Here is a 224374-nt window from a genome sequence, read left to right as displayed (position 1 = left end):
AGTCTCTGACCCAGCAAGCTAGGTTTTATGACCCCTGCAGGTCTCCTTGTTTTTAAGTTGGGGTTTTATTTGTTCTGTAACACTAAATTGGAATTCTTTCTTTAATTTATTTTCTTCAGTCATTTTTCAGCCATGACTTGGGTACACATTTTCTTTTTCAATTAACTCATCAGCACTACCCAGTTGGTTTAAAATATTTTGTGTCCATCCAACCATTTACGTTCAGCATAACATAGCCTAAAAAGAATTATGCATACACATTACATCTTTAAATCACAGTGAAGATTCATTTTAGCTGACTTGTACTTATAAGATTGCCAAGCTGTGACTGTCTCAAATACTTTTCTTTGTAATCCAGAGAAAGAGCGACTCCATCAAGGAGAAAATGAAAGACAAATATGAGTCATAAGCGGTGAACCTGAGGAAAGGTTTTGACAAATATAAAGCCTGACACAGGAGGAAACTTTTTCCAAAAAGCTCATGTTACTTTCATTTATTTCTTCAGTGGACAGAGGGGCTTATTTAGATCAGGGAAGGCAAAGGGAATGTTTCACTCCGTTTCCTATTTCTGTCATTGTGCCATGCTTGTGTCTTGTTACACAGAATATCAAACCAATCAGTGCACTATGACTCAGGTCTAGATGCTGTCTGAGTCAAGGGCACGGGCATTATCATGAGAATGAATATCTGAATTATGAATGGGATCTTTTACCACTTTTGTCTAATTAATTCATAGGGTTCCACGTTAAGTCGGTGGTTCCAGTACTGAATTACATGCACTTAAAAGTCACCTATTCTATCTAACATGTTATACTTCATGGGGGATTCAAATGAGTAATGGTAAAACCTCCTAATATTTCCTTGTGTTGTTAAATATATTTTGTTTAATATGAAATTCATATTGGGTGCATTGGTGTTCCAGCTATGTGGGTGGAAAATGCTCCTCTTCTGCTTACTGCAGAGTGGAAGAAGACCTTCCTATGATATTAGACATGTACATGTAAATTGCAGGGAGGTGGTTATGCTTTCTGCCTCTTAAAGCAGTACAGGTTCTTGATTGGAAGACCAGTGCCACCCAGTGGTTTCATTTATAGCCAAATTTAATTTATCAAACATGGTTTAGTTTATGAAAAGAGGGTCACAGATTTATTTTATATCTGTGTGAGTTCAGAAGTCATGTTTTGGGCCACTACTTGTGCCTTGTTTTGTTTTAATATAAGTGCCTTGATGCAGCTATGTTTCCTTTTTGCAGTCTTAGGGAGCCTATTCCTTAAGTTATTTTCAACAGAATATTTTTATTGTTCCCTGAGAAGAGGCTTTACAACACACTGTGGCATACATTGTTTATGCACACACACACACAAAAAAAAAACAAATACAGTATGTTTTTATAGCTGCAAAATATGTAAATTCATTAACCATGTACAAATCTTTACATACTGTTGACAAATGTTTTAATCTAAGTAAAGTATTTCCTAGTCAAATTATGTCTTGGCCTAGAAAATATCAATTATTCTCTTTGTGAGGTGGAAAACTAACAGCAAATCACATCTACACAGTGAAACATGGTGGTGGTAGCATCATGATGTTGATATTGTTGTTTTGCGGGGGGAAGGAAGCTTGTCGGAAAGATGGATTGAGCAATAATCCTAAACATACAATCATAGTTAATATCCAATCATATCCATGTGCTAGAATGGCCCCGTCAGTTAAAGTCCAATTGAGAGAATGTGCCAAGATTCACTAATCACTGTTCACAGAAGCTATTGATCCAATTTAATTTGACAAACTTTTAAGATTTGTTTAAATGAAAACATTGAGAAAACTATGTTATGTTCCTTTAACTTCACTTGCTTTGGTCTATTACATAAAATCCTTAAAATACACAATGAATATTGCCAACAGGATTGATTCATCTGCCTTTCTAAAATATAGTATGAACTTGAGTTGCATCTTATTAGGAAATTAATTGTATTCTCACCCACCATTTATTAATTGGATTCTCACCCACCATTTGCACCAATAACAGCTTTAATTCTTCTGTTAAAGTGTTTAACAATGTTTTTGGAGTGTGTTTATAGGCAATTTTGGCCAATTCATGAGAAGACCATTTCATTTCATTCAACCTCAAGCCAGCTAAAGTTTTTGACGCCAGACTTTCTATGGCATTTACTTTGTTTATTGACACATTGTCATGATGGAACAAGAAGGGGCCAAACCGTTCAAAGTTGGGAGCACAAAGTTGTCCAAAATGTCTGTCACACCCCACAATCCACTTTGAGATGAGGCCAGTACCATTCGCCTGTCAACCAGATTTGCTAATTGTATTGCTGAACAAATAAACATGACTCTTCACAATAAAGAATAAGTCTGACACCTTGTATTTCACTCGGTGACATATGGTTCAGACGCAGCTGCTTAGCCATGGCAACCCATATATTGAAGCTCTACATCAGGGGGGCTCAATACGTCGTCGATCGCGGGAAGGTTTGGAGTCGACCTCGGCAGTAGGTGGCAAACTGAACGTCTCCAGGACGCTGAGACCAGCACTTCCTCTTCTGACAGCCAGGCTTATCAAAATATTCACTAAGGTCCTAAACGTTTGTAGCTTCATTAAATAATAATAATTTTTTTAAAAAAATCAACAAAACGTGTTAAAATTAATATTCTCAGTAATTATTGTTTCAACAAGGTGTTGCGCAATTCAGTGCCTTTCAGTTCCATTAACAAAAAGAAAAAAAAAAAGGCGACTCAAAGACCGACTGACTAAAAGAGCAGGAGTTTAAATTAGCTAATCAACCACCGCCGTGTTCAGGGGAGCGCTTATTAATAATCGAGAAATAAATATCAAGCCTGGAAACCTGATATCGTAACGGACTGAATGTTATGTTTTTAACGTAATCTTTGCTCGGGTTGCGGGGCGCAGGCGGTTGCCACGGCAACGGATGTGCTTAACGACAACGAGAGAGAGAGAGTAAAAAGGTAGGAGTGATTATTTTACCTTTGTTTACCTTTTACAACCGCTGTAGTTTCTAAACGTTCAATAAACGACAAACTTAGACTAATTACCTCGTTCGTTTGTGAGTATGTCATTCACAACAAACATCAAATAGGACAAATATATTTCATTAAATTTTAACAAACAAATGGCTTCTACCGCGATAATTATGTGAAATTAAATTAATTATATCCCAACTTTAGAAGATTTGCCTTTACCTTAACAGTGCTTTTTGGTTCCTCCTATCAGTCTGTAGCTTCTCATATTGAGGTCATCAAACCAAATTTCAGATCTACCATAACTGACTGACACCTGCTGGCCTCAGGTTTGCAACCAGCTTCTGACTGAGAAACGAGTAACTTCCTCCCAGTGTCAGAATCTCACTGAGGTAGAAATTGCATTAGGGTTTCTATCAATTTAATATTTCTGCTATAACGGATGTATATTCGCATATAAAATAAGTCAATGGAGTTTAATTGACAATTTAAAGATATTTAAATTGACAAATAAATGTTAAATGAAAATATCAAGACATTTTGATATCTTCGTGTCATGAGGTAGATCTCAGCTGGCTGGTGAGAGAAAAAATAGATCTTGGTCTCAAAAAGTTTGGGCACCCCTGCTCTACATGAACTGTTCTTGAGCTGATTTGAAAGTCATATGAAGTTTGAAGGTCTTTAACTGCTTACGTTCTTAAAAAAAAGTGGGTGACCTCTGCACACTTTAGGCCTCACCATCCTCTTACCCCTGTCCTTAATTTTATGTGGCTTCCTACTTTGTGGCCAAGTTGCAGTCATTCCTAGTCATTTTCACTGTTTGATAATACTAAAGACGGTTAAATGTGGAATATTTATTTCTGGGAAAATTTTTTGAAAGAGCTTTTTGTACACGTTGCATCCCATCATTGTATACCATACTTGAATGCACTGAGCTCCCGAGAGTTACTCATTCTTTCACAAATGTTTGTATCAACAGTCTGCGTGCCTTGGATCTGGAATTTGTATCTGTGGCCATGGAAGTGATGGGAACACCTGAATTCAGTGATCTAGATAGGACAGTGGACACTTTTGGTTGTGTATGTCAAAGTTTGTGGTTGTAATATGATAAAATGCTAAAACATTTGAGAAGTATTATTACTTTTATAAGGTACTTGATCTGGAGTACATTGTATCACTTATAGGAGATTGAATTTGCAAATAAAATCACTTAGAGGAAATGCTTTTTTGATGAGCAGGGTTCAGGAGATTTGTTGTCATGTTTTTGAAATGAGTAATCAACATGAAGAACTGATTGTTCATTATAAGAAGCTGGAAACCCCAATTTACTTTGAAAAAGTGCTAGAATATAGATTTGCATTTATATTGCAAGAGCTTCAAGATATAAGTAGTTTGGGCAGAATTCAAAATTGCTTAGATGCCATATTAAATTATATGCTAAGTGAATCAGACACTATTGAAGACATAAGATTGAATTTTGCTTCTTAGTGGTCAAATTTGATCAGAAAACAATTTATTTATTTTCATTTGTTTGCAGTTCTTTTCAGAAATATCTTTAAGTAATGCAACTGTTAAGTGAAGTTGTTTTAGGCATTTCTTAATGAATATGTTGTTGCTAGAAAACTATGGATTCTGTGGTTTTGAGTAAATCCTTTTTTTTTTTTTTTTGCATGATTCCTCTCATTATCTTCACCTCAGGCTGTATTGTTCAACTAATGATGAATGGCAACGTTGGTGGAAGCCAAGATGGGTTTTCACTTTGACCACACAAATGCTGCATATTCAATACCTCTCCAGAAAGATTCATTACTGTAATTAGAGTTTTGTTTTCTCACATTCTTCCATACAAGTCACACATTGCAATCATTCCCCACTTGCGGCAGAAGCTCGGCACGTTGTGGTTCTGCTGGCATCGGGAGTGGGTGGCTAGACGGGATTTCTATTTTTATCGAGGTGGACATCACCAGCTTGGATAATCAACTCCAACAGATTGCTCTCTGAAAAACAAATTGCTTCATTTAAGCATGAAAATGATTGAGCAAAAGGCTGACAAACACAGCAGAGTGCATTTATCAAAGCTGTTTACATAAGACACAAATCACGGCTGCTGGATCCACTTGAAAAATTGCTTTGTTATAGTTACAATTTATCATTGACATATTGTATTTACCAAAAAACAAATCTGTCTGATATTAGTAAAGATGAATCCAACAAGTCAATTAATACACCTGACTGGATTTACAGAGAAATCTGCCGTCTTTGCCACACATGCTGAAGCATTGGAGGTCAAACTTAATAAGCTTTTATAAATCAAATCATTTTAAAGTTCCTGATGTACAACTTGAATTTACTTGTACCTTCAGTTTTGAATTAGTTTATCTTTTGGAATTTACTGTGAATTTTCTGTAAATTGCACACACTCAAAACTATAAATACAGATTCAAATGCACAGTCTCATTAAAATATGGATTCATGTCAGTAGGAAGTTGCATCTCAATCTCACACTTTCTGTAGTCTAGGTATCTTGGCATAACTCTGGGCTGACATTAAACCACTATTCTTGACTATTAAAAGCTATTATAATTACCAAAACATTCTTCTTTATGGTACTTTCAATTCACCAAGTTTCCCTTGCTCTGTCAATTTAGACTGCTGCTGAAAGTCATTCCAAGCAATGGGGGCAGTTTTCCTCTTACAGATATTTGTTCTAACTCTGACAAAACACGGAGAAAGGCCTGGGAACTAGTCCATGGCAGGTGTGGGACTCAATCATAGAAGCAATAGGGATAAGGTAATAGGGAAGAAGTCCCAGTACACATTCATAAACAAAAAGGAACATATGTAACTGTCTACGAACAGAATGATAGTCAGCTCCATGCAAATGGCAATGCTGAACGTAATATCCATAACCAGTAATAAAATGAAGAGTGCAATGATACACTGTCAAAGTAGTTGTCAGTTTTCTGAGGAGTGTCTGTTTTAGTTATTTCGCATCATAGTCAAGCTGTGCAGTGCTTGAAGAACCAGCCCTTCACTTCAATCTTTACAGGGTTTGATTACCATATTAAAAGGCACCTTGTTAAAATTTGCAAAATAAACCAAACTTTGGAATGGGTTTCTTTCACGTCCCACCTTTAAGGAGAACATAGGTTAGACACACACTTTATTTCAGTTGTTAAACATGTTGTCTTTAAACAAGCTTGCATTTGAAGTAAATGTAATGTCATTATATAGCTGATACCAAAATGGAATCAAACAATGTGGACTATCACAATTCTTCTGTGTCCCAGGCAAGAGTCATCCCACACCTGTCATGCTTGGACCTTAAGAGAGCTAAATAAATATCTTAAATTTTAAAGAACCAAATAATGGTGTAAAGAATGTCTTTCACAAATATGAGTAGGCTGTTATTGCCTAATGAGTTACTAATCTGAGGTGGGCCTACATCCAGTTAGGTTAGTTAATGGCAAATAGACAGTTTTCCCGTAATGGTAAGTTGTTTCTCCGCAATTAGCACACTGAGCAGTGCATACATGAGCCTGATTGACAATGTTGTTCCTCCTGGGTCTAATCGGTTGTTTCTGACCAGGAGTGGTGCATTTCTGCAGATGATAATATGAGCACTGGGAGGAGGCAGAGGAGTTAAATGTGTTCACAGATATTTGTGTTGTGTAGTTCCATCAAAGGCAGGTCCTCAAAGGAACAAGCTTCTTTCACTGACGACTATATTGCAGATGAAATCTTGTACATTTAAGAGTGATGCTGTGGGGACACCCAGTGCAATTAGAGCCAATGCAGCAAGCCCAATGTAAGCCTGTGTGAAACCTAAACATTTCAGACTACATATTTAGCAGTGCATGTACAGTGTTGGTAAAATTAACAAAAGACTCATTCTGGGATATTGTACTATACTTCAGAATGTAACATTTAATTGATCTGGTCATATATATATATATATATATATATATTTTTTTTTTTTACATAAAACAAACCATGAGACATATCATGTTAGCATTATTTAAAAAATAATACTTGATGATAACTAATCTGAGCATTCATGACAGGCCCTGCTGTTGGGAAGAAGCTGTAGCATAGCAGAGAGTAAAGGGAAGAGTGTGAGCACTGCGTAGGCCATGCAAGCATGATTTGCAGCGCTAAAACTCTCCTCTGGGCTCTGATTGGATGTTTGTGACCAAGTTTTTCTTTCAATTTTTATTTCCTTTATATGGATTGTGTTTTATTTTTGTTTTTTTACCAACATGTGATGTAAATTTCTGTTAAAATCTTAGAAATTGATACAATATGTTTCTTACATATCTTACACATTGCACATCTTTGCAGTCTGAGTTCTTGACTCTGGATAGACCACAATTATCTGATAATGACTGAGTTTTTATTTACACTGGGCAAATGGTTATTTTTCTCTGGACGTTTTTGTGCATTTTGCATATTTTGAGTAAGTCAGCAATTATGTGGTGCCTGAATGTACACACATTTCAAAACAAAACTAAAAGAGACATGACGATGGTCTGCCTCAAATGTCAAGGGATTAAATTCATGGTTTGCCATTTGGTAAGAAACACATGTGCTTCTGATTAGTTTCTTCTTTCCATTTCCTTTTTTTTTTTTCAAAAGTCAACAACTGGCATCTCAAGCCATGTGAATATTCCTCTAACCCTAGCCACAATTCCTGGTGTGAATCACAATCATTTTCTAAAAATGAGTTTAAAGTAAAGAAATTAGGTAACATACTTTTTGGTGAGCAGCTTTGGAATGCTTATGCACACAAGATTCATCTTAATTTACCCTGAAATTACTTAAAAATAATAAATTAACATGTTGAGATATATTTGGAGAAAAGTTTCACATTCTTACAAATGACCTTTTTGCAATCAATATTTGATGCGCTTAGGAGATGATTGTAAAGCAAGTGAGAAATCTTTGGTTACTTCTGCCCACTGTCCCTTTGCTTTCTTCATCATTTACACCATCCCACAGAGATTCACGTCCCAGATCTGGAATCTATAAAAATTTGCCCGGGAGCCTTAGGCAACAATAAAGACCCTGGTGAAGAGAGACAGACTGAAAGAAAACTGTGACACAGAAAAGCTGATTTGGAAGGCAAGGTTCCAGATAGCTCACAACAGCTTGACGAGAGGAGAGAATTCCACTTTGAAACAGAACTTGTATATAAATGAGTTTACATGATAGTAGTTCAAGGTATCAACTAAATCTATACATTTTGTTTCAGTTTTCTTTCTGTTTTCTCTTCTCAACATTAATAATATGGCTGTACTATTAGGTCACTACCATGAACATGATGCAACTAAAGCTTGTATTTATCAAAGCTTTAAGTAGAGTAATTCCTATCTGCTTAAGTGAGATTTCTTGCTACAATGTTCATTTTCAAAACAAAAGCTTAGAAAATTGGCAAGGACATCAAAGTATGAAGTCTGTGATTCGGAGAGTGGTGTGTACGCTTCACAGATTTCTGCAGAAGTCTCTTGATTTCCCTGGAAGCAACATTAAATCCTATTCAGCCAGGCCGGCCATATTTTTTGGATTTGTGTCCAAAGAAAGAGCTTGGAAAGAGCCCAGTTGTTTTCCTCATCAGGATTTAATGGCTCTACACCCGACAGTTTTAAGGTGCGAGATGACAGTTTTTTCATTGAAATCAGATTCATTGTTCTAGCTACCACAGATGGCACTTAATACACGCAGCCTTAGTTTCTCACATTATGAACATTCAGTGTTTTCTTTTTGGATTGCTTTTCTTCCTGGATTCAAAGTTATTTGTGTTCATTTTTTGTTAGAGAGCCACATGCAACAACATTTTTTACAAACTTATTGATCGTTGTGATACTTTGAACTGAGGAGAGCAGTAATGTTAAATGAGAGCGCTCACTAGAATTGCTGCCATTAAAAATTATGTCGAATTACAGAGTCAGATATATCAGATGGGATGTTGTTAGTTGTTAATGTTAGTCTAATGGATGGGAGGTTTTGCAAAAATGAAAGATGTGCGATTTGCTTTCCTTCAGATAATGACATTTTTACGGTAAGTGGCAGGCTGCTGGGATTGCACTCCTATCTATGATGGGTGAAGGATATAGGCAATTAGTTTTTGCAGTTTTTGTTGTACATGTAGACACAAACAAGCAAACAGTTTGCTTTATAGAGATTAGAATAGAAATAAAGAACTGCTGGAATTAAGCCACAAACTTCTGTTTATGTGCACGCTAATGTTAGTACTACAACAAAGAAAGGAGGCTAGAAAGTTGTAGGACTGTCTATAAATTTGATTTGATTTGATGTAACCATTTAGGCATACCTCTTACTGCCTGAATTTATATTCAATTATGTAAAAATATGTGATTTTGCTAGATGTCACAATGATGCACTGCCTTGTGTTGGTCTAATCCGTAAAAAGAAAACCTGAAATCTGTGGTTTTATGTGAAAATATAAAATAATTTGTGTTTAGGAATACTGTTGATAAGACACTGTAGACAAACTCCCCGATAAACATCATTCATTCCTATAGGGAGGAATGATGATCCTATTTGATCCTATTTTAACACACAGAATGCATTGTTGATGGCGATTTGATGGAGTTGAGTAAAGTTGTTGTAGTTTGGAAATGATTTAGTGTCTCGCAAAGCTTACAGGGGACAATGCTGTAAATGTCTTCAACCATCTCAACACAATAATCCAAACAGCTGCAGCCAAGCAGATGCCAATAAAGTTGAAGATTTGACAACTAAGAGCAGTACAGTAAACGCTTCCAGGAAGCAACATTATATTTTAGTCTCAGGTTGGCATAAGAGAATTGAAGATTTTGAAAGTACTGTAGTCTCGGTATTAATATTGAAGAAGAAAGCGTATATATTAGGAATGAAAGGCATTCAAAGTTCTGATTTAAATAGCACAACATCATTCTATAACAACTTTATTTGTTCCCCACCGTGTGTCAGGGTCTGAGCTTTTAGAAACTCCTCATGACAGCGACGTGTTTTCATCACAGCGTTATAGGCCTCGGGATAGAAATCTGCCAGTCTGACACGGCACAATTTTGTTTCAGAAAATATTTGACACTTGGCGAGACTCTGTATCTCTCAGACCTCCGTTGGCTTTGCTATAAATTGCTTTTGTGAGACAGGCCCCAAGCTCCATTACCCTCGGTGGAAAACCATCTAATGCAAGGAGTTGTCAGCTTGAGGCTGATGTGTTCTCACAACTGACTGACAGAATTCCCTCTCTCTGTCTCGCTGCCTTTCTTTGTCTCTGTTCCGCTATCTCCGTCTTCCATCTGTACACACCCTCACTGTGCACTGTTAGGATCATACTGCTTCTGCAAGCATTTCTGATTTTTAATCGATTGCAAGAGCAGCTTCTTTTCGGCGCTCAGAACACCCGCTACTGGAGGGAAAGGAAGCTAAATCCATTAAGGACACAAACTGATAGAATTTACTATATGCATACGAGTCTGAGAAACATTCCATGAGCACAACAATATTTTCTCTCATTTAGCTCTGTTCATATCCCCCGATGTGACTGTAAGCTTGAAAGCCAACAAGAATGTTGAGGGTGAAAGAACTAAATGTATTAGAGATGGAAACTGACAACTGTTACATGCCAGTTTAAAATGTAAAGAAAAGAGTGGAAAAAATAGTTTTATGAAAGCAATCTTTTTGTGTCAATAGTATCCTTTATTACAGTGGTTCTCAAACTTTTTTCAGTGATGTACCCCCTTAAGAATATATTTTTAGTCAAGTACCCCCTGACACGGGCAAAACATTTTTGGAATTAAAAAGAGGTACAGTGCTGTAAAATCACTGTCTGATTTATTAAAGCCAAACAACTTATATCAGTGAACCTAACAAATACATCCATATTACAAACATTGCATGGTTAAACAAAACAGAAGACGGTGACCACGAGGAAGGTATAAAACCAGTCAAACCGTTTTATTTTAAAGGATATTGAAACTAAGTACTGAATATAAATTTCAGTGCATGAACACACATTTATATTTTATCGAACGTTTTACAAAATAATTTTTCCCAAGACTTATTATGAGGAGCCTACTGATTTTTTAAAGATATTTTTGAAAAGCTTCACGTACCCCCTGCAGTACCTCCACGTACCCCCAGGGGTACGCGTACCCCCATTTGAGAACCACTGCTTTATTATATGTAAAAAGATGATCTAGGACCAAAATTACATACTATGTAAATAACTGTATCAACTAATGCATCTACCAGGCCTATTAGGCTTTCAGTTCAGAACTGTTTCTTGAAGCGAGTAAACACTGATGGGAGTATTAATCACTCAAAATTATAATACAAAATATTTTGTTAAAAATATCTTACGTTTTGCAGTCATTTATTAAACGATTGTTTTACCAAGTAAATCATTCGTATTTTTACCTACATTAAAACCAAAAAGGCGAATGGTTAGCATTTTAGCATGCTGTCAGTCAGTAAACTTTAAGATAGAACACAGCAATGCAAGTTACTGCTACTATGAAAGCTCAGGAGGCAAAGATCAATTCTTAACTTTCAAAAAAAAGTAAGACAGATATTTGTCTAGACACCTTTCAAAAACACTAGAACTGTCAGCGTTGCTCCACTCTTTCTTTAGCAACGCATGCAAAATTTTAAGGGCATGGGAAAACCATTTCTGAATCTCTTAGTTAAATTTGTATTGAATATAGACTGTATAAATTAATACATAAAGATGCTGAAGAATGTAGTGAGTTTGTAGAAAAGATTTCCTTGTAAAACTCAGCATGTTCCTCTTAACTTAGAAGAGCAAATTTCAATGTACTCCTTACCCCTTAAACTGATTGGACAAATTGGCCAGTCACAAGAGAGATTGCCTTTTTTGTTGTTGTTGTTTTCAGTTCCTAGGAAACAAGACTTATGCAATAGAGTAAAACTGCTTATCTTATTTTTATGCCCTATAACCTTATTTCTAGTCTTATATAAAGATTAATTTCAAAATAGACATTAAATAGGATTTGTTTTTCTAAAAACACCCATTAGCCAGAATGTTGCACTGCAGGTAGTAATCTGTAGCAAATGGATTCTCTCATTTCTAAAGCTAAAATGCGTTTCTAAACATCCTGTGGTATTACACCGCAAAGCCTCCCCAAAATGCCACAGCATACAATCAACAGTGCACACCCTCCTTTAACAGGTCAGGTGTATATGAATAAACAAATAAACAAAACATGAAAGAAAGATTTCAAACTAATCCTTTTCCCCAGATTTATGCGTGGCATTACAGAGTTAACAACAAACCTTGATATTGTCACTATTAGCTTACACAAACTTAAAATAGTCGCTGTATTAGGAAACGTGCATCTCTCTCCTTCCTCTACTGTTTGGTGTCACTGCCTGATGATGAGGCGTTACTCTCTGAGAGCCAAAAAGGAAAGCACAATGCAACAATGCATCTTTTCACCAAGTAAAATGACAGACATAGTAGTGCACAGTGTCTTGAATAAGTAACTATAATCTAAATCCTGGATTTGAAATAGTAACGCATTAGATTATTTGTTACCAAGAAAGGGGTTGGATTGGATGCAAGGTGTTACTGACATCACTGTAGCTACATAACACAGATTTTCAGGGCTCTCGGTCTCACACATGGTGTTGCTGTAATGCTCTCATTGTGGTATAAATGAGCTGATCTGCTGGTGTAGCAATGATAAATAAGCAGCATGGCTCCAGGTTAGTCTCTGGAAAAGCCATCTGCAGTATGTAAACTTGGTTTTGTGATCGGTGATCATTAACAGTACTGCCTTCAAATTCCTTTTTTTTTGCATTTGTAGAGACAGCACCCTGTCATGTTCTGCTTCATTCCACCTTACATCGTTCATTAACTTTTCTGTTTACCTGACAGTGCCCGGTGGGAAGCAGGGGTTTCTTCTCCTTGCAATTTTTTCTTTCCTTTACATCCCCTGAGACTAACAGAGCTCACTCTCTAATTCTTGGAGAGCCAATCTGGATCATCTTGATCCTTGTTTGCTTCTCCTCATTAATGAGGAAGTTATGAAGGTTCTTTTGCTGGTGAAGACCTCGCTTTCCCCCCTTAATGCCTATGCTCATGCTCCATGCATTATTGCCAGGAGTGTTGATGAGGAGAGATTAAGCAAGTGCAAAAGTCCAACCTCAAATCTTTAATTACCCCGGAGGAACATAAATTTGTGGCAGAGTGTTATTTTCAAGATTTTGAACTTTGCTTGACTTGCACAATTACCTTGTAGGAGGATACATTTTTCAGAGATTCTTCACTCTGAACTCTTTCGTGCACATATTAAGTCATATTTCAATTGCTCCTCATATTTAGGCTTATGATTATTGACAACAAGTAGGTCTAAATAAATGTCAAAGGAGTCTAAATAACATCAAGTTATGACATTTTTTTATGGCATCTCACTTTTGTGAGAAAGCAGGAAAAGAAGTACTTCTACTGATCCAATTTAGATTTGGCACACACATTTTAGCATCAACAAACTATAATCACCAGTAAATTTGTAGATGTTTTTTTTTTGTACTCATATGTGGAATAAAAATAGGTTGCCCTCAAATAACTCATAAAAACATTTTTTTTTAACAAATAAAGCTATTTCTTTACCAGCATTTTAGAAAGGCCATTCTGAATATGTCGTAGTTATGGAGTAAAAACAAATGTGTGTTGTCTTGACATTATTTTATCTTTTCACTCTGGGGCAGACAGTCTTTGAGAACAGATAAAGATGGAGGTTTCAGCAGATGAAGTGATTATAAGATTTCATAACTAACAATCACAGAAAATCTAGACATCTACATCTTCAAGACAAGATGCTTAGACATTCATTTGAAATTGTGAAATGTGCCAGAGGACTTAAATGAAATGAACTGAACTGTGGACATTGTGGTAAACGGTAAACTGACTTTTGTAACTCTTTTCTCCTCACACAAAACTCTGAAGTCAGTTTTACATTTCAGGTTATATTCACCTTTCCACACACACTGTGTTCATACACTCTTACCAGTAGATAATTTGAGGTTTAGTGTCTTGCCCAAGGACACTTCAACATAAGGGTGAAAATACAGAGTGGAGGGTTGGAGCTGTAACCACTACTTTTTTTTATGTATTATTGGGTTTTCATCTCAGGATTGGGGTTAATCATCAACCCATCCCTGTCAAGATATTCAGCCAAGATATTACTTAGAATATGCAATCCAGTTGGTTGCTGAGTCTTAATATCCTAAAACCAGATTCAAATTGACGTTTAGTGTTCAGTTCTCTTATTTCAGGCATTATTAACCTCTTGACTGCATTGAGCCTCACCCTCAAGACAGTTCACAACAGGGACATGTATCCCACAGTTCCCATATCTATGCCTTTTGGCCAGCTGTTACAGCTGCTTAATCCGTTGTTAATATCCTTCAGAGTGTTTTTCTGAGCTATCTTAAACATACCTCGAGCTTTTACCAGCTAACATCGGTTTTACACCTGTGGGTGAGCAAGTGGAAATGTTGCTGAGCAGTAGTGCTGCTTGCCCATATTTGTTAGAATCGTGGCAGCAAAAGCCCTGTACCAGCAAAGGACAGGGAAACTTTGCACAGATTTCTCCAAACAAACCGAGTTTGTTAGATTATGTTAGCCAAAGGAGGACTAGTCAGTCCATGCCAATATGTCACGCTAAGCTTGTTAACAACTTAATGTGTTGTTTCTTAAGTTCAGAGAGGAGGTAGTAACTAGCTACATTTACTCCATTACATTTATCAAAATAAACTTGTTGAAAAACATAATTTTTTATGAGTACTTGTACTGTATTTTATTTTTACCTGAGTAATATTATTATGAACTATTGCACAACTGTTTAGAATTTTTTTTTTAAATGGCATAATAATAAATCAGATTTTGTGACAGGTACTCGTTTACTGTGGTTTCACCCTCAACTGCACACCGCTCCAGTGAAAGCTGGAGATCATCTGATGTGGCCGTTAGAACCACATCTTCTGCTAAAAGCCGAGACAGGCTCCGAAGGCCTTGAAAATGGATTCCCTCCCCCCTTTTTAATATCTGTAAAACTATTACATGAGCATTTATATGGCTTGAATATTGAAAAAAAGTAGCAGTTGGTTAAATTACATTAAGCACTGAAATATAGCATTGCGATTCTTTAAGAAAGAGTTTCTTTCACATGATTTATTCATGGATCTTATTCCCAACATTAATAAATCTCTGTTAAATGAAAGTAATTGATGAATTTTCTTACTCTATTCCTTTAAAACTGTTAGCCTAGATTTATGGAGCCTCCATCTGTTTCCCAGGAAAGGGTTTGAGATTCGCCATTGCATCTGAATGAATAAGAACTCAAGAAATTGTCCCTGACAGCCATGTTATAGGAAAATAAAAATTTCTAAGACAGTCAAATCAGTAGGAAATAAGCAAATGCAGCACATCTTGAATGTATAAGATGCATGCATTTAGAAAGGCAAACATTTCTTCATATGTTTGGAGTCTCTGTTTATGTCTGCAACCTTAGAATGCAACATGTGTGAGTGTAGAACAGAAAAAACTGGTGCTGATTAGAAAACATTTGATGATTCTTTTTCTTTCTTTAATTGTCTCAACTCTTAGTATGTCAGTGTTGTGCGAAAAAAGAGAAACAACAAATAAGTATGTCAAAGAACAGATAGAGTTTGCACAAGGTTTTGTTTAGCTGTGGTGTTGTTTAATGTCTGCGCACGCGTATATGTGTGGTTTGTGTGGGGCGAATGTTGGTCAGACTGAGAATTCCCTCACATCAAAGTCTCTCTGAGAATAACATTACTTCCCACATGTCTGGAATCAATAGGTCTGTGTCACACAGTATCATATGCAGCAGTGTCTTATTTCAATGCTCATGATTTACAGTCGCTGATTCTGCTTGAAAAGATGGTTGTACAGTGACCCCTGGTGGTCATCCACTCACTCAAGGACTGAACATTTTATTTTGATTATATACGCTGAGATTTACACATCTCATGATGTGCATGAATTTCAAATATTTTGGCATCTTAGTGATTGATTTGAACTGTTCTGTTGAAGAAGATAACCAGTGTAATGTTTTTTAAAGAAGATATGGACTCAATCTTTTTAGTTTATTATGGATTTTCTCTTATATTTGAGTTTGCAGACTCAAATATATTGATACAAATCCAGGAATATTTGTTTTCCTTAACAGTAGGCCCTCGGATGAAATTTTAGTATCAAAAAGCTTCCTGCAAGGATTTAGAGTTCATTTGCATTTGGGATCATTGTCTCTGTTGTAAAACTTAACCGTGTACATGTTTTAACCATCCAGTTTTTGATTTTTAGATGAATTTGAAGACATTAACTGTAGTCCTGAATTTTTATTTGATCAATTTGTGTAATACAACAGTCCCTCTGGGAACAGAACAGACTCTCAGGAGAATTTTACCACCACTCTGCTTGACAGGTGGAACGTTGTTATTTGGCTTAAAGATTCATTAAAACAAGCTTCTGTTTTGTCTGACCATGAACCTTTATATCAGAGGCCATTTGCTTATTAATCTGGACACCTGTGTGTTTCAGTATAGCTTTGCAGCTGACAATTTTTTGACAGATGCTTAGTTTTTTTTTTGTTTGTTTTTTTTTGTTGGCGGCCACAGTGAAATGTGGTACATAACTCACTTTTCTCTTTACAGTGCAGCTGGTGTTTCTGCACTTCACATGTAAAATCTGCAGCTGATATCATCCTAATCCATTTTCCTTCATCTTAGAGTAACACAGTGTCCACAGATCGAAACTTATGCACAATCAGTTTTTCAAAGTTATGCCTGATTGGAATATCCAGCTACCATTAGACTTTTGAAATAGAACCAACCTAAACCCTATGTATTAAAATTTGTAATGTTTGTTTAAACGGAGTCAATGTCAGCAGACTAAACAGTTTAGCTGAATTTTAGCAGTTCTGCCACGAAGAGTTTTCAGATAGCTGGCTAGGATTATACTAAAAGCTTGCAGATGGATACAAAAATCATATGGTCTTGGTTAAACTTGTTAGGGGACATTTCCAGAATGATAGAGTGGTTATTGAAAGAAGAGTTTTCAAATAGCTTGCTAGAATCATACCAAAAGCTTGCAGATGGATCCAAAAATCACATGGTCTTGTTTGAACTTGTTAAGGGACATTAAAATAATTTTGGTGGGAGTATATTCCAGTTTTAAATTTGATTTGGATGGATTAAAGAAAATCTAGAAATTTAAGTTTGTTTTTTGTTTAAATGCTGCTTATTATTTCAAATGCGTCACTAAAAAATATTATTTGGAAACTCATGCTTATAAAGGAAAACATCCAGTACAGCTTTTATCATTGTTGTCGGCAGGAAGGACATTTTGTGTGGAGTTTTTATGTCCTCCCTTTCAATTTATGAGTTTTCTCCGTGTACTCAGATTCCACTTCTGCTTTCTCAGTTGACCTGAAGTAGAACTGTGTGTGTGCTTGGGTGGCCTTGTTTTTTATACAAGGCCGTTTTCTTAATATATGCTACATTGTGGGGACCAACTGCTCCTTATGAGGCTCAAGACCAGGTCCCATAAGAAGAAAAGTGCTATTTTGGGGCTATGGGTGATGTTTAGGACTAAGGTGTAAAATGAGTTTTGGTTAGGGTTAGGCATGTACTGGTAATCGTTTGGTTTACGGGAAGGGTCAGACTAGAAAAATTAACAAAAAATGAACAGAAGTCAATGAAAAGTCCTTATGAACATAGAAGGTCATACTGTGGTTGTGTGCCTCCTCCTGCATGTGTTTGCATGGTTATTTTTCTTTTGTGATGGACTAGAAACTTGTCCAGGGGTCTAACCTGCCTCTTGACCACCTGAGATGTGGACTGGATAAAATGTATTAACTCAAATTTTGCATTAATTTCTGAGTGGCAATAAAGCTGTTGCAAGTTCTTCATCAATGTGGCATTTTTTCAGGTTGTACACTTAACATGGACACTGCCAGCGAAATTATACAAATTTTGCAAAGTGGATTGAATGCAATTATCTTAACAATGTGCTGCTTACAAGGCCATTTAGACCAAATTTATGGGAGCCCTACATTAAATTGTTGCTTGTACCTTTTTGTGTCAGTTGGTGGTGCTGTCTGCCTATGCATGGATGAAAACCTCACTTACTGTAAACCGTGAATGAGTGAATAGACTGAATAATATCCATTAATCTCCATGATAGATTCGGTGCGAGGGATACAGCACTGGATAATGAATATGCATATTTATGAGTTTTTTCAGTCATGACCAAGATAATCCTGGCATGCATAAGTTACATATTTCTCCGCAGCCATTTTACTCCCATTTCCTGGAAGCTTCAGTGGGTCACCCACAGCATGAAGCTCCCACTGCTGGACCTTTGAACCTGCTAATTTCCCTCTAGTCCCCACAGCACAGAGAAGCATATAGAAAATGGTTATTACTGGTGTCTCTGACTACCCACATATTATAACTGGATGGAATACAATTAACATATTACTGGAATAGTCAAGTGCTTTTGCACAGAGTAATACTTATGCAGAACAACGCTGTAGCGTTTAAGAACATGGGGGAACAAAAATGAAAAGAAGTGAAACAAAGAAGGCGACTGATGCTTAAAAATGTCTACAAGATAGTATCTTGTTGTTAGCAGCACAATGAAGCGTTGCAGTTATTATTTATAGAAACGTCATTGTCATATTGGGTTATGCTTAAGTCCCAGATGAAAATGTGTACAATGCAAAGAACAGTTATGTCCATAGATGTTCATGGTGCACTTGGTTTGTCTAAAATGCAACAAGACATAAAAGAGATAACCAAGCAAAAAATAAAGGTTGGCAAAGGGTGTCATCCACCTAACAGCAATAATGGAGGCCCATAGGCAAACCCAACTGCTCTATATTTTTGAGATTTGCAAATCTCAAAAATATAGCAGTTTCTGCAAATATTATTTTATTCAAAGAAGCCATCACTTTCACATAAAGCTATTAACACAGGTGGCATTTGTTGTCTCTAATTGTTATTGTTCTTCAAAAAGCACGAATACATTAATCTAAGATAAACCTGCCATTTATTCAACCCAGGTTTAACAGTTTGTTTTTGGGACAGAAGTTGTATAATTGTAATCAAATATTGGATCAAATATTGGAATCTGGTTTGTTGGGTTTGATAAAAAAAAAACTACAGAAGGTGCCTCATTTTTGTTTCCTCAAATGCCAATTTTTGACTTATTTTAATCTTTTCAATAGTAATAATTATAATAATTTGATCTGATCACACTTCACTGAACCTTTTCCACAGGATGAAATTAGAAAATGGTCAGATGGGGGAAATGATGCTGTGTAATAAAGCAAATGTCAACAGGTTGTGTTGATGACTTTAGTTCACACTGGATAGTTGACTGAAGAAAACAACTACTTTCACCTGCTAAGTAGTTAGAACAGGTCGGTTCATACTATGGTTGACATTTACAGACTGACCAAAGAATTAGTCATAAAGTCAACATAGACAGGCAATATTTTACACAGTCATTTATTAGGCATGAGTTTTAAATCAGCATGTAGTTGTTAAGTGATAAAGATTATTCACAAATTTGAAGTTGTGGATTTTATTCTTGGTGACGCAGTTGTTAGTATTGTTCTCTTGCAACAAGAATGTCCATATTTTAGATCGGAATTAGTTCCTAGTAACAAAGGAACTAGTTGGCTGGAAAATTTTTCATTCAGTCAACACAGATTTTATATTTTACACAGAGTAACCATTCTAAGCAAAAGTAATAATGTTTGAGTAGTTCAAGTGAGCAATCGCAATTATTTTTGCATCTATGTATTTGTTTTATTTAGAATAAACTTTGGATAATCTTTCTCCATTAGATTCAGAAGGTGTCTTTACAAAATGTGGCAGGTCTCTGAATAAAAGAAAGTCTTCTGAGGAGAAAATAAATGGGACTACAAACCTAACTTCTCTCTCTTTTTTTTTTTTTTTTTTGCTTGGTAAAAACTTCCAAGCCATTGGGGCCAGAAACATACACCACTGACAAAACACTGTCAGCTCACAGTTCATAAATATATAACAAGCTTGAATGCGTGGACATATTTCTACAAAGAATATTTCATATCTTGACATGCTGTTACATGTAAGCTAGTGTTTTGTATGTTTATCATTGTTACATGTAAGCTAGTGTTTTATGTGTTTATCAAAGTTTAAAAGGATAGAGAAAGAACATTAGCACATTTTCATGCATTAATACACTGAATTATTTTGCCCTACTGTTATCACGTATTATCATTGGCGTTTTCAGCAAGTCCTGTGTTAATTGCTCCTTTAGTTCACTGAAACGTATTTGTTTTGCTCATTCACACCAAAGCCAGTCTGTGTAAACTAACTAAATATATCTGTTTTAGTCATTTTCATGTGGATTAAGCTTCTGCTGTTATTCAGTGTGTTGTGCCAGCTAACATTCATTTTAATTACAAAGATGTTTTCTTGTGAAGATGCACAACATTTCTCTCATTTAAGGCATTATATAAGATCTTTCCTTGAATCAAAGAATCATTTCAGTCTGCAGCAAGTGTCTTCAGTTGCCTAGCAACTCCAGCCCTGGTGCGGACTAACTGTCTGGTGTGTGGAGGTAAATCGGGGGGCAATCTGATTTCAAAATAGGTTGCATGTAGGCGCTGGTCAAACTTTGTTGTTGGTTTAGTATGGATACTTTTTCAAACATGCCTGGATTCCTATTGTCCTGATTATCTTTCAGAATAGAATATATAGTCTATAGCTCAGAGGGGGGAGCTTTGTGTCAATTAAAACAAGCTTAAGAGACTAAGATCCAAGGTCAAAGTATGAATCGGACAGAATCTAGTCATGGGAAAGTAATGTTTAGCTGTTGACCACGTAGATTAAAGCCTACAAGTTCTCCCAAACAGTGAAATTAACCATGCTTGCCACCTGAGCTGCCAAGTCCGCAGGCAAGCTGGGGCTCTGTTCAAAGCATGGAAATTCACTCTGTGGACAACAGCCATGTCCGTACTCGTTGGTATGTATAATTGCAGGATGGGCTCCTTTGTGCACATGTGAAATAGAAGAGCCTACAGCAATTGCTCTTCTTGTCCCAGGTTTCCTGCTCCATGTTCGTTATGCTTCACTAAAGAACTTCCACACTGCCTTTGGCAAGTCTGTTTTGTCTCTGTTCTTTCTAATATATTTTATTTTTTGGTCATTAATGTTACATGGCAGATTGCGGCTTTGATAGCAGATGCATATTGTGTGTCTTTGCTCCTAGTTGCCTTTGCAGCATCAAAAAGGTGAGATGAGACTTTTGCAACTGTGTGTGCTACTTATGAAGTTGTGTTAGAGTGACAAAAAACTAAAAAAAAAACAAACTGTAAAAATAACTCATGTTTTATTACATCATCATGTTAAATAAAAATAGTGCCGTATTATTTACATGTGCTTTATATTCTGTCTCTTTGTGAGATTTTCTTTTATAGTTATTTATTTACAAACCTGAAATCTTTGATTGTTGCTTTCATCTCAAATTTATTTTAAGCATTCTTTGATTTCAAGTATGTACATCATCTTACAGTGATTAACTTTAATTCAACTTTATTTGAAATAAAGTTCAAATGCATTTTAAAAGGACCAAATCCCCCGAACTCACATCTCTGTATCAGTTTCAAGCAGTTTGTCCAGGAGTTGGCTCCATCGATCTCCCCATTATGTTGGGCCTCCTTCCCCAAAGCATTATGCTGCCACCACCGTGTGCTAAATGAGAAACAGTATGCTGAGAGTAATGAGAAGTCTTTTCATTCCTTCACTGCATTTTGCATGTGCAGTATGCTTTGGAAGACGCTAAAGATTCTTGCATCTTTAGCCACTAACTTTAATGTAACTTATTGGCCTTTTATGTGATAGATCCACACCAAGCAGACTGGAACAGCGAAGCTTTTTATTTTTTCACAAAAACAAAATCTAAACGATGGCAGTGTTGAATTTCTCACATCAACATTTGATCTAGATAATGCTGACATAGATTTTTGAAAGAGACCTAAGTTCAGAGTTTTATTTGTTTATTTTTTTGTAAGGTTGCTTTGCAATGTTCTATATAGACTTTATACTAACAATACTATTATTTTGACCTTCATAGAAAAAAGTATAATGTTTGAACTTTATCTGGATTGCATAAACAAAACAAAAAAAAGAATTTATAATAAACAAGTTAATTCTTATTGGAAAATATTTTATCCGTAAATGTAGATCCTTTAAAGCAAACTCCCAGCTAAACCACTGGAACAATGATCTTTTCTTAATTTGAAATTTAATGAAACTTTTAAGTCTAATACATTTCCATGTAAAATTTAAAATGACTAAAGCCCTTGTTGTTGTTTAGTTGCTTTTCTTTCGATGTGTGCTGCTTAAATAGTATAATCACTTAGTCAATTGCTAAAACTTAAAAATGGGCTTGGAGCTAATGCCGTGTCCCGCACTGTATATTACTCATATGTTGTCAACATGGATTTGTAATCAATTTACAATACACAACTGAATTTAGATTTGCTCAAAAAACTTTTATTTAAAATTTTTCTTTTTACAGGATCAGGTTTGTTTGACTCACACACTCGCAGACTATAGTTTACCCCTTCTTGCAGAGATTTTTGAGCCAGTTAGCCCCTCTAATTTTCTTCAAGTACTGCGACCTTAAGCAGACTCCTTGAGTGAAAATCTTGGGTAAAATTGTGCAAATATTATGCAGAGTGGTGTCCCCAGCTTTGGGGCTCATAACTGCTATTAGTTAAACAGTATATTACAGATCAAGAAGCACACTAGACAGGTCTGAAATAAAGTTTAGGAGAGGTTTAAACTTTGATTTGACTGGAAAACAATTCCCACCTTTCAACATCTTGCAGAGTATAATTCTATCCATCATCTGAAAATGGAGATTGTACAACGACAAAGCTACATTGGCATGGCAAAAAGAGCTTTAAATATTAGCGAATGAGCAGCAAGCGCCCATGGTAACTCTGGAAGTAACTGCAGTGATCCACAGCTCAGTTGTGATCTCTTTTGAAAGGAGAACTAGCACTCCACAAATCTAGCCTCTGTAAGAGTAACAACATTTTGGAACTGTCGGGGGGGAACAAAAGCCAGGAATAATTTTCTCAGCGGTTTGCAATGAGCTATGTGGGAGACACAGAAACCACGTGAACGAAAATGATCTGATCAGAAGAGTTTAACATTGGATATTTTGGCCCTTATGCAAAACACAGTGGCTGGAGACAGTTACTGCCCCTAATGTGGAAAAATGTACTGGTCAGAGTTGATGGAGAGGTCGATGGAATTAAGTACAGAAGAATCCCGGTACAAAACTTGTCTACTGCTGCACAATACTTGAAACTGAGGAGGAGGTTCACATTCCAGCAGGACAATTTAAAACTACAGGCAGAGCTACAATGAAATTGTTCAGTTTTAGTCATATTATGGAGTTGGAATCGGTTCCAAAATAAATCTAATCATTTATTTTGGAACTTTGTTGTTCACACATTCTGCCCATCCGGTCTCATGTATTTTGTAATAAAAAAAAAAACTTATGAAAAAAAATTATCTCAGGAGATGACTTGCAGATGTAACTGCAGGAAAAGCTTCAAGGAGCATCCATATTTTTTATAAGACATGGTGACATGTGTATAGTACAATGAAAAACACAAGAATGAAATGCAAGCAATAAATCTTCATTTTTGCATTATTGGCAGTCTGCTCTCTGTGTGTGTGAAGAACTGGAAAAGCAGTGCAAATATACACTCATAACTTCTTAAATATTTACCAAATAGGTAGAATATTTGGTATTTATTTTTGTATTTATTCTCTTCTTCTATTCATATTTATGCCTTTTTTTATTTGTGGGTGGTGTTTGTAGTAAGACTACCGCTCCTTTTCTGATATCCCCCTTTTTCCAAAAAGCTTTCTGATGCATTTGGTTAACTTGCTTCCTGCCCCAAAAACTCACTTTGTCACATAGTGACGCATCATTTCACATGCTGAATTTTTAAAAACTGGAACTGGAAATCCTTTCTCAGCATGCAATATCCATTAGGGAGAAAATTATTCATATGATTCCTCTGCATTATTTATTGCTTAATGAAGAAAAATATGTGCCACTCATGCTCTCACCATTGTACTTTTTTTTTTGATAAAAGTTCTAGTTCTTTTTAGTGCCCTAATTTAAAGACCTATTGAGATCAACGGTGTTTGTTGTTATACTGCAGACAATGGGTGTCAGGAGTTTACAGTACAGAACAGGGATCAGGCTGTGACTTTGAAAAATAGAAAATAAAAAAAATACATCACATATAACACAGTAAGTACATTCAGGAGACATTTTTTTGCGATTGGAGAAGCATCAAGCAGAAATTCCTGTCACATGGTGTTACAGTCAAGGTTGGCTTGCCTCTGCGTTGGGTTTTGGAGGTTTTCTTGTTGTTGTGCAGCGCAGAGGGAGCAGATGGAGACGTTGCAGGTGGGAGAATCAAGCTTCTGTTCTGGGTTGGAAGCTGGGAGAGGCGGAGCTGTGTGTGTGCTGCTTATGTATCCCGTCCTCTTCAGGGTTCCTAATATCACAGTACCGAGGGTGATAAATGGACCTGCAAAGGCGACACTAACCATGTTCACGGTTCAGTGATTTGGTCACTTATTATTTTTTTTCTTCGTTCTTCTCTTGTTAAACAGAATTGATTGTAATTCTTGCACAGACGCATGCGAGAAGTGTTTCTGTTTAGAATGCATATGTTTTTACAACGCAATTCCCTAAAAGGATTTAATAAAGTTTGACTGCTTGAGCTTACATGTTTGCAAATCGAGGTAAATATCACAGTCATTGTAAATGGGCCATCGCTGACCTTTTACTGCAAATAAACAGCGGCTGCTTATGCTGCTGGTTCTGTGTAACCTGCAGCTTTTATGGGTCACAAAAAACACTTGGATGTGTGCACAGGTGGAAACATTAATGCTTTTGGCTGCAGTGTGTGGTTCAACGAACAAAAGAAATCTCATTGAAAGTTTTTATGCTTTCAGATTGCAACATTTCATCGATTTTTCTCTTCCTAGCACCATCCTGCAGCACCTTACCTTTGTTTACTTACTCGCCCTTTCATTTTTATTTCATTTTTTTTGCTCACTTTGATAAATATTTGACACGTTCTTCTGATATGCACTTTTAATGCATTTTTCACAAACGTGAACATCACCTCATACAGCGCTGCTGTCCTGCTGAGTTCAGAGTGCGCTGGGCAAACTAGCATTGTTCATTTGTTGAATAAATGTGTTTATTTTTTACTTCCCAAAAAAACTGAAAACAAACATAACAAAACCTTATTCTTCCCATGTGACACAGTAATCCTTCTGTGGATTGGTATCTGTTTTTCAGCTTTTCTTTGTTCAAGTCATGTGCCAGTGTTTTCAGTTCAAAAGCTTTTTAATGTGTTTGGCTTGTGGATTCTTGCTAAACAACACAGTGCACATACAGCTCATAATATTTAGTGTATTGTTGACAAAAGTTGCAGCCTGCTCGCCGGAGCCTCATTTATTTGAATGCTCCAGGCAAAAGGTATTTCAAAGTGAAAACCGCTTTTGAGAGACACTTTATTTTGTTGTTGTGCTTTTGTTGCTGCTGTTGTTGTTGTTGTTTTTCTATGGCAAGTTTTGAATTTTTAATGGAATTGTTCAGCAGACACAATGCAAACGTTAAAAAAAATGCTTTGAACAGGTACAAGAACAACCTCTGATATGATCAAACCCCCCACGTTACAAAAGCACATCATTGTGTTTGACTGAAAAGCAATCAGTTTTTATTATTCTTTCTTATCACAATGCGTGCAGGGCCTTCAGCGTTTGTCTTGATTTATTTTTGACAGGCCAACACAAAGTAGTGGTTAACTGTAGCGGAAGGGATCTAGTGAGATATCTGAATTATTTTTATTTTTTTTCACAAATAAAAAATTTAAAAGTTAGTCTTGCAGTGAATAACCAGCACCATAAAGATCAAGGAACAACTCACACAAGTCCAAAAAATATGCTGAGAAGAAGTTTGATTGAATACAAACGCAGACTGTGCTGTTTTGGTTAGTATTTTTAGAAACCCTAAAAACTTGGATCTTACCCTTAAACTTCGCAACTTATTGCTGTTTTCTACATTATAAAATTCCCCCAAAATAAAATGAGGCCTGATAAAGTGTGAAAAATCAGGTGTATGGATACTTTTACGAGGCACTGTATTGTTGTATACACTGTATTCAGCATGACTATATGTGCAGGTCTATTGTGCTGATCATTAATTAATAGTTTCTATGGAGCGTGGATGATTTGAATTAATGAAATCCCAAAATGAACTTTTGCAGACAAAGAAAAGAGGCAGTAAAAAGTGAATTTTAACTCTGTCTTCTTAACCTTGCCCGGGCTCATCTGGCTGCAGCCCTGACATCAGCCAACCCGCTAATTAGTTCCCACCGTGATGAAGCAGGGCGCCAAGCGTCCCCAGCTGTCATTACTAACAATAATAAATGAAAACATTGTGGTCTGCTCTGGGTATATGACTGAGCTTTATAGTAATTTCCACTAACAAGTCAGTGACAACTGCTAAACACGCGTCTGAACAGCGGAGACTGCTACGTTTCGATCCTGTTGTTTTCTGTTCAATCGGGATTGTATTAATACAATGAAACAATGCACCACTTAAAACCCTCTGAAATAACAAGTATGCAAACTCTCAAAAAAAGTTCCTCAAAGGAATAATACAAAAAAAGGTATAAAAAGAATAAAAGTTTTCAGGTTTTTTTTTGTCTCATTACAGTTGATTGGAGACAATTTGACACTAAAGTGATTACGAATCCAGGCTGGGAAATAGAAAGTGTGAGCATCAGTGGCATGCAGATTCAAGAAGGCAGAGAAAAGTGATATTCTGTAGAAATGCAAATTCTCTGAGGAGTTTGTTCCAGAGGCATGCACAATGAAATTGGCCTTTAAATGCATTGGCATACTAATATCTTAAGATGCCACGACCCTTAGCCCATTCAGAATAACTGTGGCATTATAATTGACTTGCAGTTCACACCACAGTTTATAACACTGCATCCGAAAGACTTCGCTCAACAGCGTATGTGGGACAGTGGATACAACATATGGACATAGCACATACTGTATCTGCAGCTTCAAAGGCAATACATTATGCTGTGTATTCTTTTTTTTTATTTTTTATTTTTCATCCCTATTAATTTCATTCCCTTTTTTTAATATTCCATAAACTAAACCTGTGAATAAAATTTTAAAAAAGGTCTGACTTTATAGAGGAAAGTGACCCATATAATTATGACAGATTTTGTTTTCCTGAGGAAAATTCACAATGAAGAACTTATTAAACCAGGAAAATCTCATCTGCATCATGGAGGAGGCTGGAGAAAATATATGTTTTGTAGTTTTTTTGGGGTGGGGTGTTACGATTATTAGATTTTTCAGAAGCTTGATTTTGTTTTGGTGCAACCCTGGTCACTTGGTTCTCTACGCCTGTGTGTGATGCATGTGGGCAGAGCAACAGGACTGTCTTTAACTGCCTTCATCTTCTTCATCCCTGTTTGCTGCTCTTATGGAGATAAATCATGAGTCCAAAACAAACTGAGGTAAATCATGCAGTGAAACGTATAACTTGCAAGCTGAAAAAAAGTTTGCGAAGCTCTGGGTAGAAACCAACCTATATGCACTAAGATTATATTGATCCCCTTATTAAAGCCCTTAAAGCCAATGCAGGTGGGGTTATTCATTGAAGCAAAAAACTGAAACTTTGCTCACATTGACAGAGTACTGCCTGTATGTTTGGCCAGGGTAGGTCTCAAGCAGTTTATGACCAGCAAATTAAAGGCCAGCAGAGGAAGAGAAGCTTTAAACTTTACTATTAAAATAAATATACAGTACTAAAGATTTAAAACGTCTTTTAAAGTTTGAAGAAGCTAAGAGATGCTATGGTGGTCATATCAGTTATAAACTTGCTGTGTTATTACCCACCACAAAGTGAGTTCTGCTCTGTCACAGACTGAAAAGATCACTCAGAAAGGAAGAAACGTCTATAACTTAAATTTCATCCTTTCATCTTACCAACTGAAACTTGAACTAAAAATGTTACTTTTTTACATTTTTCATATACTATGTCATAAAAAACAAGTTCTACATTTTGAAATGGTTCAGTCTAGTTTCTAATTGCTGTGTGGGCCTTATGACATACAAAAAAATGGAAGACGGTGAACTCTTTCGTAGTTTAAGTGAACTACTTACTGTATACTATAATGCTGAGCTTTAAATGTAGGTTTGAATCAATCAAGTACTCTACAGTACGGGATCTGTAGCAGGGCTCAGTCTGCAGATACATACTTGCATTAGTGAGTCAGCTCTACGATTGGCATTCAGTTGAACTCCCTGCAGGATTTCGAGCAATAAATATGGAAATCTGAGCATAAGAGCCAAGCTCTTGTCTAGCTGCTTTTTGCCTATTGCACAGTTTAGTCAAGTATCACTTTAGGATAAACAGACTAATAGCAAACAGGGAAATTGGGGGAGTTTCACAACCGGCATCCATTGATGATGACTTGAAAAACATGTTGGTTGCAACATCCAAACATTACCAATTTTCACAACCTTTTGTTCCCTGAACTACTTTGTTTTCCAGAAACCACACATGAGAAGTATGATGATTGGAACAGTACAATCATTTGTGTACAATAGATTTTCCGTGTCAGATTTAGCTTTCTGTTGGACTTGCGCGAGGAAAAGATCAGCCTAGCCTCAGGCACTTGGCAAGAAAATATCCGTAAATCCTTCTCCCATCCTGGGCAGTGACGCATGCTGTGACTAACCCTTTTGCTTGTTAATGCCTTTAAGAATATCATACAGAAAAGTGCACGAGCTAATAAATACCGTGTGGCGGTAAACATTAAAACCAGCAAAAACTGTGCCTGATGTAAACATTGGTATTAGGAGCATGCTTCAGCAGCTTGATTAAAACTCTTTATTTGCTCGACTATTGGCATCCCGGTGAGATCTGCTGATTTTTGAGACTACTTTGTAATCAGCCTCTACCTGAGATCCAATCACGACAAGTGGAGAAGGTCTCAAAATACCATAAATGTGTTCGGAGACTAAAAAAAAGCAGTCAGGCTCTCGCTGGAAATGGATGTTTATGTTGAGAAATGATGAAACTGAATGGATTGTATACAGAGGGATGAAGATGAGATCTGTACATAAACTTTGAGACCAGTTATGATGTAGTGTAGCGCTACTGTAAAAGTCTGCAAAATTAGTATTATCATTAACTTTGCATATATAAACTCCCCCTGTAGCTTCTAATGAGGAAATCACAATTTTTCATTACTTCCACTAATATTTAATCCTTGCTTGAACGATGCAGGATATTCAACATCTGAATATCCTGGGGTATTCAGATGTTGAGAAAAAAAATGAGATTCTGTCTGTCTGCGTGTTCTGGCTGTCTGATGTCCCCTGGAGTTAAAATACAAAGACAATAAACTAAAAGCCCTATTGGTGAAATACAAGGTTATCATACCCTCAGTATTGGATGTAATATTGCATTAATTTATGTCATGCAACATCTGCCCTGCTCACTCAAAATTTTTAATCTTCAAACCAGAGGGTGAATAACACAAAAGGTGCTTTGAAAGTTAATCAAGCGATGACAGACATACAAGTCTTTGGAATAATCCTGCAATTACAAGAGAAGAGGGGAGGGAAAAAAAACTGCTAATCACTCAAAATGAAGCAGGAATTATTTCGTGGCACCCATATGAGGACAGTGTAATTCTTTGCACTGGACATCTGTTGCCGACAGAACTGACAGAAGCACTCAGCTCATCTGAGCGTAAACAAATGAGGGAAAACAGAGGATCTTAATTAATCTGTAGAAGGTTGAAGTAAAATAAATGATGTCAGCTTGAAAAAAAGCATGAGTCACATTTGTGTTAATATGACAGATTTTTTTTCAATTTTTTCCTGTTTATTTGTATCTGTGTTTATACCTGTATTTTATTAATAATATAGGAAATGGTCAAATAAAATTCTGCATATTTCTATATGTACTAACTGCATTGAGCATGCTATTGAATATTTATTTATTGTTAATTTGTGATGTTGTCTGCAAAATTGGTGTGCATGGGAAGTAATTTGCCAACATAAAAACGGCCATTTTCAGCAAGATATTTGGCATTACAGTAGTAGGGATGATCAGAAATACTTAAGATTAATGATCAAAAACACTGGCCAAGAGACACGAAAAACTTGCTAGATATGAAGGTATTTCTTTTACTGTGATTAGCTGATTATTTATTTATCTACATATCAATATTCCTTTCTGAGTATAGAGTCTGAGTAGCTGACATAAGAATTCGTGTTTACTTGGACAAATTAAGAGGGCCAGGGACTCTTTGCTATTTGTTTATTGTGTAATTTAACTTATAAGCAAGACATTTTTCAGCTTAAATGTTCAATACAGTTGTGACATGTTCTGCATTTCATTGGAAAACTGCAATCAAATCAAACCCAATTTTTCACCATTTCCTGAGCAATGGCGTACAGCAGCGTTTTTCAAAGTGGAGGCTGCGACCTCCTAGTGCAGCACTAGGGGGCGCTGAGGGGTCCTCAAAGTTGAAGGGAAGAAGAACTCAGGACTTCTGTATGTTTAAAAAAATATAAATTGCATTACAAATCTTAATGCATTTGAATCTTAATAATTAATTAATTGAGTTAATATGTTAAAATCCCTGCCATAATATACGTACATACACATGTTTACACAAGGATTCTTAAGTCCTGAATTTTTCTTTACTCGACTCTATCAAATAACATTGCACGTGAACAACAAGTACCAAGATAAATTTTCCCCCAAGTTTAGTACAGGACTCAAAATATTCCTCCATGTTCTTGAACAAAACATTGGGGTAAGAATTCTTGTTTCCAGTAATATGTCCCACAGTGGGGTTATTTGCGCTGTGCATGGCTTATTTTGGTGCATGAGTCCAATCAGATAATTTTAGCCTCATCTTTGATCAAAGCACTGATATTTTCCTATGGACTGTGGCCAGCTAAAAAAGCACTGCACTCTGCATCCATTTTGCATGCAGACTTTAGGCTAAACAATAGACAGTATCTCAGTAGAAGTCTCAAAGATTTATGACTGGGTCATGATCACTTGTTTCACCATTAGGAGTGTATATAATAGTGCAAATGCATCTCCTTTTAGTACTTCCATCTACACTCTATCCTCTCTACATCTCACAACTACCAAATTCAATATTGTGCCATATTTACAAAGAAAAATCAACATTTAAATGCACCTGACTGCACTGAAACATAATCCTTTTACCCAATCCATTAACTTCTTGAAGCAAGGATTTTCACCTTACTCAGTTTTGGCCACTTGTGACAATTATTTTATAATGGACATTGATTGTAATAGCTTTATTAGATTTCTTAAATTGGAGCTTCCAGGGGAGAAGTGAAATTCATCAGATGTGCAAATCCACTTTAAAAACAAAGAATTGTTTCACAATATCCCTATGTGTGAAAACTGAGTCATTTACCACTCAGGCCAATGTGTCATTATTAACAGTTCATATAAATGTCAGGAAGGTAGAGAGAAGGCCTTTCCGTGGACACGCACAAAAAAGCAACGATGAAGATAAATGGTTTAAAATATTTTTTTTCATTAAAGCCACAGGCATAACAAGATCCAGGCACAGGCAGTGTGTACAATGATAACCTTTATTGCTAGGTTTGCATATAGTGCCTACAGGCCTACAAATAATAATAATAATAATAATAATAATGAATAAATAACACAAGTGTGACCTCAAATCATCAGATGTGTAGAACTTTGTATTGAAAGATGTAAACAGAAATATAAATCAACACAATACGTAATTTGTCATCAATCTAAATATTTATTTTAATATTGCAAAATTAACCTAACAAGATTCTTAACCTGGGGTTTGAATAAGCGAATGCCTGCTGGCTACAATTATGCCAATCAACCAAGATTCTCAGATGGGGCAAAGAATCTGTTCACATATTAAAGTGAAACAAAGAGTTCTGGGTGTTGTCAATCGAAACCTTAGAATCCCTTTGCTTTCTGTGATAATTCATCAACAACAATGTAATAAACATCAGATGAACAGACCCATTCCTACAATAAAACACGCTTCTGGCAAACGACAGAGTGCTGACCACAGACCGCTACTTTACTTTTTCACTGTTTCCTTGTTAGAGATTGATTCATTGCTGACAATGATCTCATGCACAGTCACAGCAGAGCACAGTGCAAGTTTATCATGACAAAACGAGTTTAATAAGCCAACAGATTTGTTATGCCCTCATCATTTAATGAGATACATAGAAACACAAGAATTAGGAAGCAAAACTGTGCAGACTGAAAACCAGCAAGAATGTTTTAGCCACATAAGAAGATACTCAAGTTGGTTAAAAGTGTGGCAATTAGACTAATCATGTTTTTATGTAGGGTGGCGCAATTAGGCTGTGGGCGAGCTTCAATCTGCCTACCAAATTAGTGTTCTTCTTTGCTTTGCTGCTCAAATTATCCACATTATTGTTAAGATATCGGGCTATTTTAAGACCAGAGCTACATTTTAAACGCTAGCCACAATCTCTCTCTCACACTGGTCAGGAAAGAAACAAAATGGATACAGTATTAATTGTTTTTCAGGAATTTATGTTCACAGCTTTGTCATCTTAAAAAATGTAAGCTGTTAGATTGTGGTTAATATCTTTCTCTTGGTGAATATGTTTTTATGGAAAAATATGACTAAATGGACAACAACTCCGCATGAGAATAGTTATTTTCTTTAACTCTGTGTCAAGTTTTAGACACTTGAACATTTCACAATTGTCTATGAAATGTAGCCCAAGAAATTCAGCTCTATAACTGTATTGAAAATAACAAGTAAAATAAATCATATCAAAGAGCAACTGTGAGCCAGCTCTTTTTATTTCCCCACATCCCTGTCTGGTCAAGGCAATAAAGCAATTCGTACATTGAGTCTTAGCACAACAATACAATTTTCATCAAAGAACTGTATCACAGTTAAGTTAAACTTTCTAAATATCACAAATGTTCATTACAGTGATCTCTGCTGAGATGAAATCAAACTGTTAATCTGCATTAACAATATCAAAAGAAGGGAATATCTACTTATATAAATTTCTATTTATATATGGTGTCACTGAAATACTAATTCGACTAGATTTAAGATTCCAACTTTGATAATGTTTGTCTTTTCTTTCCGGTGTCAGTGGTGCGGTCACTTTCAGAAGACTCAATCATAGCTGCACAAGCAAGAAAACTCCACTGTTAAAACTGAGGACTTCTTTCTTCCAGTTTAAATCACTCTTTATTGATATACAGCACTGCTCATCAGGATGGCACAAGTCCTTTTCACTATTCTGCTGACTCTTCCATCCTGCTGACCTGTCGTATTTATTTGTCTCTTCCTTTTTGTATCCCTGTCTTGACTGTACCATTCTTGACAGGTTTGAGCTTTGCTGTCCAATATTTTGTTCTTTCATAGCCATCTGCCTTTTCCCTCCTTTATTCTTTCCAGTCTGTTGCCTTTGGTTACCTTCCCAGTCTAGAGCCAATTCTAATAACTTTCAAATTGATATTAACACTGCTGAGATGACATACACAGAAGCCTTTAAGAGGCCATTTGTGACATTTTTTGTGATTGTGATCCTCTTACTGACTCCTTCTACATAAGACTACTCCCAGTTTTGAAGTACCTCCTCCAGTTGCCTCTGGGTAAGCATTCTTCTGTTTGTCACTGGGTTGATATCCCTTAAGAGAGTGGAAAAAAAAATCCTTGCCCTTGTGATGACTGGACTTGTAAAGCTTAGTACGCACTTCATGTCGCAGTGGTGCAGCTCTCTAAGAGTAAGACCACCACAGATACCCCTTTCACTGCTACCATTTTCTGCTATTCATGTGTGTGTGTGTGTTTTCTTTTCCCCCAGCGTCTTGTCTAACAACAGCATGGCATAGCACCACGGCTGACATCAGTTTTTCTGCCTCTTTTATATGTATGATTGCTGTTTGATTTGAATGTCAAAAGCAAAACAGCCACTGTGGCGTCCACCGTTTGCTGTTCTATAATTACAGGATCTCTCCACACAGGCATGGCATAACCTGTTGTATGTGTGGGGTTTTTTTGTTCCAGAACACTAAATTGGCTTTATGTGAGTGGAAATAAGAATAAAAATATTTGAAAAAGCTGCTGTAAAATACTGAACCTTTCTCTGTTTGAATCCATTTACAACAGGCCTGGTGATATCTATATTTTAATGGTTTTATTAGCTTAAAAGGTGCTCTGTTTGCATTCAAGCTGTTCAAAACTGCAATTAAGGATCAGCATTTTGTGTAAAATAGCATCCTGATAAATAGACTGAAGCTTAATAGACTAAGTACATGAAAAAAATGCTGTTTGTGTTATTTCAGCATTTTAATAAGACAGTCTAAAACACATGCCTGAGCTAATTTTTGTGCATCAGATAGATTAAAGCACATAAATAATTACAATAAATTAACGAGGCAGTATTTTCCAGGTACATTGTGCCATTTTATAGCACAATCAAGTAACTCTGTTGCCTTCAGATGTTATAAAAATGCAGTAAATATCAAACATTACATTAAAGACATTTGACTTCAATTGGCCTCTGTCTTTTAAAAAAAAAAAACTCCTGCGCTTTTCTGTCTCTGCCTTCAGCATCACAATAATGTTTGTCCATTATGCTGTTTACAACTGTTCTCATGGCTTTGGACTGAGAAGTAGTTTGTATAAGCTCAACAGATGTGCAGTTCCACCAGGTGTTTGCTAATTGCTGCTGCTGCTAGTCTGGAAGAGCTGAGTGGGGAAGACCCGGTCAATGTGTGCTCTGTGAGGTGAAAAGTCAGCTGGACACTGCAGCTCCAAGGAGGAATAGGAGGCGCCTTGAAGAAGTGATCACCCCCAAATACCTGCCACAGGAATTTCAAGGATTTCTTAAACATAGGTTAAAGAATCAAAGCAGAAGTCTGTATACGTTTCTGATGAGGGAATAACATTATTTGGTTATCTAAATGCCAAAGGAATCAATTTTACATAATAAATTAGAAAATTTTATCAAAACAAACTAAGGAATAAACAAGCAATGCCATGATGATATATGACATACAGGACATATTTCGGTTTGAATAAAAACCAAAACACTTACTAGACCAGGATATAAAAATACAAACACAGCAAACTTGTAGCACAATCAGTGGTGTTTTTGAATTTAGCTAAATGGCTCACTGCTCAGGATGGCATTTTCACTTAATGAACTGAACAGCGCTGTTGTCCCGAGGCTGCATGGTTGTTTTATGGTCAAACTCTAGATACAGTTCCACCACAACTTTATTCCTGCACTGTCCAGTGTGTTCCTTACTTTTCATGATGGTGTCTGTTTTCTTACAAACCTCTGAAGCCTCGAGAGAAAAGCTGAATTTAAACTGAAATAGAAGTAAACACAGGAAACTCTATCTACTAATTAGGTGACTTCTGAAGACAGCTGGTTTACTGGGATGTTTTTAGGGGTAACAGTGTAAACCGGGCTGAAAAAAAGTGTGACGTGAATACACACGTCACACTTTTGACGGTCATATAATCAAAATAAAGCGCTAAGGTTTGTGGCTCTGAGGTGATAAAATGTGAGAAAGCTCTAAGGTTATTAATACCTTTGAAAGCCACTGTATTTTGGTTTGGAAACGTTGTCGCTATCTCTTAAACGTTATTTATTATAGGGAGGTAAGATGAGGCACAAAATTTATCGTTACACTTATTAGGATTCTGAGTCGCCCGCTCAGCAAGTAGGACTCTCTCCCTGTTCATTCATTAATTTTCTGTAGCCCAATAAAAACAAGCCTCCTTCCCGACCATAACTGTCATCTTTGTAAATACCCCATCAGAATTTAATCTTCATTTTAAACTTTGCTTCCGCTGAGGATTGGGTCATTCGCGGGAGACACTAAAGAGTGACCCTTTGGCGTAATAAAACAAGGTTGTATTTGACGAGTCGTCAAAGGAGACGGAGCAGATGGGTAGAGGATAGCTGGGTGGCATAAATCGTCCGCTCCTCTTCATGTATGATGCGAGTGCCCTTGGTTACCTAGTAACTCTCTTTCTCCGTCTCCAGTTGGCGCTCCCGCACACGTCCGCTCGGGAATGCGCGGCGCGATCCCGCGGTGCTCGCGTTGAGCCCGAGAAGAGTCAAGGCGAAAGCGTCAAAACGCACCAGGACTTGAAGGGGAGCTTCCCGCTGGAGTAAAACAACAACAGCAACAAAAATTAAAATAAAATAAAATAAGAACATTGCCTTAATGGCGTGGGAATCCATTAGCGTGAGAGCAGAGAGAGGACAATGATCGCTTCGCAGGAAGGTTATTCCCTAAAAACATAAGCTTTGTGCAGAATACAAGGATATTTGGAGTACACTGACGACAACTGCAAGTGAAGATCCCGAGACGGTCAAACATAGTCCCGGCTTTTATTTTTATTGTAAGAAAGACATGGGGAGATTTTCACCTCGGCATAGCAGGTGAGTCATTTTAAAGATACTTGGGGTTGTCTGTGTGCTGAGCTGAGCGATTCAGGAGGATGCAGGGAAACTGGCACTCGCATTTAGATATATGACTTTCTATTTTTTCCCTCTATGAAACAGAAGAGTTGTATATCGTAACGCTACGTAGAACCTGCCCTGCAGCCAGAGCATACACACCGTCTATACGCTTGGATTTTTTTTTTATTTTTCATTTTTTAGACTTTTTTTTTATGTTCGAAACAAGAATTAGGATGCTGATGCATATTTTTGCCCAGATGTGCGTTTGTTGCTTCCGACGATTCACAGCGCGCTGTCAGCGTCGATGCGGTAAATTTAACGTTCTGTAGTATAAATGTGCAGGGCACTTGTTACTTAGGCATAAAGACATCTTGTGCGTGTGATGGAGCGATGACGCGCGGGCTTTCTGACACTGCTCTGGCTGGAAGAAATAAAATAAAATAAACTAGAATAAACTTGAGGAATTTCAAACAAATGGATGAAATTATGACTTAGATTTCTGGGATTCAGTTTGGGTTCCTTGGATTCGCTTTCGACAACACTAGTAAGAAGTCTGGCACAATTTTAATTTTACGCATGGAAGTCCCGATTTTATATATATATATATATATATATATATATATATATATATATATATATATATATATATATATATATATATATATATATATATATATATATATATATATATATATATATATAGGGCTGCACAGTGGCGCAGTTGGTAGCACTGTTGCCTTGCAGCAAGAAGGTCCTGGGTTCGATTCCCGGCCGGGGTCTTTCTGCATGGAGTTTGCATGTTCTCCCTGTGCATGCGTGGGTTCTCTCCGGGTTCTCCGGCTTCCTCCCACAGTCCAAAAACATGACTGTCAGGTCAATTGGTTTCTCTAAATTCTCCCTAGGTGTGAGTGTGTGTGTGCATGGTTGTTTGTCCTGTATGTCTCTGTGTTGCCCTGCGACAGACTGGCGACCTGTCCGGGGTGTACCCCGCCTCTCGCCCGGAACGTAGCTGGAGATGGGCACCAGCAACCCTCCCGACCCCATTAGGGACAAGGGTGAACAGAAAATGGATGGATGGATGGATATATATATATATATATATATATATATATATATATATAATGAAGTTATGAAGTTTTCACATCTAATTGATTTGGGGGATGCTAAATATCCATCCCAAGTGGTCTAACTTGGAGTCACTTAGAGCTTTATAATGGATACATGTGATATTTGACCTGAAATCCAGTAATATTTCAGAACTTATCTCGTCTGTTTGGCCAACTAAACTGGTCATTTAACTTATTCTGTTCTTATCTTTTTAGATTCTTCAAAATGCTTCACAAATTGCTCTGAAGAAGAGTCTATTAATCAATGCAGGCCTCATATGTGGGTAGGGGTGTGCGTAGGCGTGTGTGTGTGTGTGTGTGCCTGAAAGTGTGATATTCCTGGAGACATGATACACGCTCAGAAATAAGTGGTCCGATTGTACTTGGTGGCAAAAAAGGAATAATTAACTGTCTGAGAGTTGAATTCCGAAGAGGGAAGAAGAGGAAGTGAAAAATGTCATACAAGAGTTGTCATGGTGATAAGTTGAATAAGCAAAGTGTCCCTGAAGCCTGAGCATTTAGGAAATAATCCAGCCTTTTATTCGCCTTGCACGAGGCTCTCTTGATGAAAGAAGCTCTTAATTGGGGATGATAACACACACACACATATGGAATTCCTGGATCCTCTTGCATATATTTAGAAGCCAGTTCTGGATTTTGCATGAGGACTCTTTTTTGTTGTTGTTGTTTGCAAGCAAAATGTGTTCATTTATATTGTATGCTTCTCCACCATATCATGTGAGGGATTATGTATGCTGCTGCTGTAGCTGCTTGTTAATTCTCTCTCTCTCTTTTTTTTTGCCCCTCTGTATTTGTATTCCATCCCTGCTGTTTCAAGTTCCCCTGCTGTTTTAATATCCACTTTTCACTCTTTTTGTGATTTTTATTTATTTATCTTTTGCTCTTGGATGTACTTGAGCTGTGGAACAATCACGGGCCGCTTAATTTACAACGAAAAACTGAGCTTTCAGTCCGAGCTGTGGGAGAGTAATTACAGGGAGCGCAGCTTACCGAACGTGTTCATTTGCTGTAGCCAGATTACACCGGGGCCATCGTGATGTGGTCAGTGCGTGATCACAGGCAGGCGTTAACACAGTCCTCCTGGAGACACAGACATTCATGTCAAAGTGAGGCATAGAGTCTGCTGTTTACCTATGTGAGTCTCTCGGCTGCTCAAGAAAAGCTCCTTGAGACTCTTTGTCTGCTGCAAAGGTCAGCAAGGCTTCTTCCTGACCTCAAGGGAATACACCTGGGCACGCCTTGGCTCGACTTAACATGGATGAGCGCCACTCACTGGTTTTTGGCCAGAGAGGCCCCTTGTTCTCTGCCTTTACTCTCTCTTTCAGCATGCACACGTTATTGCGCTCAAATCCAGAAACGGGCTGAGGTGCGCAAGCTTGTGTCATCCTGCGTACATGCAGAGGACCACCGGTGCACATATGAGAGCAACTGCACAGATTATTTGTGTTTTCTAATATTCTTTATTGTGCTAGATGCGTTGCCTTGAAGGAGCAGGAGTATGAGATGAATAATTTCCCAAACGGTTTTCTCTGACCTTCTGAAAGTATGTCTAATCACAACCTATTCCTGTAGCTGCAGAGGTTGTCATAGCACTGTTTTCATGATTAACTTTAAAAAAGTAAAGGAGCAGTGAGTGAGCGTTGGCCAGGTACAAGGATCAAGGTAAACTGAAGGTTTGAAAAGTTCCTCAGTCCTTCATATAATTTCTGTGGTTTACAGTGCATTCCAGATTAAGTTTTTTTCTGTGCATCACCAAAGGGTCCACCAGGACTCCCGATGAGATTTGATACAGACCAAATTATTGCGTCTATACAGACAGACACAACACTTCTCCCATTCAAAGGAGTTTGGAAAAATGATCTGTTTTCCCCATTTGTAAAATGTGTGTCTCAGGGGACATGACACATGCATTGCATTGACATCCTTGACAGAAATGAGCTCATTCTTTTCCATTAGTTTTTTTTTTTTTCTCTTCCCTTTTGATGTACAACTCAACATATAATCGCCCCATGTGAGGCTGGAGAGGAATTAATCTCGGTATCTGAGTTGACATAGGGCACATGCTTGTCGTTAAGGTCTAAGCCAAGGCATGTTAAGATCTTAATACAGTGTTGCCCCATCCCAACATATTGCTGCACACTCCTGGTCAGCTAGATGAATGAGAGCAAGTGTTTTTCTCATGCTTACAGAAAATAACAATACGACTGCAGAAATATTTCCGTTTATGAACAAAATGGATATTCATTTTGTAGACCAAAGGAGCCCCGCCCATCAGCCTTATGAAAGGAAAGATTGGGGGCTTCTTAAAAATTCTAATTCTCTCTGTAACACTTAATTTGTTATGTATATTTTTGTATCATATATCATATCAAACTGCACAATGACCCACATATCACTGTAAAAAATAGTATATTTTAATTTTGCTTATACAGTTTTTAAACATCAAATTGGGTTCTTTTAAATGGTTGCGAAACCAGAGATTTATTAAGAAGAGAAAATCTGCCTTTCACATTAGCAATTAAAATTGAGGTGACTCAGAGCTCTCTTGGATATCTATTAATATCGCTACACCATAACTGTAGAAGAGGGACCTCTGACAACAGAAAACACAAGCAGCAAAATCTTGATTCCCATTATTGCTGCAGAGATATTGAGTTACCTCACCCATATCTAAGGTGAGTCATGATGACATAGTTACTGGGATTTCTGGTAATAGTGAAAATCAGAATTGTTTGGTTCAATACGGGGATTTCAAGCATTTCACCAGATTACTCCCCTGGAAACAGCACTATTTTTCCCCAAGCCTTCCTCTTTGCCATCCTCTTTTCAGCTTTAACTGGTTTTATCTCTATTTGCCATCGTTGAACTCTCACAACCTGGCAGTAAATGCATTGGGCTTTCGGAGAGGGACACATTTGTAGGCACCACTGGTAAAAATCCTGACAATATATTATTCTTTTATTGAAGAAGCACAGTCCTGTACAGATCTAGTGAAGAAAAATTCCATCTTAATAAATGTCAAGAGAAAAAGTTTTTTAAAAATTAAATCATGAGTGTCAATTAACACTTCTGGGAATATTTTGTACAACTCCTTTTTGCACCGAGGGCCTAGTCCTCTATGAAATTTCTAAAGGTTGAAGCATGCAAAGAGAATGATCTCAGTTTTTGCACAATCTGTTTTGATCATTCAGAATAATCTTGTTCTCTTTTGTCTTCAGCTTATTTCGCAGTTTTTCTATATGACTGAGGTCTGGGAACTGAGAGGGTCGGGAATAATGATTGATTTTGTGTCTGGTGAACCGTTTGTATGTTGATTAGCCCAAATGTTTTGGAGTATTATAGTTTTCTGACAGAAGGCAGTGGATTTCCATTTAAAATATTTTGTTTATTGTGTTTTTTGAAAGAGCTTGCAATAACCTTTTCTTTTAGCTTTATATGGTTTTAGGAAGCAAAACAGACCCGCAGCGTCACCGATTCTCTTCAAATCTTTACCAGTGGGTGTGAACTGCTTTTCTTGATGTTTCTCATTTGTTTTATACTACCTGGAGTGTTTGTTGTCAAAAAGCTGAATAGAAATTTATTTCCACAGTTCCAGTTAAAGCTGTAGTAGAGTTTAGCAAATTCAACACATTTAGATTTTGCTATAGACGAAGAGCGAATGATTTTTCTTGGCGTCACTAAAAAACATTTCATAGGCATGCAGATAGTTTTTGTTGGTCTTCTTGGAGATTTGGTGACCCCCCCTCATCTGGCTCAATGTGTGTGGTGGGAAAATAAATTTGGATCATTGTACACCCCAGTGGCCTTTGACTAGAAATCTAAGCTTTGGTGTAATCTCAAGGAAACAAAAGATTCATAGTTGGACATCTCTCCACCCTCTGATCAGCTTTAAAAAAAACATTAAAAAAAAAAAAGTATTTTACATAAAAAAAAGAAAAGTAAAATAATACATTTAAAATGCTTCAAGTTAATTTATCTTCAGTAGATTCTTTGAGCAACCAATATTTGTGCCACTGACCTTATTTCTTAACGTCTGATTTTTACCCTCTCAATAAATTTACTCAAGTATGCACTTTCTACATTTTTCAGTCTGAGATTAAGCCTCTGACAATAAATGTGTGTGCATCTGTACCACGCATTTTTCAATACTTTGGTCATGCAGATTCATAATGATTAAAAGGCAAAGTTGCAAGTGAAAATTTAATTAAACTTAATGCACACTCAAGCTGAGCACCTCACTTGTCCTTCACAAGACGTGGCTGTGCCATGACTAATGCGGGAGGATCAACTTGTCTCTTCATATTTGCTCGTGAAGATGCGCCTCTGTCATCATCGAATCACACCTATTGTGACAAAATTTCTTGAAAAACACTGAGGAACTCCTCTCTGGTGCCATTATTAATAATGTATCAGACATAATTGTTTAAACTGTTGAAAAGATGGAGGGATCTTTGTGTGACTAACAAAGTGATTTTGGCCTCAGGCACAAAGAAATGCCTCAAGCCCGCTGCACATAACATATTTAACAGCGATATTACATTGTTCATGGCCCAAAAACATCTCCCCTGACTAACAGGTTTGTCTGCCAAAGACCAATGTCTGCTTAGTAAACAAGATTCTTTTGGACATCGCCTTTCTAACTACAAAGCAGATGTCACACAGTATGTCTCCGCTCAGTGTCTGCCAGAAGTTATCCACTTATTAATTATTTATTAATTAGGCTATTTACACTCAATAACACACAGCCGGAGCACGCTGGGTTCAAATCAGAGATTTAGCCAGACACGCAGCCGCAGTGAGGGGCTACTTTTGATAGCACTACTTTAGAGAAAAAAAATGACTTGAAAATAAATCACACAGAGAAAAACATCAACAGCATTGGGAGGAAGGCGGTTCACGAAACCACAGACTCTCTGAGGCAAAGCTGTACTTTAGGCTTACATATGCTTAGTTTGTGATAAAGCCGAGCTCATTCATTCATGTCATCCTCAGAACAAAGAAAATACCATTTCCTCTGGTTCAAGAATCAATTCACTGAGGCAATGTGTGCATGTTTGTTTATGTTTGCCCTGCTTTACTTAAAGAAATGGTTGCACTTTGGTGTTGCTGTGACTGTGTGCTTATGAGAGACTTAAGGCTACCAGGACCTGGGCATTAAACGCTGCTGGTTTGTTTTGGATTTATTCAAAGTGCCTTAAAGCATCAGTGATGCAATTGTGAGGGGCTGAATTATGTACAGACAACAAAGTCCTCATGGGTTGGTAGGTTGCCTTCATTCACCTTTTTGTTTCACCGGTGCTTAAGGTTTAGTTTGGTTTAAACATATTTAGGGGCGATGGACGTAGTATTTTATCCTGTAACCAGTGGGTTGCCAGTTGGAACACCCACTCTGTGCATCTCAGTCATTGTGTACTTAGGGCGAGACACTTCACCCACTTGCTTGCTTTTGGTGGTCAGAGAGCCTGGTGGCACTGATGGCATGGCAGCGTCGCCTTCTGCCAGTCTGCCCCAGGGCAGCTGTAGCTACAATGTAGCTAATCACATTAGGGTGTGTGTGTTAATGGGTGAATTACTGAATATAGTCTACAATGCTCTGGATTCCTCTGGATTTGGTAAAGTACTCTACAAGTAGAGGTCATTTAGCATACTTAATCACTGTGATTAGGTTGAAAATACATGAATTTACCACAATACTCTGCGTCATTTAAAAGGTAATATTCTGTTTATCTTTGTTTTGATTTAAGGACAAAGGTTCCTGACAAAATGCAATATGACGTAGGAGGAATGAGATAGAGCTTAAAAAAAATAGCTTTACAAAACAAACAACAATCTAAAACAATAATTTATAGTTCACCCAGAAATTCCAGCCAGAAATGTGTGGTTAACAACAAAGCATCAAAGAGACAGTAGGCGAAAAAAACCCCCAACAAAAAACAACTTGTTCAGTGTTAAAATCTTAATTATTTTTCACGTTTACTCAACAACAAAACTATATTACCTTCAGTTAGAGTATATGTTTACTCTATAATGATATAGAGTAAACATATGAGTAAACAACTCATATTTGTTCCATTTAAATATTATCTAATCATATTGTTCATTTATAAAAAATTCAACAGTTCAGTGGCAAAATACCCTGTTCTTAATATAACCAACAATAAATAGTGATAACAACACAGCAAACCGCATTGCAGTTTGTTTAATTCTTTTTTAGAAAGTTGGACTTTCTCTCAGTCATTTAGAAATAAAATTTTGAACAGAAAGTTGGTCAGATTGTGGAGAAAAATTCTATCTTAATAAGTGGATTTGTGTTTCTCATAAGTGTGATTTTATCCCACACTGCTTTTTAGATGTCGCTCTGACATTCACAGCTGTCTATTGCTTTACTCAGCGACTGGTGTTTTTTGTCCACGCAGTAGTTTCTGAAGGACACCCTCTTCTCCAATATAGAGCAAACAAGGTTTCAGAAAGCTACATTTAACGTTCTAATTAAATCAGTTCATTTCTCTAATATCTGACTCAGCTTATTCATCAACAAACCTTCCATAAATTCATCCTCCATCTGCTGAAGTTCTTCTCGGTGAGGGTGTATAAATTTCTCCTTCCTTCTTAAATTTTATCACTTTGCTTTAATCACCGTTTTAAAGGACCAACATTTCCTTCAGACTGCTGTGAGTGTGGCTGTGTGAGGGAGATCCAAGTCTTGGCTCAGTGGGTCATTCCACACATGCAGACTGCAAGCTGCAGCGATCAATACAGTCTCTTTCTGTCACTGTACTTTTATAGTAAATGTCCCTGTAAGGGTTGGGAAACTCTTAGCTTGTCAGGGAATAGGCACACAGTCTAACCAAATTCTGTTTCACTTGTGTTTCATTCCAAACCCTATACCTACGTTTCACAAGACTGGTGAAATCTTTTTTTGTGTTCGGATGCTTTCTGTAATAAGCATTTTTAACAACTTTAAAAATAAGGAAAACTGTTTCCTTTATAGATTTTTTTACTTTGGTGCTCTGGAGTGCTTAGTTTAATGTATTGCAATTTGTTAGATATTGATTTATAATTTCCCTCAAGGGAGGGGGAGGTGTAAGTGTATGAGTAACAATTTTATATTTGGCATTCGTTAAACAAGGAGCAGAGAAAGAAATACAAAAATTGCCTTATTTAGAGAAAATTGTGGTTATTTCACCAGGAGTTATTATTCTGAGGCCACAAGAAAGGGGAAAATTGTCAAAATTTTTATCCTCCTTTTTTTTTTTCTTTTGAAAGGACAGTTGACAGTGGGCCCATTATTATCAGCTATTATGCCAGAGAGTAAACTGTTGATCCTTAAAAGGAATGCTGTGGTGCAGCTGACCTAAAAACCTAAAAATTTAACACAAGGTTACAAACACAAACAAGATCTGACAGATTTCACTTAACTGAATGAGCCTTAAAAACATCCACATGAGACTTGCCTGCTTATTTAACCCTTACATTTTTTGTCGACTAATATTAGAGTCAAATCTGTTATTGAACAACTTTAGCAGTTCACCCTTTCTAAAGAAACAGAGCTAGGTGAAGCTCTGCATGTTTGTTTTCAAAAATTACTTGTTAATCCGGATGATTCAAATTGCTTTTTTTTTTTTGTTTTACTTAATCCACTCTGAAAGGTGACAGGGAGTTAACAGTTTTTAATTCCAGGCAAGAGCGTTAGTAGCCAGGTGAGGCTAATGTGGCACAGTTTGCCTTCCTCTTGTCATATTCCCTCCGGCTTCTTATAACTCTAAGCGATCGCAAAGACTCTCTCTCTGCTCATTTTCTTAACATGGAGTGATTATTGTGTGGGTCTGGCAGGACACGGAGACAAGGGGCCGTCTAATTCATGGGGTAAATTAGTGCAGATAAGGCCTGAGTCAGTACCTTCAGCCTACCATAGATCCCCTGGGGCAGACTCTTAAGAAGCTTAGTAAAAGCCTGTCGTATGAAGACATGACATGGAGCTGGCTAAATGGGCTACGTTGGAGTGTTTTCCATCAGCCTAATATTTATATATGGGTCACTGTCGTTCAGGCTTTAATCCCATTTCATTTATTCAGTCTTGATTTTTAAGTCAGAGTTTTGGGAAAATACAACAGTGTGAGTAATAAAGGTGGAAGAGGGTCTGTTTGTAAGACGCTAATGTAGCCATGCATTAACTGACACAACACTGAGGGCCCACTTATAAGGCTACATTCTGCAAAAATATGAATCTGTGCCATCTGGTCAATACTGAGTTCTGGTTTATCCCATAACAGAAGAACAAGGAAGCACTCCTCTAGTCACTGGGTCACATTCACTGGGGAAACAATTAAAAGCTTCTCCACACTGCTGCAGCTTTCTTCCTTTTCTCTTTTCTCCTTTTTTTTCAATTTCACCCATTTGACTTAATTTTTCTCTTGGGTCCGGCTTGCATGTCTGTTCTGGTGTTGAGAAATCACAGACACTGGCCTCTAAGTCTCTCCCAGCCGGAACGACAAAAGGCCATGTCAGGTCCTCGTGATGGATGTGGGGCCATGCAAAGTGGAAGGCAAAATGACGGATAGGACACCAGACTTGCAGGCGTGTGTTCGTCGCATAATGCTGACAGATTACAGATTTAAATATTTTAGATCTCACAGAGCACATGCTGCTGGATGGAGAGAGTGGAATGACGGTGGTAATGCCACAGATTAATAGAGATCCTTCCTTTTTCTCCCATGCGTACATTTATTACCGTATACAGAAACTTTTTTCTGATGCAGCTAGTTGGCCAGCAGATAACCCTTCTGTCTTTCTTCTTTCTTCTTCGGCTTTTACTTATTTAGATAACAAAAATCAGTTATTTTAGGGAATTCTTTTACTTTGTAAACTAAATCTGTGTTAAATTTATTCTCAAGGTAACTTGTAAATAATGCAAAGAAACTTTTACTTTAAGCTAACTGGCTGGATGTTAAATAAACAAAACTATTTTTGGCATTAAGGTATTATGAAGCCTAACTACAACACTGAAGCACTGCAAACATTGCCTTTGTGACATATTAGTGAAACCTAAATAATATAAACAAAGGGCATGTTTTCTGTAGGCTACCCAACTCCTTGACATGAAGGGAAGAAGTTCATATTAAAACACATTTGTTTTTATTTTGGTTTTTTGAGGAAAACAGTTCTAATGCAACTTGAATGAAGAGATCACAATTGCTCTCTGTCTTAAAATGCTTTGCACTGAGTCTATCACCCAACACAATGGCCACTCATTTACTGCATCTCTCCCATACTAAATACCAGCACAGCTCCTGGCAGCACTGTCTCCTGACTTGCAATTAAGAAATTGCAACTGAGAAACTGAGACTTTCTTCTGTCTGGATTTAAAATCTTGCTGAAAGAGCCTCAGCTTTATAGCGGCCACCTTCACCTTGCACAGTTTATTTATTTATTTTCTATTTCCAACTATGCGCAAACCTTCCTGTTACAGCTGAAAGACAGAATCTTCCTGAACTTGAAAATTGGACATGTTATGCTAGCATTTAGCATTCGTCAACAACTCATAGGCAGAAGTAAGAGCTTTGCACAACACAAATAATCACCGAGCATGAACACAGTGCTCTTAATTGCTCGTAATTTAACAAAGCTTTGAGGCAAATAATTTACCTCAAGAAATTTTAGTAATCATTCGAAGAATCATTACAGCCGTAGAGTCTGCTATGCAATTTTATAATATGCAGTTTATGTCTCAGGTAAATTTTGTAGAGTAGAAATAATAAAAAACCTAACTTAGGGTTTAATATTATTAATTTTGTTTTTAAAATTAACACATTTTAATTTATTAAAATTTAATTTATTTATTAAAATCTAATGACAGTAACATTAGATTACTGTCACAATCTAATGTTTGTGACAGTAAAACAAAATCCCATCTCAGGTCATTATGTTCCCTAAATTTCTGACTAAATCTGGAGGAATGTCCTTAATATCTGAACATGAACTTGTGACTGTCTTTCCACCCACTTACAGGAGACTCTGAGTTGCCTCTAAGTTCAATATGAATGCGATTAAATGTCTCAGCAGCCTTTGTGTCTTCTTCTTTTTATAAGGTCACTGTTGTGGCTTCAGCTCAGAGACTGGAACTGTGTCTTGTGACCAGAGGTGGTTGGTTTCCCTGCCCGGCAGGAAAAAATGTGAGTGTCTGAGAAATGGCGGGGCATGATGAACACTGAACAGCTGAAGTGCTCCAGAGCAAGGCACCCTTTTCTTACTCACCCCACAGCTATAGTTACAACACCCTGGAGAGCATCAGATAAGGCTTTTTATTCTCTGTCTGCATGCTCTCTTTGTCTTGTTCTCTGTGTGTTCACAGCTTGTAGAGGGAGTAGATGAGGTTCCCGCTTGTGTTAAAGAATGCTTGTAAAACGTTATTCTTTTTTAAACCAAAAGCTGTGTGCAGTTAATGAGTAACATATAAATCAAAACCTACTCAGAGGAACACAATTTTGAAATTTTTCAAAGTCGAAGACTTTCCTTTACAACAGTGTAAACCCTCTCTTCCTAATAGGGCTATCTTCGATTTATTTTGGAGCTTAAACGTAGACCTGCTCCTGACTGTTAGTTATTTATATCTCTTGCCATCTTGGCAAAGCCTCCTGATAGACTTGGAGAAGAGAGAAATTACTTTATCAAGCTCAGGGCCCATCTGTGCCCATATTCTTACCAAAAGGAGCCATTTCAAACCATTATAGCTTTCTTCCAGTGATACCATCATCATCCTACATCTTTTTCTGAGAACAGGCTCTAGGAAATTGATTTGATATTTATCTGACAACAACACCAAGGGAGAAAATTTGTTTTTTTTCTTAGGTGTAGCAATTCAGTTTAAATGACAGGACACATCCTTTTTGCATGAACCCTGATTGATTATTCAAATCTGATTGAAGTCTGATGAGAAAATAAGATGTGAAATTGGGAAAGAAGAGATGGGACATTTGACTTAATGTGTTCTCTTTGATTTGCTGCTGCTCATTACAATGACACAGATCAAGACTCACCTGAAAATCTGGGTCATTACAGAAATAGCCTTTTGACTTACTCTCCGAAGATGGCAGCACTTGATGAAGTGGTCGCTCTAGGTCATTATGACAGCGGTTTTGAGTTGAAAAGTAAGGTTGAAGGGAGGAGCTCTGGGTTAGGCTTTCATTTTTTAAAATCATTATTTAATCGAACTATCGATGCGGGGGAACATAGAGGCCTAAAGAAGTCCTTTAGGCGCTTTTCTGATCCTTTAAGCAGATGAGATTTGTCTGGTTTTGCTAAAATGACACAAATTATATGTCCCAAAAGCTTTTAATCACATATTATCTGCATAAAGCTGTGACTGTTTAGGGCGCTTTTCAAACCCACTAAGTTTTTGTGGGCTAAAAGATATTAGTTGGAAACTTAAACATAGGTTTATAAGAACATTTTAGTGTGTCAAACTTTGAGTGCCTCACAAGCATGTTTATAATCTTTCTACATTTCACACTTTGTCATATTATAATCACAGGCCAACACTGCACATCAGACTGAACACCTCGTCACCACAGTGAAGCTGTAATTTGGTAGCATCATGCTGCTCACAACAATGGATCGAACTGATAAAAGGCAATGCTGGAAGAATATCTGCTAATGCAGAAGATTTGACTGGGACAGAGATCCAACTTTAACCCTCTGATGCGTAACTGGGTTCTTTTTGACCCGGTGAGGTGATCTTTTGCAATATCTTTGTAATGAAAAGTTTTCATCACTTCATATTCCAGGTATTCCTCAAAAAATATGTTATTGATATCATGCTATTCAAATTTTTAATTTACCTTTTATACATTTTAAGAAATATCATGTTTTATGTTACTACCCCATTCTTCCGTGAATGGGTCCAAAATGACCCGCATTCATTTCCTATGGAATTTAGTGGGAATCTTTGTTTCTTACCAACTGTGTCTGTCAGGAACAAATTTTTTTGCGAACCATATCCATTGAGTTCTAAGTGTTACCCCTGAATAATAATATTTTACAAAGCAAGGACTCTTACATATAAGTGTTATCTTTATTTTTTACCTCACAAATGTGTGTGTGTGTGTGTGTGTAGGGGTGTGTGTGGGGGTGTGTGTGTGTGTGTGTGTCAATCATGAATAATGTGACAGGGCTATTGTCACAAATCAACATATTATCCTTCTTTGAAGTTAGCTAACACTGGTTATCTAACCAACTAGCTAACATTACCGCCTATACTTTATTGTGCATGTGTATTATTTGTGTGTGTGTGTCTCTGTCTGACAGCTGGATGGGAAAACCAAAAAAGAAAACGTGTTGAATGTCATGCAGAACCTGTTGATCAATGTGTTCAAGGTTCTTTCTTTTATCATTTCAATAAATAAAATAAAAATTCATAGCTATATAAATAAATGAATAAATGTAAATGAGCCGGAAAAGAATAGAGTTCCTTCTCCGGGTATGAGCGGATATCCTGCCCCAAGTGGAGGATTTAAGAATCTCGGGATCTTGTTCATGAATGAGGGATAAATGGAGCGGGAGAGCGACAGGCGGATTGACACACCATCTGCAATGAAGCGAGCGCTGTATCAGTCTGTCGTGGTGAAGAGAGAGCTGAGCCAAAAGGTGAAGCTCTTGATTTACCGGTCGATGTACGTTCCTACCCTCATCTATGATCATGAGCTTTGGATCATGTCCGAAGGAACGAGGTGACGGATACAAGTGGCCAAAATTAGTTTTCCTCGTAGGGTGTCTGGGCTCTCCCTTAGAGATAGGATATCTGAGAAGCTCAGATATCCAGGAGGGACTCAGAGTAGAGCCGCTGCCCCTTCATGTCGAGAGCATGAAGGACGCCTCCCCGGTTGAGATGTTCCGTGCACGTCCCACCGGGAGGAAGACCCAGGACACCCAGGAGGCACTATGTTTCTCGGCTGGCCTGGGAATGCCTTGGGGTTCCCCCGGAGGAGCTGGAACAAGTGGCTGGGGAGAGAAAAGTCTCCCTACTTAGGCTGTTACCCATGCGACCTGACCTCGGATGGATGGATGGATGAATGGATGGATGCACACACATACATACACTCACATGCGTGATACACATAGCATAACAGAATACAGACAGTAACGTAAACTAGCTTAGTTAGCTAACTAGTTTCAAGAAACGTGCTCTTTCATGCCCCATGCCCACACAGACACACACACACCCACACATAATGGATGTTGACATTGTCCATTATTGACATTTCATCATTGCTGTTGTAAAATTGCTGTTGTCATTTTGTTTTAAAAATGTTTTACAAATTGTCACAAATGTTCTACAAATTGTTCTAAAAATGTTTAAAAAAGTTAAAAATTTAAATATTTCAAACAAAATCAAAAGGTTGCCGACTCCGGGTTTAGACAATAACATCTTTTGTTGGTGTTAGATGACAAATTGTAGAATTACTTAGGTGGTATGAGTACTTGTTCAAGGCACTGTGTGTCGACAGTGTTAACAGAAAACTAGATTTAAAAGAGTAGACTCCAGAGTTGTAGGTTTTGTTGTGGTCCCGTCTCCCCAGGCCTCTTCTGTGAATCTCAACACTATTTAAGTACAGGTGTTGAATGACATAATAGTGGTGGGCAGTTCCGTTCCTGGAGCGAGGGAGCGAATTGATACTGTTGGATAGAAATGGTTCACTGAGAGCAGCCGAAGTGAAGAGGGGATCATCAAAGATAAGAGGAAAGACAGAAGGAAGAGATGAGATTGAAAAGATACAAGAGGAAAATGGACGGGGTGGAGAATGGTAAGCACGGTTAAGTCCTTTGACAAGTGAGCTCTGAGCTACAGAAAGCCATTCAGACCAAAATAAATCTGCCAAGTTTGTTTTATTCATGGTATGGACAGCCACAGCTTTACTATATAGTTTTAAAGCCAACACACAAAATGTAAGTAGAATACAAAAGCTTCCGATCTTTGCCTTCACCCCCGCTCCCCTGTTATGTGATGTTTCATTGAGGCAGAGCTCCGTGTCATGTTGAAGATTATTAAATGATTCAACATTTTCTGACAGCCCAGAATTTGCTGGCATTCTCATCTCTTATTCTCTTTAATCACGTCCTCTTTGAATCCAAACCTGTTTCACTCAATTTTGCCGTGAACCTAAAAAATCCCAGACAAACCCTCGACTCCAAAGGAAACAGTGACAATCAGCATTTATTGTCGAAGCTTTTTGGTTTCCTGGCACCTAATAATATGTTCAGTAATGGGATGTTGAATGGAGTTATTTGCTGCTGTTGTTCAAGAATAACAATCCACCGGGATATTGAATTTATCTCTTTGAGCCTCCTCTCAAAGACGAGCTATCTCCTAAGTCTGGAATGAATTATTTAAATGAAGTTGAAGTTTTTGTGTGTTTTACGGGCCACAAGGCATCAGGGCATAATATATTTCAGGGGCTGCTTCATTTGATTGGATGTTGAAGGAAAAAAAACAACATCTGCTTGAAAGTCACAAGCCAGCTTATCCACAGGCACACACTCACTTAACACAGAAAACTCCTCAGGGTTGATTCTAATGATATCCGTGTGATTTATACAGCAGATGAGTTTGTAAAAAAGAGCCATAGAAGTGACCTACTAATCCAAATCTTTTCCTTTGTTTCCCACCATGTTTTCTTTCTTTTTTTTTTGAGAGAAACACAAATGAGGGAACCTTATCAGAAAAGACACTGGAAATACAACATATTTCCTTGGGCATAGTTACGGTGTTTGCGTCTCAGTGGCCTATATTTCCTGCATTTGGATGCTTTTAGACACACAAATGACAAACAGTTGCATCACGGAAAGGTCTTTTTACTCAATTCATTGACAAAACAAAAAATCAGTTCAGAATAAGCTTTTGGTTTTTGCTCAACTTAAATGAATTTACGTTTTCCATTTTCATCTGGAACTCAAAAAAACAAAATTCTGTCAAAGATAAAAAATTGTCCTAAACACTGGAGCGTGGATATAGTGGTGAAAGGCTCACGGAGGATGCTCTATGTAATCTCAGGGCACCAGGATTGGCTCAGACCAGACTCAAAGCTGCTGTTGCAAAGAGAGACCCAAAGACAGTAGCAAATTTTCTAAATCCCTTGTAGACACAGGAAGTTAAGACAAGCAGGGTGCCACAAAACAAAGCCCTAACCCATATATCTACACATCCCACACAACCCCTGGCACAGACATACAGCCCTTGGCATTCCTGGTTCCTCAAATCTTCTCGCAGCCAGATATTGATAAAAAAAAAAAAAGAAAAAGAGTAAAAATCCCACCTTGGAATTCTTTGCTTTCTAAATCATGAGCTGTCTCAGCAAAAGAAGCAATATAAACCTTATGTGCTACAATCACATTGTAAATTAGATTTAGATTATTTTTTTTTTTTTTTGCTGTTGCTCTCATTGATATTTTGCTCTTTACCACAACTTGTCCGGCAAGTACCTTGTTATATGTGGCAACAGGAGTTTATAAGGATTTCTTGACAAAGCCGTGTCTTTTGATGAGCATTTGTAGCCTCCGGAGACAGAGCGGAGTCGCTATTCCATTAAGAGCGAAATGCCTGCTTGAAAACAAATAAAAACAGGGCCTCTCTCATCATTAGATCTTAAGCGCTTAATCCCACACGGAGGCGGGTCCACTCTTCCATGGTAAATCTTCTCATTGTATCTAGTATATATGGATTTTCCTCCCAGAGTGTTGCTGCATGCCAAGTTGTGGATGCTGACCCCTCGAGGCAGAGGACAATCTTCGCCATCAGGAAGCTCTTTTGGGTCAATCCGAGGGGAGCAGAAAAAAGAGTGACTTATGGACTTACGGATTAAGTGGTGAAAGAGGTCTAGAATTGAGATGGAAAAGAGCATTAGTTGTGAAAACAAATGCTTTTGTTCCTAAAAACCTTGCAGAAATGCGGGTTTTTGTGATGTCATGCATATGAGCTTTGAATCAAAGCTGGATTTCATTCCCGCTGAGTGAAAATTCAGTCTTGATTTATATCTCCTTTTTCTTCGCCTACTCATAAAAGACGCCCACATGCATACGCACAAAGAAATCCTTACCTACATGCAATATTTATTCAAGTCAGAGTTGCTGCTCACCATAGGGGTAAATATTGATAATAGCTGACGAACTTGGCATAAAGAGTTTTGCTTTTAGCATTTATGAAAATGGCAGGAAGGTTTTGTAATCACATGGCATTTTATACCAGGCATGCAGGCAATTTCACTGTTGTCTTTGCTCCTTGTGGAAGCTTCAAGGCTCCTCAGCGAGAAGACAACAATAGCCTCGTTGTTCTGTCTCTTCTACATCCCTCCCCTAGCAGAACGAACATAAAACTCTTCCTACTGTGCGCCCCAGCTAGTCTCACTTGTATCTGTGCTTCTCTGGCGCAGAAGGAATATTTTCTAAAGTGTTACAGTTTAGGGCATGGCATGGATGTCAGCAGTGAAATGAATAAATAATATGCCCTCAGGTCTCATTTGAAGAAGTAGAATCTTATCTGAAATGACTTTTCAGTCTGGGCAAACGTATAGCATCCAGATGGAAGAGAGGGACTCTTTTCTCCCTTCAGTCTGCTTAAAAGAGATGGTTCAGATCAGAACGATAATGGCTGGTTCCTGATCTGCTTCTTATTTATTTATTTTTATGTTGTTGTAAAGCTTTGACTCGACTTGGACTGTCTTCAGAGGTTTCGGAAACTTATGGTCCCTCATGCCCCTCCTGTGGTACAAAGTTCTTTCAGTGGGAGAATGGCTTCACCTTTCAGAGAAGTCGGTGGAGTGACAGGAGTGTCGGTGTAAGAATCACTAAATAGTGGCGATCATACTCATCTCTCCAATTTCTTGCTGCATGTTGCTAATCAATTGGCCTAAAGATACCTACTGCATATTTTTTTACCTCAAGAAAGATACATTTGTGTTTTTGAGCACAATTCTGGTCGCATTAAAGTGGTCATGACTTGGAAACGAAAGAAGCGTTGTTGTTTTTTAAGTCTGCACTTGGCAATAAATGAAAAGCATGTCTCTTAAGGCAGAACCAGCTACTTTCAGCTGGTTATGCTCCCAGTGTTATTTAAAGAACACTATGGTAAATGCATAACATTTTGTGTAAGAAGTAACCTTCTCTTCTAAATTTACTATATTCAGTATTTGTACTTAAGTTTATGTATAAAATCTAAATAACCAAAAATAAATGTTAAAAGATAACAAATGTAGATCTAACAATCTTCCTGATAGATTTGAAAAAAAAAAAAAGTTATATTTATATCCATACTGGTAGCAAAGGTAACCTTGGGCAATGTATGTGAGAGAGCTGTCACTGCAAAGCTGCAATGCATTTTAACAACAATACCAATATTAGCATTGGCATTATTAGCACTGCACTTAAACTACAGTCACTTTCACAAAGAAGGTGGAGATTTTCCTTAAAGGTTGAGAGCTCCAAAGAACAGAACAGAGCAACTTAATTATATGTCATCTGTCCTTCCTGTTCTCTGCTTTGAGTCTTGAGCTCTTTCAATCTGTTGCACCCAGAGTGAATCAGACATGTCAAAAATAAATATTTCCCTTTAAAATGACTTCTCACAATCACCGTAATTTCCGGACCATAAATCGCGACTTTTGTCTCACACTGTCAACCCTGCGGCTTATACAATGATGCGGCTAATTTATGCATTTTTTCTAACGGCCGCCAAGGGCGCTCGAGCAGAAAAGGTAAGAGTGAGACAGGCGGAATATATGTGCCAAGGAAGACGCAAGTTTAATGTAACAAAAGAGAGACTTACAGAGTGTGTGGCGAAGAATATCTGACGCTATTTCAATCTGACACCGAGGAGGAAGACTTCCATGGTTTCAGTGCACAGGAGGAAGATGAAGACGGCTCTCAGTGACTTTTAGCGGTATGTTTTTTTTAACCAGCACTGTTAGTGCTGTTCTACTGTGTTGCTGCTGTGTTACTGCTGCGTCACAGGCACTGTTTGGAAAGAAAAGCTAAGGTATATTATTCAAACTTTGAAAACTCTTTCTGTGTACCGTCTTTCTTTGTAAATGTTCAATGTAGGCACATGCGGCTTATAGACATTTGCGGCTTATAGACAGGTGCGGCTTATGCATGTACAAAATGGTTCTTCCTTTAAAAATGTGCTGGGTGCGGCTTATAATCAGGTGCGCTCTATAGTCTGGAAATTACGGTATGTGTGTTTTTGTATTTATGAAACACCTTGCTGGTACTGAAAGTAGGTAATTTCTTCACTAACACAGATGTTGGTACTGTTAAAAAGGCTACATTCAGTACATTGGTCTAAGTGAACAGTCACAGATCATGGCCAAATAAAGCTAAAGCTTGTCCGGTTTGATTTCTTGGTGAATCTCTGAGGAGTTATTGTTTGTCTGGCAATAATATTGGGAGGGAAAGTTGGAAAGAAGGAAATGGGAAATAATTGGGAAATGCTGCAAATGTTTGGAAGTGCAGATGTGCAGTCTAAACTATGAGAGCCTATCTTCAGTGTTTGCTCTAGGCTTCTTTGATGCAAAGCAGCCACAGAATAGGAGAAGAGATTTGATGGTGCTGTGCAGTGTGTGTGTGCGGGCGTGACTGTGTGTGTGTGTGTGTGTGTTGTGTGCAGCTTTCGCATAAGCACAGACAACTTGAGGCCACATTTGCCCACAGCACTTGGACGTGGCCTACTTCTAAGTGTGCAGTCATTAATGTGCTCCGCTTTAAGTACACAAATGGGATTTTAATTCACACCCAGAATTTTGTATGCAGACCATCTGTTTGGTGTGTTTTCGTTCATTAAATGCAGAGCTGTGTTGAATATACAAATATGATGTGTATAAAAAATGTTCTGATTTCAGGAAGTGCCACCTTGCTTTATTGTCCCAAAAGAGAGGTAATGTTAAAAAATGTTTGGTTCCATTTGTGTCTTGTGGATATTGTGCTTGAATGATGTCTTGTAGGAGACACTCTAAGTGCAATGTCTAGGGCTCAGGCGTCAGAAGTAATATCAGGTCAACCTCTTCTCTCCTCTGTGTGCAATGGCATGGCAAAGGGGTATTAAAGCATTAGAACGCATAAATTACAGCCATATTGGTTAGGTCATTGTTAGGGAACTTAGATCGGTTTCTGTTATCTCTGTGGTATCAGTGAAAAGATTAGAAAGAAAAAAATTAAAGGTTATAAAAATTTAAATTGATGCTAAATTTAGGCCAATTTCAAAGAATAAATCTAGTGTATTTGGAGACAACATTTAACAGTTTTCAGCTGCCCTCCTTTTTGATCTGAAGACTGCCATGCTATCACAGATCAAGGTACGGCTCAGTATTCTGTATCACAGTAAATGGATAAGTGCACTTTTCAAAGACGGGTGTGGAGGTGGGTGATGGGAGCAACCAGCACAATAAGAAAGGATGCATTACCTAATAGGTCTGGCAGAAATACAGAGCTCAGGGTGGTCTGATAAAGCTGGGTTACAGTACTTTAATCAATCACGAAGAACACAAGCCAATTTAGGAGGAAGGCTGACATTCAGGATAGGCTTTCAGACAGGATTAGAAATAGTGAATGGAAAGTAAACATCTGCTGGGCCGAGCTGAAAGGACTTTTGTCAGCGGATGGTGTTTCCTCCTCTGTGTGTGATACTGATGCATGTCTCTGGCTCACACCTTAGCCAATCCTGCCCACCTTTCTGTGTTTGAAAGGTAACATTATGTCTTACCAGCTTATCTCCTTGGATTTTTTTTTTCACTAAATGCAAATGTGTGCTTGTACAAAAAGACAGCAGTGCCTGCCTTGGTTGTTTACTCTCCCTTCAGGAAAGGGCACTGTCATTTAAAATTTTTCTCTGGACCTCTTCCTCATCTGGATTCTCAAGAGTAACTAATGTTATCCAGAATGTCAACGTGAACAGGCAAGTGAAAAAACAAGATGCAGGTAGAAAGAAAGTGGTGTTTCTGAACCCAAAACGTTTCTTATACTCATCTAAAACTATACCAGTCTTTGATTAAACATTTAGATAAAACAATGATGTTTGACTTGGATAAAAATTTATAAAACCTTTGAAACCATCAATTTTGGTGTTTTTCCAAACTGAGTTTGAAAGACTCTCTGTTCAGCATTGAATTAACCAGGTCTGCTTAGACTTTAAATTGTTTCAATGTCTTTTACTTGAAATAATCACCTTCAATAAAAACAATATTAGTTGTTAGCACCACTGTTTCTTGTTTCTACATCTCTACAGTATTAAACATATCCATATGTTGATAGCTGACTGTCAAGCTTAAAGCAATAACCCCGAAAACAACAGTTTACAATAGTGACTAAGACACAACTAGTGTTTTGGTATACAAACCTTTGCATGATGCAGTAATTTATAATTTCACCTCTAATGTAACAAAAGCCAATTTCTTACACTTAATATAGAATAGCAACAATTATTACAGCAACTGTAAAAATAATATCTGTATTTTATGACTATATATAGTTTTTTTTAGAAGTAATTAATATTGCATTTTATGTGGTACACACTTTCACAGTTGTAATTTTGCCAATAATATTGTTTTTCTCATGTCTTTTATAAAAATATAAAGCCGTAAAACACCACCTTTTAAGATTATTGGACAGGACGTTCACTCTTTATAGAGTTTGAAAATAAGCTAATTTTAGCTTGATCTGCTGTCGACTGCATGACAAACTCTCCGCTTGCCAACTTTAATTTTGGATCTGTTTAGGACTGAGGGCAGGCGCTGCTTTCAATTTCTTTTTAAGAAAGTGACTTGAAAGCTTTTTTTAGGGGACGTGTAATTTGTAATTGCCTTCTCTCAGCAAGCTGACCAACAGTGAGCTCGCTGAGAGAGATAGTCATTATTCTTTCCTAACAAATATTTTAGTAACCTTTAGTCATAAATTTGCGACACCCTGAAATCAAAAACCCTAGTGCCTATAGTTTCCCTCTTGGAAAGTTTAAGACTTTATTCTTCAAAGCTCATTTGTTTGCTCACAACATTCAAACTTTGTCCTTACTTATAACTCCAAGGACATAACCTTTTAATGATCAGTAGACAAAGCAGTCATTATTGTGATAAGGCCATTGTTGAACAATGGTTATTGCTATCACTCGGTAATTCTCCTATCTCCTGTAAATCCACCTACCTCTGAAGGAATCTAACATGGGATGAATTGTGATCAAAACACCCGAATTGTTTTTGCATGTCCAAACAGAGATATGTAATTGGTCTAAGGTGAAGGCTTTCTATCAACAGTTTTCTGAATTTAATTTAAAGTCCTTGGGATTCATGTTCTAAGTATCAAACATCTTTATTTGACCTTTGTTAGATCAGAAATCTACCCTCAGAAAACTAGCATCTTCTGAAATGTCAAAGGCTATATTTTAAATAGTCCTTCTGCATAATAAAGTGTGATTCAATCCTTACACACCCCATATTATTGGCTGATGGAGGCCGTGCAGCTCAGTGTGCATGCATTTGGTCTTTGTTTACGCTGGAGATGAAGGTCAGCCCCTCATTAGTGCTGCAGCATCTTTTTTGATGTTGTGATATACATAGTAATCAAGTGCGGCTCACATTGGTAGTTACTGTTGACCTTTAGTTAAAAGCACATCAAAGTCTGGTTCTTTCAAAACTTAATTATCCAATAAAACTACTGGCTTCATGTACAGTGGACAGACCTCATTTAATCTTCTTTCATTAGGCTACAGTAACCCTCTATGTATCCCATGTGTGCAGCAGAGCACATGTCGTCATGTTCATGAGTCCATTATGCCTTTTATGAACACTGCTCAAACATGCACATTTTTACGTTGGCAAAGTAGATTCCCTGGATTTTGCTGTTTGACGTGCACTGGCTTCTAGTTTAGTATTTAGAAATTCTGTTTGTTACACAGTGGTGCACATTGGCACCTCTAACTTTCTGCAACTACCAGGGATTTGCATGTCAATAACATCATTTTACTACTTTGCTCCTGGCATTTGTGAAAGCTGTGCAAGAAAGCCAAGTAATCAAGATCTGTGAACGGAAACCTTAGATGGATTTACTGTACATTGCTGCATTTATAAATATCCAATTTTCCTCAAACATCATCCAAGCTCAACTGATCATAAATCACAATTAAGGACTCTCAGACGTATGATTTAGCACTGTTTAAAAAGTACAATTAAAAATTTAGTGGCTCTCTCAAGGGAGAAGTTGATGGTATTGCCAAAAGTCCTGCATGTTACATAGTTGCAACCATCCTATATAATGACTTGCTGCAATACATTCAGATCTGAGCCATTTATTTAATTTATGTTCCTTCAGCAAGTCCAGATCTAAAACCATATTTTACCTGAATGAGGAATATCTCACAGCTTGCACATTACTGCTGCAAACGTTGAGGCACATAACGCGTTATTAGCTCATTAAATCCACAGGCAGCATCTGGGTCACATCTCTGCTTTGTGTGAGTAAGATTAGGAGAGGCTTTTCATATTGAACGATGAAGCTGAAGTTTCAAATTTAACAAAAAGCAGCATCCTCCTTGCTTTAAATTAGTACCTTATTTACTTTATTAGGCCACTGACAGACTCATCCCATCTGGCTTGAAGCTAAGGTGTATGTGTGCACTTTTGAGCACATGCACAAATCTTTTATCACATAACTAGCTTTTACAGACCTTTTAAAGGTCTATAATGGAGTAGCATTTATTATGACTCATTTAAGTCTGACCAATTGATTTTTTACATCTGTTCCTGGCCAATGCTTGCTTTTTGATGGCTTTGGCTATTTCTGATTTCTTAATACATGTTATTTACGGTAATCAGCAACAACCTGTATTGCAACCCTACACGTTTTTGTTAATATAAACCTAAACCTAATATAAACCTGTTTCACATATTTTGAAACATAATAAAAAAGAAAAAAAAAAGCCATTTCATCACTTGACTTACAAATTACTAACCAGAGGCAATAAAGGGATTGATGGTCCATTTTGATACCTGGCAGATTATTTGGCACAAAATATGCATTTATTTATTTTCTATTTGGTGGTAAATTTTGTTTTTAAATTGTAGGTTTTGTTTTATAAAGTTAATTAAAATGCAGCTAAATGAAAGTGTTGATTATTTATGAATGCATGGCTTTGCTGTTTTTTGAACTGGTGCACAGCTAAATGGCGATGAGCTTTTCAAAGGGCTGGCACAGAAAGAGGACCTCATTTCCGATTTAGCTTCTTCAATGGAGAATCGTGTCTAGTTGGGGCAGGAGTTTGTTTTCTGCATCTCTGCCAGGAAACGTCAGCCAGGCTATAGTTTCACTTCTTCACGACACTGTAAATTATGCATATTATTCCAATATTACATCCGAACGCTACAATCTTTTTCAAGTCGCCTTAACATTAGAACCAATAGGACAACAATGTCAATATTGGATGTATAAGGGTGGCTTATAATGTAATACCAGTGATCTTGGAACCATGGTTGTAAGATCAACTCCCTGTTGTAATTACCAGCCGGATTTCAATTATATCACAGAAAATCCTCAGTTCAACATGTTCTTTAGGTGTAAATACTTGCTTTAGGGAAAAAAAAGATTTTCTACACTCCTTTTTGTTAATACACCACACTGATTCACTCTGATCAATGTTCAATGCACTGCATATGAGTGATACATTAGTTAAAGTCTGGTAGCTTAGTTGTTCAGTATAGGATTAAATCTGAAAATAACCCAAGTGATTCTCTCAAAATGTAGATGGGTTCACCAACTTGTATTTATGGCGTCATTTAGACAAGATGGGAGGGGGAACAGTTGTTGTTTTACGTTTTCAAATGGCGGTTCTCAAGTATGATTCACTTTATACAAGCAATGTCATGCCACTGCTGTTCGGATTCCTCGCACTTGCCTGAATTTTATTAGAGAAAGATCCCAGAAGACTGAAAAAGATCCATCCTCCTTTCCACTGTAAGCCAGAAATTGATGTTTGTGCTGCGATGTTATACGTGCTGTCCTCATTGCTGAGCACATGAGAAGAGCAGCTTGAAATATCACCTGAATTTTCTTTGGTATGCTTGCGTGGATCCTACTCACTAAATCTAATAAAAAATTACCTCACTACAGATGTAGAAACATTATACAAACAATCAGAAGACATAACATTTGGATGAATCATAGCATACATAAAATATGCATGCTGCAGGTTGTATATAATGATGTAATTACCTGGATTCACTCAATCTTAGGAGTGTTGTTGATCTATGATAAATCAGACTACATGCTCCGTTAAATAAAAAAAAAACACACATTTTAGCTCCAGAAGTCACATCTACTACATCCATTTTTTTGTTTGCATTTTTTTGTAAATCCAGTGGTACCTCTAAATTCAAATGTAATTTATTTGAACAAACAGTTTGGATGTTGTAATAGTTTGATTTTAAACACATTTCCCCCATAAAAATGAATGAATAGTAAAAATAAACATCAACCAAATTGATTTAAAAAATGGAATTGAATTGAAAACCTTTCAAACCACCAGTCAAAACATGCTCAATACTCAAGTCATTTTATTGCACGGTAGAATCAATAACACTACATGGTGAAGTTGCTAAAATAATTTTACGGTGAAATGGTGATTAAAAAAATAAAGGGACTTCTTCAGGGACACCCATCTGTTTGGAAAGACAACAACTTTCATTATGGTTTTAACTGGGCCCATCACCAGCACGACAACCATTAATTTCAGAATTACAGGCATACCATCCCAAACGACTTGGAAACAAAGAAATCACATCACTGTCTTTCTGGATTTGCAGTTATGAAGTTAGTTTATTGAAATCGTAACGTTAGAAAATGTCCCCTAAGATTGGAATTGTGAAGAGATATGCTGATTGAGACAGCTTTGTTTGAATAAGGTTGTGCACAGATGCATTTGACTTTTTTACAGCAAATTCAAATTCAAAAATATTTTATTAACCCCAAAGGGAAAATGAAATAAAATTGTAGCTGATTTGTGTACCAGGCACAGGACAAAGAGGGGAAACAATCCAGGGTCAAGATTGCAGAAACAGAAGGAGGTTCTGGAACAGATAGCTATTGGAACCAAAACGTTTGTAATCGTAAATCTAGATTTAAATGGAATATATGATGGAAAATCCACTTTTTAAAATTTAAATAAATTTTTTGTACTTTGAGTGTCTAGGAGTGCAAAAATTATTTTATTTATTCTCTGAACACGTACAGTAGATATCTTTATATTCTTTTTGGGCTATATTTTTCAATCTGTTAATTTTTGTTCTATTGCCTTTAAAATTTTTTGTTTATTACGTTACTGCATTATGTGGAACTGGTAAGCAAGGTCATGACTGATCAGTTTTGACTAACCATTTGTTTTCCTTGCAGTGATTTCTTTGTCCAAGTTCAGTTATGTCGAATTTGCAAGCAGACAAGTCAAAATGTTCGGTTCTAGCTTGTATTAATGCACACGATTCTTTACATGATCCCCCGGCATCAGAGCCTCTCTGAGGTGTCTGGTTAAATTTTATTTTTCTCAGTAATGTACTCACAACAGTGGAGAAAGTCTGTTCACGCGGAGCTTCAGCAACCTCCACATGAAGTCTTCCGAAAGACTTCATGTGATTGAGGGTCAGTTCCTTCTCTCTATGGAAACAAGGAACTCAGCAAAGTGGAAAGTTGCTATTAATGCTAAAATGACAATAAGTGTTATTTTAGACATGTCTGTTGATAATGAAGTCCTGGCTATTGGTTTGATAGCACTGTGCCATGTGGTTCTGTTAGCACTGTGTGCTAACTTTTAGCTGCCTCCTTCACGATAAAGCTGTACTGCATGTTTTGAATATAATTACTTTTGTTTTTTGCGTTTTTGTCTTGGAGAACAGATACAGACATTCAGTGACGTTCTTGATGCTCCCATTAGTTAACTCCTTGTTTATATTCAGGATATGTGTACTTTATTTAAGTTGTGGTAGCATTAATATTTTAATAGGTATCCAACATGCATGAATACCGTAGTAAAGCTACACTGAATATTGTAGGTAGTATGGATGGTATGAATGGAACTGCTTGTTATGTGCATACTCAATATTTCTTGAGAATTTTGATGTATCAATAAAAGCCAGGATGATAAACTAATTAGAAATATTTTTAAAATCAGTTTTTAACTGTAAGCTCAGCACTCATTTTCAGTTTAATTAAGTTGATTAACATCATATATTGTTTTCCATGTTATATTGCTATTTACAGTTGGTTTCATACTCAGTATGTGCATACATTTAATAAAAAGAGAAGTGACATAGATGCGAGAATGGGTCACTGGCTCTATATGCAGCTTTAAGGCTTCTGGATGAAATCTGTCTTTATCATTTCAGCCACCAAGAGAAAACAGCTGGTTTAAACATTGTCAGCAGTTAAGGGAGGGACCATTATGTATTGGCTTTGTGACCAGATAATTCATCTCAACATGTGCTCACCTGCAAATCTGTCTTTATTTGGGCTGCCCATCTTCCACCTGTGAGTTTTCTTGTCCATTTGGTCAGGCGTCATATTCATGGCATCCTTCATCCAGTGGTCAAGGACTGAGATGGAGATGACTTATCAGTATGCAAAGCAGCAACACAGTCAATGCGCACCAAATCCTATATGCTTGTACAAAAAATATATCAGAAACGTTCCAGCGATTCGCCGTCGGAAGCTGCTACTTCTTTGTCCTTGAATTTTATGCCAAATCTCTTAAGTAATAATGACTGCACAGTCCCTGTGTCTGATGAAAAAAGCAAATGAAAGGACAAGGAGGCCCTCATTTTTCACTGTTGTAGTGGCACTCATTCCCAGCAGGAGCTTTTATGAGGCTGCAGTTTGGTTTGACATTTTTGTGAATGTTGGTTCTGAAACATGCCAATCACCTTGATTTAATGTGGCACGCTGTTGTTCATCAAGCTCAGGAGCTTATAGAAAAGAGAGTGTCTTCAAGTGCAGTATGTGTGTGCATTTATCACCGATGTCGCTGTATTCAAGCATATGTTTAAAGTATGCTTTTTTGAGCAATCAGTTTAGGAAAATGCTTACCACATTTCTGAGTCACATGCAGATTGCAAGCTACACTTCTTTCAAAATGGAGGCTGTGCCCCGATGTGGATTGGTGTCTTTGAAGAGCAGAACCGAGCATGATGACATCAGATTGGACTATATTGACTTTTCTTTTTGACATTTTAGTTATTTTGCCTCCAGATTTGCTTCACAAAAATGGGAAAATATTTTAGCAATATTTTTGAAAAAGCTAAAAAAAAAAGTTTTTCTTTTTTTTTAGCCGGACTAAAGGTTTGACAAATTACAAGCCATCTTCTGTAATATGTATTGAGTATAGAAAATGTCACTCCTTTTACTGACATTATTACTAATAGACATAAGGATGCATGGGTTCACTGTAATGTTTCCTATAAAATGTAATAATAGCATGTGTGTCTTTATTAAGCAAGAATTTAAACTTACCACAGGATAGAGGAATGCTAACAAATAATCGATTTACAATTAACTGTCTATTAATGGTTAGTTAGATAAAAAATTATTTCACCTAATCAGGCCTTCCCTCAGTGTTATGGTGAGGCTGCCATCCATTAGAGGGCACTGCTGGTCTTGCTTAAGCAAAGCTAGTTGTAATAGAAATAATCATGACGAGGTAACCCAGAACAGGAAAATGATATGGTCCAGTGTGGGAAGCAAAATGTATTTTATGCTTTATATTGAAATATAAAGCACCTAAAGTTTCACCTTAATGTCGTTCATGCAGCTGTGCTGTATGGCGAAGCAGAATCAACTTCTCAAACAAAAATTATTGATGTGCTACAAAGGCAAAGATGTGATAACAGGAGAGCTGAAAAATTGTAATGTAATTGAAAAAGATATAAGGCAAAAAAGCAATGGTGAATGCTTTTGTGAGTTAATACATCTCATAGAGCCAAGGTTTGACATGAGCAACCATAACCATTTGCGTAGAGGGATGGCAACAAGCAAGGTAGCTGAATCAAGTGTTGTAATAGAAGTTGTAACCTAAATGTTACCTAAAGGATTAAAGATAGTTTTATCGTTTAAAACTATCTTAAAATGATAGTTTTACATCTCTGTTCATGGGGAATTAAGTACTTCACATGTCTTATTCATTTTTTTTCTATTCATCAAGTTAATAGGTTTCTGTTTTGTTATATTTTATAAATATATGTAAGTTTAATGCGTGAGAAAACTATGTTGAAAAAATAAAGAAAATGGCCACTCATCAGTTAATTTAAAGATCATTCAACTTTAAATCAATTCATTAATCAATAACTTGTATCCCTAATAGACAAAGATTTTTCTGTTTTAATTTGTGAATGTGGAACACTTGCATCTCGTGGACAACCACTGTGTTTAACACTGTCCTGCCTTAGCATTCCAGGCATAACGAATGAAGAAACTGGATAACTACATGTACCAGGGCATTTTTGCTTCACACAACGGATCTCTGGGGATGGTACCCTAATTGCATGACTGACTTTATTAAATCAGGGTTACCCCGGCATCAAAGTAGACAGGTTGCATATTGAAATATCATCCTTTGTTTATATGACCTTCAGCCTTCTGGATAATGTATTTTAATGTGTGCATGAGCTGAGAATGAGCAACCAATTTCTTTTAAAACATCCTCTTTATATTTTCTCCCTCATAATCCTGGTCAGTATTAAATGACTTTGGGTTGTCAAACTTGACTTACCTCCAACATCTTATTCTCTCATGTTAAGCTAATGTCATTAAGTACACACTTCCAGTTCTTCAAAAATAAAAGCACTTCCTGTTTGATTGATTTAGAAATTTGACATTATCAGGTCAAGTGTATTTGTGCAGCACATTTCTGCAACAGGGCAGTTTAAAGTGCTTTACATAATAAAAACATAGTACAATAATCAATTATGAAACAATCAATAAGTATTACATTTTGTCAAATGCCATTGTTAAATTTGTCAAAGATAATCATCATCAAATTTTCATCAAATATATTGATCAATGTTCCAGTTATTAGTAGTCAAAGGCCAATTATGTGGTGTTAAATCTTTTCAACTGTTTTGTTTTACAGAAATACAAAATTAGATTTCTAGTGATGGCGTTGTTTGATCTGCACCAAAGTTTGCTTGAGTGCATTCACACCGTCACAAAGGATCTAGACCAGCAAGAGAACCAAACTCTGGTGCGCTTAAAATGGACCATATGTGTTGGGGGTGAATACGCCCATAAAGAATCTCTGTTCAGCATTGGTGTACCCAGTTTAAGTAGCAACAACCTGCATATTAGATTTTAAACTAGAGTTGAAGTAAATACATTAGTAGTATAATGTGTTGGCTGCCCTTTTTGCTTTTTACTAAATACCTAAAATGCCACACAAATAACATAAAGTGGTTTAAGTGAAGTGTTGTCAGATAGGGAAACCAGTCTTTATTAGTAATTTCTCACAACACAACGTGGCATCAACTAAAGAGGTATTTCCTTTCTTACTTCAAAATAAGAGTCTTAAGCAAAGACATAATAGGGGTTATTTCAAGGCATAAAGATTGTACTTTTGTTGCCATTGCATGCTGATGGCAACTAGATAGAAAGTCGCAAAACAGACAAAAATAAACATTGTGGCACGTTAAAATCACAAAATTTCTGCACCCCTAGTGACAAGCTAATGTAAAGATTTTCTTTTTCATGGTTTCCGTCATTCTGTCTGTAATTGCATATTCTGCCTGGCTAACAACGAAACAGCAACTGATTCTGTTGTAATCAGTGATTACACCTTTTCAGGTCAGGATAGCTTGCTTCGTTTGAAGTTTGATGTTGCGGAGCACTAATGCGGCTTTGCGAATGTCTTTGTTCCAGAGTAGTTACTATAATAACAGTGTGGAGAGTCAGATGCTCCATCTACTCAGAAACCCTTATTTGTTCCTTTTTTTTTTTTATCAGAGTCCATTCAGCCTCTCTCTAAGGGATGTCGAGGCGTAGGAGTACATTTGGCAGTGTGCTCAGACTTTTTATTGCAATGCACAGTTCTCTCTGTTGTAGGAGAATAAAGACTCCGCAACAGTATGTGTGCAAAGAAGAATGAACTCTGTGCATTTTCCTCTGCATATGGGATCAGTTAGGGGACATTCTAAAGTGTTGTGCCAGTGGGGCCATTTTGAATAATGATGAATAGGAATTGGACTAGCAGAATTCAACATGTCCCATTAATCAGGTACTGAAGAATTGGGGAGGAGGGTCTTTAATGGCATGTACTTGTTGGAGTGCCATCTTGCATTAAGGGCTAATAACCTGATTTAGAGTCAGCACAGCGCCCGCCTCTGCTACCCTCTCCCAGCCAGCCCCCCCCATCCTCCACCCTCCTACTTCCATCACCCCAGTTGTATTTATTACGGGCTGCAAGGCCACGGTGATGAGACGATCAATACATCTGGGATGATGAGGGAGAGCTCATGCAGTCTCTCCCTTTCACTGTTTCGTCCCTTGGCAGTGCTTCAGCAGGTAGGGAGATCAAAGCGGAGAGGACCTCTGAGATGCTGTTCGTGAAGAGACTGATGAAGTCCTCTGTGCCGCACGTCCTCCAAGCACACACCCACAGACCCCAGCACACACTTCATCACAATGTCCTGCGTCCTTGCTCTGTCCTGATTAGAAAGTTTGACCCGATGTGGTTTATGTGAGTGAAATTAGTGTTATCACGCATACGCTGCTGATGTGTGGAAAACAAAACATAAAAAATGCCTCATGTGAAATTGGAACGAACCATGAAATGCATGTGTATATGTATGCTTATGGATTTTTAGTAGTACGCTTTTGAAGGCCTTGGGTTGATATGCAGTATTCGGTGGCTAGGGGATCAATATAGGGTGCTTTTACCAGCTGAACCCATAACAGATAACGTGTGACTGATCCTAATTCAAATTGAAGCAGAGCAAATGTCTCTATAAAGTGTTTACTCTTTCTTACTGGGTTCCTTGCAAACTAGGAAAGGAGAGTCACAGACTAAGGCTGGATTGTATTCAACCCCTTGATATCAGGATGTTGTTTCTAAGTTATAAAGGCTCTTTAGGATGCTGGACGCTTAACGGTAGAAGAATAAGGATTGTGCCTGCTAACAGAACAAAACAAAATTCTGGGATAATAATTGTAAGGCCACCAAACATGAAAATTGCAAAAGATAACATTCTCAAATTTAATACATATTTTATCATCACAAATTTGAACACATTTTTCACTTATAATTTGGCACATATTCTGCACAATTAAAACACAAACACGTCTTTTAAAAGGAGATAAACAATAAAATAATTGTGCACAGCCTTACGATAATACTTAGTTGAAGTAACTTGAAGTAACAGCACTTAATTTTCTTTGGTAGAAGTCTCATTAGCATCCCACATCTGGGCTTGATATATTTCCCAACTAAGCTTTGCAAAAAATTCCCCATATCAGATTTCCTGTCGGATATAATTCCAACCATTCCAAAGAAAATGTCTTTTTATAAAGTCTTTCTTATGTGGAGTTTGATGTATGCATATATCATGAGGGATGCTTCAAAATACTGTCATGTTTGTAGCAGATACTTGTTTTGAGTCAAAGCCGGCGGGTATTTGGAATTGTTAATAGTTTTATCCATTTTGATATTAATCTTAGATGCAGAAAAGTAACCACGGTGCATGGTGATATCGCCAGGTTTCACAGCATGTATCTTCCGGCAATGCTCAGTTCAAAACATACATATTGAGCCTACCTTTTAGTCTAGATATATATAGTGCACAGCATTGATGCTATTAGCTTTTTGATAGCTCACTTAACTTCTTTCCACCTTATATATTTTATAAACTATAACAAGTGGAGCATCATAATGAAAGCCCTAACGCTCCTCTTATAAACATATATCTGTTGGGCCTCACTTTGGCATTCATACAACAATTCTGAGTACCACAATGCCAGACAAGACATGAAAGAAAGAGCAACAAAAAGATATACAAAGTGATATGAACTGAAAGTTGAAGTTGAATCGAAAGCTGCTTTAGTGTTGATTAAGCGTTAGCACACTTGACCAAAAGACCATAAACTCAACAACCACTTCTGTGTGTAGTTGATGTATTTAGATGAAATAGATTTGGCATTTTGTTTTGTTCTTCCAAGCATATATATATACAGTACAGACCAAAAGTTTGGACACACCTTCTAATTCAATGGGTTTTCTTTATTTTTATGACTATTTATAAGGCAAGAAATCCCACTTATTAACCTGACAGGGCAGGTTGACCTATGGAGTGAAAACCATTTCAGGTGACGACCTCTTGAAGCTCATCAAGAAAATGCAGAGTGTGTGCAAAGCAGTAATCACAGCAAAAGGTTGCTACTTTGAAGAAACTAGAATATAAGGGGTATTTTCAGTTGTTTTACACTTTTTTGTTTAGTGCATATTTCCACATGTGTTATTCATAGTTTTGATGCCTTGTGTTAATCTACAATGTCAATAGTCATGAAAATAAAGGAAACTCATTGAATTAAAAGGTGTGTCCAAACGTTTGGTCTGTACTATATATACTATATATATATATATATATATATAACTCTCTACTGGTGTCTGCTCCCCAATTGATGACCGTTTACCTTCAAAATGAAGTCATATAATGTCACATACTGTGTGTTTATGAGATAACTAGTAATATATCAGCTCTTTAAAGGAGCTCACTGTTTTTCAGTTGAATGTATAAGCCATTTTTAAGAGGAATTGGGTGAGGTTTGGGGGTACAGAAGACCTTCTGCCAACAAGATACACTCTTATGTTATCTCTTTCTAGTTTACTGCATTTAGGCGAGAAATATGAATTAAAACAGCTTTATTAGGTTTAGAGAATTGTTTCCTCAGGCAATCACATTTGGTATGTTCAAGATTTATAGAAGCTGCCTAGCTGGGAAAATATCATCACTATGATTGAAATACAATGTTAATATTTCTTACTTTAAATACATAAAACAGACAGATGGACGGATATTCAGAAGACATTGATAAATTAAAAAAATACCACCCCGATATTAGATCAAGAACAGAAAAAAATAAAAGTTCTATAAGTTTGAAGTTTATTCTGCATTACTAATATTTTTTTAAAACGTAACTTATATGTTTAATTATTTTAGCTGCGTTTCTAAAAGCTTGGAGAGCAGTGTGTTTACCACTGAGTTGCATCACCTCTTCTTTATGACAAATATGAAATGGAGACAACCTCCTATAGATTTATAACAAAAATATTTTTGTAGTCTCCATGCATACAGAAATGTTTACGCTTCACATGCTTCAGAGTCTTTTTATCTAAATTTTCCTTTCATATAGAGTCTTAACACTTTCCGTTGATAAAACGTCGCAGCTGTTGGCTGATATTCACACTGTTTTGATCATACTTTTTGAATTGTTGCATGATCTGCTTTGATGGTGTATTTTTAAAATAAGCAATGGACTTTTGTGACAGAGAATCTAATCTAGATGACGGGGATCAAACCAGCTTAACAGAAAAGGTTCAGGAAAATTGGTAAAAACCATAGAAGGTAGACCACAGAAATCTGTTCTGGATGCCCAAAACAATGTTTATTTTTTTTCATGCTTTTCAATGTTTTCACATATGACGGTTTAAGAATTAGGTCTACTTGTATTCTAAGAAAAGCATCTTTCTCAGTATTACAGTCTTTAGCAAATAGAGAATGATTTGCTAATCCAAACTGTCTGCAGGAATGGTTCAGTTTTCAATCTGTCAGCCATTGAGAAGGTTACATGTGTTTTCACACAGTGTAAATATCTGGTTTTAACAGCATAAATACAAATATGCTGTAAGATTGTTTTTTTTCTAAACATTTCTATTTCTATATAGACAGTTTTTTTTTTCAATAACACTCTTAACACCAGAGGGACAAAATGGCCACACGTGGTGGATAATGATTCACTAAGGAGCAATTTAAATTTCACTTGGAGTTCTTTGAAAGTCTTATTTTCTTTTTACCTAAATGCATTGTTTTGATTTAAATTGTTAGGTATGAGCAATTTAGTTGCAAAATACATTGAATCACAGTTACTATCCCAGTAGCAGTGTGTGTCAAATTGCAATCGCAAAGGAATGGATTTAAATAATATATGTGGCAAGTTAGATGCACTCAACCTGCCCTTCATTACAGAGGATCTAAAGCTCATGGGAAGTGGTGTGTACACTGTGTAACTGAGAAGAAAGAAAAGAAATAGGAAAATGGGTTAATCATATTCAATTTTGCTACTTTAGCCATACTATCACAGTTAAATATTTAACAGATATTGTGCAACCCTTGTAAAAAATTATTTTGGAAATATGATACTTTACTGTTTATGATGGTAATATTTAGTGACTGTGGTAGAAGTTTGTTAGGTATTATTTTGCTTCTTTTTTTCAAAGATCTTTTTATATTGAACGGTGTTCCCTAAAAGTGCTGGGATTCTACGTTATTTCATATTCAAGTATTGTACAAGCATAAGCAGGAATTAAATGTTTCCGTTGCTTTAGTGCATAATCTTTTGAACACAAGGATACGACAGTAAAGTCTACAAGTCTTTTTTTGGCTCTGCGACAGGAATCCCACTGAGCCGGGGAGGCACTTTGTCAGTAAGACTTCTCTAGCATTTTGAAGGCTTTGTCAGCCCTTTGCCCTCAGCAATTCATGCCTTGTAGTCCCCAGATTGGATATGGATGGCTTTTCATGTATTATAACATAGCAGGTGCTGGTTTTGTCGGCTTCTCTAAGCCGTATTGTCCACAACAAATATTCCATTTGCAGAGGTATCGGAACAGGTGGAACCATCTACAAAATATATGTATGTATTGTAAATAAAATGAGGGCTTTTTATCTAAAGCTGAGAGAGTATATGCCACCAGTAGGTAATCTGGCAATGCGCGGCTGCAGCGATAACAGCACCTTCAGGGACGTCAGGATTGCTTTCTCTCACTGGTTGCGTGCCCTGCAACGGCTGTTGATACATTATAAATCATTTACGCAGTCATTTTGGAATGCAATATCCCCTTCTAAATGCTGGCTTTTCTTCTCTGTGGTTATTAGAGTGAACTCAGCAGTAGGCACGCAAGTCTGAGGGGGACCCTAAGCCATAGAAATTGAAAATTGATCAGCAAGTGTGGGAATCTGTTAGTCCTGGCACCACAGCTTGCACCATGGGACTGTTGATTAGCATTTACAGTACAACACGCTCACCAAAGGTAGTCTTGCTGCCTGCAGCTAGATGCCCCATCCCGCTACCCCATCCTGTGTTCTTCCCATAGCGTGATCACCTGTAAGAGCAAACCAGAGGGATAAAATGTCATTTCCATTATGCTCTTTTGTGCAAAAAAAAAGGAAAATGAAGAAATTATATTCTCTGTGTCATTAAACAGGACATTAAACTTTTACTACGTTATTAGTCTTCAGTGATTGGTTCACACTTCAGAGTTTAAGCACATACTGTTAAAGGGGCAGTATTATATAAAATCAACTCTTTTGAGCTTTACAACATGTTATAATGTTATTCCCTCAACAAAAACATGCAATGTTTCCTTGATTCTTGTGTGTGTGTTTGAGAAATCCTTTTATCTCCAACTTTTTAGCTGGTAATCGAATACGGCCTTAAGGACTAAGCTCCTCCTTAGACCTGCAACTGCCAAGCTTCTGTATCACAGAGCAGCCCTTTGCGCTACTCTCCCGGTCAGGTCCTACAGACTAGGCAGCAGCAATTAGCAAACACCTGATGAAACTGTGGAACTGCTGAGCTCATTATAGGAGCTTCTTTTCAGTGAAACGCTGGTAAAAATGTTTTTGAAGGGTCAATAGAAGAGTGCTGTTGTGATGACTTCCTGAAGGCAGAGTTTCAGACACAGCAGGAGTTTTTAAAGGCCCAATTTCAAGGTGTTAATATATGACTCAAATTTCTTTTGACCCCTATTGAGTAGTTCCACAGTAAAAGGTACTACTAATGCATGCTAAAAATGTTCAGATTTGTATTTTTTTTTTTGTTTAATTAAAAACCATGCATAATTGTCTTTCCATTACAGTCATATGTTCTTTGTTTTGTGAATGTATCACTTAAAACTCTAATGAAATGCATTGAAGTTTGTCTTGGTGAGGTGACAGATGACGTAAAAGTTCAAAGGGTATAAATATGCACAGCAATATAATTGGCTTTGTTTAAAGTGAAGAATAATTACCTGCCGACAGTTAATGCCTTTCTCCATACCAGTTGTCTTATTAGCATCTTCAGGCACAACCTGGCAGCTTGCACCACACTTAATTATATTATGGATTGATGATAGCACTAAGAGCAATGTCATGTTTGTGTGAACTGTTTAATGTCATGACAGAAAAGGACTCCCAGAGTCAATAATAATGACTGGCTAAAAATGGTAGGCTGTCAGGGAACTTGCACTAATTTTCCTGTCCTCTTACTCTTGCAGCACTGGCTGGAAGATCTGACGAGCGCACTGGGAGGAGAGTGAGTGAGGTCCTGCATATCTGTGGCTGTTTCTCATCATTTCTAAGCTGGTGGGCTTCTATATCACAGCTGATGACTGTCCCTCCGGAGGCTGGATTACAGGGGTTAGCGGCAAGCCTGAGTGTTTGCTGAAGGGCGTGCCCCAGCTTGTATGTTGGTCACCTACGCTCGCTCTTGCTCACAGGGATCATGTGGCTTTGTCCAAGGAGAAATCGTTTTCCCTTGCAGAACTGGCATGGTGTCCACAGTTGCACCAATTTCAGTGTGTCCTTGTGGGTTTTAACCTTCTGCTGGTGCTTTACGGCCCTGAGAGGTCAGAACTACCACCCCACTGTGAACACGCAGTATGGGAAGCTCCGTGGGGTGAGGGTGCCCCTGCCGAGTGAGATCCTTGGACCCGTTGATCAGTATCTGGGGGTCCCTTACGCGGCTCCACCTGTGGGAGAGAAGCGCTTCATGCCCCCAGAGCCGCCTTCTTCCTGGTCGGGGATCAAAAACGCCACCCACTTTGCCCCTGTCTGTCCCCAAAATATTCACAATGCAGTGCCAGAGATCATGATGCCAATATGGTTCACCTTTAACCTGGATATAGTTACCACATACATACAGGATCAGCACGAAGACTGTCTTTACCTAAACATCTATGTTCCAACGGAGGATGGTGAGTGTGTCGAGTATGAAATCCAAACTGTCCTCCTTTTTCTCCTGTCTCTGCTTCCCACTCCTGTTCTATCTCAGAAACTCTGTGTCACCTTTTTGTTTTTTTCGAGCAGAGCATGACCTGTTGTCTGGCGCATGCTGTGTACGTGTTCATTAGCTCAGCCTTCCATCTTGATTAGATCTTCCACTTAGTCTTTTCATCAACTCTCCCCTTCCATGCCAATGTTAGAAGTTCCTCTTTTGACAACTAAATGACTCCTCAATATGACTAAATATGAAAGAAAAGCAAATTTAATCCAAGAGACAGATTGGAAATACTTGATGCACCTTTTTTGCCCTCACTGTCTTGACTTGTTCTGGGGATATGACCTATAGTAGCCTGCCTCATAAGTGAATGATCTTCTGTAGGGTTGGTGAAATATTCTGTCTGGTACATGAGAAGCCTGTGGCATCAGCCTGATCTATGTAAGACCCTTTACTCTCCTTCCATTGTCCAGTTTGCTTCCTATTAAGCAGAAAAAGTAGAACATTAGGATGCACAAAAAACAAAATCTAAAAAGTTTTATTATTAGTATTATTATTATTTGTGGATATTGACTCCTTAAACTGTATCCATTACTGACCACTTAAAGGAGAGCCATACAGAAAAATTCACGTAAATCTAATGGGCAATGCCAAAAAAGGCAGAAAAGTTTTGGAAAGTTTAAAACCTCTGTCCTCTGTGTGGCTGTAATGGGTCTTAAATAGAAGTGCATGTGAATATGGGCTTCTTTTGTCCCAAGGTGCAGCAAATTCATTCCACCATTTCAGAATATTTCTGCAGCAACACCCCAGTTACTTTTTTTCAACAGGTCCTCTGTTGTTCTTGTCGTTGATAAAAGTCTAGTGAGGGTGGGAGGAGGGGGATAAAAAAGGGAGAATACGAGTCTCAGCTGTTGCATGTCACCTGGGTTCTGTTCCAGAGCGCTCTGTTATTTTGTAGTTTTTCCATTCATTTTACAGTCAAAAGAATATCCAAGGAATGTGCGAGGAAACCCAACAAGAAAATATGTAGAAAAGGAGGTATGTAAAAAAAAAAGCAACATGGAACGAAAGGGAAGGAAATGAAAGAGTGAAGAGAGTGATTCATGCTTCCTATCACCATCTACCAACTCAAAGTGCTAATTGGGAAAAATGCGGGCCTTGTGACTCAAATCAACCTTTGATTTAAGTGTGAGGGTTGAGTAAGTGATTGATTCCAATTTGTGTATGTCAGTGTGTGTAAGTTGTGTTGTCTTTTGTCTCAATGTATGAATATGAGCCAAGAGTTGAGAAATATGGTCCCTAAATAAATACTGGGTTGAGAATATCTATATTTTAATTTATGACTTTTTGGGGAGTTTAGTTTGAAAACGTAACTTTTATGAAGTGGGGTTCTGTGAAGTAGTTACCAGCAATTATAACTTTACCTGGAGCGGAAGTTCAATAGAGGGGAGTTGTACAAAGTCGGAAAGATTGTACAAAAATCCACAAAGGTTTTTACTCTGTACAAAATTTAAAATCACATCAACTATTTTAAGATCAGTTTACATAGGTTGAAGCATAATTAATTCATGTCTTAGTAATCGTATTCTGTTAGCTACCAAACTAAACAAATGAAAAGCTGCAATTTATTCTTCCACTCTCATCGTGAGTAGCTGTGTCAAAAAATGACTTGATAGCAAACCTCCTGATTATCACATCAGCTGACAATCAAATTTCTCCCAAATTTAAGTCCAGTGAAGCTGTGAAACTAACTTTTGGATCATCCCCGCTGGTGTTGGATGTTTCTTTCAATTAATCCTTGTAAAAATCCAAGAAGCTTATTAAAACACCAGAAACTAGGAACGCAAGGAAGTCTGGATGTTGTGATACAAACTGGCTTTGTAAAACTGGCATCCTTGCTGGATAGACTGTGAAGTTATGTCCTTGCCAAATTCCTTTCATGGCAGAAACAGCAGTCGGGATGTGATGGCAGCAGAATACAGTCATTTCATCTGCACCAGCAGGGAGATTGTGTTCTCTTTGGAGTTATCGTTCTCTCTTTGCTCTGCTCCTGTGTTGTGCCTCCTAAGCCAACAGTTCTTCCTCGATCTGCTCTGGCTAAAACAGATATTATCACGCCAGAAAAACGTCGTAGTCCCTCAATTTTACTGGCTTGCAGTTGTCTCGGTTGAACAAGCAGACTGAAACAACCAGAGGCCTCACAACACAATTTTTAGGTAACATTAATGCTGTTCTGGCTGAGAAAGAACTCTACAAACTAAGTTACGATTGGATGAAAGAAGTGTAGAAGTTTATAGCACACTATCATAGCACTGGTTTGGGATTTTTGGGTTTAGGGTTTTTACTTTTATAAATTGGATATCTGTTACTGGAGCTGACTGATGCTACTACTACAAAAGTTGTTTGTTCTTTATCATTTTTGGTAGCTCTTGCACAGAACCCCTCTTCAAAACATTCAGATTTCCCCTTTAGGTGAAATGCAGCTGTTAATTCAGAAGCACAAGTGCTGGGTTTGAGTCATGAGTATTTGTCAAATATTTCAACTGGAAGAATCGGAGCCTTAAACATTGAGCTAATATGAACTAACATTCAAAATTCTTTCTTGGTGCAATCAGAACATTAATCTATGCATAAGGCAGTTTCTTACACACAGCCACAGAGAAACGGCCCTTTTTTCATTAGTAATAGCTAAGTTATCACTGCTAGTAACCGCAGAGGGATAATTTTCTGTCAGTGCCTGAAGGCAACATGTATGCTTTACATTAAAATCCTGAGCATATTTTGTGCCACTGCAAAGATTCACTTTCAACTGGGAGACCTTTGCCACTGATTTCCACAGAGGCAGAAGGCAGCTACTGCCCTCACGGTGCCCACTTCATTCCTTCATTCTGCTTTGGTAAACCAATTTTGTCAGAGACAGACTGGCCCTTCAGGCGCTCCTGCTTCTGAATTAGTCCCAGATGTGGAATATACGCAGAAATATCTATTTAATATTTCCCTTCCAGTTAGAAATTTTCAATTATCTTTCATGTGTATGGTAATGAGAAAGTGGTTTATCAAAGGTTTTCTATGTCACTATTTTGGTATGTTATTAACTCCATAGATTTTTTTTTCTATTTTTTTTGCTGATGACAATCTAAGTTTGTAATATTATTGTATTTTTCCTAAGAAAAGCAAATTTTTTTGGCCTGTGGCAAATTTGTTGTAATTCGATTTAATGTAGAAATACATAAATGTATCTGTGTTTGCATGTGAGAGTGTGTTTGCAAATACATAGAGGTGACAAATTAAGATAAATAATAACATACCGTTTAACAGGTGCTTAACCCTTATATATATCAAAATGCAAGCTTTAATCTTTGTGAAAATTAAAAGATCTATTGGACTTTATAGAAAAAGTGAAACTAGAGTTTTTCCAAGATGTTCCTTCATCCTGTGTTTTATTAGAGGAGAGACTGGGAAACTTACTGATTCCAAAAGATGCTCAATGTGATCAATGTGATAAAATTTCAGTCTCTGCCAAGAAAAAAAGAAGTAAACACTACTCTTGCAGGACTTTCATAGATGTGTGAAATCAGTTGTTTTAATTTCACACATCTAAGATAAATCAATTTCATTTACATTTGAACATTTCGGTTTTGTGAAAAAAATGGCAAATATAAATGTGTCTTCTTTCAGTACAAGAAGAGGACAAATTGTGGAAAACGCAAGTTGATGATAATCTAGAACCGACATCTAATTTGAATTTCTAAAACAAATACAAGCAATGGTCTAATCATGCGAAGGAAAGTAGAGTCCCTGAATAATATGAAGTGTAGTTTGAAATGCACAAAAGTATTTTAAAACACCTCTAAGAAGGTAAATGAAAAGGAAGATTCGTCATAAATATTGGCTGTTCATGTGAAGCTGCAAGTAAATTTATAAGAAAACATAATAGTGTAAAGAAACAATATGATTGCATTAGCCAAGGTTATAATGCAGTCAAGGTTATGAAGGGCTCAGTGTTGTGATATTACAATATCTCTATATAATCTTAATACTGACTTTTCTGCTGTCTTTTTTGCACTCAGCCTGGGAGACTGAACTATATTGTCCAAGCTTGGGATGCAATTGGATTGGACATTTGCTGTGATTTTCCCCCACAGGGTCAGAAACTATCACAACTGGCAAAACCTTGGCTTAGCATGAGCTATGTCCTGGTCTTCTTGCATAAAGTAAACAAGCAAGTCTCAACAATCAGTAATAGTTTAGAGTTTTATATCAGGCAAAGGAGTAGAGCTTCCACAGAAAATGTATGCAAAGGACGGCATTTTAAATACTTAATAAGTCATTTTGCCACCGAAGAAATATATTTAAATTTTTTCTTCAAGGCAGGCAGAAAGAAAGCGACAAATGTTTGTCATGAAGAAGTTTAGATCTCAATTCAAGTTGTCATAACAGCCACAAGTCTGTGCAGCAAAGTATTAATTGTGATGTTTTTTGGTTAATGATTCTATCACTTCTTATATGTAAAAATCATGTGCCCTTAATTACAGTAATACCATTTTGAGGTATGTTTTACAAAGCCACAATGTTCAAGAGTCTAAGAGTAGTGATTTCGTTTTTACTGGTGTTTATAAAACCTTTAGTGGAACCTTATTCCCTGTGGGTGGAGGCTCTGTTTCACTGAGTGAGGCGTTAGCATAGAAATCCTCAATAAAAGGGTACAAGGTGATCGCTCTACGACATTACCTTGGAAAAGTGTTCATAACCCTTGAATGTTTTTACAATGTTACAACAATTAGCATCTAATTGTGAAGTAAAAAAACAAACACAATTTCAATATTTTGATTATTAATACGTTTCAAAAGCCTTATTGGAATATGACCAAGAATATAAGCCACAACTGGTCTAGTCAGGTGAGACCAAAATCCAACCGTTTAGACTATATGTGTTTGGAGAAAAGCATATTTGTATGCTAGAGTGGCCCATTCAAAGTCCAAACTTGAATTTAATTGATAATTTATGTTCATGTGAGAAAATGTGAAAACATTCAAGAGACTTGAATACTATTGCAAGGCACTGCAAGCTCTAACAGAGCCAGCAGTATGTTGTTATCAAAGACTTAGACTTTCCATTAATTTGCCACCGATCTGAAGGCGGGTTTTATTTGCTAAGCATTCAGTGTTAACCTGCTTAATGAATCAGAGTCATACACGCTGTGCATGTTCAGTAGTAATATACATATTTTAAATGATTATTCTTATGATCAAACCCAAAATCCCTGCTGAGCTTTTTTTTTTTTTATTTCCTCTTACAAAGCCCTTGGATTCTTAGATATTAAAGATTAGGCTTACTGTCACCCATTACCCCGAAGGAAACCCTGAAAAAAGATCAAAGATGGGCTCAGTAACAAAAATATAAAAAAGGATGTATATTTATAATACAATACTTAAAGCAAAAAAAAAAAATAGTTTCATACCACTGGAGCTGACTGTTACTCAAAACTTTTTGTAACTAATTTTCAAATAATTGATGCAAAGAGAGCATTTTCCTTCACTCCAAAATAATTTTGATGATCACACTGCCAAAAATGTTACTCACACAGTTACTATTTTCTGTCTAGTACCACATCACCTAAACAGATGTCCTGAGAAACAACGCCTGAGGTCAGGTGATCTAATGTGCAGCATCAGCACCACTGCCCCCTCCCACTCTGTCCCTTTGAAGGGGCCTTACACTAAGTGCTCCGAGCAAAGAGCAGTGACAGAGCTGTGGGACACTGGAGCCTCAGTCACATCACTCAGTCATTTTTCCTACCTTGAGTTTAGAGTGAATGGAGTGAGGAGGGGGGTAATGATGTGCAGGGACACAGCTAAGCACTATTCGGCCTGAGAGTGCCAGATATGTTTGAGATGGGCCGATATTTTGTCTCAGGAAGAAAAACCCAGAGTTGCACAGTAGTTTTCTTTGAGAGATTTACAGTTGTTTGTTAAATTGTTTGTCAAACTTTCAAGATGATTACCACAAACACATCCTTTTGATGAGACCTTCACTTAGAGTTAATTTTGAAAATCACATACAATCAGTGCATTGTGTTCTGGGTGCATGTAATGTATAAACAGTGCATCATTTTTAAACTCAAACTCATCTTATTTTTTGTCGTTAGCTTGGAAAATCTTCTTTATAGTCACTATTCTTTGAGCTGCACTATATTTTGGATGATACTCTAAGATCAACCTTCCTCATTTCTAAATTTATCTCGTATCATGGGTCTATTTTGAAACATAAAATCTGTTTTAGGTTTTGGCTTGACTTGGAACGTCCAGCTATCATTCCCATGCAGCTTTCTCGTACGCTGCAAGCTGCCATGTTTTTATGCAGCTCCATGCCAGTGCTGAATGCTCCAGTCAGCTGCCAAACCTGTAGATTAACTACCCCAGCAGAAACACTGGACATTCTTTCCACTTTCCCCGTGACCTCCAGTTGTTAGAGAGCTGGGAGATCTACAGAAGAGCCCCAGTCCCAGTTAGGCTGCACGGGGGCCATGGCAAACAGTAACACACCATGCTAATCCCATTGGTTGGACGACTCAGACTCGCCTCAGGGAAGGATGGGCCACTCCCTGAGTCCTGCCGAGGAAATCTGTACGGTAAGCAGACAGGGGCTAAAAACTTTCCAAGAAAGCAGGAACAAAAAACAGCTTCTCTGACTAGACAGCAAAGCAGATTCACCATAAAATCAACACAAACAACATTATCTTCATAGACCTTTCTTCCTATGAGTATATAAAATTTTTATTTTTGACCATTTAGCACCACAGAAGGAAAACTGATTTCTAAAATAGCAAATCCAATAATATTCGCTTAAGATGCAAGATGTGACCACAGCAGGAAGTTACTGTGCAGCCTTTTTGAGCCCTCCTGCTGCTGCGCTGTCCAGCTTCCAGTCAGCCCTGTCAGTCTGCTTTTGTTTTTCCCAAGTGTTAAAGGGACAGCAGAAACAGCCCAAGAAGTTCTGGAGCTCATTCAGAGAGGAAAACATATCACTTAGAGAAAATTCTTAATAATCATGTGTTGGTAAGAGATGGTCATAATATGAGATGATTATATGTAAAAATACAGCAGCTTAATGGCGTTTAGATAACCTTTGCAACCAAAATATGTAACATGATCTTATTGCTTTTATTTAAAACCGATAAACAGTTACTTGTTATTGCAGTTAAAAAAGATATTGATTTTTTAAGTTTTGATATCATAATCTATTATTACATTTATTCAGTGTTATTTTGACTTTGTAATACAGACTTAAGCAAAAATATAGAAAAACTGTAAACATTTAGGATAACACATGTATAAACAGCTGATAAAAATTGGTTAGTTTTCTGGTCAACCTGAAATTTGCTGCTCAGTAGATATTCAAATCATAGAATTGCCATGTACTGTAAGTTTCTACACCATGACTGTGTTTTGTGACCAAAACTTTTTCTAAAGACACAATTTTAGATTGTGTCTGTCTTGTGAGACAGGGAAAATCATGTAATAGACTTTCTTTTAGCCAGCTGATTGTCAGAGCGTGGCAACATGCATAATGCATAATGTATAAAACATACTGTCAGAGAAACTCCAGTCATTCCAAAACATCCTCTGGATAATCATTTGAAGAACTCAAAAGTTGCAGGAATTATGGCAGAAACGTTTTTGCTCATAGCTTGACGACTGAGGCTAGCAAGTGCAGTTAGCAGCGTTTTATTCAAAAGTGACAGGTGGCGCTCCTATACTTTCATGAGCATAATTAGATTTTTTTCTTCAGGAAGTACATTGTTTTTGAAAAGTTGAATTTCTCTTATTCCATGTAAACAATATGAAAGTACTTTCAATGAATCTTATTTCAGTTAGCTACTGGCATTGGGAAGCAAAAAATGAGAGGAAAATATGGTCCTTATGGCACATTCTCTTGCTTCTTGTTAAAAGACGCTAAAACCATTTCCTCTGTTTGATGGAAAATTTGTAGATTTCAGCACTAAATTACTTGGGGTTATGGTGACTTTAATTTCCTCACCATGACTGCCCAGGCTTTCCACCATCAGAAATTTTTCTTTTTAAAAAAAATATGTAAAAGTACATAAGCCCTATTTATAAAGTCTGTGGTGTAATGCCCCTCAGAAAACTGTAGTCGACCCAGTTCTTTTTCTGGCATCCCATTATGTATGTAGAAGCAGATATATGACACACATGTAGCAGTATAGCTTGATAGTAAACCAGCATTTTATTATACCTTCATACCAGTGACAGGCACCAGTTGCAGTATTCTGTTATGTACTATTTTCTATAGATTCTGTCATTAATTAGGTCTGCCATGTCCTTTGGCACATGTCATATAATTTTATCAATTCTCCTGTCAGAACATTTGCAAAGATAAAGAAGTTGAACCGTGCATGTTCCTTTGTCAGAAAGTATTTCTGAAAGAATGCTTTGCATATATCCTTAAGATCTCATCAGAACTATTTTTCCACATTAAACATTTTCAAAGCAAGACTCTTACATATTTTCAAATCACGCCTTACTAAAAATTCAACCTTGTATGTGTGCAACCTTTTGACAATTATTTGGCTCGTTTCCTGTTGCATTCTTACACATATTAGGACTTTTCTTTTCTTTTCTGTTGGGATCAACTGTGGCGCAGTGTGAGTTTTGGCTGTCCTTTATTGCAGGATTATAGCATCCTTAACCTTTTAGCTGCATTCTCCATCATTCTCTCTCATGTGTCCTTCCCAAGCTGTTCCTTAACCTCTGCACCGGCAGACAGATTGCGAGAGATGGAGAAGGACAGACAGACTGGAAGGCAGGCGCACAGAGAGAGAAAGAGAAGAGCGAGACACTAAATGCAAGAAACAAATCTAGGCGGAGAGAGAAGTGGCCACCTGAGGATTAGAGACTGAATATAACTGCTCTGAATTGTCAAGGCCGCAACATTTCACAAAGTCTCTTTCCACATCCTGACCTTTCTGATATTTAACTCCAAGGCTCATCTATTGTCAGTGAACCTTTTTGCAGTAAAAGGAGAGGCAGTTAACATTCAGCCCTTCCACGACGTATTGAGTGAATTGTGGAATCAGTCCAGAAGTCTCTGGAGTCTGAGGGCACTCTCTATGTATTGGTGTGTTTGAGTGTGCCAGTTCGTGTGTGCGCATGCTTTGGTCCATTCGTGTAAACCTCTTTAGCCAATTACTACAATGCTTTCTGTGTGAGATTTCATCCTGCTGAAATGTTGCATTTCAATACCTTTTATGCAGCAAGCAGGCCCGTCTAATGTGATGTCTTTGCTCCTGATCAGATAAATGTGGCAGCTTTCTATTAATCCTGCCAAAGGAACACAAACAATTGATGTTATTCAAGATGCTACCTACTTTTTATACAATGCAAATTTGGACTCCCTAAGGCTGACTCCTCTCCTCTCCTCGTTATCTTTTAAAAGTGTTACACTTTTCCACTGTTGCATCGTTTTTAAAGCTTCAAGGTCAAATATTGGCTCGCCCGCTTTGCTTGCAGAAATCACATATTTTCATTTTCAGTCCAGGATGCTCTCTGATTGGCACATACACACTCAGGCTCAAAGCCTGTGAAATTCAAAGTGACAGAGCTTCCCTGTCAACACCTGCCATCTAATCTATGCTCGTCTGAAACTCTATTGCTCAATAAACCCATTGTTTAGCCATGTCAGTAGCACAAGACTCGCAGCAATAATTGAATCTATTTGCATGATTACGCTTCTTTTAATGAGTTCCTGTGAAAATGACATAATATTAGAGATAAAATGCTGTTGATGGAACATTGTTTCACAAAAGGAAATAAAAGTACAATTTGTTATGCCAAGCAGTAAGGTGAAAAAACTGGTAAAAAAAGAAAAGAAAAGAAAAACTATTATACAGAAAAATTAATAACTGAAGCACAAAACAGAAAGGCCTTCAAATGTTATTTAATCCTCTTGTTCTCAGTCTTCTGTAAAATAAAACTAATAGTTTTTTTAAAGAGGAAATCTAACAGGGAATGAAACACTGAGTGAGAGGCATGATATCTAAGAGCTCTGAGGGATTTAATTCATACACAACAAAGTTGTTGCTGATTGATTTACCACCTCCATGCAATTTAGTCAGGCAAAATTTAGAACAGCCACTTTAACATATTAGCACCAATTTGAAGCCTTTTCGTTCACTGTGGCCTTCCAGAAATATATCTTGTTTTGACTTGTGCAAGAGATATAATGTTAACATCATCAAAACACTGCACTGTCACACCAAATATTTAATGTAAACTTCTAAAGATGTTTTTTTTTTTTTTCAGAGAAATCTACCACTTTTTATTCTGACATTTAGCAAGTAGAAATACATTTTTAGAAATCCAACTGGCTTGAAGTAGAAACAATTTATTTAATGTCAGACATTAAAACAAGCTTTATGCAAAATTTCTGATTTCTACCTTTGGTGCCATGCATAAAATGCTAACATCTTTTACACAAATTATTGGTCAACACTTGTGAAATAATGTTAAGTTTGGTCTTAAAGACAACATGTGTTTCAGCAACGCTACATTGGAAAATAATACAGAAAACAGATATTTTAGGAGATCCAGTATGTCGAAAGTCAATTTAGGAACATATTTCCTTCAACAAATAAATGAGAAACTTTCATCCAGAATTACAGGATGACGCTATTGAAATTCAAGCACATGAAAACTTAAAAATAGTTCTCTTGTAAAATGTTATTGAATATTTACTGATGTTTGCATTTATTTGCATTTTTGAAATATTTCTTTAAAATAAAGTTTTAAATGTGTTATCTGGTGGGTGACCCTTCCACCCACACACATAAAACATATTGATTGTTTCTCTACCTGTTTTGATTTACATAATAAGGCTGTAACTGGAATGAGTTAATCATATATTTTAATATAAGCACAAAAATAGGTTGGCTATTATTTTTGAAAGAAACATCTATTGATTACCAAAAAGTAAAAAAAAATATTTTGTTACTTCCGTGTTAATGAATCCTATAACTATGATGTTTGATGCCGCTGTTTCAGTTTGACAAACAAGATTGTATCCTTTGCCTAAACCCTCTGCCTCACAGTGACATAACTCCTTTGCAGTCATTTTAACTCTTATCACTAACAAAGTGATGCATTTAAACCTCAGTGTCATGATCAAACACTGGGTATTTCAGCTGTAGCTCATGTCACATCTGATATTCTTTAAATTGCATTATTTATGGTAATGCAAAACTGATGAACACACTTAACAAGGTCACTGCAGTTGCCATGGAATCAAAGAAAAAATGTTCCTTTACTTGAGAGAATAAATGTAGGTGAGAAAATGTCATGACACCCAGCCTTTTACATTATGCATCATGGCATATTTTACCCACAGTGTCATTTCAGAAAGTAGAAGACAAGTGAGGATATCAGAAGACAGTCAGGAGTGAAAACACGGATTCCAATACTCGTAAAGATAAAGCTTTAACAAACATGCAGCACATAAGGTACATAAAACACACATATGGTGTGTGATATTTGCAAGATTTACAGTGGATAAAATAAAATGAGGCAGATTTACAGAACAAGTCTGTGAATGTAGAGCATGCATACAAAGTAATATGTAAAAGAAAACACCATAGTCACTGAAATTATACCACTGAACAGCCTTTTTGTAGTTAATGGTATATCATCCCTGATGATTATGAAACCTCAAGCTGTTAAATTAATAAATTCAATGGTAGCAGAGGAAATATTTTCAGACACAGAGCAACTAGAGTTTCCAAGAGAAAACTATTTTCAATTATCTTTTAATTGATATTAGCAGCAGTGACTTAAGCTGCAGCAAAGGGTCAAAACCAACGCTGTTATTAAAATATTATTCCATGTAGGCATCTTTTAATAATGAGAGGATTAGCTCATTCTTTTTTGTCAATAGGCCTGCTAGATTTGATGTTGATTCATGCTTTTTGCTGTTGTCGAGAATGCATTGGAGAACAAGTTCAAAGTCACCGACAGCATTATGATCTACTGTATTAAGCGCTGTTCAAGTGGAAAATATAAACTGACAGGGTGTTGGACAAAAGGTCATCTCCAAATCTAACATTTCTTTATAGTCCTGTCAAAAGATGATAGACTGTTGCATAGATGGATTGATAGTCAGTCAGTCAACTTACTAACTGGTATTGATATTCTAAAGCCTTTTGGCTGCTTGTGATGGGCAACAAAGAATCATTACCAGCTGTAAATGATGAGTGAAGAAAAGACTCAAAGGGTATATTTTTCATCTTTGCAGCCCACAACACAAGGGCAAAATTCATAACATCACTCCATGATGGCTGGTGACATGTTAAATCAATGTTGCTCATCTTTAAACTTACCCCATCACAGTGATTAAATGAATGTACCTTTGACATTGCATCCAAGACAAAGAGATCAGTCACATCCTTAGACGGTGACAGCACTACTGTTGTATTCTTAACACCAACCAGGAGAACAACTTAGAAAATGACTGAAAAAATTACTCTGCCTGAAGGGTTTATCTTTCCTTCCTAGACACCAATCTGATGGCATCTGATTGCATTTCTGAGGAGTTTACCTCTCCCTGCAATCCAAATGGTCTAAAAGAAATGTTCCTGATGGGCTGTTGGCTGACAGCACAGGACGCCTTCGAAGGTTATTTGTAAATCCTGTGAATAGTCAAAGGTTTTTCAAAGGAAAGAGAGAAAAAAAAGTTCATCATTTTTTGACCAGGGTAACAAAATAAAAGGAAACATTGTAGCACTATACCACCAATATTCACATCAATGAGTAGGGAACAGATCATGCCTTTTCATTTATTCAGGTCTACAACTAGGCTACCAAATTCTTCAAACCCCTGCAAATTGTTTTCATTCAACCGAGTTTGTTTCTAAACAAAACTGAAGAGAGCGACATCTCTTAAAATCCAATAAGACGACATAAAAGGAGTATAATTTTTCAGATGCATAAAAGTATACAGTATACTATATATATAAGAAATGAAATGTAAAATATATTTTTTTTAAAATGGAGAAGTATGTATTGGCATTATGGTATTTAAGTCATTGTAATTGTTGATCACCTTTTTTATGTTTCCATTGGTGTTTTGATGATTAAACGTTGATAATGAGCCCCAAGACTTTGAGGTCAGAAGATCTTCTTGCCATCACCCTAAAACTGACCTTTAGCTTTCTTAACAGATTCTCTGCCAGATTCAGGTCGGGATTCTGGCCAGTCCATTCCAAAATATTGTCAGAAGAAACATGTTGGTCCAATTAAATATTAAAGAAAGCTTAACAAATACCCCCCAAAATCTAGAAAACATTTGCACACTTAGATGTTTGCTTGTGTTTTAAACCACCATCACACCTTATCCTACATAAATAGGATAAGGTATATAAATATGCCAACCTCTAACACACCTCTTGATGATCAAAAAATAAATAAAAAATCAGACTCCTTATCAGCAGTGCTTTTCAACCAGTCAGCATCCAATCTCCATAAAATCTAAACTCATATAAAATCCTCAAAAGACCAACTAAAATGTCAGAATGAACGTTTAGCTGCTCTTTTTTTCCAAACAGTGATTTCCCTCCAACCCCCTGATCATTTTGAAACCTTATTTTCTGAAAATATCAGTGTTGTGTGACTCTGAGTTGTATATTCTGCATTAACAGGTTAGTTTTGTATAAATAAAATTTTAAAAGCTGTGTTCTTATATGACTCACTGTAAGCCCGTTAAATTTGTATCCAAAACGAATGATTTATGTTTCTGTCATAGTTATGTGCCTCATGTAGAAAACTGGACTTGTGCTTTTGGATTGTATTTAAATGAACGTTGTTCTCTTCCTATGCATTTTTAAATGGCGCTATCAATGAAATGCCTCTTTCTTCCCCCCCTATTTGTCTTTTTTTGCCAAACATGCTATTTTGAATTTCTTTGTACGTCTCTATGTTTCTCTGCCTGCTTCAACAACAGGGGCCCATGCAAAAAAACAGGGTGAAGATTTGTCGGAAAACGACGGTGACGAAGACGAAGGTATTTTCCACGGTGAACAAAGACGGTGCATGATTTCTTTTGAAAACAAAATCTCACTGTTTTATAATCCTCTGTGGATTCCTTGTATTGCAAATGCACTCATCAAGCACCCGTGTCTCATCATCATCTGTCGAGCAACATTTTCACAAAGATTGCATGTGAGTGAATGTGATGGCTCTTGTTCCCAAGGATCTATATTCAGATCAGGAGAGTTTTTGACTTTAGAGATTGATAACATCCAGTATCTGTCAAAATAACTAAACCCTAGGTTGACTCATGCTAATATCTTATGCAGCGAGTGAAGCAGCTGATATTAAAGGGGCAGGGTTGGGTTAAACCCCTTTGTTAAGGTGTGGGCAGAAACTCTGTTGATGGTGATAATAGCAAAAGAAGAGACACAGCAGTGTAATATCAGACTGTTCCTCAGGTCTGCTTGCTCATTCAGATGAGGAGCAGCAGTTCAGGAGCGATGCTGAAGAGGATTAGAGATGAGAGGTGTAGAAAATGGGAAGTTGCTGCTCAGCAATCGCATTGTTCTCTTTCCATATTTATCTTGGGATATTCCTGGCTCAGGATGGATCGCTGCTGAGATTAGAATGAGAGACAGCTCTTGTGCTGCAACAGAAACAGCTTAAGTCTCTGAATCTAAATCAAAACCCTTGATGTAGCCCGGCCCTTCTCTTATGTTGCCACTGTAGGGCAGGTGATGAAAGCCTGATGTTTTGTATCATCACAAAGCCTTTGATTTACGCTCAGTTTCAATAATAATGACACTCTGGATTTTCACTTCACTTAACGCCTGCATCTCTGTAAATTGGAATATCAAAAAGTTGACTTGGAAGTTAATTAAAAACAATTAACTCATATTGATTGATGACACACATAGTAAAGTAGATCAAGCAATATTTATTATTATTATTATTTCAATGAGTATGGGTTACTCAGAAAAATTACTTTCAGAAAATTTGATCGAAGTGTAATCTGTGAAGAAATGCTATGACCATGTTGTGGCTTCCACAGTGATAGAATGGCTGTTAAGCAGATAATCACTGACATGAAGATAAAACACAAAATGCAGTTGCTAAAGAAGCTGACTGTTAACAAACAGGGCTGCAGTCAGGCATATTATTGGAAAGTTTAGTGTAAGGAAAAAGTGTGGGAAATGATGCTCAAGCAAGTAAGATAACCACAGCCTTAGGAAGATTGTGAAGCAAAGCCTATTCAACAAAATGAAGGAGAATACATATTGTTTTATTAAATATTCATGCTTTGGGGGTTTAAATTGGCTGTAAAAATAAAATGTTTGTGTAGCTAATAGATACAGTTTATTTTTTTATGTAATTCTATTTTATTAAGATTAAAGCATTTAATGGAGTTAATTGTATTGTTGTTGCATTTTAAATGAAACCTATGTATTAATAAAACAACCACCATTTTCAATTCAAAAACCCTTCAGTTGCTAAATCCTTTCAGAGACATAGAAGCTCAACAACAAAAATATTTCTTGTTCTTATAAAATGGTTAACACATTAAAATCTATGTAATTAATTCATCAAAATTAACACGTTGCTCCTGTTCAATATTTGTTTGTGTTTCTCAGTTATTGCAAAGGTAATTTGAAAGTTTTATTTTCTACACAAACTGAAGCAGAAAACTAACTATTATTATACATATGTTTTTACAGAGTTTTTTATATAAATATTTTCAACTGAACATGGGACAGAGAGAGATCAGATTCTGTAAGTAAATGCTTTTCTCTAGATGTTCAAATGTTTGTAGAAAAGGTCCTCCCTCCTTGCCAACAGGCTCCTCTCTCAAAAAAACCCTCCTCATGCTGGCCTGGATCTCATATCAGGAAGTGTTGCCATGGCACCACTTTGACACACACAGGTGTTTCTTTATTCATGCCCAGGGCACGCTGTTGCAACTGCAGCCAAACTGTCTTGATTTTCAACCCGACTCTGTGTATATACACAGCTCATGCATGTGCAACTCTGTCCTCCTTCAAGTAGGCTCACGTGTGTCTGTATGTAACCCCCTTTGTATGTATAAAATTGCTGACAAGTGCCAATCCCTTTGTCTGGCAAGTCTGTGCATGCATACACAGTGGCTTGGTCTCCAATCTGTTGTGCTAGACTAGCTTCACTGAAAATGTGACAAGTCTATTCTTTACTGAGCGCATCTAATGCTGTTTGCAGAGCATCGCTGAAGACACACAATATAGTCCCAGTAGCATTTTTGCTACAGAACTGCAACTAATGCATGCGTGACAGAGTTGGCCATGACTTCCTAAAATTATCCATACGATTTGTATTTTTCTGGTGATTGTGTATAACCTGTATTGTATTAGATATGATACCCCGCTATTTCTACTTAATTTTACTGTGGTAAAAAAAAAAAAGTCTCTCTGTACAAACCAATCACTGATTCTGCCACTTGGTACTTTTGAGAAAAACCTAAGTAGTTCACACATACAAAGATGTTAAAACAAATTAGCCTATAAATTAAGCTACACTTACAGCTCAAACGTTTTGAGTATTAGTCCTTTCTCATTTATTCCAGAAAATGAATGACATTTATTGGTTCATTACACACAGTGACTTATTCTAAGTTTTTATTTCTTCTAAATTTGAGACCTTGATATGAGCTGCAAATGTTAAGTCAGTCATGAACCAGAGACTATGTCAGAAGGATCTTATTGGGGCAAAGCAGAAAAAGAAGTGAACTGTTAGCCAAAGTCCTGTTTTCAAATGAAAGTGAAGTTTAAATTTCATGACAAGAGGCTATATGAAATGTGGTCACAGAAGAAAGTAGTTGACTCTTGTAGCTTTGCAAATGACAAGGCAACTGAAGCATCACATAGCTACAGCAGGTAAAATCCACAACGTCAGTTAAACATATGCAACAACAAGCATTGTGACAGAATAAAGTTTACAGAAATAGTAGCTGTAATGTAGTTAGTGTGGAGTGGAGGGCGTCTAGTTGCTCTCTGAGAGTGGGGTATATTTCCCCACACGTTGTAAAAACCCCAGCTATAGAAAATCTATGGGGTACCGTCAAGGAGAAGATAAGAGACACCCGATCCAGCAATGCAGATGACCTGAAGGCCACTAATAAAGCAACCTGGGTTTCCATTACACCTCAACAGAACCACAGGCTGATTACCTCTGTGCCCGCCATACTGATGCAGTAATTCATCAGGCCCAAACAGCTATTGAATAGATGGATATAAACATATATTTTGAAATTGATGTTTATTGCGATGCACTCACACAGGTTTTTTAGAAACTTGACATTGCTGTTTAAAAACATAAATCGATCTTATGTAACTTCAATGGACCTAAGATAAATCGTGGGGTTTTGTCATCTGCAAACCATACCCATTAAATCTACTAGAAATAGATTGTCTTGAAATATTTCAATCTGTGTGTAATGAATTCATATAATAGTTTCATTTTCTGAAGTGAGTGACAGTAAACTTTTAACTTGTTTTACAATAGTCAACTTTTATATGCCTGAAAAGGTACGACAGGACATACCGTTTTATGAAACACTTGGGCAATTGCATTAAAATCCCAAAAATAACTGAAATCTGATAGTAATTCCCTCTGTGGGGATTAATAAAGTATGTTCATTAATTCATTCATTCATCCTGAACACACAGCCAAGATAATTCATGTTAAGAAAGAAAGACAGATAAGAAAACAAAGCTGCTGGCATGCTCAGGCCATCAGTATATTAGAAAATTTGTGTCATTCAATGAAGATTTGAGAAAAACCTTCAAGATTTGAAGATAATCAACTGGTTGAAAATCTCACCTAAACAATTAAAGTAGCTACTTTCTCAATAATGGAGAAGTCTTGAAATTGTCATAACCAAATATTGCTTTACTTCTAACTTAAGTAAGGCTGGTTGACATTTTGCCTTTCCAGTTTGTTATATATAATTCATAAACTCATGTGTTTTGATTTCGTTGGGTTACTACCAATATCTGCTGTGCTTTGTTTGTCAAAAGCCAATTACAAATATACTTGTAGAGAAAAAATATGTCTTCTATACTTATTTCTTTCTCGCTGCATGTACTCTCACCGATTTCTGCTCTCACGAGTAGCCGTTCTTTTAATAGCACCATCGCAGTTCCTAATAATTTTACTTCATGCATTACTGATGAAAAATTAGACCATTTGTATTCATGCTGAAGAACAAGAATAATCATAACACAAGCCAAGCTCCCCCTTTCAGTCTCTGGCTGACGTACCTCTTATCCATGAATTCTCATTCAGCTGAGGGAGTTGCTGCCTCGTCTGGTTTCTCTGTGTAACCCTTTCTATCTCTCGCTCTGTTCATCCCAGCATTACCATCCTGCCTCACTTGGCCATCCGTCTATCCTGGGCTAATTTTCTCCCTTCATCCAACATATTGGAACGGTCCTCCTCCTTGTTAAAAACCCCTCTGGGAACGTTCTCCAATTTTAATCCTGATAAATAGAAGAACAATAAAGGTTTTTTGTCCATTGCCAAATAAATAAAGCGTATGTAATAAAAGGGTAATATATAAATGAACAATAAAAAAGGCTGCAGAGCAGCCAATAAAACACTTCACTCAGACAAACTTACAGGCATAATGAAATGCATACAATATAATTTTACTTTTTATGTGTTTAAATGTTTCCTTGCTTTTTCTGTCTGTAACTGGATATCTGCCCTTTATGTGTCCGCCTGTCTGTTTGAGCACAAGTCAAGTCTTTGGCACCCCTAAGAGCATTCAAATTCTGCACTACGCTTCCTCCAGCAGCACAAGCATGTGGGCCAAACTGCAGTGATTTACAACAGCTCACAATCAAGACTCAATTTTACAGAGGCTGTTATTGCACTGTAAAATGGAGTGCAAGCTTTCAATCACTTACCTGGTGTTGTAAGATAAAGCTGGGTATGTAAATAAAGGACTGGAGTCAGTGCAGGAGGTAAATCTCCCAAGTGAAAGTGGCAGGGGTGTTGAGGGGCTGGACCTTCTGACAGGCACCGAGAGGCAACCACACACCCTCCACCTCTGCCCAAGGGATGAGAAATAGATCCGTATTCATGTCTGCCATTCAACGCGTCAAGATTCAAGCACTGTTTCCACCGACACTGACTGCAGATTTGCACAAACATGCTCATGCACACACATTGCCTTCTTCCGAGCTCTAGAAGCAAGCCCTGAGGAAGACACACACATAAATAGAGGTGCCCTGCCACTACCCTCAGAGACACTCCATCGCTGCTGTGCCAGAGAGCAGAACTGAGCTCCACCTGCCTGGGTATTACCATTAATTCCATTGCACAGTTCTGGCTAGATCCCCATCCAGCAAAGCCCTTAACTAAGGCAGGCTGGAGAGTGGTAAATCGGCAGTAGGGGGAATTCATGCACCGCTCTCTTCTGTCTGCCACTACCCTATTCTCTCTGATGTAGCACGGACAAGAGAATTCATAGCCCTTAAAGTCCATTTATTCAGAAATCCTTGGAATGCTGGGGCTCTGCTTCTTTCCAGGACAGTCATTTCTGCTAATAGCTGATCCACAAGACATCATTTCAGCCATTGCAAAGGAAGACACTTACTGTGACATGGTTTATTTTTATTTTTTTTTCTCTACCACCTTTTCCCTTTACCTTTGACTGGGACACAATAATAAAGATACAAACCTGCTTAGAATGGGGGGGGAAGCATTGTAGAATTTATTTGCACAATAACACGAAGTTTACAATATTATATTAAAAAATTAAAATTTCTAGTTTATGTTGCAGACGTGGTGTGAAAATACAATTCTATGCAAATTCTGAAACTGTAGAAATCATTTAAAGTGTTCAAATCTCCAAAGAGGTCTGGAGCATCATCTCTTGACCTAATCAAAGGTTCTGCGTAATAACTTTAAAATGCTGCGCCAAAGCAAGTAAAAAAGCCACTGTCATGTCCTGGCAACATGACTCATGAAATGCACTTTATTTATGATTTGCTTTTCTGTTTCAGTAGATATACTCCATCTTTTGGCATTCATTGGACATTCTCTGTAAGCCTTGTCTCATAATATAAACCTGAATTCTGATTCTGTCTGTCCACATCTTTCTATTCCCTCTTTTCTCCTTCTCCTCCTTCTCTGCTGCCAACCTCAACAGCCAGGGAGCAAAGGTGCACACACTAACAGTCACCTTCCTCTTCAAAAATATCTCAATCCTGTGATTAGGATTTCTTTATATGAAGTCACATGTGACACTCTGTTATTCAGAAATGTCAGAATTTTTGGAGAAAACTGTTCAGTGCAATATTATCTGGCTGTAGAGTGCTTTCCTTCTGCCAAACCCATCACTTCTGATAATGTGCTGGCTTTTAAACTTGTCTGGCTTAAAGGTTCTATGTGCTGACTTTTCAAAATTACAGCAGGGAATTGTTATTTGCTATTATTGAAGATACCCTATGAAATAATTGTGAAATAGTGTCACTTTTTATCTAAAGGATAAAAAAAGATATAACTTCACAGAGCCTGCCACTCAGTGTTTTTTCGAAGCCAGTCCTTTCCTTTGAATTCTTTAGCTCTAAAACATGAAACGACAGACCTTCTCTACAAAAGTGTTAGAGAGTGACAGAGTGTAATGTGGATCAGCAGGAGTCTGGCTTTTAGATTTCTCTTCAATGGAAACATCACCTTCTTCGTCTTAAAAGGCCGGAGATGTAGGAAGGGACAAGACCAGTGTTAACATTGCTTGGCTTGAGATAAAACAGGGCTTCAGATTGGTTGTGTTCTCTTGATTTTAGTTAAAGATGCCAGTGCCCTTGTTGTTTGGCAGCTAAAATCATTGTTAAATGCAATATATTTCATCTTTTAAAGCCTGTTAGGAAAATATCTTATGGTTTCTAAAAATAATTGCGTATTGGATGAATACTTCCACATTCAGGCAGAATCAACTGAATCAGAAAACACCAAATCTCGATATAACCACTAAAGAGAAGAGAGAAAACATTGCTCTTGCAAAAAGCCTTCAGTGCTTGATAAATACTTTACAGTTCACTTTACCAATCGCTTAGCGAGCTACTAAATCTTCTTACCTAAAATGTGTCACTTCAGTTCAGCAGCCTAACAAGGCAAATGTTCAGTAGTACCAGGAGGCTTTACACTGTATTGTTAAAGGCAATCAAATTAGAAATGAGACATGAAAAAAGGGTCTTAAAAGCAGGAAGCAGCTAGCTTCCAAGTGGAGAAATTATTGAACTTTATTTTACTTGTGTGTTAGAACTTTATTTCTAGTTCTAACACACTGTACTAGATCTAGAATCCAATAAAAAAGCTAAAAAATAAAGACAGGCAAGTTGAAAATAAAGATCAAACAAAGGTGTCATTAAAACACAGTCTACACACACATACACTGAGCACGTAAATCAAATTCAGTTTAGATCTTGACAGAAGAATGTTACGCTCATGTTACGTTTGTTAAAGTTGGAATCATCATACATCTTTATTTCATTGTGAATGTTTCTAGTTGAATAAGAGTCACTATTCTATATTAAGGTTCAAACAAAAGCCTACTGCCATTCCACAGCTTAATTAATTTGGTTTAAAGTAACTGTGTGAACTACAAGTCAACCACAGTTTTGGTAGCCACCAAAAGGCTTCTGCCAAAATGTCTGAGTGGAAAGCTGACCAGTTTTGGTTCTTTTTAGTCAGAAATGGACGAGTTCGTTTAAATTGGTTGAGATTAGTTTTTAAGGTTAGTACCCGTACTTGAATGTTCAACAAGTGTTTTAGGAACATGATTCCAGAAGCTTTATTAACCAGGTTTATCCATTCCAGAAGGTGTTTTTCTGTATGTTTGACTCACTGTCATTTTGGCATCCCCAAAATCAAGGTAAAGCTGAATTTGAAAATACTGTCAGGCACGGTGGTGGCAGCATCATGCCAGAGGTTCTGGTGCATTGCACAAAGTGGGGGACTGATGCAGGAGGAGGACTTTCTCCAAATATGTTCATGTCATGTTGAACACTGCCAACTCTGTTTGAATAGATAAAGGAAGCAAACATAAAGACCCTGGAATGGTTCTACCAAACTTTGTTGTCAACAGCCATGACAGGAAAAATGAAAAAGTTATCAGAAATTAGCCTCTGCATGATTAGATGTGATTTTGCCAACTGCTGTGGGACGGCCTTCCGAGGGTTTTCTTTACTAGGAATATTGCTTGTAATGGACTTGTCAAAAATGTACCATGAAGCCTGGCCTGACAAGAGCACTACAGTAGCATACATGTCATGTCTTACCACATCAGGACATTGTCACCCTTTCCCTCCCACCTCAGACCTCATTGATAGCCGCTGACAGCCACCATGTTTCCCCAAGCGTTGACACAGTGCATGCCGCGACACTTATCTCCACTCAGCTTTGTCCTGTCCCACTCCGTAGTGTCAAGACCGGGTTCTGGGGCTTTCAGCGTCAGATATATATGACTGACTGCTTTCAACGCAGGGGAAAGGCTAAGGGCAAAAAGGTGGGGATACAGGTGGAGAGAGAAAATAAGATAGCAGAGGAAGGAAGGAGTGCTCAGAGCCCTCCTGGCTGGTTTCACTTGCAGCAGCAACACTAAGAGGCTTGGCGTCGGCTTGAGTTATGCCTCCCACTGACACTTCAATCAGTCCACAGGCACCTTTGAAAGGTTGTGCCCCTTAGTCCTTTTCTAAAATTCATGCCCTGTGATGTATTTGTAGGTCTAACTGTCGCTGCTGTCCAAGCAGAGAACCTTTGATTTATTTATGCACTGGGCAATAGTAAGTAAATCTGTTCTTCTGTGGTGCAATAATGTGCTGCTTATAAAATAAGTGCTGGGAGTGTATGGATGTATGTCTCAGTGTAATAGGTGCTGCATGATCACATTCATCTGTTGGGGAAATAAATAGGAGAAAACTGATTTGTGTAAGTATTACTTTTTGCACATCAGGTTTCTACATTTCCATCATTCAGATTTTTTAAAATTATTTTTTTAGTTTCCTTAAAACATGAATGTATTTGCTTTGTTTCACATTTTGAGTTAATCTTGCATGGACTTTCAATAGAGCAATAGGCATGTGCCAAGATTACTCAAGGTATGATAACTCTTAGCAAAAATGTTATGGTTTAACGGTATCATGGTACTGTACAACACAATGTATATGCTGTAATTTAAACAGAAAAGTAATTATTCCTACTGCTGCTAAAGTAATACAATGCATTAATTATCAGTTATGATAATGTCATCTCCATTGTATCTGTGTCTTGGGCTTTTTGTTGATACAGAGAATTTAGCAAAATGTGGAATAAACAACTGCAAGAACTAGGTTTTCAAACATTTGTTGCTAATTATATTTTTGTCCATTGTGCTCTATTTCAGGCAAAAGCAAACTAAGAAGCTTATTACCTCATTAAGTCCTGACTGTAGTTCTAACTTGATAGGTGATGTTTTCACTAACCTAATTATTTTTGCAAAGCTGTATTTTTTTAATATACATTTGTACCTCTCATCCATACAAAAACATTTTATATGATTTTGTAGGGGGCTGCAAAGTGGTAGCACTGTTGCCTTGAAGCAAGAAGGTCCTGGGTTCGATTCCCGGCCCGGGGTCTTTCTGCTCGGAGTTTGCATGTTCTCCCTGGGCAGGCGTGGGTTCTCTCTAGGTTCTCCAGCTTCCTCCTACAGTCCAAAAATATGACTGTCAGGTTAATTGGTCTCTCTAAATTCTCCCTAGGTGTGAGTGTGTGTGTGCATGGTTGTGTGTCCTATCTGTTTCTGTGTTGGCGACCTGTCCAGGGTGTACCCCGCCTCTCACCCGGAACATTAGCTGGAGATAGACAACAGGACCCCTCCCAACACCACCAGGGACAAGGGTGTAAGACAATGGATGGATGGATGTTTTTGTAGTATGTATGTACAGTAGTAGATATCCAGAGAGGTAACACTTTATTTGACGGGTTGTGAATAAGACTGTCATGACACCGTCATAAAGATGACATAACACATGTGATAAACATGAGTAAGTCTTTATGAATATTTATGACTGTCGTCATAAAGTGTCATTCGGTAAATTATGACACTTTTAATAGAAAGTTGACATTATTCAAAATGTCTTATGTTATGACAACTTGACATTAACCAAGAAATCATAATCTGACATAAATTTGTTATTACTGATTAAACCTTAGCTTTAATAACATAAAGCTACATATTTTTTTAAAGTTTAATCATTAATATTTTTATAACAAAGTTATGTCAGATCTTGATTCTTTGGTTAATGTCAAGTTGTCATAACAAAGACATTTTGAATAATGTCAACTTTGTATTAAAAATGTCATTATTTACCAAATGACACTTTATGACAACAGTCATAAAAATTCATGAAGACTAACTCATGTTTATGACATGTGTTATGTCATGTTTATGACGGTGTCATGACAGTCTTATTCACACCCCATCAAATAAAGTGTTACCTCCAGAGATTTTTTTTTTTACCTCCAGAGATTATTAGTTTTTAACAATGATATATAGGCCTTTGCCCATTCTGACAAATGTAGTCTTGAAATATCCTCATGAAATTAATGACTGAAAGTTAACAGAGTAAACTGAAACTGCTACGCATATTTTACGAGAAGCCTAGCTGTATCTTTAGCCAGGCTTACAATTATTTTCTGTCAGTTTTTTTTTTTTATTGGAAACACTCCTACAATGTAGATTCAGTTCTTTTTGAAAGATCTATAGTAGTCTTCCTGGAGCCTAGGATTTTTTCCTTTTTTTTTTTTTGCTGACTTGTATTTGTGGGTTAATTAGTCAGACTACCTGCAGAGCTAGCAACCATGTCTATAGAAGTGTCATGGCATTTAAATTTTGCCAACTGTAGCTTAAAATGCATTGCTTTAGCAATCTTTACAGTAAGCAAGGGAAAACTGCAGTAGATGTCTTTGAGCCAGCTGCTCAGCAGTGCACATCAGGTAAGAGTTGGGGAGAGCTGTGCTCTTCTGTGCTCCAAATATTAAAAAAAAACAACTAAAAGCTATGGTAAGTCTGGAAGTTTTTTTGTAATCTCATAAAAACATTCTTAAATAACTGGAAAAGGACATAAAATGTTTGTAGTTTTAGAACCACAACTTTTTTAAAACCCAGTCGTACCATGATACCGCTAACCAGCCAATGTATATGTGCATCACTCTGCATTAATTAATTTATCTCTCCTTTTTTTCAGCCAAAGCTTGGTGCTGAATCTTGATGCTAATAATAATATGCGTTAATGTAATGATGTGCTTACCTTGAGTCAGGATGCTTTCTGCAGCTAAGTCACCTTGTTCAGCAGATTGGGCCATCCACAAAAACACCTCTATAATTGATCAAAATGAAATAATACTTTTTTTATGCACAGCAGAAATAACTGGAAACCTCCCCCTCCCCAAAAAACAACAACAAAAAAAACTTGTTATCTTATTTTCTCTGCAAAGCAACAACTTTGGTGAGATCCTGTATACGCTTATACATTCCTCTGACAGCAAAATCAAATATTTGGATCATACCTGTGACACTTCCCATGTCAGATCGACTTAGTAAATAGATTAGAATAAGTGGAAACGTCTCCAAATGGAGACCCAATGTGAATCAACAAAAGAGGTGACTGATAACATTGACATGACTAATCTCTTTTTTATTCTTATTTCTGCTCCCTGTTCCTTCTACCTCTCTGCCATTCTCTTTGTATCTGTGGGCCTTTTGTTTGATTAGCTTGTGGAGAATATCGTCCTGCTGCTCCCTCGTTCCTCCTCACCTCATCTCTCGGTTCTTTCTCCCCTCTCTGACTGTGGTTTTAATGCTTTTTCTCACCTCATGGATCCCCTACTCCCACTCTTCTTCTCTCTCCTCCTCCTCCACTTGTCTCAGATAAGTGTGTCCAGAGAAGTGTCAGCTATAAATCACATTTCACCGTGTAGCCTTCTCAGATACCAGCAAGATAAAGGTAGCCATAAATAAGTCCATATCATATACAAGTTACTGCTTTGCTTTTAAACCTAACAGAACCACAAATAACCCAGGGGATAATAAAATAAGGAAGGGAGAAAACAAGATTTAGCCCTGCAATGGGGGCTAAAGGAAAACATGCGTCCCTCCATAAAGCATTTCTGCAGTTGTCTGAAATTAGCAGAGAAGACGGGGGGTTGTATAATCATCAGGAGTGCTTGAAGATTGATTCAGGCTATTCTGAACAAGATAGCTGAGGATTTTGGTTCTCTGTAACCAGAGCAACCAGAATACAATGCCATCCGTTTTAAATCTGAGTCATTCCTTCTATCCTTTTATGCTTTTCTTTTTTTACTGTTCTCCTTTTTTCAATTTCCTTCTTTTTTGGTTGTCTTTTTTATTCTGCTCTCCTTCTGTCTTCATCGCTCTGCCCTCCTACCCCTTCTCATTCTCACCACTACAAAAAAGGAGAGGGTGTTGGACAGAGATGGAGGGAAGGCAGGAGAGAAACACGGGGAGAGACTGTGAGTGAAAGTGATACAAAGTGGGAGGGGAAGATGGGTGGAGGCAAGAAGCTACACAGAAACGTTGGGGGTAGAAAGAGTGAAAATGAGAGTTTCTTGTCTTGTCTCCCAGCTCCAGTCAGCCGGTCAGTAATTCAAGTCTATTCCTTAGACAGAGGCTTTTTTTCTCCTGCTCCTCCCCTACCCCTGGTTGTGCTGTTTCTTTCTGGCTTGACTGTCACCTCAGTTGGGTATCAAAACCTCCGCTTTGGAAGCAAAACAAACAACTGTTACCAAAAAATGAAGCAGAAAATGTAGCTTGCCGTCATGTCCAGACAGGAACTATGCAAACAATTTGCCGTTACGTCTTGGGACTGTGTAAAAAAAAAAATTTAAAAAAAATGGAGGTGCAAGATAGCTGTGTGTAATTAGCTTGTGTGTTTTCCCCCTATCACTGTCAGGCCAGATTAGCCTTCTCCATGCTTAGGAGATTTGTCAGAGTACCTATCTCTTTATTCCCCCAATGGTTTTCTGCTTATTTATATAAAGTAGTGGCTCTGCTCCTGCAAGGTAGCCGAATACAAACTAATAGTTTTGCATATGTATAGTGCTTTGCAAAAGTATTAATATAACTTAAACTTTTTCTCATTTTTTAATTTTATGACCACAAACATTCAGAGGAGTGTGACCTGCATTTGTATTCAGACTTTGGAGCAAAACAATCAACTGCAATAAGATCTTTAAGTCTATTTGGGCATGTTTCAACTATTTTTGCACATTGAGAGATACATTTTGTCAATTTTATTTGCAAAATACCCTGAGTTCAGTCAGATTGAATGGACATTGTTTATAACAATATATTTTCTGGTCTTGCTATTTGATTTAGGTCTGGTCTTTGAGCAAGCCTTTCTTAAACATGAATGTACTTAGATCTAATGTACTCCATTGTAACTGCGGTACTATGTTCTGGGTCCTTGTGCTGCTTGAAGATTAATCTCTACCACTGTCTCAAATCTTCTCCAGCTTTTGAAAGGGTTTCTTCGTGGAACATTCTGCGTCTGACTCAATTGATCTTCAACTCTATTCAGAATCCCTGCACACGCTTGTGGCACCCGAGTGGAGTACCCAATATGAACTAGCAGGGATTGTGAACAGAGTTCCAACAACCAATAAAAGTTCCAATAATTTATTTTAAAAACAGGAAATCAAAAGAAAGAGGAGGCGCAGGCAGTCCTTGTCAAACAAGTCAAAACGAGTCTATAAAATAGATGCTTAGCTCCAGCCTCTGATGAACCTCAGCCGCACCCTGGTCCCGACGGCTCCTCCAGCCGGCCACACGCTTCTTAACGGCGACCAGTCGAGTAACCCGCGGCCTCCAACAGCAACCCGACGGATGGCGCTTCCTGGCAACCCGTCCTCTCGTCGCTAGTTCCTGAGCCTGCTCGTGCCGTCCTCCACAAAAAACAGCCCAAGTCCGTCTGCCTCTTCCCTGTAGATGTCTCACCATCGATGATTTTATCCCAGTCCCAGTCTGCACGCTGCTTAATCAGAATGCGGAACACCTGTGCTGATGCAGTGGGCGTCTCCGGGTGCGCGTGGCACGTGACCTCAAAAACATGCAACACAACAATAAACACTTCAAAACATAACAACAATCCTAAGCAACAAATATAGAAAACATAACTTGAACTCAAAAGGAAAAACGAGGCCACATTACCACACGCTAAGCAAAGACGTTCCCACAGTATGATGCTAAGTCCACCATGTTTTATCATCTTTTCAGGGTAGTCTGGCATCATCTGCTCCAGAAATAGCATTTTCAACACGTTTGCAAAGCACTATATATGCATGTGTATGGATGTATTGCGACAGAGTTCAACTTAAATGAGCTTAATTTGTTTTTCTTAGAGCAGAAACAGTAGAGAAATATTGCACCAATTCCCATTAGCAGGCCAGCAGGCTGCACTGTTTGATTCCAGCTGGTATCTGGGAGGGGGTTGTCAGTTTGTTTGTTTGTGCCCACCATGTGCTGTATCTGAATCTGAGCTGACCCTTTGACCGCGGCGGGTGGATGACTATGTGAATATGTTAATGATGGCCGCTCTTGCAGACATACGAGATACCGGGGCCAAGCCTGTGATGGTCTACATCCACGGAGGGTCCTACATGGAGGGAACTGGCAACATGATTGATGGGAGCGTCCTGGCCAGCTATGGAAACGTCATCGTTATCACTCTCAACTATCGGGTCGGCGTCCTCGGTAAGCATACTTTCTTCTGTTTTTCTCTGTCTTACCTTGTCCTTCAAGGGCATTTTTCTGGGGCATCTTTATAGGGCATCTGGGTGTAATGAGCGCTGCTGATTGCCTCACACACTCTAAATGAGGCCTAATGAAAAACACAAGCGCAACTGTAAAATATGGACTGTCCTTTATGCTCCGTGTTGATGTGTATGCAGTCTGGTTGTGGATCAAATTGCTGTAATTGAGTCGGCTGAGTGTGGGCTTGTTGTTGTGGCTGGGATTTGGGATAAATTAGGAAATTATTGTAATGAGACTGAGAAATGATGAGATGGGTGTGATGCAGGGGAGACAGAAGAGAGGAAAAGGGTTTGTTAGCGGTAAAAGGGGATCTTCCTGAGTTGCAGTTGGTTGCAGACAAACTCACACCAATGAATCCCCTTTCAGACACTTGTGTGTGCGCCCCTGCGTGTGTGTAGGGGTGTGTGTGTCTGTGTGGTCTGAGGAGGGCAGAGAGAAAAAAAGAGAGAGAGAGACAGTGAAAGAGTGACTGAGAGCTCCATGGAAACAGCTAAAGCAGCACAAAATGGAGTTTGTTAGTGCACAACCCAAGCTTTGTACCTTTTCCATCCATCTCTGGGACAGAATTGATCTCCATCCACATATATTTTTCACATTTAAAGTGGTTATAGACAAACCGTTTGAATGGAAAATCAAATCTCCCTGCTGTTTGCTTGTTGAAATATTGCCTCAGATTTTACCTAATTTGTTGCTGGCTGTAAATATAAAGTGTGTCGGTTGTCACCACGTTCTCTTTAAATAGATGGGAAGTCTTGTAAGAACACCAAAGCGCCTATTTGTTTGTCTATTTTTCAGTACTGTCACATTTTCTGGGGGTTTCCCAGTTACTCAGACTTTACAGCAAATAAATGATGTACCTCATCATCATGCTAAAAGGAATAGTGTGAAATTATTGAAGCAATGTTTTTATGAAACATTATAATCAGATATTATTTACTTCAAACAGATAACTCTCATAGCATCTTCACTGATTATAAATTATTTGGGAAACTTTTACAGTCAAAAGAAATTCAGTCTCAATTTGTGTTTTGTGAATTATGCAAAAACCGTTATGTAAACATCATCACAGTTGCATTCACCCCTAAGCTGTAATGATGTAGATAAGTTGGTAAATGATTTTCAGTCTAAAGTTACAGATATTATTGATTCCATTGCCCCAATTAAAATGAAGGTTGTGTCTGATAAAAAGAAATCTCCATGGAGATATACACAAACAGTTAGATCTGCAAGACAACTCTGCCGTAGGGCAGAACGAAAATGGCGTAAAACTCAACTCCACGTTCATTGTGACATATATAAGGAAAGACTACGTAACTATCATTTAACACTAAAACATGCAAGAGAGGCTTTCTTTGCAGATGTCATAAACAAAAACATTAATAATGTTCGAGCTTTATTTGCAACAGTTGACAGAATCACAAACCCTCCTGTGACGTTACCGCCTGAATTCCAATGTATTGCCGCCTGCAACCAGTTTTCCAGCTTCTTTTCAGAGAAAATTAAAAAAATCAGAGGATTAATCTGTACATCCACTATAAAGTCAGTACCAATGCTGTGCCCAAACAAAACAAATACAGGAAAAATGACCCAATTTCAACTACTTAATTATAAAACCTTAGAGGAAATTATAAGTCAACTAAGCTCCAGTTCCTGCTGTCTGGATGTTTTACCCACACATTTCTTTAAGAAAGTCCTGCCTGTTATTGCTGCTGATCTGATCCAAATAGTAAACTCATCGCTCTCATCGGGCGTTTTCCCCCAGGCTCTGAAAACAGCAGTAATCAAACCACTTATAAAAAAGAACAATCTGGACAAATCACTAATGCAGAATTACAGGCCGATCTCCAACCTCCCATTCATCAGCAAAGTTATTGAAAAAGCTGTGTGTAAACAATTAACTAGCTTCCTAACGATAACCAACCTCTTTGACTCCTTCCAGTCTGGTTTTCGTGCTCACCACAGCACAGAGACCGCCCTTGTGAAAGTGTTCAATGACATCCATATAAATACGGACTGTGGCAGAACCACAGTGCTGGTTCTGTTGGACCTCAGTGCAGCTTTTGACACTGTTGACCATGACATATTACTGAATCGACTGGAGAGTTGGGTCGGACTCTCCGGTCCAGTGCTAAACTGGTTTAAATCCTACATAAAGAACAGGGATTTCTTTGTTTCAATTGAAAACTTTTCATCAAAGAGGTCAAAGGTCACATGTGGGGTACCCCAAGGTTCAATCCTAGGACCCCTTTTATTCAATATTTATATGCTTCCACTAGCTCAGGTTATAACAGGAAATAATATTAGCTACCATAACTATGCAGATGACACACAGCTCTACATTACGATGTCGCCAGGTGACTCAGAGCCCATCCAATCACTGAACAGATGCTTAGAACAGATAAATGTGTGGATGTGCCAAAACTTTCTCCAGTTGAACAGAAACAAAACTGAAGTTATTATTTTTGGACCTAAAGAGGAACGATCTAGAGTCAATGCACAGCTTCAGTTATTACAACTGAAAACCAGCGATCAGCCCGAAACCTGGGAGTAGTGATGGACTCTGACCTGAACCTCCAGAGCCACATAAAGACAGTTACAAAGTCGGCCTTCTATCACCTGACGAACATTTCCAGGATTAAAGGACTAATGTCTCAGCCAGATCTAGAGAAACTCATCCATGCGTTCATCTTCAGTCGTATTGATTATTGCAACAGCGTCTTCACAGGTCTGTCCAACAAATCAATCAAACAGCTGCAGCTGATCCAGAATGCTGCTGCTCGCGTTCTCACTAAAACCAGGAAGATAGAGCACATAACACCAGTTTTAAAGTCCCTACACTGGCTCCCTGTAGCTCAAAGAATAGACTTTAAAATACTGTTGTTAGTTTATAAATCACTGAACGGCTCAGCACCACAATACATTAAAGATCTGCTTTTATTGTATCAACCTTCCAGACCTCTCAGGTCTTCCGGTTCTGGTCTGCTCTGCATCCCCAGAACCAGAACCAAACGAGGAGAAGCAGCTTTCAGCATCTATGCACCACAAATTTGGAACAACCTTCCAGAAAACTGTAAAACAGCTGAAACACTGACTTCTTTTAAATCTCAACTAAAAACCCACCTGTTTAGAATTGTATTTGAAATGTAATCAATTACAAATTTATTGATGGAACTTGACTTAATGCTTTGTTTTGATTATTGATTCTATATTGCATTGTGTTTCTGTGTTTGTAATGATGTAAAGCACTTTGAAATGCCTTGCTGCTGAAATGTGCTATACAAATAAAATTTGATTGATTGATTGATTGATTGATTGATTGATTGATTGATTGATTGATTGATTGATTGATTGATTGATTGATTGATTGATTGATTGATTGATTGGGCGATTATGCACAGAGAAGCAATGACTTTGAACAGGTGATGGAGATAAGAGGTGGTCCACCCTCAAGAATATTCCTGTGAAATAACTACTTTGAAAAGAAGAAGTCCCTGATTAAAAAAAAAAAAAGTGACCTCCATGAAAGTATAAATGTCATTAGTGGCCTTGGAAAGCTACACAGGCTTTACCTGTTTGATTATGTAAATTGTACTAAAAAGCATAAACTACACCTAACCAAGAATCTGTATAATGTTTGCTATGGTGGTAAAAGAAACCATAATGTGAAATTTAATAGAGTGCATAACATAAGCAGATTTAACACGATCAGTGACATTAAAAGTTGCAATATGAAGACTCACTTTTTACTGTTGGGCTTATGAATTAAGGTCATGGGTAAGGAGCAGCACTATAACAAATGCATCACAGAATTTAATGTTGCTCTGTTCATTTTTCTATAGAAACCCCACAAACTAAACCAGCTGTCATCCTATGTGCTTATTGCTTCGCCTCATTACACTTTGCAAAGCAACAAAATATACTGCATACCCTACAAATCTGCAAATCACAGGATATCAGCTGAACCACTGTGAATTAATTATTAATTACGAACTATATACAATCTTAAATAACTTTGCGATCCCTAACTAAGACACTCTGAACTCAGCAACCTGGATGGTAGCCAAGCTCTTGATCTAAGCGTTCCTACACAATCTTGAAGAATCTGGAATATTCTGGATTTCTTTTTCTTTCAGTTTGAGTCTGTTACAAGATGGAAGAGTGATACGTAATCTGGTGTATTGCTTATTATATTGTATAAAAGACAAATATGAATTTCAAAATTAGATTTTTATACATGTAGTATTTCTATATTATTATCTACAGTTGTATGTCACACATTTTATAGTTTATATTCTTTTTAAAAGCATTGTAAAAAAAATCACAACTCCTTCAACCTTTTTTGTATTATAAGCTTGTCTGATTTAACAAGTAATCACTTCATTTATAGTTTGATTTGGTACAAGTATACTGCTCAAAAAAATAAAGGGAACACTTTAAGTGTTAAACACCTGTTTAAGTGTTCCCTTTATTTTTTTGAGCAGTGTATAATTCTGTAAAAAAAAAAAAGGAAAAAACTGGAATCATTATCATTTTAAATATTTGCAATCAAAATCATAGTTGCTGACTTCTGTAAGAGAAAACAGACAATGTTAATGTATACCTTTTGTCTTAGGGTCTTACACTATTGTTCAAAATACTCATGCTTTATTTTTTAGTCATAATATACACAGAAATAAGGAATAGGCTCGTCTGTTTTTGACAAAAGATAATTACAATTGTAACAATCATTTCTTTAAAGGGTCAGCAGTCTCTGAACCAACACATAAACCTTTCATCTGTAACAATTTATTTTCTGAAAACAAGCTGAGATATGAGATACCTCTACTTTTTCTGTTCAAAGAGCAGACTCCCTCAGCCTTCAGCACAGAGGGCTGTACATGTGAGTAGCAGGAGGGTGACGGAGGAGTGCTGCTTTATCCTTCAGGACATTGAGATGATTGCTGTGGGTGAATTACAGAAGCACAGCTACATTCATCCTGAGACTCTCTTTTTGATGGAGATGAGAGCGCTACGGCCTATCGATTTTGTCATCAGGACTCCTCGCCTTGAATACGCTGTGTTTTCCTCTGTCATTTTTGTGGAATATCCTTTTGAGCGTTGTAATCAGCCTTCAGGGTGGGAAGGTAGTCAGGCTGAGCATGCTGCCTCCTGCTCCTGCCACTGCTTTAAAGCTGAGCACATAAGCCTAATACAGATTCATGACCATATTTCTTTCATGGCACTTCAATTATGAGTCAGATGTTTCCTCTCCCGCCGCCACGTTTCACCAAATGTCATTCTACAAGCCTGCGCACCCTGCCGACAAACACCACATACAAATTCTAGCAGCACGCCCGCACAGGCACACACGCTACGTCTCACATCATCTAACACACTACAGACACAGTCAGTGAGACGAAACAAGAACAAGCCATGCACAGACACACACAAACGCACACTGTTTGCACGCACAAAAACAGACGCGTTCGCAGGCACAAATACAGTTTACAAAGCAGCTCTTGTGGCAAGCTCCCCAACCGCTATTCTGACCAATGAGTGAAGGCGAAGTGATGCATGTAGTTGAGTGATAATGTCCACTGCTGTAGCATGGTCAGATAATCTCCCCACGGTAAAGCATTAAAGCTTTATTACAGGCACGCTCATATAAACCAAATAAAACCGAGGCCAGAGAGAAATAAGACCATGATGGGCCAATTAACACTAAGCTGTGTGAAGATATTTAGTCATGAAAACTGCAACAGCATGAGAAACAGGGATTTCATCTTTTTGGCTTTGTATGTATAAGGTGCGCCTGCACTTTTAGAGATAATCTACATCAAACAGAATTAGGTAAGCTTGATGAAGTGTTTGTTTTGAACGCAAGCGTAATATCAGGTCATCTGAAATCTAGATTAATGTAATTCCTTAAGCTTTACTTCATTTTATTACATGTCAGTGGATTCTGCACAGAGGACGTGATTTAACCAAGAAAACGGACTAAATCCGTGAATAGATAAATATCACAGTATGACAGTGTATTTAATTAGGCGTCTTCAAGGAAAAAGGAAACAGCAGAGCAGAGAAGATGATGGGTTTTAGTCAAAGCATCTCAAACCAGACATTCTGACATTATTATAGCTCTCACACCATCGCCTTGCAATCTGGTTGTCTTATTAATAATGCAGCAAACACCTTTGAAATCCACATAACATACTGAATATTTAACACAACTCACAGAAACAATAGATCTAAAGCCATCCGATCGACCCTCCCTTACAAGCTTGTTAAAGAGTTATAAGGTGGAGACTAAAAAATTGACTTTTTATCAGCAAAAGCAAACACTGGTAAACATAATTATTGCATGTATTTCGGTGTCTTGCAGCTGTTTCAGATTACTTTCACTATTTTTTTTGGTAACATTTAGCCAATATATTTGGGGAGCCTCTTGCTCACATGGAGCAAAATTATAGATATTTTTTTTCTCTGTTATAAATATAGATTAAAGCTTTGTTGGGTGCTTTGCTATGGATTCAACTGCAGACTTATCACACATGCACAGAGTTCTGTTTTTTCTTTTTTTTTTCCCAGGCACAAGGAAGGTGGTCACGTTTGTTAGGAAGTTAGGTGGTGCTAAACACAATGCCATCTATTTGAGGCATTCAAAGACTTGATACAAGAGAACAGGGAACAACAACCCTGAACACATATTCTCATTGTACAATGACCCAATCAAAATTCAGATGTAATTAAAAATATTGATCTTCATACAGTCTGACTGATCTCTTGCTCGTTTGTGCAAAATGATTTTAAAAATGGTCTCAAGATATACAAATCTGAGTCAGGTGTTATCTCAAAGACTTGAGCAGGAAAGATGGTTGTACAAACCATCTTTCCAAACCAAATGTAGCAACCCCTTTGTTGCTGCCATTCAATTTTTGTATTTGGAGGACTTTTTAGCTCAGGTGCTGCAAGTTTAAATAACTATTGCTCAGCGTGTTGCGCAGCATTGCTTTAGATTAAGATATACTGTAAATCCAATTTTGGAGGAGATTTAAAATGAGCCGTAAGGCATCAGCAGCGGGAAAACAAACATATTTGGAAAGAAAGTTAATTTTAAGTAAAATCCTTAGAAAAGCTGAATATTATGGTAAGACATGCAGACACTTTTCAAGGAATCTGATCTGTTGAATCTTCATGTTCCAATTAAACAGGAGACTTGGAAGTTTCTATGGGAGCTCCATCAGCCCCTCCTTCCTGCAGCTCTTCGCCCCTGTGCTGCTGTAATGGTAATTATTGCTTCAAAGGATGGACTGGAATTTTCTCGTAGCCCCGTTTGCAAACTTTCATATTTCAACCTGTTAAGATGAATGAGAATTCATTTCAGATCTTATCTTTAATTAGTTATTGACCTATCGCAGAATGATTATCACCGGATGAATTATCGAGTGTAGAGTTTTACACCATTCAGAGTGTCCTCTTACTACTTGTCGAACTGCGCTTGGGTCAGGGCCCCGAGGTGGAGGGTTTGTTTACCAAAGACAAACAGTGTTTGGATTTCTGCTCATTGATCTGTGTGTGTATATATATGTGTGGATATGAGATTGTGTTTCTGTGTGTGCGTATGAGAGAAAAAGAGGGAAAGGAAAAAAAAGAGAAGACATTGCGAGTATGCGTGTGTTTGGTCACATGCACTGGATGCACGTGTGCACGAGCCTCATTGCAGCTCTCTTCTAATGATGTGTAATGAGTCCCAGTCAGGGGGGAGTATCTTGTATCACTGCTCTTTACAAATATAATTACTCACTGGCTCTCCAGAGCATGTCAATTTTTCAGTCCATTGGGGGGAAGGGGTAAAAACTTGGAGGTGGTGTGTGTGTGGGAGTATGTGGGAGGTTGGAGGTGTTGGCGCTTAATTACTAGATTCCAAATGCATTAGAAATTAACAAAAGCTGTCTGACTTGCCAAAAGCCAAGGTGAGACTCTTCAATGCAGCCAAGTGCTGTAAATAGGAGAATGGTCAAGTACAGGGCATACTTGTAGAGTACATCCACCTCTAACGGGGATTATTTTATGACCTTTGATGTTTATCTGTCATGTCTCGCTGATCGCAGCCTTTTTATGGACAAGCCATCCACAGTGTGGACTGTCACCTCAGTCCACTCAAAGTTATTCAACCCCTCCAAAGAAGTACTTTCCAGAACAAATGTAAATAACCTGCTGTATGGATGAAACCGTGAAAGCAGCTGTGCAGGTGGCTACATTTCCTGTTGTTTAGTATGATTCCAGCTTCTCCCTTTGTTACGTTCCGCTCTTTGCAATTGTGACTGTCAGTAATTCAGGCAGGGATTTGGGGAGCAGAGGATATTTGCTATGTGTGAACAATAATGTGGAGCAAAATGTAGTCTACCACCCAAGTTGGTGGAGTTGTTTTCACTAGCGAATGACAGCGCAGCTCCTCTGAGAGTTGAGCAGCGAGCAGTGTGCTTCTGGCCTCCTGACCCCAGCACTGTAGTCTGCTGTAAAATCTTCCAGGCTGAGCTATGAAAGCATTTGCTCCCATTTTTGCTGCCTCATTGGCGTTTTTAAATGATAGATTTTATTCTCACTGCAGTGGAATTTAAGGATACCATCTAGTACAGTCATTTTTTTCCTTGCCAATAGAAGTCCATGTATATTTAGAGCACAGCTGGGCAATGAAGTATGGATTTCCTCAGTAGGACTTAACACAAATTGTTTGAAAAGCTCACCAAAGAAATATAGCAAATTCTGCTTTGCATCACAGGGGGAACAAGAATCTATCTGATGAGCAGACATCAGTAAATGCTATGGCAGACTTGCAGCATTGCAGCAGAGATTTTAAAGCATCTGAGTTGCGATGGGCTCTATGATGTACTGTGAATACATCTTAATCGCAATGACAATCAGTTATCATCACAGTATCCAGATTTGTGACCAAGATTGTAAAGATGTGGAAGTGTGGAGACATTGTGATTATAAAAATGAAGTAGTGTATTAATGTGTGTTGTTCACCACCACCGCATTATCCGACAATGATGCTGCTGTTTATTTTTTAGTAATGCTGTTTAGGCCAAAATGAGCTACATCCATATCACAAAGGGTTGTTTCAAATGTAATAATTGTTTTTTCGTTTATTTTATATGCAAAAAGAGTCCACACCAGTAGATTGCCAGCCTTTACGTGGGTTATAGTGGCCACAATGCTAAAATGCCCACAGGATATTAGAAATTCACATGAGACAAAAGGTTGAATTAAGTGTTTTCTTGCTTCTGCTATTGTTGTTTCTATATTTACCAATCAGATTGTAAGCTTACATTATAATATCACAACCCTGGGTTCAACCTTATTTATGTGACTCTGATAAACTCCAAGTCATGACCCAAGCTTCTTTAAATGGCAAACTGTGATCTTCTTCAGAAATGTAGCTCCGTTTCAAATCTGTTTACATTTTTCTTGGAAGTATTTACCATATTTTTGCTTTCTTTCAAAATTTGCCAGTCATATAGTGACTAAATGCCATATTCTGCTGCATGCAGTTTGATTTCAAGTTTTCAATTTCACTATTGCTGAGTGAAAATATTAACTTTCCTCCTCTGGTTTTCACTGGAATGATGGCGATGCTATGGGCAAAACTGCAAGTGTCTGACTCTGTGGTTGACTGGCAGGATGGGGCTCATCAGATATCTCTATATGTCTGCTTGGCGACCATTTTTGGCAGAAGGAGCAGATGATGCAGCAGGAAACATGGGTGGAACTTGAAAATCATCTTAATGGAATTCATCGACTGGATCTTTGATATTGAAACCCAGCCATTCCAGCCCGCCCTGATCCTCTTCTAAAACCACTTCTGTGTTTCACTGTTGCCAATTTTTTGTCCCCTGAAATTCCGCCCGAATTCTCACGTAGAGATAAAATGTTTTCCTGACGCTATCGAGAATAAGAACTTACCTCCGAAGGAACAATTACACCAAATAATGTAAACGAAAGAGAGAAATGAACAGAAAAAACACAAATGTTTGTACCAAAAAGAACATCGATGAGTTCCTTTATGCCTCGTGTGATCTCACCAGTCTCGTGCTCAGAGAGTTTTGTTTTTTTGGGAGATTAAATTTTGCTGCAAGTAGTTAACCACTTATAAAAACGCAGCAAGACTAATAGAACAACAAGTGACAAACTACATATGACATGAGTTTGACTGATTTTGCAGAAACATCTGGCTACGGCCTTGTAGATTTCTACAACCTTGGATTTTGTGTACTATTGTGTAAACAAGCAACTATTAAAATCAGTCTTTACTGTATTGTTCTCCTTCAAATTGTATTGCAATCCCTTCCTGCTTTTCTAGGGTTGCTATGTCAGTGATATTAATAAGAAAAACCAATCACACTAAATACACAATGTATTTTACTAAGTAAATCAAATATTTGAAATGACAATCTGACTTACTGCAAAGGAACAGTCCATCTGACCACACCATTCCAGTCAAGGCTTAACCAACTTAAAACAAACTCTTTCCATAAATTATGTATCCTTCTGTGCATGTTCCAGGTTTAGGTCATTTTGTTTATTGACTGATATATGAGTGCAGCGCAATACAAATTCTTAAAAGTAGGCAAAAAGGGAGGGGAAAGCAAAAGTTGAGTGAGTTTTCTTGGTCTTTTTTTCATCAGTAGCAAAGCTGGAATGGATATTTACTTGTTTCCATTGCCATTTGGATAAATTCATCCAAATTAAGAAGAGAACAAAACATTTATTCATCCTATTAATGTCAGGGAGTGAGGGATTGAAGTAATGGTTTTTCATGCTCCAGTCTGCGGCAGCTCCTTGATGTCTCTCTCTCACAAATCACAGCCAGGAAATTAACTCTTAGGCTGTTCTTGCAAGACACACTGTTACAAACGTCTGGCTCTTCAAGACTGGGCCAAGAAGGGGCCAATTGTTTCTCACTGCTCGGCTTTTTACTGTCCCCAAGAAGATGTTTCTTGTCTGTAGCATAAAACCCAAGCACGGTATTGATTATGCATGAAGGAGAAAGGTGCTAAGTGGCACAGGAAAATGAGGGAACATCTGCAACCAGACAGGTTTTTCACAGCAGGATGCACAGTTTTCTTTTTGTCTCACAGTTTTATGAGAAAGTCCCACTAAACATTGACAGTTATAATATTATGGGCTTTAGATGAATTGTGTATCATTTGTGCTTTGTTGAAATCTAAGTTTAAGCACAGCAGGTGGTGACTGGCAAAACCTTGGTGATATTTTAGATGTTTCAGTTTGGTGAGTCACTTAAGCTGCTTCTCTGTGTGAAAATCTGTCTGTATTGTGGCACTTTATGTTTTTAATGTGCAACCTTTTAGTCTTAGGTAATGCAGTGAAAAATGTACACCAATATCCACTCAAATGGGCTTTATTTAGGAGGAGAAAAAAATGAAACAAGGAATAAAATACACGTCATCCTAAACTAAAATTATGTAATTCAGGTGTTTCACACTGGCTGGCACAAAACGGTAACTCCAACAAAACTTCAGAAAGACGTGCTGCGAAATCACGCTCATTCTGCACCAAATGTGCTCCTGCTGCTGCTGACAATTACACCCCCACCCCCCACTGAACAGCTCTGTGATTGTAGACGGCATGTTCACCGGTCCATTGTTGAAAAGTTGTTCCTTGGAGTTCACAGTAATGTACATCACAGGCCAATCAAGGAATGCATTCTGCTGCCAGTCAAATTGCTAGCATACAATACACAGTTTACTACATCTTGTACAACCCCATAAGTGTTTGTGAAAAACAGGCAAGAGCCGCGCAGGATCTGCTAATGGAGATGAATGTGGCTGGGGCGAACTGGGGCAGAACCGTCTAAAGCTGCACCCATGGAGGAGTGAACTTATACTGTAGCTTTCTTGCAATAATTAGACCCTAAAATCAGACAGAGGAATATAAAATGGAGCTTTATACCTGTTGTAGGTGTGCAGTGTATGTCGTCTAAAATTGATCCATTAGATTATAACAATTTTTTTGCATTAAATTAGTCAACAGTTACCGTTATGTCCTTTGTTTTATAGGAAGTAATCAAAGTATAGTAGGCTATATCGCCGTTTAATACAAGCAGCTTTTAATTAGTGTGTAGTGTAGTAATTGTCTTGTAAGAAAAATCCAAGCAAATATTCAAATGGAAAATTGATTTTTTTAAAAGTGCTTTTGTTTCAGAATAATGCTGAAAGGATTTGTTTTTTCATGGGGAAATTTTTTTTTTAATAAAATAAATTTACAATAATTTTATTATAAAAACTAATAGACTGGAGCACTTGTCTCCAGTCGCATGGGTTGTTCACGTTCAGCTGAATTGTCATTTAAATCTTGGCTGGAGGCTTTCTTTGCACAACAGGAGGCAACTCACAATATGAGACCGCTTCACAGGCAGGAGGTGAGATCTTAACATTTTTGGTTTACATAAAAAATCCCTTCTTTTCCACACATAGATTAATGGCTTTATAAATCGCAAACTCTGTTATAAGGACTCTAATCAGTGTAAAACATTGCAGCCAATATTTGCTCATTGTGGTATGTAATTTGACCATTTAAAATGGTCATAATGCCCAGAAAGCATCAAACTTTTCACAAATAGAACAAAGATTTGAGAAAATGTAATAGAAAAAAAAAAAAAACATTCTGCCAGCAAGTCATTTGTACCTTGTCTGTCATTGGGTGTTTTTTTCAACAGAGTTGCATTTCCTCACAAATGGCAGGGCAACAACACAAACATTTCCTCTTCGACTTCAAAATCAGAGTCTCAAACATATATAAATGCGTCAAGCTTAAAGAACTGAAATTCAGGGCTCCTTTTAATAGCTTACACTTATTTCACCAATCAAAGTTTCGTGTTGACAGCCACTGAATGGAGCTTTCCAAGGCAGATTTTCCTTGAATGAAAAGCACTGTGGCATTGTTATATCATGATATCTAATGACACCCCTAGTTCCTTTACTGAATTTTAAATGATTTTCACTCACAGTATGACATTTCACAGGTCCTAAGAATGTTCTTCAATTCGACTGTTCAAGATTACATTTCTTTGTTTCTTCTTATCCCTGCATAGTTAAAAAAAACAACAAACAAACAAGGAACCTGCAGCAACTTCGGACCTGCTTCCATAAAACTGACCCCATCATTCACAGTTCGCCACTTCAGCCTCTCACCCCCTTGTATACGGATTCCCATGTGTGCCTCACTTAAGACACATGAAAAAGACATACAGTATCTTCTCTATATAGTTAATTTATTTGTAAATGTTTTTCAATTAAACCAAATATTAGGCACCTATTAGAAAGTCACATAATCGTAGGTTTTGTATCTGACAATGATTAGATGATTATACAATTTATATTAAGTCCTGAAGACCGAGTCAATTACCTGCACTGCTTTTTTGTCTTTAACACATTTTTCACTTTTCCAGCTAAATCTGTATTACCCTAATTATTTTGGTGATGGAGAATTAAGAGTTATTTGGTCTAGCTATTATCTAAATGAATAAGGTTTGGAGGAAAATGAATGCATAATGAACCATTTAAATATGGGTAAACTGTTTCAGCACAGAGATTTTGTTTGCTATATAAGCCACTTTATAAATACAAATCTACCCTTGTGCCTGTTTTCTGAATTGGGAGCATGTGCAAACTCAGGTTTGCAACATGCTATCATGGGTCTACTGTTTTCATATTCTTATTATAATGAAATATTCCTTGAGCCCTGGAGACAGAAGCCATTAATATGAAAACATTAGTTTTCATAGCAAGTTAATGCTTCAGCTATTTCGGGGGATGTAGACACTTGTGGTTGCACATTCACTAAAAATCATTGATGTCTCAAACTATACATTTATATATATATATATATATATATATATTTTTTTTTTACAATTTTAAAATTAGATTGCATTCCAGCTGTTTCATTGCATAAACTTCAATAACCTTTGGTGCTACAAATTCAAATCCAATCATTCTGCTGCTTCTATTCCACTAAAAGACGACACCGTGGCATAAAACAGAGGATGGCTTTTATGTAAACCTGTCACTGGTGATACAGTATATTTGTCAGAGAGTTTAAAACTGACAGGGGTCGTTTATCACGCCTGCTCCTGCAAAACAAGACGAGGCGATCGATTTAAAATATGGCCAGGTAACAGTAGTTTACATATTGGATGTCATAGGTTCATTTTTTCAAATGACAATCACCATACGACTATTTGTTGGCTTTCAGCTTGTTTTCTGTTTGTCTCATTGGGTACCTCTACAGTAGCGATCTTATTAAACTTCATTTATTTGAAAAATTATCTAAAACATGTCACTAATACAGTGGTGTGTGCTATACCTGCAGTATTTAAAATGATCTCTCCTTTTTTAACTGCCAGCTGAGTGTCAGCATTACACAATTGTATAACTTGTGCGTACCAAATTAATACGCTTCATCTTACTTGAATTAAAACATTAGCTTTATTTGAATTGAAATTGGTGGTGCATTGTTAATAAGAGTCTGTCCTTCCCCTTCATCCTGGAACAAATGGAAACAAGAACAGAGCTCATTATATTTCATAAGCATGACATTTTTGGAAAACTGTGACATTAAGAAATTAATGTCTATGGTACAGAAGGGCTTTTCACTATGCAAAGCAAGCTCCGCTGTAGCACTGTCCAGAGATGAAAACACGTTTAGATGATTGTAGTACTTTCACCAAAGCCGCAAATATGCATTACAAAGACATCAGAGAGCCAACCGACAATTGCTTTCATCTGGTCAAGGGGTCCTTCAGAGCATCTCCTGTAAAAATGGAGCACTTCAGTCAAAGATGGCAATATGCAATGCAAAGATGGAGCGGCAGTTCACTGAGGGAAAATGTCAGGCTTGTGTCAGTGTTAGTGAATGAGAAGGTTTATTGCTGGAAGTTTGACCTTTACTGTTTAGTGATTGAGGATGTGCTTTGTGGAGACCGTTTGCGGTCGAAATAAAACCTTATTTGTTACAGTGCAAAAACGCACCACAATCTGGGTTAGATGTCTTAATAATTTTGCATGGCCTTGCAAATGCATTCACATCAACTAAGCTATGATTGTAAAAAGAAAAATTTTGCATGCATTTATATTCTGCCCTCTGACACCTTCGAGCAGAAAGAGGCTAATATTTTTCACCATTCCTTTTTGCAAAGCAGATCAAGTTTTGTTAGACTGGAAGCATCTGAACATCCAGCAAATTCCCAACTAGATTCAACTGTGGACTTTGACACACTTACTATGTTTTATTTAAATACTTCCATTGTGCTATAGCAGTTCATGTAAGGTTGCGTTCCATTGGCAGGGAACCGTTGCCACAATCGCAAGATTCAGTCTCTGTTTGTTATAGTTGTAGGATTGCTTGTATAAAGCTCCATCCTTCTTTTTATTAATGTCTAGGGAGACAGCTTCTAGCAGCTTCTCTTACTCTGCTGAAGAAAAGCATGACCAAATCATGCCACCACCGTGTTTCACTGTAGGGATGGTGTTTTTCAGGGTAGCACAGTGTTCACACATATTTTGCATGTTGGCCAGAAAAATTACATTTACGCCTCCGTAGGCCTGACCACTGTCGTTTTTCACATGTTTCCGCCTGATGGTTTGTTACCAAGCACTATATGAAGGTTTTGGTTATTGGGGATTAATACTTATGCAATACATCATAAATGGTACCTCAGCTTTCTTGGTCACACATACAATATGATTTTGCTGCAAGAGAAATTTGGTATATTTCTTACTGGCCAAAAAAATAAATAAATCATGTTACTGATGTATTGTCTTGTTAGCTAAAAATGCCAAATTAACAATAGGTGTATAGGTGTGTAGTTGTGGTGTTGCCTACAGCAATTGCAATATTCTTCCAGCTTTGACTTTTTTAGGTCAAAGCTATAAAGCCTTCACAAATAGAGTTTTTGTGTGAATACTTGGCCTTTCTTATTGCTTTCAGAGCCAGATGCCCTTTTAAGAGTTGTATTAATACATCGGAGGATTTATTCACACCAACTGCTCCTTTTGTGTGATATATATTTCCAATATTTCGGATTGTTTGGGTTGGTTTTATAGTCTAGCTCATAAAAAATAACCTTAGTTACCTGTGGATGTGAATTGAAGGTCCCTACATCTTTAAACGTACAGCAGCAAAATATGTGAAATACATTAACTGCTTTGGAATATGTTGCTATACAGTCAAGCACAGAATTAGTTTTCAAAGATACAGGGCAATCCATTAAGACAATCATATGAAAGTTGCAATAGACTTGGGGTTGGAGGAGAGGGTCACTAGCTAGCACAGCAGCAACTCTAGATGTACAGTCAGAGAAACACTTAGATCGTTTTAATCAAAACACATTCAAATTACAATCAAAGTCCAGATCCAAGTTAATATTTTCTGTATGATTACATATTTCTTTTATAAATTAAACCAAATATTATGATTTAATATCAACAGTTGCTAAGTACTTGAGTTTTTTTTTTTTTTTTTTTACCAAATACTTTTTGTACGTACTAAAATGAAAGCAAACAACGTTGTTTGATTAAAAGATTATTTCATCTATTCAACTATGTGTTTGGAAAATATTTTATTTTTCTTAATGTCTTTGAAAAGCCTTTTATCAATAAAATGTTGACATTTTCTTAATGTGCATCAACAGCCTGTGCTGGGTACATGTTTTTTTTAATTGATTTTGTTTTATTCATGAATTGTGGTCTGCACCGAATATTTATGAGGACTGCATATGGCTGGTCCATGCCATGAACATGCTTGGTCTACCATATCAAAATCCAATAAGTTGAAGTTGACTTTTATGTGACACAATGGGGGAAATATTCTTGGGGTATGAATACTTTTTTTGAATCTAAATGAAAACTTCTGAGCGTTTATGCAATAAAACCATGAATGAACTAAATATTGGGAAGGTATTTACATTAGCAAACTCAAGTGAATTTAAGGACAGGAACAACTACAGAAAGGAAAAAGAAAACAATGCATTGTGGGTAATGGGCACAGCAAATTACTGTTCTGTTTCTCCGCTAGAGATATTGACACAGGGACAAAAAAATCAATTAAATGAAAACAGTACATATCGCTGTATGAAGTCTTTGAACAAATATAATTCTGTCAGGAGATGACACCGGCAAGATATATTGTACACCCGAAGGTGAATATTTGTATTTCTGAGACTATTATAACTTTAGTCTATTCCCAGCTTGTATTAGGAATCTTGTTTATGGTGCCTGAAAGATCTATCTGAGGTGATTCATTGCTTGAATGCTTTGTTTTGCTTTATGCTCCGCGCCAGGAGGGAGCATGGGACTCCTAATGGCAGCACAGCTTTTCTTCTTAGCGCATTTGTCCTTGAGGGATTTTTAACTTCACAACCACAAAACACACAGGCGCTTCTTCTTCCTGAGGGTAAAACGCAAACAGGTAAACTGCCTTATCGAGCAACAGCCAGCATGTACCCCTTCCAGATGAGCTCAGTACAACGTGTTTCATCATTCTGGAAAGGGGAGAGATCCAAAAAGAAAAAAAAAAGCGTTTGTGAAGCTAAAACTCCCCTGTTTGCAGTTGTTTACTCCCTCTTCAGCAGCGGTTTTGAAGAGAAGATTGGTGTATCATGAGGACAAATCTGTTACACGCATCATCCCTGGGATAGGGATGATTAGTGTTAAAAGATCTAGACTGGTCGAGGCAGGTGGAGGTAGTGGCTTCTTGTCTTGTAGAGGCATTAATCAAAGCAGTGACCAAGCCGTAGCACCAAGGTCAACAATTCTTGCTTGTGTGGGGAAAGCTCTCCACAGCTGCTGCCACACAAGCGCCTCTGCTGAGGTGCTAACAGAGGGAGGCGTCTGGAGACAGCGAGGACAAAAATGACAAACTGACAAGGTGAAAAAGTAGGTGGACGAGAGCAGGGAGAGGAATGTGGTTCAATTAGGGACATTCTGAAGAGAAGTGTAGGTGAAAGTGCCAACATTTTAGGTGGTGGCGAACGCAACTACTAAGCAACGATAGGTGACGATTTTAGAATGACGGATTAAAGTGGGAAGCGAAGTTGTTTGCGAAAGAGTGGAAAATTAACAGCTTGTGTTGCACTGTCACAGTGGATGCAACCAACAATCAGGGGGGAGGAAGGATGGGAGACAGTGTACGAACAAGGTCTGGTCACAGTTCTCTTAATTGCACCCATTGGATGGGAGTTTTCTATTATTAAAATAGGACAGACGTGAGAATTGTTTCTGTTCAGAGACGTGACTGAGTAGAGTTTAGGGGAAGATTTGACATTGGGTGGTGTAATCTTGACTAGCACAAGATTGACTAGCACTGCATCGCAACTGTTTGTAAGTACAAACTTAGATTAGACCTATCCAAACACTTTGTTTTGTTTTTTTTATTTTGGGTCATTCAGGAGTGGACTTTCTGGGGTTTTGGGGATCTTTATCCTGTTGCATAACTCAAGAACACTTGAGCTTCTTGAGTTATCAAGCTGAATAACTCAAGAAGCTCAAGTGTTCTTCTGTGGACTGGTGTTTGGCCACATTAGTCCTTACTAATGGCCAAACACTCCCCTTCAGGATTTCCTTGTGAGAGCAGAATTCATGATTCCCTCAATTAAAACAAGCAGTTCAGCTCCTGAAGCAGCAAAGCATCCCTGACCATCACACTGACCCCATAATGTATATCAGATATGTGTTTTGCTAAAGCGCTGTTAGTTTTGACCATATGAAATGAGCCTTCCAAATAACACCTTCCAAAACATTCCACCTTTGTCTCTTCAGTCCACAGAATATTTTCCCAAAATGTCTCGGTGAACATCAAGATGTTTTTTTGTTTTTGGCAAATTTAAAATGAGTCATTTTGGGGCTCTTTCGATCAGCAGTTGTTTTCACCTAGGAATTCTGCCACTGTTGCCACTATGTTTGTTATTGTGATATCCTAAAATTGTCTTTCAATGCCACACTGTCCTGTAATCATCATTTCAAAACTGTGTTTTGTTTCTAAATTACTCAGGTTATCTTTGATATAAAAATTTGATTGATGATATGAGACAACTAAGGAAATGACAAAAAAGCTAATGTGACCAGTGGACTTCTGAGTTATATGTGATTTTGTGATCAGACAAACCACAAGACACCATGTCCCAGTTACACATAGTTAGAAGAAACCTGTTGGGGATAGATACCTTTGCAGAACTTTGGATAGGAAAGAGATGCTTTTAACATAAAGTATTCCCACATCTATCATAGGCAGTGTTTATTTGCAGATTATGTAAAATCTCTTTTGTACTATGTTTCTCCACTGAGAATTGATTTAAAGAGGATCATTTGTGGATTTGTATAACCTTAAGGAAGCTTACCAATGTGTGGGAGGGCACTATCGCTCAAGCAGCGAAAAGAAAACACTATTGTTTTTTCAGCTGCAGTGTGAGATTCAATGCAGCCTCTTTTTCTCTAGTCAAAGACGCCATGACCACAGTCCAACTCGGTCTAACTTTATTTTCCTCACTGGAAAGTTCTGATTGGTATAAAATAGATCTATGTTGGATTTTTCACTGCATTTTTTTGCCCACTCTTTCTTTTCAAGTCAGTAAAGAAGTAGATTTTTGGTGGGAAATGTGGAGAATTAGAGGATACTGGGATGGCTTTAATATTGTAAGCCAGAAACACGGTGATGGCTTTGGGCTGGTAGGTGAAGAATGTGTTTTAGGGATTACAAAATTACTGAAAACAAACAAGCCTTCATCATTTATCATCTTAAAATCATATATTTTGAGGCAAAAATCTTGCTTGTAACTAAAATCTGATATTTGCCTGGAACCTATGTAGTTTTCCTTGTGCCATGTTTTTATGACTTTTATTTTTGTGTTTTTATGATGTGAAGCACTTTGAACTGCCTTGTTGCTGAAATGTGCTACACAAATAAACTTCATTGATTGATACATAATATTGCCAATTCCTCTTCCCTTTCTTTAGCAAGGTGCTTTATCAGTTCACAAAAAATATATCTATTTCTATTTGCAAATGCCTGTTAAAGATCCATTTTGTTGAAATTGATCTGTTTTTATCTAAGATTAATAAAAATGTCATGTTACAAATTAAACTATTGGAAAACATATGGGGGAAAATGCTTATTTTGTTGCTTGTATGTTTGTCACGCTTGGCTAAGTTATCTCTAGTGCTATTCTACAACAATCTAAACTGAGAATAATTTATAGCAAGTTTGATATATCTCTGTGGTAATAAAGTCAGCAACTGCAACAAAAGAATATTTTTGTACCAACAGAGTTTAAAAGATTCATACATTACATCACAGCATGACCGAGCTGCTTACTAAGAAGAGGAAGCAGCACAGATGTTCATAAATTTATTTCACTATCAGTCATTAACTGAGCTATGCAGACATGATTTCCTTAAAAATAACAAGGAAAAAAAATGCAATAAATTAAGGAAACTTTTTATCCTGCAGCATTTGTGTGTGTGCTTCTGGGGAGGGAGAAATGAATCTTAACACAGGCTGCACAGTTCTACTTTTGCAGTTTTTATCATTTAATTCGATTTGTTATGTTCATCAGAGGATTAAATATGTTTTTCAAGGGTTGAGGTTTTTAGCAAAAGGGCTTCATGGGTAATGATTCAGCAAATACAAATGAATGATGTAATGATAAATCCTGAACCAATAAAGTTATTGAAATTAGTAAGTCCCAGAAGTTTTATTTTATTTAATCAGATTTTGTCGGTTTATGTTCTAAGAGTTCAATTAATTTACATTACACATCAGAGCACACTTTTGTGCAAAGTTTTCAATTTATGGCTACAAACAGAGAGAGGGACAGTAAAAATAATAAAAAAAATTATGTGATTTCAGCCAACTACGACAATTTTTTTATAAAATGGAGTCTGCGTTGCTATTAGAAATGCTGAATCAGTGGCTGGTATTGAATGAAAATTTAAAGGTACTTATGAAGAATAAACAAGGCTTGATGTGAAGTTCAACTCTGACCCACACTGTTCACACTGTTTTTTGTATAGGGGTTAGGAAAAAATTAAGGTAAATACAAATATAGAGCAAACATTTTTAATCTTTAATTTTGGGGGAAAAAATATTTTTCATTAAATTGTGTATGACTTTGTGTTAGTCTATCACATAAAATTCTCCCAAAGTGCAAAATAGCTTGTGGTGGTAGCCTGACAAAATAGAAAAAAAAACCTCAAAAGGAATGAATAGTCTTTCAAGCGACTGTAAATACTGAGTGCCTTAATGTGTTTGATGCCAGTCAAGTCTTTATTTGTCTATTGAAACAGCATTTCTGATCCCCGGCATCATATATTTCAATAGCACCGTTTCTGCACCTGAATATCCTGCTTCTCCTCTGCTGTGCTTTGAGTTTTATTGAAAATCTGTAACCTCAATAGCTTTCTCTGTCCTAAGATTTCTCCCTCAAAATCCAGGGTTTCATTCTTTCCTGTTTTGTTTACATACTTACGAGCCTCGCTGCTTCCCCCTTACCCCATATCAAACTCTATTAGTTTCTGTCATCACACAACCTGACGTAGCAGGCTAATAAAAGCATCAGTGAGGAGTGCAGCACCTGGCAGCTGCCCTGGAAATGGGTTTGCTGCATAGAAACAGCTCTCATCTGGTTTGGAAAACCCTGGGTCCTGCTGCCACATATTGGCCAGGAGCCCGTGTGAATTGTGAACCCTGCACCACTTGGCCTTTACACTAGCAGGCTACATACTGGCAAGTTGACCTTTATCATTAACCCCGCTGCGTGCTTGTCATTTGAAGTCTTTATTATTCACGATTCCCTTTGGGTGTATTGTATACCGGGGAGCATTGAGCAGGGATGCTGGGCTACTTAGTAGATTCCCACTCAGCATTCATCGCATTTAGTTTCTGCTGAGAGAGGCAAATACTTATTTTTAAAAAAGGATAAAAAGCATGAATGTGTTCACACAGGGCCGTGTCATATTTTTGATCATAGCCACGGAACAGTGTAATAGATCTTTACCCCCACAGAGTTACTGAAGGGATCATGGGAGTTTGGATGTCCAATCCCCGTGTTTTTGTGGAAAAAGCTGACAGCTATGTATCAGTACTTCCACTTTTCATCAAAGTGGTTTGTGATGTGTGGTTGTAAAAATTGAAGGAGAAGTCATGAGAGTGTCTGGTTCAGGAGTCTCAGGGTCTCATCTTTGCCTTATTACAGATGATTTGGTTGTGTTGGCATCTTTGAGCCATGACCTTTCGGGAACAGTGCTGAGGCAAGTTTGAAGCGCCTGAGATCAGGGTTGACTCCTCTTGGCCAGGTCCCTTCAGGACCCGTTACCTCCACGACCCAATCAGGAAAAGGCAGAGGATCACACATCCATCCATGGAGGCAACAAAAAATCAAGCAAGAGTGAAATGCTACTTTATCCTTTTGGTAAAATAGACTGTGCTCTTTCAAACACATTCATAGAACTACACCATTTATGCAAATGTCCAAACAAACTTCCACCATTTTTTCCTGGTTTCTCTTTTTTTGAATACTCCCTCTTTTTATAAAAGATTCAGACTCTGAACTTTGGACACCCAGCCAGACCAGAGCCGCACAGCAAGGGCTGAGGCACCGTTGATATCTTCTCTGTAGTCGTCTTTGGCCGCAGTTAGTGCTAACCAGCAGCCATTCTAATTAAACTCAGTTTGCTCTTGAAATGCTTTAAAACATGTTCAAACACTTCTGAACGACAACTGTTTGATTGGACACATTGCCGCCTCCATCCTGTTCGCAGGTGATAAGAGCGTCGTCTGCAAAAGGAGTCAGCAGGGATGTTTTTTTTTTTTAAGTGTAGTTCCAGTGTGTGCAATCCATGTCGTGCACACTCTCTATGATAATATTCATGACTGTTTCCTTTTTTTTTTTTTTGCCCAGATTCCACATCCATTACATCTTTATCACAACTATGGTTTATTATCATCCAGCTCTGTGACTTGCCTTCACTCAACCTCATTCTGCTGTGTGCAGAAGTCAGCAGTCTGCACAAAAAAAGTAATCCACTGCCTCTACTGATGGGATGCGATATAGCTCTCATCACTTTCAGTGCTGCTGCAGCAGCTGCAGAATGTGGCAAACAGGCTGTTGACACCCCACTTCTGCTCTGTCAAACACTCCATTTGAACAGTGTGCTGTCAAAATAAAACCTATCAAATTACTGGATTACATTAATCAATCGCGGTGTTTTGCTGCATCCGCCTTCATGGTAGCCATCTTATTTGGAAAAGAGCTCTGTGTTCACTTGTCTGAGTTTAATGATACCGCTGAGCTCGGCATCATATTTGCATGTACACTTGCTTGTACGCCACTAGCCAGAGGACAGATTACAAAAACACTGTTTTAGCCTTGCACAGTTCCCCATTATTAAAAACAGAGTCTAAGAATGCCATCCAGATTACAAATGCGTAAATTGGAAATGCATGTTCATCCTCCTCTCCTATATGCTGTCTGAATCAATTGAACAAACCGCCATGATATTTGATGACTTGTGAGCTCCAATTATTAGAGCAATATTATGGCCGGGGTAAGTCCGGGATACTCCGGTGGAATTCCAATAGTGTTCGGCTGCTGTTTGTGTTGGTGCTAGTCCTTCAGGGGCTGCAGAAGGGCATACAGCTCAATAACTCAATTCTTAACAATTAGCCCCTGACATGTCCCACGGAAATCAGATAGAGAGAGCCCCAGTGAATTATATTTTGGAAAGTACAGACATCAGTGTTTCAGAGGCCTAAACTGCTATCCTAAAAGATTTGTGACTTTCTTTTCTAAACATGTTGCTGATGAAATCAAAAAGTTGATAAGAATTGAAGTCTTAAGCTCTAAACTGTTTAGAGTGGCTTTATTTTGTCTGCATCAGCATGGAGCTCATCACCACCAATACTGTTTTCTCTCTCTCTCTTTTTTTTTCACTGTACCGAGGGAAAAAAAGGTCACTTATTATCAACAGCACAGTTGCAACACTTTCGGTGGCACAGTCCTTATCGCTCACAATTTCAACTGTATTATAGTGAAATCAAAGGCGCTTCAGGATATGTGAGCAGATCTCATCTAACTGGCCACGAGACACGGCCCCGCCCCCCTTCCTTCCCGCCAGAGTCACCTTGGGCTGAGGCCGACTTTGCTGCATCGCCGCAGCCTGATGTTATTAGATTGTCCAGGAAGGAGAAAGGTTAAAATAGCATATGCAGTCCATCTTGCCGCGGCTTGGTCCCCACTGTACTTCCAAGGGAATATAGAGAACAAATAGAGCTGTTGGTGGACGTTTGACTTTTGTGTCCCACACGCGTCCAGGCTCACATGTCCGATCAGCACCAAGCCTGGATGCCATCAAGAGGGTGAGGTGGTATTTGAAGCAGCCTGTTCAGGGAGGAATGCTTGAGGGGATCAGGCAGGCTCTCCTTTGGGTTCTGATGAGCTCTGTGCTGTGGCCTGATTGCAAAGAGGTGAAAGCTCTGTAAAGGAAGCCCAAGAGGCCTGATAGAGCAATTAGAAATATGTGTTTCTGGGTCACTGGAACAAAGTTACAAGTCTGCTAATATTTTTTCAATTTCCTGACAACTTAGCAAGTGGACGTATCTATTTTTGGCTTTTGTCTGGTTTGTTGTATGAGCATTTACAGCATGTGTCTTGAAGTTTTCCGGTTCCAGTTCGCTATTAATGCTCTTACAACAAGTATTAAGTAAATTTTGTTTCCAGGTATTCCTACCGTTATATGACTTTGTAAAATAATGGTACAACATGGTACCATTAATGGTACAACCATGGCTCTTTTGTGTTTAGACAAAATTTTGCAAAAAAGAAAAGACAAAACATGTATCTACTAGATCCACATGATTGATTGATTGTAGTGATTTTTTAAACCTAATAATAATTTCCAGTTTTAAAGTTGACAAAAAAAGGGTATCTTGTGTTCTGACAATAGAATTCAGGGAACAAAGTCATACGAGGAATTCTTGAAAACACAATAAAAACAGGAACATCACAGGAATACGGAGCATAACATGAATGACAAAATGGTTGACCATGTCCAAGGAGAAGCAAGAAGTAAATAAAATGCAATGCTCAAGAAACAGCACATTATGTCTCTATAAATTAAAATAGAATTAAACTCATGACAAAACATTAAAAACCTAGTGGAAAGAAAAAGACATACAAAAATAAAATACAGCAGAGTCTGACAATAGCTCACAAAAGTCTAAATTGGATGTGAACCTCAAAATCAAAAATGGACACCTTGCATAAAAACTTAGTAATAGCAAAAAGCAAAACTAAATAAATAAAAAGAATAACAAACAAATTATTTGCACTTTTGTACAGACGCACATAGACACAACTGTGTGCATTGTGCTGTTTGCATAGGGTTGAAGACTAACATAAATATTAAATACTCTCAAATACAATTGCTCTAAATTGTCAATATTATCATTAAATCTATTTTCACCAGCAATTTTTAAATGTCCCTGGTATTGGCTAATCATCAATATTTTGAATTCCAGAACCATTCCAATAAATGCCTTTTTCCCCCATCGGTACTTGTTTATTACTGCGGTATGTTCTGACAACAATCCAGAATTTTGCTACCCTAGACAGACCACAGTAGCGACCAATACCACTTGATACTGGTGCACAGTTTTTGTTTATCTTGTCAATAGTTAATACCAAGTTTTATCCATAGTACATCATAGTGGGCCTCTCAAGTGTCACCAGTGGTGTTCACACCACAGTTTGAGAACCATGGTCTTTGATTTCTGTCTACCTTGTGCTGCATATCAAATCTTTCTTCTCCAAATGTGCTAGTTGTTACGTCAACAGCAAGCTGTGCTGCAAACACTGTAGTGGCAATATAAATGATTGAGCTGTGGGCTTGCTACCTGTAAGCTTACCCAAAAATAAACAAAGCCGTAATTTCACATATGCTTAGAGCAGCATGTACCAAGAAAATGTGAGTAATAAATCCTGGAAAATTGGTCTCCGTCATAAATATTTGATGAAATCAAAAAACACAGAGTATACACACCACACAACACAAGCTTACAAATTTAATTCACTTCTCATGAAACACTGTTGGCCCCCGTGCTTCCAATGTCAGGAGCTGTATACAGCTCCATTCAGGCAGCATATCTCCTGCTTAATTTAGCAGTAAAGAAGTTAACAATGCTTGACAGGGACTGAAATGGATATGGATTCTTGAGTGTCAGAAATTTAATGATACAGATCACATTAGTTGCACCGTTAAAGTGCCAGACCATGAAGCTAAAGTTTGAGGATGTGTATGTGTTGTTTTTGACTCAATCACAAAAAAAATATTACTGAAGTGGAAACATCAAAATCACTCATACCTGAATTTTCAATGTTTGGTTTCATAACTCACAAAAAAACTATTTTACTCTGCATTGTATTCATAGTTTTTCAAACTTTTACAACCACTTTGGTAGTAAAAACCAAAGTGTTTTGGTTTGTACTACAACCACAAACTTGAATGTATTGAGATTTATTTGATAGACCAACAAAAAGATGTAAAAATTTTACCAAAGGAAAAATGAGGCAGAAAGCTAACAGTGCATACACACTGATAGGATAGTACAAAATCGAGGTGGCAGCATCGAGCTGATTTCTTCAGCATCAATAGTAACTTGTCACTTAGTAACAGCAGACAAGGTCAAAATATGGAGCTAAATCATGTTAGTGTTCCACTACTGTCTGATAAAAACCAGCCCTTTGTCCTACACTATTTGCTTCATACAGAGGCTTTGGGTTCTCACCTGTTGAAAAATGATTGCTAAATTTCACCAAGTCGCTAACGTTCATCCATGACGTATCTTATGTGCCACTTTGATCCTAAGAAGCTTACTGGAAATTGTAAACAACTGTCCTCCACTGCGAAGAGAGAAGTAATTTTTCACAACTTCTCCTTCTGTTCGCTGATTGACCGGGTTGAAAATCGACTGGAGATAATCTGAGTCAAGGGGAAAAAGCAAAGACTGTGCCGGAATCGAGATTTTTTTCAAGCAGAGTTGCACTGGAAAGCAATGGCCAGGCTAGTTCCACTATTGAAAATGTGACAATTGAAGCAGGCAAGTTCATAAGATCTTAGAAAGCAGAAGCACATGACTATAGCAAAGCACATTCTTAATAATATTTTGAAATAATGTGTTGAATTGAGCAACTTTGTGGGACCCACATTATGTACAAAGAATACAACTATACAATAGAATGTGTGCCATTTGATTAAAAAAATATGAAGTTAGAATCAAGTATTTAATAGTTCTTGACTTCTCTAGTTTTATGTCAGTGTGTGAATGGCAGGTATGTGAAAACCTTTTCAGTGATCTAGAAATGCAGTGCAGCTTGTCCTACTGCACTATGGGCAGCCAGAATAGGTCATTTTTGAATGGACAGTGTCCTGCCATCCATTAATGGAAAATCTTCTAAGGTCTGAGGAGGGCCACCCTGACTAAAACCAAAGGTCTGTTCTTGGCAACTGAATATAAAGACACACCTCACCTGTCAGATTTTTATTTATAAATGATTCTGGAAACCGTGTGTCATTTACCTTCTATCAACGTTTTCCATCAATAATTTTTGTTTCACTATGAATTAAGATAAAACATATAATCTCCAACATATAATCCTATAGTTTTGCCAGATTGAAACTAAAGTTTATTTATTAGGTTATTTTCAGACACAAAACAGTCAAAAAAATGCTGTGCACTGAACACATGAAATGTTTATTAAAATTAAATGCTGTAAAAGCCAATAAGAACATAAAAGAACATGGAATAACAAATTAGTTGTTAAAATGCAAGTCAATAAGATTAACAAAAAGCTTGATTGACTAAGAAGGTTTTAATTATATATTTTTTTGAGTCCACAGACTTAACTAGGCATATTGCAGCGGTATACTGTTTTACCTGTTGGTTCCTGTTGGTTCCTTTTATTTAGCATTTAACCTGTGGTGTCTGAGCCAGTGGTCTACCTCCAAGACTGTAGACTTGAATTATGGGTCAATTATCTCCCCTGGTCTTACAGGCCTGTTTCTGAGTTCAACTTTATGTCATCTTTATGTGGTATCCTAGTTCTGCCATTTAAATAGATGTGCCTCTTAACATTTCCATGCCATATTATTACATGCTGACTGCATGCTTTTACGCCCTGCATTTGCAATTCAGTCTTTGCTCAAATTTATATTCACTAACAATACCACTGTGGCCAAAATTATAGTGCTAATCCCAACAGTCAGTAGAAAATAGGGAAAATACTGAGGGGGGGAAAGTCTCTAAGCCTTTTAGGGAGGGTTTTGTCTCTTGAAAATAAAAAGCTAACACATTTTCTTCTGCAAACAAGTCAGGACCCAGTGCCATTTGATGATGGTACCTCTGCTCTACAGCCCATTTTCCTCCATGTTGTAAAAAGCTAAATTAGCTTCCTCTGGAGCCAATTTAGCTGAATTAAGGAGCTTAGAAAGGTCATACTTACATTTTATTTAAACCTAATAGACATTGCATTAAGAGTGATTTCCCATGTTTGCCTACATTACCTCCAGAATTTAAAAATTTAATAAGACCAAATTCCCATCCATTAATTTCTGATCCTTTGTCATCCAGAAGCATTACATGTGGCTCAGGTAAAAAAAAAAAAAAAATAGGTATGCGATATCTTTGTGGCATTTTCCTAATATAGATCTTCAATTCACTGCATGTTTGGCCATTGAGCCACCTATTTAAATGAAATAATAAATTAATTGCATGGGTAATTATGAAAACTGCTCACAAGCGGGACTAATGCTTCTGCAGGTTTAATTAGAACAGGAGCCTGCCACTCAAGATTTTTCCCGGTGCCAATCCAAAAGGATGGAATTGCAAATTCTCAGGGTGGAGGAGATAAAACTCACCTTGTGAGCTTGCTATACATCAGACCTCTGCCCATGGAGCTACACTTAGCTAGGCTGCAGAATGTTTTAGCCAGACGTGTGGCTGGCAGAGTCAGAAAATACTGCACATTGCAGGCTTCCTCAGCAAATGATGACAGAGTTCTTTAGTCAGTTTTTCTTCTAAGGGGAGTTAACCAATGAGATACAAGGGTGGTTTTTTTTATAGCTTTTGTCTTTACATGTCAACAAAGAGTGAAACAGTGAGGTAATAAGTATTTGATTTCATACTGATTGTGTGCTTTTGATTATTTGCAACCATAGTTAAAACAAGTTTTAGAGCATTTTCATTTTTATTTGATGTTATTACTGCTGTAAGAGTTTGACACATCTACCTTTTGTTTAAATGATCTGAGAAAATGCAAAAAGTAAATAAAGACAAGATATATACCACACATTTGCATCACATCAATAGAATTGATGCTATTTCTACTCAGATGATACAGGATTGACTCAATAATGTTACTTAATCTCATGCTGCTATGTAGATACTCTCTGCACTGATGAAGATTCAGCTTACCTGGTGCTGAGCAGTCAAAGTGACTTCATTTAATCAATCAATCAGTCAATCAATCAATCAAGTTTAAGCAAGCAACAATACAGTTCAAAGTACTTTATCATAAAAAAGCAAAAGGACAAAGCTATTGAACACATAGTCAACAATTGAAACATTACATTTTGCCAAGTGCCATCATCACACATCAATTGTTGGTTAGTGTTTCATTTATTACAGTTCAAAAGCAACTAAACAGTTGGGGTTTTAGTCTTGATTTAAATAAACTGCACTCTGGACAATTCTGTGATCAATTGAATTTATAATTATTTGACCATTTGAGAGCAATAATGGGCTGTGTATAGAACATTGAGTTTTTATCTCCGGAGTATTATGTATCAAATGAAAATGAAATGAGACGATAACGAATGTAAGCAGAGTGAGACGCAGCAGGACACTATGAATTTTACAGCCTTCATCCCAATAAACACGTACAGTACAAAACAAGGTTGCATTGAAAATGACACATCCTTCATAAATGTGACAATTTTACAATTACTCTTTATTACTTCACATTTAGGACCATATTATGTAATGTAACATATCAGTTACAGATACTCCAATATCTTATTTTGTGTATAAAGCACACCTGTAGACAAAATCAATTTCTTCCCTTTCAACATTTCCACCAGCATGGACAAGACCAAAGAGCTGTCAAAGTACTTCAGTAACAAAATAACAGATCCCGACTAGACTTAAATGAACCGTAAAACATCAGTAAGAAGTTCAATGAGAAGATTAAAACAGCAGGAGGGATTAATTTGAAATAGAAGAAAAATAAAATAACCTTCAATTAGCTTTGATCTTATACAGACTACCGTAGTTCTAAGTTTGCCAGTGAACAAATAAATTATTTTTTTATTTTTAAATAGCTTTGAATGAAGTCCACAGTGTCTTCTCCAAATGTGTTTTGAGTTGGGGAACGATTAACTGTGGCCTTTAAAAATGCATTTTCCACAGTCAAACACAGAAGTGGAAGAAAAATAATTTGGAACTTTTTCTACTAGGGGGACAGGATAACAAAGACATTAAGGGGCCAATTTTCAGCACCAATAAAGCAATTGACAGGAATAGTATCTTCCAGAATACTATTCCTGAAGATGGATAATAGATGGATCTTCTAGCGCGGCAGAGACCCCAGATCCTGGCAAGGCTTGAAAGAAGCTGCTATAAAAGAGTTATGGAGCTGCATTTTCAGACATAAGACCTCTATCCTTGTTACTTTTTCTCTCTTAATTAAAATAAAGCATCCATAAAAAGTGAGAATGTTGATTTTCTTATTACTTATTAAACTCAGGGACTCAAATTATTATTCTCACTGCGGGATTAAATGAAAGAATAGATGTAGGGTTGTAGAGCAGCAGATGATTTGATCAACACAACTGGCTTCATTTGTGCACTGCACCTGCTAGCTGTTTGCTGTTGATACTGACACGAAGCCAGAGGGCTATTGGAGCAGTAACTGAAACAAGATGTCCCTTTAATAAGATTCAAAACCCTTCCTTCCATTAGTTCATGTCTGGTTCCCTCTCTTTAATAGCATGCTTGCAGTGTTGTTGGGTAAGAAACCACCCGTGGAAACCTCTAAGGAAACTAGCCCTTGGAGGATTCAAAGACTGTTGGCTTAAAGGAGAGACACTCCAAGATGAGCAGCAATGCCCATTCAAGCTTAGGTCAAACTGGGAAGAGTGGATGTTGGCCTTGACTGACCACAAACACCACTATGCAATCTGTGTAATGAGTGGTCCCCCCACCGACTAAAATGGCTGGCCATTCCATTTATGCGCCGTTGCTCGATACATCCTTCCCTGCTCTACTCAGCCCTCGCAAGCCTGAGGGCAAAGTAGAATAGAGTGGCACGAAAACATTCACTGTATATTAAATAGAATGAAACCTCACACTTTTTCAGTTTTGATCATATTATTGTAACAGTAGGGTAACCATGTTAACAAAATTGAAAGATGAGGATTTGAATATTTGCAGTACCTGTATATTTTGTGCTAATACAATTTCCTCTGCAGATTTTGTCGGGAACTGATGTTATTTGTTGATGTCTTTGGTGAACAAGAAATGTGTAATCTCTCACATTGCTGTTTATATATGTTTTAATCTAAGGAGCATAGTCGTAGATAAAAGCCTCCATGCAGCATTCACTCAAAATACAAACATAGGAACTCATAAATGTCTGCTATCAAGTAAAGCAAAAAAAAAAAAAACTAATTAGGCAAAGAGATCTGGTGGGGATTGCATCAAATTAGGCGACTGACAAGCTCAGTAATCTAGAGCATATAGCATTTTTCATCTAATAAGTCTCACAGATGTCCTTGGAAAATGTAGTGCACGTTGATGTTGAGCTGATAGAGAGGGAGGAGAGCAGAGCATCTGAAGTGTGGGTCATGTAGAAGTACAGTGACAATTTCTTCCGACAACGTCCCATCTTATTTTTTGCTCCGTCAGCACAGTCTTTAAAGCAGGGATGTCGTATTTAATCACATTACCTGCAGAAGCTGCTCCTTCTTTTACTAATTAATTGAGGGCTGGTGGGGGTCGGCGCCTGTGAAGGAGCATGGACTAGCTCCTTTGGGATGAGTGTGTTTGTGCTCTCTGAAACACCAACCAGAGAGAACTGAGCTAACAGGAGCTGACAGCGGCAACCGCCCTAGTGCTCAGATGCGAGAGAACCAGTCGACTTTTTCATTTGAGCCTCATTAGGAAAACAGTGAGATAAGTCATCTCAGACTCAAAGACGGCAGTTGGGTTTGGTGCTGCGGCTTTTCAAGGAAATGTGAATCAGGTTTGACTGAAGATGTCAAGGCTTTGAGACTCAGAAGCTGTTATGTTAAATGGCTGTGCAAGATAGTGGGCTCACACTCAGCTACATATTCCTGTCACATAAATGGACACTACATTTGCATTATTAATGAACCATGTATGATTTAGGCTTTTGTAGGAAAGTTATACAGTCTGGGGGTTGATCCCAAATCTAATTCTATTTATAGGTCAATTTGTTCAGTGACAATACAGTGTCATGCAAAATAATTTATATTACTTGAACCTTTTCCACATTTTGTCACCTTACAAATACAAAAATCAATTTAATTTAGTTGGATTTTATATAGTAGACATACAGTACAATGTAGTGCATAATGCTGAAGTGAACAGAGAAGGTAACATTGATTACAGAATTGTATTTATTACAAACAAAAAGCTATGAAGTGAATTTGTACTTACTCCTAAATGAAATACAGGGCAACCAATCCTTCAGAGATGTCCTAATGTGTAAATACAGTCCAGCTGTGTGTAAATTATCCTCCTCGGTCTCTTTTTTCCAGCTTATTACCACCATAGTGTGGGCTGATGTGGTGGGGATGCAAATTAGCCATGCATTCCTTTCGAATATTCACCTTATTGGCCAAAACCAGTAACACTGACAGTGTGAATAGCCATTCAAAAGATGTTATGATAATGACCTGTTGGTTTCACCCACACCCCAAAGCAGCTCAAATTTACCATGTAAACAAGATGCTTGCCATTTGTAAACCTCAGAAGCTTCTATGTAAAGCTTGGTGTAGTTTCTTCATGACTTCAACTGGTGTATTTTCCAAAAAAAGAAGAGAATCTGACAGATCAACCCAGTTATAACCAATGTTAGCTGGAGTTTGATGCAGTGGAGTGCTTTTCTTTAGCAGTCAAAGAGAAACTGGTCAGAGTTCATAGGAATGTGGATGATGATAAATTCAGAAAAATAGTGGAAGAAAAATTTATTTAAGGCTGCAGTGACTTTAGACTTATTCACAGGTTCACGTTCAAGATCAGGAGCCCTATTCATTCATAGCACAATGGAGTGGTTTTGATCAAAGCAAGGTCCTATCAAGGTCTAAATCTATACATTTATTTTAAATAAGATTTAAAAACATGTTATTTATGTTCATAACTATCTGCTAGTTTATAATGGTCTATTACATTTTTAAAAATTGCATTGCAATTTGGTGTAATGTGACAAAAGTTTGGAAATATTATAGAATGAATACCAAGGCTCTTTAAAATGTGTGTTATTAAAAGGCAGCAAAACTAAGTCAGAGGTAGTCCTTCTCTATCCTCTTCCTCACCAATTTTGCATTGCGCTTTGACCCTTCCGCTCTCAGGTGTGCAGTGTGTCTCGAAAGCCTATAGGGCATGCAGAACAAAGCCACTGTGACATTTTATCTGACGGTAGCCCCTGTGGGGCCTGAGCCAAGCCGCCGAACTGTCAGGCAGATTTCAGCGCAATGAGAAAGGGGAAGAAAGCCAAATAAACAGAGGCCCAGTGCAATCTCCCATCGCTATGCAGTGCAGACGGACCCAGGGAGATGTCCTCTGGGATTGATGGAGGCCAAGATGAAACGGAGAGCTAGAGCTAACCTTTTTGTTGTTGTTGAAACCCAGTTCTCTAGTGTTGGTAGATTTAAAGGAAGAAGTGCAGAGCAAAATGAAAAAAGCAACGTAGGCTCGTTCCAGAAACAAGACCAACATTTCAACCAAAGGGAAGGGTGTCAAACAAATATTGTTTTCTTTCTGGAGGACATTGGTGCAAGTTTCTTTTGTGTGGTCCATGCTTTTTATGTTACCTACAATAATATTTGCGCTGCCTCTTTTCTAAAAGTATTAATGAAATTACACACACTATTTCAAAAAGAATTTCTTGTTTCAACGAACTGGCTTGTTTCATCAGCATTGCAGAAGAGAAGTCAAACCAGCTACGCATTCTCATTTGTTGAAGCTTGTGAATTCTACATACAGTACGCACAAACTGACTAGACCGCTAACTATTAATTTATGAATGTGTCAAATATACTTAGCATCAGTGAGAAATGTCAACAGACCACAGAAAAACGTTACCTGCTTTAACAGAATTTATTTTCTATTCTCCTTTTGACGAAACGCCTATGCACACAGACATGACTAAAAATACTCCTATACTGATGCAAATTTCCTTCTGTGACCTGCTTTTTCTTCCAGCATTAGATTTCAAGGGAAACCTTTAAACTGTGTTTAATTGGCTAAATGGAAATGTGGAAATGTCCAACTAAGTATGGCACCATAAAGCCCCACTCAGCCCCTCATCTCTGTAGGGTAGCATTAACCTCCTGATGCATTCACAGGCAGATGAAGAGATCCCAACAGCTAATGTTAAGCTGGAATCGGATCCGTAGCCCCTGGAAGTTCTTATCAAAGCCCCAACTTAGTCCTCCACGGTGCACTGCATAGCCCTCTTCAGTCTCAAATAGACCAGTCGGCCCCTAGCTTAGAGCAAACAGAATCCCCCTGCGCTATTTTCCTGGTGTGCAGGACAGTAAGACCACTGCAGTCAGATGCAGAGATCAGAGAAGAGCGAGAGAGTGGGAAATAAGAGTACGAGTACATGTACGAGTAGTAGAATGGTGATTGAGAGGTACTTTAACCGGTAATTGTTTGAGAAAAGTCAACAGTTTTTCCTGTGTCAAAGTTCACTGAAAACAGACAAGAGTTGGAAACCGTTTTCTGTGCCTTTGGTTAGCAGCATTAGACCTCCAGAAAGGACCGAACACTTCTTTAGTAAGTGATAGACACTTTGAAACCAACTCGTTGGTTAGCTTTTGCTGCTTTTAAGAAAAAGCCCAAGAAGAGCAAATGAGGTGTTCAGACCAGAGCTCAGTTACTCATACCTGCTGCTCACCATAAAGACAGGTACATATTTTGTATTATTTTGTTCTGGAACAAAGAGCAAATGCATGCCTGACCTAAGCAACTGCTCACATTGCCTTTTTTTGGCACTTTTTCCATTTTATATTGTGGGGTAAATACACAGTTAGTGTCCAGTCTTTAGATCCCATGTGCCAGCTTCCACTGGCTTGTGTGTTGGCCATGCAACATAGCATTTGGACGATATTATGCATGGTAATGAGTGAGTACTGTTGGGAGGGAAAGCAAAAGTGCCATCATAATTGAGTTAGATTAATTAAAGACACTCCACTGTATTCTTACAGATCAGTGCATCTTGTTAGAGAGCTGTGGGCTGAAGCACTGGAGGAGGTGTGCTTTTGGACTTGGAGTATGTGTTTGTGCATGTGTAACCTGCAGATTGTGGGCTAGCCAGGTTGTTGTGCAACGAACTAATTGAAATGAGAGGCGATGTGCGAGTCTCAGCCAACATGGCCGGTCCATTTGTCAGGGTGACATCACTGCACTCACACCCCATCCATCTCCGGGTGGCAACACAGAACCATGCTCCTCCTGGTGATTAATATCCATACCCCCCTTACTGCAATGCTCCCCACCACCCCACACTTGTACGATGCTACACACATTGGCATTCATGCCAAAAAAAAACAACAACAAAAAAAACAAGAAAATACTCATACACACTGTTGGAAAGCTTCCCATTCACTTATGCATACAGTCACTGCACACTCCCACGTCAATTGCACCACAGTTTACGCTTTCATGCATAGATAGTTGAAATTCAAAGCCAAATAGGTTAAACAGAGCGACTTTTCATAGATAGTGTTTGTGTTTTGCTGTTTTTCGGTAGCCCTAATTTATCCTGGGTCTCCTTCATGATTTTGAAAGAATGTAGACTTAAATGTAACTATTTACATGTTTTTTAATCAGCAATTTTAATCCAATCTGAAATTGTCTTTATACTTATTCGGTTTATATTTCCAACCACTATGACTCTCATTTAGAATATCAATAAAGGCCTGTTTATGTTAGTGTACATCTACAATTCCTGACAAAGTAGTCAAAATATGTTGTTGTGTCACAACCACAACTAAAACAGCAAACATGGTCGTCTGTCCAGGTGAGACAGAAATGTAACTTTTTGGCTTACACACAAAACATGATTTGGGCTCAAAACGAACACTGCACATCACCTTAAAACACTATTCACACTGCAAAATGTGGTGGTGGGGTGGCATCATGCCATAGGAATGCTGGGTAGATGAAACGACAGATGAAGATAGAAGTTGCATTTCAGGTATGATCAGACGTTGTAGTGTGTAGATTCTTCTCTCTTACTGTGAGAAGAATCATATCATTTTAGTTTTTGCAAATTTATAGATGGGTAAATGTGCTTTAATTTCACCCCGGTGTCACATTTACTGATGACACTGTTAAGCCCAAAGTTTTAGATTTAAAATTGTTTTCATTTCATCAAGATATTGAATCACAAAGGAACAATCGCAAAATGATAGCTAAGCAAAAATTACCTGTTTTTATGTAGCATTTTATTGGAAATAGCATGTCAAAAATGTTTATAGACTGAGTTATGGCAGATGGCCACTTACGCTGAGCCAAGTTCTACTGGAGGTTTCTTCCAGCTGTTGCTACATGCGCGCTCAGTGTGACGGACTGCTGCAGAGTCAACGACACACTGCGAACGTCAGTCCACTGTTGCTGCATGTTCTTCCACGAGGGGTGAATGCTGTAAGTCAGTGACTCCAAGCAATCAGGTGGGTTTCCTTAGACAGAACAGTTTCTCATCAATTTGAATTATAAATTGCACTTAATTGCATTGTTTGATAACTAGGACCAAATTGGAATGCATGGAACTGACTTTGAATCTTTCTCGATGGTTGGAATGAACTGACTATTTTTTTTAAGTGTCTCTAGATGATATTTGTTATGTGTTACCCCTATATAAATAAATGAATTAAATTAAACTGAATTATACCACTCTTAATAATTAATGAAACAATCTTTATTGGCATGACAACAATCAGTTCCTTCACCCATCATCACCCTGTCACCACAGTTGATGTTAACTGTTAGGCAGTTTGATTAAATCGGGTTGAAATCTCCACTTCTGGAAAGATTGTCAAAGTACAGGCTACAGCCTCTTAAATGTTTTCTTTGTTTGGAAGATGGTTTTTGCTGTACCAGATGAATAATTGTGAACGTTCGTAGATTGATTGGGCAACAACATCTGCTTCCACAGTTTCTCTGAATTCGTACCAGAAAACTGCAGAAACTTGCACTAATATCCTACTGCAGTCTTAATGACGGTGATGATCAGGTAATCAATGCATTTGATTAACAGCATCTGGCTTCCTTTTTTTTATTTCTGACAACAGGATCTGAAAATTCAGGGGATTTCAGTTTATTCATATCATTTTAGTTTTTGTCAAGCATATAAAACATGGTGTACTATGAGACATTTTGCTTGAAAGATATTTCAAGGGCTAGCTATTTTTTTTTTGTATTTCCCAATATGGAAAAAAATATATTTTGTTTCTAATGTAGCAAATTGCAATGTATCCAGACCAGAGCTCTAAGAAATATATTTTCAGCATAAATATATGCATCAGAAACCATATTCTCTGAGCCAATCATTTCTCCCTGTAAACTAGTAGGAAGTTGTCAATCAGAGAGCAACCTCACTGGCAGAGGTCCAATGTTTTTCTTTTGTTTGTCACAAAACTACACTCACTATCTAAAGACAAACAGCCACATACGAGTGCTAAACTCAAATAATACAGCTAGCTTCTATTAAATCTGATGCTGTAGATTTGCAAGTAAAATTGTCAGGATTTTACAAATGAGAAAACATAAGGCGACAGGTTTTATGGTATCAAGAATAAAAGCTGCAGACTACCTTATGGTTTTTGCTGTCTTGAGTCTTGAGTTCTTGTGTAGAAGTGTCAACCAAGACTAAGCTCATTACAGCTAGATACCAGAGCTACTCTAACCTGAGGAGAAGAGGATTTGGGCTTTGAAGATCCTTTAAATGATGACCTTTCTCTCCTGCTCTGCTCCTGTGATGTGCTTTGATAAGCTAGGTCTCTGATCTCTTCCGTGGTATCACGGCGCATCAGTGCACACTGAGCTGCTAAACTTTCTCACCACACCCTGAAATTACATCATCCCAGCTTGCATGTCATGTTTCATGCAACGTCTTTGAAGTTGTTCTGCCACAGGCCAAAACATCACACAAAGCACCCCGAAGGTGTGATGTTTTGGACAAAAGATGTTGATTACACTAGGAAAGCATATATATATATATATATATATATATATATATATATATATATATATATATATATATATATACACACATAGATATGAAAACCCATCCACATTCATTACTTTTTTATTACACATTTAACATAAATCAGACTGTACCTTTTGGCTGTTGATCCAATGTAATATTTCATATAATTATTCATAGAATTGAAAAGAAAGAATTCTATTGTCAACAAACATGGTATCCTGATTTATTATTTTGATCTTCTGCAACAATTTACTGTGCAGGTTGATACAACTTTACTTGTAGGGTTTAGAAAGTTTTTTCATTCAGTAACCACATTTAACACCAAATATTGTTATCATCATAGCGCTTCAAGACTTGTCAATTAAAAATGTTACTTTTGAGTTCTTGGACAGTCAGTGCTCATATTGGAAATTGTGCAACGCTAGTCGGCAGCTGATTTCTCCTTGTTTCTCCATTATTGATACTGAAATTTTCTGATCTTTCCAGAGATGCTACTAAGATTCAGATCTGGATAGACTTCTTAAGAATATTCCAGTGCTTCTATCTTAGCAGTTCTTGTGTGAATTCAGCTGCATGTTTTGGGTAATTATCTTGCTGGAGGATCCAGGACCTGCAGCCAATGTTCAGCTTGCGGACACTGGACTGAGCAGCATGTTTTAATTCAGCCTGTCTTGGAAGTCTGGAGGCTTCACTGTACCCTGCAAATTTGAATGTTGTCAGATCTAGTCACAAAACAAGACTGAGCCCTCTTTATCTCTCACAATTTTTGCTAATTCTAAGCGTTATTTTTATGTCTCTGTCAATAGTGAAGCCATTGATCTTCTTCCATGGACTTATGAAAGGGACTTTGGAGTCCCACCTCAGTGGTTTTCAATGGCTTCCTTATTCAAACATTTGCATTTTCTGCTTTATCAAAATGGGCATCAAAAGTTTATGTGTCAGCATTATTGATTGTATCTCTGCCTTTGCTAAACTCGGATGGATGTACCACAAGTATCTGCAAGCACTGCATGATGCTGCCGGTCACTATTTTCTGAAACATAGCATTTCCTCATTTCTTTGCAGACGAGTGCCAGGTTTATCTTCCTGTGAATCACATGAGTGGGTGCTGTGTCCAGTCTCTTGAGGATTGCCAGTATGGCATTATATTTTCTTACTTGAAAACAGAATATAAGTGAAGTCATGCTGTTTAGACCAAACTCTGCTTGTAGGATCCTCTATATTGATTTTTCCTGTCTGTGTCTTAAGTTTGTTTTCCCAGTGTTTAGTGCAATGATACTACACTATCTAGTAGCATTTTGGTTCCATTAGCTGAATAGCTGGTGTAAACATTGAAATACGAGAAACATAATTCAAGGATTAATTAATTCTTTTCTCTTAGCAATTGTATTTGCTTACTCCATTACATTTTAAATGAATCCACAATGCCCTGGTCAATTGCTGCTAATACAATCACTTTTCAGCAGAAATGAAGGATTATTTTACTGAGCTCTAACGCTACTAACAAACGTGTCCACGTCTGCACATATATGCATTACATTTGAATATCACACTGTTCGTTAAGGCACAGTGTTCTTAATGAAAATCTTCCCACTGTGTACATGCATTCAAGTGGAACCAGTGTGCTGCTTAACCTCACAGTTGTGACTCTCAAACACCAGTTTCTCCCATTCCTCCTGTGGAAGCAAGCAGGCCCGCCTCCACACCAGCTGTGAGATGCAAAGCTCCCCTTCATGTAAAAGCATTTCAGTGTCTTTGAGCATTCTGTCTGTGCTATTATGTGAAAGGGAAGATGCCGCTGTGAGATGGTGAGAAGAGAATGGGTCGTTAGGTAGGGAGGTGGAGAAGGGAAACAGAGGTAGGTACGGAGAACAGAGCAAGATGCCGAGAGGAGGAAGACGTGAAACATGACAGAGATTCAGCAAAAGGAGAGCTGTGAGAGGTAGAGGCAAAAGAAAGCCACATAGCTAAAACTCAGCAACTACCTTACTGACATCTGATTGATTGAGTGGCACTTGGGTGCCAGGGGTCATACATATGTAAACTGCTCATTTGTAGTTGCTGCCAGGGCTGACATTCACCGGAGCCCTTCGAATTGTTTCATCTGACCACCAACACACATCACACAATCAGATTAAGCAGCCCTGAAGTCACATGCAGGATGGCCAGCAGCTGCCACGTGCGCCGTAGGATCTGACTTTAAGTATCTTGTTTTTCATCCCTCCCTGCCATAACAAGCTCTTGTCTGTTAGCAACAGATCTGGTCTTTAGAGGCTCAGATATGTGTCAGATGAGCTTTGGTGTTTGTGCAGCACAGATTTTTCCTCTTGACATTTTGTTGGTTGTTTGTCGTTTCTCGTGCCTTTGCTGCACAAAAGCCGCATTTTCCAAAAGAGCGGAATGGCACGTGTGTGTCTGCACAGCTGTAAGGTATGCATAAGTCTCTGTCTTCAAAATCGTACAGCTACCTTTCTTCAAACCATACCAACACAGTGCAGGTAAAAGCTGCTGAATGTATATCTAACATGTTGTACAACCAAGGACACCGCTCTGACTCTACAACTATCAAATATTGTATTGAATGTGTTTTTTGAAAAATAATTTTTCAGCACTTTGAAAGGATCTGAGTGCATAATAGATTTTCTGAGTTGGATATGTATAAGTACATCTATTCATATTTCTGAATATCTCAAATTAGGTATTAAAGTGTCCAAATGTTCCTTGTTCAAGTAAGGTCTTTCTTGTGAAATGCCAGGCAGCTGCTGTCAGCATTTGACATCATCTGGTAAAATAAATATAGATTATTATTATGAGGTCTATAATTAAAGGGAGTGCTTCAAGCTTTATTTTTGTATGAGACATTACTTTTTTGATGTATGAAAAGAAGTAGTTAAAGTGCTGGCCAAGTGTGTTGACCAAGTTGGCTAAGAAAGACTCTTGTTGGGCAGGCCAACAACATTCTGTGCATTAGCACCGGCAAAACACTGAGACTGGAGTCTGGGAAGATTTCATTGGGCCTAAACTTCAGCTCGATACAGCAGTTTTTAACGACTCTGAGCTGCATTTAAAAATGAAACATCTTTATATTTATGGATAATTCTACACTGAGCAATTCTTTGTACGTTTGAGTTTTATGAGTTCCTGTCCTATTTGTGAAAACAAAAAAATACAAATTTTCCACGTTTTTTTAAAAATTTGGATCATCTTCGATGTAGACAAGCATGAATACCAAAACATTTATGCACTAGTCAAGCTTGGAATGAAATATTCTACGATGATTAAATTTTTTAACGGAGTTCGTAATTTACCAAACTTTTACTCTAATTTGGGTCTTTAGTTTACCCAAATATATTTCTAAAATCTTATCTTGTCATGAATCCAATAATATGTATTGGCTTGTCTTGTTGGCTGGATATATTGTTATAATCCTAGTTGCCCTTATTATATGGCAACTTATTGTTATGCAACACTAACTCAGTTAGTGCAACTGTGTTGTCCTTAAGTATTTTTTTTTATAAATCTCAAATTTATGGCACTGCGTGTCCCTTCTCGATGTTTTTTCTCCTATATGCTTGTTAATGTACACATAAGCATATTAGGTTACCATAGTAATTGTTCCCCATCAAATATGTGACCATTGGTAAAGAGTAGTTTGAATTAAACAAGAGCATCAAGTCAGAGGTTTTTCCTGGAGGATTTTTGTAATCAAGTAATTTTTGGAATAATTTCAGACCTTTACAAGCCTGGACATGAAAATTTAAGTTTCTAACAATCTCCCCTGAGGTAACATTGTCTGCGTTTTTTTGCCGGAGTGTTTTTATTCAGTTTGAAGTTGTCCAATATCGGGGACCAAGCTCCTGGAACATCTGATGGTTTTGTTGCCATCTGAAGCAGCTTGATATTTCCTTTAATTATTAATTCCTGATGAGGCCAGCAAGAACCGGGGGCTCATGCATAAATTCTTTTTAACCATTTTCTTGTTTAATTATACTATCATGTCATATTCCGTAATATGGAACTAGTAACCAGAAATAATTTACTTTCATCACCCCAGTTCTCTATTTTCTCCTTCCCCGGAAACAAGGACTGGTGGTCGGAAAATGGCTTTCTGTATTCAGGCTGCCATGAAGAGGCTTTCTTGTGCTCTTTATCTCTCCCACCCTCATCCTGTCAGATCAGTCTGTACTCGAGACACGCTGTGGGCCTCTGAGCTGGAAAACGAGAGTCACTGATCTGAGGTTTAAGACCATTCCCAAAGTTTTTAAAACTAATCTAAAATCTTTGGTAGGTTAAGAAAGAGAGGTGTCAATAGGTGTATGTCTCTCTCATCGTGAGCCTGGCATACTGGCCCTTTATGTGGCTCTGTGCAGGGTGGCCTCTTCCAGCCTATGCTTCTCATCCACACCCCCGAGGCTCCCATTCAACCAAGGCCTGACTCGGGGGAAGCTGGAGCCCTTTTGTAGTGGAGAACTCTTAGTGTGGGACCATCAATGCTGCAACTGTGTGGACCTTTATTTCCCCAAAACAGAAAAGGAGGGGAAGAGATACAGGGAGCAGCCAAAAGGGACTTGGTCGGGAGGGGTAGCACTAGAGGAGGGTTTGGACACAGACTGCCTTGTTAAAAAGGCACCAGCCAAAGAGGGAGACGATGAGAGGGAGAAAGAGATGAGACAAACTGAAAGTGAGAATTAGTTCGGCTAAAAGCCCAAAAACATACTCTCTGTTACGTCACAGTTGTTATTCCATTTTTTCTCCTCTGCTCCTTCTACTTCCTCCTTTTACTTCCGTCTTTCCGGGTTGATAACAAGCCCGTCCCCTCCTCATGTTTTTCTCACCTTCCATCATTAGTTTACCCGCATTCCACTATCTGAGAGACCAGGCTAAGAGAGATGTCTGGGGTCAAAGCGATCATTATCATCACCTCTTTCTGCTACACTCTGAATTATAGCCTCACCATAGGAAACAGACATTTAAATCGAAATCAATAGTGTGATAGCAGAGCAAGGAAACAAAGCTGTATGAAATCATCTTCCTGAGTCAGGACGAAATGCACAGTTAAGCTGAGCTAGTGGTGCTCATGTGTCATGATATTTTTGTTCATTTATTATAAGGCCACACCAAAATTAAGAAGCAAAAAGACAAGTACAGTCTTTTATACGTAGGTTCTTTTTAAAAAATATAAGTGGTGATGCATTGATCAAGTGTTTCCTTGGCAATTCTGAATTCTTGTTTTCTTTAATATGTGGCCTGCCGATTCCCTTCTCACATTTTTAAACTAATCAGATTTATATATATCTATATATCTTTAAATATATATATATATATATATATATATATATACGTGTGTGTGTGTGTGTGTGTATAGGTTGTTTATGAATTATACATACATACACATACATGCATATATACATATATACAGATCTCAAGTTTTTATGCATTTTCAAGAGGTGAAGTAAAGTATAATTCATGAAGTCCCACCCCTATCCTAATCATATAATTACTTAAATACATGAAAGAGTAAAAAAAATGTGCCATGAATTCACCATAAAGAGAAATGTTCAAATTCATCAACTTTAGAATTTTTATTAAATGAAGACAGCAAAGGAATTATCTACACAGGTTAAGATATTAACTGCCTTTCCCCGAATAACAGAAGCTTACTTTAAAAATCCTGAACCATGAACTGCCTGTACAGTGACAAGAATTGTGTGGTGGTGGGTTTGAGCAGGATTCACCTGCTCTCTGAATGTCACAGTGCATGCTTTTCATTGCTCCTACATATTAACTGAAGCTCCGACTGAAGACCCTGTCATGTTGTGTACATTAACCAACCCTCTGGTTATGTCAACACAACAACAACATCTATGTTTCTTCCAGCGGGAGATTTGTTTCCACACACACACACACACACACACAAACATACAATGTCGTCCCTAACTAGGAGGATGCAGAAAGACAGGAACGACCTGATCCGGCTCTGACCAAACGACTGTCACTGTTGCCGCTCTGGCTAAAATCAAGGCTGAGAGTCTGAGCTGCCACAAAAAGAAAATGTCAGTTCCCCCATCATGTACAAGTGGCCCACATCAATGTCAAGGCAGGCTTGCTTTTAGACATGATAAAAAATCACATCATGTAATCAGTCAGTTCAAATTACAGCTCTATCGTGCAGGGGAAAAGAGCACAGAATCACTGTTATTAACTCATACAGTTTGTTTGTGTGATGAAGAAACTGTCATGTAAATTCAACATCAAATCCAGCTGACATGTTAGCTGCCATATTTGGAAATCTTTGTTTTCAACTACTGAGACAAACCGAAAGTTATTCTTTGACCTTTCACAAGTGCTGCCTGTAGAAAACCCGTTTTCCTCGACAGTTCCTGTGAAATATGTTTTGGATGTGGCATAAATAATTTAGAAAGGCTGACATAAAGAAAAGTGTTTCACATGTTTCTTTTTGCTCTTGTTCAGATCAGCTTGAGGGCATTCTTTCCATTTTGATGGGTCCATTTCTTTTTCAAAAGAGAGCACTTCTCAGAAATTCTTTGGCATGATAAACAAAAGTGTCTCACTCTTTGTTTTTAACCTGTAAATGTTCCTCGTTTGTTGAGATTAGCATTAAAATATCCACAGATTTAGAAAAATCACTGTAGTTCCAAAAAGATAATTTAGGCAAAAAAAAAACAAAAAAAAACGTATGATATTATACGTTCGCCTGCTTTCTGGTTAAAGCAGATGATTACCATTTAAACATTGGGAGCACTTAAAAACTGTACAAATGGCACTGAAACTTAAAGCAAAAATAAATCAATAAATAAATAAAACAATCTGAAGTTGTAATAGTAATTATATCCACACAGAAAGATGGAAACTCTGTACCCATATTGTAATTTAATCTCACTATACAACATGAATTTACTTATAACTAAAAGCACTTATTTTTAATAAGAATAAAAATAAGTGAATATTTTTTGTTAAACAGTCAGCCATGATGCCAAATGTAATCCTGTTGAACATCTGATAAAAAAACAAACTGAAAATTGCAGTTTGGAGATGCCAAACTGAGAGCTTCAGTTTCCTTCAGTTCATGAAGGGCACCATCTTTTTCATCTATTCCCATCTGTTTAATTATATGGAATCTTCACAAAAAAAAATACATAAGACAAAGCAACGTCTAATTTGTGCTAAACATGGTATAAACAATAAGACATATGACTTAACCTTTGTCAGTCTGAAGTGACTTTTATTGCGATGTCTTTTGGATCAGTGTGAAAGAACGCCATAAAGCCAGCTTATTTGTGTAGACTTATCTTTCAAAGTACCAGATTACCTGTCCTGCCATTTAAAGGATGTCAAACACAATGCCACCAACTTACATAATTTGTGCCAAATTTATGTGAACATTAAAAAAAAATATTGCACATCGAGTTTAACACAAGAACTAAAAAGGGGCAGCTTTCATCAGTAATTAAAAGCTTATTGTGAAGTAGCTTGTGTTCATTAGCAATTTAAACTGCCTGGGGTTGAGTAGTGCAGTCAAGCACATCAGTAGCCTAACAAAACAGTTCACAAGCGCTGAGCCTCAACTCAGAATCCGCAGGGTCATGTGTAGGTGTGAGCAGCTAACAGAACGAGAGTTGGACTGCACCACCATGGCTCATGTGAAGCCAAAGCCCACGCTGTGCTGATCAGACAGAGATCATCTGCTAAGTCTCGAAATCTATAACCCAGTCCCTTATGGGTGAGAAAAAGATTTACATAACTCAGAACGAGAACAAAGTGAGCCTGTACAGTTAATTACATATATTAAAGTAACCGGAGTGAGTCTGTGCTTCAGAAAGAATGCCCAGAGGTGATGAATAGGTGATTATTTTCATATGCCTATAGATTTATGTGCAAAACAGCAGCGCTGGCGCTTATGTGTCAAATAGTTGCAGTAAGTACAAAAACAGAAATAGTCATGCATGAAAACAATTATTTTCCTATCTTAATTGCTTTCCGAAGTAAATACTTTCTGTCACCTTTCCAATTAAAACGCACCCGAGAGCTACGGTGGATGTATTTTTAAATGGTGCCTGCAGCATGTCTTGTTTAAGATTATCACTCTACATGTTAATAACCCGTTTCTTTTAAACATGCAGAGCAGTCAAAGCGGTTTAGGAAAAACATGTCTCACACAGGACACCAGAACTGAGTGCTCAGTAGCACAGACGAGGATCCAACTGTAATAATTCACATTTTGTCATCTAGTAATCCTAAATAATACAAAGCCAAATGGATAATGTTTATAGTATCTTTTCAATTAGGCTAACACTTGTACAAAATTCCTCTTCCATGCCTGTCTCATGACATTTCTCAGCCCATCTGACATATACTTGGTGAAGTGTGAACTGCTTTGCAAATGAGGGTTATTCTTGGAGAGTCACGTCTCCTCTGCCTCCCTCCTGTGTACCCTGGAGAAGGTTGTAAAAGCTGTTGTCCTTTAGTTATGACGGAGAGCGAGGAGGAGTCAGAGATAAAAAGCAAAAGGAAAAGGCTCTTCAGCTTGAGCCCTCCTTTCCCTTCTTTCTGCCTGCATCTGTCTCCAATCCCATTGCCTATCTCTTTTATTTACTCTCTCTATTTTTCTCCCTCTCTCTCTCTCTGTCTGTCTCCCTCTCCTTCCCTCTGCATGTGCCTGCTGCTCTGTCATCCTCAGGGATGCATCTGAAGGAGACCATCTGTTGATCCATTCGTCTACTGCTTCGTTTCCTGTGCCACAGCCTCTCTACTATCGACAATTGGCCCTGGCCTTTCCACTGCCCACCCTTTTTTGTTAATGCCAACAAACCCTCGGGATAAGGGTGCTGTAATGTTGGGGTGTGGTAGAAGGTTGTGCTCAGATTCTCTCAAAGACTAGAAGCCTGTCTCGGATGGTTTTCAGACCATTGTCATGTATGCACAGCAACGATTTGAGTTGTGTGGTAGAATAGAAATAGCTAAAATAATATGACAAAGAAGACTGCTTCAAATCATCTCCACTAAAAAGTGAATTAACAATTTTACCACAATTTTCCCATGTAAAACCATTGCTATTAAATACAAACTTAGAGCATTTAGGCCAAAGAACAGTTCTAAACAGATTTTAATCAGTATTCTCAGTGTTGCCAAGTTGACACAAGTGTAATTAATGATAAGTACATACTTAAGACTTGAAGTACACTTTATGAAAAACTGTTGTGCCTAACTCAAAATAATTATTCCAATTTAAGAGATAAACAACTTCAACAGTACTCGAGTAAGAGTGTAACATAATGAAATTTCCTGTAAGATTGTGCAAATTCATAGTACAGTTTACAAACTCGTAGTAGTAATAGTACTCCTTTGATTTTTTTTATAATTTCATCACACTCTTTCCAAGGCACACAACATTCACTTTATCACATTATTTACCGGTATGTCAAGGACACAATATATTTGCAGCCCACACACGTAATGCAGTCAACACACAACTTCTCATTTGCAGAGCTGACTCTGTAAGCTATTTTAATTAGCTTTAGAAAATATATACTCAGTGTTCAGAGTCTTATAAATGCACAGGACTCTTACTACGAAGGTTAGAAGGAAGTTCTTTGAGTTTTTCTTGCTGTCTTGATGCTATAAAATAGACACTTGTGTAACAGCATCAAAAGGCCGATTTTACTCTTTATAGGTAAATGTCTGTAAAAAATGAAAGTTGTTCTTTTTATTCTGTGAACTACTGACAACATGTCTTCGAAATTCTGGGAAAAATGCAGTATTGATTTGCAGAAAATGAGAAATGGTCAAAATAACGAAAAAGATGCAGTGCTTTCAGACCTCAAATAATGCAAAGAAAACCAATTCAGATTCATCTAGAAACAACAATACTAATGTTTTAACTCAGGAAGAGTTCAGAAATCAATATTTGGTGGAATAACGATGAGGTTTTCAATGGGGTTCAGTGCAGTGGGCTCTTATATATACTCTATATATATATTTTTGTTTTTCTGTATGTATAACACCACTTGGGGATCTTTGGCATAACGCTGCCACATCATTGTGTTTCTGCCTTTCATTAGGTTTGTGAAGAAAGACATGATGTCATGGGTAAATAAAAAACAGTCCAGTATTGCCTTCATATGCCAGTGACATTACATACTCCAGTCATCCATGTATTGGGCAGCTTGAGGGGATACTTTCAAATGTCACGAATCCCGCAAAACCCGCCTTGTGTGCTGCACATAACCTCCACTGCTTTATAACTCACACAGCCACAAATCAGATGTTCCAGTAATGGTTCATTAATAACTTTACTTATTTGCAAGCCACACTGCAGAAAAACAATCAACTCACCTCAGTGGAGGAGTTTAAGTATCTTTAGGTCTTGTTCACGAATGAGGAAGAAATGGAGGGGAAATTGATGGGCGGATTGGTGCTGCGTCACCTGCAGTGATGCAGTGACTCTGTATGTCTCAGGTCTGAATGACTGAGTGTGGAAAAGAATAACATCATAGGGACTACGCTGTCTTGTTGCCAAAAGTTTTATCCATTCATCCCTTCATTGACTTTTCATTGACTGATGAATCATCTAATAGATCCTTCATTTGGCCATTCTTAGTTTCCTTATAGAGTTCATATGTTCTTATGTCTCTGTGTTTGGTAGATTTTATTTTTAAAGTCAAACTATGTAGACAGGAGACCAAGGAAAGTGCATCGCTTTGATTTCAAAATGTATAAGAACACAGTTAATCGAACCACGTTTTGGTAGTGAAAATACTTGTCTAAAGAATTAACCCAATCATGGGTTTCTTTGTGCCGTTTTCTGCTTTTGTGCAATCAGCTTTTATCAATTTTTGGAAATTACAAACTCACTCAAATGTAATCAACAAGGGTAACATTAGAAGAAAAATATGTCATTGCTGTGCCCTGCACAAAAATATTTTGCTTTCTATTGCACACTTTTTGTTCATCACATCCTCAAAAGTAGAAACATTGACAACTGAGAGCTGATAGACATAAATGCTTTTAGTAGATTAAGTACATCCCCAAAACAACTAATGGCCCTGAGGAGGGCTACTCTAATCTTTGTTTATCTTAAGTGAGCACTGACATCAGTGAAATCACACAGATTAAAACTTTTTTTTTAATCAGTCTTGCATTGCTGTTAACTGTCTGCCTCCCCCAGTGGACTTCAAAACATACTTCATTATAAGATGAAGGCACAGACCATAAAATAGATGTTGGAAGCAACGCCACAATGCTGAGGGACCATCACTGGAGGCCTTTAAACATCCTCCATCAGAACATTTATTGCTTGTGAAAGAGAATTGGGTGTTGGTTTCCTCACGTCTCCGAGCTGTCACCTCACATGCAGGCCCGGGGATTTGACGGACACTGAATCCACCATTGGGAGTTTAGGGATTGCCTGCCTTTGATCTTCTCCCACAACTCTCGATTACCCATCGTTCAGCAGGGCTTACGCCCTGGAGAGAGAGTGGTATATGTTAACATGAGCTCTGATGTACCCAGGAGATGCACACTTTTCCAACTTAGACCTCACATGGCAGATTCCTCTGACATGCTGGGAAAATGCGCACGAATCTTGTGTGTTGTCACAGAAAACATGACAAGTGTTAGAGAGGTTTGAAATATGTTAGAGGAAAATAGGGAAAATTATTTGAAATGTAAAAGTCAGGTCGTTCTCACACACAGTCAATAGGTTTTCCGTAGATGTTCAAGGTTTCGTTTGAACTGGTCAATATTGCCGAGTGCACAGTAATCTATGATTTATGTTCACCTGGGAAGACATGCCATTGATTTTCCATAAGGTGCAGATGAGATGTGGGCACATGCACTCCTATTTTACCAACAGCCATATCATGTAATAAGTCATGATTTCACTTCAGCTGTCTTCATGATGCTTCCTATGAGAGTGGGGTTAGGTATTGTATATAACCTAGAATTTTCTTTTCCTTCTCTTCTAAGCCAGTTGTTTTCTCTGCTATTTATGGCTTTTCATCTTCCCATGTTTCAGGCTTCCTCAGCACGGGCGATCAGGCTGCTAAAGGGAACTACGGGCTGCTGGACCAGATTCAGGCTTTACGGTGGATCAGCGAGAACATCGGCTTCTTCGGAGGAGATTCCAACCGCATTACCGTATTTGGATCTGGGATCGGAGCTTCCTGCGTCAGTCTGCTCACCCTCTCCCATCACTCTGAAGGTAGGACATCATTAAAAAAGCTGCTCTAGTAACTATTTGGAAGAAGAAGAAGCATGCATGTGTATTAATGCGACTCCAAAATAACCCCTTATTTAATCCCACATGTAAATTTGAGCAATCTCTGCTGGTATTTTTATCTAGGTCTTCATGCTAGATACAAGCATGTTGGCTTTATGTCTTTTTCAGGACAGGGTAAACAAGAACATGGCTTTATAAGGAGAAAGTAGCTATATTAAGGCTAAATGACGCACACAGTCTCTCACTGTCCTCTTTCTAAAGAGCATTGTTTATCTCTTGGCTACCTTAATATTACCTCATGATGATTTACTGCTCATGTTGGCCATGACTTTATTTAATAATTTATGCAGCTTTCGTGCTTGACGTGGACATCCAATAAACATCTCTCAAGCTCATGCTCTTCTAATGCATCGCTGAATTAAGATGGAGCTTTACTGCTAATACATAAGTAAGGTTCTGAAAGAAGTACTTTGGCTTGTACAAATAAGACCCGTGTGTTGGTGCTGAGCTCCATCTGTGGATATCAAGCTCCAGCTGTGTTCCTGCAGAGTCAACTTTATCGTCCTTAACCTGAAAACTGTTATTCATGCATCAGACCTAAGAGCTGTGTGTTGTCATGGATTTAATTAATAGCTCTGGTTGTGTGTGCAACATATAGATCGAATCATGCAGTGGAAATGTTTCAAATAAGAGAGCTTTCCACTTAGTCCTTCCTGCATAGCAAACATGTTGACATGATGTAAACATTTTGCTTTTGGAAAATATGATTGAAAACATTGTATTGGATTTTTTAAAAATTATTATTCTGTATATCCAGCTGCACCCTGCACGCATATTGGTGTTTTTGGTAAAGATGTATTTGAAGCCTTAAAATAAGAAAATGTTTTACTGCATGAACTCAGATTGCACTCAGAATAAAATAAAGAGTCTGACCTTTAAATTGAGTGTGTTTTTATATGAGTAGAAATCTCAAGAAAACAAATATTTTTTTCAACAAAATCAATACTGTGAAGCATAGTTTCCCTGTTTTGCTATTTAGTCTTCCCAGTACTTACAGAATAAAAATCAGAGTTGGGAAAAATATTTGTATTTCCAGACTACAGTATATTCCCTGTTCAATTATCTAAAGTTCTATCCATCAATCCATGATCATTTGTTTTGTATTATTGTCCAAAACATGGATCTTTTTCAGTTTCAGTTATTAGATTTTTGTTTGAAATGCCTTGATATATTAAAGAGTCTTACAAGGTTTCTTTAAAGAATAAATAAGCCCACAGCATCGCAGAACCTCCACCATAGTTACTTGCATTAGAGGCTTTTCCATAATTTCACTTTTTGAGCCACACCAGACCCATCCAGACTGCCTTTTTTATCACCCATCTCAGATTTAGTTTCATTTGATCAAAGTAGACAAATCCAGGTCAAGTCCCAGTAGAGCTGTATACATTCCTGGTGGTTACATATTTTACGATTTGACTGAAAATATTTTTTAGTATTATTCTGAAACTAATTTGCATGTAGGTAACATTTGCTAAAACGATACCAAGATGCTATTCGCTACAAATGTGAGCAGTAAGTAGCTGCACTAAACCATGAGATTATTTTAAAGCGTTTTACACAACTTTACCAGGAGTACCATTAGTGTGCAGGGTGTTGTTTTTAGGTACAGTACATTCTTCAGATTTTCAAACTTACTGTAGGCAGGGACTGCTGTGCTGCAATTGAGCGTTTGAATCACGCAGAAACAATAACAGCACATGCCAACATACACTAATGCACACATTTTCATTTTCTTGTCACTCCAGTAAATTCTGCATGTTTGATTAGTTGACCATTGTGCATTTGAAGAAGGTCATGTGAGCTGAACCACTTCTGGACCCGTTACGATGCCAATGTTTGCAATCTGTTTATGTGTTCCCCAATTTGCAGTAAAGTGTTACTAATTGCCTTGATTTCCTCCAATGAATGATGACTGCTTTTGGATTAAATTTTTATCATAGATGCCTTTTTTTATATGCACTCTATAATGCCACGCTTCATGTAGCATGTTATTATACTGCTAGTGAAACCATCTCTTCTGCCTTCCAGTAAATTGGATATTACCGGGTCTGTTTTTTCCCCCTGAATGGAAATGTATGCCCCACTGATGGGGTGAAAAAGAAAGGAGCAAGCAAAAACTTGAAGGGATCCTGGGAAATTGAAACAGGAAGCCTTCTATCACAGCAGGACTCTTGCTGCGAATGTTACCAATGGCAATCAGATTTCACACAGACTCTCTAGGAGCACAGATTGTTGTAATTATAGAAAGTTTAGGACTGGAGTGGGCTGCAGGATGTGACAGGAAATCCGAGTGGAGAAGTGTCTTTTTGCACCTGCTTTCAAAGCAGTCAGTGTAGCGAAAGCTGGCGGGATGCTCTTGTTGCCAAGTCAATGCAATAAACAGAGAGGAAACAAAACAGGTTTTTATCTTCGTAGCTGTGAAAATTTATGTAAAACCTTTTACTTTGCATTGTAAAAGTGTTCACAAACTGCAACATAACTTTAACTCTTTTTTCCCCACTTTTTGTCATACAACCACAGAAGTCTATGTATATCAACATTCTCATAGAGTAGTGTATAATTATCTAGCGAAACTAAAAATATACAGGGTTTTAAAGTTTTTCTACAAGTAAAAATATGAAAAGTAAATTTGCAGAATTAAGACTACAGGTTGTTTGGTAATGTGCCCAGCTGTACACATCTAGAGACTGAAATTTTGCCAATTGTTCTTTGGAGAATTTGCTAAAGCTCATTCTGAGTCAATGGAAAAGATCTGTGAACATCGATCTTTAGATTTTGCAACATTTTCTCAATTACTGATCTAGACAAATCCAATCAAGGCTAAGATCTAGACAGTCCTGCTCAAATGGCTGCTACATTTCACTTAAACTATTCTAATAGGACTCGTAAATGCTTGCCACATTTTTCTGATTTGTGTTAGTAAAAACATTTGAAAGCAATTCATTGTTTTTCTTCCACTTCAGAATTGAGCATTAGTTGTTTTTGTTTTTGGCCTTTTGCATAAAGATCCTTCAGAAATGTTATGAAGTTTTTGTAATGTGAGACTCCAAAGACTGAATACTTTAGCAAGGCACATTATATTAAATTTCTGAAAGTTTTAAGTTTCTTTTTTTTTTTTACATTTAAATAAAAATTCTGGAAACATGACTGTAAGCGGATTATTAAATCTCTTGATGATTCCTTATTCCCATTTGTCCAAAAAAGATAATCTTATCCTGTGTCCCTTGAAATCATAGGTGTGATTTTATATTGAATGTGTTGTATTTGGACTCCTATGAGAAATAAGGAAACATTGGACAAGATTAACTTGAGGAAATACACAACACTCACGCAGGCTTTGTTTTCTTTCTTAGCTTTTTCTCAGATCCAGGAAATTGAAATCCAAATAAAAAGAAAACAGAAAAAGCAAACCAACGGCGATACACTGTACCCAAGTTCCCCTGGTGTGTTGGTGTCTTTAATGACAGTGGTTCTACTCATACTGTGCACTCCCTGTGAACATTGTGCATAGACTTTCAATATAACAGGCACTTCTTTATGCCTATCGGTGGCGTAGATCCTCTGTACTCCTCCTGAAGGTTATTTAATAAGCTGAATCTACTTATATCATCCCAGCCCTGCAGCTTCTTTCTTTGATTACCTGCTCCTCCGGCCTGGCCTTGGTGCCCACCCTAACGTGGGCTTGTGGAGAGTTCCAGTCATAAGATACATCCATCACATAGCCTCTCCCCAGTGGCTTGTTTGAGGGACCTGGATCACCTCTCATGTGGACTTGATTTTTTTCAAATTTATTTTATTTTTTTCATCTCAGACTCCAGTCCAGACTGAATCCAACATCTAATCTTCCCTTTACTGGACTCATCTGTCTCCCCTGCCTCCGCAAAACAGTAAAACAACGCAACGTCTCCAGCGGTTTCTCTCCATTTCTCCCGCTACAGGCTTCTGCTCCCTAGTCCGCTGCATGTGTGGTGCGTTGCTATTAATAAGATGGCTTCCTGGTCCGCTATGTGCCCATCTAGCTGCACATCTGTGACTGAAGAAGCGAAATGGTCATTAAAGGCACAGTCTCTCTTGACAGTAGAGTGTTTCTGACCAGCTTATTAAATGTAGCTCAACAATTGTGTTCCCAGGGAGGGAGGAATCTCCACCTAAATCTTCTCTTCCTTCGGCTTCAAAAAGAAAAACAGCAAAGGAATTTTTGAAGCAAGGACATTAGTCAGTCCCACATATTATCTATCTGACATCGCAAAGGCACTAATTGAACATGCAGACTTCTCTTTTTCCCTATCTCGTAATAATCATTATGATTTAAACAGTGAGATGGCATCTCTGTACATGACAGGAATACCAAATAGCCAGTGATATATTTGCATACATGTCTTTAGGCGCATATTAAAGTCCACATTGTCTTTTTTTTCTGCTCATTTGGAATAAAAAGCAAACGTATAACATCCTTGCATGTTTTTATCAGTATATGCATTCAATCTTTGCATGTCTGGGTGGAAACGGTTCTGTTCACAGATCACATGTGAGGGGCTAGTTGCAAAGGCGCTGAAGGTCGTTTGGTTTCTTTTTTTTCCCTCCCTCTCTCTTCCTGTAAGCAATCAGGATAAAAGCTCTGCTTCTAAGGAAGTGCTCTCCTTTTAATGGAATGTCTTGGACATTAAAGACAGCTAGTGTGGAGGATCTTTCATGCCAATGTCAGCTTTCATTTTTATTAAGACTTCTGGGTTATTGAGGACCATAAATACAGATGTTAAATGCTTTGGTTTTATTGCAGTACTGCAAGAAGTGCAGAGACTTTTGATAATGCGGGAACGCCCTCTTGCAACATGCAAGCCACCTCGATCCAGGAGTGTTGCATGAGTGCTCATTTTTAGTTCGAAGACCCGTTTGTGAATCTAATTAAGAAAAAGAATTGCACATAAGATAATTAGGTGATATAATCTTTTATGACATCCAGAAGTTGATGTTCAGAGAGAGCTTCCACTTAAATCTTGATTATGAACTTCATTCATGGCTGTTGCTCATTTTCAGTTGATTTTCTGACAAGGATTGGTGAATCATGCAGTTTCATAGAGGATGGGATTGGAAAGTCCTTGTAATTAATGTTTTACTCCCTTGTTCCTGATGGAGCGAGATACTGTGGCTTCTGTTAAAGTGATGTTACTCTGATGTAATAATGGAAAAGAGAAACAGGCTCCCATGACCTTTAAGAGAAAGTATTTTGAAGTATGTAGGCCGGTGAGTCATCTCAATTCAAAATGGCCAGAACAGAAAATACCCCTCCGCCCCACGCTGTGCATTCTCCAACAGAATGAGTATTCATTTTTATATTTGTGGAAATGATGCACAATATCTAAATTAAACTACCATATCTAGTTAATCTAACTCAATGTGTGCAATATTTTAAATATTTATTTTTTTAATCTGAGGGAAATGTTTAAGGAAGAAATTTCTGTGTGAAGTCATGTCAAGCATTGGTGATTTCAGTGCACTTATCGGTGGAAATGTGCTTTTACAGGCAGGTATTCAATTCGAATGTCTGTCAGCAACATTTCTGAGACCCCTATTCAATCTGCCCCTGTCAATCTGTTGTGGCTGTAGCTGCTGGGGGATTTTACCCTTCCATAGCCATGAGCATCTGACCTCTGCATTTTTTTACATGTACAATATGTACATTTTTAAAGTACATGTGGAACTAGGGGAGGGCTTGATCCATTACAGGTATTGAACCCAATGACAATCTCTTTTATGACTCAAATATCAAAGAACATGATCATATTCAATATAAATCTGTAGCCTTTTAGCTTGAAGACAAATCTTTTATATGTGTTGCACAGATATTTCTAATTCATCAATAAATGCATTTTCTACATTTGTCAGGTAAAGAAAAAAGCCCCTCTGTCAGTCTAGTGTTGGAAAGTGAGTATGTTAAACATAAGTATGAATGAGCAAATATTAGAAAATTATTGGATGGGTGAACTACCCACACTCTTGTTTTAGCAGAATGTAAAAGTATGTACATTTCTATGCACTCATGATTGGTCCTCCTCTTGTATGAATTACTAAATCGATATGCCTTAATATTACTGCCATGTTACATCTGTAACCTTTGAACCTTTGAAAATAATATCTGTGGTTTCCTCTCTGGAATCGTTTTCAATGGTTAATTTCTCTATGGAAAAGTCTAAAAGCATACCCTCCCTAATGTCCCTCTTGCCATTGCTCATCATGGATAGGTGCTATCAACGTCATCTATAGTAAGTGTCATGTTTGTTTCTGCAAGCTCAGGCTTCCATTTCTTATCGGGCTTAGGTAACAAATAAAACGACATTGGCTGAGTTGGGAAATGAATTTGAATCAGCAAGAAAGATAGCTGCATAACCTCATCCTTTGGATGTTATTCATAGCCAATGCACGGATGTCATTGTTGTGCAAATTCCCCCTGCTTGAGAGAAACGAGGGACAATTGTCAAAGTTGAATAGACCTCCATTTCTCAGATGTCAGTGGCATTCAGTGCCTCGACACTGTAAAGTTACCTGCATGTTTGGCCCAATAGAATGCCTCTATCTCTAGGCTTGATTTGGCTGTTTGCTGAAGGGTGTCTGTGCATCTCAGGGTGTGAAAAGGGTCTATATGAAATGAGAGAATGGGGGCACGCCTTGTCAGGTGCCGTATTCTTCCACAGCAATTGACAAGAGCGATAATTAAAGCACGGGGATGCCATCTCTGTGAAGCAAGAATGCTTGTATTTCTTTACGCTGACTACTCTGCTTTGTTGTCTGCTATATACGATGGCAATTCATTGTGTGGAAAAGCATGCTGTTTTTAACAAGTGGCCTATGCTGTGCTATCCAGTTCCTCTTTGAACAACAGTGAATTTGACAATTGTAGCAACGCAAATTTGCCTTACAAAGATGGCAAATTGAACTTGAAACATGTTGCAAATACCCTAATTTTGCATTGCTTTACTAAAATAAAATGAATCTAAAGGTTTCATTCAAGGAAAGCTTTAAAAACGCATGTTTAAAATATCCAAGGTGGCACGGATCTTGTTATATTAAAGAGAAACATTTTCCGAGGCCCTGTTGTCAGTTTGGGGTTAACACTAAGTAATACCCAATTGGATTGTCCATCAGATGGAGACAGCTTTACCTGTCCCCTGGCAGAAGAGAGCAGAGGAATGAAGAATTGATGAATGGTCCGAAAAGAGTAAAGGCAGTTTATTCAGGTACTCCAGGCATCAGTCTGTCTCAGCTTGCAGCAGGTAGCTGAGCCAATAAAGCATGAAGTTATAGGTGTTAAAGAGACAAGCAATGGGTCACAGAAAGAGGAAGAGGATAATTGAGTACTTTAGTAAATCCATGCTTCCATCAACCAAGGTAACAGCATACAGCTAGACTTCCCAGCTCCAGTAGCTTGACCGCCATGTGGCACACTGTCTAGGCAATATCCTCCAAGACAATAGAATGAGGACCATCTGGTGATGCACTGCTGAGATTGCTTTTGAAATCTAATCACTGCTGATGAACGAGGTGACTACAGAAAATGTCATCTGTTGAAGACCTGCAATCCCCCCAAGATGATTTTGACAAATCATTAGTTCAGGTAGATGCCATCCATGATCCTTGATAAATCGTTGTCCACACAGCATTGATAGCACTCCTGGCAGACAGAGGCAGTTGTGAGTGGCAGTAGCTGCAGCTGCTGGCTGTGCCTTGATGCTCTATGGTCCTGTTAGACTTTAGATCAATTAAACCGATAGCAGCATCACATTGTACTCAGACTGTCTTGTCTGTTTCCTGCCTTGATTGGTCTAATGACTAGATGGAAGTTCCTGTCTGGTTGTCTATCACCTTCCCTGTCTCACCTGTATTGAGTGATCTCTGAAGCATTTTCTTGAGCTCCTCTCTTCCCTGATTCTCATAGCAGTTTCTTTCTTTTTCCAGTACCCAGCCCTCCCCCACATCGCTCCTTCGTCTTCTCACCATGTCTCCCTATCTCAGCCTTAGTCTTTCTCTGGCACCAGTGTAAAGCATCCATTATAAAGCGATGCATGGGTGTCTGTGTGAGTGGGAGAGAGGGACTTGGCACTCCTCCTGCCCCACCTGCAGAGGAAGCACTGACAGCTGAGCACTGGGGGCTCATCCCCAGCACCACCACCCCCTCCTCCTCCGCCCATCCCCACTTCTCTCTGACCTCCCTCCTTCTCTCACACCTTTTTCCCTCTCGCCTTCTCTCCAAACCTCCCCTTATTCCCTATTGTTGTGTGCACATTGACCCAATTTCCGCCAACATGTTATGTTCCCTAACACTATTTTCACATCATCAAATGTTCATTTCATGTTCATTTTTTCTTTTGTACTGTCTTTTCAAGGTTCTTTTTCCATCATCAATGCTTTTGTAAATGCACTTCTCTTCCTTGCACCCACAATTGTCTGCCTTTCCCCATTAGGGATTCCACACCAGACAACGAGGGTGACTATATGTGTCATTAGATAGTCTGTTGTTTCCGTGTTTGTCTGCCCGATGAACTATGGTGTAATTAGCTGAACTTTCTCCTTTAGTGTTGACCATGAATACTGTTTGCTTGTTGTTGCTGACAACTCACCCCTGCAGTTAGTTAGGTCAGTCCTCCGGTGCCCATACATCTGTTTTTCTGGGCCCAGTAAAAAGTATTCAGTGTCTCTGCATGAATAACAGATGGATTGTGTGGAACCGCTCTGATGCCACGCCATGGATGGGAACACCATAACAGTTCTTCCCACATTTGAAGGATCTTTCAAGACAGAAAGTATCACAGGTAATTCATAAGTAGGAGTATCTTGATCAGCATTTTTTGGCCATCTATACTGATCCAAATTATTTAAGAATAGACATTTGTCAATACAACTTGTGTCTACTGACCAGTTTGCAAGCAAAGCTGTGAAACAACACAGTGTGTTCCAGTATTACATGATTTGCATTAGTATTTTGATATGTGGCATTATCTTGCACTCTATTAATGTTCAGGACATGATAGTTAATGATTTTCATGACAGCAACAGATGTCTTGTCTGCAGGTTCTGCAGGACAGCTTCATTATGCATGTTCAACTCTGGGTTAATTCGATGTGGAAATTGCTGCAACAGTGTTTTGATAACATGCCACCTAAAATGCATGTATCTTAATCATTTACTTTTAAATATATACCTGTCTTGACACATGCATTTTTTCAATACACTCACATCTTGCGTTTATTAAAGTATTTGTACCAATCAGTGTGTTGTGCTGCTTGGCTAACACTCGGATATGTCCTCACTGGTTTTATGAGTTACTAAACTTTTGGCTAAATTTAAGCTCAGGTTAGCTTAAATGGAAACAAAGGTTAAAGAAAAACTTGCTCTTCTCTATTGTAAACTTAGCGTTTTTCTTTGGACATCATAAATTTTAATCACTAGTGTTTCACCTTCTCTCTGTTAGGACAGTTTCATCAGTAACAATGAGGTTTGAAAGTAGAACATAACATGACATTCATATGTTTAACCCTTTAGAGTAGGAAATGTCTGACACACATTTCATGCAAAATAGTATATATTAACAACAACACTATGAATATTAATATATTTTTGACAATAGGAAGGGTGGCTTACAAGAAAAACTCTTTATTTTCGCTGTCATATTGAAAAAAACAATCTGAGTAATTTGCTTAGGGGCAGAACTCAAGGGTTTTCCTTACAGAGGACCTATCACAGTGCAACATAGATACTGGCATTCATGTACCCCATCTGGATACTTTTTACTTTCTGCCATGTTTGCACATGTTAATATCACCTGTTATGTACTGTCACAATACACAGTCTGCTAAGCAATGTGTTCATTTCTGGTGAAAGCAAATGCATTATCTGTAAAATTTGCATAGTCTGGCTGCAAAAAAGTCTCTATTGAGAGGACCTTCTGTTAAACATGCTGAAAAACAAAAACCTCAAGTTTATGTGCCAGAACTGTGGAACCTGAATACAACACTAAATCTTTAGATCTCAAGCCCACAAGGCTCGAATAGATTTTTAGCTTAGAGTGGTAACATGAGCCATAGATCCTTTTCAGAGTTAAAAGAAGGTAACTCACTGAATCGAATGAAATTGTTAGGGACTGAAACAGCCAAAGTGTGTTTCTTTCCCTCTCAACTTAAAGATAGAGACAAACACTTCCTTTTGAAGCTATAGTACTTCAGTTTTGCTCAGGTTCAAACTGAGAACTGGCTGACTGCTGACTTAACAGTGAAAACAAACCACAGCTAAAGTGAAATAAGCCTTCACTTGTTGCATTTTAAAGGTCATCTGAGCTGCAATTATGGTTTATGCTGTACAGAAAGCTTGCTTGCAATATGTGGGATGACAGTATTACTTCTGATCAAATATTCTGACTTAGTATTTTCAGTAAGTACTTAATTAGAAACCTACCACCACAAAGTTAGGTGGTTCTTGCATACTGTACACTGTAAGAGGAAGCTGTATTCTGAAGACTGCAAATTATCAAAATTATACAAACATCAAAAATACTGCATACACTGTAAAAATCTACCAAATATTTTAGCACACGGTAAAAAATAAAAGTATCATAAACAACCTTTAAATATGCATTTATTCATAAAACAATTATTTAAAGGAGTTTATAACCACTAATTTCTAAAATTGCTGTCACACTGCTTCTTGCAATTGAAGGTGTGTGCACAGTAGTGTAATTGTGTGATAGCAATTAGGTTTCTGTTGCATTTTGTTGTGTAGCAGTGCCAATGTTTGATCCTTCTTTGTAGAGACGCCAAAGCTAACATTATTCTGTAGGTATCACTACTGATGAATGTCTGCTCTTCTTCACTATTGCTTGGTTGTAACTGTCATCATAAGAGTGCCTTTGTGTGCAAAGTATAGACTGAAAAGCTGAAGATTTTCAAGGTAAGTGTTTCGACAGTAAAAAATATGTTCTCACATGCACCAAGAAGCAACATGGTGTTTTTAAGTGTAAAGTTTTCGGTGATGTTCTACATTCTTTAGTTATTAAAACAACAGTAGAGAGCAGAAACAATGATTCCTAAGTTTTAACTCAACATGAATTTTAAAATGTTTACAATGTTCCAAAGAAATGTTAAGAAGTTCTTTGATTCCAATTTGTAAGGTGACTTGAACACATCAAACTGAAGTTTTATAAATTTTTCCTTGTGTATGTTTTTGTGACACGTAAAATGAATCCCACCCAGCACATTAGTCCTATAAATAAGTGCTGAAGACGGTAACACCTAAAACAAATAATCTGGACTGGAAAACCAAGGACTTCCTTGCACTGTTGGAGAGTTCATAGTCTTTCCCAGAGCAGTGTATTTCTGTAAAGACACGATGTTACTTACTCTTGGCTAATGTATGTTATTTTTCTTTGTGAAACCAACTTTCACATCCTAAAACAACAGGTCTTTTAGGAAAGCCATTCACAGCTTTTTAGTTAAATCTCCAGCAGGGTGAGAAGGATAAATAATGCATTTTGCAGCTTTGCATGTACTGTGTGATATCTGTGTATGTCTGCATCTCTGCCCACAAACAAATGCCCACAAAAGCAGCCAACAGGTACAGAACCAGAGCCAACAATTTAGAGGCTGAACTCAAAGCTACAATTTCTTGCCTAGAAAGAAAAACAACTCCTAAGGCCTTAAAGCCCCTGTAGAAGAATTTGAGCTTTTCTGACCTTGGCCATAATAAAATTTGTGTAAATGCCAACAGTGTCGACAATGACTGCAATAGGCAGGTGTCTTTTATTTTCAGCTGAATATTAATAGTTTCGCACACATACTGCTGTCCTTAGATGTTCCCAAATTTCTAGGAGAGGTGTTATATGAGCATTCAAATGATTGCAGCATCAAGTCTGAACTGGCTTAAGGCATATTTCCATCAACACAACTTATTAACTGTCTGTATGAGTTCAGGTGAACAAAGCTGACAAGGAGCCTTATCATAATATGATGCTGTAACATTGCATCCTTTATTCAGAAGTATTTACATAATAACATTTTTGAGACAAGCTTTGTGTAACATCACCATCTCTAATCTTGGACATGTTCCTTTCATGCCTCCATCCATACCTGCTTATCCTTGCCTGGTCTGGGGGGGGCTATCTCCAGTGTTTATTGGGCAAGAGTTAAGGTACATCCTGCCAGTCCATGGCAGGGAAATGTTTCAAACAACACACAAATATTTCCACACTACACTTTTTGCATCATCACTGCCTGTGTTACAAACAGATGCTCCCCACCCTGTGAGCATATCCAGCACAAAATCTACCACCAAGAAGTACATGCTGTGCACTCCTCTGAACATCACAGGTGTTCATGTGTAAAAGTGGGTTTAAGTGCCTTTATAAAAGATCACTTTTCATGCTGGAAATGTTAAGTTGTTCCCAATTATAAACATATACTGTACATATAGGTAGATGAAATGTTTAATATTTGCTTTAAATTTTGACTTTATGTTTCTGCTTGAATTGTATTCAATAAACTTGGTTTTCAAATGTGTCATATAATATAAAATTCACATGATCGTCAATGATACATTGGTATTGGTCCTTTGAAAAAGAATAGTTGAATTGTATACTAATTCAAGTGAAACAAAGAGTATCAATAATGAGTTGTTTTAGTCTACTTTATTTCAGTCGACTTTAGACAGCTATTGATTTGTATATGCAAGTAATTGGTTTACTTACTCTGTTTTAAAAGAAATCAGCTTCAGTTTTCAGTCAGATCATTACAAAGAAGAATAAAATATTAGCAGTAAATTAGTTATTGAGGTTAATAAGATTTTTGTGTGAAAAGTAAACAAACAATGCAAACAAAAGGAAGAAATATAAAACTCACGATGAGATTCTAAAAGAGTTAATTTGAACAAATTGACTAAAATTGTAATTTCTTTCTAATTCAAAAAATAACACTTTTGCACCAAACAACTACATAGATTATCCTACGCTGTGTTAAGCTGTGTTTATTTTTTTCACATTCGACTTAACAAATAGACATAATTCCTTTATATCGTGTGCTTTCAATTTAGTACTTTGTTGCTGTGAGTTTGAAAGTTATCGTCCCTCGAGTGAAACATAGCAACATCATAATCGAATGGAAGATGGATAGAAGTCAATACATGATATTCCTGAGAGAAAACCTCTTAGGAGCTGCAAAAGACTTGAGTTGGCTACCCTAGAATGATTTAGATGAAAGCATCTTTATGTGTTGGAATGATCCATTTAAAGTAAAGACCCAGATCAAATAGAGAATTTGAAGCTAAAGGTTAATATTCACAGATGCTCCTCATCCAATCTGGCTGAGCTTGAGCTATGACACACCAAAGCATTTGCACAAATTTCAGACTCTGCTTGTGAAAACATGGTAGAGACATATCACAAAAGACTGCTAGCTGCAGCAAAGGCTGATTCTACAAAGTGCTGAATGAACATGAATGTAACACTTATCAGAATCTATTTGCAATAAACATTGAAAACTATGTATCTATTTCCTACTACTCTAAAACTGGGCACTGCTTTGTCCTATTCCAACTCATTAAAATCCTGATAAAAGACACTGAAGTTCAGTGTTGTAACATAAAATTATGTAAACATTCATGTGCATATTAACATACGGATCTGGACAAGTATTTACCAAGCACACAATATCCCCCCATATAACTATACTTTGATTAAGATATGGTCCACTATGTTCATGATTGTGCATTGCTTTTACAGACTATTGATCACTCCTATATTGCCACAAGTTGGTGTGTCAGAATTGTATCACCAAAACCTCCCAAATATCAGCGAGTATTGTAATGTCTGACGAAAGCATGCAAAAATAATTAAATCCTCGGCTTCATTAGCCGAGGATGGGAGGTAGCTTCAGAGACAGAACAGCTGTTTAGCTAACCACTTGCTTTGTTAGCCAGCCTTCTCCGTATGCTTAACTGCCTAAATCTGTCCCCTTGCTGCTAATAGAATGCTCATTAGAAGAGAAGAGGGAGACTGCGAAACAGCGCCTCTGTGCCACAGCCCGAGCTTCTCCGACTCCTCCTCTCCCTCTGGTCTCCATTAAAGAGCTGTACAGAATAAGCTTTCCTTCTAGTTCAGCAATTTGTCCAGCCCTTTTCACCCCATGACCCCGACCCAAAGGAAAAGACTGGGCTTGTACGCCTAACCCTGTAGAGACACTCACCCTCATCATATCAAAACATCGTCCTCAGAACAAGAAAGAGACACGACAAAAAAAATCCCACAGGACAGGCAGGTATTACTTTTTTTTTCTCCACATTCCCCCAAAAGTGGAATGAAGCTAAAATATTCAAACAGCATAAAATGCGGTGTTGTAATTTGTCAGCAACCCAAAAGAACAAGTCTACTTCTCGATGTAAAAACTGATGAAGCTGGCAGGGAGGACTGAAAGCTGGGACATCAGAGGTGGCGCTGCGAATATCTGACGCCATTCACTGAAACAGCCACCGATCAGAGCCAAAAACTCTGCACACCCGTCACAGCCAACACATCCCCGGCGGTGAAAGGATGGCCCGTGTTTGATTAAAATTCAAACAGGAGAACGTGTTACCATGGAAGTACTTCACTGAATTAACACAGATGAGACACAGGCGTGAACACTGTCCATGCAGAAATGTCGATAAACAATCTGCATAGCTTCACGGTGGAAGTCGGAAATAAATCTGTGAGCAGTGGAAGCAGAATTCTTCTAAATGTTTGTGTCAAGTAAAAGGAATCCCATCGCACAGAGTTGCACACTCACATATACGCAGGAATATTGTCACGTTTGAGTAAAGATTCCTTTAAGATAAATATAACACGACTTGCAGGTCTTGTATAGAAAAAAGGACATAGAAACGGAATGATCCAGCACTGAAAAGGAAAAAATACTATCTTAAATACTTGCTAAGGATGCAAGGGACAGGAGAACCAGATAAACTAATCAGGGAAAAGTTAGTACAGTGCAGGGAAACTGAATGGGAAGACAAATTAACACAGTAAGGAGAAGAAGCCTTGCAATAATCCAAGAACACAAGAATAGTCTAAGAAATTTAACCCAAGGCAATGAATAAATATAGCAACATACCTAAGCAACAATAATAAATATAGAGAAATTAAAAGAATCTAGCTCAACGTACAGAACATAAAAAAAAACACAAGAAAGAATTAAAACACCAACACAATAAAAATGCATACACCCAAGGATCATGGTATCACCTATTTGTTTTTAGACTAGATTTATTGTGAAAATATTAATTCCACCTGTGGATTAAAATATCTGCATCACTTATTGGTTTACAAATGAAATTGTGACTTTTTTCCCCTCCTTCCTGCCTCTTTTTTTGTTAAGACTTTAAGTGTGCTGTAATAAAGCATTTTTGCAATTTCTCGCTGACATTTTTGTTCCAGTTGGATTTATGGCAAAAAGTCATATTTAAACTGTGAAGTGAAGATAACTGCAACCTGATGTGAAGAGAGCAAATTGGAAAGAGCTCACACTGCTGCTTTTAATGGGAGTGTTTGCACCGGCAATAATTAGGCTCTACTTGCTTTTTGAACAACTAAATAAGAACGAGCAGAGAAATGGTGCAAATGATGTGAAAAATTTGGAACTAACACCACATGCACTACAATTTTAGAAAAACTTGGGTATTTTTAAAGGAACACTATCAATGCATTTCAATGCTTTCTTATGCAGTAGACTACAAACAGTCAAGCAGTACATTTCTCTTCATTGTGAAGTGACAAATTGCAACATCATATTGAAAGTATGTAAGAAAACTGTATTTTAAATGTTTCTGTCAGGTACAAATTGTTGTGTTAAATTAAAGATGTAAGTTACTTAACAATAACAACATGTTTCATTGAGAGAGTATGGGGAAAAAAATATTTCAAAAACAGCTTTGCTTTAGTCAAAACTTTGCCAAAATAAACTTTGTGTAAGACTAAAATGTACTACTTAGTAATCCTTGAGTCACTTGCAGAGTTATCTTTAGCAGCGAGAACATCTTGTGTATGATCTTCTTGTTTTTTTAACATCCTTTTAATGGGATTTTGAACCACTCCTCTGCCTGACGTAGCTTCAGTTCATTGATTTGTTTACAGACACCTCCATTAAGTTACTGCCACTGTATTTCCATAAGACTGGTCTAGACTTTTTCTGAGCCACTGTAACACTTGGGATCAATTCAACTACATTTTGGACAAGGATGTCAAGTATGAACTCGTGTGTTTAAAGGACTTTTTTGTTTGTTTTTATCAAGCACTTCTTTGAAAACCTAAGACATTTCTTCACACAAGAAATGTCTTTGTGTGAAGAAACAAGGAAACAAGGACATTTGTAAGACTGAACAAACTGTAATTTACTAACTGTTTGTTCAGTAGGGTTAGGGTGAAATCAGGAATTTACTAATTACTAGTTTTATTTTCAAATGTTGTAAAACAGTTTCCAGATATGTTCTCTTGTGATAAAGTGATTTTAGATGTACAGAAACTGGTCATATTAAGATCACATTTTCCTATTCTTCCTCCATCTCAAGACCCTCAAGACAGACAACCATACATTTACACAACCGCCTTTAATTTTAACACAGTTAGCTGAAAGTCTTTATGTTCATTTTGTCACTTTTTCTGCACTTGTTTGTTTTTCCTGTGTTGGTTGAAGTTTTGTTTTGAGTTATAGTTCCTGTTTTATTTTGGTATCTGGCTCTTCTTTTGCATTTAGCACAAACCCTAATGTTCTTTTTGTGGTGTTGTCACATTTGCCCTCTCTGAGATTTATTCTCAGTCAGGTTTATTTTCAGATTTCCTTGCTGTGTTCATGCTAATTGTAACGGTGATGTGCCAGTCATCCTCTTGCTGTTCTTTGTCCGTGTTTCCCTTTTTAAGCCGTAGTATCCCCTAAATAGGAAATCGCATTTGATTTTAAGACATGCTGGAGCATCTTTAGTGTTATTTAGTGCCAGTTGTTTGGTTTCAACTGACAAAAAACATAATTTTTATGTGTTAATGTTGGTTTTTATTTTAATTAACTCATCGACAAAATTTTTATGTAGAATTCTACATGAACAACAACAACATGGCTGCAGATGCTTCCTGAATGTCCAAGGATGAAAGATGTGTTCAGCAATGTGACTTCAGATGTTAAATTTGTATTTGGTGGACACAGAGCAAGTGAAGCACGGCAGCATGTGGCATAACTGATAGAGTGCCCCAGTCAGGGTTGCTCCCACACACAAAACCGTTGCACCACAGAATCAAATCAATACTTCTCAAACATGCATGTGTGTGCACAAACATAGGGATATTCATTCTGAGCACACACTATGGCAGGCCCAAGCCGATGGGATTGACTGGCATTAAAGGTTGTCCTGGGTAAACACCCTCCAACCACCTTCCATGCTTAACTAACCTCTGTGTCTTCATGCATGCATAGACACACACAAACACACGCACCCTCTGTGTATAAGCCCACATATTCTCCTTCTCCAGGGTATTTCATGTAGCCAAAGCTGCAGGCCTACTAGCACTGGCTGCAAATGGAGCATCAGAGACAACAAAATATAAGGAATGAAATCAAAATGCAGCAGTCGCACCGGATGGCGTGTTACTATGGAGAAAAAGGACACAAAATTGGAAACCGTGCACCTTCTTGCATAATCAAGAAATTGTTTCTTCCTTTTATTTCAACTTTTGAGCTGCATACAGACACGTAGAAAAGATTGATAATCTGGAGTGTGACTGCGGAGGCATAAAGAGCAATTGAATGCCTGTTTTCCCCTCATGCTGCAGTCACACAACTTCAGCAGCACAAAAACATCCATCCCCACAATGCAGATGGATGTACACTCACAAAGACCCAAACAATATGAGCAAGCGGACAGCAGGCAGTGCGCGGGGGCAGCGTCCACGTGGACGAGAACACGCATAGACACACGTATGAAAATAAATAGTGAATGAGGCTGCTAGGACAGGAACTCACCATAGCTCAGCTCACAGGTCTTTGCCCTTGTGCCGAGACCTCGGCCTGTCACTCTGTGTTTTACTCCCCGCACCCCCAGTACACTGTAAGCAGCCAACACAATTTCGGGTATTGAGGTGGTGGAGAAACTGTCCACCACTACTCATTTGGCCTTTTCAGAGCTTGACAGGAAAGACTGGAGGTAAAAATACATTGCTGCCTGTCCTGCCAAAACCAGAGCTGAAGGGAGAGGGAAACGTACAGTACAACATATAGTGCTTATTAATAGGCTGGCCAGTTTGAAATGACGCTGACACCGTGGCAAACACTGAGGTATATTTCATATATATATATATATATATATATATATATATATATATATATATATATATACTGTATATGTATGTTGTTTTTCCCGTCTTTTTTTTTTTGCTTGTGTGCTTCATTTGAAATTCAAAGCAATAAATCTTTGTGACAAATAGAAGCGGAGCAGTACACATTAATTACTTGTCCTTTGCACATTGTGACACTATCAATCTGTCATCAGCAGCTTCAGAAACAACTGGAATTAACTGTCACTTTTCCAGCCAGTCATCTCCGCGCGTTATTCCCCCCCATTACCAAGCTCAGTTCTTAAATGGTATCGCAACGAGATCAGAGATTGCTGATTCACAAGTTGCCAGCATTAGTTGGTAAATATCAAAGTAAATGTCGCTACCAGTGTTACATGCCTAACAATCAAACACCTCACAAGGAAAACATCGTAAGCTGGAGGAAATAATAGGACCGCAGTCATATTGTGATCTCTTCAAGTTCATGCATATTTGATGCCACCCGCCAGATGTGGTCTCGGACGTGTGGATGTTGCAATCCCCCTAACCGAGCCCTGCAAAAATTACATTTCATCCAAGGCCCCAAAATCTAATACACAGGCTTATATTTACTCACAGTTGCAGAGCATCATAAGCCAATATGACCCCATGGAGGAGTGACAGAGCAGCAGAAAATGCGGTTAAATGAAAAGTGCTTTGAGCAAACTCTTCCAAATGCCGTCAATGTCTCCTAGTAGCAAAGTATCCAAGGAATCAGCTCCGTTTGAAGGATTTAAACCATAATAATAGAAGTAAACACAGATTAATTGAGCACGTCTATAAGGTTTTCTTGTTTACTTAGCTTCATTTGAAGTCAAATAGCTCTGACTCATCCCAAACCCACTTTCTTAACTTTCTTTCCCAAACTGGACTGACTTGTCTAACCCATTTTGGTTTGAAATGTCAGGATGTTGGAAATTTTAATTCAACTAATCCACTCAAACCCTTTGTATTGAACATCACCTATTCGAGATGAAATTCTTGCATGAGTCACCAAATACATTAGGATGTCTGTGGCTTCCTCCCAATGAATGCAAAGTCACATTTAGCATGCAGAGTGCTATTTACCCAAGCACAAAGCCTCAGCTTGTCTGGAATATTCCCCAAGGGCCAACAGCACACGCAGAGAACCTTAGAGAGTCTTATCACCATTCTCTTCCCTTTCTTTTTTTTTCTTACCATCCTATGACCTTCCTTTTTTTTTCTTCCTCATGCTGCTTTTTGTTTGTAACACAATAAGGTACATGATGTTGACAGCTTTGTTGATACAAATAGTTTGTTCTGCCAAGATTTTTTTCTCTAATCTGTAGGATATATAGCGGTGTTATTAGTAGGGGTGTAATGGGATCTTCCGTTATTAAAACACCACAATATTTCCAGTAAAGTCTCCCAATGGGCAGTAGGCCTATTTTAAAAATCGAGGCTGCACATCATCACTTAGTGTTAAAGCTATGCATAACCTACATTTAGAAGTATATTTCATCTATGTTTAGACAATGCTTAGACTAAGCAGTTTATAAGCTTATGTTTATTTATACAGCCCCCAGAAATAATTTAAAGTCCATAAGGACTCCAAACAAATTCTATAAATCACACAGAAATATCAGAAAGTCCAAAGCTAATTTTTCATTTTCATATTGTAATATTAATGTCATTGTGCAGATATTGTCAGAGTTTTGCAGACACATTTTAGAAATAATTAATGAGCTAATGGAAACATACGTCTTTATCTAAAGTGTCGTTGAGTGCTGGAGCTGTACAAACCGTGAGGTTTTTTTAGAACAAGGTTCGTTTCCACAAAAGAAATATGTCAGCTTTTCAGCATAGATCATAATTTTCAAACAGAACTGCAACACTTCAATACAATGCAGCTTCTTTGTACTTTTAAAGTAAACTCACCGAGTCACCCTCGTTACACAGATGATGTGGCGTTGACACAATGTCTTCAAGGCAGATGAGAGAAAATGTTTCTGAAACTATGAGAGAAAGTGTCAAGATGACAAGTGCATGAAAGAAACACACAGGAGTACGTTTATTAATTCATTGATAGCACGTATGAAGATGTGTAGCTTACTTGGCTCAGGAGCTCAGTTAGTATGACTTCAAACTCACTGTATCCCACTAGCTGTTCACTTTCAAATTGCTGCTAAACCATCTCTATATTTCAGCCAGCAATGAGCATTTTCTTGATTTGCTCTGCTATTTGCTAATAAAGTCAGTCAAGAGAATGAAAGAATTATCCTTATTTTTAAACCGTTTGTGTGGGTGCAATTTAAGTGGAAAGATTTCCTATGAGAACTGTGAGAATAGCATAGCCGGCTAAACATTAGCTACTAAGGTTACTAAAATTGACATCTGAAGCTAGAAGGTTGGCTCACAGTTTAATGAGCAAAATGTAGTTCACCAAATCTAGTTTGGACTGACTTATTCGTAACTGATAACAGATTCTTAGCAACACAGTTTGTAATATGTTTTATTTTTCACTGTTTATGTCAAAGCTAAAAAAAAAAAAAAAATGGATTATTGGTTTTCTCAAAATAATTTCCAAAAATGTCTTGTTCAAAGTCTCGTTTCATTCTGGTGAATCTAATATATGTTCTAATACTTACTGTGTCATCATGGGCATGCCTCTGTTTTGAGGAGGCAAAACTGAAGTGTTCTCAGATTGATGAGGACTTCCATCAACACATTTTAGTCTTTGTTGCTATAGAACACATCTCGGCAAACAGAATATTTCCCAGTCAATATAGCAACATTTTATTGGATTGATCTTGATTGGTTCCACCACAGATTGGTTCTCCGATGCTGAATGCCGACTCAAAGAGCGGGCGCACAAATTGCTCCTAATTGTTGGGATTTCTAGAGGACTTGATTTGTTCGGGAGCAGCCTCTGCCGTCAGTGGACCTTTTCCAAGCCATATTTTACAACAGAACATGTCATAACCCAATTGTCCTAACGTCCACTTACTGTAAGTGGCTGTGTTGGCTAAAGCGGCTGCCACAGTAATTGACTCAATGGGACTTTACAGTATAAAACATGAGGCAGGGACACAGGGCTCTCCAGGGATGGGCTGTTGTGACAGTGTTGCTATCTCTCCTCAGCGTTTCTCTCAACACATCTTATACAAGCCTCTCTCACACACAGGCACACACAACCGGATGTGCACACACATTGAAGTGCACATGCTCTATAGATTCACCAGCCCAGCTGCAGGTAATTCCACCGTCAGGTGCAGGGATCAAACTCAGAGACGCTTCCCCTCAATCCCAAACCTACAGTTTTGTTCTCAGTCTTCAATATGAGCAGAGGAACGCGGGTGATGGGAGGAGAGTGAAAATCGTATTTCTTCTATGTTTTGTTTTTTTTGCCCGTGGTTTGCATGGCGTGCCGCCTTGAATTAAATAAAGCATGTGTGGCTTCTGGCTGCAGGGCTACTGGCACAATAGGCAGGAGCAGGGAAGAGTGGTGTCAGAGAAACACACAGAGTGACATAGGCACAGCTAGGAAAATATGTTTACGCCGCTGGAGCCAGCACCCAGCCTGGTACATTCATGCATGGTATAATGGTTAATCAGTTTGGACGCTGCAGATGCTGGTTTGACCACTGACCTTGAAAGGCATGCTTAATAGCAAGAGCTGTTCTAATAGGGGGCGTGCATTGGCTACTAGGAGGAGCAAGAATTTCATCACACCCAGAGAGTACCTTCAACTTTTGGATCATTAATAGTGGTTTATATTGAAAGACTTGTTGATGTTCTGAGTTTGAGAAAAATGATTTATGTCCACAAGGTGCTCTGTGTGCAGTTCTTAATGAGCTTCCTGAACTTCACATGACTGTGTGCATGTGTGTGTGTACGTGTGTGGGGGTGTGTGCTCTCATGCTATATGTGGGTGGGCTGCAGAGTATGCATGCCTGTAGGTATTTTCCATGTAAGCTGGAGTAGGATTTTACTGCTTTGGTGAAGCAAATTATGTTTAGAGGATGTACGTATGTATCAAGGATAACATGTCTGAGCTCTGGGTGCAAGTTGTTTGTGTTTATGCAAGCTTCACTCAGTTCAGGGACTTTTTTTTTTTTTTTTTGCTGTTTTAACTAGACTCAAAGACCCGTTAGCAAGTGGGTTCTGGATGTCGGAGGCGCAAATGGCTAGAGTTGGCATTGAGTTCCCACCCACGTTCCGCTTTTTAGAAAGGCCTGAGCGTATCCATCTCAGTTTCACCTCCATATCCCACAAAGCTCACAGCTAATTTGGTTTTTGCCAGACCTAGGCACTCACAACACAGGCCAGGGTCTCTGTATCTCTTTATCTGTCACTCTTTCTTTGCTTCTTTGCTTCCCCTCAAGGGGGCCATCCTCCCCTTATGGTAATTTGTCTGTCACAAATGCAACTGTTGCCTTCTCTGGCTATACTTGGCCCAAAATGAGTTTCACTGATCCCATCTGGCTGTCATGAACAAGATGTCACCAAGATTAGAAGCTTCCCATCCTTTCATATTTCATGGCTGAGTTGTCATATTTGTGTGTGACTTAAATCTTTGACCCTCTCACGCTGTACAAGTTTTATATCCACTTTGCCTCCTTGAAGTCAGTGCAGTCCTCGTTTGTCACTGCTTATATAAAATTGAGCCAAGCTTTAGTGCTGTTGTACAAATCACAGTTCCTTGCAAATATATGAAAACTTTTTATATTTTATTACATTGCAACCTGAAAGAGATTTTATTCAGATTTTATGCGAAAAATCAACGCAAAATACTACATACAAATAAAAAATGGCATTCACAAGTGTATTTGTAATCTGTCCTCTTAACTCTAAAATCCAGTGCAATGACGTTCCATCAGATATTTCCAAGTTAGTGACTAGTGTTCACTTTAATCTCTATAAATCAGCTGTTCTGTGAAGGTCTCATTCATCTTAGCAAAGTAGCTGAAGCTCAGTCTGACTGAATGATCTAGCACTCCACACTTACCAGTCTGCTAGCGCAAAATGTTAACACAAGCTGGTATCATTTTGTCTATGTGTGTTGCAATAAAACTCCCCACCATGTTTTGGAAACACTGCCATTTATAACTAAAATTAACTGTAAACTCATCATATTGAACTTTTAAATTAGCATCTAAGCAGGACAGCATAAATGTCAAAAAAGAGTTTTTTGTTAGGTGATCAAATTCACACCAATGACATAATGACTTCACCTGTGCCAGGAATGAATGCCTGTATGCTTAGGATCGTTAGACAATGAACTTCTGCCCCAGTCTGAAGTCTTTTGTAGCATCTAACTGGTTTTCTTCAAGTCTTTCCTGGGTTTAGCAAGATCCATCTTCTCATTACTGATTACCTGCTGTTCTGTTTCACCTATGGTACTAAATCTGATACACATATATACAAATATACATATGGAAACCAGTCACACAGAAGTCTGGATGCGGTTGCAGCATTCAGTAGTGTAAATGATCACACACACAAAAAAATATGTAATTGCAGCAAAAATAAATAAGTAACTCAAATTCCTGAAGAAAAAAACAAATCGAGATTAAGCATCAATCTCAGCAGTTCAATTTTGTTTTCTTCTGACCAAAAGATAGATTTTCTTCCACATGTATCTTCTACAAGGCCTGAAGCAAATAGAGTTTCTTATAATTTTCTTCCAAGAATCTTTCTATTTGCCATTCTTCCGAGGAGGCCAGATTTGTTCAGTCGATTTAAATAGTTTCACAATGTACTGGAAATGTAAACCGCAGCACATATATTTAAAAGCAACAGGAGAAGGTTTTCAATGCAGTTGAACAGCACGTTGCTTTCAGAGCCACCATTTATGGGAGCTAAAAGCACTAATCATCTCCTGTTGCCACAATGATGTGAAATATGTTTGTGGACACAGCAGGAGAAGAGGTGGGGAATCAGAAAACATCTTTAACAACTTGCCTCATCTAATGAGATTATCAGAGGCACTTACACAACAGTGACATGGAGATACACGCAGATAACCCTGTGATAACTCATTATTCTCTAGATTTTCGCACCGCCTGACAGTCAAGGCTCTATGACAGAGCTTTATATGTTTTACTTTATTTCTTTTTTTTTTTTTAACACAGCTATCAGGTCATTCTGAGCACTGTATCTGTGTGCAGTGAAGAGCGTGGTGAAAACCGCCTGAAACATTGGGGCACAAAGGGAGCCAGGACGAGAAAGACACAGAGATAGCATTCTCTGCTTTTCAGGGGCTGCAGCAAGCCTGACACATGCATGAGTGCAAATGGGAAAATTAACCATGCAGGAGCTCTCTATCTCTTGGCATGCCAGGGAGACTGCAAGGAGAGAGAAGGGACGAAATCAATTCAGGATGTATGCATGGACAGATCACGTCCACAGAATGCTGAAAACAACTCAGTTTGTAATATTAAAATGGGATGTTTATGTAGCATCTCAAATAGTCAGAGTGCTTTTTCTTCTACATCTTTTCTATCTTGAAGACCTTTTTACTAACAATAAATGATTGTTACATAAAATGCATTTTTTGAAAAGTGCCAAATAGAAAAAAAGCCAAGCACCCTCTGATTGTTTCATCCATTAAACCCTTTTCCACATGCTCTTCTGGCTTCTGACAAGTACAGCGAAGTGCTTAAAAGCTGCCCCAACCTTCATTTAAGAGTCAAGGGAAATGTTATTTAGCCTGTACTAACTGAGTATGCACATGTGTATTTATGCTTATGCTTCCCTCTGCGAACTCCATAACCTAATCACATGGGGACGCTCAGATAAGTAGCAGCATTATCTGGCTGGGAACGCCAGATTCAATTTGCCCTATTGGACTATGCAATGCAGAAGCACCCAAAAGTTTTAGACAATCGAAAAAGGAGCATTTGAAAATTTCAACCTACTCTGCTTTGCTGCAAATGACAACAGAACGTGCTCTAATCTGAAATGTCCCGCTTTTTAGTAAGCCTCACCCGTGCCTGTGCCAGGCAAATGAATTTCTGAGAAGTAGTCCTCAGATAAGGTATGATTCAGGTGTTGTGCACATGCCCAGGATTAACAGCCAGACTTGTGAGTTCAAGAAGGAGTGCTTGCTCTGTTGAGCTGTGCGTACAACCAGAGGGGGGTCGGTGTGTGTGATGATGGAGCCTGGAGTGTGTGGTATTGAGCGGCGGATGTCACTGCATGATTAGTAGGAGATATCACACTTGCTTGGCTCAGATGCTCATCGATCCTCAAACCTGGGTGCAGCCTATCAATGGGGTCATTTTTATCTTCTCTCCGACTCACACCTCCTTTTTTCCTCAAGCGATTTACCCATTCCCTTCTCCCTCCTTCACTAATACCTTCATCCCTTCCTCTCTTCTCTTCCTCTTCTGTTCTACTTTTCCATTCCCTCACTCTTCCAACCACCCACCCTCATGGATCAAACTCTTTATCTGGTCTAAGCCACAGCCTGCAGGCAAGCAGGCAGTCTCTGCTGAGGGTAGAGCAGAAGACCCAACAGCTTCAAACAGCATTATATAGGGTTGGCATGAAGCATGTCTCACACTGATAGATGAAAACACTGGCCCCTTAGACACTGCCTCTTTATGGGTGAGATAAAATACAAGCAGGGGCAGTCCCTATGTTTCTAACCCCACACTCTTCAGCTTAAGCATTGCTACCATTGTCTCCCTGAGTGAAAGAGGCTAAAAAATATACAAAGTTTTTTGGGGGTTTTTTTCCAACAACTTGGGCAAAGGTGGACGTTTTTGTTCAGATCAAAAAATGTGCACCTTTGCCCAGATTTTATTGCGGACGACAGATTTTTGGCAGCTAGACTGCTGGTTGTAAAACCTTTCCAGAGTAAATCTGTTTTAGAGTAAACGCATGACAGTACCAATAATATCAGAATAAAATAACACATGACTTTTATCTAAGCAAAAATGGAAACAAACAGGTATTACTCAGTGAATGATCAGGAACATTTAGGCCTCTGGTGCGTTTGACCTTACAATGCCTTGCAAAATTATTCATACCCATTTCCCATGTCTTCTAACAGATCAAGGCCTCGAACCATCTTTCAAGTCAAACCCACCAGTTGAGAAAGCCTAAACTCAACCATTGAATTGTAGCTCTGACTGAGTCTTTTAGGGTTGTTGTCATGCTAAAAGGTGAACCTCCACCACATATACAATTTTTTTGCAGGTTTGGTATGTATTTGATCCATCTACTCTGACCAACCTGTCTGTATCCTGATAAAAAAATAACCCCACAGCTTGATGATACATGTAGCATTTCGTATGTTGGCCAGTTAGCTTAACATTATTGTCATCTAAACATTCCATCGTGTTTCTCAGACTTACTATGCCCTTTACATGCATTGAGTCAGTGTCTATCCTCTGTAAGGGCCAGATTTGTGAACTGCGCTGCAAATATTTGTCTTTTTGACAGATTATTCCTCCTGAGCCAGGATTTCTGCCACTCCTGCAACATTATCAGATTATCATGGGCCTATTTTGGTTGCTTCTCTGATTAATGCCTGTATGTGTAGATACATCTGGGAAGGTTTGTAGTTGCATAATATTTTTGTTTTCCTGTGGATAGATTAAACAGAAATGTTCAACTTTTAGGTATTATCTTATACCTAAAAGTACTTTAAACATAGTTTTATCTCTAATTTGTATTCACTATGTCCCTTGGCCCTAATGATGCTTTTGTTCACTAGAATAGCTGTGTTTACATTACATGACTAAATTAAACCTGGCTGCCTTCTGACGACAATTGGTTGCATGGATTATTTTACTTTCACTTCACAATAAAACAATACGTTCGGCTGGACTATTCCCGACAGTCTTCATAAAATACATACATTGAAGTTTGTGATTCTGACCTGAGAAAAGCAGAAAGTTCAGAGGATATGACTATGTGGGTACTGCCACTGTTTCTCCTTACATCTTAGGAGATTGGGGAGCATTTACAATGACACTCACAAAGAAGTGTGCAGCTTCTCCATGATTTCATCAGCATCACTTTGAAGTTGACAAGCTCAGTGTTTGGTGGAAATTTTAATGGAAGCGAAAAACAATGTAGGTGTTGTTACAGACTGCCAGACCAGTGTGAAATTACCCGCAGCCTAATGCATGATCAGACCAGAGGCACTTGTGTTTAAGTGGATTCAGCCTGTAGGCGGTAGCCATGGAGACAGCAGTTTTAACCCTGTGCTATGAGATTTCAAAAGGGGGGCAAGAATATACAGTAAGGAACATTCCATAATTATTTATGTCCTAATATGGATGGCCTCATATTTTTCACACAGGGGTTAAAGAAGCTGGAACATCTCTCAAATGGCAGTAGAAACTGTGACAGTTTGCACTGTAAGGATATGAGAGCTAAGGAGGAAAGTTGCTCAGAAAGAACTTGAGTAAAATATGGTAACATTTATTGAGTGTGCTCAACTGAGCACTAGCCCAGTTTGAGAGAAATGTTTTCCACAGAGGGGCTCTGTGTACTGTATAGTCCACAGGTCTGCGGAGATTTGCTTGCAGCAAAGAGATGGTGGTGGTAAGATGGCTCAGAGGATTCAAGCTCCGCTGAACGCAGGCTTATGTCTAATAATCAGCAGGGAGGGACTCAGTGTGGCCCCCCTTTGGAAAGGAGTCAGTGAGGATTTGATAGACACCACAAAAAGCAGAGCTGAGGAAAAGATTATCAGAAAGGAGGAAAAAGCAAAGTACAAATGTAGGCGTATGACATTAAAAAGCTGAAAAATACATGTTCTTGTTGCGGTGTTATTTCTCTTTTTTATGTCTTTTAAGTTACAAAGCCATGGTGTGTTTTGTTTCATCAAGAAATGTCCAACGGCAATAAAACACAGCTGGGTAATGAAGTATGGACTTCCTCAGTAGGATTTCACAAAATAATGCCTTTTAAAAAGCTTGATTTGCTTAGTGTGTATTTTAGTTGATGAGATCACAGACAGCCCAAGACATTTTATGGTGGCATTATGAAAAACAATAGGCTCTGTGTGCTGATACTTACATCCTAAACTTAACTCTTGTGGTTTAGAAATATCCAACAAGACAGAGATTGAAAGTTCACAAGCAAAAAAAAAAACCCACAGTAACTTTGTTGTTTTCTATTGAACCTTCTTGTCACTTGTTGAAGAGTGTGCTACTTCTAGTTAAATTTTAAACTTATCACTGATATTATCCATTAATTGTTTATATCCTCTTAATCTTTACCAGGTTGCAGAGGGGCTGGTTCCAATTTCCAGTGGTCAATGGGCATGAAGCGGGCTACACCTTGAATAGGTCGGCAGTCCATCTCAGGGCAACACAGAGACACATGAGACAATCAGTCACACACACACATACTCACCTAAGGTCAACTTAGAGAGAGCAGGGTTTGTTTTTAGATTGTGGTAGGAAGCCAGAGTACCCTAAAAGAGAAGACAATGCTAAATAAATACAGAAAGACAATTGAAATGATCACTGAAAATGGTTGAAAGGAAAATTAGTCTATTCCAGATCCCTACCTAGACCTATGTGGTTCATAATTACCAACCCATACAGTGGGTATGGGTTTTCATTTCACTCACCTAAATGGAAACCAATAAAGTTTAAGGAACTGTAGCTATGTTTCCATCCAATTGTTTAGCAAATTTTAAGTGAACGTTTGAAATGTTGCACAAAATAAAAAGTAGGAAAATGTAAAGTAGGCATGTTTTCATCTACTGGTTTGGAGTGAATCAACGAGACTATGGAGAGGGTAATTTCATCTGAGGTTGACATTGCACATTATTTTAATAAACAAGTTGTATAAGTTACAAACCAGCATGGAACTTAGAAATTTTCAGAGCCTTCGACCACCACAAGTTGATAGAAGAGTTTCACCATTCCCATCCCAGCCTGGGGTGCCTCTCGCCAGTCACCCTAGGGTAGCAGTTCTTGGAGACTTGGACTAAATTAAGGCACTGACCCACCAGTGGATGGGAAGGTTTGCTATGTCATAACTTATACGGCAAACATTTCCCCTTTGGCACAATAACTAATTTTAAGAAAATCAAAAAATTACCTCAAGAGAGTGTAAAAATGTTGCTGTTTCCATCACAATTTCTAATACAATACTTCAAAATATGCATAAAAAGGTTGATGGAAGCATGGTTAATGTGATTAAAACTGAAGAGGAAGAAAAACAAGAAAATTGAAAATGGAAATATGTCAAAGAGCTCTAAATGTTTTTTTTTCTACCTCTTGTTTTCACCAGAGGCATCTGTGTGTGTTGATTTCTTCTCTATTCAATAAAAATGAACAGCAGAATAGCCAAATAAAGACGGAAAAAAGAATGACATGTTAACAAACAAACTAAATTTGTATTTTCAGACAAGTCTGTCTTATGCCTATAATCTCTATCAAAATTGTAACTTTTTTCTACCACTGTACATAATTTTTCTCTGTTATGTGTTAAAATACACATGGAGCCCTCTGGGGACATGGGGAATTTATTTATTTATTTATTTGACTTACCTCACCAAAGGTAAAGCGAGGTAAGGCATTGTTCCCTCGCAAAAGGTTTTGTGTTCTCTGGCAATAATGTACTGATCAGTTCATGCGGCATAATTGAATACCGAAATCCTTTCTTGCAGTGGCCATTGTACTTCCTGCTATAATATAAGGCTTTTGTGAGGTTTTTCCAAGCATGTTATTATCTCGTTGTGAAATACTGTATCTGAAGTTTATATCTTTTTCTTTAGAATAGAAATGAACCGCAAACCTATGATATACACAGAAACTTTCCATAAGTAGGAAATCAAGAAAAAGTACATCCAAACTATTTGGACTATTTCTGAGTTATTGTCACGGGGTAATAAGTCATCTGACAGTTTTGATTGTGTCTCGTTTGTGTTGGTAGTCTGATTGATCTACAGGGTCGTTTTCATGTGCCGTTCCATCTCAACCTTAAACAAACGGACATAAACATGCAGTGAATAAATTGATTTTCAATCAGGTTTTTGCAACAAAGAGTTAAGAATAAACACCGAGGCTCTTTAAATGTGTATTTGTTTGCAATTTTAAATTGACATTTGAGACTGTATACAAAATAGACCAGCAAATACTGCAGTAAGCATATCGCGAAGGAACGCAAAGGTTTTGCTAGGTAACGCAAAAGAAAAAATTTTCCCCATGTCCCCTGGAGGGCTCCGTAAATACAATCACTTACCCAATCCAACATTTCAAGTTGATTTAACCAGTGTCACAATTATGTAATTGTATTATTCTTCATAACAAGTTGTTTTACAGGTTGCATTTTAGAGTCAGATATATCACCAAGACAGAATAATAAAGCACACAGCTTAATGCATCACCAGCTGTCACAGATTAAACTGGACAATCATTTATAATGCAAACAGGCAGCATCCCTGTCCATTAGCACAGATTGAACCTTTTGCACAGTGGTTGCCACATCCTGTTATTCCCTCTCCTTTGATGCAACGTTGCCAGCTCATTAGTATCACCACTTAGTCCATATTGTTGTTGTCAGAACAAGATCTAATCACATTTTTGAACCTCTGGATGAACGTCTGCGTGACTCTTTAACTAGTGCAGTGGTCATCCCACCAGAAGGTCAAGCTACTATTTTTATTTTTCCTCCTCAGCTTTCATCTGTGAATTGCCTCCTCCAATCCAAGCCTCGAAATGTCCATTTAACAGGTGTCCAGCACGGGGGCAGAACGGTCGAGGTCAGCAAACCGCAGCACAGAGGCGGCTGCAGGGCAACCACAGCAGCATTTAAGCCGAAGCCCCAATGAGTGATTACCTCGGAGCTGTAGTCATAATTCAGCGTGACCTCAATCTGCCTGCGACACTGCGGTTTGATGGATCTGCTCACAGTTTCAGTGTCAGGCACTCGCATGTCAAACACAGGCAGATAGCGATAAGGCTATCTGTTGCTTTTACCCCAAAAAAAAAAAAAGAAAATGAATGTGACACGCATGCTGATTGTTTTTGCTTCCTGCCTTATCGGCTTAATTCATTTGGATATTGAGTGAGAAATCATTTACTACCTCGGTGTCAGAGAGAGACAAAACAACGTCACAAATAGTTAACCCTCATCATGGTGACGCCTACCGTCCGTCAACCGATGCCTCATCTCCGCGCTGCTCATCAATCAAAGTCGGAGCACGTGCACGTGTGCGCGCTCACCTCCCTGTGTGGATAATTAGTGGATTCCCTCAGTGGGTGATAAAGCCTGCGCTCTCCCCCCACTCTTTCCCTGACCTTCCCCAGTGAGCTTCCTATCACCGTGGGGCTCATCACACACAGTTCTAATACATATTTATCGGTCCACTGTCAGCTCATGTGTGCTGGATTTATATGTTTCTTGACAAACAATAGTAAAAGCCCAGCCACTCTCCTGGCCTTTCATCAGCCAGAACGGAAATAAATCTAGCGGTGTCACCCTGGCTGCAGCTTCCTCCTTCAACCGACCATCTGGTGGTTTTGGGTGTAGGTAGCTGTGGGATGGGCCAAGTTGCAGGAAAGCATCTCTCTTCAAGTTACAGCAAAACAGATTTGATATTTGTTTGTCTGTCAAATCGCCTTGGCAATCGCAGGAACAGAAACTTCTTAGCGGGAAGCGGTTTTCCTACAGCAACTTCTGATCAAAGACGGTCTAGTAGTAGTTGTGGCATCGCTCGCAGACATTTGGATTCAGGACTGGCTTCCCAAATCTATGACTGCCTCTGTTTGCCCCCCTCAGCCCTTGCAATATGAGTTGAAACGCAAAGAGAGGCAATACCAGTAAAGAGCCCTGGGAGGAGAGAGGGAGGGGAAAGGGGAAGGCATGGGAGGGATGGCAGGATTAAAACCCCCAGCTCCCCCCTGCTCTGCCTCTGAGCGTCCATCTTTCATCTTAGGTCTGCCCCTCTAATGCTTTCAAGTGGGTGAAACCCCCGACATCTGTTTCCGCTCTCTGGGACGTGGTACAGGGCCGCCATCCTGCTGAGATGCACAACCACAGGACAGCTTGAAGGGCACTTTGGGGCAGGACACAGAAGGCTAATGGTCTCATCCGTAAAGAAAGAAACACATGATGCAGAAATCTAATAATTCTTCACTTTGGGGATCGGTAAAACAAAAAATTATGTTTACTCATGGATCTGTAGTTATATTCTATAAAGTCATATTCTAACCTAAAAATATTTCTTGAAAAACACTCACTGTGCACAGTTTGCTAACTCAGACACAATAATCCTTCTTACTATTTGTAAGCAAATATCTGTAAATAGATATGTAAATAAACACTTCGTCTTCACCTAGATGAAATAAGCCCCCCACCGCCTCTGATTAGGTCTACCGAAGTGATGTATTGGGCACTTCAATCAGCTGTTTACCTCCTAAACACAAAGATCTCAACATACCCACCCACACTGAGGGTGAAATATCACAAACAGAGAAAACTCACGGCATATTTGAATGCTAATTGTTCGCCACCTAATCAAATATTTTCATTTGTTTTACGAATGGAGTGTTTTTTCATGACTTGTTTCATTCTGTCTGAAGTCATTAAAATCATGCTCTATAGTCCAATTAAGCACATCAAGAAGAAAGATACGAGTGGATTTCAAGTTGCCAGATATATGAATGCATCCCATCTGAACACTAAAACGCACATTTTCAAGATTATATACAAAACTCCTAATGTGTTTCTTTACATTCATGATACAGTTCACTGATGTTCTCCAGCAACCCTCTAAGGCCTTCACAGAACAGCTGCATTTAAACTGAGATTAAATCACACACAGATAAACTCTATTAGGAGTTTTCTAAAGGCTGCTGGTTGCACTGGGATTTAATTGGGGGCATTAGATAAAGAATTGTTAAAAGAATTGAAAACTGTTTCATTTTTCTCCGATTTAACAATTATTTTTGACGTTGTTTATCGCATAAAACTCAGTTGAAATACTTTGAACTTTGTGATTGTAATCCAACAAAATGCAAAGTAATGTGAGCACTTGTGCAAGGCACTGTAATTTTCCACGAGAGGACTGTATTGAACTGTAGATTTAAGAGCCATGATTTTTCTCAAACAACCTCTACAAAACCCACCCACTCAGGAGCACAAAACCAACATGTAGAGTCCCATAATAAAAGTTCTTTGTAGTTCAACATGTATCTATTTCTGCTACATACAACCAATAGAACGTAGCTTTCTGTTCAGTTTGGCTTTTCATTGTGTGCCAGCAGTCTGTATAACCAGATGAAAAGGTGCAGTTCAGTTCTTACTGCAAGTGTAGTGAGTAGGAGTCAGTTTATATATAGAAATACACCCACCAGGTTCTGCAGAATTTTAAATCTTGCAGGTTAAAAACATAAAATAAAAAAGTGATGTAAAGTGTATCTGGTGCAGAGCCACTGTAGGGATGTGCCTGAGCGGGATGGCGTGTGTGTGTGTGTGTGTTATGACCTCAAAATGCAGACTGTCTTCAGTTACAGTGAGGTTCATCCAGTTTATGCGACCCTGAAAAATGCATTGTGATTGCAAGAAAAAACCCAAACCATCATTAGAGAGCAAACAGTCCCCTAGTAGATTTTTTTATACAACTGGGCTCTTCCTGTAGTTTAGGACATAACAATAGTGTTTAAATCTTCATTTGTGCTATGTATATGGACAAAAAAGGACAATAGGACCTATAAAACAAGTTTGCAAACATATTATGATTATGAATAATGTGACAACATGTGTTCATTAACAATGATATTGGTAATAAAAAAGCAATCATGCATAACAAACTTTCCAATCTGGCATATGTGTTGAATCAGTAAATGTCCATTGCATTTGATCAAGTTGCACTTCTTGCTAGCAGACAACTTTTTCACTCCCCATTTATCATTATCCAAAAACACTAAATTAAGTCACTGATGTCATGCTGTAGAATTAGGGTTAGGGTTAGGGTTAGCCTACATCCTATTTTTACATACGTTTAAAAATATGATGTAGACTGATGTCTCATCTTTAATCTCTTTAACCTTGGAACAAATTATACTACAGTTTTATGGTTTAAAATGTTGGTTTTATTTTTTGTGTTTTAAATCTTGTTTTTAGATTCAACCACATAGGGTTTAGTAGGTTTGAGTGCGGGGTGTAGTTCACATATTAAGTTCTGCGTGTTGGACACTCTGTAAACCTTAATAAAATACAAGTAATATACACTGACAATAAAGGAAAAATATGGCACTCACTCCTTATTTGGTCAGTAATTTTGAATCCAGTGCAAAATGTAAAAAAGATTTTAAGTATTATTTGCATCAAAACAGTGAAGCACATGTTACTAACCTTCATTTGACCTTTACTATAGAAACAACAAATAGGCTGTTAGTTTACATGTTTACAGACCAAAAAAGTGAGAGTTTTCAGTTAAGATGCATTGGTCAGAGCTGATGAAGGTAAAAATAGCAAGCATCAAAATTCATGACATAGATTTCTCGCTCTCTGCCAGCGTTCAACATGCAGCTGTTTGTTTTAACAGATTTTTATACTGACAATACGGAAAGCCCTTTACTCTAAAGTTTAACATTTTCTGTAATAAACCCTTACACTGTTGATGAATCAGAAAATTACAAGTGTGTTCCTGTTTTAAAAAGTTTGGCTTACAAAACCCAAAATTACATCATTAAAGACACTTTTAAGGTAATGTTATTAGGCTAAAAAAAACAACCCAGGTTGCACTGCAAGGTTTTTAATTAACGTAAATAAACAAGTTGATAGCATTGCCATTTTTGCATGCTGAGAGATACAGGATGACGACGTTATCATATAAACACCCCACCGTATTCACTAATTGAAGCTACTGCTGAGTCCCAATCTGCAATTGCCAATCAGAACATAAAAGGTTTTGAACAATAGCCTGAATCTTGTTGACTGTAGTCTGTACATAAGCAGTGTGGGTGCTCCAGAATTGCTTTAAAACTGGGAATTTACACCAATTTTTCCAACATTGCTGTCTGCATAGGATGGCAGACCAGAGGGGAACACCACAAGGCAAAAAGAAAATAAAACCTTCCTGTCAGTTGCATATTGAATATAGTATATGTTGCTTGTTTGCATGTAAACATTGAGTATACTAAGGCAATATTGTGGCTCTGGCGAGTGTGCAAGATTAAGGAGCTGTTTTCTTGGTGCTTTTATTTTTTTGAAATATAGACTGCATAGGATACTAGCTCAGAATTCCCCATATTTAGACAGATCAGACCTTTCTTACATTATTCTGCACATAACAGAGATCCATTAAAACACAATTTTAGACTTATAACTCATATTCTTTTTCTGAAAACACATAAAGAACAATTTCAACATGTACTGATATATAGACTGGTCAAACATGAACTGAATCATTCCACAGTGATAAATGCATCCATTAGCACTAGCAGCGTTTGCTAGTGTTAGAGATTTGTTGGTATTATCATTTTATTCTTACTTTAGTTCACATTCAGCCTATAGATCATTGTGATTTTCTGTTTAAAGTGTTCTCTTCCTTACGTGTGTATGGAGGTCACTACTGTCTGTTCAACTTTACGCACCTCCTAATTTAGTAACTACCTGTGAGCAGTCGTATTTTGTTTTATTGACAGTACTGACCGAGATTTGAACCGGGCTCAGACCTTTGATCAGATATCACATCTGGAACTGGGTTGTTAGATGTTTGGGTTAGAAGCTTTACGACCTCTGTTGTTTTTCCTGACTGCCCCCTTGCCTGTTCTTCTTTGACAATAAAAACAGGAGCTCATGTGAGAGCCGATCAGAATGCTCTGCGGATTGTTCGGAGGAAGGGTTGGCAGATCGTTCTCCTTTTGCAAAAGCTCCACGTAAAATTCATATACGTTGTCTGTGGTTCTTTCTTTTATTTAGGTTCGGAAGGAAAATACCTATCAGCTAGCATTTCTAAAAGAGCATGCAACATTGAAAGGAGGAAGAGAGTAGGACAGACAGATTGCGGTATCTTCCTTCTGTCTGTGAGACCAGGCCATCTGCACATTTATTATTACAACAATGATTCCATTATTGCTCTGTGTGGCAACAAGGACTTGCTCTGTCTGGCCTTTGTTATTCTTATCTGCTGTGTGACAGCCTGCTTTTGATCATGGCAGCAACAAAATTAACAACTCTCATGTAATGCAGTGCATAACTGAATCATCATCCTTAATAATGACACATTAAACATCCTCCTATCTCTTCTGTCTGTGTCCTTGTCCAGGTCTGTTCCACAGAGCTATCATTCAGAGTGGGTCAGCACTCTCCAGCTGGGCAGTGAACTACCAGCCGGTCAAGTACACCCGTCTCCTGGCAGAGAAGGTGGGCTGCAACGTCCTCGACACATCAGACATGGTGGACTGTCTACGAAAGAAGAGCTCCAGGGAGCTGGTGGAGCAGGACATCCAACCTGCTAGGTACCACGTGGCCTTTGGACCTGTCATTGATGGGGATGTTATTCCAGATGACCCTGAGATTCTAATGGAGCAGGGCGAGTTTCTCAACTATGACATCATGCTGGGGGTGAATCAGGGCGAAGGCCTGCGGTTTGTGGAGAACGTGGTGGATTCAGAGGACGGTGTGTCTGGAAACGACTTTGACTTCTCTGTGTCGGATTTTGTGGACAGCTTGTACGGATACCCAGATGGAAAGGACACACTGAGGGAGACCATTAAGTTCATGTACACGGACTGGGCAGACAGAGACAATCCAGAGACTAGGCGAAAAACACTGGTGGCTCTGTTCACCGACCACCAATGGGTGGAGCCGTCAGTGGTGACTGCTGATCTCCACGCTCGCTATGGCTCACCCACCTACTTCTACGCCTTCTACCACCACTGCCAGAGTCTTATGAAGCCTGCGTGGTCAGATGCGGCCCACGGGGATGAAGTGCCGTATGTCTTTGGAATTCCTATGATTGGTCCCACCGATCTTTTTCCCTGTAACTTCTCCAAGAATGATGTCATGCTCAGTGCTGTCGTGATGACCTACTGGACCAACTTTGCCAAAACTGGGTAAGTTTTTTTTGTTGCTATATTTACAACCAATGATCTGATTACTGACTTTGCTTTTTGCATATTGGCTTCTGGGTCATTCCCCATAAAGCCAGGTAGTATAGAAAGTGATTGGATAGATGTATAGAATTATACCAATTAGCATTTGATATTAGTATCTAGCTTGGATAACATAGCACAGCTATCCAAGCTAAAAGTTGCTGATGATGTTCTATGAATCTGTGGTGGCTAGCGCCATAATGTTTGCTGTTGTCACCTGGGGTAGCAGCCTGAGGGTTAACAAGATCAACAAGATCATTAGGAAGGCCAGTCTTGTTGTAGGAGAGAAACTTGACTCTTTGGACATGGTGTTGCAGAGAACAGGGTTGTCCAAATTCATAACAATTTTTAACTTTTCTTAAAACGTTAAAAATTGCTAACCAATTATAGGAGCTCTTTCAGCAACAGATGCAGACGGCCATGATTCAAAACGTTCTCTTTTACATGAACAGATAAATTCTTGTGATACATTATTGAAAAATATCTATATTTTAGAAAAAAGTCTATTAAAAAGTTTGTAAGATTATAAATAGAATGTCAACATCATTCTGAGTCACGTTTAATGAACATACCATAATATCTGCTAAACAGCTGTAGTGTAGTAACAAAGAATTGTGCTTCACAGCAAACCACTTTTGTTTGAATATAACAGGCACAGATTTTACTGTAAGTGTTTCACAACATTATGGAAAAGATTTCTACTGAAGCTCCCAGAAGAAAAACATACACCTTGAAGTCTTGTGGGAGGTGAGATATTGCAGTAAGATACAGACAACACAGCAGTGAGACAAGTCAGCTGCTATAAGAGGATTTGAATAACATTAGCGAATTAAGGAATGCCATATACTTTAAAGTGCAGATTTTTAAAAGCAAACGGTAGTTATTGTTTATGGTTTTCCAGAACATTGGTTTCAAAGCCACATATATTTAAGAAATTAACAGTCTTCCTTCAGGAGTTGCTGGTAGGTATACGCAAAAGAATGTCAATACTTAATTCAATATGACTACTACTTGGTGTGTAACACAAACACTGTGAACATATCTGAGAACTGTTGAGAAGTGCCAAGCCAAAGCTTTGTTCAGTCCATCTGTCTTTCATTTTTGAAGTGAGATTCTGTTAAATGGTTATAATGTATCAGTTGGAGTATAAAACTCTACAAACATCTTCAGTTAATATATATATTAAGGCTGGTTTGCCCTAGAAGCTGAAGCTCATGGGTAATTGAACAGAGTTCAAGCACAAAGAGGACTTGTATCATTTTAAAACACTAGTCTCAAAAATGCCACAGCACTTAAAGAAAATGCTATTTTATGTACCGGTAAACCATGGACAGGTTTGCCTGGGTGGTTATTTATATTTACACAGGAAATAGAGGTAGAAAGCTGTGCGCTACCAATGATCTTCCTGTCTTGGACTCTTACTGATATAAAAACGGTTAAGTATTTCGCTTGCTTCAGAGTAACTGCCTAAAAGAAAAGTTAGGCCGTGTAAAATAAACATCAATAAAACAGAAGTTAAATAAACTGCTACAATAGTTTTAGTATGCTGCTTTACTTCCTTACATTTCAGTAGAAGTTTCACATGGGAAGAACATCCTACATAGCACCTACCATTTACACCCCATAAATTTTCTTCTATGCCTCCACTCTGTTTCTATGCTGATAGAAATGACAGAACCTGACTAGTGGGTTTCATTCTGAGTAGTTTACCTTTAATGTTCATTGCGTTTTTATATCCTCATTTGTTGGATAGAAGAGCCTACCACATGCAAAAGCATAAACATAAACAAACATTAGAGGTGCATCGCCTCCTGACTTAATTACTTGTGTAAATAATTTTTGATTTCTTTAATAGGTTACCATCCAATGCAAACGTGATGTCGGTTTATAGGTTCATAAAAAAGCATTTTCCACAACAATGTTTTTGAGACTGTTTCTGGAGATACGCAGAATGAATATGTGTCAATTATCTGGTGGAGGTCACAATATTACTTGCTATAACCTAACAGAAGTGTACTTTTAGATTATGTTTTTTTTGTCTCTACTCTTTTTGCTCTTGTTTTCCTTAATTAGCTACACTTTCTAAGCTGCTTGTGGAGTGTTTAGTTCTGCACATCAATGTTTTTGCATGTCAATGGGTCTTATGCAATATTCAGTACAAGAATTTGTCCAAACGCAAAGACCCGTACAACAAGTCTTTCGTTCAAATGCATTTACCATTGCACTCATATTTATCAGTAAGCCTAATTTTGTTATTCTAAATTTAATTAGCTCTGACTGTTGTGATATTTTATACGTACTTATTTTTTAGATATCTAAGTATATGTATAAATAACATTCATGGAACATTCTATGTGGATCAGATCTGATGAAAATTGCTGTCATTTCTAGTTTGATAACAGTTTGATAATTGACAAATAATGTTAATAACAGATAATGCAAACAAAAGCAAAATAGAAAAAATATTTTCCCTAGAAGCAACATTAGCATCTTATTTTAAGATTTTAATGGGAGTAATCAGAGCCCTTTAGCTCATAATGCAGCTCTTATTTTCCCATGTAATTATAATAAAGCTATTCCGTACCTGTAAGTCATGCTGTTCTTGCTCAGTGTGGGTTTAATTGAAAAATATGTATATACTAATGAAATACACCCAGGGAGATGGAAAATTGATTCTGGATAAAATCAGCATCTTTAAATGTTCAGTAATTGTTGTATTTTGGAAGAAAAATGATAAATATGATCTAGTTTGGGAATCTCAAACATAACTTTGGCCTGTTTTTTTGTTTGTTTGTTTGTTTATTAGCTGATTGAAAAGCTATTGCGACTTTTATGCATTTTCTTATCATGTAGAGAAAGGATACAGAATAGACAATAGCTAACAATTGTGCACAATTAAACTTCTTTTAGGGCTTTAATTGCTGTTTTATGAGATATAGGAACCATCTCCTAAACATCTGTTGACAACATGAAATAAAAAAAGAGTAGACTGTTACTGGAGGTCAATACCTGAGTTGTTTGTTTGCCTGTTGCTTGCAGCTCATTGAAATATTTTAATTGGCAGCAGTAACAGTTATGATGTTAAACAGCATTATTTTACAATACCTGTTTATTTTAGGTATCCAGATTATGATGCTTTTCAACCAAAGCATCATAAATAAATTGTAAGGACTAATAATCACTAAGGGCCCCATGTTGGGAGGTTAAGTTAACAACAAAAGCTCAAATTGGCCAATAACTAACAGAGAAATGATTTTCTCATTAGACTGGACAGGGATTGGGTGACTTTCTTCAAACAGTGCTAACAATTTGCCACAGATTGCTGCATTCTGGCAGCTGCTCCTAGAAATTAATAAAACCAGTGATGACACAATTACAAACTTCTAAAGCTATTAATAGAAAGTAACAGATAGAAATCCCATCTCAGCTATGCTACAAAATTGTCATTGCTGAAGAAAAGAGGCAGCTGGGGAAACGCAGCTCTAAATAGATAGAATGGCACAGAAAATGATTTTTTTTAACAGAGAGAGGGAGGGGAGGGTCGTTCAGAGGTGATTTTACCCAGACGTCCTGGGTCTCAGTCTGAAGACATGAGACATATTGAAGCTGAAGAAGATTAAAAGTTCCTGCTGAGTCTGTGTTTTGCTGTACGTGCTTGGCTGAGTATTTTGGTTGAGTTTGCCTGAATAGTCAGTGGCCTTCTGTACACCTCGGTTTATATTGTATGTGTGTGTGACTGGATATATACTGTATGTGTGTGTTTGGAATAGGTTTTTGTCTTTGCTCTAGTGTGCTGTAGCCCCAAAAAACACAAAGACCTATCATGAAGGAATATCAAAGCTTTGTGCTGTATTGATCCCTTCAGTCTTAGTCGATCGCCCATGCCTTGGGTGACTCACTCCCCACCATGCCTAATTTCACCCCCACCCATCACAGAGCCGAGCCATTTCATCTGACTACTAGTAATCATTTCTAACAACTTAAATTTAATTTGACAATCCCTGTTACCAGATAGGTATTGATCCCATCCTGAATGGGATGCTGACTGAAATCTTGTTCTGTGTTTTATCTGTCTCTATATCGTCTGCTGTCCAATTAGAGGGCATTTACATTCAGTCTTCTTGCAGCAAGAAGCTGGAGCTGCAAAGACTTGTATCGATATGGACCGATACAGGCTGCTTTTTCTTCTGAAGGGAGGACGAAGGTCCGTCAAATCAAAAACTGCCTGGCAGTCATCATTTCACATCGCATATATCTTCATAGATACAAATTTAATGCATAATTTATGTTCTTTTGAAACTGTTTTTTTTTTAGTTGTAAGTAACTTTTGATTAATCTAAATAATAAAAGTTTTAAGCTTCAAGCTTGCTGACTCAGAGGCCTTCGATTAAAGAAAGCTGAACTGCTCACTCCAGGTCCGAGGTCAAAGGTCAAGTACCATGGTGTCTTGTTTACAAGTGATGCTAGGGTGGAGCAGGAGATGGATAAGTTGATTGGAGCCTTGTATGTATTGATGCGTGCACTGCCTGCATTTGTTGTGCTGCAGGAAGAACCAAGCAATAAAACTAAGCTATTGGTTTACCACTCCATTGAACCTCAACCTATGGTCATAAGATACTGATGATAAATTGCTGCCTGGGCCAGATTGAGGATGATGTTCAGTCTGAATCCAGTTTTGTTGCCCTACCCAAGTTCAGAGTGAGTCAGCCACTTGATTGAGAACCTCTGGGTCTCATCTTTGCTTTTACGAGATGTGCAGATAATGTGGTTCTGTGGGTGTTTTTAACCCATAACCACCAGCTTGCGTTGGAGCGGTTAACAGCCGAGTGCAAAGTAGTAAGAATGAGAGAAAACTCCTCTAAAACTGATGCCATGACTCTCATCTAGTGGAATGTGAATCGGGTCACCTGCAGCAATGTCAAAGTGCCAGAGTTTCGCCTTACTGCTTCATCTACATTTTGACCTTCACCTACGCTCTTGAGATTTGGATCATTCCCAAAAGAATGAGGCAGCTGAAAATGAGTTATCTCCAGCTCAGACTTTGATGCAGGATAAGGAGTTATTAAACTAGAGCTGCTATTCCCTGTCATTGAAAGGAGTCAGATTAGGTGATTTTGGTTAAATTGGGTCAGGTTGTCTCCTTGGCGCCTGTCTTTGGAGGCTTTTCAGGTCATGGGGCCATGAGAATGTCTCTAAAGGGGATGTTCGGATTTATTTCCTGAAGCAGTTATCTCAGCGACCAATCCCCAATTAGCAGGAGACAGTGCAGGGCTATAGTGAGGTTACTGCCCATCCAGCTAATGTTGTCATTCGGTTAAAACTGCTTCTATCAGAAAAAATTAATCCATATTTTAGACATTTCAAACACCCACTATTCTTCAATGAGTCCTATCATTACTTTTTTTAACTACAAACCTAATTTCATTTGTATGGATTTCCTTGGAACAAAGCAAGACAAACTCACCTTTTTTAGACCCAGCCCAAGCATGCTACGGCACGGACATAACCCACGATGTGTCATCTTGGCATCATTCCAGACAGAAAGAAAAAATGCAAACCACAATTAGGCACTCGGATGGTAAAGAGTCTAGAATTTGCATTAAAAACCTTCTGCTTTAAAATTCCCATATCTCATGGAGTGGGATCTACCTTCGACTCTTACAGTGGGGCGTGAAACTTTTTCCTAACATTTTGAAGTTTATTCCCCTCATTTAGACCACACTGAGGGATATAGATCTCTGCTCCAACACCACCCAATCCAATTTGGCTCTGGAGGACATATTTTTAATTAAGACCCAGCTGAATTCCCCTTGGCTTCTTCGCCTGGCCCAGCAACCATCTTGCCTATATCTGTAAAGTATCTCTTTCTGCCCTTCCAGATGTTTGCAGTGAACTGACCCAGATTGTACTTCCTGTCCCTGCCTCTAAATCAGCTGTAGGAACATGTGCAACACGATGTTGAGACATTTGGGCTGCATGTCAACAGAGTGTATCATAGCAGCGAATCTCCCGCCCCCCAAAGCTCTTCCTGTCCCTGGCTTTCATGTGTCATTTTTACAGGGCAAATCCCTTCCCCGTGCCTTTTTCCCCCTCTGTGTCAGTGAAGCATAAAAGCACACAAAGAGTGCACACTGTCAAATCTTCTTAGTGAGGCCACGTAAACGTTTAAACTGTTAGACTGTCCTTTCCTGAGGGTTAGGTGGATTTATTCGGCTTCAAGTTGCTTGTCCTGACCGGAGTATTTTTTGTTTTAGTACAGAAGCACACAGCTGGGCTTACTTTGTTGATAGGGAAACTTTTCCTGAGGAATGTGTCTTTTTTTTCTTCTGTTTTTTGCTTTTCAGACACAAGTGCAAGCAAATTACTGCAAAAAAACACCATCTGAACTCTTTGGAAAGAAACCACTGATGAAAAAGCCAGCAGACATCAATCATTAGATATCATTAGTGTTGTAAATGTGTTGGTCTATCTTCTTTTTTTTCTTTTTACATTGGTCTACTGGTGCTCATTTTCTCTGCTTTCCATGTGAGCTGTGCCACATACTGTGCAGAGGGCTTCGCTAGGTAGTTAAAGAGCAGAGCGCTGTCATGTTTTCAGTTTTCTTCTTCGTCTCCTTTTCTGCTCCACCGTCCCTCTCTCTCTCATTATCCCACACAAAAGAAATCTGGTCATGTATTACATTCACAACATGGAATAAAATATGCAGTATTGATTGGTTTAGTGACAATGACTGCCAACTAAACAAAAGTACTAACAGTATGTATGAACAGCCTACACTATGATTTACAATGCCGCAAGTTCATTTCTCCTTTGTTTTCATCCCACTTATCAATCAAATATACTTTTTTTTAGGATTAGCAATGTTTGCACATCAGCTGTAACCCATATCTAAGCTCACTCACAAGCAGTCACAGGTATTTTGTCTTTGCCCTAAATATTCTGATTCATTGCTTCCTCCTTCTCTATCTTCCTCTGGATTATTCCTCAGTCTCTCTTTCCAGTTGTGGTGGTTTAGCTCCATTCATCTTCCCATCAACTCTGACCAGCTTGTGTCTGCTTAAGAAAAACATTCCCACAGCATGACGATAACACTGCCATGCTTCATCATGGCTATGGCGTGTCAGTTAGTTATGAAGGCCAGATGGGTTCACTTTTGTATCATATTATGAGGATACCTTCTTTCACCGTTTGAAATTGTATGGCTTTCTTTAATGCTACTTTTCCATAATGTCCTGATTTATTTTCTTCCATTTGTCAATGGAGCACATTTTCCTCTAGGATTTGCAGCAACTTTACTCTTTCATGAGGCTGATCAGCAGAGCAATCAGGAACAACATCTTACATAAAACTCTGTTCCTTCTTTCCGACAGAATACATAAAATAAAAAGCAAATATTTCCTAAATACTTAAATTACCTAAATTTATCCGACAGCACTGCAGAAATTTTTAAATGAACTGATCTCCTGAAGCTTTTATTTGCAAACTGAAATAAGAGAATGAAGAAGTTCATTGAAGCTTATAACATTTTGTTTTCTTCTAGTTTCTTGAGCTAAATACTAAAAAATATTGCTTTGAAAATACTTAAGCAGCCTTAAATTTAGCTTCAGGTGTGACACACCCATCACAAATCTGGATGGGTGTAAATTAATGGGAGAAATGAGCATGTCATTTGCTCCTGATAAGATCCTCAAAATATTGGAGTTACGGTAGACAATGCCCCTCTGAAGTTCTGTAAACTGTCCAGTCTGCTCATGTGTTTTTGTTGCAGCTGAACCAGTGCTGAAAGGACACACTTACAGGGTCAGGTGCTAAATAGTAGGAGGTGTTTGCTACTTCAGTGGGCGAAAAGGATGCTCACTCATCTCAGTGCAGCACCAGAACTGAGAGAGACTTACCTCTGCGAAATTCCATGTCAGGATCACATAATAGTCCCACCTCCTGACTCCTCTTTTATTGGCCATTTGATCATTTCTGTGTTGATTCCAATAGGGTCACACATTCACTAATCATCAGAAAAATAGTCTCTGTTGTAGCCAACGTTGTACTTGCGTGTGCCATGGTTAATGGCACACGTAAACAAACTTTGTGTGACATCTTCTGTCACTTGAAACAATGGGTTTCAATTAGCATTATAGGGCATTATCGCCACCTACTGTAAGGAATGTGATATTTTTTGCAGTCAAAGACCCTTGACCCACTTTAGTGTCCAGACACCCTAGTTGAGAAAGACTGCTCTGTCATCTGCTTCTCCTGACTAACTTCTGTTCAAGGATAGCTGCAGGCTTTTTGCACTTAGTCCTAAAGTTCAGATGTTCTATTACTCATCATAACCTCCTTCATTCATTCTCCTTCTTTCTCTGGATTATCCGTCATTCTTCTTAGTCATTAGTGTTCTCAGGCATTATGCCTCCAAACCATTTTATTGTAGGTCTGGCTGGTTAGTGTTGATGTCCTCCTGTAAAAAGAAACGTTGCTCCTGTTTCAAGTATTTTGGAGTCAGCATTTTCTTAAATTAAGTTCCTCAAATTTCCTGCTGAAGACCCCATAGTACGCTTCTGCTACTACCATATTTCACAGTGGCATTATGTAGCACTTATTATTAAGTCCAGAAAGGTTCATTTTGATCTCAATTGACCAGAGAAACTTATGCAAATTTTCTGTACCCTCTACATACCCAGTGCCAAATTTGAATGTGACTTCTCATGGCTTTATTTTAAAAAATGTCTTTAAAAAATGTCTTTCTATTGAGCACACTCTCCTTGCAGGACAGGCAATGCTCAAACATCAGTTGCATCTCCCGTCTGACCTCATTCACAGAAGGCTACAGGCGTTTTTCTTTGCTCCAAAAGTTATGTCACTTGTCACTGACCTCCTTCCTTCCTTCCCTCCTTTCACCGGATTATGCCCCATTCTTTTCAGTCATTCTTTGTGGCCAACTTGTACCAACAGCATGTGAAGGCATTGCATTGAGAATAGCACAGCCCCCAGCAGCCACCTACCTACTCCATTAAATACGCACTCACTTGATGGGAGATTTGTAGCCAATATCCTGATTTGCATTACAGAAGGTAAGGAAGTGGTGTGGCTTGTTAAGGCACCGGCATGCTATTGATCGAAGTCCACACTGTGTGCTGAATGTAATAAGAGAAGGTTGGCAGGGATGGGAGACAAACAGGAAGCAGATCTTAGTGCATTAATTTGGATAAATACAGTTTTTGAAAAACAGTAGATTAAAAAGAGACAAATTGTGCAAGTAGGGGTGCTTTCTTTGTCTGTACACAGCTGATCAAACAAATCGATAGAGTCCACAATAAAAGAGTGGTGTCCTCTAACACTTCCACATAAGCCAAAGTCACAGCACCTCACCCTGCATCACTTACCCTGCTGAACTGAAGGCTGCCATTAAATATGAACCACGCATCACTCAGCCCTCTGCCGCGGTGTGCAGCCGCATGAAGGGGAAAAGAGCACAGCCCGATGATTCACCTGCTAGGTACTGAAGCCGTTCCCTGACGCAGCGCTCAGACAAGGTCTACAAGCAGGATCGGGACAGTTGCTCTTCTCTGAAATGCACACAGAATGCAGGAATAAAAAGGCGCTTCACAACCCCGTGGTGGAATGTAAATTAAAATTAGCCTCTTCCTTTGTCTTACCTGGGAAGTAGATAAACAACTGCAGGGGCTAAATTTGTCACACAAGAGTAACAACAATAACAACAACACTAAATGTTTGCATAATTTCCCTCTTATCAAAATCAGTGCTGCCAAGTTAATGTGTATGTTTTGTTTTATATAAAGAAGCTATACCCCGCTCTGGATTCGCAGACCTTGAGTGCAGGGAAAATAGATTCTCGTCTTTAGCCTTAGGGCACCTAAACGTGTCTTTTCAGATTTGGTGATGGCTAGGTCTATGATCATTGAAGCGCTTCAAATTACATCAGGATGAAAAGGGGAAGGAGGTACATGGGAAATGAAAAAGAAAGAAAATGATATTCATTCTTCCCCTTATCTACCTTTTACATCAGTGCTTGCAGATAGGGCTTAGAATAGGTAATGAGCTCAAGTCCCATCTACCACGTCCTCTGTAGGTAAAGCCAAGAGTCGTGTCTTAATCCTTACACTACAAAATGTTTTTGTTTTTTTTTCATATCAGCTTGGAGAGCTGTGATTCACCATCAACTGGTGTGTAAAACTGAAACCTGATGTCCTGAGTTCAAGTTCTGAACTTTTGAAGAGGTCAATATATCATTGTGTAGTGAGACCACAGTGCAAACACAACGGCAGGTGCACACATTCAAAAACAGCCCGTCAATCACAAATACAAACACATGGTGGGACTTACACAGACATGGCAGGCCAAGGTTGGACAGGGGTCAGCAAGTCAGTGATGTTTGAAGGGAAAGCGGGGTTTGAGGTTTACAGCACCATCGCCATATGAACACATAACAGGAAGTCTTAGAGGCTATTAAATCACTTGCTTTTATGGATGTGTTAATCCCTGTCCTCTGCCAGAGAGTCCAGCTGAGCATCCAGATTAGGAGGGAGGTCTAACCAGAAGCATGCTGTCAGCTAATGCCAGGAAGCTCTCAAAGCCCAACAGGACTGCAGACATCACTTCATGTCGCATTCAAAGCAACTGTTTGCTCCGGAGCTTAACATCATGTGCAGTGATGTTTTTTTTAAGAGTTTTATCTCATGTTTACTGTTGTGTTTGGAAGCTAAGAGATGTGACGATAACATGGTCCTGGTGAAGTGATTCATGCTCATGAGATGAATGAACCTAACCCAGTGTGATTCAGGATGTTTTTACCATTTTGAGATATTTTAAAATCACTTTTTATGCCTGTGGCTCAAAATAAGTGCCTAGATGTGTAATTATCTTTTCTTATTAAATCTAGGGATTTAGCCTTTTGACAAAATGGTTAGTATTTAAAACTTTTTTTTGTATTTATTATTAATTGCACCTGCTTCTATAGATTTTTACTTTTTTGTCATTATTTATTGTTTTAGGTTATTGTTTTAAGTTATTGTTTTAAGTTTTAGATGAAACCACATTTCTGAGAAAGTGACCACAAAAAAGGCCAGTGCTCTGTATTGTATAACAGGTATTATATAAAGTGTTGCTTCCTTACATGCTAATGAAAAGCATAGTTGGCACTTTTGTACACACTATTTCCCTAATCACATTAAATTAATTTGCCAGTGAATTAAAAAAATATATCTCTAAAAAACTAGGACTAGAAGAAGAATCTGTGGCGTAAACCTAATCAGGGAAAGAAATGTGCCCTGTTTACTATTGACATTGCAACAATTACCCAACAACTGCCTTGTGCCAAGATGTCACAATACATCCCACAGCAGGCGATATCCAAGTCAGCTCAGAGATTAATTGAAGATACAAGTGGGGCTTACACAATATTAGGCTGTAGGTTACCTTGTTATGGTGGAGCAGAGTATATGAGAAGGTGCAGACCATTGCAGAAGTTTTCATGCCTTGGAACTTTTCTCGTTTTATAACTTTACAACTAAGGATTTCATAGGGATTTAAGTTGATAAACCAACACATGTAGATGCTTTAACATTTTTAGAAATCTAAATGTGGAAAATGCTCTGTTTCTACTGCAAATACAATTGCAGGTGTTTTGAAATATGTCTAAGTTATATATTGCTGCAGACAACTAATTGTAACCTAACTGGGCCATTTTAACACATAAATATGCTTTAATCCAACACTATTCCATCGTACCTCAGGGTGTGGTTTTCCACTCCAGTGTCAAGGCTCTAGCAGTCTTTCTACCAGTGTTACTCTATATTTAGCTCCATCTATCTTCCCAAATTCTCTCACCATATTTCATGACTTCCTCCTGCCCATGATTCTCAGTGGGGATGATGTGTTTATAATGATTTGCAGTTTTGGTTCCCACCATACTCAGAGTTTTGTATGTAGGCAGAAACAAAGTTTGGTCCAAGCTGGCCATAACACCTTCTTCCATGTGTTTGTTGTGTCCGCTGCATGGTTTGTGGCAAACTGCAGACTGGATTTCTTATGATTTTGTTTTAAAATGTGACTTTTGTCTTTTCCATTTTGCAAACTGTAAAATGATTGACTCATAGTTGTCCAAACATAAGATTCTCCCACATAAGCTGTGGATGTTTGCAGCTCCTCCAGTGTCACCATTAGTCTTTTGGCTGCTTCTCTGATCAGTGTTCTGCTCAGTGTTGAGGGGTTTTACATATAATCATTGCTTTTTTCCTCTCTTTATTAAGGAAGTTCAGAACTAGTTCAGAACTAAGCAGTCTTTGAGTAAAATTCTAACAAATCTGACTACATCGCTGAAAGCCCACATACACAAAGAGCAGGGTAACCGCAGAGGTCTCAAAGCAGTCAGTCGTAAAACCCAAAATTCAGATAGGACCTCAAACCCCCCACATTGAGCAGCAATTGGAGAAATCATTTAAAGGAATGTACCCTGTTTACTATTGACATTGCAACAATTACCCAAGCATATGTGTGTGTAATTAGATAAGGCAGCCAGTTGTTCTCTAATGCGGCAAATCAAATTAACTAAAGATGCCACATTGATTTCTTTGTGTTGCCTAAATTATTCATCTTCACTTGCAGTGAACTAGTCAGCCAGCCACCAGAGAGCTTTTTTAACTCCACTGCACCACTACACGCTTACTGCCTGCATTCAATGATTGTACAGTATTGCGAAATCTTTCCAAGTACCTTTTGCAAGAAATTTTCAGATTTTATTTAACAAACCGGCTAATTTACTCTCTAGATGAAAACGGGTTTGCCATATTATGGAAAGTACAGAAATCCCATCAATGGCGGTAGCTCTGACCTCCATTACTGCCGTCGTATTTGTGTGAGAACGAGGGGGAGGGAAGCGACACTGATGTAAGAATTCATGAGGCGCTCAGGCTGCAGACAACCTCATCTCAAGCTGCTCCATTGACATCCTGTTCCCTGGCATGTTGCGCTTAGGGAGATCAATATGACCTTACCTCCACCTCACGCTCCTTTGAAACTTAATTACTGATATTCAGCTACAAAGTCATCATAGTCTGGCTGTCAATATTCATTGGGGATCATTACGGTCCTAATAAAAGAGGTTATTTACGGGCTGCTCTGCTGACACCAGCCCAGGTCCAGGAATCCAGCTCCAGCCATCTCAATTTGCTTTGCCTCTCTCTCTCCCTCTCCCAGAAGCACTGACCTGAAAAATAAAAATTGACAGCAGAGAAACAAACAGGAGAGAGGATGGAGGGTGAATTCTTCGGGCATGTCTTCTAATTCTCTTAGCTATATTTGGAGGTTTTTCCAACCTGATCCAAATAAAAAAAAAAGAGGAAAAAAGTAACCATATCCCAAAATCCCTAACAAAATTTTAACTTTGGTTACCATCAACGTTGCACACCAAACCATTAAGGAATATTTTATAACATTTTAAAAAATGGCAGATTCTTGCTTTTCATTCCTCAAGCAGCTGGGCATTGTGTTTTTCAAGGCCATTCAGCTATGATTCACGCTCCTCCACAGAAAGCAATTTAATCCGCAGCAAAAGCAATATGCAGCGCTGCCGAGGTCCCAATCCTGACATTGTACGCCAACAAAGAGCTGTGTGATTGTTGGAGTTTGCTATATGTTAATTCATTCGATAAATCAATAGCTTCACTGTAATTGAAGTAGTTTGCTGTTTGACGCAACATGTTGAAAAGTGAAAGGCGAAACAGTGAACCCTGTGGATCAAATGAAGTACTGCATCCTCCTCTAGAACTATCCATACACACACACGCATGCTAAAACGCACACACACCCACACACGCATGCTAAAACGCACCCACACACACACGCATGCTAAAACGCGCACACACACATGCATGCATGCTAAAACGCACACGCACACACGCACGCACACAAGCATGACTGCACACTTCCCTTTGGTGTCTTGATTAATATGGTCTACCTTACATCAGTGCACTGGATGCCAGTATACACTGCAATGTCTTCCGTGAGCAATTAGCAGAGAGGCTCCACCAGCATTGGATTATCCACAACAAAATGCCTCCTGACGCGCGCCGTAAAGCCTGCTGACTTATTCATATGCATTTACTTTTAAAAGCCTCTGGCCTGCTTTTAAAGGCTGGGCTGCCTCAGAATTGAAATAAGATCAACATCTGGGAGGAAAAAGAGATGGGAGATGAGACATGCAGGCATAATAGGTCTGCAAAGAGGTAGCTGAAAGGAGAGAGACAGAAGGGGAAGAAAGTTTGGAAATGATATTGGTGTCAATTCCTCCTGCAGCAAAGACACCTGGACGAGATCTTAACTGCATTTCGTTGATGCAGGTTTTCGCTTTTTAGTTTAGAAAGTTCTCCACTTGTTGCCACAATTATGGCAAAGCCTATAGATTTGTCAAAATATAGGCTCTGGTTCATAGTGATATGCTTTTTTAAAATTATTATTTGCATTTTGTCCCTCTAGCCCTGAATATCATTAATATTTAAATCCACAGTCAGAATCTAATTTTTCTGTGTGCTTCATCTCTTTCTTGTCTCCAGGGACCCCAACAAACCAGTTCCCCAAGACACCAAGTTCATCCACACCAAGGCTAACCGTTTCGAAGAGGTAGCCTGGTCCAAGTACAATCCCCAGGACCAGCTCTATCTGCATATTGGCCTGAAGCCGCGTGTGCGTGACCACTACCGGGCCACCAAAGTGGCCTTCTGGAAACACTTAGTGCCCCATCTCTACAACCTCCATGAACTGTTCCATTACACCTCTACGACCACCAAAGTGCCACCCCCAGAGACCACACCGAAAAGCGTGTCCACCAAGAGGCCCAATGGAAAAAACTGGCCCTTCAATACCAAGCGCCCCCCCATGTCGCCTGCCTACAACAGCGAGGATAAGGAATCTTGGAACGAGGACGAGGAGACGGGGCCTCTTGTGGTCGACAACCCGAGGGACTATTCCACAGAGCTCAGCGTCACCATTGCGGTGGGAGCCTCGCTGCTGTTCCTCAATGTCCTGGCTTTCGCAGCCCTCTATTACCGCAAGGACAAGCGGCGGCAGGACTCCGGCCATGGGCAGCCCAGCCCGCAGCGCCAGACCACCTCCAACGACATTGGTCACCACGCGCCCGAGGACGAGATCATGTCCTTGCAGATGAACCAGACGCACCATGAGTGCGAGGCGGGGAACAGCAATGAAGGGGCGCTGCGCCTGGCCTCGTTGCCCGACTACACGCTCACACTGCGCCGCTCCCCAGACGACATCCCCCTCATGACGCCCAACACCATCACTATGATCCCCAACTCCCTGGTGGGCATGCCCAACCTCCACCCATACAACACCTTCACAACTGGCTTCAACTCCACCGGCCTGCCGCACTCCCACTCTACCACCCGGGTATAGCTTTAAGGAGGCCGGGTGGGGGCGGCCGGCGCAGGCGGGAGAGAAGGAAGTGGTGGTGGGTTGGCGGAGGAGGAGCAGGAGGATGAATGAATTGAGGAGAGGATTGTGTTTTATAAATATCACAGGCAGGGGAAGGGCTGCGTGGGGGCAGGGGTGGGGAAGGGCAGGAGTGGGATTAAAACGTGCAGAGATTTAACTAGACTTTTACTATGACGAGAGCAGCTGAGAGCTCTCTGTGGATGTCAAGTTGTGCAGAGCTGCCAAAATCAAACTGCTTTCCTTCTCCAGAAAGAGGAGGAGGTGGTCTTTCTGCAGTGTTTTTTTTGTTTTTTTTTCTAAAATTAATCATTTTAAAAGCCTTTTTAAGCAGACTGAGGAGATATCAACACTTTTTTTCTTGAAATCAGAAGAACAAAAAAAAAAATCAAAGAGAAGTGCTTTTTATTTTCCCATCCCTTCCTCCTGCAGGAGACATCTAGAATGACGGCCTCCGCGTCAATATTTGCGAATATTTTTAATTGCTTCTTTGTTTTCTTTTTACGTTTCAATGCCTTACTGAGCTCTTTCTTTTCTGTCATTACTTCTCCTCCCTGAGACAATTCAGCGCGGAGTGTGTTACAAAGCAAGATAAGACTCAGAGATGAGAGACTGAATCCAGGATGGGAATCTAGAGGATATGCAGATGTAGAGATTTTAAAACCCATTTTGGGCAACTCTTTTTTTTTGTTTTTTTTTTGGTTTTTTTGTTGTTGTTGTTGTTGTGGTTACTTTTTGGTTTACTTCTCTGGTGCATACCAACACAACAGCCACACAGACAGTGTTATCCTTTTTTAAACTAGAAATGATTTGTGTGAGACTGTTCTTGCCAAGACATGAGAAGGCGGAGATGAATACTACGTTACTGTGATTGTTTTAAAGAAAAAAAAAGTGCATCTTTTACAGCCAATTTTATCTGTTGAGCTATCTAATTTTATGGTCACAAGGTGTGCACGTGCAAATGCTGCTGTGTGGTGTGTTTGAAATGCATGTGAAAATGATTTTGTATTTGCAGGGTGTAAGAGTGTTCATGAGGTTGTGATAAAGAAAGAGAAATGATGTTGTAACTTGCAAATGCAAGAGTTCTTAGGGTGTGTGTGTTTGTATACATGCGTGTGTGTGTGAGAGAGAGCGAGAGAGAGACAGAGTGTGTGTTCGTGCACCAGTTTTATTTTACTGTTCTGTTTGTTTTGCATCTTACTGTAGGTGTGGGGAGGGACTGGGGGTTCTGGGAAGTGTAGGAAATGAGTACTTTCTCATTTTGGTTCAACACCAGTAGAGTTTTCTGCTGCATCTCTGGGTGTCTGTCTTCGCAACATAGCACTTTTGTTGTTTTAAAAGTTCTATATGTCTAATTTTTGCTTAATGAATACAAAATAAATATATTATTTTATGTCTAAGAGAGAAAAAAATAGCTAAAGAATCAACTGAACTAACAGACATGATTCCATCGACTTTGTAAGAGTTCCTCTACAACAGCAGACAGAGGCCTGTTTGCACTGACTAAACCTACATCAGTGCACACTTGTATTTCTTTGAATATATATATAAATATGGGCATACATACATATATGTATAGGGCTTCTATGGAGATATCATCCCCGTTTACGAAACTATTAAAATACAATTTAGACTGAAACGGCTCAGCGTAAAGAACTCCCGTGTAAAGTTGTTGCCATTTGAAACATACCAAGCCCCAAAACATTCAAGGTGTCTTTGTAAGAGCTCTATATGTATATTTATGTATAAAATATTTAATATTTATTTATGTATACCAGATGCATACATGCTGATTGTGCCATGTGCCAAATTAAACTGTAAAAAATTAAAAATATAAAGTTTCACTAAACTTTTTCCTTTCTTGATCATACTTCCTTTCTTTTTGTGACTTATTATTTCCATTTTTAATGAGTTAAGGAGCTATCTTTGTGGCAACTGCAGGGCTCCCCCCGAAAGGACTTTCTTTTTGCCTCCCTTCTTCCTCTCTGCTGCTCCTTCTCCCTCTCTCCCTTTTTCTTGCTGAAACCTTGGCAACTAAAAACACAGGCTAACAGCTTGGGGCCTATCTGTGTGCATGACTCCAGATTTTACTGTAATTCATGCAAAGTAGTGCTGCAGCAGTGGGAGATTGTAAAAAGATTGCCTTGATGCACTCACACGGCATCCTATTATATGTTAATCTCGTGGAGAAAACTAGAGTTATTGATTCTACGAACAAAACTGACAATTTTCATTTGGTGTCTCCGTGCAACCCCAATTCTCTACGAAGTGCGGTAATGCTACCCGACCAGTAATGCTAGATCAACTTTGGAGTTTTGGTACCATAGAACTCAACATATTTATGAAGTAGGCCATTACGGCTCCCCTTGGTATTTAATGATTGGGAACGCAGCCGAGCGAGAAGTGCAGTCTGGTCAGCTCATCAGTGATGTTGCCGGTAGCAGAGAGGAAGAAAGAAAGGGGGTGTCTATTTGAGGAAAATCATTTGGATATTGATATGACTCATCGTAGTTTTGCTCATTTTGCCTTATATCAAGTTCACTTCCTGATTTGCGCCATCGTACAAAATGAGAAAACCTACTTTTATGTACAGGATCATTTACGAAAATCTCCATGAAGTATACAAGCAATCTAATTACAACAATCCTGCCATAGATTTAAACCCAAACAGTTTAAATAAAATAAAGACTTTTCAATACCTCAGCATTCAACAATGTTGTGTTTTATTGAAATACAGCACTCTGCACATGCATTGGCAGTCCTGGCAAAGATGTGTTAACCATGTGAAAATGAATTCCTCTTTTAATGCAGTGGTACAATCTCCAACAGAAAGGGATAAAATCATTGTTTAATTCTTGTGCATTAATTTTTTTTAGAGGGGCAGAAGGTGTTAAATTGTTATGATTTTTTTTAACCCTTTAAAATTACTACAAAATAAGTATAGCTGAAATATTGTACAACTGTGGAACTACTACGCCACAAGCCAAATCATCAATAGTTCATATTAAAACAGAGAGGACAAGAGGTTGCATTAGCATCCGACTTCACAACACTAAAAACCAAAAATGATCAGTTGGACTCGGATGTACATTTATTGCAAATTATTTAGTCACATGTGCCAACTTAGCAGCTTTCATCTAGCTGTCAAAATGCCCAACCCAGAAATTCACATGTAGAAAAAATATCAGTTGATAAGAAAAAGAGGAAGAGGAAATAATACAGCAAGAGCATCTTGAACATGGCCACTGTAAATGGATTAGTGTGACACTATGCTGGCTCCATCAGAAAATATATCCACCTCTTAGATAGGTCACATCATTACCAAAACCTGTAGAGGGCAATGTAGGTCACCCTACATTTATACTAACTGCCTGTTTTTATAATTATATTTATGGCCCCAGGGCTTACATTTATTACAGGCACATAAATTAAAGATGCAAGATTCTTTTACAACAACACACAATTTATATCTTTAGATTATTGTTTAGAAATATTATGATGGATCAATTTTTCATGATCTTTTCTCTTCTTAGTTTTTTTTATTTCATTTTTCTTTTTGATGGAATGATCCAGGAAAGTAACTCATTTAAACACCCGTTTCTACAGTTCCATCAAACATTGCACCACACTTCAGCTCATTTCAGGTTTTATTAACTTTAGTTTTAACTGGTGTTTCATGGGCAGGTGGCCATAAACAAAGCTCCAAATGTAAGCTGCTTTTTAGCACCATGCTTTAAGGATTTGTGAATCACTAACAAGCTGCCATTTATAATCTTAGTCATTACTGATTGATTATGTGATAGGTGCAGACAATCTGCTGATGAGACTTACTAACTCTGGGTGAAAGCTCCAGAAATTTTTACAGTCAGGGTACCGTTCATTGTGCCTCCTGTCAGCTTTTATTTCTGCACTCATTTTTATGAATGAACATTTTACAACACAGAATGTGAAATAAAGTGGACTCTTTAGATGTGGGAGTAGGTTAACGTCGACTGATTCAAGCACACACAGACATACATTCTTGCAAAATTTTCATACCACTTTACCACTGAATTACTGTTGCCAATTATAAATTAGATTGAACATGTTAATATGCTTTGATCTTAACGAAGTTGCTCTGACTTTCTGTTTGGGACCATGGTCCTGTTTTCCACTAAATTTGAGCAGTGTTTCTGTCCCAACGGAAGAAAAGCACTAACAGAGATTGCCAGTGTTAGGTACCATGTTGCAGCTCTGGAAAAGAAATAAAGAGCCCAATGCACTGAAAACCTAATGGTTTTCCACCAAATATTGATTTCTGAACTCTTCCTGAGTTAAAACATTAGTATTGCTGTTTCTAAATGACTGTGAACTTGTTTTCTTTGCGCTTTTTGAGGTCTGAAAACACTGCATCTTTTTTTGTTATTTTGACCATTTCTCATTTTCTCCAAATAAATAGCTACTAAGTTTTTGCTTGGAATTTCAGAGACATGTCAGTAGCTCATAGAATAAAAGAACAATATTCATTTTATTCAATCATATAACTATAAAGAGTAAAATCAGAGACACTCGTGATTTTAAGTGGTCTATTTTTTCCAGAGCTGTATGTGCAGAAACTTCTGCTCTTGTTTACTATGTGGCTAATAGAGCAAATTGCTTTTTTTTTGTTTGTTTGTTTGGTTGTTTTGTTTTTTTTTTCTTCCATATCCCTTTTAATTTTGGACCAAGTGCAAACATACGCCACGTTTTTTTAGATTTTGATTTCCAAACAATTTTGAAGATTCTGTTTTCGGTTCCCTTACTATTAACTTTCTGCTGGCATATCATGTGAAATCTCAATGAAATAATGGATTTTTGAGAGTAAGTTACCATAAAATGTGAAACAAAACAGTGAATGCGGTTAAAATTGGGCAGTGGATGTTAGAGAGAACTTTCAAACAAATAAAAAAAAACATATGGAAGGTTGCCATGATATTTCCAATCTAGCTTTAAAGCAGGGCAAATGCAACAGAGTGCTGGCAGGGGTACACACGATGGCATCTGGGGCAAAGTTTTGGATACATTTCCCTAAGAAGAGCCACATAATTACACAAAACCACTGGGGAAACACTATGAAAACTCCAGCAAGACGAGATGAGGTCCGACTCGTTCTTTAATGACACCGGGATGTTGAACTGAATCAGCCCAAACGTCAGGTGATATGACCCACCGACAGGAGGAAAACGGGCAGGACTCATTTCCGAGCAGTCAACATCTGTTTGCAGTTCATTGAGTGTGCGTCCACGAAGTGACATCACTCACGAATGAGCTCGGAATACCCCGATGGGGTTTGTGACTGCCCCGACAGCGGCGAAGACAAACGCATTCTAGGAAATGGATGTGCCAAATTACACAGTGGCACCCGCTGGGACAGAACTGCAGGTGTGGCTGTGGGTTTCTTGCTGAGTGTATGTGTGAAGTTACTGAGAATTTTATTTTGACTGCAGAGAACGTGTTGTTAACTATGTTTCCTCTCACCTTTTCTCTCCCTTGCCTTCATCGTTTTCCTTTAGTGTCTCATTCGCCTTCATTTTCATTTTCTAAATCTTCTCGATAGAAAATTCAGCTTGTTTTTTTTTCCAGATCTGTTTCTGTCTCAAGCAAACAGGAGCATCTTCCTTTAATTTAAACTTTCTTAGTTCCCTAAATGCAAACTTCTCGCTAATTTAGTTTCATTATCTTGAGTTAACATATCTCTGTGGACTAAGAGGTTAATAAACAGCCATCATTAAAAAGCAAGTTACTAAACGATTGCCTGTTTGTTTTAAATGTAGTTGCCTGCCCAGTGAGAAATAGCACTAATTTTAACTTTAGAGCTATAAGTAGACCTCATTTAGACATTGCTCTAATACACTTATAGAAAGGTAAAATATGAGTTGTGCAGCAAGAATTGAAAACACAAAGATAGGACACACATTGTTTGTTTTCCTGTCAGATCAATTAGGAAATCACAGGACTGGTGATCAAAGAGTTGTGAATTTGAGACAGACTGGGGCTGATTTCTTGTTTTTATTCATATTGCTCTGTCTTAGCTATCACAAGTCTGCATTTAGACTTCTAATAAACATCTAAAACCTATTGTAGGCCTGTAATTCTTTCCAACCTTTGGCAGAAAACGGCATAGGAATGGTGAAAACATGGTGATAGCAACATCATTCTTGCTAAGCAGGACTTTTTGTTGGTCAACTGTAAAACCATCCTCACAAAACTCATTAAGGTTATAAGGTTATAATGTGACAACATATGAAATGGTTCAAACGTATTAATACTTGTGTAAGGTATAGCATATTCCAGTTTTATTCAAATGCAAGCATTTTATCAAATATTTTTGGACATCGCTGCAATCTGCAGACATATATAGGAAATAAACATAACCTTCAGGTCAATGAGTTTAGCATCTGGATTCTTTCAGGGCTGTTGCAAAACAAACACCTTCATTTTTCTTTGTCCTGCAGAAACAAATAAGGTCTTCCCTGAAAAACACTTAATCTGGGTGGCAGCATATGCTGCTCTAAAACCTGAATATATCATTTAGGATTAATTGTGCCTCCACAGATGTGCAAGCTTCTCATTCTGCGTTCACTAATGCACCCTATGCCATCGCCAATGCCGGCTTTTGAACTCCGTCCTGTCATAAGTGAGCTTTGGTTGAGAGAAGGCCTTAGTGATCTACACTGCAGAGTTCTGTATGTCAGTCCTATTTGACTCCATAGAGATAACATTTATTTAGTGCAAATTTTCACCACCATTCTTAGAAACCATTCTCTATAGATGCTTGAATGAATGTAAGTGAATAAGTGCGTACGCTTTTTCCAGAGCTAGGCCTAAACACCTGCTTTCCTGAAAGTGTTTCTATATAATATTCAGTGAAATGTTGGTTTCAGATTATTTGAAATGAAACATTTCAAATGTAGGGGCCAGTGTAATTTTCTGTGCGTTATTGTTTTTATTACATCAACAATTTCCCTCATTTAAATGGAAATTCTGTGCTTTTTTTTACTACCTGAAACTAATTTTCTTACTGCCAAATGCAATGTAATCCTATTGCGATAAAATTGACAAAAAAAAACAAACACCAGTAACGTGCAATTGGTGATCCATTTTTTTAATGGTTCACATCTGTCCTGTCACCAAGAGGCTCTCTAAAAGATTTAGCTTTTGCAGGTTTTTGGACACTGGAGTACACTAGAACTTGCTAGAAGGGTTAAATCTTTGTATTTTCTTGTGGTCTTTAAACAGGTAAAATATAGATACTTCATGAAAGTAAAGCAAAAACCTTTCATGACATGGTTTAATTGCAGCTTTGGGTGCAACAAACTGAGGCAGTATTGCAAAAATGGAAAAAGACCAAATGTATTGTGCAGTTGAGCAGTAAAAAGAGGCCAGTTTGGCTTTTACAGAAGTCCAATAAACAGGAGTAGTCACCATAGTTCATCTCATACAAGCATTCCCACCTGCCCTGGGCCTAAAGCTGCTTGTCGACTACATAATGATCTGCCCTCTATAAGATAGATGGCCTCAAGATTCCACCGAGGCTGCCGAGACTAAAGCCTGCATGCTGCTGGTGCGTTAGGGAAGTAAAGACAGCAGGCAACAAACGTGTTTTATCTCCAGTCTCATCCGTGGAATATGCAGGCAGTATGAAATGCTGATTGATGGCTGATTTTTCTTACTGTCTGTTCCAATTCTGGGAGCAGGACGGGAAAAGACATTTCATAGTAGCATTCAAAATCTCCAGGATCAAATTCCGTTTTTCGTTCACAGCATTACGTGGTCTAACCGTGGGTATTTTTGCAAAGTCGCTCCTTGTCAGCCGAGCCAAAAGCCCATCACTATCTTTCAGTTGCATCAGCTGGAGTTCACCATCAGATGGCAGTCCACTAATGCCTCTCTCAGATGTCTGTTGCCGACGACGTAGGAGGGTTGCGTCAGTGGACCTTTAGTGTCAGAACCTGGTAGCGCATGCAGCTCCTTTAGAGACTACAGAGGATGTCAAAAAAATTGTTTTTTTATCTTTTAGATTGCATTACAAATACTTGCAGCGACACCAATATGATCTGGTGTGCTAATCCAAGCTACCAGGCATTTCACACATCTTTCAGATCAAATACGTCAAGGATTTAACTTAAATATCGGAGCTTCATTTAGAAAAAAGGAACTTTTTTTCTCATAAAGAATGGAAAACAGCCTTTGAAGTTAAGCCTCTTTTACCCTCTGAGGCAATAAACCACATTTTTCCAGTAAAGATCTAAATGTTAACCCTGCTTAGCTCATTTTAAACATTTTAAGTTGCGTGATATATTTATGGTACATTCTCTTTCCCAGAGCCAGATATGGCTAGGTTTATAACAGACAGTTGACCTAATAAAAATGCAAAAAGCTTTTAATGTCTAAGCCATTCCTTCTCTTTAGAAGACTGGCTGTATTGGCTGTACATATTTTCAGATCATTAAACTAACTTTCAAATCAGTCAATGATAGCTAAAGTCAACATAAAACGCAGTTTCATGTTCTCATTCTCAAGAAAGCTCTCCAAGACAGCATTTACAAGCTAAACATAACATGTGACAGAGAACAGAGTCTAATATTATGTGCAGAATTGTTTCAATTTATTAGGGTTATTGAACAGCATGTTTAAGGTAATGCCATACCATCTCAATTATTTGAGTCTGGGCTTTAACTTGGCCTCAGCAAAACATTCACTGGGATGTTCAGAGCTGGATTTTTTTTGATTTGCTGAAGCTCAAATGTCCTTAAATAAGGTCACCAAATGAAGGCCAGGTGTTCTCCTTTAACACTTTTTTGGTTAAAGTAGAATTCACTGTTGCAAAAATGAAAAGGTCCTGACTGCAAAAAAAAAAAAAAAAAAAAAAAAACAGGCCCTAACATCACATTACTTTACAAAGAATCCAGTTTCATGGTAAAGTTGTAGAAGATTGACATGCATAAATTAATCCATATAGAAAAGAAAGCTTTACATATTAGAACAAGCAAACCATAGCGACAACACAAAGGCTGTTTCCAACCTCTCTCCTATAATTCTTACATGCTCCGAGTATTTTCACAGCTGTAAAGATGCCCTGAGACCCCCCTGTGTGACTGACAGCTTCCCAGCTTGCTTCTTTTCAACACTTTCTGTTTCTGGCCCTCTGGGTAGCTCATGGCATTTGCTAAAACTATGCTCACTGTCACTTCCATTCACATATCCACATCTCAGAGCCTTTAACCCCCCTTTCTGTTTCCTCATTTGATGTATAAATTAGGGATAAAGCCTTATGCTTTTCCCCATTTTAAAAATAAATAAATAAAACTACTATATTGAAGTTCTTAGGCATTTTCTCTTTTTTCCTTCAGTTTTGGTTATGATTTCAAGTAAACTGAGCTGAAAGAGGAAGGATGAAGTGGAATCGAGTAATACCCCAGTCAGCAATGACGTAATGGCTCATTTGAAGTCCAGAAGACTGGATGACTCACATTCCTTGGGAATGAACTCCTTTGAAAATAATTGTGCTGGTTTCCTCTTCCATACAATGGGACAGCGGCCAGAGAAAATAACAGGAAATTACTCGACTATATGTTGGGATTTGGATTTACGTAAGCGAAGCAAGAAATATCCAAACAAACGATAAAAATATGTTCCTCTGAAACCGGGAGTTCCTCCTGCGCTAACGGCCACTGAGGACATTTCTTGAACAGACGCTGATATATATAGAGACTTTTAGCAGAGAGAAAGGCTTGTTTTTATTGACAAAATTATGTTTTGTCATTATTACAGAACTCTCTAGGTGACTTAAACTTACTCATAATAGCAGCAGAGATGGTTCTGGCCATGAAATTAATATTCAAAAGTTGATTTACGTGTTTGTACAAAACTCAACTTTTTTATTTTACCTTTATTTCACCAGAAAAGTCCCATTGAGATTAAAAATCTCTTACAAGAGGATCCTGGTTTATGTCAGACAGGTGCAATGCTTATTATGCCCGAAATCCTCAAAGTAAAACAGTTTGTCTTTAGCAATGTTTTTACTCACAGTTGTTCTTTTGCAGTGTTTAGGAGTGTTTTCGTCCGCTGCAGCAAGTTGTTATAAAGCACATCACTTATTTCAGGATGATTCTGCAATGAAAAATGTATGGAAGCAGCTCTTATGAATAAAGAAGTGTGGACTGGAACGGCCAGGTTTCAGATGCCAACAATATATCTTGCTGTGTTGTCTCCCACAACTACCAATAATGATCACCAAACAGACGGTCATGGTGGGTCCTTGATTTTAATTTTTTTTTTCTGCTTGGGAAATTCATGCTTTTTTTTATTCTGCTGTAATTTTATGCTGCTTCAGTTATGCAAGGAAATTATTCTCTGACTACTTTTCTGACTTTCTCTCATATCTTATGGTAGTGCAATTATTAGCCCAAAAGAAAACAGAAACAACAGAAGTAAATTTTATGGGTTACGTCGGTGGATGGTCCTCTGTAACATTGAATTTGATTTCACAGTTTATAAATTAAAATATAAATTAAAATATTTTATATTGCAACAAATGTTAATGTAGGATGTAAAGGGTTTGGCATGCGAACAATAATCTTCATTGCTTGATTTTTGTGTTAAAATAGTTACAGTCTGATGCTACAGATTCAGCCTTTTCTTTTTAATTAAACTTTGGGGTGTTTACTGATACCTAAGTTATCTCTTACTGCTTTTAGGCTCAGCCAATCAAACTTACAGATTTCTCCAATTTTGTATTGAACCACTCCTCATTGTGGTAATGCCACAAATTAAATGCTGGTTAAGCGCCTCATACAACTTTGCATTAGCTTTGTAGCCCTGTGTTTGAGGAAACTGCACACAAAGCTGGAATTTACAATAGTGTAACCAATATGCCATATAGTCTGATGTTTGTTCAGTGTCTGTTGTGAATTACAATTCAATAAAAAGGGATATAGAACAAATCACAAATAATTCCATCATAAGGTTTCATTTTCTCAAAAAATTCTGCATCCTCATTCTGGCAATTGCGCTGATAAGAAGTGTATGTTGCAAATGAAGTATCATTATTGTTTCTATCAACATGCTCATCATCTGAGACAGGATTTTTGTTTTTCTTTCACATTTTAGATCTCGGTTTCACTTAAAAAAAAAAAAAAAAGCACATTTACAGACATAAATTATGCCTATTTTTCTTGTTCTGTTGTTTCTTGTTTTCTTTCTAGCCAAGTAAAAACCCAAGTTAGTAAAATAAATGGGAAAGAGTAAAAATCCTCTCTTTGCAGCAAAGATTTTTTTTAACAGATGATTGGTAGTTGGATCCTGAGCAACTCCCTGTGCCAAAGTGAGCTGGATACTGATTACCCATATTTTACCCAGTCAGATTGAAACCATGGAGAGAAAGCAAATTAGCAACTGTGTTATTATAATTATTGGGGGTTTTTAAAGGTAGGATTGCACAGGAGTTTTTGCAACCATTGTAGCATTTAGTCTGTAATAGTATTGTTATTCCTTGCTGTTTACATACTAGTGCCACAACTCTGTCTGACATATGAATATATTCATGAAGATATAAGACTCTGAAAGATTCAGAGACTAAAGTTAGATGAGTGAGAGATTAAGGGCAAACTGTGAGATTGTTTTGCACTATCATGGCCAAAAAAGTAGTTGTCCTACCACAGATTACAACATTAATCGCTTTAAAAGGTATCACAGTGTTTGAGGGTTATTTGAACATTTCCCAAGACTTTTCTACTCTTTCTGCATACAAAACAATGTACAGTTGTGGGGGAAATGTAAGGGAGGCCTCGAGCAAACAGCTTGTTTGTTTTTTCACTAGCCCGAAACCAGCGGTGTGTGCAATTGACAAAATCATGCCTTTAAATATTTCAAATTGATTACTGAAGTAGTTTGTTCCTCATTTTGTCTGATTCTAAACATAGGCATGGCTGTTTTTCAGCGTGTTAAAAATAATAGTGAATACATCAGCAAAATTACACGGCTGGATTCGAGTCAGGAAGGAAAATTCACACTATAAGTGGGAAGCATTCGCTGCACCCTTTAGTGTGTGTTTCCTTGACAACTGCAGGAAACACCTGCACATGGATGTCACATGCAAAAACAAATCAACACTGCAACAGACAGTACAAATGCGAGTAGTTTCATAATCTTCTGCCCTGAAACTTGAAAAAGATATAAAGATACTCCTACGCAAGAGCTCCAGAATACTGTATGGTATCTATGGAGCTGTTGATTTATACTTTATTACACAGAATACTTATCTATGTCTAATGGTAGAATGTAAATAACTTGTATTTTTACGGTTTAGGATACTTTATTTCAGTTATATGTTAGATGATTATTGTATCAAAATACAATGATTATTGCAGTTTGATAAACTAATCATCTATATGAGGGGTTGCATATAGGCACATATATGGCACAACTAAATAGACATAAACAACTGTACGCTATACGCAATAGCCGATTAGTTATTGGTGTTTGAAACCAATTTTCTAACTTCCTGCAACAGCTAGCTGTGGTGCAGAGGGAATTGTAGCTGTTAAGTAAAGAGCAGGCTCAGATTTAATTTCAGAATTTTTTGGTTTCTGTCTTTATAGCAGTTCTACAGATCACACCGCCATTTTGAACTACACAACCACTTCAGACTTTACTGAACCTCTTTCTTCAGATAATATAGGAAATTATAATATGGTAAGAAAAAATATGGTGCAGTGGATAGTTTTGGTGGATTTGTTAAATTTTTTAATGCACACTAAAGAGTGAGTTTGCTTCCACTTAAGGAAAAGGTATCGTTTTAACTGTTCAGTAGTTTGCACAAGGCAGCTAGCTGTCTTCAGCATTTAATCTTTGACAAAAAAAATAGTCCTGAAATCAATAAAGACATTTAAAATCTTAATTTAAACTCATTGATAATCTAAACACTAGGATACAGGGTCAGTTTGAAATCTCTCTGTTGGAGGAAAACATCCCTCATCAACATGCTGCCATCACCATGTTTTGCTGATGGTCATCTCTCTGTCGGTTCAGAGTTGTGCCATTTTCTGACAGTAGATTGAGCAATGCTTTCACGTAATATGCTGGACTGAATCTGTAACCCACAGTTGTTGTGTCAAATCAACATTCCTGAATCCAGTCGGATACATCCATATTTCACCAAGGGCTAAATTAGGTAGTTTTTTCCATGTAGCAGCTTTTACTTTGTTTTACTGTTGCAAAACATGCAACTACACTGGCCCTTCAATACTTCTTTAATTTTTTGTCTGTAAAAATATCCTCCCTCTAATTCTGACATTGGTTTCATTTATCTTTTTATAGTTCCCCACTGGGCCCCAAACATTTTCTTGTAACTATGTTACGAGCAGTAGTAAACAGTTTACCCTGCTTTCGCTTCTTCTTGTGAGCTCGCATGGAATAACAAAGTGGTGATCTCAGTCCTTGATTTAGGCGCAGTTATGTAACACCTAGTCTGAGTCCGACCATTCATTTTGTGTGTGTCGGGTTGTCTTGGCAGCATGTGTGTGTGTGTTGGGCGATTTAGCAAACTAATTCCTCGGGAGTGCGTTGTTAGCCTGGACCAGTTGTGAAACTCACAGGGGAGAGGCGTTGCTCGACTCTCTCATCAAGCAGATGACAGAAGACTACGTGCTCCGCATGCTGCTCTCATCTCGCCCATGATAGCTTCACTGCACAGACCATATCGCTGCTTCATTTACTCATTGTCTGATAATAGCAAGTGTCTCCTTTTTGCCATACCCAATTACATCTTCATTATCCTCCTATTTAGCTTAAAATAAACCCACATTGCATTTGGAGATCCTAAGTCCATGTGACATTTATTACCAGGCTATCTGAGCCTATAGGTGAGGGCTATAAAGGGTACAATATTTATTATGTCTTCATCTCTCAGGACCATTTACTGTCTCATCATAGCAACAATTCGTTTTAATTCACCAGCTAAAGGACTCTGAACATTCATTACTCAGTCTGCTGTCTAAACAATGACGGGTTGACACACTGACCTCTCACTTTAGCGTACTGTCAATCAAACACCCGTTTCATAGTAATGAGCGGATAAACAATGGGGAGGTGGTCCCCTAAGACAATCTGATATATTACATCTGATCTCATGAAAGAGCAATCTAATAAAAATCATGCAACATAATTAGCCGCTTGTTACTTTCCAAGTACGATGAAATGGCAGTGGATTAGTGCTGCAGCAGTGTCCCAGCTGGACCAAACAAAGAGCTACTCTGGCTATTCCTACACCATAAGAATGTCCACATTTAGTCGCGTTAAAACCACCAACTTTAAAATATTTTATTGGGATTAGTGCATACCTGTGAAGAATATAGAAAGAGGCAAATGATTTTCAACAATTTCTGCAAATGCAACAAACAAAACATGCAACAAAAAAAATGCTGGATGCAATTTCTCCAATGTCACTGCTTTTGGGCCAATTTAGATTGGATGGAGAGAATATATGAAAATACATTTTCAAATTTTAACAGATGTTTCACCGGGTCTGGGATTTTACAGAGTCATTCTAACAGATGAATTTGCTTTGTTCTAAATCATTTTTTAAACTTTATTCTTTATTCTTTATTTAATGCTTGCTAGAAGGTGAACCTTCACCCCACTCTTCTTGTTTATCTTGCATGTATCTCCATACATCTGCTGACCTGCTTTCCTGACTCTTATGATGGAAAACATTACTAAAACATGACACTAATACCAGTTAGATAAAAAACACATAAAACAGAAGTGCATATATAATTACACTAAAAGCTATGATATGAAACTACAAAACAACATAGGAGAGTAAACAGAAGGCAGGAGAATCATATCTGTTTAAAAAGGAAGTGCTTGACTTAAACTGTTAATCATCAAAGGTTCGTAGAGCAGCTAGAAACTGTGCTAGAGTAAAATAGTAGCACTAGCTCAACATATTTTTTACTTAGAAGGAAATAAAAAGTAATCATCCAAAAAATGACTCTGCTGTGAGTCTCTTGTTTGGTTCACTGATTAATCCTCTCCTTGCCTGGCCTCCCAGTTTGGACGATTAACCATATTGTTGTAGCAGTGGTGGTTTTTGATATGGCCATGTAAACAGTTGCCCAGGGCTGTTGTAAAGGAGAAATGGGGTTGGGCAATCATAATAGATTATTGTCTTCAGTGTAGCTTTCAAAGCGTAGGTTTAATAATCTAACTGTTCTTTAAACATCTACAGAGCCTTATCTTTGACCTGTCTGCTGTGTTCCTTGGTCTTCACGATGCTGTTTTGACAATAATATTCTCTAATAAACCTGTGAGGCCTCCGCAGAATAAGTTTATACATCCATCCATTTTCTTACACCCTTGTCTCTAGTGGGGTCAGGAGGGGTGCTGGTGCCTATCTCCATTTCAGGCGATAGGCGGGGTACACCCTGGACAGATCACCAGTAAGTTTATACAGAGATCAAATTATGCACAAATTGCCTTAATATTCTGTTTATAGGACTTATTAAGACGTGTGACTGTACAGTAATAAAGGAGGCTGAGTACAACTGCGTACCTCACCATCAGATTTTCTTAAAAACATTCCAGAGCCAAATATTATGTTCCTTCTACTTGTTGTTCCTTCTACTTGTTCCACTTATGCCCTAGTTCATGTTGGTCTACCACATAAAATCCAGTAAAGTATAAATACAGAGTTTGTGACAGCACAACAATAAATGTGAAAAGGTTCATGGGAATGAATACTTTTGCTAGGCCTCAACATTCAGAGCTACATCTAAAAGATGAAGAAAACTGGGAAGTGGCAAATGTCTTTTTGTTTCACCTGTACTCCGCCAACACATTTCCTGCATCGTCGCAGTTCCTCAGCGTCAGTCTGAAAACAGGATGTGCTACTCTTTTGTCAGGGAAGTTCCATCATGCCAACTTTGTTACAATCCTGAGCAGCTGTGGCCTCAATCAGTCACTCTCCTTTTTACAATAACTGGAACAGACAACAAAGTAGAGCCAGGTTACTCCACACTACCTCTGTGCCCCCTTTTGTCTGAAAAACTCTCCTTTTCCCTTTTGCTGTCTTTCTGTTCCCATTCTTCTCTTTTGCCTTTACAGGAACATCATATGTAAAGCTCTTTTTTGCTCTACTGCAGATATCTGTCCCCCTGTTTGTCCAGATCAATAGGGCTAAACAGAGGACTGGATTTCAAAACTGAATCTGGGGAACCAAATGTTCTTTAATAAGACATGAATAGACATGGGACGCTATGAGCTATTTCTTTGTACCCCGACATTCAGTCATAAAGTAGGTATACATATGCAGTTTATCCATTGTACTGTGTCTCCAGCTGTGCTTAAGATCATGTCAATTTAGATGTGTAGGGATTTAGTGTTTTATAAAAGCATTCATATCTCTTATTTTTTTTCTTTTATTATTGTTCAAGGGTATTAATACTTTTGGTTAACAATGACAATTGAAGACATTTGTCATCATTGACTGTCATCATTTTCCAACAATACAAAGCCGATCCCTTCCTTCTTATTAGCCCCCAAGCAGATTCTGTGTAATTACAACAAGACATCCTACCAGACATTTTAAACTAATGACTTAGTTCCTCATTCAGCGATCTTCTGAACAGATGTGGCAATCCCTCA

At 38.1% G+C, this 224374-nt stretch overlaps 1 protein-coding gene across 2 annotated transcripts; it reads left to right on the top strand.

Moving 5' to 3' along the window:
- Positions 1–36283: 36283 nt before the first annotated feature.
- Positions 36284–210407, top strand: nlgn3a (neuroligin 3a). 2 transcript variants are annotated; one of them, XM_028009159.1, is made up of 8 exons: positions 36284–36699; positions 74374–75072; positions 76074–76133; positions 89103–89162; positions 103767–103916; positions 154574–154759; positions 191422–192211; positions 206818–210407. In XM_028009159.1, the coding sequence occupies exons 2-8, from the start codon at positions 74601–74603 to the stop codon at positions 207671–207673; spliced, it is 2574 nt and encodes an 857-aa protein (XP_027864960.1). In that variant the 5' UTR covers positions 36284–36699; positions 74374–74600; the 3' UTR covers positions 207674–210407. The 2 variants fall into 2 exon arrangements, with proteins under 2 accessions (XP_027864960.1, XP_027864962.1); XM_028009161.1 differs by lacking the exons at positions 76074–76133; positions 89103–89162 and having other exon boundaries at positions 36285–36699.
- The last annotated feature ends 13967 nt before the right edge of the window (positions 210408–224374 follow it).

The sequence above is a fragment of the Xiphophorus couchianus genome, chromosome 23 (genome assembly GCF_001444195.1).
Source record: "Xiphophorus couchianus chromosome 23, X_couchianus-1.0, whole genome shotgun sequence".
In the NCBI taxonomy this organism is placed as follows: Eukaryota; Metazoa; Chordata; class Actinopteri; order Cyprinodontiformes; family Poeciliidae; genus Xiphophorus; species Xiphophorus couchianus.
Note: the sequence above shows the minus strand (reverse complement) of the source record. Positions and strands in the feature narration are given on the sequence as shown.

What these genes read in the sequence shown, in the direction of transcription:
- nlgn3a (XM_028009159.1), top strand. Translation starts at nt 74,601, where the DNA reads ATGTGGCTTTGTCCAAGGAGAAATCGTTTTCCCTTGCAGAACTGGCAT. An exon ending in CTATGTTCCAACGGAGGATG is followed by an intron (nt 75,073 to 76,073) that starts GTGAGTGTGTCG and finishes TTCATTTTACAG; the next exon opens with TCAAAAGAATATCCAAGGAA. An exon ending in CTATCGGGTCGGCGTCCTCG is followed by an intron (nt 103,917 to 154,573) that starts GTAAGCATACTT and finishes CCCATGTTTCAG; the next exon opens with GCTTCCTCAGCACGGGCGAT.